General features: G+C 40.7%; 1 protein-coding gene across 3 annotated transcripts; it reads left to right on the top strand.

Moving 5' to 3' along the window:
* Window positions 1-38,268: 38,268 nt before the first annotated feature.
* Window positions 38,269-233,393, top strand: MICAL3 (microtubule associated monooxygenase, calponin and LIM domain containing 3). 3 transcript variants are annotated; one of them, XM_070947142.1, is made up of 43 exons: window positions 38,269-38,561; window positions 113,821-114,200; window positions 120,016-120,223; window positions 122,367-122,483; window positions 123,594-123,695; window positions 124,337-124,492; window positions 125,876-125,976; window positions 127,617-127,874; window positions 129,947-130,062; window positions 132,137-132,263; window positions 133,984-134,077; window positions 135,284-135,431; window positions 135,568-135,764; window positions 136,869-136,981; window positions 140,265-140,327; window positions 143,401-143,574; window positions 144,614-144,697; window positions 149,307-149,405; window positions 153,273-153,329; window positions 154,616-154,729; window positions 156,108-156,215; window positions 161,331-161,438; window positions 162,831-163,017; window positions 164,266-164,354; window positions 166,270-166,357; window positions 185,331-185,526; window positions 188,488-188,768; window positions 191,409-191,498; window positions 193,761-193,898; window positions 197,138-197,200; window positions 199,951-200,043; window positions 202,072-202,206; window positions 203,808-203,899; window positions 205,044-206,856; window positions 207,947-208,041; window positions 211,326-211,376; window positions 214,499-214,606; window positions 215,319-215,412; window positions 220,315-220,365; window positions 228,430-228,495; window positions 231,124-231,223; window positions 232,200-232,273; window positions 232,878-233,393. In XM_070947142.1, the coding sequence occupies exons 2-43, from the start codon at window positions 113,937-113,939 to the stop codon at window positions 233,060-233,062; spliced, it is 6,897 nt and encodes a 2,298-aa protein (XP_070803243.1). In that variant the 5' UTR covers window positions 38,269-38,561; window positions 113,821-113,936; the 3' UTR covers window positions 233,063-233,393. The 3 variants fall into 3 exon arrangements, with proteins under 3 accessions (XP_070803243.1, XP_070803244.1, XP_070803245.1); XM_070947143.1 differs by lacking the exons at window positions 149,307-149,405; window positions 153,273-153,329; XM_070947144.1 differs by lacking the exons at window positions 149,307-149,405; window positions 153,273-153,329; window positions 154,616-154,729; window positions 156,108-156,215.
* The last annotated feature ends 24,157 nt before the right edge of the window (window positions 233,394-257,550 follow it).

The following is a 257,550-nucleotide window of genomic DNA, read 5'->3' as shown; positions in this document are numbered from 1 at the left end:
TTGCAAACAAGAAATCGTTGCTAAACCATTTCTGAAAGTGATTTTAATTTCAAAACCATTTGTTTATTTTGAAGCTACACATTTGATGCACAAGTCTTTCTTAGGTTACTGTGTGCTTCTCTGGGATCAAATTAATAGAAATCATAATAGAAATGCATTGGAATCAATTTTTCACTACAAAACTTTTGTGGGGGGGTTGTATTGGCTAGGATAGATCATGCTTGCTGGGAAATTCTAGAAGCTGAAATCCACACATCTAAAAGTTGCCAAGGTTGAGAAACACTGGACGAGATCTTTTTCATCTCAAAAAGTCCTAGAGTTGGACAAAGCAGGAATTTGATTTCTAATTAATTATCTCTGGGCACTTACTTATCTCTCAACACTGGAAAAGCAGAAGGAAGTCAGGACGGTATAAAAAAATGATCCTGATTCTCTTCCTTACCCATTCATGGGTGACACCTGAACTCAGAGACATGAGTTTTAACCTACCTGTAGGCAAGACCATTTATATTCAGTGTGAAGATAACTTTTTCCCAGTTAGCACTTTTCAGATAAGTTGGACTAAAATAATTTTTTAAAAAAAAAATAATCTTTATTTACATTTTTGGTTAAAAAGAAAAGACAACACAACGTAAAATGACACACAAAGAACAATACAACAATGAACAAGCATACTTCTATGTAGTACCTTAATAAACAAATATTCAGTACTATAGCTCTATATTATAATCCAGAGAAGACAGAACAGTTTATATACCTTAATACATCAATTAGGTCTATCCGACCTCACTTATCTTATATAGTATAAGTTTCTCAATAGATACCATTCCTCATCTAATGTGGGTTATAGTTTCCTCTTTTCTAACCATTTATAAAAATTTTCCCAAGCTAAACCTACTTGTGTTTGCTCTCTATCCTTTAATTTTTTAGTTAGCATATCTGCTTCCGCACATTCTAAATTTTTTTTTATAATAGCCTTATAAATTTTTGTTCCTTTTTTGCTTGCAAGAAAGATTTTACCTGCCATTGAGTTTAGCGTACCAGTTGATTTTGCCTGCTTATTTTGGCTCACACTTTTTTAATCGCTGAATGAATTAATATTAGGTCTGGGTTAAGGTTAGGATTATTGATCAATGGTGGACCATTACCTCTGTGAATTCATGCACTTACACCACAACCGCAAGGATAGTCCACCAATCCTTTTCATGTGTGGCAGGCATCCACTTTTCCAATCTGAGAAATCAACCTAGAGGTGAGCAAAGAAGGGAACAAAACCCTTAAAACATTTTTTTAAAAAAACCCATCTTCGCATGCTTAAGGACTAGAAACTTTTGAAAACTAAAAATGTGAGGGTGTGATTCTCAATTGAAAGTCTGAAATGCAGCCTGACTGCTGCAGCTGGCTTGCTCTTTGTGACTTGAATGAAATTGGAGAAGGTGCAAGAGAAAAGTTGGCAGGTCATCTGGGGACCACCAACTCCTAGGAACATTGCTCTGAACAATCTAGAGGCGTTGACTCCTTTCTGGAACACCTCCAGGGTCCCTGCTCCCAAAGACAAGAGACACTTAACATTCCTCTTTGTACATTGGTTCTCTTTATCAACAAGCCTTAAATGGGTCCTCTTATGAGACAGCTGCGTTGTGTTGCAGCAGGCCTGAGCACATGTTGAAGTGTGGCTGCCATTAATAGCATTAGTGCAAACTGATTGCCTAGATTAGAAGAAATCCATGCAGAGGTCCCGAAGTAAAATGAAGTGTATGATGAATAATGAAAGCAGACTTTTTGTTTTTGCAGAGGTGTGGTGCTTGGACTATCATAGCCATCATTATGATCCCGTTCTTTGGCTGAAAAGTATGTAAGAGATCACCGCTTTGGCAAGTGTGCATGTGTGGAATTGTAGCGTTCAACCTTGAACTACTGATATTCTCTTCTATTGGGAGTGTAGAATTAGTAATAGAACAGGTCTGGCAGTCCTGTAGGCCCCCCCCTGACTTTGGACCTTCTCCATCTGGCAAACCATTTAGGAGTTGGATGTAGGAGAAAAACAGGCAAAGCTGGAGGGGGGGTGGCAGAGTTTAATAATAATAATAATAATAATAATAATAATAATAATAATAATAATAATAATAATAATAATAATAATAATTTTATTTCTATACCGCCCTTCTCCCGAAGGACTCAGGGCGGTGTAAAGCCTATTTAAAAACACAAGACAAAACAATGATTAAAATTTAAAATGATTAAATAGATTTGGCTCAATTTAAAACCCCAGAAATTTAAAATACCCCAATTTAAAATTATGTTGATAGCCCGGCCTGGCGGAACAACAGGGTCTTCAGTGCGCAGCGAAACACCCGGAGGTCGGAGATCTTACGTATTTCCGGGGGCAGTTCATTCCACAGGGCTGGGGAAATGTGTCATTGTCCTAGAGCCCTTGTGTTCCCATAAATAATCCAAGTCTAGCCAGTGGTGGAATTTAAATTTTCTTACTACCGGTTCTGTTAGTGTGGCTTGGTGGGCATGGTGTGGCTTGGTGGGCATGGCAGGGGAAGGATACTGCAAAATCCGGTTCTACAGAACTGGTCCGAACCGGGGGCAACCCACCACAGAAGTGTCTGCAACAAAACAACCAAGCTCAGATAGCATGGTGCTATTTGGAAGCCCCTGCTCGGTTCCTTGCTATGAAATAAGGTCTAGGAGTATTTCCTGACCTCATGAACTTTGCCTTTTCCTTTTGATCCTAGACTTTATTTATAGCCTTGCCTTTACCATCTGGATTTATAACCTTGTACTTGATAATAGTTGATTCCAGCTTCAGGAATCCAGTCTGCAAGCATTTTTCTTTCTTTGTGCATCTTTCCCACAAGGTCAGAGGTTCTCAAGCTTTGTACTGTACTATTGTGACCTCTTAAGATGAGCGATGAATTTGTGTAACACTCCCCCCTTCCAAATAAAATGAATATTTCTTAAGATTGAACCAAAAATATCCCTCTAACCTTTTATCATCAAATTTCAATCTAAAGTATATATCTCAGTATCTCAGTTTACATCTAGCAAAGTAGAGATTAAACAATAAAATACAAGGACAGAATCTGATGCAAATTAAGGTAGCCACAGAATAAAGTCAGTCATCCAAGAAGTGTTTTAAAAATCTAAGAAACACTGTTTTGTTGGTGAATGTGGAATTTAAAAGCCTAAAAAAATGAAGATAGTTCACTTGCATGAAAAAAAAATATAATTCACTTTTCATACATCATTATAAGCTAGAAGTCTGTCCCAATATGCCTGTTGGTGAAGCTTAATATAATATATAATTTGGGCTTCAGTTCATAGAAACCAGAGAACAAAAGCACACTTCATTTTAATGTTTGCTAATTGCTTTGCCCCTTGGTTGTTTTCTGGGCAGACAAAGCCAGAATTCTACATTCATAGAATGGTCTAAGTTTGTTTTTCTAAGTCTCGGACAACACGTTGGCCATCTCTGCTTATAGATGGTCTATATAGAGGTGGCTATTGAGTTTGCCTTCCAGGAGCAAGACTTTTCAGAGGAGGCCCATCAGTGCAGGTGGAGTTGCAAATAGTGCCAGCATCTCTGAATTGCATAGCAATGTAAAAAATGTTTTTTTTTTTATTCTGCCTGCTTCCTCCTTACACCTCTCCTTGAGAATGAACAAGATCCTGTAGCTATCCTTTAGCAGAAAGGCATTATTGAAAACAACAACAGCATGGAAAACTCTAGGAATTCAGTCCAGCAGGCTATGGATCTCATCTAAAGGATGGTCTTTTCCTTTCCTTTCCTTTCCTTTCCTTTCCTTTCCTTTCCTTTCCTCTCCTCTCCTCTCCTCTCCTCTCCTCTCCTCTCCTTTCCTTCTTTCCTCTCCTTTCCTCTCCCTCTCCCTCTTTCTCCCCTCCCCTTTCCTGTCATTTGTCTGCTTGATACAGTTGATAGTCTTTGAATCTTCTGCTGTAATGACAATATATTTGCCCAGCTGGATGGCATGGGAGAGAAAAGGCACCAAGGAAAGGAAAGCTTGTTTGTATTTGTCTGTATTTTAGAGCTGCAAATCATTGTTAATTGTAAGCAGAGATGGCTTAATCTTTGCCTCCCTTCAGTCCAAAACATCTTTGGTTCAGCTGCTAGCCATTCATTCATCCTCCCTGCACACCAAACTTTCACACACATCTTGATATGATCAAAAAACCATTCATTCCATCACTGGGACGATATGAATGACGTAACTCAGAAATAAAACCAGTTGTAGTAGAAAGGAAAGCTTGAAAATAGTCGTGAGGAAGAATCAGTGTGAATTGACAGGATTTGAAGGAAACAGCAGCCCCGCATCTGAGATAATTTTTATTTTAACTGGCAGCTGTTTCCATTCATTAACCAGAGATGCATGAAAAAGGAAAAGGGAAAAAATGCTACCTTCACAAATATTGGGATAGAGCCTTCAAAATGGTTATATTGCTATGAAATGAATGGTACTTCCCTTTCAATTGTGTGGGTTTTTTTTAGTTTTTATAGTTTTAATATAATGATACTTGTTATTATGTTTTTGTGTATATATATTTAATTTTTACCTTTGTAAGCTGCACAGAGGTATGGAAATGAGATGGCCAGCTAGATACAGGTACAGGTAATCCTCAACTTACAGCAGTTCATTTAGCGACCATTCAAAGCAGGGGTGGGTTCTAAATTTTTTTACTACCGGTTCTGTGGGCGTGGCTTATTTTGTGGGTGTGGCTTGGAGGTCATGTACCTAGGTGGGCGTGGCTAGCTGGTCAGAGTCATTTCTGGAAGGTCCTCGCACTTACGACCAGTCCGCGCACTTACGACCCGACTCATTTGTTTGCTTTTAACACTGATCAGCTGTAGGGTGGCCCTTTGAAGAGTTTAAACAGTTTTTTTTCCCTCTAGTCATCAGCTGGGACTCAGGAGGCAGCAATAGATTGGGGGTGGGACCAAATAAAAGGTAAGAATAATGTGGGTGGGTGGGGGGTGGGAGGGCGGGGGGGAGAACCGGTTCAGTGACGTCATATCATCACCGCTACCGGCTCGGCCGAACCGGACCGAACCGGGAGGAACCCACCACTGATTAAAAGTTACAATATCATGGAAAAGAGTGATTTATGACCATTTTTGACACTTGCAACCATTTTAGCATCCCCATGGTCACATGATTTACATTTGAAAGCTTGACAACTGACTCACATTTATGACAGTTGCAGTGTCCAGGGAGTCATGTCATCGTCTTTTGTGACCTTCTGAAAAGCAAAGTCAATGAGGAAACCAGATTCACTTAAAAATCATGTTATTCATTTAATAAATGCAGTGTTTCACTTAACAAAAGTGGCAAGAAAAGTCGTAAATGGGAGTAGTCCTGTAGTCCTCGACTTACGACCACAATTGAGTCCAACATTTATTATGCTAAATGAGACATTTGTCAGTTTTGCCTCATTTTATGACTTCTTTTGTAGAGTGAATCATTGAAGATGTTAAGTGAAGTGAATCTGGATTCCCCATTGACTTTGCTTGTCAGAAGATCACAAAAGGGGATGACATGACCCTGGGACACTGCATCTGTCATAAATATAAACCAGTTGCTAAGCATCTTGAATTTTGATCACATGAACATTGGGAACATTGGGAACACGGTCGTGTGAAAAATGCTAATAAGTCACTTTTTTAGTGTCATTGTAACTTTGAACGGTCACTAAATGAATTGATATAAGTCGAGGATGATAGATAGATAGATAGATAGATAGATAGATAGATAGATAGATAGATGGATGGATGGATGGATGGATGGATGGATGGACGATTGGACGGATTGATGGACAGTTGGACAGATTGATGGATGGACAGATGAATAGATAGATAACATATGGTACATACATACATACATACATACATACATACATACATAAAAAGGTGAAGGTAAAGGTTCCCATCCCACATACGTGCTAGTCATTCCCGACTCTAAGGGGTGGTGCTCATCTCCATTTCAAAGCCGAAGAGCTAGCGCTGTCCGAAGACGTCTCCGTGGTTATGTGGCTGGCATGACTAAATGCCAAAGGCGCATGGAACGCTGTTACCTTCCCATCAAAGGTGGTCCCTATTTTTCTACTTGCATTTTTTACGTGCTTTCGAACTGCTAGGTTGGCAGAAGCTGGGACAAGGAACGGGAGCTCACCCCGCTATGTGGCACTAGGGATTCGAACCGCTGAACTGCCGACCTTTCGATCGACAAGTTCAGCGTCCTAGCCAGTGAGCCACCGTGTCCCCAACATACATACATACATGCATGTATGTATGGAGATGGTATTTGCATGCGTATAAGGGTACATACTTAGGATCTGGCTATTTGCGGGACCGCCTGCTACCACTAATAGCCTCCCACCGACCAGTACGCTCCCATAGAGAGGGGCTCCTCCGGGTGCCGTCGGCCAAACAATGTCGACTGGCGGCCCCCAGGGGAAGAGCCTTCTCTGTGGGGGCACCTACAATCTGGAACGACCTCCCCCCCGAGATACGGAGGATTCCGGATCTGCGTACCTTCCGCCGCGCGCTTAAGACGTTCCTATTCCGTCAAGCTGGTCTGACCTAAACTTTTCCTCTTTTTAAATGGGAATTTTAAATTTGGTTTTAAATTGGGGTTTTAAAATGGTTCAGCCAAATTTATTTAATTTATTTTATCTCTATTTTAAATTTTGTATTTATATGTTTTATTTTATGGCTGCTCACCGCCCTGAGTTCTTCGGGAGTAGGGCGGTATACAAATTTAATAAAATGAAAAATGAAAATGAAATGAACATACGTACATACATACCCTTATATGCATGCAAATCAGGGGTAGATTCTACCTACCTTTACTACCGGTTTGCATCGTGTGCACGCGCTTACGCACTCTTCTGCGCATGCGTAGATCACCTATGATGATGTACGAACGGGTCAGTAGGCAGAGCATCCCACCGGTTTTACTACCGGTTCTTGCGAACTGGTCCAAACCGGGGGGCAACCCACCACTGATGGAAATACCATTTCCCCTTTGTAGACCTTTGGCTATTGATGGATTTACAGCAAAGATTGTTTGAGAAATTAAGCCAGTTGAGGAATTGAATGTTAGCCATGTTAGTCTAAGGGGGCAAAGAACAAATCAGGAGGACGGTGGCTACACCTTTTCTAACTAATAATGCTTTATTGAAAGGCATAAACTCTTGTGCACTGTATAGGTAGGTCTCAAGTTATGACCGTAATTGATCTTGGTAACTGCAGCCATAAATCATGACCCAACATGATTTTACAACCTTTTTTTGCAACAAAAGCTAAGTTTTTTTTGTTGCTACGGCCAGGTTTTTTTTTTTTTTTTTTTGCCAGAAATCATAATTAAATGCAGGTTTAATGTCACAAATCACAGTCATATGATTGTGGGGCATTGCAAACTGCTGTAAACATGGGTTGGGTTGTTGAGCACCCAAAATGCTGTCATATGGCTGCACCGAGGAGGCAGGGGGGGGCAAGGTGATGGTAAAACATCGAAATTGGGTCATAAGTAGCTATCTGTGGTATCTTTGAATGGTCTCTAAGCGAGGACTACCTGTAGCTCCCTTGATCACAAGTATAGAGTGGCTAGACAAATGTTGACAGCATAGAGTTGAGAACGATAGCATACAGTTAGAAACAGCAATCCGGCTATAGCTTCAGAAGAAAAATAATATGCAATTGGGAAGAAGGAAATTCTTGGCTCTACAACTGGTGCCATCAGCTTCTGAGGAATCCGTTTATTAAATTAAAATTACCTGCCTTTCCATGCAATCCTAATCCCCAAAACTGGACATAAAATGCCTTTTTGAAAAACCATAACATTACAACTTTAAAAGCAGGGAAGTCAAAGACGAAAAAGCAGTATAGTTCAATTCAAACCTTCAGTGGCCCCTAGGAAGTTTCTCCTTTCATCCAAGCTTTCTTTCAAATAAGTCTCCCTGCTTCCTTCACAGGGCAGGGGTCTCCAACCTTGGCAACTTTTAAGAGTTGTGGACTTCAACTCCCTGAGTTCCTCAGCCAGCAAAGCTCTGAGAGTTGAGGTCCACAAGTCTTACAGTTGCCAAGGTTGGAGACTCCTGTTTTAGGGGAATAAGCAGCTTTGCCAGGGACTTCCACCCTGGAAAGCCCCATCTAAAAGAAATAAACACGGATTGCTTTCTCGGCCACAGCAGGCGAGCATTTGAGGGATTCTGCCGCTCCATCAGATACAGCAACCTTTTGCACAGGGAGCTGTGATGATGAGGTGGCTGATGAGAATGGCGCCTGCCATTAGCTGCTGTCACGTTAATGTCCTCCTTGTGACTGATGGAGCACACAAGGCCTCTCATCCCATTAACCGCTCTGGCAAGATGTGAAAGCTGCCAATTGCTGCCAAGGGGAATGGACATTTTTATTTATTTATTGCGATTTATATGCCGCCTTTCTCCCTAGGGACTCAAGGCGGCTTACAAAATGACAACTCCAATACAAATCACAATACAATACAAAATTAAAATCAGTAACCCAATTAAAAAGCAATTTAAAATTATACCAGTGTACCCCCCAAGCGGGTCAGTTTAATTGGCGGAAGAGCCACGTCTTCAGCTCGCGACGGAAGGAAAGAAAGTCGGGGGCTGTCCTGAGCTCAGTGGGCAATCCATTCCAGAGGGTCGGGGCTCCCACAGAGAACGCCCTCCCCCTGGGGGTCGTCAGCCGACATTGTTTGGCCGACGGCACCCTGAGGAGGCCGACTCTGTGAGAGCGCACAGGACGATGGGAGAACGGCTGGAGATGGTCCTGCAAGTACCCCGGGCCTAAGCCATGAAGGGCTTTATAGGTGAGCACCAGCACCTTGAAACGTATCCGGAGTGCCACCGGTAGCCAGTGCAGCTCACGCAGGAGAGGTGTTACACGGGAGTATCTAGACACCCCCGTAACTACCCGCTCGGCTGCATTTTGGACTAGCTGAAGCCTCCGGACACATCCCAAGGGCAGCCCCATGGGACATGGCATGTTACAGGTGGAAAGAAGCCACAGGTGACCACGCCTGCAGAAAAAACGGGGATTTTACAGGGCCAAAAGGCTCTGAAAGGGCCATTTCTACACTGAATTGTAAGCCCAAGATTTATCTTGGAAGCTACATGGAGAAATCAGGCTTGGGTTGTTTTTTTTCCAATGCAAGTAGTCCTTGACTTACAACCATTTATTTAGTGACTGTTCAAAGTTACAAAGGCACTGAAAAGGGTGACTTATGACCAGTTTTCACATTTATGACCATTACAGCATCCTTATGGCCACGTGATTAAAATTAGGAGGCTTGGCAACTGGTTCATATTTATGACCTATTTACAACTCAGTGATAGACTTAACAACTGTGGCAAAAAAAGTTCATAAAATGGGACAAAACTCCCTTAACAACTGCCTTGCTTAGCAACATAAATTTTGGGCTCAATTGTGGTCATAAATTGAGGATCATAAGGTCATAAGTCAACTGCCTATTTGTAACATTGACACATAATCAATGAGCCTTGGTGGCGCAGCGGACTAAAGTGCTGTTAAGTAGCACTTAAGTAGCACATAGATGCCAGCTGCCTGCAATTACTGCAAGTTCAAATCTCACCAGGCTCAAGGTTGACTCAGTCTTCCATCCTTCCAAGATAGGTAAAATGAGGACCCGGATTGTGGGGGCAATAAACTGACTTTGTATAAAAAAGAACACCGCTTAGGGGGGGCCGAAAGCCCTACTAAGCAGGTATATACAAAAGTATGAAGGCTATTGCTTAATGCATTGTAAGCCTCCCTGAGTCTCCGGAGAAGGGCGGCATATAAATCGAACCAATAAATAAATAAATAAATAAATAAATAAATAAATAAATAAATAAATAAATAAATAAATAAATAAAAACTTTGTTTAGGCATACAAGATAATCCTCGATTTACGACTGGTTGATTAGCGACTATTTGAAGTTACAACAGAACCAAAATAAATGGGATTTACGACCCACATTTGAAGTGTCAATGCCCCCACACCTCACAGTCACATGGTCGCATTTTTGGGCGCTGGCTCACATTTACGGCCATTTGCCACCTCCCGCAGTCACACGTTGTAATTTACAGTGTTTTGTGCTGGTGTTTACTTCTCTTTCCAGCAAAAAAAAAAAAACAAGGAAATGGTTCCATCAAGCAAATCCCAAACATTATAATTGCTGTCATTTTGGATTAGACTTGCATGCTCTGTTGCAACCTAGCCGTTAAATTGCACATTGAATGACCAATTAATTTTTAAAAAGTAAATTATTACTGAGCCCCTTCAACAGGATTGCTCAGGTTAAGGATGCCAGGCAGATTCTCTGACAATAAAACTTCCAGGCGATCTTGTGCAAATTATCTCTCTATCCATCTTGAGGATAAAACGTCTGTGGAAAGACATGAAAGCAGTGCTGAGTTTCACATTTTGTTGCTACTTGTTCGCTCTGCATGTGCACGCTCACTTCTCTCGCGCGCACCTTCCGTGCATGCACCCGGCCTTCCACACACCTGGTTTGCTCACACACGCTTCTTCTGCATATGCGCCCAGCCTCAAAACCATGCCTAAATAGGACGGCATAGAGCCGGGTGGGTGGACCCACCAGCGACCTCTGCTACCGGTTTGCCCGAACCGGTACAAACTGGCTGAATACTACTTCTGCACGAAAGGCTAGTCTTTGATTTATGATCATTCACTTAATGCAGGGGTCAGCAACCTGCGGCTCTGGAGCCTCATGTGGCTCTTTCACCCCTCTGCTGCAGCTCCCTGTCACTCAAAATATGCGTCACAACCACCAATGTGCGACACCCACCAGCGTACGATTTATTGAGCTTTTCAACCCCCAGTAGGCCAACCATGGATAAATCCATGAAATGAAAAAAGTTTCAGAAGAAAACAAAACGTTTAATTCAACTACATATGCTAGTTTTGTGGCCGCTCACGAAATAGTCAGGCACGGGAAGGGTTTTGTGGCTCCCGATGTTTTCTTTTCTGTGGGAAACGGGTCCAAATGGCTCTTTGAGTGTTTAAGGTTGCAGACCCCTGACTTAATGACTGCTTAAAGTCAGATGATCAAAATTCAGGCATCATATGTACGATGGTTGCAGCATCCTGGGCTCATATGATTGCCATTTACCAGCTTCCCCAGCAGCTTCTGAAAAGCAAAGCCAATGGGAGAAAATAGGATTCCTTTAACAACCATGTGGTTTGCTTAACAACCACAGCAAAAAAAAAAAGCTAATAAAATTGGCACCAATCAACAACTGCATCACTTAACAATGGACATTCTGGTCCCAATGGTGGTGCTACGTTGTGGACTACTTATAATGAAACCAGACAACATAAATTGCACGTTAGATAATTAAAAGTTCTATTTAGGAAAATGTTGGAGTTGTCTTTCTGGCCACTGAGATCTATGAACTATATAAATGTATAGCAACTTGGAGCTGAAGAGATATTGATTCACTCTGGAAAACATTGCTTTCTAATAACTCCCAAGTGTCCAGAATCATTCTCCATGCATTTTTTCCCCAATATAGTCAGGAAAGCAGCTCTGACGGTTTTCTGTTATTTCACTGAGAAGGCTCCCCAGGGATTAGATTTGTTCAGAGGATTAATGAACATAAAACAAAAGTTTTAAAAATCCATGTTCAGACAAGATTTCAGAAAACTGGTAAGAAGCTCTTACATTTTTCAGAAGTTTTAATCAAGCTGAGATTGTAAAAGAGAAAAGAAGAAGCTTGATGCTTTTAAAGGAAAATTTATAAAATTTATATCTACTGCATGCAGCCTCATCAACAACCACAAACTTCATTAAATAAGAACTTCTTAAAAGAATTTCTTCTGAGCCACCAACATTTATTTTAATGATAATTGCACCATTTATTTTCATCTCCAGGGTTGTTGTTTGCTTGTAATGGATTATAGTTTAGTGATTTATATGAATTCATCCATTGTTATTTATTTAATAAATCATAGTTAAACAAATCATGGATTAGTATTTATTTATTATTTATTTATTTATTTATTTTATTTATTTTATCAACAAGTACAAGGAAACAAGTAACAATATAGACATAGACATGGACACATATAAAAGGAAATAAATAAGCAAAACATAACCATAAACACATAAAATGAGTACATATAAATGGGAATAGTAGGGCTGGTGCGCTTATGCGGTCTGAATGAGGTCTGAATTCATTTGATTTAGTAAAAATCATCTTCCAAACTGACATCCTTAAATATTTTTCTATTTCTAGAATTCTCTGCTAGCAAAAACAGTTTTATTAGCAGAGGTTTTGCTACTAATAATTAGTAAGTTCATTGCCTGATATATTGGATTGTAATAAGCATCACCATATATTAATGTCTGGTTATCACATTGTTGAACAAAGCCCAGTAAAAAATAGTTGGCAGCCAAAATGTCTATGGAAATTCTCAAACATCCAGATCATGGTTGTCCCAAAAGGGCTTTTTCCAAAAGGCAATTGGATTTTCTTGGGGTTTTTTTCCCCCTCTTTGAAATGTTTCGCTTCTCATCCAAGAAGCTTCTTCAGTTCTGAGAAGCGAAACATTAAAAACAAAACAAAAACCTCAAGGAAGTCTAGTTGCCTTTTGGAAAAAAAGCACCTTTGGGGCAGTTGTCAGCCTAAGAAGTTTGTGTGTGTGTGTGTGTGTGTGTGTGTGTGTGTGTAAAACATAAATACATTTATGGAATAAGCTTTATAGTACTTGAGTTACGATCACAATGGAGCCCAAAATTTATCTTGCTGGGTGAAACACTTGCTTTGTGAGTTTTGCCCCATTTTACGACTTTTCTTGCCAAAGTTGTTAAGTGAATGCTTGCATTAAGTTAGTAACATGGTTGTTAAGTGAATCGGGCTTCCCCATTGACTTTGCTTGTCAGAAGATCGCCAAAGCTGATCACATGACTCCAGGACACTGCAACCGTCATAAATACGAACTAGTTGGGAAGCATCTGAATTTTGATCATGTGACCATGGGGATGTCGCAACGGTCGTAAGTGTGAAAAATGATCATAAATTACTTTTTCAGTGCTGTTGTAACTATGAACAGTCACTAAATGAATGAACTGTTGTAAGTCAAGGACTACCTGTATACAATTAGAGTGGCCTGGTGCCAGGGGTGGGTCCTACTTACCTTTACTACCGGTTTGCATCGTGCCCGCGTGTGCGCGCTTGCTTTGCTTGCGCACCCGCGTGCTCTTCTGCGCATGCGCAGATCTACTTTGATGACGTGTGGGTCAGTGGGTGGAGCCTCCCACTGGTTTTACTACCGGTTCTTGTGAACCGGTTCGAACCAGGGGCAACTCACCACTGCCTGGTGCATACAATTACACCTGGTAGCCTGGTGAAAAACTGGCATCTCTCCTTGCCTTAATACCCAAAATCTGGACCAAAAGAATGACTTCAGGTGAGAGACCTACCAATTAGGAACCTATTGCATAAATTACTGAGTCTTTGACTCTTTAGCATCTTTCTGGGATAAAAAAAAAAGGCAGGTGATGAGAATAATGAGTAATCTCATTTCAGATTAAAATGTAAAGATTCCCCTCGCACATATATACTAGTCGTTCCTGATTCTAGGGAGCACTGCTCATCTCAGTTTCAAAGCCGAAGAGCCAGCGCTGTCCGAAGATGTCTCCGTGGTCATGTGGCCGACATGACTAAATACCAAAAGCGCATGGAACACTGTTACCTTCCCACCAAAGGTGGTCCCTATTTTTTTACTTGCATTTTTTACGTGCTTTTGAACTACTAGGTTGGCAGAAGCTGGGACAAGTAACGGGAGCTCACCCCATTACGCGGCACTAGGGATTCGAACCACTGAACTGCTGACCTTTCGATTGACAAGCTCAGCGTCTTAGCCACTGAGCCACCATGTCCCTTATTTCAGATTACTATACAGTAAAAGAGTTTTACTTTCTTAATCTGGCAGGATCCTGTTAAAGGGGGGAGGGGGGTAAAGTAAGGAGAAACTATATTGGCACACTCTTCAATGAGGGGAACACAATTCAGTACTAAGCAGTTTATACAGCCAAGATGCAATCAGCAATCCAAGCAGTCAAATTTATGAGCCAATATCTTTTTCCAATGGACAATGGGTTCTTTATTAGTGTGGAAATGGGCTAATTTCAAACATACACAAATATTAGAGAGGTATGCATAGAACTGCATTATTGTAATCTAATACTAAGGAATCTCACTACTGTCTGACACATATATGCAAATAATTATGCATCAAATTATTCTTCTGTTATGGTGTTCCCCCCTTGTCCTTCCTCTAATCTTTAGATTTTAGTCTTAGATGCTTCCATTGTAAACATACAGATGGTTCATTCTCTGTAAACATACAGATGGTTTAAAATTTTCTTACCATAAGGAATTTTTGTGGATGTTCTAAAACTACACAAAATAGGGTAGTGGCAGAATAAAATGGTGTTCTGGAAATTGATTTTAAAAAAAAAGGCATATATGAATGGAAACGTCTCTGGTAGCCTCTCCCCATAACATACGCTACACAAAATGTGTGTCCTACCTTTGTATCTGCATCATTCTGCCATAGGGACCACATACTGGTTGTCATGGCAACAGTGACGACCAGAAGCCTGCTGCATCATCACGCCATCTCCAGAAGACCCTAATAAGATGCTCACTGAAAGAGATGCGCATTGAAAATAGCAGATCGTTTTCACCTAAGTTTTCTGTTTCCTCCATTTCTCCAAACGGGGTTGAAGAAAGGAAATAGTATCTGTAAGTTTTCCAAAACAAAACAAAATAATAAAAAAAACCTGTGCAGAGCTGGAGGCGCCGTAGAACAAAAAAAGGAATTTATGATGCTGGAGATTTACCAAGTCAGAGGCTGTTAAAACTACAGTATGAGCATGCTAGTTAATGGCATGGTTTTAACCAAGGAAACAATGAAGAGGACAGCTTCATTTCTGTCCTGTAAGTATATAGCTGCCTTATATATGTTCTATTAGATGTTATTTGCCTTGTTGGAACGGAAGTGTTGTTGTTTTTCATGTAGCAAAACAATGCAAATAATGCTCTTTGTTAACTGGCTCAAGCAAGATATTCTAAGGGGTGGATTGGGGCATATGATCAGTGCTGTCAATTAACTGAATATGCCTTGGAGATTGTTACTTTAGAAGTGTCTCCCATGTTTCTGTTATTCTGGCATAAATATAAATGATGCTTTGGGGACTTTGTTTTGCAAAAATCCACTTTTGAAGGTTTGGTTTCGCTGTTGTTCACATTTCAGTGTTTAATAGAAAAACAACCCCAGAATGAGGAAATCGTCCAGGGATGTTCAGTCATTCACATAAGCATGTATTACCCTAAAAGGATCCTTTACAAGAGCAATTTAAGCAAAAATGCAGATTCCTGGAAGCTGGTAATCTAAATTACAATAGAGGGATAAATAAGAGTGAAAATAATGGAAAGTACAGGGACAACAACAAATATGTAACATGGCAGATATACACAAATCATATCCGTGCAATCCTTTACATGCTTGTTTTGATTTATACATCATTTCTATCGGAATCAGACCCCCTAATATCTGCATTTTAGACAATGGCTCTACAATTTAAGACCTGTATTACAAAATAATAGGGAATAAACGCAGCAATGTTTCAATGCAGATACATTGTGAATGCAATTGTATTCAACACCTTTTTTTTTACTATAATATGAGGGTGAAATATTGCAGATCTCTGTTCAGGGAGAGATGGTTTCAAAGTCTGTATGAAAGCAAAATTGTGATGCACATGTAATTGTTAACTCGTACCAGACAGGACAGATTCCTCAGCTATGGAAGCTCACGAGTTGACTTTGAGCAAGTTGTTATCTCTCTCACCCTACCTTATCTCACAGGGTTACAGTGGAGGAAAAGATTATAGGAGAGATTGTTAGTTATATTTTGGATGATCCTTGTTACATTTTTGGCAACAGCTGGGAAACAAGAACCTGGTCGTGTTAAGAGTCCCTCTAAATTAAAACTATCTACTTGTCAGTGCCTCTCCAGTAGGGTGACAAAATACAGAATCCCATACTGTAGCTTAAATAGTTATATAGGAGAGGGAATTTCAGCAAGTGTAGATTCCATGCTTGCCCTTCTGTTGCATGCAGCAGGAGAAGCCAAAGGCATATTGTTAATTGGGAAGAATTAGGAGCTTCTTTTCCCACCCAGATTTGGAAGGCCACCTTGGCAATGGCAAACATTCTTCTCTGTTTGCGTTAGTTGCGAGTTAGCTTGGGGAATGCAGAAGGGGTTGTGTTGCCTTCTGCCCTTCTAGTACACAGTGTGTCCCCTTTCATGACAACATCTATCTCCTTCTGTGGTGTTTCATTGAGCTAATGGTAGGCTGAGCCCTGAGATTTGACTGCCCCTAGGCTCCAGTGTCTCATGTAGATGTCCTTCCCCACACACTTCTAGCTCCTTTTAAAATGAAGATGCTAGAGACAAGAACTTCTACATGACAAAAACGTTATTTATTAATTTTCTTTTAATGATTGATTGATTGATTGATCAATCAATCATGTTGAAGATATAAATAGCTTTTCTCCAGGAAGATCTGTCCCCAACCTACCCCTTAAGGTCTTCCAAAGTGCACCCATCACCACTGTAATCTAGTCTATCCTCATTGCCGGTTGTACCCATCACCACTGTAATCTAGTCTATCCTCATTGCTGGTTCTCATTCCTTCCACTTTTCCCTCTTTAAGCATGTATTAAGAGAACTGGATTTTTATATCATGTGTCCAAAATATGATAATTTGAGCTTGATCGTTTGAGATCATCCAGTGAGACTCTGGACTGATTTGTTCTACTGTCCATGAGGAAGGGAGGGAAGGTTAGCTATCTATCTATATATATATTAACCAATAATGGTGTTGTTACTTTTTATACTTTAATAAAAGTTCCAGGCTTTTACAAGGCTATACAAGAAACAAGATTTTGTTTGTTGGCAGCCCTATTTCCTATTAGTTATTTGTGTGTAGACAGCTCAAGAGTAGCCCTTAAGATCCACTTTTGTTCTACTCTTGGGATGTCTCTGAAAATTGTCAATAGGTCTCAAAACGAGCTTAATATAGTTTTAAAAGTTCCAAAAGCCAAAGCAACTCTCCCAAACCTAGGAGGGGGAAAAAAAAAGAAACCCTCTCCTTACATGTATGATCCTGCCTGCCTGTTTTGCACCGTATTTCTACCCCTTATGAATCTTATCCACTCATAAAGTCAAAATACTGTCCATCTTTAACATGGCGCCAATGTAATATAGCAGGAAAAAAGAAGAAGTACTTTTTGCCCAAACAGAATTTATAGTCTTAAAGGAAGGGAATTGCAGATCCTGATTACCACCACTGAGAAGGCCCTGAATATTTGTACAATATAGAGCCCAGTGATGGGTTGCCCCCAATTCAGACCGGTTCTATAGAACTGGTAGTAAAACTGGCAGGAGGCTCCACCCACCGACCCCGACGTCATCAGGACGCTTCTGCGCATGTGCAGAAGAGCGCGTGTGTGGCCCCGTTGCAAACCATTAGTAAAGCTAAGTAGAACCCACCCCTGATAGAGCCTCAAAAAATCTAATTAAGCAAATTCACTTGGAATTAGATGCCCATCTGTCCAACGCCTTGTGGAATCATGAAGCTTATATAACCTAACTTTTTGATTGCGGAATGTCCTTATTATTTAATCAGTCTGGCTGACCCTAAGCCAATGTTACTTTCTTTGTCCAAATTTAGTGCTTGTTCTTTTCTTTAGAATAAGCACTTGAGAATGATATTCAATGAGCTGGCATTAGACATGGTTATTATAAGGCTATTAAGTTGTGGCTGTACTCTGCTATCTAACGAGAAGTTTGGATGGACCGAAGGAGTTTGAGAGGAGAACAGAATCTCTCCCAACAATGAGAGAGCAGAGCAGATTTTGGACCCAGAAGGAAAAAACAAAGGCTCAGATGATCTTAACTAATCAAGTAACAAACTATCTACAAGAAAACAACCAAGCTTGGAAAGCAAGGGATTGGCTGGCTCAGTTAGATGGAGAAAGGAAAAGGTATGCACACATCTCCTCACAATGCTAATGGAAGTCATGAGATGAAATTCTCTAAGCCCCATGAGCCAAAGCCACCCCCTCAGTGTTCAAGGAGCATAAAGACGTGTCTGTGTATGTGCTGGCATGGCCACAAGCCTAGCATGAAAGAATAATAGACATCAGAAATGCACATGAATTATTTGTACATCTTGCCTATCCCCACAGAAACCACCCTGGGGTTACACTCTGCTGTCTCCTCCGGAGAATACAGCCCCCAGTAAACAAACACACACAGAGAAGGGAAACTCTATTGAGAGTGTTCTACAGTTCAACAACAGAGACGCTTGGAGGCTAGTTCTGACTGAATTCTCCTAGCCTTCATTCTTCAGCACCGTTTTGCATTAATCGTATTTGTAGCCAACTATTCCTCTAGGGTGCTTAGTTGTCCTGTTTATCTTCAGAATCTCTATTTGATCCCTTAGACTGTGACACAGTGGATAAATCTAAGGGAATTTCCATAGCTGCGCTGAGCTCTGGAACCACATTCTAAGTCCAATACTGTTGAAGGTGTAATACATTGACCTAATCGCATGGCACATTATACCAAAACAGGGTTGGTTTGGTTTTGGCTTGGCGTATACTGTGAATCCATCCAGAGGTGGGTTTCAGCAGGTTCTGACCAGTTCTGGAGAAGCGGTAGCAGAAATTTTGAGTAGTTCGGAGAACCGGTAGTAAAAATTCTGACTGGCCCCGCCCCCATCTATTCTCTGCCTCCCAAGTCCCAGCTCATTGGGAGGAAATGGGGATTTTGCAGTATCCTTCCCCTGGATTGGGGAGGGAATGGAGATTTTACAGTATCCTTCCCCTGGAATTGGGTGGGAATGGAGATTTTACAGTATCCTTCCCCTGGAATTGGGTGGGAATGGAGATTTTACAGTATCCTTCCCCTGTCATGCCCACCAAGCCACGCCCACCAAGCCACACCCACAGAACCCACACTAGTAAAAATATTTGAAACCCACCACTGAATCCATCTGTTGTATCTTGGAAACAGTCCTTTATCACTCAGCTTGTTTTGTGAATTCAGCCAATTTATAGTTTATTCATTCAACCCAGGTGAAGAGAATCTTAGCTCATGTGAATTGAAAGGCCGATTCTGCAATGTAAAATATAAATAAAAGGAGGGGGAACGGGAAAACAAAAGGTGAGAAAACAACCCATTCATTCACTAGTCATACAGAGAATGTTTGGATGAGGAGAGAGAGAACATCAAGATGGTTAAAAGGTGGTGGAAGAAAAAGCTGATACAGTAGATCTCTCTAAAAAGAGCATTCTAAGGCAGGTGTCTCCAACCTTGGCAACTTTAAGACTTGTGGACTTCAACTCAGCTTGGATCGTCAGAGGCATTTAAAAGAAAAGAAAAAAACCTTTTTTTTCTTTTAAATGCCTCTGACGATCCCAGCTGAGTTGCCTGATCGGCAGAGGCTTTTTTAAGCCTCTGCCGATCAGGCAACTCAGCTGGCATTTAAAAGCATTTTTACAACCTCTTCGCCAAAGAGGTTGTAGAAAAAATGGTTTTAAAAGTAAAAAAGAAGAAAATTGGCCATGCCCACCCAGTCACATTACCTCCCGGAGCCACGTCCACACTATGAAAAGGATACAAAAATGTGAACTTCTTGCTTATTATATTTAACTTTTTCTGGAGTCCCAGAAGGAAGTCCTCTCACCTGCAACTCAACCTGCTCCTTCTTCTCGTCCGCCTGGCTCAGGAGGAAGCCTTCCACCAGGGCCACCGCCTGGGAGCTGGTCTCTGCTCCACACTCCTGCACCCAGCTCTCCATCTCCAGGGGCAGAAGGACCAGGAACTGCTCCAGAACAACCAGGTCCAGCATCTGTGCCTTTGTGTGCTTTTCTGGTCTGAACCATCCACTACAAAAGTAGTGCAGTCAGCTGCAAAGTCCTCAGAACTGGTAGTAACAAATTTTAGATTTCACCACTGGACATGAGTAAATGGAAGAAAAAATATCCAGAATCATGACTTTCTCAATCAGTTTCTCCAGATTCACACAACACACTGAATCATAAACACACAATATGGGCAATGCCTCAAAATGTAGATGGTTAATTTCAGTGCATTGTGTTTATTTTATTATTTATTTGATTTGATTTGATTTGATTTGATTTTTATACCGCCCTTCTCCAACAGGACTCAGGGCGGTGAACAGCCGAGATAAAACATAACATATAAAATTTAAAAAACAGTTTAAAAGACATTAAATAATTTCGGCCCTCAATTTAAAACAACCCAGTTAAAACCAATTTCAAATTAAAACCAAAAGGATGGGATCAAGCCAGCCAGGACCATAGCTACAACTTGATGTCTTCTAAATGAACTTCACCTTCCATAATTCCCAGCATTTGCCATAATGTCTGCCAATAATGGGAACTGAAGTTTTGACACATCTGGAAGATATTAGGTTGGAGGAGGTTAGGGCCAGAGACCATTAATTCCTGTGCTAAAAAGGATTAAAGTTTACATAAAGCCCAGGTGACTCTTTTTTTAAGTAGCTAATTGTATGGTTCCTTTAAAAGAGCAGAAAGAAAAATGTGACTTCCTTTTTAAGTAAAACAGGGCTAGACTAGAGATACCTTTGGTAGCCAGGAGTGCCTTTCCATTTTTTTAATTTTTATTTTTAAAGATTCTCTTATATATATGTAATATTTCTAAATTAAAAAAAGAATTTGAAGCTCATTGAAGACTGAATTTAAAATATTATTACCTCAGTGTATCTGTTCTCAGAAGATTTTTTAAACTACTGTTGGATCGTCGCTTCCATTAAAAAGGTAACTAGGTTGTTCTTTAAAACCCATAATAATGCTTGTTTAAATCTTGTTAAATATCTTTTTATTGTAATTTAATATCTTTGCTCAAGGATTTCCTGTTGCTACTGGTCAGCTGAAATTTGGCTATCTTGTAGCTCAGTCTATTGCAAAATCTCAACCAGTATGCTAATGTTGTATGAATCCTTGCAGTCAGTTTGATTAACATGATCCAGGTGGTCAGGAAGGCCCAGCAGAGACTCTATTTCCTTAGGGTCTTGTGTAAAAACAGGGTGGTAACAACAACTGATGACCTCCTTTTACCAGTCCACAACAGAAAGCATCCTCACTTATTGCATCACGGTATGGCATGCTGGTCTGACAGCCGCGGATAGAAAAATATTACAGAGGGTGGTGAGTACAGCACAAAACATTGTGGTCTGTTCCCTGATACCACTAGATGACATTGCAAGGGCTCGTTGCCTTAGAAGAGTGAGGAAAATCCTCAGGGACGACTCTCACCCTGGTCATCACTTCTTTACCTTCCTACAGTCGGGAAGGAGATATAGAAGTATAGACAGCCGCACAAACAGGCTGAAGAACAGTTTTTATCCGTGGGCTGTCAGACTCCTGAATGAGAAATAACTTCGTAACTACGTAGTATGATGGACTGCAGGGCTGGTGCAATGTGTAATATGTTCACACTTGTGCAATAGGACTGGGTGTTTTGTTAATATGATTTATTGGGTTAAGGATTTTCTGTCTTCACTGGGAGTTGTATTGTGTTTGTGGGGGTGTGCACTGAGGGAGCTCAACCAATCTCATTGTACATATGTTTGTGCACTGACAAAGATTTGAATTTGAATTTAAATAAACCAGTATCGGCTAACAATGGATAAGATCCCTGAATAATGTTTTAGTTCTATAGTTATTTTTTTTTTAATTTGAAAGGATGGAGGGCTGAGTCAACCTTGAGCCTGGTGAGATTCGAACTTACGGTAATTGCAGACAGCTGGTGTTAATCACAATGCTATCAGTCTGCTGAGCCACCAGGCCCTATAGTGATACCATTGTGTGGAATAGCCCTCTCACACCTCCCCTGGGTAAAAGTTATGGATTCTTACTTAACTGAACTTCACTTCTGTTTTTCAAATACTTTTTACATGATAAAGACAAGTCTAATTTTCTGCTCTATCAGAATATGCAGTAACCATGGCCATTTTCAAGATTAACCAGAGCAATAGGAGATGAACCAATGAATTTATGAGGTTATAAATATTTAACTTTGCTTTCCTGTCTATAACACAAAGAATATTTGTTGTGTTACCTGCAAACACCCCCTCCCCTCCCATCCAAGCCTCTTAAAATAGATCCAAGAGGAACTTTGGCTATTACGATAGGTTATAAAAATGAGGGCATAACTAGGGTACTGTAAAGAGGGGTAGGCAAACGAGTACAGTATAACTAGGAGAAAAACATACTTGTGTCATTTAAAAAATGACCAGATTATAACAAATTTTCCAGTCCAGAAATTAAGCACATAAGTCATGCATCTTAAAGTTGCAAATATGTTAACAAGTTACTTAGAATAAATCCAAAGATTAAGCTGTGAAACCGGACAGAGTTGAATAAATATTGTTCTGAACAAAGAAATGAATCTGATGAAAACAAGGAAGGGGGATTATGCAAATAAATCACATCTGCTTCTATTTATGCTTCCAAAATAAAACATAAAATATGGTTCAAAAATGAGCAGAGGTTTAGTTATTGTTTTCCTTAGCCTGTTTCTGCAAGGTAGGGGGTATGACTGACTCATATATAAATTTGTAATATTTGTATAGCAGAAGGAATTTCAGCAAGTGTGTCTATGGTATGTGTGTATGCGTAGTTGTTATTCCCACAGTCCACAAATTTGCTCTTTGTAACATGGTTTAAGCCTCTATACCAAGGTTTCTCAACCTTGGCAACTTTAAGATGTGTGGACTTCAACTCCCAGAATTTCCAAATCAGCCATATTGGCTGGGGAATTCTGGGAATTGATGTCCACATATATCTTAAAGTTGTCAAGGTTAAGAAACAGTGTTCTGTACATAATAAGTTATATTTCCTTTCATTTGATTCTCCTTTTTAATTTGTTTTTTAATGTTAAAATGTCATTTTAGTCAGTGGATTTCCTTATTGTAGTCTGACTGACATATTTATTTATTTATTTATTTATTATATTTCTAAACCGCCTTTCTCCCGTAGGACTCAAGGCGGTGTACAGTCAAGAAAAATATAGACACACAAACATCATAAAATTGCTAATTAAAATTATTACTTAGTTTAGTCAATTAAATAAAACCCAGAATTGATAACATTTAAAAAATCATTCACATGTTTGTATGTTTAGCCCTGCCTGTTGGAACATCAGGTTCTTGAGGGCACGGCGGAAAGCACGGAGATCAGGGATATTCCATATCTCCGGGGGCAGTTCATTCTAAAGGGTTGGAGCCCCCACAGAGAAGGCCCTCCCCCTGGGAGTCGCCAGTCGACATAATTTGACTGACGGTACCCTGAGTAGTCCCTCCGTGTGAGAACGAACTGGTCGGTGGGAGGCTATTGGTGGCAAAAGACGGTCTCGTAGGTACCCAGGTCCTAAGCCATGGAGTGCTTTAAAGGTGATAACTAACACCTTGAATTGCACCCGGAAGACCACCGGGAGCCAGTGCAGTTCGCGTAGGAGAGGTGTTACATGGGCGTAATGAGCTGCGCCCATAATCACCCATGCGGCTACGTTCTGGACCAGTTGGAGCCTCCGGGTGCTTTTCAAGGGGAGCCCCATGTAGAGAGCATTACAGTAGTCCATACGGGAGGTAACTAGGGCATGAGTGACCGTGCGCAAGGCGTCCCGATCCAGAAAGGGACGCAACTGGCGGATCAGGCGAACCTGATAAAAGGCACCCCTGGCCACGGCTGTCAAATGATCTTCTAAAGATAACCGTGAATCCAGGAGGACACCCAAGTTGCGGGCCCTCTCTGTGGGGAGCAAGATCTCATCTCCTATTGTCAGTGATGGTACCAGCTGACTATACCGGGACGCCGGAAGCCACAGCCACTCGGTCTTGGAGGGGTTGAGTCTGAGCTTGTTTCTCCCCATCCAGATCCGCACGGCCTCCAGGCAATGGGACATCACAGCAAGGGCATCATTGGGGTGGTCTGGGGTGGAGATGTATAGCTGTGTGTCATCAGCATACTGATGAACACTCACCCCAAAACCACGGATGATCTCACCTAGCGGTTTTACATAAATGTTGAACAGAAGGGGTGAGAGGACTGACCCTTGCGGCACCCCACAAATAAGGTGCCTCGAGGTCGACCTCTGCCCCTCTGCCAACACAAACTGCGAACGGTCAGAGAGGAAGGAGGAGAACCACCGAAGCACGGTGCCCCCTATTCCTAACCCCTCCAGCCGGTGCAGTAAGATACCATGTGCATCCTACCAATGAATCATTCAGTATCTTCCTGTTTTTGAATATGGCTTTAGAGTATAATGACTCACTCACTTCATAACAAAGAATACCATAAAAAGCTAATTTAAATGTTCAGCTTGCTTTTCAGTACAAAAAAAAAAAAATTCTCAGCCATTCTGATGAGTCTCATGGCAGCAGGGCAAAACACGTAAAGAACTTTTCCTAGATTATTTAGTATTTTCTCATTCTGATTTTTATTGATGAATTTTGATGAGTGCTTAGCTTTAGTTGAAAAAAAAAAAAACTAAACAGGCTGCAGTATAGATTTTTATTGTTCAGAACCAATACAATTTGAAGGAGAAGTATCAGTATCTACATTGGGGTTGGGGGCAAAATAAGTGCCCAAAGTCACTGGGGGTCAGAATGGTGCCAGGGGTGAAATCTAGGAGATTCTAACAGGTTCTGGAGAACTGGTAGCAGAAATTTTGAGTAGTTCGGAGAACTAGCAAATACCACCTCTGGCTGGTCCCAGAGTGGGAGATTTTGCAATATCCTTCCCCTGGAGTGGGTGGAAATGGAGATTTTGCAGTATCCTTCCCCTGCAATGCCCACCAAGCCACGCCCACCAAGCCACACCATGCCCACCAAGCCACACCATGCCCACCAAGCCACGTCCACAGAATCGGTAGTAAAAAAATTTGAATTTCACCACTGGACGGTGCAGATATTAAATAAACAAAATGGTGCCCACGGCTGCAGGTTTGAAGTGCTTCAATGGTTTCTACATCATGGCTGACATACTGACTTTTTAAACCTCTCCTTGTGGATACTTTTATTGATGACTAGTCTAGCTCTCTGCCCTCAACATGTCTGTCACAGGGCAATGGGAGACAACCAATAGAAGTGAATATGGGCCAAAATTGGTTGAGTATTAGAGGCATTGAAAGGCATCATTGGAAAAGTAGAAGGAACAGAGAATTTGGGACGCAATTTGGAAAGGAGGGTTACCAAAAGAGAGCAAAAATGCTTTCTTGGACTTCAGGTGGAGTTGAGATTTGTAAAATGGTAAGCAAACAAGAATTAAGCACCCTGCTTTATAGATCTGGCAACTGGCCTTAGCATTTTTGTAGAAGTTGAAATACATTGTGCAGAGTATTTGTTTCCTTTAAAACAGGGGTGTCAAACTCAAGGCCCGCAGGCCGGATCTGGTCCACTGGGTGCTTAGATCTGACCCACAGGCCGCCATGGAAACAGCAAAAGCCCTCCCGAGCTCTGTTTTCACTGGCAGAGGGTTGCAGGAGGCTGTCATAGCCACCCGAGCTCCATTTTGGGCCACCACAGGTGCCCCCGGCATGAGTGACGTCGAGCTTGCCACGCCTATCCTGGCCACGCCCACCCAGGCCCAACAGATAGGGGCTATAGAATGGAAGTCAACCTTTCCTAATTTGTCACTCTTTCAATATGATGGACTACACCTTCCATTAATTTCCAAACAATACAATTCATGGTTATGCCAATTATGGATTATGGGAATTATTTTCCAGCACATAGAGAAGCTACTGTACTCAACCACAAAAGTCACTGGGTGACTTTTTAGCCAAAGACACTGTTTCAGCCCAATTAATTATACGTGGTTGGAATGAGGATAAAATGAGGGGAAACTCTACTGCATGTTTCTTGGAATTCCTAAAAAAAAAAAGTTAAATTAATAATTACTAAAGAAATAAACAGTCTGATATCTGCTGTGGGGGAAAGTTTCAGATCTCGTAGGTTGATATCAGCAAGGTCATCAGATAATTGTTGGGCAATTTTGAAGTTAACCCCAGCAAGAATCCAGTGGGGGAAAAAATAAGATATAGGGCTATATACAGTATGCATTTTAATCAAATTAATTCTAATTCTGGTATACCAGTATTTATGATACAAAAAATGAGTCTTTTTTCATGGTTTTGCTTGGATTATTCCTATGGAAAAATTAATATAAATTTAAAAAACAAACCGAAACTTGTTAGAGCATGGAAATATTAAGTACATTGGCAGAAACTCAGTCTGAGAGTAGGTTCAAATAATGCATCAGAATACAATATTTGTTTGGTGTTGACTGGTATTTTGTTTAAACCCACCCATTTTGCTGATTAAAACATGCATCATGACTTAGTGCGGGGGTCCCTCAGGAATTTTGGGAGTTGAAGTCCACAGGTCATAAAGTTGCCATAATTGCCTGCCCCTGGCTTAGTGTATTCATACCCAAGCTGTTGTGGTTTATTCAGTAAAACACACTTTGCTACACAATGGTTGTCGGAATACCAGCGGTGGGTTGCCCCTGATTCGCTACGGTTCTATTGAACCGGTAGTAAAACTGGCGGGAGGCTCCGCCCACCGACCCCAATGTCATCAGAACGCTTCTGCGCATGCACAGAAGCTTCTGCGCATGTGCAGAAGAGCGTGCAAGCGAAGAACACGTGCGTGGCCCCATTGCGAACTGGTAGTAAGGGTAAGTAGAACCCACCCCTGCCGAATACGTGCTCAATCTTTGGTTTAAGATGTTGCATGAATTCAGAACAGATTTTATCCTTGATAGTGTCAAACTTATAAAAGAATTCAAAGTTATAACCAAAAGAGCTAAAAAAAAAAAACCCTTCCGGTGTTCTTTTCTTGCTCCATAGAGAACTGCAATCTGATTAAATCTTATTTTAGCATTTTGATCCCTGTAGTTTATCAGCTAGACAGTATTTGTTTCTTAAGAGGCAGTGATATGTATATTTCTCAATTAAAATAATGAAGGGCTCCCGCGGGAGAAGGAGTAGTATAAAAATAAACGAAATATTAAGGCTAAAATGAATGTGCATAGGTTGTAAAGATGGGATTTATAATTGATCAGTGTGACTTTCAATAAAATGTTGGAATGTTATTTTACTGTTCACCGTGTTCCTTTCCATTTTAGCTCCCTGCCACAGGTCAATCAACAGTTTATAGCCACTGATCATAATCTCTCCCAAGTTTGTTTGTTGGTGGTGGTGGGGAGGTTCTAAAAATATTTTCTGCCTCCTCCAGATCTGTTGATACCTCTCTGTTTTGGATGGGTAGTTTATTTTTGGCTACATGAGCAAGGCATTGGCCATGCTGAGATCAGAAACACAAAGGGGATCATGAGAGAGGCCTTCTTAGGCCAGAAGTTGACAAGGGAACAAGGGTCTCTTTGGATGCAAATGTAAACTGCCTAAACAGAATGGTTGAATTGCTTTTAGGTGACCAAATGATAAAATGATGTCTCCTTAGAACAGGGCAGTGGTGGGTTGCCTCTGGTTCGCACCGGTTCTATAGAACCGGTAGTAAAACCGGCGGGAGGCTCCGCCCACTGACCCCGACGTCACCAAAACGCTTCTGTGCATGTGCAGAAGCTTCTGTGCATGCCCAGAAGAGCGTGCAGGCACACGAACGAAGCAAGCACAAGCATGTGGCCCTGCTGAGAACCGGTAGTAAAGGTAAGTAGAACCCCCTGTTCCAGGGGTGTCAAATTCGATTTCATCAAGGGCCGCATTAGGTTGTGTTTGACTTTGGGGGCCGGATGGGCGTGGCCAGCTCAATGTCACTTGCATAGGGGGGGCCTGTGGTGGCCCGAGCACTCTGCCAGCGAAAACAGAACTCGGGAAGCTGCAAAGGCCTCCTGCAACCCTCTGCTGATGAAAACAGAGCTTGGGAGGGTTGCAGGTGGCCGTCGCAGCCTCCTAAGCTCTGTTTTCGCTGGCAGAGGCACCGTGGGCTGGTCCTTCACTATTTCCAAGGCAGCCCTGCGGGCCAGATCTAAGTACCCCGGAGACCAGATCTGGCCCACGGGCCTTGGGTTTAACACCCCTGCCTTAGAGTTAAACTGGAGATTTCAGGGAAGTGACCATGCAGTTTAATACATGTAGTCCTCGAGTTGCGATCACAATTGAACCCCAAATTTATGTTGCTAAGTAAGACATTCGTTAAGTGAGTTTTGCCCCCATTTTCTTGCCGCAGTTGTTAAGCGAATCATTGCATTTGTTTAGTTAGTAACGTGGTTGTTAAGTGAATTTGGCGTTCCCATTGACTTTGCCTGTCACAAGCGGATCACATGACTCAAGGACATCGCAACCATCATAAATACGAACCGGTTGCCAAATGTCTGATTTTTTATCATGCAAGCATGGGGATGCTGCAACGGTCGTGAGTGTGCAAAACGATCACAAGTAACTTTTTTCAGTGCTGTCGTAACTTTGAATGGTCACTAAATGAACTGTTGTAAGTTGAGGACTACCTGTAGGCAGTCTGGAAGTGTCTTGCTTTCTGCTGGGATCATGTTTCCAACTTTCTGCTTGGAAGTGCCCTCACCAGGCTGGCTTCCCCTCGCTTAGCTTCCAGGCCCAGAAAAAGCCAAAGCTGAGAATACAATGCTAACTGCAATTCATTTTAATCTGATGTTAAATATAACAGGAACTTAAAAATGAATTTTCTGTTCTAGCCCTGCTGATTTTAGGAACCACAGCCAGACACTTTAATGTCAAGTACACGTAGTCCTCGACAACGGCACTGAAAAAAGTGACTTATGATCATTTTTCACACTTGTGAGCACTGCAGCATCCCTGAGATCCAGTGGTGGGACTCAAATTTTTTTACTACCGGTTTGGTGGGTGTGGCTTGGTAGGCGTGGCATGGCTTGGTGGGTGTGGCTTGGTGGGCATGGCAGGGGAAGGATACTGTAAAATCTCCATTCCCTCCCCACTCTAGGGGAAGGTTACTGCAAAATCCCCATTTCCTCCCAATCAGCTGGGACTTGGGTGGCAGAGAATAGATGGGGGCAGGGCCAGTCAGAATTTTTACTACCAGATCTCCGATCTACTTAAAATTTCCGCTACCGGTTCTCCATAACTGGTCAGGACCTGCTGAAACCCACCTCTGCTATGATCATGTGATTTACATTTGAATGCTTGACAACTGGTTCATATTTATGACTGTTGCAGTGTCCTGGGGTCATGTGATCATCTTTTGCTTCCTTCTAAGAAGCAAAGTCTGGTGGCTCAGCACACTGATAGCATTGTGATTAATACCAGCTGTCTGCAATTACTGTAAGTTCGAATCTCACCAGGCTCAAGGTTGACTCAGCCTTCCATCCTTTCTAAGGTAGGTAAATTGAGGACCCAGTTTGTGGGGGCAATAAGCTGACTTTGTATAAATATACAAAAGAATGAAGGCTATTGCTTAACGCATTGTAAGCCGCCCTGAGTCTCTGGAGAAGGGCAGCATATAAATCAAATTAAAAAAAAAAAAAAAGTCAGTGGGGAAGCCAGATTCATTTAACAACCTAATTTAACAACTGCCGTGATTCACTTAACAAATGTGACAAGAAAGTCTTAAAGGGGGCAAAACTCACTTAACAAATTTCTCACTTAGCAACATAAATTTTGGGCTCAATTGTGGTCATAACACGAGGACTACCTATAGACTTTTAGCCCCTCAAAAAGTTACTCATCTCTCTTTGTTGTATGCCAAACATTGCTAGCAATCCTCAATACACATGCCATGTTTTACAAGTACGATGGGATCTCTTAAAATAGAGGATGTCTTGAAAATACTTGGTGAGTTTACAGATTATAGATCGTTAAGCATTGCACTTAGCTTTTATTTCTTTATAATCACAAATGCTAAAATGAAGATAGGAGCTGAAAGTCATAGAAGCTTATTATTATTTTGAAGGTCATTCTATTTTTTCCTCCAGAAATGTTTCACAGCTTCACAGAGAGGTTTATTATTTTTGACTCTGCAGAATTAATATACCCATTAGTTCTGAAGCATATAGCTACGGAACAATGAGCATTAGTGAAATCATGAATCTCAAAAATGAATTGGTTTCTCTTCCAATTCATTCTTAAAATTTAATATAACGGGCGTATCAGAGTTCAGGAGACAGGCAGATGTAAACAAACTCTGACTTGGATGATGAAAATAGAGGGATTCCCACAAATAAAAGGATTACTATCTGCCGTGAAAAGACCCTTGTTAGTCTTAACACAATAATCCATTATGCTGGGTGTTTATAATTTGACAGCAGTAAGTTTTTGTCTTTCTCCTTCGTTGTTGCTTGTTTTTTTTCCCCCTTCACTGAAAAGATATATGTAAAAGAGAGAGCGCAATGTGGTGTTTATAAGCAAGAAAAGGCTGGACAAAGCAGGGAGCCTGTGAGGACAACTACGTTGGTTCATAAGAGAAAGAAAACTCTGTGATTGGACAATGCATATATTAGTCTGTTGAAGAATTCTAAATCTTGCACATTGTGTGGCAGCTTGATTGTAGCTGAACAAGGGTGCCAAGTGGCTCATTTGTGCAAATTTATCGGCTAATTTTGAGAAACTGAGTGTGTAATGGTAAAAAGAAATAAAAAACTAAGGGTAAATTGCAGCAGTTTATATCACAATGTAAACCGTGTAGAGATTATTCTGGTCTTTTCTGGAAGGTGAATGCATTTCTCGATGTCAGTTTAGAAGACCATAATGCTCATCACAGTGGAACATGGGTGGGTCTAAATCCCTGATGGGAAAAGATCTACTTCTCAATCATATTTTTTAATTTGGCTTTATTTAACTGTATATATTTGTTCTACTTTGTCTTCCAAGAAAAATAAGGGGCCATGTGTGATATTCCCCTATTGCCGTGATGGTGAACCTATGGCACGCGTGCCACAGGTGGCACGTGGAGGCATATCTGTGGGCACGCGAGCGTTGCCCTAGCTCAGCTCCAGCGTGCATGTATGCACCAACCAGCTGATTTTTTGGGCCTTCTGGGCCCACCGGAAGTCGGAAAATGGGCCGTTTGTGGCCTCCGGAGGGCCTCCAGGGGAATGGGAAAGGCCAATTTCACCCTTCCCATGCTCCAAGAAAGCCTCTGGAGCCTGGGAAGGGCAAAAATCGAGCCTACTGGGCCCACCATGCATCACGTGCCAAAAGCAGGGGGAGCTTGGGAGGGTCATGCGTGCATGCGTGGGGGAGTCGCGTGCACATGCGTGGGGGATGGGCCACATTAAATTACAGGTGTGGGCATGTGCCCGCCACCCCCCCCTTACACGCCCCTCTTTTGGCACGCGACAGCAAAAAGGTTAGCCATCACTGCCCTATTGCATAGACTCACGTAATCCCAAGAAATAGGTCATCCTGAAATTTAGTGATGGTTTAAAGTAAATAAATGAAGTTATTTTTCAGTCCTGTTCTTATTCTGTAATCTTCTCTAGGCTCACCACACATTCAGGATCAGAGTACCATGCATTTGGATAATTTATAATTTAGCATACTGGATGAATCAGGCCACCCCGTTAAATCATCATGTAGTTATTTGAGGAAGGGTATCGTGTGAACACAGACAAGTATGCACTTTTAAAATTGGGATTTATAAATTCAGATGTCATATGAACCCAATCATTACTAAAGTCCTAATACGTTTAACTTCGAACAATCATAATGGCTGGATCCACAGAATACAATGAGACAAAAACACTTAATAAATCACATTATGACTTTATGTGATTTAGTTTTAGGCTTTTACTTGCAGTTGGAGCCACTGGAAATTTTTAGCATGGATACAAAACAGTCTGAACTTCTCTGGCACACTGGGATAGAAGTTGGTGGGTTTGTTTCTGAGACACAGAAATTAGAAGATTAAAAACTATATCTTGTAGAAATGGTTGTGTCCACTTTCCATTACTGTGGAGTTTGAATGTATTCATAGAAAGCTATGCAAAATGATGCAGATAACCCTTTTGTAGGATTAAGCCAAAATTTGAGTTTAAGAGCAAGACTGATCTGACTTTAACTTCCTAAATTTGTTTGGATTTCAACTTGCATGCTGGCTGAAGAAGTCTTGGCGTTGAAGTCTACATATCTCAAACTGCCAAAGTTAAGAAACACTGCTCTGGAGAAATTGCTTTTGTCTTTATTAGCATTTTATGGTGATGATAAATAGATGAGAAGGACAAAGAAATCCTGATTCCACAGTACCAGTACAAGAGAGCCTGCATCCTCAGTCAGTAAGGCTAATGTGTGTTTTCCTAGCTGAGAAAACATTATTTACTTGGGTCTTTCTCTCCTTTTTCTCCTCCCTCTTCCAACACACAATTTCCATCTCTTTCTTCAGCATGTCTTTTACTGTAAATCTGACATTTCACAGCAAGTGGTCAAGAATGTGGGTGTTGACGCCCAAAATCCTGGCATTAATTACACAATTATGCAGCATTCTAGTCACAAATCTTTCTGAATGGAGCAATGGGAATTAAAGAAATTTACAACCATGATTGTATTGCAGAATTGATCTAGGTATCGCAACTGTGATTAAATGCAACCCGTTGGAATCTCCTCCTCCTTGTAATGGCCAGTATATATAGAATAGCATGCTGTAATTTTATGGAGAATATGTGTATTACTTCAGCCAACTGCAACATCTGTTAATGCTGTGGGAACTCTTTCGTAATCAGTGTAATTCACATATTAAGCTACTCTACAAGCCATATTGTAAGTAATATGATATATTTTCCCACTGGCTTTGATGCTGCAATTGGAGAGACTAGCTATAAAAGATGATGAGAAAAAAAGGACACTAATGTTTCATTCCAAAGTGTACATGTGTGTGTGTTTGTGTGCACATATTCTTTTTAACCTTTCTTTTTCCAGATGCTAGAACAGAACAGAATGGAATGGAGTGGAATAGAATAGAATAGGAATAGAATAGAAATAGAATAAGAAGAGAATAGAAGAAAATGAGAATAGAATCCTTTATTGCAGGGGTGAAATCTACTTACCTTCTCTACCGGTTCGGAAGTGCACGCACTGTGCACGCATGTCACGTGCACGCGCAGACCAGGGGTGGGTTCTATTTATCTTTACTACCAGTTTGCAACGGGATCACGCATGCGCCCTCGCTTTGCTCGCACCGCCCCGAATGTCGTCATCGGCGATCTGCACATGCGCATGCCGAGGATGACATCCGGGATAGTGGGTGGGGCCTCCCGCCAGTTTTACTACCAGTTCTTGCGAACCGGTCTGAACCGGGGGCAACCCACCATGGCGCAGACCCTCTGCGCCTGCGCAAACCCTTCTGCGCATGCGCAGAGGGTAAAAAACAGGTTACTTCCTGGTTAAAACCAGGAAGTAACAACAACTGGGCAGGTGGGCGGAGCCTCACGCTATCGTCGCTACCGGTTCTGCAAACCACCCACCACCATTGCTACCGGTTCAGCTGAACAGGTAGCTTTTCACCCCTGCTTTATTGGCCAAGTGTGATTAGCGCAAGGAATTTGTCTCTGATGCATAAATAACAAAGTAATAATAATCATAATAACAAAGTAATAATAAAAGATACCAATAAGAGAAGGTAGTGGAACAGATGAGAAGGATATAAGTAATATAGCCATACCAATCAGTAGTGGGTTCCACTTTCCTTCGCTACCGGTTTGGAACTGTGAGTGTGCGCTCACTTTGCACGCACGGGGCGCGTCTGTGCATGCGCAGAGCATCCATGGTGATGTCCGGGCGGGTGGGCGGAGTCTCCTGTCGCCACCACTACCGGTTCACCCGAACCAGGGAGAACCACTAGAAACCCACCACTGATACCAATGGGTAAATACCCTGTTTCCCCGAAAATAAGACCTCCCCTGATAATAAGCCCAATCGGGCTTTTGTGCACATGCACTGAAATAAGCCACCCCCCCGAAAGTAAGCGCTCCTCGAAAATATTTAAACATATGCACAGCCGGCCCTGCCATTTCCTCTGGTTTCTTCCACACGCCCCAAAATAATAAGACCTCCCCAAAAATAAGGCTAAGCGCTTATTTAGGGGTTCAAAAAAATATAAGACAGGGTCTTATTTTTGGGGAAACACAATATACTTAGACATAGGACAGATCTGTGGGATTAGGTGTTCACCAGAGTAATGGCACGAGGAAAAAAAAAACTATCTGTGTCTAGTTGTTTTGGCATGCAATGTCCTGAAGTAGTGTCCCAGGGCGGGCGGGAGGGGAGTTGAAACAGATTATGACCAGGAATGTACATTTACTGACTACTTAATTACTGCATTGGGAACGCCTACTGCAAAAATGAGAACTAGGACCCATTTCCTAGTTTCCATTTCTTAGACCCATAATTATTTAAAAACAATTAAAATAATACAAAAATTAGAATACCTAGCAGCTGAGAATAAATCACACATCCTAACTGATATGTTCCCAAACGTTGCTCATCAATCTGCTCTGGACAGCAAAATGAAGGCAGCTTGAACACAGTACAAAAGTTTTATTCGGAAAGGACTTCACATTAGATCTCCCACTCTAGCTTCTAAAGTCAGTCTCTCTCTCTCTCTCTCCCTCTCTCTCTCAATGTGTGCCCTTTTTATTCTTTCTATACTTTTTATATCTAATCCCTGTTTCAGTACTTTGATAAAACCTTTGACATTATGTCAGTTTACTTAAAAGTATTTGAAAAATTAGTTGCAAGCACTATGGCAGAATTCTACTGTAGGAATAGTCCATTGGCTTGGAACATGTATCTATCCATGGTGGCACAGTGGCTAGAGTGCAATATTGCAGGCTAATTCTGCTAGTTGGCAGTTCGAGTCTCACTGGCTCAAGGTTGACTCAGCCTTCCATCCTTCCGAGGCCAGTAAAATGAGGACCCAGATAGTTGGGGGCAATATGCTGACTCTGTAAACCACTTAGAGAGGGATGTAAAGCACTATGAAGCGGTATATAAGTCTAAGTGCTATTGCTCTCTTATGTGTTTCCAAACCAGCGAGAAAATCCAGTGTTTAATTTTCTTTGAATAAAAGAGCAATGGAGAATTACGTGCTCATATTTTATTTACAGATGGGACACAGTGGCTCAGTAGCTAAGACGCTGAGCTTGTTGATCGAAAGTTTGGCAGATCAGTGGTTCGAATCCCTAGTGCCGCGTAACGGGGTGAGCTCCCGTTACTTGTCTCAGCTTCTGCCAACCTAGCAGTTAGAAAGCACGTAAAAAATGCAAGTAGAAAAATAGGAACCACCTTTGGTGGGAAGGTAACAGTGTTCCGTGCGCATTTGGCATTTAGTCATGCTGGCCACATGACCATGGAGACGTCTTCTGACAGCTGGCTCTTTGGCTTTGAAACAGAGATGAGCACCACCCCTTAGAATCGGGAATGACTAGCACATATGTGTGAGGAGAACTTTTACCTTTACCTTATTTTATTTACAAAAATAGAAGCATGGTAGAAGCAAACAAACAGGTGAAGTATTGTACACGAGGTTCCAAGGGCATAAAATTTTATTCAAGAAAACTTCCTTTCTGATTCTAAGTTATTTCTCTTCTAGCTGACCATAACTAGACAGCATTATCTTCATAAATTAGTGTTATATTCCAATCATTTGAGGGAGATTCTCAGCTCTTAGTCCAATGGCTTTTTAATACCATTTGGCCACCCACTTGGGAACGCTAATTCCATAACTCTATTCAAAGCAGTATATTGGCAGTTTAAATTTTTCTGTTTTTCTGGTCTGTTGCCAGGCTAAAAGATACTAGAATAGAATAGAATTGGAATTGGAATTGGAATAGAATAGAATAGAATAGAATAGAATAGAATAGAATAGAATAGAATAGAATAGGACAGGACAGGACAGGACAGGACAGAATTCTTTATTGGCCAAGTGTGATGGACACACAAGGCATTTATCTTCGGTGCATAAGCTCTCAATGTACATAAAAATACATTAATCAAGAATCATAAGGTACGACACTTAATGATAGTCATAGAGAAACAGTCAATATAAATCTTAAGGATACCAGCCGCTATCCTTGCAAAAAGTATTTTTATGACTTCATTTTCCTCAGACTTCGTGGATCAAATGTAAAATATAACGTTAGTTGTGATCTTGGAAAATGAGCAAAGTTTGTGGTTGTTTTTTATTATTTTTTGACGGATGTTTACGGGATTATCTGTCTAGGCATCACTGCAAAAATGCACAGTACTTAACGTGTATTTGAATATAGACACCTCGCCTGGGTTGCTTAACAACGCAAAACTACAAATCCCAGGTTTCTTTCGAGAACCAACGGTCTCCCGTTTTGTTTGTTCCGGCAGTTAAGGCTTCCATAGAAACGGCTTTTTTTTTTTTTTTTTTGCAGGCATTAACTGGTATGTCCTGCGGTTCCTTTGAGAGTTACCTCCGTTACTTTTTTTTTTTTTTCCCCCTTTCCCCCGTGTGTGCATGGAGACGGCAGTGACAAAAGTTGATCTATTAAACTGGCTGTGTCTCTTTAAGCTTCGGGTTACTTTTGTCGCAGCTCAAGCCACTCTGTTGCGGAATCCTAAACGATCACAATTCCAAAATGTACAATCTTGTTAAGCGATTGTGCGTCAGGCGTTTTTTTAAGGAGGGCAATTCTCGGAAGTTTGCGCTGGAACGAGGCTGCAAACCTACAGCTTTATATACCTTGATCCTAAGAAAGTCTTTTTTCTCCCACCCCCCCTGGATTTAAAAGGCATAGGATCGCAGCGTGCATTTGAAGGCGCCACCACGAGAATCTTAGTGGTTTATATTTTTATATTTATATTATTTATTTATTTATTATATTTATACATTTTTATATTTATATTTTGGAATGCAAATATTCGGGAGGTTTTTTTTTTTTTTTGACATACCCTCCCCCCGTTGCTAAACTTTGCCCACGAAGCGCAGGATTTCTAATGCGCTGTTCCTACTGGCTAGGGGATTCTGGGAGTTGAAGTCCACCCATCTTCAAGCTTCCAAGGTTGAGAAACACTGCCTTAAGGGGTCCAACCTTGGCTATTTTTAAGTCTTGTGGACTTCAACTCCCAGAATTCCCTGGGAGAAGGGGGGGGGGGAGGGAATTCTGGGAGTTGAAGTCCACCTATTTTCAAGCTACAAAGGTTGAGAAACACTGCCTTAAGGGGTCCAACCTTGGCTACTTTTAAGTCTTGCGGACTTCAACTCCCAGAATTCCCTGGGAGAATGGGGGGAGGGAATTCTGGGAGTTGAAGTCCACCTATTTTCAAGCTACAAAGGTTGAGAAACACTGCCTTAAGGGGTCCAACCTTGGCTACTTTTAAGTCTTGCGGACTTCAACTCCCAGAATTCCCTTTCTCCCCCTCCCCCATTCTCCCAGGGAATTCTGGGAGTTGAAGTCCGCAAGACTTAAAAGTAGCCAAGGTTGGACCCCTTAAGCTGTACAGTATTAGGAAATCCTGCGTATAAATCGAGCTGGCGGAAAAATACAGCGCCAAACCCCCAACGGCTTTTCCTGAGCAAAAGTCGTTGCCAGAATGATTTTTCTCGACTAAAGCGCCTCTTGGAATGTCCCTTTTTTAAATAAATAAATAAAAGTTTCTTTTCGGGATGCAAACAAGGGAGGTCACCGCTGGGTCTCTCCTCACGTCGCCTGTGACGTGGCCCAGCAGGGCGTGTGTAGGTAGGTTGCTTTCTTCCGTGTCTCCGCGCGCGCGGTCCTTTTCTTCCCCGGTTCACGTTGGGACGTTTCCAGACACCTGAGCCGCTCCGTCGCGGCTCCTTTAAGGATCTAGCGCCTTGGCCCTGCTGCAGTCCTTTGAGCCACGCTTCGCGCGCCCCCATTGGCCGCTCCCCTTCGCATCCCTCCACCCCTAATCGAGCCTCAGCCAACCGCTGCCTTTGCGCTTGTATCAAAATTCGGAGCGTACCAACGGGGGCCGCCGAGAGAGGGGCGCCGGCGGGAGCGACCAATGAGCGGACGCTTCTCTCCCTGCGCTTTTGGCTCGAAGCCCTGGAGACCAGCACCGCCTGGCCCTTTAAGGAAAGGAGGCGAAGAGGAGGCTTCTCCCCTCCCCGCGTGTCCAGCGGAGGAGGCTAACCGCGGCCAAAGGTGTGTGCGAAGATCGCCTGGCGGCTGCTTTGGGAGATTGCACCGCCCTCTCCCTTCCATCTCCCGCGCGGCCGAGAGGACAGCCCCGGAGCGCTCCTTGGAACGCCAAAGCGGGGCGAGCCAGCGCCGAAAAATCCCCGGGGGCTCCCGCCGCGCGCTCTGCGGTGGGGGAAAAAAAAAAAAAAAAAAACCAGCCTGCCGGAGCGATCTCGCCCGTCCTTGCAAAGCGGACTTTGCCCGGGATTCAACTTTGCAAGCACCGGTCATGAGCGGAGGGCAAGTACGGGAGGCTGCAGTCTTACCGGCCGGAGGGAGGGAGGCAGGGAAGGAGAGGCGGGATTGTGTGGCCCCGCTGGCTGGTTTCCAAGCCCCGGCGATTAAGAAGGCAGCTTTGGCGGGCGGGTGAGCTGGCATCGGCCGTTCCGCCGTTACCTCTTGGTGGAAGCTGGCCTCCCCTTGCAAATTGCGTGGGAAAAAGAAAGGAAGAAAGAAAGGGAAAAAAAAAAAGAAGAAGAAGAAGAAGGTGATCGGGCGGAGGAAGGCTGCCCTCCGCAGGGCAGTTTCGACGCCGTTGGCTGGGTGGTTGCCTTGCAAGCGAGTAAATGGGGATTATGGAGAGGTTGAGATAGATAGATAGATAGATAGATAGATAGATAGATAGATAGATAGATAGATAGATAGATAGATAATTATTTGTCGTCCTTCTGGGCACGGGAAGCCCTCCTGGCTCCCCCTCGTCTCTTCCTTAAACGGGAGAGCAGCGCCCTCCCTCGGTGCTCCCTGAAGCCCAAGCCTTTTCCCTTCGGACCTGGAGGTGGGGGGGGGGGATGGCTGCCAGAAAGAAAGAAAGAAAGAAAGAAAGAAAGAAAGAAAGAAAGAAAGGGGGAGGGAAGGAAGGAAGGAAGGAAAGAGGGAGGGAGGGAGGGAGGGAGGGAAAGAAGGAAGGAAGGAAGGAAGGAAAGAAAGAAAGAAAGAAAGAAAGAAAGAAAGAAAGAAAGAAAGAAAGAAAGAAAGAAAGAAAGAAGGCTGCAGCAGCACCTGTTTTATTCACGATCCTTAAGGAAGGGTGCGGGGATTTGCATTAGTGGGTATTAATTCATCCATACGGTGTTGCCCTTTTTCTTTTTTCTTTTTTGGATTATTCCGATCTGGGTTAGTCCAGGTTTCCGAATTAGCAATAGAATTCTAAATGGGTTTAGTTCAGGGGTCTCCAACCTTGGCAACTTTAAGCTTGGAGGACTTCAACTCTGGCAAAGCTGGCTGGGGAATTCTGGGAATTGAAGTCCTCCAGGCTTAAAGTTGCCAAGGTTAGAGACCCCTGGTTTAGATCCCAATTACGATGATATATAGGTAGGCTGCTGGTGGAGACAGCAAAGATGGCTGGGGAATTCTGGGAGTTGAAGTCCGCCAGGCTTAAAGTTTCCAGGGTTGGAGACCCCTGGTTTAGATCCCAATTACGATGATATACAGGTAGGCTGCTGGTGGAGACAGGACGAATTGAAATCTTGTGCTTTTATTTGGTGCCAAGGAGGGCGAAGAAAGCTGTTAGCCCTCGACCGATTGTTTTGAAGTCAGTCCCCTCCCCCCCCCGTGCCCCTCCTCCGTTGCCCCTTTTGCCTGTTCTTGGCTGTGTTCACGCTGGCGAAAGAAGAGCCTTGAGAAGATGCAACGGGCGGTATTGACTTTCTATGGTGCAGAAGCTTAAGCTGGCCTGGGAGTTAATGTTTTTTTGATCTGACTGTCTTAAATCCATCCAGTGTGTATGTAGGCTGGCCAGAGAAAGCAATTTTGTCCTTAATGTGTAATTCACGGAGATAAGTGGTGATTTGGGAAGCAACAGGGTCATTCTGTCTCAAAAACACTGAACTCTTGTCTGGGTGGAAAAAAAAAAAGAGATTTGTTTTGCAATCCAGTATCATTCCTGGTTTGGGGGGATATATTAGCCCCTTAGGATAAGAGTGGATGGAGTTCCAAGTTTTGCAAATTCGGTATCCTTTCCTCTAGGATTCCCAGCCCAACCGTAATATCCGATTGCAAAATGCATGCATGCGAAGAACCCAAATAGTTGTTTCGGTTAGACGTTGTTCACAGTCCTTGCACACATATGGGTTGTTGCTTGGAGCTGCCAAAAACCTGTGACAGTCTTGCCGAATAGCAGGCATCGAACAGTAAATCCAGATCCACCTTCTGTGTCCCGTTGCTCACCATATGCCGTTGCAGCCCATTTTGCTGGGCTGAAAGCATGATCTGGTACCAAAGGGCTATAAGGCAGAGCAATTATCTTCCAAGTTGAGCTTAGGCTGGATTTGTGAGCATGCTAAATCCCGTGTGTGGCTAAAGGAAAGCCAAAAGAAACAAACGGAAAACAGCCTACATTTTTAGCGGTGGTGGAAGATAGTACAGTTTTAGTTGTTGAGTGGATTTCCAGGAGCAGTCAAGTTTAGAACTTAAATGGATTTTGGAATTGCTCTAGAAAGCTCAGCAACCTTTTCTTAAATGATTTCCAATGCAGTTGTTTGAGCAGGATTTATTGAGGGGTTATCTAGCTTCAGTATAAAATGAGAGATGATTAATGAACCAGTAAACTGCTTCACCTCTCTTACCTAAAGCGGTCTTTTGTATTAGACACAACTCATTGCTTTTCCTCCCTCTTGGGATTATTTTATGTATTACGTTCCACTGTTTACTCCAGGCACTCCTTAGATGATGCCTGAAACATCTTTTCCCAGGAGAAGTGTAAATCTTTCCATTCTCATCGACTTGGAAATAAAGCTGGTTTTTGCTATCCGTGTGTATTACTTTAGCATGCCTGGAGGAGATGTCCTTCCTCATCGCCGTTTCATTGAGTCAAGTGTTGGTTGTCCATTAACTGTGAAGGGAAGGAGGGGTTCAGTCACTGCCATTTTTCTTCAGCAGGAAACTACCTTGAGTCATTCAGAAGAATGATGCCCAGTGCTGATGTCAGTCTCTAAAATGCCTGTTGGATTTTCAAGTATCATCATGTTCAGAACTGGTGATATATAGTGAGGAATTTTTGAGTAACGTCCAGAATGGGAGGGAAATATTTTTCAGTAGTACATATCTAAATTTTTCAGCTAGGATTTAAGGCAAATGGTATGTGTGTTGATTGTTGGACCTGATTTTCATTAGATGTATCAATGCCCAATTGATTAAGTAAATATACTTCAGTTCAATAAACATATTTCTTAGGAGAACGGGTAATGGATGCTAGACTGGAGAAAAGGCCGTCATCCATTTTCCTGGTACATATAGTCTCCTCCTGACCGAGCTTGTCTGCAGAGTTGTACAGGAAGTCCTTGCTTACTGACTGCTTTGTTTCATGACTGTTTGAGGTAAAATAAACTTTGCAAGTAATCCTTGTAGCAGTAGCAATAGCACTTAGACTTATATACTGCTTCATAGTGCTTTACAGCACTCTGAGTGGTTTACAACTATCAGCATATTGCCCCCCAAATCTGGGTCCTTGTTTTACCGACCTCGGAAGGATGGAAGGCTGAGTCAACCTTGAGTCGGTCAGGACCAAACTCCCAGCAGTGGGCAGAGTTACTGCATTCTAACCTTTACAACCATCACAACATGCTCTAGTCATGTGACTGCCATTCAAACACTTTGCAACCAGTGTGCATTTATGACCCCCGCCGCATTCCCACAGTCATGTGATTGCCATTCTTGTACTTGACAACAAGGAGAGCCAATGGAGACCTAGTAGTAAAATTGCAAGGGGCATTCACCCGATGTTTCACTTACCAACCAAGAGACATTGTAAGCCTATTGCAGATGCATGATTTTTCACTTACTGGCCACAGAGCTTAGCGAGAGAGTTGTGGCCATCTTGTGCCAATTATGGTTGCTAAGCAGAAACTCAAAATACTTTGGCCACCTAATGAGAAGGAAGGACTCACTGGAGAAGAACCTAATGCTGGGAACGATTGAGGGCAAAAGAAGAAGGGGACGGCAGGGAACGTGGTGGCTGGATGGAATCACTGAAGCAGTCAGCGTGAGCTTAAATGCACTCTGGGGGATGGTATAGGACAGGAAGGCCTGGAGGGACGTTGTCCATGGGGTGACGATGGGTCGGACACGACTTCACGACTAACAAAGCACACTCAATTTGAAGGGATTTTGCCTTTCTTTCAGAGATCTCCTCCAAATCCTGATGCTCCTGTTGAGTAGAATGGTGCTTTGGTCTCCACCTCATTTTAAATCTCGTTTTGCAAAAGTGTTACCTCAGGGAGAGGAGAAATATTTTTGAACAGACTTAGACTGTGGTTCAGATGTCAGGCTCTGAAACCGCACACCATATGCAATCATTATTTCCAGTAGAAGTTACCTTCCAGGGTCATTGCAGGGATACAGCGAATGGTGGGAGAACTATGGATGTGCCCTCAGGGCAAGATGTTTGTAATTCAATGCATTTTTCATATTTTGACTCATACATACGGTACATAACTGGGATTGGTAAAACGTTTTGAATTTGATATGCTTCAATTTGAATGTGCAACCATTCAAGCAGTTCTATTTCATTACACTACTTAGTATTTTATGGCCCTCTCCCTTATTATTATATAACACTCGTGTGTTGCTGGTGCATTTCTCTGGCTTATTTACTGCTGGCTTGTCAACTTTAATATATCAGTCAGCACCAGTGTATGTAGTAAGGGCTTGAATATGATGGTGTGCTCACTGAAAGCTTACATGTGCATGGTCTCTGTCGTACATAATTTTTTTTGGGGGGGAGTAATAATGCAGACCCTATATATTCTTATCTCTGCTTTACTGGAGATATTTTTTTGCTCTCTGAATTGGAGGAAGGCAAACTACACTCTATAGAAGTAAGCTATAGCTATAGGAGGAAATAATGGGAAATGAGGTTTATTTGTTAAATTACTTTTGCATGCCATCCTTGATTCAATGCACATAAGGGCCTGGTGGCTCAGCAGACTGATAGCATTGTGATTATCACCAGCTGTCTGGAATTACTGTAAGTTCAAATCTCACCAGGCTCAAGGTTGACTCAGCCTTCCATCCTTTCTAAGGTAGGTAAATTGAGGACCCAGTTTGTGGGGGCAATAAGCTGACTTTGTATAAATATACAAAAGTATGAAGGCTATTGCTTAACGCATTGTAAGCTGCCCTGAGTCTCCGGAGAAGGGCGGCATATAAATCAAATTAAAAAAAAAATAAGGCATCTTTCTCTTCTTCCAGCAGCCTTGTAAGACTCTTAAAATCTAGTAGTTGATGTCTCCGCTGGCATTCAGTTTTGCAGACGAGAAGAATAATGGACCCAAGATTTCCATTTCAGCCGTTAGGCTTTTTGATCATAGAGTTGATCTCCTAGACCTGTCTCTCTAGTCCGATTGGAGGTCAGTACCATTCTATATCTGGGAATGGTTTTGTAATGTACCAGAGAGGGGTGTGTGTGTGTGTGTGTGCGTGCATGTGTGTGTGCTTTTTCCCTGCCAAGCTACTTTTCCAAATACAAGGATGATTCATTATCCAAACCTTACTTTGCTGTAAATCCAGAAGGAGTTTTATTGTCTGCTGAAAGCTGGAGGTAAGAGTCAGCTTTACCTTGTCAAATGCTACTCTTTGTAAAACAACAGCTGAAAGCTTGGGAGGTTGATATTAATAGATTATAGGAGAAATAGTATCTCTGTGCCATACCTGCAGGGTTATTAGTGTTTATGCTTCTGCTTGTTGTTCCAAATTTATCTCAAGAACATTGGAAACAGAGTAGGCTAAACTCACTTTTATGCTGAGAAAAAGGCAGGCTTCCCTCCCTTGATATTCTTAAAGCTCTTTAAAACCAACGTGAAAAGTTCATTATGGCGAGTTTCAAGCAGTTTTAACAGTGCTTACAGGTAGCCCTCGATTACGACCACAAGTCAGCCCAAAATGTTGGTTGCTAAGCGAGACAGTTGTGAAGTGAGCTTTGTCCCATTTTACAACTTTTATTGCCACAGTTGTTAAGTGATTCACTGCAGTTTTCAAATTAGTATCATAGTTGTTAAGCGAAGCTGGCTTTCCCATTGGCTTTGCTTGTCAGAAGGTCGCAAAATGGAATCACGTGGCCCCAGGGCACTGCAGCTATCATAAATACGAGTCAGCTGACAAGCATTCGAATTTTGATCACGTGACCATAGGGATGCTGCAGCAGTTGTACGTGTGAAAAACAGTCATAAGTCACTTTTTCAGTGCCATTGTAACTTTGAACAGTCACTAAACAAATGGATGTAAGTTGAAGACTATGTATTTTGAGAGAAGATTTTAGGCTTTCTGTTGAGAAATCTAAGTGTAGAATTATTGAAAGGTAAATATATGAATAAATATGTAATTGTATGTAACCATGCATATTCACTACATTAAATTGTCTTGGTCTAGTTTCTTAGAATCATGGAAATTCTATCCTTATTAATGTTAGGTATTAATTTATAAATAATATTTGAACTACTGCGTTCACTGCAAACTTCAGCAACACCAAATGACAACACATTGGTGTTGATTTGATTGTGCAAATGCTGCAATTATGTACCTGCATTAAGATACCTGATACAACTGTGTACCCTGTGGTGTTCCTCTGCTTGTGTCATTGTACAGGTATCACTATTTGTGTCCCCTTGAGCTCTGCAGACTTTTGTGATGTGCCGAGAGCTTCTGTGCATTCGGCTGTAAATTTAAGAATGATGTACCTCTTGTGTAGCATAGCTATTATTCTGCATGACTAGTGACTAAGTCTTTGTTGATGTTATTATTATTATTATTATTATTATTATTAATAATAATAATAATTAATTAATTAAGCTTATATGCCACCCTCTCTCCGGAAAGGTCTCAAGGCGACTCACAGCAATAAAAACAGATAAAATCAATATTAAGTGTTAAAAACCATTAAAACTCCCCTTAAAAACCCCTTCAGTTCAATCCGGCTTGGTGAATAACCATGTCTTAAGGTCACGGCAGAAAGAACGCAGGTCAGGGGCCACCCAGAGCTCCAGGAGGAGTTGATTCCATAAGGTAGGTGTGCCCACAGAGAAAGCCCGTTCCCTAGGAGTCGCCAGACGACACTGCCTGGCCGATGGCACTCCAAGGAGGCCCTCCCTGTGGGAACGCACGGGGCGATGGGGAGCTGTCGCTGGCCGCAGATGGTCCGTCAGGTACCCCGGGCCTAGGCCATGTAGGGCTTTATAGGTGATAACCAGCACCTTGAATTAACAGTTCCCAAAACTGCTAGCTATTCAACAGTTTTGGAAGCCTATTAAAAAAATTCTTTAAAAGTGAATTTTATACACAAACATCTAGCAGATTCAAACTGGTTGGAGTACATGTTTTGATGAGGTGGAAAATAAAAGTCTAAAAAAGGGCGGTGAAAGTTGAGGGAAAACAGATATCCATATTGCCAGAAAAAAAATCCTTTCCTCTCCTTTTTCTACCTACACTTTCCCCTTGATTAATCTAAGTTTTGAACTCATTTTTTCCTCCCATTTATTTTTTAAATCCTCTTCATTTCCTGCCCTTGGTTCTCTTAGATTAATTCTGCTTTCGCTCCCTCTTTTCCTTCAGCCAAAGTTACTGTGTGATAGGAAGGCAGATTAGCAAATCCCAGCTGAAAACTTTGAGCCGTCCCCATGTATTACACTACTATCTTTATGCTAAGAATCATATTTGTCTCCTGGGGAAACTTGTGGCTTCACAATGTTATGTTTGAAGGAACAGTGAAAAGTGAAAAATCATCCACAGTTGTAGCGAGTGGTGCTTGCAGAATTATTGTTGAAGAGGCCCAGGATTTATTTAATATATGCAGATCTACCAATTATGTCTTAGGTAATAGGCTCCAGTTAACTACTGTCTGAAATCATTATTTATTGACAAGTCCTGGACATGTTAAGGCTTCTGAATCATTGCCTAATTTAGCAAAACCAACAAAAATCTGACATAGGTTTAAGGTTAAGTACCAGCCATCACAATTCTTAGGATGAATGTTGAATCTTTGGTTAGAACTATTTTCCAATTTCCAACTTCTACAATAAAATGGAGAATATTCGATATTCAGTCTTTGTTCGTTAGTTGTGTTGGCCTTAAACCTGAAAATCCGCCGTTGTCTTGCTATGTGGTTTCCTTAATTTCTTAACCTATTTTTACCCTCCCGTGAGGAATTGCAAAACATTAACACATATTCTTAAGAAATCTTTCCCTGAAGAGTTCAGAAAGTTAGGTCAGTAATGTTCGTCTTACATAACGGAGACATTTCTTTTCAAGACCTAAATTTGGAACAAAATAGAGTTCATACTTGTGTTAAAGAGGTCATAATCAGTGATGTGCTCGGCAATAAACTTACACGTTCTCCACAGCTTGAATGTGGAAGAAGATTCTTGGCAGAAGAATTAATTACATACAAGTATTGTACGTATTAGCCCTGCAAATTCAAGAGCTGTATTTGTATTTCTGCCATGGCTTTATAAAGAGGTAATCACTGGCATAGATTTATTAGAGACATAGGATGGTATTGAGTTGCACGAAAGATAGTTGTGAGGTGTATAAAAACCCCTGTTGCTTGAACACCACACAGCCAAGGGCCTACTAAACCTTGGCTCCAAAGGCTCTCTGTTCAACAGATTCAGCGATTGCAACTTTCTGTTGGAATTAAACCATGCATTATATAGTAAAACCTTGGTTCAACAGACTTTGATGTAATGGATTTTGGCTGCGGTGGGCTAATTTTTCACTTAAACTGCTTCTAGAAAGAGGAGACAAATCTGTTGGATCTGAAGTCTGTGTTCCTATTGTTTCTTCGGCCCAGCTTTAGCCATATAGGCTGTTGCCACCTTTCCCACCACTGCCCAAGAGATCCTTGATTGACATCCCTGCTGCTACCCACCATCCTATGTCCTGTCCCCACACCTTGCTTGATTGTAACCCTGGAGAAGGTTGTGTCACCTGCTGTGTTGTGCCAATACTAAAGCCACATGACCCAGATACCCCAGTATTTGCTTAGGCCCGGGGTATCTGGCGGATCATCTGCAGCCAGCAACAGCTCCCCATTGCCTGGTGCTCTCACACAGAGAGGGCCTACTTGGGGTTCCGTCGGCCAAGCAATGTCGGCTGACGGCCCCTAGAGAGCAAACCTTCTCTGTAGGCGCACCTACCCTCTGGAATCAGCTCCCCTTGGAGCTCTGGGTGGCCCCCGACCTTTGTTCTTTCCGCCGTGACCTTAAAACATGGTTGTTTCGCCAGGCTGGCCTGGACTGAAGGGGTTTTAATGGGAATTTTAGATTCTTTTATTGTTTGAATTTTAATTTGGACTTGTTGTTGCTTATTGCTGTGAGCCGCCTTTAGTCCTTGTGGAGAAAGGCGGCATATAAATCCGATAAATAAATAAATTTCTATTCTCCCTATTATCCTTCTCCTTCCACATTTTGCTCTTCCTGGCCAACAGCAAATAAGTAAAGACTTATTCCTCCTGCTACAGGTAGTCTTTGACTTGCATCCAGTCATTTAGCGACCATTTGAAGTTATGACAGATTTCCCCAAAGGTACTTATGGCCCAATTTCAAAGTTATGACATGCGCGCTTGCATGCACATACACACACACACACACACACACACACACACACAGTCGCATTCTGGCTCATTAGCAACTGGCTCACCTTCACAGAAATTTGCAGTGGCTCGCTCTTACATTCATGCAATTTTTGACATTTTTTTATAGGTTTCCAGTTTCTGGAAAGCCTGCCTATTGGGTATAATGCTAGGTTAATAACTGCAGCAAAAAAAATGTTGAAAGTCAGTAGTGACTCGCTTAATGACCACAGTGGCTTATAACTCTAATTGCAGGCTCAATTACAGTCGTAAGTCGAGCGCTAACTATACCACCCATTTAATGCCATTGTCACAAGGAGTATCCACACTCGCCACACTTCCTCCTCCTGTTCCATTTTGATAGCATCTCTTCCTCTCTTCCTTTCCTCTGTCACTTTGGGCTTTTTGCTGAGGGAACCCTTGCCTTGTCAGAAAGTAAAACATGAAGAATTGAAAAGAAACTTGAGGTTTAAAACATATTCTCACTACTGTTCTTTAGTTTGATGAAGGGTTCCGTCTGTCTCTTAAGCAGGGGTCTCCAACCTTGGCAACTTTAAGCCTGGAGGACTTCAACTCCCAGAATTCCCCAGCCAGCAAAGCTTGCTGGCTGGGGAATTCTGGGAGTTGAAGTCCTCCAGGCTTAAAGTTGCCAAGGTTGGAGACCTCTGTCTTAAAACCAGGAAGCAACGTGGATTTTAAGTTGATTCTCTGTAGAAAAAGCTCTGAGCGGGAGTAAGTACTTGACTTAAGTAATAGTGACAGATAGCTCAGAGTTCTGCTGACTAACAGGGCAGTCAGTTGTAAGGCGTTGGCTGTCAGTAGAACCAGCCACCAGCAGAACAAGACATAAAAATTGCAAGGATTAACATTGGTGCCAAAATTTGCCCCTGAGGTGGCAATTTAAGGGAAGACTAAAAGAGAAGAAATACCGCCGTGTCCTCAATTCAACTTAGCATGGATGAGGCTCTAGCCAACGCATACTGTTCATAAGTGCTATGGCTACAGCACATTTTTTTTTTAATTAAATGTTTAATTTAACGTGACACCCGCGAAAGCTCAACTCTTAAGCATGAAATCATAGGTTGAAAGTATAACATGTTATCACAAACACGAAATAAAACCTTTTTCCAAGAAATGGGGCCTGCTAACTAAAGCTTAGATCCTATTGTTTTCAGGGGCAGGTGGGTTAATTCCTATTGCTGGACCATCCCTGAGAAAATGAAGTGAGTAATCTTGGGACTCTGTGCATCCCCACTCTAGCACTTCTCGGTTGTGTTGGGAATGGCACTGACTGAATTTCATGGCACTCAGGAATTTGAGTCCTGCCTATCTTAAGAATGATCAGGTGGGAGAAAGCTGGTGCATCTGGCCACACCTGGGAGAGAGGTAGAAAGAACCTGAGAAAAAGTTATATCAGCCAAAACTCATACAATGGTCCAAAGGTCCATTGGAATAAAAACCATTTTAGGACCTTTCTGAATACAAAGAGAACGATCATATTTAAGACACAAACTCTGTTCCATAGACTGGGGATTGAAGTCAAGAAGGTTTGGCATCTTGTTGCTGTCCCATGGATTTCTCAAGGGAGCAGAATCCTTAACAGGTCTAGAAGACCAAATTGGACAGGTTGGTAAGATGGTCCTTGATCTGATTTGATGCCATGTTGTACAGGACTTTATATGTCATGACCAGCTCTTTGATTTGGGTTTGAAAGCCCACTGGTATCTTTTTAATAGATTAACAGAGTTGGAAGAGACCTTGTAGGTCATCCCGTCCAACCCCCCGCCCCCCCCCCAAGCAGGAGACCCTACACCATTTCTGACAGATGGCAGTCCAGTCTCTTTTTAAAAGCTTCCAGTGATGAAGCTCCCACAACTTCTGAAGGCAACTTCTGTTCCATTGGTTGATTGCTCTCACTGTCAGAAAATATTTCCAGTTTTTTATTTATTTATTTATTTATTTATTTGTTTGTTTATTTATTTATTTATTTATTTATTTATTTATTTATTATTTATTTATTATTTATTATTTAAATTTTTATACTGCCCTTCTCCTGATAAACACACAGCAATAAAACACACATATACATAAAATTTAAAAACAATTTAAAATATATTAAATAATTTGGCCCCAATATTTTTAAAAATAAACTAAGACAACCATTAAATAATATTCATGTTTAGGCCAGCCCAGCTTGTTGGAACAATAACGTCTTGAGAGCACGGCGAAAGGTGCGTAGGTCAGGGATCATCCGTATCTCCGGGGGCAATTCATTCCAGAGGGCAGGTGCCCCCACAGAGAAGGCTCTCCCCCTGGGGGTTACCAGTCGACATTGTTTGACCGACGGCACCCTGAGGAGGCCCTCTCTGTGGGAGCGTATTGGTCGGTGGGAGGCTATCGGTAGCAGAAAGCGATCTCGTAAGGTTGAATCTCTCCTTGTTCAGTTTCCATCTATTATTCCTTGTCTGGCCTTCAGGTGCTTTGGAAAATAGCTTGACCCACTCCTCTCAAATATCTAGTGCAGCATATATAAGAACATGGGTTTCCCCATGCACTTGGCCACTGTGCATGATGCCAGCTCTATTTTCCAAAATCATTTTCAAATCTAGCCCTATGTAACCACTTGGGTGATGATCAGGGGCCAAGTCACCATTCTAAAGCATCCTGGTCTAAACAGAGCTATGACTTGCAGACCAGTTTACTTACTTTATATGCTACTGAAGTAGAAATATATTACAGAATACAATAAAGTATCACCAGAATACATCTGATATACCAAATTTTATTTTAAACTAGCATTTGTATGTTAAAAAACATAATAAACTTCATACAAGTTTATGTTTAAAAACATAATTTATTTATTTATTTATTTATTTATTTATTTATTTATTAGATTTTTATACCGCCCCCTCTCCCGAAGGACTCGGGGCGGTGAACAGCCAAAATTAAAAAACATACAATATAAACATTAAAATACGTTTAAAACAGAATTAAATCCAAAATGGCTCCCCAATTTAAAACGCCTTACCCATGCCCCTATAAATAAGACGAATTTAAAATTTAAAAATTTAAAATTTCCACATTTAAAAAGGGGGAAGATTTAGGCCAGGCCATAGAAGTTTATAAACTTCTATTGCTGTTCAAAAGCTTGCTATCAATGGTGTTGGATGGTAAATTTTGGAAAATCACCCCCTTTTTTTAGCCCATTTCTGGAATGGACAGAAGAATAATACATATGGTGTGTGTTTTTTGGTGAATAGAGAGCCTAAAATAACTCTTGCCATTGCTAAGCTTATAATTGTAGCCTACAGAGTTTATGTTCTGCTAATAGCAAAATAAACTAAGCACGCTCATAGGTCTATTTATTACGTGTGTTTTATTGTGTTTTTGTATTGTCTGGGACAATGACCCAGTGGTGGGTTTTAATTTTTTTTTACTACTGGTTCTGTGGACATGGCTTGGTGGGCGTGGCATGGCTTGGTGGGCGTGGCTTGGTGGGCGTGGCAGAGAAGGATACTGTAAGATCTCCATTCCCACCCTACTCCAGGAGAAGGATACTGTAAAATCTCCATTCCCTCCCCAATCCAGGGGAAGGTTACTGCAAAATCCCTGTTTCCTCCCAATCAGCTGGGACTTGGGAGGCAGACAATAGATGGGAGGCAGGGCCAGTCAGCATTTTTACTACCGGTTCTCCGAACTACTCAGAATTACCGGTTCTCCAGAATTGGTCAGAACCTGCTGAAACCTACCTCTGCAATGACCCTAATAAAATTACTTGTTTACCAGCAAAACATCCGATACGTAACCATTGTCACCTGATTTCAAGAATTATGCTGATATTTGGTGGCAAAATGACTGAATTCTTGATGTGATTTCAACTTGCTTTTCAAGGTTTGGGGTAGTTTTGGAAGATAGGTATGCACCTAGTTTGCCTGAGGAAGGTTTTGTGCTCCCATGCCAGCCCTTAAAATCCCTCCCCAGAGTCAAAAGAGTTAAGCCACCTCCAATGGCCTGTTATGTTCCTGAAAGTCAGGAAGTTGAATTTGAGTCTTAGATATCTTAAACTCTGCCTGCCACTTGATGTTACAATCCATTAAACCTCAACATGGATCTTTTCTTTCTCTTGTAGGAGTAAAATAAAATTGTACAGTATCAAATTTCTATGTATTATTATTGCCTTCAAGTCAGTGTTGATTCGTGGTGACTGCCAGTACTGGTTCCTGCACTTTTTTTGGCAAGATTTTTGAAAGTAGTTTGCCATTGCCTTCTTCCTAGGGCTGAGAGAGCGTGACTGGCCCAAGGTTACCCAACAGGCTTTGTGCCTACACCAAGTTTAGAACTCTGAATCTCTTGGTTTCTGGCCTGGTACCTTAACCACTACAAAACTGGCCCTTTGCTTTACTATTTGCTTTTCTTAATTCTTGGATGAGAATTTACATCAGTATCAGCTAGCAATATTGTTCTTTAAAAGGCTAATATCTCTAGTCCCAAATATTTGCAGAGCATCAGATTGAAGAAGAATGTGAACCAAATCTCACAGCTTCATTAACTGTGATTTGTGGCTTTGCATATTGAGCAAAGCCAATGGGTTGGAGCTGATTTAAGTAAGTCATGTTTAAGGAAACCTTGGCTTAGCATGATGTGTGAGCAGGGGTGGGCTTCAAAAATTTTAGCAAGGGTTTCTCTGCCTGGTCGCTGGGTGGGCGTGGCCATGGTGGGTGTGGCCTAGTCAGCCTCCCGCACCATGGCGGTGTGTGTGTGTGTGTTTTTGCCCTACCTGGGCTCCGGAGGCTTTTCTTGAGCCTCCGCGAGGGCAAAAACGGCCTCCCCAGGCTACGGAGGCCCTCTGGAGGCTGGAAACGGGCCCGTTTCCTGCCTTCTCGAACTTCTGATAGGCCCGTTTTTCACCCTCCCCGAGCCTCTGTGTATGCCCTGCACTTACCTGCATCCAAAACAGGCTGCGTGAGGACTCCTGGGAGGGGTGGGTGTGGCCTAGCCAGGAGTGGGACTTGGGAGTTCTCTGAACTGCACAGAATCTTAGCTAGAGGTTCTCCCGAACCCCTGCAAACCTCCAATAGCCCAACCCTGTGCATGAGCCAAATCTGCCTAACATGCAGGCAGCCCAAGTTCAAATCCAAGTAAGGATATGGCTAGCTGATGAGAGCTAAATAGCTTGAAATAGATCTATACTAGTCTCCCTCTATTTCTTTGTCAGCAAAATATAAATTTTACACACACACACACACACACACACACACACACACACACACTGTAGTATTTTTGCTTAGTGTTTCTGGATATGGTATGTTGCTGCTTATCAGAAACCACAGCTAGGTAAGGTTGAACACTCTTAATATATTTTTAATCTTGGAGGATGTTGAAAGGAAAATTGCATGGAATTTAAGCTGTTGAAGAGCTGATAGTTTCAGTTGGGCAAACAACCTCTTAATAAATCCTGTATTTTTTGAAATGCTACACCTTGTTGCTGAAAGCAAACTTTCAGAAGTGTTTTTTTTTTATTTGCTTAAGCTTGTAACCTCTGTGAAAAAAAATAATCTAAAAGGATATTGCATTTCATAATACATATTGTGGAATTCAGCAGGTAATCATTTCTTTCCTATTTTCTATTTCCTATTTTCCCCATGACAGCAGTGCATAAAAATAATTTATGATTCAGGAAAAAAAATAGAATTGTTGTAGAGTTAACTCATTGAAAGCTACTTTTTAGGGCCAGTCACGACATTACCAAATCATACTTTTATTTTTTTCTCTCTTTGTATAAGTTTCCATTTATGAGTAATTCATATATTATGTCTTTTTGCGGTTTGCCCAAATAGATTCTCTCTTCTGCTTTTTAAGCAGAAAATCCTGTGTCAACTGAGAATATCCTGTTAGGATTATCCATCCGTAAGTCATGAATCCAGCAAAAGCTCTTAAATATTGACCGCCCAGGAAACTAAGCAACTACTTATAAAAGCAAGTGTTGGCATATCTTAATTATGAATACTTCAGTTATGATGAATTACATGTTCTGTTTATAATCTAATATTTACCATAGTCTCTTACCATTATATGTGCTTATATAATTTTTTCTCCAGTACATTTTTGTGTTTGGATTTGTCTACCTGATGCACTGACTTGAACTAAAACAAATTTTATTTATTTTATTTATTTCAGTGGTGAAATCCACATTTTTTAACTACCGGTTCTGTGGGCGTGGCTTGGTGGGCATGGCGTGGCTTGGTGGGCGTGGCTTGATGGGTGTGGCAGGGGAAGGATTTTTTTTTTAATTTGATTTATATGCCGCCCTTCTCCGGAGACTTAGGGTGGCTTACAATGAGTTAAACAATAGCCTTCATACTTTTGTATATTTTATACAAAGTCATCTTATTGCCCCTACAATCTGGGTCCTCATTTTACCTACCTTAGAAAGGATGGAAGGCTGAGTCAATCTTGAGCCTGGTGAGATTTGAACTTGCAGTAATTGCAGGCAGCTGATGTTAATAACAGCACTGTTAATAACAGTGCTTTAGTCTACTGCGCCACCAGGCTCTTATTGCAAAATCTCCATTCCCATTTCACTCCAGGGAAAGGATACTGCAAAATCCCCATTCTCTCCCCACTCCTGGGGGAAGGATATTGCAAAATCTCCATTCCCACCCCACTCTGGAGCCAGCCAGAGGTGGTATTTGCCGGTTCTCCGAACTACTCAAAATTTCCTCTACCGGTTCTCCAGAACCTGTCAGAATCTGCTGGATTTCACCCCTGATTTATTTATTTGTTTGTTTGTCAAACATGTTCAAGATAACAAGTATAGGTATGAACATGAACATGAACAAAGGAAGTAAATACAGATAAATGGGGACAGTAGGAGAGGGACGGTAGGTACACTGGTGCGCTTATGCATGTCCCCTTTATGGACCTCTTAAAAATGGGGTGAGGTCCACAGTAGACCGTTTGAGTTTGAAGCTGTGAGGGTTTGAGGCCGTAACAACGGAGTTGGGTAGAGCATTCCAGGCGTTGACCATTCTGTTGCTGAAGTTGTATTTTCTGCAAAAATTATTGACATTCTTCATCAAACTTCCTTATTGATTAGAAGAGATAACAGTTTCTATGGTAATTTTTAAATTATTTGAAATTTAAATTATTCTGTGGTGTTATTTTTTTTTAATTCTTAATCTTAATTTTAGTATTTTAATGTTCAATTTGTGTGTTGTTTATATATTGATTATATTGTATACCGCCCAGAGACCTGGTTAAGAATAGGAAATAAATAACTAAATAAATAATAAAATTATAAAGAAAACTTAGATGTGTTTCTCCAAAAAAGCAGTGGGAAATCTTAAAAGAGTTTTTTTTCAAACTCCAACAAACCTTTAAACATTTGGTTGTGAAAGGCCCAGCAAAATGGTGCTTTCTCACCTATCAGATGCTCTGTAATTCAGCCTTCTAAATATTAAAACCCTAGATTTCACAAGGAAGTTAAAAACATATGCAAATGTATGTGCTTCATTTAGATTGCAAAATTGTTGATCTGTTAAATACTGAAGAGACGCTCTTTATATCTCTCATCATGGGCACGAAAAAAGAACAGTTTCGTATATAAAAGTTTCTAGAGGAGCAACTTTCTTGAACTAGGGCCCACATCAGGTAACCAAGTTTTATTAAACAAACCACAATTGACTGGATTTATATAAACCATAATTGACTGGTCAAAAAACCCCAAACAAACCATGTTACAGGTTTGCATTTTAGAACTTAGGCTTTTATCTGTTGCAGCTTAAAAAAAATGTCGTGGCATTTTAAATTTTAATGCAGAAAGATTTGTTTTATTGTTACAGTCTGCTTTGTATTAAAGAGATTGTGAGTCGTTAGAGTGTATACTTCTGTAATAATTTAACTTGTTAAAATATTATAAGATCATGTTTTTTTCAAAGAATAATTTTTTTTTATCAAAAGCTATCCTAACAATTAATATAAATGAGGCTTAAAAAGAAATTGAAATTAAAAGAATACCTCAAGGAGAAAATAATCAGGATAAAAGTTATCCACTATTAAATCCTGCCTCAAATGCAGGGATGCTATTCAGCAGGTTCTGACAGGTTTTGGAGAACCGGTAGCGGAAATTTTGAGTAGTTCGGAGAACTGGCAAATACCACTTCTGGCTGGCCCCAGAGTGGGGAGTGAATGGGGATTTTGTAGTATCCTTCCCCTGGGGTGGGGTGGGAGTGGAGATTTTGCAGTATCCTTCCCTTGCCATGCCCACCAAGCCACACCACGCCCACCAAGCCACGCCCACAGAACCGGTAGTAAAAAATTTTTGATTTCACCACTGGATAGAACCCGCTGAATACCACCACTGCTACTAATGTCATTTACAGTTTACGATGTGGAGGATCTATTTCCTCATAAAACCACCCTAATGGAGTCTCCAAAAAACAAAACAAAACACCCACCCTCATTTTTTTTTTCTGGGTTGAATAGATGTCACGCTATCCGAATAACCCTCCCACGCTAAACAGAAGTCCAGAATGGCATTGTTAATGGAGTTTACAGACGAAATAATAGCATTTCAAAGCAAACAGTCTCTTGTTGCACATGTAATCATTTACAGTAGTAGAGCAAACTAGCTATTCTGGTTAATCCCGATTAAACCCCTCCAGGAAATACCTTAAGGGAATTTAGTTTGGAAGTTTCATATCACCCACTTGGGAGGAAGCTCACCGTTTTTCAAAGGCACAGAATAATCTTATTGGTTATTCACCCATGGAAGGTTCCCACAAGCAATGAATGAGTAAATATATATTTAAATTTATATGGATGTATTGTTTTGCAAACAGGGTCAAAGCCGGCTCTTAAAATAGAGCTGATAAATATTTTGATTTCCTAAGTAGCATATTTAAATCTATATAGATGTATTATTTTGCAAACAAGGTCAAAGCGGGCTCTTAAATAGAGCTGATAAATATTTTGATTTCCAAAGTATCAGTGTGTCGAAAACAGTTTTTATCTCCTCTTAGAGCTACCAGTACCATTGAGATTTCAACCAGAACAATCTTCATTCTGTCACTGAAAGATTTCAGGCAATTTTCCTAACGTGGTATCTAAGCAGGTTGGTCTACGACGCCCTAATATTCAGAGATAGTATGACCATTGGTTGAGGAAGGGGAAGCCTACAAATAGATAGGGAATGGGTGGATTATTTACTTTGCTGATACGGGATTCAATTTCACCATGTCCAGTTGCAGCTTGGCACATCTGGAGGGAGATTGGGTTAAGCAGAGTTGGGTTGGTGAAATCATAATTTAAAAATACGTACATGGCCCCAGAGGAGTCATTTCAAATCCCTTGTAATTTCAGACAGTTATCTCTACCCTGACTTGGTAATGTTGGGTTGGACACGGATCTTTGCCTACCAACTTTGGTGTCAGAACTGTGACCTTTGTCTGTCACTTTGCATCATTTTCAATTTGTGGAACATTTGCCAACTATTCCTTATGTTTGTGATGTTAAATCAGGGGACCCCAAACTTGGCAGCTTTAAGACTATGCTATGCTGGCTGGAGAATTCTGGGAATTGAAGTCCACAAGTCTTAAAGCTGCCAAGTTTGAAGACCTCTGTGTTAAATCAAGTACTTGGAGCAGTGGTGGGTTGCCCCCGGTTCGGATCGGTTCTATAGAACCGGTAGTACAACTGGTGGGAAGCACCGCCTACTGACCCTGACGTCATCAGGAAGCTTCTGCACATGCACAGAAGCGCGTACGTGCAAGCAAAGCAAGTGCATGCGCGCGGCCCTGTTACAAACCGGTAGGAAAGTTAAGTAGAACCCACCCCTGATTTGGAGGGTTCTAAAAGTAGTATCAAACCAGGTACCAATTGTTTGTAGCAAAAATTAGGACTCAGTTTTTGATTATATCAGATTTTTCTTTTTCCTTTATACTCCTATTTGGTATGAAGTGCCCTTTTTATTGTTTAAGCAGAGTGCTGTCTACTTAATGTTCTTTAAAAAGCGTTTCCACTTTTTCTATTTTATTTAAAGAAAGCTGTAACAACAATAAAGAAATATCCTCTAAGGAACAAGCGAAGAGCATTCCTTTTCCTTTATTGTCTCTTCCCTAACTGACCAGCCTTAGGTCATATGATGACATGTTTTTGCCAAGTCTAATGCAGTTTTGTGGGCTGCTGTCATAGAATGATCTATGTTTTATATCAACCTTTAAAAAAAAGCAGGCTGTTAGTCATCATGATTTCATATTAGACAAGTGTTAGCAGATAAGGGCTTTGAGAAGAAGAAGGATTGCAATTAGAATTCTGCAAATTTGTTTATTTCAATCTGAAAAAAAATTGCACTTTTAACTGTCGCCTTTATCAAATAAGTATGCAGTTTTCAAAGATGGCTTATTTGGTTTTGGCTGTATCAATTCTCCAAAGTATAATAAAAACTGCACAGCAACTTTCTGTACTTATACCTTATTGTGAGGTTGGAGAAGCTGCAACATGTTTTTATGTATTTGTACTTAGTTCTACTTTATCTCCTTTTTATATTGCCAAGAAACTTGTTAAGCAGAGCAGCAAAATCCAATTAATAGTATTCTGTGTTCTATATAGTGTTGTAAGTAGTATTCTCTTTTTAGAAGCTTGTATCATGGGGAAATGCCTAAATAGAGACACTAAAGGCAGTTCCTGATTTTAGGCCAAAAATACCATTCATTCAAGATTTCCATTTAAGAAAGTGCATTTATTGTTTCAGAAGAGAGATTGAAATAAATACATATTTGTCAGGTTCCTGTGCTTTCAAGTCAGACTTCACTCTTGGTGACTGCCAAGTCGGTCCCCCTTGGCATTTTTGGAAGTTTTTTGTCTTCTTCTCCTCCCTCCTCCTTTTTTCTCCTTCTTTCTTCCTCCTCTTCTTCCTTCCTGTCCTTGTCCTCCTCCCCCTCCTTGATATAAAATATAGGGTTTTTAAAATACAAAATATACGTCATTACTGAGACTAGTAACCCACTTTTTTCCCTTGGGAATGATTTGTAAATATGCAGCAAATTATTTTTTATTACATAATAAACTGTTTTATCACTAGAGATCAGGAGTAAAGATTGGTAGATATGGTAGCTACTGCAGAGAAAACTATTTTGATATGTAGTGCTACCAAATACTGTAACTTTCTCCCCAGATATTGTTGGTCTGGATCTTTGAACCTGGAAAGGCTAGCATAAAAAAAGAGATTGTTCCATTTTTTGGCCCTTTGAGTTGTCCTAAATTGCCTGTGCATATAGTCAAGGCTATGGTTTTTCCAGTTGCAATGTATGGCTGTGAAAGTTGGACCATAAGAAAGGCTGAGCGCCAAAAAATTGAGGCCTTTGAACTATAGTGCTGGAGAAGACTCCTGCGAGTCCCTTGGACTGCAAGGCGATCAAACAGGTCAGTCCTAGAGGAGATCAACCCTGACTGCTCTTTAGAAGGCCAGATCCTGAAGATGAAACACAAATACTTTGGCCACCTAATGAGAAGGAAGAACTCACTGGAGAAGAGCCTCATGCTGGGAAAGATTGAGGGCAAAAGAAGAAGGGGATGACAAGAGAATGAGGTGGCTGGATGGAGTCACTGAAGCAGTAGGCATGAGCTTAAAAGAACTCCAGAGGATGGTAGAGGACAGGAAGGCCTGAAGAACATTGTCCATGGGGTCGCGATGGGTCAGAACACGACTTCGCAACTAACAACAACAACAACAACAAATTGCCTATGTGTTGGATTTTCCCTGGGCTTTCAATGATAGTCTCTTATATGTTTGCTTTTTCTTGGTTATAGGTTTTGTTCCCATTGTGAACCCTCTTGAAGCTAGAACTATCATGAATAAGCAAAACAATTTTGTTTCATCACAGTTAATTCCAATTCTAGGCTAATTTTCCTTCTCCCCCCCCCCATGGACCTCCCAGATTGAATATGAGTACATATATTCTTTGATTTACGACAGTTCATTTAGTGAGCAAAGTTACAACGGCACTGAAAAAAGTTACTTTTGACCATTTTTTTCAACACTTGCAGCATCCCCATTGTCGCATGATCAAAAATTCAGATGCTTGGCATCTGACTCGTATTTATGATGGTTGCAGTGTCCTAGGGTTACAGTGTGATAGCCTTTTTGCCATCTTCTAACAAGCAAAGTCAATGGGGAAGCCACATTCACTTAACAACCCTGTCACTAACTTAATAACTTCAGCGATTCATTTAACAACTGTGGCAAGGAAAATCGTAAAAAGGGGCAAAATTCATTTTAACAAGTGTTTCACTTAGCAACAGAAATTTTGGACTCAATTTTGGGCTGAAGGCCCTGACTCCTTCGGGAGAAGGGCGGTATATAAATATAATATAATAAATAAATAAATGTCGTAAGTTGAGGACCACGGTATCTCTTGCATAGTCAGTAAATCACTGACTGGTCTTGTCCTTCCTTTCTTATTCACCTTGTTGCTACTGAACTGAATGTATAACTTTTCCTGTATTAAAAGTCTGCCTGGGAAGCTGCTGAGTTGTGCTTTTAAACACTGTAACTTAAAACTATAAAAGAACCACTCCAGTATATTTTACACAAAAATGCATCCTTTCAACACCTCACCAGCTGTTAACATTTACCAAGGAATCTGCTGAGGGTGTATCAGGCAAATGTTGGAAACCAGAGAACCGGAGCACGTGACTTCCCATGGAACAGTTGAGCTTTTTAATCAAAGAGATTAGCAAAGCCTCACAAAATCCCTAAGATCCAAAATGTTGGCAGACTTTACAGATGTTACTTGAGTGTTTGTTTGAAAGAGCGCCTTTCCCAAACTGGTTGTCTCCAGATGTGTTGGATACCAAGTCCTGGAATTGCCAACTATTTGACTTATTATTCATGCTGGTTGAACAGCGTACTGGCGGTAGATCAACTTATGTGGAGGGCACCAGGTTAGAGAAGACTGATAATGTCTTGCTGTTTTGTCCAAGCCTAACATTCTTTTGTTTAGCCTTAACAATGCTCTAGCACTTGATGGTACTTAGAAGGCTCTGTATCATTTAAAAAATAAAATAAAATTTTATTTAATTAAGATGACAAGAACAAGATTTTACAGGCATTCTTAGAAAATAAGAACCACAAATAGCTGTCTGGAAGTGAGTAGGCCAACATAATCCTCTTAAAATGGGCTCAGAAAATCCTGGCTTGTTAAATCATAAAATTAACTTGGAATTAAATGGATTACAAATCATGGTTAATTGAAAATGAAAAGAAAATCTACTGATTTCTTTATAACCTTTTTGGGAAAAGTCTGCACGTTTCCTTCAGAAGAAGATAAAACACGAAAGTTCCAATATAAAATATAAATATAATATGTGGCTAATTCATGTCTGGCTTTTGAAAATGGAAGCACTGCTATGCAAAATTATTTGGCTGCCGTGGCTGGTTACAGGCAATCCTCACCTACCGATGATAATTGGAACCAGGAACTCCATGGCTAAGCAATGTAGGCATCTTGTGACCATGCCGACTAATGACAGCAGTTCTGGCAGCTCCAGTTGTCTGTTAAACAAATCCCTCGTGTTTGTACTATCTGTCAGACTTCGATGCTATTTCAAAATAAAATGAATTTCCAAACTGCCAATCTTTTAGGAAATCTTTTCTTTAATTGAGCACAGCCACCGGATCATGACTCGATGGGGACAAGACTGACCTTTTGCCCCCCAATCCCTCCCTTTCCGATCCCCAAATCTCTGCTTCTCATTGGCTATCTTCCAAGTCATTCTTCAGACTTCTTGTCTCGTCATTTCCCAGGAATGTCTCCCCCCTTCATTTCCACGACAACTCGACATCAAAGGGATTTAGCAGGCAAAAGTTCAGAGCGTATCTCTCTCTCTCTCTCTCTCTCTCTCTGCTCTCTATGCCAGCGTCGAAACGCTGACACTATCCCACAATCACATAATTGCCATTTGCGATCTGGTAGCTTCCCCTTTGACCTTGCTTGTTGGGAGCTAGCTTTGAAGGTTGCAAATGGCGCAGTAATCTCATCATGTGATGCAGTGATGTCATAATTGTGAACTGGTTACCAGGTGCCAAATTGCAATCATGTGACTGTGGGGATTTTGCAGTGACCTGAACTACAAGCATTGGTCATAGATATCCCTCATTCTGCGCTGTTGTAACTTCAAAGCAGGCATTAAATGAGGACTACCTGAATTTTAAAAATAGCCTTGATTTTATTGCATCCTTTACTTCAGAAATCTCTAACAGCTGAGCATGTTTTAAATTTTCAGAGTGGACATTACCTTTTTTGATGTGATGGTGAGTAAAAAAAACCCAAACATTTCAGAAGACCTGGAGATGTGACCTAAAGAAAAATAAGTTGATCAAGACTCTTGAATTTAAAAAAAATTAAATCTACTTGTAGAGTCTCTAACCTTGTACCTCATTTCACTTTCTAGTAAAAAAAAAGACTCTTAGCAACAGAGAATCTTTTAAGGCTTATTGGCAAGGTTCAGAAATGTATTGGCTACCATCGGCACTGCCCTGGCAACCCAGAACTGGGAATGAAATTCTGCATTCTTTAAATATTTTTGCCTATGCCCTAATTCAGAGGGTCCATCTGCAGTGGTTGCCAGGGTCAGGTGCCACTTTGCCAGTGTATTTTCCAGTTGGACAAAGTGTGATTTGAGCAAATCTATCCAGAGAGCCAGATGTTTCATTTTCATGTTAGTTCTGCCAGCAAGAACAGCTTCTTTTTCTACCTTCGTATATTTAATCTTTCTTATCTCTCGGTCCTGCACTACTTGTGATAAAGACCCCCCAAGCCTCTTCCCCTTAATGCTTTGTAGTAAAAGCAGATAAAATTACTTCCATCTCTTAGACGTGCCTCTAAGGTAACTGAGCATACAAGCTGGAGTCCCAAAAGAACCCTTTCATTTGGATGTTAAAATTAAATTTAAAATTGGCCCACTCAGTCATATCTTGGATGGAAATAGATTGAGCAGATCTGTCAGCAGTGATTTTGGTAAGCTTTCCCTTTTTTCAAAGAAACCACTCCAAAGCAACCACACATTGTGTTGCTCCTGGAGATTACAATGTCCCGAAGGATAAGAATGGCCTGTTTTTCTTCTTCTTACTGGAAAGCTAAACCTTTTTCTACGTGGCCTTAGGAATCAAGATTTGCACTGAAGGCTGGTTGCGAGTGCCCCGTTGGGTTGGCTGTCTCACATTGGGTGGTCCTTAAGGATAGGTAGCCCTCGACTTACCACAGTTCATTTACTGACCGTTCAAAGTTACAACAGCATTGAAAAATGTGACTTACTGTTGTGACCTAGGCTTCCTGAGTCATTAAAACACACGAGTAGTCCCAAAAACCTCTTTTATAGCCACAGCTGTGAATTATGTTCATTCACAGCTGAGTCCCAATTTGTTGCAAAAAGTCCTTCGGGAGAAGTCCTTTGGGATAATCACCAACCTTTATCTCCCTTGACACTCTGCCAAAGCTCTGCTTGGCAAAGCCACACGGAGTCCAGAATCAAACAGAGATGCCGACTGGGAACAGAATTAACAAAGTTGCTTTCCTGCAAAGGCCCCACGTGCCTTTGCTCCTCTTTTAAGTCTTATGGCCAATCATCTCCAGGTCTTACTCCTGAGTCGTCCCTTTTGTTTTAACTGTTTGTGCCTTCTGGCAGCTCTGCACATGCGTGCACTAGGAACAGGCTCCTCCTGTTCCTCTGCCTCTCTGCTGTCCGACTCTGGAGGCTCCAGAGTCCGCGCATTACTCCCAGATGGCCCTGGCCCTATCTCTGCCTCCGATGCAGAGCCCTTGTCCGGGCCTTCCCCAGACTGCAGGACTGGCCCATGTTCCTCCCCAGCCTCCTCACTGTCCGACTCTGCTGCCAGCTCCGCAGACTGCTGGCCGACTACAACACTTACGACTGTTTTAAAGTTACAACCTTTACAACATCTTCATGTGACCAAAATTCAGATGCTTGGCGAGTGGTTCCTATTTATGACCTTTGCTGGGTCCTGGGAGGTCATGTCATCCCCTTTTGATAAGCAAAGACAATGGGGAAGCCAGAATCACTTAACAGCTTACTAACTTATCAACTGCAATGATTCACTTAACAAATTTGGCAAGAAACGCCATAAAATGGGGCAAAACTCACTTAACAAATGTCTCGCTTAACAACAGAAACGGGCTCAATTGTGGTCGTAGGTTAAAGATTACCTGTATTCTGAATGCTTTAGCTTTCATTGGTCTACCGCATTGCTATTCCCCTCTTTAGTTTTAGAAAGAAAATACATACAAGTATGAATACAGGTAGTCCTTGACTTATGACCTCAGTTGAGCCTAACATTTATGTTGCGAGATGAGACATTTGTTAAGTGAATTTTGCCCCATTTTATGACTTTTTTTTGCCACGGTTGTTCAGAGAATCACTTCAGTTGTTAAGTTAGTAACCTGGTTGTTAAGTGAATCTGGCTTCCCTGTTGACTTTGCTTGTCAGAAGGTCACAAAAGGGGATCCCATGACCTTGGGACACAGCAACCGTCATAAATATGAACCAGTTGCCAAGCATCTGATTTTTGATCACATGACCATGGGGATGCTGCAAAGGTCGTAAGTGTGAAAAATGGTCATAACTCACCTTTTTCAGTGCCGTTGTAACTTGGAACGGTCACTAAATGAACTGATGTAAGTTGAGGACTACCTGGAAAGTGTTGGATACTGCAGTTGGTTACTGTCTTGACCTGCTGCTGTCTGGAGATTTTGAGGTTATATTTCCCCCAGGTATTTTGACTGAGTGTCCTAGCAAGGGAAGATGGGAGTTATAATATACCATCCTTAATGGAGACCAGGATTGCACACAGCAGTGTAATGATGTATAAAAATCATGCACAATTTGGTAAAAGCATATAAAATATTCTTCTTTTAATTGCACCGAACATGCGTGATGACAGATTAAATAAACAGACGCCAGGATTTTCTCCAAGATTGTTAGCATTATTAAGCCAATTGGAAACGATGACTGCAATGCTGTCTTATTCAATGCAGACATCATTGGATGATTGCTAAAAGAAAAGTCTGACATCACATTTGACTAAAAATAATTTCTTAGATGATGGGGAGATTAATAAAAAAAAACACTGAAATGCAAAGCTAAGGGGATTGCCTTATTGAGAAAGTCATAACATTAAATGTCACCTTATTTATTTATTTATTTATTTATTTATTTATTTATTTATTTATTTATTGGTTTGATTTATATGCCACCCTTCTCCAGAGACTCAGGGCGGCTTACAATGCGTTAAGCAATAGCCTTCATACTTTTGTATATACCTGCTTAGTAGGGCTTTCACCCCCCTCCCACAAGCAGTGTTCTTTTTATACAAAGTCAATTTATTGCCCCCACAATCCGGGTCCTCATTTTACCTACCTCAGAAGGATGGAAGACTGAGTTAACCTTGAGCCTGGTGAGATTTGAACTTGCAGTAATTGCAGGCAGCTGGCAGCTAAGTGCTACTTAACAGCACGTTAGTCTGTTGCGCCACCAAGGCTCCTAAGGACTGAGGAAGCATGCCTTCTTCATTGGTTGCCCATGTCCTTTAGGGCAGCATCCCTCAGAGCAGAGGTCAGCAACCTGCGGCTCTGGAGCCGCATGTGGCACTTTCACCCCTCTGCTGTGGCTCCCTATCACTCAAAATATGCGTCACAACCGCCAAAGTGAAACACCCTCCAGCACGCGATTTATTGAGCTCTTCAACCCCGGGTAGGCCTACCATGGAGAAATCCAAGAAAAGAAAAGTTTTAGAAGAAAACAGAACATTTAATTCAACTACATATGCCAGTTTTGTGGCTGCTCAAGAAATAGTTAGGCACGGGAAGAGTTTTGTGGCTCCCGGTGTTTTCTTTTCTGTGGGAAATGGGTCCAAATGGCTCTTTGAGTGTTTAAGGTTGCAGACCCCTGTCCCAGAGATATGAATAGTGCCCAGAGGCTCCATCATTCTAGCTTGGCTCCCAGGCTGGGGGTTAGTGTATTTGGAAGGCCCCTGTCAGGTTTTTTATTGTTGTTATTTTTAGTTCAAGCTGTTACATAACTGTGTTACGTGTCTTATGTTTTAACTTTGTATTTGTATTTTGTAAGCTGCCCAGAGCCTACTGATGGCCATAATAAAACTTATTAAAAAAATTAAGGAAATAATAGTTTTTCAAAGCCAAATTGTAGAAGTTTGTAGAATTGAGGAAACCTGAAAGTGTGCCATGCTGAGGATTGCCAGCTTGGTACCAAAGCTGATAAGAGAAAATGATAATGGAAAGATGCTTTCCCTCATGACAGTGAAAGTCATTTGCATCTAAAGAGGATAAAAAGACTGGGAAGAACAGCATTGCAAAGTTTGTTTTGCACAGACAAATTCTTAGTCTCACTCTTTGGGACAGTTCTTATGTCCCTTGCTTGCTCATTTCTGAGGCATTGGTAGCAACTACCTATCAATAGTTTGTTTTAAGAGTGCTTACAGGAAATTTCTCCCTCCCATCACTTTGTTGTGTCTTTCTGGTAAATAATGATAAAATGGGCCCTTGATCTTACCACCTCTTTCCTTTCAGGGTTGCTACTTTGTGCTCCTATTACAGTTATTTCTAATTATTCTTTGTGAGAAAACCTTAAGTCTGAAGAAATTGAAGGGGAAATTTTCTGACAGTGAGAACAATTAATCAGTGGAACAGCTTGTATCCATAAATTGTGGGTGCTCCATCACTGCAGATTTTCAAGAAGATTGGACAGCCATTTGTCCAGAATGGTAAAGACCTGTGATGGCAAACCTATGACACGCATGCCACAGGTAGCACTTGTAGCCATATCGGTGGGCACGCGAGCTCAGCTCTGGTGCGCATGCGTGTGCCAGCAGCTGATTTTCGGGCCTTCTGGGCCCACCAGAAGTAGGGAAACAGGTTGTTTCCTGCCTCCGGAGGGCCTCGGGGGGGGACCATTTTTTCTCTCCCCAGGCTCCAGAGCCTTTCTAGGAGTCTGGGGAGAGAAAAAAAAATGGGCCTTCTAGTCCCACTAGAAGTTGGCAAATGGGCCGTTTTCGACCTCCGGAGGGCCTTGTGGGGGAAGGCTGTTTTCGCCCTCCCCAGGTTCCTAGAAAGGCTCTGGAGCCTGAGGAGAGCAAAAAACGGACCTTCTGGTCCCACTGGGCCATCGCGTGCGGGGGTGGGGCACATAGAATTATGGGTGTGGGCACGTGCACCACGACCACCCCGCGCTCCCCCTGCTCCTGGCACGCGATGGCAAAAAGGTTAGCCATCATTGGTATAGGATATCCTGCTTGAGCAAAGGATAGGACTAGAATACCTCCAAGGTTCCTTCCCACCCTATTATTCTGTGTTCTGTGTTTCATAACCTAAGCTATCATCTGGAAAATGAATTGCCTACATTCAAAGATCTAGAATTATACATTTCATAGTTTGCATTTGATTCATCTTATCAGTTTTTTTAATACCTACTTTGCATACTTCATGAGGGACACATTTTCACCTTTTATACAGTATGTACTGGAGCTTTCAATATACTTTTCTAATTGAATGACTTAATTGGCCTATCTGGATTCTTTATGTGCTTCCAAATAGGAAACCCTATTCTGCCAATAATCAGAATGCATCTGGTATCTTTTCAATATTTTGATTCCGTGAGAAGAATCACTGTAGCTCAATAACTAGATTCCAACTTCTTTTCCAGTATTTGTATCTTCTGATGTGTTCAAGCAACAATTTATAATATATAAATCTATATATTTTGTATTGATTTATATATAAAACAATGTATAATATAAGTGTTTAATCAACTTGCATTGATTCAGTCAGGTGTTTGAATGCTGTAGCTTGACCGTTATTCAGAAGCATTGGTACATAATTTCTGAACTTCTCAAGAAGAGTGGTGAAAAGTTCTTGATTTCCCATTACCTGATTTTATGTCTGTCCAGGCTAAATAAAATTCCCTGTGCAGTTTATGTTATCTTTTGTTGCATAACACTTTGACGTGAGGATATTGTCAATTCTTTATGAATAATAGAGCCAGCATCCTAAAAGATTGTAAGAAGTCATGGATATCATGTTTTCTTTTATGGAACTCTGTGGAATTGGTAGGAGACATGACAAAATAGATTTCTCTTTTGAGGTTTCTGCGTGGACTCTGATTTAAAAACAAAACAAATCTGACCTCCTGGTTTAGTTCTAACCTCTGGCTGGGTGATTGTAATTTCCTTTTATGGAATTGTTAAATGTCTTGCCAAAGGATATTTGTAATAGCTGTTGTGACTGGAATTGCAGGTTTATAATCTTTTTCTTATTTATTTAAATTAACAATTGCATATTTGCTTCCATCATAAATATTTTATATATTGCTCTCTTCTCTAATTCATTTATTTTGCTTAGGTACTTAGGACCTCAGACTAGTAGGAGTTTGGGTTCCCACTTGATCGCAGAGCTTCACAGGGTAACTTACTCTCTGCCCAGTTATCTTAGGTCATAAATAAATGAGAGGGGAAAAAAAAGGAAAGTTCTAGAAGATATTTCCATGCTTTTGATTTAAACCTCAACAATCAAAGCAGCTTATATCTTGAGGTTTTTGAGAGAAGGAGGGTGAAGAGTTTGGTTTGTGATGGAGCCGAGTTCAAAAATTTATCTTTCTTCTGGAGTGTGTTTCTTGGAATGTGTTCTGTGGGCCTGCTGTGGCTTGGTGGGTGTGGCAGGTGAAGGATACTGCAAAATCTCCATTCCCACCCCACTCCAGGGGAAGGATACTGCAAAATCCCCATTCCCTCCCCACTCCTGGGGGAAGGATATTGCAAAATCTCCATTCCCATTCCCACCCCATTCTGGGGCCAGCCAGAGGTGGTATTTGTCGATTCTCCAAACTACTCACAATTTCCGCTACTGGTTTTCCAAACTATTCATAATTTCCGCTACCGGTTCTCCAGAACCTGCTGGATTTCGCCCCTGGCTTCCATGGCTCCCAATATGGTCATCTGGGACGTATGTGAATGGGGTTGCAGTCACAGCTAAAAAGATGGCTGGGATTCATTTTGTTTAGAAGCGAGTCCTTCTGCGTTGCATTGGTTTTGAAATGATGCCTCTGAATATGTGTTAGAGGTGGACTTGAAATCATTGTTTTTTTACTGAAAGCAACTTTGGTCTGCATGATGAAAGCAGCTCTTAAGCGTTGGGCTAGTATTGGCCAACTTTCCATCAACCGTGATTAGGAAGAGAAGGCTGAAAAGATCAGAAAACTGGATTTTTAGACTGGATTGTGCCTCTTGTACTTTTCTGTTTGAACTTCTTTGCAGTGTAAAACTTTTCTGTTGATTCAGCTCAACAGTTGCAGGTCTGACTGGAAGACAAAAAGAGTTTCACCGTTGGTGGAGATTTATATGTGGGTCTTCTGAATGGAATCCATGTTCCTGATAGCAGATCTAGAACCAGAGTGCCCCTGATCTAGAGCAGTAGATTTGCAGTTAGCCTGGTCTACATATTTCAGTACATCTTTATGCTTTGTATGCTGCTTCTTCTCTTCTGGAGAAGGGGAGAATAGGATGGCAAATTTTACTCAGGTCTGAGGTGCAGCTGTTATTAATTTCTGCTGCTTGTGAGATGATCCTTTTTGCTATTATTTTTAATAATGTGCTGCAGAATTCCTTATTAATAATTAATAATAATTACTATAGTAAAGTAATTCATATAGTAATTGAAGCATGAGATTAAGACCAGGGAGACCTGGTGGAAGTCTTATCTGCAGCCATATAATCTGACTGGATGACTTGTGGTTCATTCACTTTGTTTCAGCTCAGACCTCCTCGCCGGGTTATTATGAAGAAAACGTTAGAGGAAAGAGTAGCATGTTCTTTGCATTAAATTTCTGGAAGAAAAGTGGGGTATGATCTAGTGAAAAAAATAATTCATTTGCTGTGCTTGGGGCTGCCTTTGAAGACCATTGAAAAGCTGATACAAAATGGGGAGGTTGAATTGATAGCAGGCAAGATCAGTTATGGTCTTCTAACATCTTCATTGTAAGAGCTTTACTGATAGACAGTTTCAAAGTGGTAATTATTGTTTGTAAGCCTCCTAGAGTCACCGAGAGTGAGTAGGCAAACATATAAATTCAATAAATAAAGAACAGACTAAGAATCCCTAACAACCAGGAGATTTACCGTCCCTGTCCTACTGTTCCTATTTATATGTACTCATTTTATGTGTTTATGGCTATGTTTTGCTTATTTATTTCCTTTTATTTGTGCCAAATTTTTTTCATGTGTTCTTGTCTATGTCTATACCAGGGGTCAGCAACCTGCGGCTCTGGAGCCTCATGTGGCTCTTTCACCCCTCTGCTGCGGCTCCATGTCACTCAAAATATGCTGCCAATGTGCGACACCCACCAGCGCGCAATTTATTGAGCTTTTCAACCCCCAGTAGGCCAACCATGGATAAATCCAAGAAATGAAAAACGTTTCAGAAGAAAACAAAACATTTAATTCAACTACATATGTTAGTTTTGTGACCGCTCAAGAAATAGTCAGGCACGGGAGGGGTTTTGTGGCTCCCGGTGTTTTCTTTTCTGTGGGAAACGAGTCCAAATGGCTCTTTGAGTGTTTAAGGTTGCAGACCCCTGGTCTATACTGTTACTTGTTTCCTTGTACTTGTTGACTGACAAACAAATAAATTTAACAAGAGACAGCCAATAAGCCAACTCCCTTTCCTTTGGGAGAACTTCCCCCTGGTTAAAAAAAGAAAAGAAAAGAAAAGTTGACTCCCCACCTCACATTTCAAAATATGGTGAAATTTTTACTTTCTCATGGAGCTTTCAAAGCTTGAGGGTTCATATGCATTTATGGGAATGTTTTCCCTCTGGCTTCTGAATGATAGATGGTGTGTGGAATATGGGCTGACAGTACTTTGAAATTCATTTAGTTTGGGGGAGGGGTATTATGTGCATTTTCTCAGTATATATTGTTAAATGTTTTATGGGCTGCTTATTAGATTGAAGCAGCATAGGAGCCCCAATAAATAAAAGAAATATTGCAAAAGAAGAAGAAGAAGGAGAAGGAGAAGGAGAAGGAGAAGAAGAAGAAGAAGAAGAAGAAGAAGAAGAAGAAGAAGAAGAAGAAGAAGAAGAAGAAGAAGAAGACTGATCTAATGCAGCATTCTTCATTGTCTTGTTACTTGAAATTATGCAAGTGCAAATCTAGAACAAGAGGAGAATTTGGACTAGCTCCATAAACAGCCAGTTGGCCTCAATAAATAATAAGTAGTCCCATCCCTGCATGTATGTGCTGTTTTCCCTGTCCCGCCTCTAGGAATTCGCTAAAAAAAAGTTGGCTGCTGTTTTAGCCAGCTTGGTCATGAGGCAGTCTTTACAGCTGAAGCAGTAGTACCAACCTACTTCTTGATAGCCCAGCTGCAGACTTCAAAAAAAAAAAAGGAAAAAGGCAAAATAGCATGGTTATCTTGCCTGTTGATGCTGGAAAACTGACAACCCAGCCACCTGCTGCTTTGCATCACACCCGCCTTTACACTGTGTTGTTTTTTAATTGGCAAATGACTCTACTTGGAGGAGACACAAAGCTCGTTTCTGTATCGGAAAGATAGCTCTAGTTGGATAGCTTTTGAAGGGCCCTGAGCTCTTTTGTCTGATGTTGTTATAGGTCTGGTTTAAAACACAGAAGAAGGGCACACTGCTGTTCTTATAAAGATAGTCCTTCTGAGGAACATGTCCCTACAAGTTGCCTTCAGTTCCTGTGGGAAGGGCAGTGTTGATCTTGGTCACTCCCCATTAAGAGATGGATATTTCCCTTCAGTTATTTAAATTGGCATCTGCTTTTATCTGGCTAATTAGCTAGCAGTGTTTCAATGGATTTTGTTTATATCCTTCTTCCCCTCTCACATTTAGAAGGGGATGTGACTTTTCCCTTTTGGATTTCTGAGCAAACAATCAAGCGATAATGATGCTCCAGATTGAGAGTATCTCTTTGCAACTGGAGAGTTGGTTAGTTGGTTGGTTGGTTGGTTGCTAGAAGATTACTGGAGGATGCTAGGAGCTGGTAGGGACAAGAATCTTTTCTTTTGGGCTTAATGGGAAAAGACTTGGAAGAAAAATTGGAACTCTGATCTTATATATGTTGATGGCAGCAAGACTACGCACAAAAACGGAAGGACATTTCAACTCCCACCATGGATGAATGATTACAAAAGTTGATGGAGTTAGCAGAGATGGCTAAATTGACCATTTTGATCGAAGAAAAAAAGAATATACTGTATTTTTCGGAGTATAAGACGCGCTTCCCCCCCACAAAAGTGGGTGAAAATTTCGGTGCATCTTATAAGCCGAATACGGGCCTGTTTTTGGCCTCCCAAACCCTCTGCGCATTGTGTTTTCACCCTCCCTGGCCCCCAGAAGCACTCTGCAGGCCAAACATGGGTGCATTTTTGGCAAAAACAGGATGTGCAGAGCACTGCAGAGTGCTTCTGGGGGCCGGGGAGGGCAAAAATGCAACATGTAGAGGCCAAAAACTTTTTTTTTCTTGTTTTCCTCCTGTAAATCTAGTCCGAAAAATACAGTAAGTACTTTTCTTTCTACTTGGAAGCCACTTCTGTATTTTTATATTTTATACTATAAACTAATAAACATAACAATTAAAAAAGTATAGGAAAGTGTCTTCTTTCACCTTCTAGGCTCACCTATTTTATATTATTGCCAAATATAAGTTTAAATTAAGTAATAATTTATATCAAATAACGCAGAAGAATAAACATAATAGCATCAGAGGCTCTGGTGAATAGGGACTAGCTAGGTCTTCTTCAGCCTTTTGTAAATTTGCTTTTAGTATTTCAGTAGCATGGAGTTTCTTACATATTTTATGACCCAGGATCCATTTACTTAAGAGAGTCTTGTTCTCGTACTGTATGCACCTGCCCATCGCTGAATATAATGCAGGCACCTAATCAGAGTATGCCTTCATTCTTTTTGGGAAAACAACAGATGCTGGCTAATGTATATTTGGGAAACACTGCATTTAGCTGAGTGTTCACATCTCTACTTGTTCTTCTCCTGTAAATATTGCTGTGGTTTCTGTGTCACTTGCTAGTAACACTAGATAATTATTTTTTTTTGACCTTTAAGGAAAATTAAAAGCAACACCCTGAGCAAGCTCAATTTTATTCCCGACATTGCATTCAATATTGACCATACTTTTAAACAGATTGTGTTAGGTTTCTGAACTAGAGCAGGCCTTTGGATAAGGTTGGCTTTTGGGAAGTAGTCTTATTCATTTAAGAGTAGAAAGTAGCTGCTACCTAAATTTGCAGGTAGAGCATCATCAGAACCCAATTGTTCACACGGCAAAGTATTCTCTGTCGCCAGGGAATAGCTTACTACAAACCTGCCAGTACATCTTTGGTGAGCTTTTCTTGTTCCTCTAGGACAGGGGTCGGCAATCTTAAACACTCAGAGAGCCATTTGGACCCGTTTTCCACAGAAAAGAAAACACCGGGAGCCACAAAACTCTTCCCATGCCTGACTATTTCCTGAGCGGCCATAAAACTAGCATATATAGTTGAATTAAACGTTCTGTTTTCTTCTGAAACTTTTCTTTTCTTGGATTTATCCATGGTTAGCCTACCGAGGGTCAAAAAGCTTAATAAATTGTGTGTCGGTGCGTGTTGCACATTGGCAGTTGTGACACATTTTGCGCAACAGGGAGCCACAGCAGAGGGGTGAAAGAGCCACAGGTGGCTCCAGAGCCGCGGATTGCTGACCCCTGCTCTAGGAAGCCATCTCAGGATAATAAGAAAATATATAGAGAAACAAATTTGAAAAGGATTCTGGTGAATGTGGCTCTTGTTTCATTCAACAATGAATTGGTGCTTTGGGTTGAGTTCTGATAGTCTCTGTAACTTCCCTGACTCTGTGTGGCATTTCCTCTTTCTAGAGTTGTTTGGGTCATATCCTGCAATTGCTGCCAGTGTGTTTGACAGTTGCATCCTCTTCCCTGATTCCAAAGAAATAAAGGGAGGGACAGAGAGGGATCGAAACAAAAGGCTTTGTTAAGCAGGATTTCCAATCTTTGAGGATATAACCATTGCAAAGTGATGGTTTTCCTTCTGGAATCCAGGCTGAAGTGTTAACCTCTCCAGACCAGTTATTCTGATTCACAGGAGGAGTTTAGAGATGTATTTCAGACTTACCCAATTTGGTAAACTCCAAATGGGTTGGACTTCGGCTTCCGTACTCCATAGCCAGTGTGGCCACACAACTTATATTGTGTGCTAGCTGTCAGCCTCAGGCTATGAAACTATCCAGCCCACAGATATTTTTACTGCCTCGTGTTACCAATATATTCCTCTAGTAATTTGTGGCCGTTGGTGGTCCTTTCCTTCCTGCCCCAAATCCCACATGTTGGCTTCTGTCAATGGGACATAGAGAAGGGGTTAAGGGTATATAGCTATCCACACACATGTAGGTCAAGGAGTGATGCTATCCGACATATTTTACCCTGTACTCCGTATTTTTCAGAAGATTACCAAGTGAGTAAACTCAGCGATCATCGGGCTATTTCATTTATTTGTATATTCTGCATCAGGGTACAGATTAGTTGCAGCCTTTCAAATTCTTTACATTTCAGAGCTCTGAATATACAAAACTGCATATAAATACTTCTGGCTGCATTAATTCATTGCAGCCTTTTGTAATTCGTAGGCTACTCTGAGTGTACGTATTTTAAAACCTTACATTCTTGGTTCCCACCACAGCCTGTAGCAAGCTACTCCGTAGTTGAAATGGATATGGTTTGAGGGAAAAATATTTCCTTTCTGTCTCTTTGATTCTCCATATGGAGGGTCTGTAGCCACGGAGAGCTGAGGCTGCATTGGCAAAGAACTTGCTTGCTTGAAAGAATATACAGTATATATTTCCATTAAAAATGACTCTCGGTTCATAGAGAGCAATGGAACTAAACCCCGAATGCTGATTGTGCCTCTGGAATGTACAAGATACTCTTTTTATCACTCTGCTTATTTTTTTTCTTTGTGGCAATGTTTTTTTGTTAATGCCAAGTGGCATATTCAATCTTCATGTTAAGACGGCTCCAGTTATCAATATGCATTATCTTTTCAAACAGGCCACCGTCTTTATCTCAGTCATGTAAGAACAAAGCTCTGGCTTCTTCAGGGACTCAGTTGTGTGCGAGCAAGATTAGTATGAATTTAGTTTTTACATCTAGCAATGCACTGTAGAGTGGGTGTCTTTTAGCGTTGATAAAATAGGGTAGAGCAAAAATAGTAAGTTCAGCAAGGGATGTTTTGAGCTCCATGGCTGTATAGATGCTTTCACCTGTTTCTCGTACCACGTCACTGTCCTTTATCCTATTCACACTTGCCACAGTATTATGTATCAGGAAACAGCTGAAGTCTCACAGGAGATTCTTTTCTGAAACCCACAAATCTTGATCCATTGTCCCTTGTGTAACTGACTGCTGTGTTCAGTTTTATAGGAAACCTGGGCTGAGGAGTAGCATGACAGTCTGGATTTTGATTATGGTGGTTGCCAGGTTTGCTACAGCCATCTCCAGTAACTATTTTTCCCATTCAATTTCCAATCTCTGATTCTAAGATGGTTTGCAACTGCTACTCTTGTTTTTACAACACAGTTTTTACAGTTAAATACTGTACAAGACCATACCTGAATAAATACAGGTAGTTCTCGACTTATGACCACAATTGAGACCAGAATTTCCATTGGTAAGCAAGGCTACATGAGTTACACTTCCATTTTGTGACCTTTTTGCCATGTTGTTAAGTAAATCACTGTAGTCCTTGAGTGAACCATGTGGTCATTAAGCGCCTCTGGCTTCCCCCATTGCCTTTGCTTGTTGGAAGCCAACTGGAAAGGTCTCAAATGGTGATCACATGACCTCAGGATGCTGCAAGCATTGTAAATACATGCCGGTTGCCTAGCACCCTAATTTTGATCACATGACTGTGGGGACGCTGTGATGGTGTAAGTGTGAGGAGCAGTTGTAAGTTGCTTTTTTCAGTGCCATTGTAACTTCAAGCAGTCACTAAATAAATAAATAATTGTAAGTCGAGAACTACCTGTATATAGAAATAGCAACACTAGTAGTAATACAAAGGAGGAGGAAGAGATCTAAAATGATAAATTCAAGAAGTAGGTAAGAAAAAATACAATGTAAAACTACTTATTTTGCTCAGGAATGTGAAGTGCTGTCATTCAAACAAAAAAAACCAACCACGTGATAGTAGAAAAGGGAAATGGTATAGGACCGTGATGGCGAACCTATGGCATGTGTGCCACAGGTGGCACGCGGAACCATGTTGCCTGGCACGCCGGCTCAGCTCTCAGCCTCTCTAGGAGTCTCTGGAGGCTGGGGACAGCAAAAAGGTCACTTCCTGTCTAACCAAAAGTTGGAAAACGGGTCCTTTCGGGCCTCCGGAGGACCCCCGAGGGTGTTTTCGCCCTCCCCAGATGCATATAGAGGATCTGGAGCCAGGTGAGAAAGAAAAACGGGCCTACTGGGCCATCGTGTGCCAGGAGTGGGGGTTGCATGCGCAGGGTGAGGCACATAGAATTATGGGTGTGGGCACACACGCACGCAAACCTCCCCCGCCCCTCCCCTTCCTGGCACGCGATGGCAAAAAGGTTAGCCATCACTGGTATAGGATGAAATGAAAGAGCTGCAATTTGCATTGGAGATGTCATTTTTTTCTTCCAGCTTCCTAAACTACCAGATTGAGTAACACAATTTAACAAGATGAGTGGATTTTCACATAAAATGCCTGGCCCTTGACCCAGCTAGAGATTGGTACTCAGGTCAGTTGAAAATAATGTAGAATTATGCGAGCCTTAGTGAGGGTAGTAGAAGAAGAGTGAAGTGTGAAGCGATTATTCAGCTTCAGCTTCAAATAAATTCTGTCAAGCTATCTTCAGGCCATTAAGATTCTTATTTTGCCTTAAAATGGATAAAGATTTAAGTAGCTTTCACCCAAAAGAGCAAAATTGGAAACATTTCTATACTTGTGTTGACCCTGATTTGCCTATCTACAGCTGAAGTTTATCCTAACACTATGAAAGCAGAGCAATAATCCCTAAATTTTGTGTGAAATAATGGCTAGTCCTCTCAGAGAAATGCAACTAAATAAAATAAGATAATAAAACCACAGTGCTCTCAACAGCTTTCTAGCCTTTGAATAATTATATATTGTATAATTGAATAATTATATATTGAAGTGCAATAATTATATATTGCACTTCAAGTATTGTGGGCGATTTTGAGTAATCATCCTGGTTTTATATCAAGAATCAAATGTTCTTCAATACTGTAAGGTCCATGGTTATTCTTCATTCTTGGTACTCTATCATTGCAAGAAACTCTCAAGTTATCCCTCTGGCATTGATGAACTTGATTGCCTTTCTGACTGCACTAGGCGTGTCTATCTAATACAGGAGTGTCCAATCTTGGCAATTTTAAGACTTGCGGACTTCAACTCCCAGAATTCCCCAGCCAGCACCCCGACCTAAATTATCTGATCTTCTCCTGGCCATTAGCCCTTCTCTTTCTCATGTATTACAGATATACCATACCCAAAGTATTTCTTCATCTTTTCAAGACTATGAAATACCAAATAATTTTTAAAATATAATTTTATTGAAGAAATGTTTAAAAAGATAAAAACAATACAAGTATTAGAAAATAAAATAAGAAAATATAATAAAAAAGTAAAACAGAACATAAAAAGAAATAGAAAAGAAAGAAAAGAAAAGAACAAAAAAGATAAAGAAGCAGCTTCCAATCTTTTTAACATTGTAAGGTTATAAATGCATTTATATTTTACTCTCCGGATCAGTAATCTCCTTTCCATAAGTATCCTTTCTAATCTTCAAATCCATAAATCATAAGTTCATTTTTCTCCTTGTTAAAAATCATAAGAGTTTCCAGCCACTGATAAATGTGGTTATCGATTTTTCCCTAACCAAACAAGTTTAATTTTGCCATCTTGGCTAGTTTGTCGTTTTCATAAATCTGTTCTCTATTGCAAGGATTTCAGGGTTTTTCCATTTTTACTTACTTACTTACTTACTTACTTACTTACTTACTTACTTACTTATTTATTTTATTAAATTTCTATACCGCCCTTCTCCCAAAGGACTCAGGGTGGTGAACAGCCACGAGATAAAACACATAAATACAAAAATTTAAAATGAATTAAAAACAAATTAAATAATTTGGCTGAATTTAAAATACCCCATAATTTAAAACAAATTAAAATTTACATTTAAAAATTTACATTTAAAAAGGGGAGAAGATTTAGGCCAGACCAGCTCGATGGAATAGGAAAGTCTTAAGCGCGCGACTACATATATAGTAGTTTCATAACAGTAATTATATATAGTCTTCCATGGGTTTTTTTTTTTATTGACTGTCCATTAACCCCAGCAAGAAAAAAAAATCTGGTTTCAGTTGAAAACTGATTTTTAACAGCCTTTGTATCTTTATACTGTGTATGTATGTGTGTGTGTGTGTGTGTATGTATGTATATATCTCTGAACCCAGAAATTTCTGGCTTCTTTAAAACTCCCTCAGGCATGATAAAACGAACCTTCACGATTTCCATATTTCCAACATAGATTTAAAGTAACCATATACATTTTAGACAATCTGTCTTCATGGATGGAATACTTATTTTGCTCGTGGAAGTCAGTGGATCCAAACCCCAGACAGATTAGGGTTCTGTCTTATGGCATTTTACAGAATGTTCATGACCTCTTAATAATTTATATCACAAATTCCACATATTCTTGCTGTTGGCTGCCATGCTGCTAGCAGCTGATAGAGTTGTTTCAATTCTTGGACAGAAGGTAGTATATAAATCAGACAAATAGATGAATAATAACTGCACTTATTGTGGGATAATTTGAAGAATTTCAGATATGTGCAGGATGGACATCAGATGTTGTAGGAGCTCTAGGTTGTCCAAGAAACTTTCCGTGCATGTATGTTTTGGCCTGAAAACGTCTCTCAGCTCTTCTTTCATTCTTTGTCTCATGTCAAAAGCAATGTTAAACAATTCAATATATTGGTTTCCAAGGATTTTTTTTTCTTGTCTGAAAGTCTACACAGATTTCGAGATGAAAAAGTAGGAAATCTAACCAGCATTTTTGTTTTGTTCTGTCAAAATTAGTAATAGAACCACTCTGCAGAAAACAAGTGAATGTTTGTTTCACCTTGAAGAGATTTTAAATTTGAACAATTAGTGACATGTGTTATTACATTTTTTACTTTTTTTTTACAATAATCTTGCACCCTAGTCTTAGTATTTAACCTTTTGTACATCAAAATGGATGCTATCCAGTGGTGGGATTCAAATAATTTAACAACCGGTTCTCTGCCCTAATGACTGGCCGGGTGGGTGTGGCCACGGTGGGGTGTGCTCGGGGGTATGACAGGCAGCATTCGGCCACCTGCACCCTCCTGGGAGCAAAAAATGAGTCGCGGGGGTGGTGGTGCCAGCCCCCTGCACCCCATTTTGGGCCTAGTAGGCCTCCCTGCAGCCTCCTGGGAGCAAAAACGGGCCACGGGATGACTTCTGGAAGGGGAGGGAAGGGGAGGGGTGGGGTGGGGCCAGTCAGCAATTTAACAACCGATTCTGCGGAAGTGGTGTGAACCGGTTGAATCCCACCACTGATGCTATCTCATACCACATAACAGTTGCAAGAAACAATGCTGTCAAGATAGTCTTCCCTCCTACATACATTGCAAAATAAAAGCATTATTTTCCTCTCTCTTTCTTCTATCCTTTTAAATTCATGAAAGTTGTCCAGGAACAATATTGTGTAGGGTTAATGTATTGGCCTTGGACCAGAAATTGCAGATTCAAGTCCCCATATAGCCAAAGATCTCATTAACTGGCTTTGAGTTAATTATTCTCTCTCAGCCTAACCTACCTCATAAGATGATTGTTGTGAGGATATAAAATAAAGAGGGACCCTCAAAGTACTCTGTCTTGAAATCCTAGAAAAAAAGTGGTATATTAGAGTAACAAATATCTTCTATCTTAGAGCCTGATGTTGGTAATGGAGTGGATGAAATTAACAGAGTAACAGAGTTGGAAGGGACCTTGGAGGTCTTCTAGTCCAACCCCCTGCTCAGGCAGGAAGCCCTATACTATTTCAGACAAATAGTTGTCTAATTTCTTCTTAAAAACTTCCAGTGTTGGAGCATTCACAACTTCTGGAGGCAAGTTGTTCCACTGATTAACTGTTCTGTCAGGAAATTTCTTCTTAGTTCTAGGGCGCTTCTCTCCTTGATTAGTTTCCATCCATTGCTTCTTGTCCTGCCTTCAGGTGCTTTGGAGAATAGGTTGACTCCCTCTTCTTTGTGGAAAACCCTTAGATATTGGAACCCTACTATCATATGACCCCTAGTCCATCTTTTAATAAAACTAGACATACCCAATTCCAGCAACAAGTTAAAACAACTCATATCCAAATAAGACAGAGATGATCATTAATTGTAAACTCACTCAAGAAATAGAGAATTGATCTTCAGTGGATGATGGTGCAGTTCTCATGATTCTTTTTTACAGCTGGGTCTGTTCTCAAATCTTAACTCTGAGCTTGGATATTATGATTTTAGAGAAACGTTTAAATATATCTGCCTGATGATATTAGACAAGCACACCCTATTAATGGAGATATGTTGACATGTTCCTAATCTGCTACAGTGAATTCTAGGAGGTGGTGGGCATGCTTTAAGAGCCTTGGTAGTACAGTGGTCTAAGGCACCCTGTTATTAAGCTGGTTATTAAGACCAGCTGCCTGCAATTACTGCAGGTTCGAATCTCTCCAAGGCTCAAGGTTGACTCAGCCTTCCATCCTTTCTAAGGTAGGTAAATTGAGGACCCAGTTGTGGGGGCAATAAGCTGACTTTGTATAAATATACAAAAGGATGAAGGCTATTGCTGAGCACATTGTAAGCCGCCCTGAGTCTCCGGAGAAGGGCGGCATATAAATCAAATTAAAAAAAAAAAAAGAGTTCTCAGAGAGTTAAACCCATTCAGAATTCTGCATTGAATGGAACTATTCATTGAGACCTGTAGGATGGATTGGTTGTAGGGGGCATGTAATTTGCCTGGTACAATAATTTCATTGAGAATAATTCAAAGGATAGGCCTCTAGAAGATGTGGGTGCTTCCAACATTAGAGGTTTTTAAGAAGAGATTAGACAACCATTTATCTGAAATGGTATAAGATTTCCTTCTTGTGCAAGGGGTTGGACTAGAAGACCTCCAAGGTCCCTTCCAACTCTGTTATTCTGTTAAATTGCTGGCAATGTCCTACAAATCTTGGACAACTTGGAACAGTGTTGTTGGGAAAGACATGTTTTCTGCTATGACTCCGCCTAGGTTTTCATATCTCTGGAAAGTACCTTTTGCTCAGTCTTGATGATCAAAAGAGGGGGACTGGACTCATTGGTTGGTAGCATGAGATAGAGTGGGTGAGAGATAAAGATCTTGGAAGATAGAACTAATTCCCAAAAGCGTGAATAATTTTATAAACTTTAATAGATTTAATTTAATTTAAACACATATCTTACTGTGGACAAAACACTGAAATAATCTATAAAGTCCATTCCATGTCCTAGATCTATTCTATTCAGTTCAGTTCTATTCTATTCTACATCTATTCTGTGCCTAAAGAGGATTGTTGAACTACAATTCCTGGTAGCAGGACAATGGGAGTCACTAGTTCTAATGTTACCTGTTCATTACTATAGATCAGGGTTTCTCAATCTTGGCAGCTTGAAAATGCGTGGACTTCAACTCCCAGAATTCCTCAGTCAACCATGTTGGCTGGTGAATTGTAAGAGTTGAAATTCACGCATCTTCAAGCTGTCTAGATGGAGAAACCCTGATCTATAGTAATAAACAGGTAACACTAGAAGGGTTTAACGCAAAGATTGTTGTAAGCCACAGCCACACTGGCAGAAAGGCACAGAACTAAAATAGACCTGAGTTTTATTTCCATTGTGTAAACAGGTCCAGCTACTATATTTATCTCTGATTTCCCTGCACTAGCAAAACTTGCCTTAGGGTGAAAAGAAATCTGGGCTCTTGCCTGGAGAATGCCATGCATGAGACCAGCTCTTGTAAGACTAGAAGCACAGAATCTGGATTTGCACTGGGTTAAAATTTATCTCTCCCAAGGCCAGGGTTCAAGGGATCAATACAGAATCTAGGTAACCGAGGGCAGAGCACAAGAGCAGGCAGAAAGCAAGAGCAACATTAGCAGAGAGCTAATGAGCCGGTTTTCCTTTTATCTCTGCCAAGAATTTTCAGATAGGATTTGGCTGCCCGGAAATAGAATGAATTTTGCCAAAGCAGAAGCTTTGGCCATCGTGTTCACAAACCTGGCCCTGAATGCTGCCCTTGTACCAATATATAAAAATAGGGAGGATGAGGAGAGAGTCTGTTCTCTATTCTGCCCCCCTCACTCAAATTTACTTTTTTGTTTGGGATTCATCAAGAATAATTTTAATTTAAGGTTGAGTGTTTGCTTTTCACTGCTTTTTGTCCTGCCTTCTTCCTTTAGCCTTTTCTGGATGTATTATGAAGTAAATTAAGCGAAACAGTTCTGCACATTTCCACGTTGCTCAATCTATATATTCAGAGATCTATCTATCTATCTATCTATCTATCTATCTATCTATCTATCTATCTATCTATCTATCTCATCTATATCTATCATCTCTATCTATCTCATCTACATCTACATCTATCATCTCTCATCTCTCTCTCTCTCTCTCATCTATATCTATTATTTCTCTCATCTCTATCTCTACCTACCTAGCTACCTACCTACCTACCTACCTACCTACCTACCTACCTACCTATAATGTGTAATATATAATGAATGAATATATATTCATTATATATTACACATCCCTATTGCTGGCTCTTGTTCCGACAAAGCATACACATATAAGCCAAATTTAAATTTGGATGCTACATAGAAAGTAACACGCTGTTCTGGGGCTTTATGCATTTTTATTTAATCTTTGCTTTATAGAAACTCCATGAAAGTTTATAATTTATAATCCTTGCTATCAGTTAATAGTGGAGATAAATAAGAAGGAAAATAGGGATTTAATAAAGAGATTCACAGTCCTTATAACCTTTGCTCAAGAGAAAATAATCTGCTGTTATCTAACCTTGTTTACTCCATACCTTAGTATCTGTTGAGTGTAAGTCGATTCAGATCCGGTGTTGAGGACATCTCATTGTAATTTGGCATCCTGACTAAACCGGCATGCCTGTTTGCCTAAAGTGGGTCTCTAAACCATAATTTTTGCTAATTGATAACACTTTCTTAGCTTTCAAACAAATAGCTTTGTGGGAGGAGAGCTTTGGTCATTTATGGTAGCAAAAAAAGTGAGAAGGAGTCAAATAGCACACTTTCCAATTGACAAATGTTATTAAAAGATGTGTTTATGAAGCATTCCAAATGAAATTCTTCATCAGTCTAGTCTCACTTCACCTTATAAAGTGAGCTGCAGTTCATGAAAGCTGCTGCCTTTTAATGAGTTAGTTGGAAAAAGTGCTACCAGACTACTCCTGACTTCAAACCTGTGGCCTGTAACCCATTATTGAATTCTCAAATCAACTGTCCAGGTCTTATTTGGAAATGTTCACTCTAAAACTTTGCATTACATAAATAAAGTAGCATTAACTTAATGCAGCGTTAAGTTAAAACATTTTTTCTGAAGTCATTTCCATTTGTATAACTTCAAAGGGGGACTTTGTAATTTCACATTGCAATTCATTACAGCAACTGGCTGTTAGTTTATACAAGAGTCCTAATGTATGCAGTACTGCATGCAGCCTGGTATGGAATTTTATATTAGCCTAGTAATGTTTTAAGTAAATATAGAAAACAATAGTTTGGCTTGACAAGTTGTAACCCAGCCATTGCCCTGCTGCTTCAACAGCCTTGTCAATCTAGCACTGTCTATAGATGTTGGAGCACCGTTCCCATCATCAGAAGCCATCATCCAGTAGAATATATCTGATGAGCATCAGATAAGAAATGGGTTTTTCTCTTACAATGATTTACCTATTTCCCCCATCAGAGGAAAATTCTAGGGTAGACTTATTTATTTATTTATTTATTATTTATTAATTCAATTTGTATGCCGCCCCTCTCCGAAGACTCAGGGCGGCTCACAATGCATTTAAAATCATTATAAAAAACATTTAAGAATTAAAAACATTAAAAAATCTTGTTAATTATCTTGTTGGTGTCTTTGGCAAGAAATATTCTTAAATTCTTTCAATATTTGGTTCGTGTAGATGTATACTAATTGAGCTTAGCTGAAGGCATACTTTACTATTTGGAAAGGTTAGTTTTTCTACTATCGTATCTGATTGTATCTCAGATGCTTTTAAAGTACAGCTCCCATATCTTTTTCAGTATGATTCCAAAGAACAGCACTTTCTGTTATCCATATATACCCCAAACTCATCCACATCCACAGTATCATGGCCCCATCGGAGCCTGGGTCCGAGGAGGAGGAGATGAAGCCGGGACCAACGGAGGGGGATGGCGCAGTCCCTATGGTCCAGGAGGAACGATTTGAGAAGGAGGACGAGGCAGTCCCGGGTCCTGGGAGGAAGAACGGGTGCAGGATGACCAAGTGAGGAGGGAGGAGAGGGAAAAGGCAGGCAGCAGAGCAGAAGAGCTCCCGAGATGAGCAACTGCCTCCTCCACCTGATCCCCGAGTGCAGAGAATGGAGAGGAGAAGGAGTCAGCGCAGGGTGGCTTGTCTACTTGGGAGGAGACTCCCCTTCTCACAAACCTCACCTGTGGAATAGTATTTAGGGAGACATCGTGAGGAGGGTTTTTTGCCAGGAACAAGTGTTTGTTTTCAGGTTACACTCTCCTGGCTTTGACTCAGACCTTTTGCCTTGCTGTGAAGACTGCTTCTGCCTTGCTTTGAGGACTGTTCTTGTCTTGTCCTAGCTTTGAAGACTTTGCCTTCGAAACTATCCTTGTCTTATGCCTGGACTTTTGCCTTGTGGCCTGGCTGGGTAATCTATGAACTGTTGTTTGGGAGACTGAGGATGGAGTTTTACTGGTCGTCGGAGGGTCATTTGTTTAACCATTCCCAAGAGAAATAAAGAACTCTCTGGAGGCTTGCCTAACTGTGACCACCTGGGTTATAACACACAGTCTTCAACATTGTTGTCTTTGTATTCATAACATTCCAGAAAGATTTGGCTTCCAGGAGCAATTTTAAGAATTAACTTCCGTTGATAGACATTACCTGACTACATTAACCAGTCCACTACAATTTGCTTGGAAAAAAAAAGACATGGCTCAGCTAGAGTATTGGGATACACAATGCCATACTTAGAAGCAGAAATCATAAGTTTGTGTGCTGTCTGGGAGAGAAATCGAGTAATTGCAACCTATTTCAAGGATTACCTAGCATTCAATATCAAGAAGCTGTAATAAGAGAATTCTCAAGTGCTGTAGAGGCAGATTTTTCCTGATTGCAGTACAATGGTGCCTCGATACTCATCGTTAATTGGTTCTGGGAGGCGCAATGAGTACTAAAACGATGAGTATCGAACAAATTTTTCCCATAAGAAATAATTTACTGAGCCACTAGGCAGCCAACACTGACAAGTTCTAGCATGTTTGTCCCAGACATCAAGACAAAATTTTCATGTCAAAATGCATTGAGTACCAAATTCAATGAGTTTCAAAGCAGTTGAGTACCAAGGTACCACTGTATGTATATAGGTATTCGTTTATTTATATTTCATACTTTCTAATCACCCATCTCATCTCCCTTGGAGAGAGGCTCTGGGAAGCGTAGAATTTAATCAAACATTAAAATCAGAATAATTTAGGATTAAACATTTTAAAAATCTAAAACAACTTTATAAAAAATTCGAAAGGTGGACGATTTGTGATGGATAATGGAGACTTGGGAAGAAGAGTCATGCACTGTTAAGGATGTGGATACTGGCACATTTTGGATTTTAGAGAAGTCCACATAAACTGTTGGAGCACTTGCATTTAGCTTGCTGGCCAACATTTCATACTCTGCTCTCCAGCAAACATATAATCACTGAGCTATCTTTAGTCCCTCGGTGGCTTAACTTCACCTCGGAAGAGACAGGGCGGCACAGATGGCCTACGTTTTACTGTGTAAAAAAACATCCACACTAACAAGAATATATCTTTATTCCCATCTACCAGGTCTGACAGATTTCCCCTCCTCCAAGCAAGGCATTGTTCAACTGACTTCCCTTGCTTTTTAAATTTCCTTTGGATGACCCGCTGAAAAAGTTGAAGACACGAAACTGACATAAATTAAACCTTAACTTTTATTCCTTTATTTAAAAAGTTTACCTTATTTTCTTTCCTTTACAGTCACCTTGTCCTTTTCCTTCAAAGGGTTGCATACCCTTTCGGTTATTGTGTGTTATTGTATGTATTGTGTATAGCAATAAAAAAAAATCATTTTGTGTTTTACTAACTGGCTGCAACAGTATTCATGGGAGTACTGGAGATAACAAAATGTATTCAAGCAGTTAAAAAAAAAACCCACCATAAATCCTGGACAAAGATATATAAGATCTCTACTTGGCAAGATTCCTTCATTGATGACTTGTTGTTTAGTTTTAACAAGTGCCCATCACTTCTCATCATTCAGAGTATATCTTGATATACTTTGGTTTACATTAAATGAGCATGTGAATCCTCATGTTCAAAATTAAATGTGTGAACAGAGATTTCATTTGCTTCCTTGTTACTTTAAAAGATTAGATTTTGGAGTGATCTATCAGGAAAACACTTAGGATTAAGTATCTACAAATTCCATTTTGAAATCTGCCCTAATTAATCTTGTTACAGATCAGCTGGTAATTAGGCATTTCTCATTCATGATCATATTATCAATGAGAAAATCAATCTAGCATGTACTATTGATGCCTGGTTGGGCATGGAGGGTGGAATTCCCTTCTCAGGATTGGGTCTACTTACATTTCAAGTGTGGGATCAGTTGTGATCCTAGGTGAATGACTTATGTTAAATTCATCCAGGAGTTTTGTATCACTCCTTTCTCCCAAACTAAGCAAGTGCCTGCCCAGTCATTGTTGAATTCCTCTATATCAGTTCCCCACCATAGGGTGGAAGAACCCATAGATTGATTCTTTCCAAGCACTTGATGAATTACACTGGCTTTCAGAGAGTATTTAGGGAGGCTTTCAAGGTCTGTTATGGAAGTCAGTCAACTCCAGGAGGACAAAACAGTTTGAGACCTCTGTATCTGGAGCTTTTCTTTCTCTAGTTCTAATATGTATCCCCAGATAGAGCCGATGGCTAATCCACTTGTCTTCTTAGACTTATAGGCCCTGGTTGAAGAACAGGTAGTGGCTGTGTTCTTTGCAGAAATCCATCTTGTACTCTTTTCTGTAGCAATAGGCCTTGGAGTCACTCATGCCTTGGTCACCCTTTGTCTAGTGTTATTCAGATTAGGGATCTCCAACCTTGGTTACTTTAAGCAAAGCTGGCTGAGGAATTCTGGGAGTTGAAGTCCACAAGTCTTAAAGTTGCCAAGGTTGGAGACCCCCTGATTCAGATAACTCTATTTGGGATTGCCTTTGAAGATGACATGAAAGCTGAACCTAGTCCTGAATCCAGTAACACAATTGCTGGTGCAGGTCCCATTGCCACCGTGGCATGCCCCATTGCCATCTCTATGAGCTACATTGGTTCTTACAGGTGCAATTTAAGAAACCGATTATCACCTTTACAGCCCATTATGGCATTGGGCCAGATTATTTGCAAGACAGCATGTTCCCAGTCAGGTCTGCCTGCTCAGTAACAATTGACAAGGTCCAAATCCTGTCTTTTAAACAGTGGAACCTGGTTCTTATGGAACCTGGTCATTGTGGCTTCTCTGTTGCTGGATCTACTCTATGGAATACGATTTCTTGAGATATGGATAGCCCTATCTTGCCCACTGTAAAAACCTAAAGACTTAGCTTTTCTTCCAGGTCTTGGATCAGAAAGATTTGTGATTTTTTTGCAATAAGATTTTTTGGATTCTATTGATAGAATTTCCGTGTTAGTTTTTCATATTTTGTTTCCTATGAGAGTGTATTCTTGTTTTGTTTTTAATTACATTAAAACATCCTGGCTAAGGAGTTCCACAATATAGTTTCTCAGAGCCAAAGAAGATGTAGATTTAGTTGGCCATTAAAGTGCTATAATAGGGAGATCCAAAGTGAGTTTTAAAAAGTTGAAACAGGTAGTAAGAGAAATACAGAAAAACATAGTCCTTCAACCAATGGCAATAGCCCTAAAGATGAGGAATGTCTGCCCTAGCATAACTTTGAAGGAAACCGTTCAGATGGACTTCTCATAGCTGTTTTGATACCTAAGCCAAAGACTCTGCTTTTCCACTCCATTAGTCAGTAGTGAGACAGCCTTCAGCCATAAAAAGGAGCGGTCCAGAATTTATTCTCTGCATGTGGAAGAGTTCAGCCTGTTCTTTTCTTAAGACATTATGCTTCTGTTTTTCTCCATTCCTATATAATCTATTCTGAGAAGCCAAATGAAAAATGATGCATTTTTTTGCATGGGGGCCAAACTCATCTTCAATTTCTATTTCAATTGTTTTGCTAGTCCATATTGGTGCCTTAAGAGAAGTGACGTAGTAATGTTTTGGTTCTTATTGTGAATTGGAGGTAGGGGTTAAATAGGAGTTAGTTTGACAGGAAGTACAATCCTAGTTTCCTACCACTCCCTGCTGACACATTGCCTCTTGCATATTCACCTCTCCTCTTCTATCTGTGAAAAGTCACAATCGCTCAGTTGTCCTTGTCAGTCCGTTGGCCAAAGGTCATTAAGGAGGTCTTCCAGCTGTTTTTTTGGCGATAAAACTTGTAGTCTTTTTACCATGGCCAAATTAGTGCCTTTTTTTGGTAGTTGGTATCACTTTTCAATGAAGCCCTATGAATATCCACTAGAGTTGATCCAAAGTATTCATATAAATTTCTCTATTCACATAATTTCATACTGTATATAAAGATAAAGTGAACCTGTTTAACTTCTAATGAACCTTGGACTGCTGCAAACTATCTGGAACAAACATTTTATATAGTTACTGTGTTTATTGCCACAATTCTTTCTCATAAAATCCATAATGTGATGGCTCCATCCATTTGGAGTGGAAAAACTAGTAGTGAAAGAATTATTACCGAATTTCTGGAATGCCTTCTGGTGAAGTGGAGATAATTTACAACTCTTGTCACACCAATTTTAAAAGTTACCTCGGACTTGTCATTCCTAATTTTAACTCCAAAGAATATATTTCAAAACACTAAAAATAACGTTGGCTGTTACTGTATATGGATATGCTCTCCAAATTAATAAATAGTTATTGCTGAAGTGTTTTTAGTTGGTTTGGTCAGTTCACTGCATTTTGTGGGGTAAAAATAAGGCAGATCTTCTTGGAGGTGGTTGATAGCAATTTCCTGACTGACTGGCTTAGTATTTATTTTGACATTCCTCCTGGTTGAGTATTTTTGACCTTATGGGCACTTCCTTATTGGAGAAGGCTAACAGTCTGGAGTAGAGAGGGAAAGACAATAGTGTTTCCTTTCCACCAGAAAGCTCAAAATTTATCTCCAGGATCCTCTAAAAAGGGGGTTTAGGCACAAGCTTGCATTCTGCCTTCCTCCTTTTGTTTCCCTGATTTGGCAGTTACTGAATTGGACAAACTTGGAAAATGAATAATGAGTGTTGACTCTTGGTGGTTCTGCAAGCAGAGTTACCGTATTTTTCGGAGTATAAATCGCACCTTTCCCCCCCCCAAAAGGGGGTGAAAATTTAGGTGCGTTTTATACACCGAATGTAGCCCCGCCCACCCACTGGCCCCCACCCTTTGGCCTCTGCTTTGCAGCAGTTACCTCCTTGCAAGCAAACAGCAAGAAAAAACAGCTCCTTTCAGCTTCAGCACAGCCTAATTAGTACAAGTTGATTGGATCTGCCTCCCGACTCTCAGCTGATTTGCTCTCAGCTGTTTTGCGCAGGCTCTGCTGCTTGCTGCAAAGAGGTAAATTGCTGGAAAACTCTGTTTTCAGCTATGATGGCCTCCTGCAATTCTCTGCCAGTGAAAAAGGAGCTCGGGAGGGCTGCACACAGCCCTCCCAAGCTCCATTTTCACTGGCAGAGCGCTCAGGCCACCACAGGTGCCCCTGGCATGAGAGACGTTAGGCTGGCCACACACACCCGGCCCCCCAAGGTCAAACACAACCCTGATGTGGCCCTCAATGAAATCAAGTTTGACGCTCCTGGTCTAGACTAGGCCAAGGGTGTCAAACTCACGTTACAGCGGCGTTCTGTGACGTATTGGGACTTTTCCCTCCCTATGCTAAAATGGGCATGGCCATGGCCAGTGTGTGACGCATCCGGCCTGCGGGCTGGGAGTTTGACAACCCTGATCTAGGCACAGAACAATTTGAATTCAGTTTTTGCTCAGAAAATAACATGGGAGTGGGGAGGTACTGTAGTTCAGTTCCCAATCCAAAAAGATATGAATTAATTAAAAAAAATTAAAAATGGGAATTCTCTACCTGTACTGTGCAGCTGACAAGAAATGAAGGAGAAGAGCTCTGGGTATGAGCTTGTCTGCCTCTCACTTAGCAGATGTTTTTATATGTGGCTTCCAATCCACCAATAGGTATTTTTGTTGCCTCTAAAGACCAGAAAAACAGTCCATCTTTCATTCAGTGAATCACATTATTGATTTTCACATAACTTGTGACTTTTATGTTGCATTAATAGTCATTAAATTTACTATTAGCAGGTTTCCTTTGTAGCTTTAATTTCCTTTTAAACACTTAGCTTAAAATTAGCTCCTGCTAGATGACAGCCCTAAAAAGGGATGCAGTGGCCCAGTGGATGCTGAGCTTATTGATCGAAAGGTTGGCAGTTCAGTGGTTCGAATCCCTAGTGCCGCGTAACGGGGTGAGCTTCTGTTACTTGTCCCAGCTTCTGCCAACCTAGCAGTTCGAAAGCACGTAAAAAATGCAAGTAGAAAAATAGGGACCACCTTTGGTGGGAAGGTAACAGCGTTCCGTGCGCCTTTGGCTTTTAGTCATGCTGGCCACATAACCACGGAGACATCTTCGGACAGCACTGGCTCTTTGGCTTTGAAACGGAGATGTGCATCGCCCCCTAGAGTCAGGAACGACTAGCACATATGTGCAAGGGGAACCTTTACCTTTACCTTTAGATGACAGCCCTAGCTGAACTTGGCCACTCTGAAAAGGCTAAGGAAAATTAGATGTAGTTGGTTAATATTTAGAAAGAAGACCTCCAAAGGATACAGACTAGAATATAAAGTTAAAAAAACAACCCTGACAGTGGCAAAGCAATTCCATAAAGCTGCCAAGAAAACAATAGGGAAGTATCTAAGAAGACTTTGAGAGTCACGCTGAACAAGAGTGCCTTTTGGAGATTGCTTGTTTATGAGCTATCGGCTGGGGGGGGGGGTGTTTATGACCCTTCCAAAATACGTCTAAACTCTGAAAAAATGCCAGTTTGTTTTTCTCCCTCTGCTCCGTGTTTCATTTCTTAAGCATAAGAAAATTCTTGATTCATAGCATAAATATTTTCTTTGTTTCATCCAATACTGTAACTTGGTAAGCCCTATCTTTTAACCCACCTTAATTGTTCTTAATTGCCCTGTAAGAGAAAACTTCACAAGCTCCTTCAATTAAAGCTGAAGGCAAAGCAGGAACTTTCAACTGAAATTGTATGATTAAGAATCAGATCTGAGCATTAAAAAAGTATATAACTTTTATTTTTTTAAAAAAGCAATTTACATTTTTGGCCATGTTCACAGAATCTTTAATGACTGTCTGTCTATTGCTTATCTTCCCTCTTGCTGTTTTGTTTTATTTGTTTAATTTGATCAAACATTAGAGCTCCTTGGTGTAAGCTGCCAGAAAGCTGTTCCACGTAGTAGCACTTTATGTGATGATTCTCCATATGTTTGTCTCTTATTTTATGGAGCCTTCTGTCTGCTGATGTGTATGAGGTTGGTAGTGTTCGGAACGCAGAATCAGATTTTAACAATATCTTGGTAATGTAGTTCTCAGATCTTTCTCTGTCAATAGGAGGCTTATCCCATCTGTACCTTTTAAAAATAGGAAATAATGTGATGTACTCACTGGAAATCAGTGTTTTAACATCACAGGTAAATATGGTCATTATTTTATGAACTATTAATATGGTAGTGTGGAAGATTTTTGTTGGTATTGAACATTATTCTTGAGTATTTTAGATGGCTCTATGTAATCTTTGACATGGTTTTCCCTTAAAATAACTTCAGCAAGCTCAGTGATTGTAGATTTGCAGACAAACATCCTCAGTAAGGTTTCTCTGTGATTCTGCTATCTATCTATCTATCTATCTATCTATCTATCTATCTATCTATCTATCTATCTATTTATCTATCACATGAATAATTTCTTCTTAGCCATATTTGCCTCTTTGATTTGGGTTCAAAATATAGGGTCATTTACCAAGAATCTAACAGAAGAACTTTTTCCCCACCCCCAAGGACCATTATCAGTTTTCTGTCCTTCCAAAGTGCTTCATATAATCATGTCAGAGACCTTAATTACTTGGATCTGCTATAGTTCCAAGTTAAACAGTACAATCAGACTTTCAAATCCTGGAATTAATGTTGGATTATACTTCCGAGAAAGACTTGCAAATATTCTACTTCTAATCTGGGGATGTAGTAAGATGTGAAGATGTTGAATTCAGACAAGGAAAACGTGATTGAAATTTTCATTTGACTATTGAGAACGTTGACAGAAAGACAAGAGTTTATTTCAATTATTGGTCAATAAAAATACCATCAATAAAACGAGCAATACAAGACTATATCCTCTAACAACAACTATTAGCAGCCATTTTCCTGAGAACAGCAGGCTCTGAACCACTTACTGTTTCTCAGTTGAACCAACTGTAGATGGTTATTCTGAAAATGAATAACACCCCCTCAGGAAATAAGTACATGGATAATACCCATGGACTGTAATAAACCATTTGCCTCTTTTCTTGACCTACTTGGATCTTTTGGACCACCGGTACTTCAGAAATATTGTAGATTATCTCTGTATTATATTGTACTTAGAAATACACATTTTTTTTACCCTTTAATATATAATCAGCATTTAGGAAGTTATGCTATCCTACAATTCCTGATTTAAGATTTTTGAATTATTTTAAGGCTCTGACTACTTTTTTTATTTGCCATGTGATTGGTTGCTCTGATTTTTCCATCAGGAACTGCTCTGTGAACTTTCCATATCTGTCAGTCCTCAAAAGTTCTTTTAGCCGTTATGGTTTATAACCATCCTTTCAGCTTAATCGTTTGTAAGCTTGCTTGAATACTATATATAGTGCCTAGTCACACTTCTGCTCTAGGCTCACTGAACTGTTTAGGTTACTCATGGATATAGTTGACCAAAGAATACATACCTCGTAGGATTTTTATTACAGTGTATACAATAAAAAATAATAATACACTCTGTCAGCTGAAACTGATAAATGGGCACTGTTAAATGGGCTGTTGACCTTAAAACCATCAATAGGCATGTCCCGATTAGATTTCTTAGACAGGAAGAGAATGCGTTCTTTTCACTAAAAAAATAATAATCTCATTGCAGTTTCCAGCAACTCAAGAGTCAAAGAATCAGGAAACAAATTTTGTGGGAAGAATTTAAGAACTGGGACTAGAGTGGACACTTCTGGGATGACTAGACAAGAGTTTGATGTGGCAGAAAGCAATGTCCTGTGTCAGTTGTATTTGTATTGTGCCTGTGTGTTGTATTTAGGAATAGGGGAATGCTTTTGCCCATTCAAGTAGTGGATCTAAGTGAGCAGAGATCCAGAAGATTTGCCACAAAACAAAGAAGGCCTTCAACCATGAGGTTGATCATATCTTAATGTACATGATAGATAGACCATTATTTGCAGCATTATTGATTCAGCAGATCTCAGTGTAGAGAATGTCTATTTTCCCTAAGGCAGCCAAGTAACTAAATACATGTAGTCCTCAACTTACGACCACAATTGATCCCACAAAATTTCTGTTACTAAGCGAAACATTTATTAAATGAATTTTGCCCCATTTTTACGACCTTTCTTGCCACAGTTGTTAAGTGGATCCCTGCAGTTGTTAAGTTAGTAGTACAGTTGATAAGCGAATCTGGCTTCTCCATTCACTTTGCTTGACGTTGCCAAGCATCCAAATTTTGATCACATGACCATGGGGGATGCTGCAAAGTGTGAAAAACGGTCCTGTCACTTTTTTTCAGTGCCGTTGTAACGTTGAACAGTCACTAAATGAACTGTTGTAAGTCAAGGACTGCCTGTATTTTGGCAACCACATGACTGAGGGACATTGAGGAGATCATAAATGGTTGTAGAGTTATTTTTTCAGCAGTGTCATAACTTTGAACAGTCACTGAATGAGGTGATTGGTAAGTGAGGATTTCTTGTGCTTCAAGAGCAGAATGATACTCGAAGTGCCAAAACTTCTTCCAATCAAGTTTTTTACTCATGTATTTATATACCCCACCCCAATTCATATGTATGTGAATCAAGTGAATTCTATAGGAAGGCATAAACATATGGTGAAAGATTCTTCACAACTCTTCAAAAAGTGAAGTACAAAATTGTGCTTTTATGGAAAATAAAGTAGTGTTATCTCCATTTTAGCTACAATTTTGTAGGGAATTAGCCTGTACTATAATCAACAGCTTGATTCAGACTTATTTTTTAAAAAAAACAAAGAATACGGACTTGTTTTTAAATTGTAAGCTAGATTCTACTACAGACTGGTTCATTTTTTTATTCACCCTGCTTGCCTAGGCATCCACTGATATAAGTACAGGCTACACATAATAAGTAGTTAAACTGAACCCTGAAAAGAACAGCAGTGCAGCGATTCAGAGCTAAAACCTTCCATATTATAATATCCGATGCATTTTCTGCGTATCGAGGCAAGAGAATCAACTTGCAAAACCCTACAGTCAAATATTGACGTTTTAAAGTCATCTTCCTGAAGTTGACATATTGTAAAGCAGTGGTGATGTATATAGAGAGTGCATGTTATAAATCTAAAGAAAAAGTTGAAAGGGAAGTGGCTGGCATCTTGCTTCTCTTTAGAACTGTCCCCAAAGAAAATCGAACATTGATAATACGGTCACCCCAGCTCAGGCAGAGGAAGCTCTGTAGATGTATAGAATTGGAAGAAACCATTTAGGCCAGGGGTGTCAAACTCGCGTCGTTGTGGCATTGTCACGTGACGTATTGCGATTTCCCCCCCCCCCCCCCCGTTCACTAAATCGGGTATGGGTGTGGCCAGTGTGTGATGCATCCAGCCCCGCAGGCTGTGAGTTTGACACCCCTGATTTAGGATATCCAAACTGAGGCAACCATCCACGTTAAATCATACAATAGAGCCATGATGGCGAACCTATGGCACGCGTGCCAGAGGTGGCATGCAAAACCGTCTCTGTGGGCACGCACGCCGTCGCCAGCTGCTCTTCTGGTTTCTGGCCAGCTGGTCTTCGCGGGCGCCGGAGTGCCAGAAAATGGCCTGAAAACAGGCCAAAAAACAGGCCTTTTCTGGGCTGTTTTTTGGGCCAATTTTCAGGCTGTTTTTCGGGCTGTTTTCAGGCTGGTTTTTGGGTCATTTTTGGCCTGGAAAACAGGCCGGAAAACAGCCAAAAAAACAGGCATGTGCTGGTCTTTGGGTTTCCAGCGCTCCAGCGTGCGCACATGCACATGCTTTCTGGTTTGGGCACTCGGTGCCAGAAAGGTTCTCCATCATTGCAATAGAGAGACAATGATACAATGTGTTTTGTAGACAATCTTCAATTTTAATCCTGATGATCCAATTACAAAAATCTCAGGCCACAGGGTTTACAAAAATCTCAGGCCATGTTCTTCAAAAGACAGACCCAAGCAAGATATAGTTTGGGCTACATATTCTTGTGAATGAGAAATCCTCCATTTGAATACTTTTACAGGTTGTCCTCGACTTACAACAGTTTGTTCAGTGAGTGTACAACGGCACTGAAAAGTGACGTTATGACCGTTTTTCACACTTACAACCGTTGCAGCATCCCCATGGCCACATGCTCAAAATTCAGATTCTTGACAATGACTCATATTTATGACCAGTGTGCCAGGATCACCTTTTGTGACTTTCTGACAAGCAAAGCCAATGGAGAAGCCAGATTCACTTAACTTCCGTATTACTAATTTAACCACCGCTGGGATTTACTTAGCAACTGGGGCAAGAAAGATCGTAAAATGGGGCAAAATTCACTTAACTGTCTCACTTAGCAACAGAAATTTGGGACTCAATTGTGGTCATAAGTTGAGGACTCCTACCTACAGTTAGTATGGGTTGTCCTTTGCCTGTCCTGTTGCTTTCCTTTTTTCCCCCTTGCAGAATGGAGAAATTGGAGAAGAAGGGATTACAAGAGAGTAAGTAGGCACACAATGGGGAATACACATGAAAAGAGTACAGTGCAACCGACAGATTCAAGGGCACTATTTAGACAACCCAGCGTGTTTCCCATTGTGGGGCTGCTTGTTCTCTTGTAATCTCTTCCTCTCCAATGAATGCGAACACAAATCTTAATTTCCTTTTTTGCTAATTATCCCAGTGCAGGAAGGTCAAGTATTTCAAATGGGGTGGGGGGTGGGGGGAAGAAAAGTAAGCAGGGTCAAGGTCATGTGATTTTCCACTTAACAACTTCATTGCTTAATTATGGTAGTTGCAGGTCCTAATTGTGGGTTGCTAAACAGGAACTGGCTGCATTTATGTGCAAGTCTCTAGAAAGGTAGCTTAATAAATAATGAAATAATAAAATGTAGCAGTTTCACTTAAGCTAGCCTTTTATCTCTCAACTTTCTTCTTCGCCCTATGCATCTGTAAAGACTGCAGGTGAAATGGATTCCAGCCTATTTACTCAGCTCCATACAATCCTTGATTTGATGCTATGAGAGGCAAAAAACCATTTTGGAAGTCCATTAAAGGGCTGTTCTTGTTCCTTACTCTTACACTCTTATCCTTGCCAGGAATGAGGTTTGGCTGTTTTAAATAAAATTCCTAACTTCCCTTTTAAGTTTCTTAACCTGCAATACCCATTCCGCTTCCAACAAGCCTTCCATAAACCTTGGAATGCGGAGGCGTCCTAGCTTGGATCTGCTGGTGGTTCCAAGGACAGATGATGCATTCGTGGAGATGCCTGCAGGCAGGAACAGACACACTTCTAAAATTGTTGCCACCTCCTGACAAAACTGATTTCCTAATAGGATTTTATTAGCTCCTGGTTCTGAAGTTTTAGTTCTTTGTCTAGCTTATAGTCAGGTATGGTGCAGCAGTGAAATCCTACCGGTTCGCATCGGTTTGGGTGAACCGCTAGTGATAAAAACTATCGGTCCGTGTGAACCGGTTATAAAAAAATCCTACCGGTTCCTCCGAACCAGTATTTCCGACAATCAGCTGTGCTGTGCGATTTAAAATTGCTAGAAAGCTGGAAATCCTGCTTTCTAGTGAATCTAAATCATGCGGCACAGCTATTCCCCCCCCCTTGCTGTTATATTTACCTTCCCAAGCCTCCTTTTTCTGCACGTTTGGCGTGTTCTGTGCATGCGTGTGCAGTGTGTGTTTTGCATGCATTGTGCATGTGCGCGCAGCACACATGTGCGCAGCGAACATGTGCACACACCATGCATTTGGTGCTCACAGCGCATGTATGGCCAGCGAACCGGTGTCAAACCGATTCAGATTTCACCACTGGTCTGGTGTCCCTGTGAATGAAAGTTACTTCTAGCCTCAAGTCGGAGTCAGGTGTCCAAGCTGGGAGGAGAACACGCTGCCCAGTTGCTATTTTTAAGTGCTTGAACAGTGCACGAACACTGGTAACTGTCCTCTGAAGCAGAAACTCTGGTCATAATCAGCTGTTACTTTTGCCGAATCTAGGTCAAGGCTTCTATAGAGTGCTGTTTGCACAAGAAATTGCAGCAAGCAATTTCCAAAGAGAAACTGCATGGCCCTTGCCAGTCCTACGAGAGTGCTTCATGGGAAAATAATTTGTTTTGTTAACCCGGCTAACAAAGCCTCAGAATCTGCCTTGGCAAGACAGGGGAGGATTGATACAGCACCAACCTAACAAAACAAGATTTGTGTTCTGGAATTCTTGGTCACTCCCACCACTGAGGAAACGTGGTAAAGTGTGGTTGACTTAAAAGAGCGGTGAATGTAAAAGCCTAGCAAATTTGTTCCTAATTGCTTTGCTTGATCTTCTGGTTTCCATGAGGGCATTGCTTTTTCTTTTAAAAAATAAATAAATAAATAAAAATTACGGGAACAGAGACGGATGGATGTTTAGATAATTGATTTGGTGTGGTGTGGATTTAATAATCCAAAACTGGAATAAACAAAGTGAGAGAGATGCTATCGCTCGGTCTTCAAGATGCACTCTGAGGATCGTGTAATTCAGGTTGCTTTATGGGTTTAACCTATGAGTGCTTTAAGGAATGAGATAAAGGCAATTAGCCCAATCATCATAATATACTTGAATTGTGCGCTGAATATGCAGCTGGAGAAAATTAGTTAATTACACCTTATTTTCTTGAGGTTTCACCTTTCTAATTTAAACAGGTGGCCTTAGGGAAGCCGATAGTTCCCAGATGAATCTTGGTCTTCATGCGATATGTTTTGTTTTGGGTTAATATTATACGTGAATCTAATCACGTAAGCCACAGTTTACAATTGCTGTCATCCTGGCAAGTTGTGATTTATTCAATAAACTATAGTTAATAAGCCGTGCCTTAATGGACTGTTCAGATCAAGTCAATATTTCTCAGTCTCATTTCTCTTGCACTAAGTCCAGTGGAAGTTGTTATAAAGAATACAGAGATGCCTTAAATGCTTTTAAAGTTGCCTAAAATGGTAATGTTATCCCTCACGATGATGGGGCTCGGGATCTTTTAATGGAGTCAGGCTCTTAGCATAATAAAATGCAAGTATTTTGATTCCTGGTATGTTAGTGCACTTATCTGGTGGAGTAAGAGCTGGCAAAGAGAGAGATAATTAGAGATTGTAATGTGGCTGTTGCAGGGAATAGGATGAATTCGTGGTTGACTCTCTATCCTTTCAGGCTGAGTTTAACCAAGGAAACTTAGGTGATACAGTGAACCAGTGGTGAAATCCAATTTTTTTTTACTACCGGTTCTGTGGGTGTGGCTTGGTGGGCGTGGCAGGGAAAGGATACTGCAAAATCTCTATTCCCACCCCACTCCAGAGAAAGGATACTGCAAAATCTCCATTCCCATCCCACTCTGGGGCCAGCCAGAGGTGGTATTTGCTGGTTCTCCGAACTACTCAAAATTTCCGCTACTGGTTCTCCAGAACCTGTCAGAACCTGCTGGATTTCACCCCTGCAGACTACAGTTCCTGCTTTTTAATGTCAGGTCAATTGCTCATAAAACATCCAGAACTCAATGCTGCTGGATGAAAGCATTGATTTGCCAAGTATTAAAAGAGACCTGGCAAGGGGAAAAAAAAATCAGCTCTAGCGAAAGTTGGAAAACATAAATTTGTTTGTTTTATTTAAAATATTTATATGGCTGCCCATATTTCAGACAACTCTGGGCGGCTCCCAATAAAATCACTTTAACAACTGTAAAATACACTCAAAACATAAAACATTTAGAAAAGTAAAAAACAGAAAGCTGGTGCCAGTCCAGGCAAACGTATCATTGTCTAATCTCCCAACACTTGAGGGGAAAGCCAGGCAGGAATAAAATCCATCAGGTTCTGGAGGACCAGTAGCAGAACTTTTGAGTAGTTCGGAGAACCGGTAGCGGAAATTTTGAGTAGTTCGGAGAACCAGCAAATGCTACCTCTGGTTGGCCCCAGAGTGGGGTGGGAATGGAGATTTTGCAATATCCTTCCCCCAGGAGTGGGGAGGGAATGGGGATTTTGCAGTATCCTTCCCCTAGAGTGGGGTGGGAATGGAGATTTTGCAGTATCCTTCCCCTGCCATGCCCACCAAGCCACGCCCACCAAGCCCACAGAACCGGTAGTAAAAAAAATTGGATTTCACCACTGAAGCCAGGTCTTTAAGATTGAATGGAAAGCTAGAAGGGTGGGAGCCTGACAAGCTTCAGGGGGCAAGATGTTCCATAGAGAGTGGTTGCCACCGAAAAGGCACACTTCCTAGCTCCAGGGGTGGGTTCTAACCGGCTTTACTACCGGTTCTCTTTGTGTGCATGCTTCGCGCGCGATCGCCTCTTCTCTACTCGCCCCTCCTCTCCCAGCCCCTCCTTGCCTGCCCGCCCAGACTCCTTAGTGCCCCAACAGGAAGCAGTTATTAGAGATAAGCAGCCACCATGAGAAAGAGTTGGCAAAACAGCTCAGTTCAAATTGGATCTGATTGAGAAGGAAGCTTAGCAGAAGCATCTCACTGAGGACTAGGAGCATACACTTTCCAAGCAGAGGGAAGACCTGCGGGAGTGCAAGGCCTGGTACAGGCGCCTGGAGGCTCAATGGGCTGAAATGGTCAGCCAATTCCAGACCATGATGCAGTCCCACTGGAACAAGACCCTCTGGCTCTTCACCACCAGCGGCACTTCCCTCCAGCCTTTGCCCAAAGCCCTGCACCAGGAGGCTGAAGCGGACCCCAAGTTGGAATTTCTGCCCCACTCCAATTCACACAAAAAGTCCCCGAAGGGGGAGACTCTCCACAGCAACGCAAATGTTCATTGCACGTATCTGGCCCAGGGGCCGTACTTTGAGGACCCCTGATTTAGTGCAATATGAAAAATACATATAATTTTTCTGCGGACCCCCCAAATTTTCTCACGGACCATCAGTGGTCCACGGACCACCAGTTGGTGACTGCTGTTCCAGACCATTTCTCATCTTATGATCTGTCTGGTTACTGACACCGGCAGACGAACGTCTCCAGTGCCAGAAGCTCATCTATGGGATACACAAGAAAGGGCTTTTTATGGCTCTCAGGTTATTGAGCAGGCTTCTTAAAAGACTTTCTTTGGCTTCTCTTGTGTCATCAGTTAGGAAGGTATTGAAAATACATCCCTTTCTCAAAGCTTTTAGTTGTCAGCTACCTTATTCATTGATTTTAATTGTATTACTTTAGTTCTGTTTTGTACGTTGCGTTTTTTATTGTTTGTAAGTCGCACGGGAATAAAAAGAAAAATGGGGCATGAATTGAGTAATACATACAAATAAATTGTCCAGTTTGTTGCCGTAACTGGAACTTGGTTGCCTCTCTGATCTCTGCTTGCGAAATTAATACTTACTACTTTTACCTGTGTATAGGTGTGACTGCCCTCTCCTGGATGGGATTGGGTAAATTAAAGAATTGGTTGCTTGTTATCTCAGCAGATGGCATCACCTGGCAGACCATATCTGGTTTTGAAAGATAAGCAGGTCTGGGCCTATTTAGCATTTGAAAGATTCTCGGGAATACCTGGCTAAAGACTAGGCTAGAAAGTTGAAACATATCCCAGAAAAGAAAAAAAAAAAAAAACCTTTAAAACTGTTGCCAAGAAAACTGTGTGGTTGTGACCATACATTCACTAGGAGCCAAGCTCAGCTTGAACCTAACCTTACTTCTATTTTTTTTTTAAGCTCATACATGGCATACTGATTAAGAGCCAGGATAGAAAATAATCACTTTTGTAAAGCAAGGATAAAAGCATGGTAGAGCCATAGAGAAGACGGTAAATTCAGGCTGGGATTGATTTAAAATGGAAATAAATTAAAAACCCACTCAGGGGGAAAATACTCTTTAATTAATTAGGCCACTCAATTCCGCAATGACTCCGGGCAATATAGAGTAAAAGCGATCGTGCCACTCAGTTTAAAAAGAAAAACGCCACCAAATGCTATCTAAAAAACAGCCATTAAAAAAAACGGGATCCACAACCCACTCTAGCCTTGGGAAGCAGCCAGTTTTCAGAGCTCTTTACAAAAGAGTGCCAACGTAGAGGCCAGTTGCATGGGGGAAGGGCATGGTTTTCCAGTATTCAAATCGCTAATCAAGAAAATTATGTGTGTTGTCGTTTAGTGACTAAATCATGTCTGATTCTTCACGACCCCATGGACCACAGCATGCTTGCCCCCCCCCCCCCGTTCTCAACTGTCTCCCGAACTTTGCCCAAATTCATGTTTATTTCGTCAGTGACACTATCTAACCTTCTCCAGTGAAGCTGTGGCATCGTCCAGACATGGGTTGTTACAGTCTGCCTAGAGACTGAGTCATAGTTTTTCGGCCACGCCCCACGTTTTTCGATTTTCTTTAGGAAGATTGTGTGCAATCAACATTTTCTTGTAAAAATGCATTGCACCTCTTTTCTGTGCAAAAAAAAATATATCATGGCAAATTGCCTATTTAAAGGCCAGATACCAAGAATGAATCTGGGCTGATAGAATGTGAGACAGGAGTGTGGATAGTGTGTGAAACGAAAAGGCTGAAATAGCCTCCCTTAATATAGCTGTTTGCACTTTGTCTCCCATTATCTTTAGCCATCGGAAAGTGAATTGAATTGAATTGATTAGAACAGAACAGAATAAGTTGATTTGGCCAAGTGTGATTAGACACACAAGGAATTTGTCTCCGGTGCAAAAGCTCTCGGTGTACAAGCAAAGCAATAGAATAATAATAATCAGAGTTGGGAGTAAGAAGGATAAATAAGAATGATAAAATTATAATACTACAGCCATACTATGTGGATAAATACATATTGATGTTAGACAGTGCTGTGAGAATTAGGTGTTCAGCTAAGTGATGGTTTAAAGGGAAAAAACTGTCCCTGTGTCTAGGTTTTGTTTTGACTCGCAATGCTGTAGTGTCGTCCTGAGGGGTGGAGTTGAAACAGTTAATGTCCAGGACAGGGGTTAGCAACCTGCAGCTCTGGAGCCACAGTCACTCATGCCCTCGTAACCTCTCGCCTTGATTACTGCAATGCTCTCTACATGGGGCTCCCCTTGAGGAGCACCTGGAGGCTCCAACTGGTCCAGAACGCAGCAGCGCGGGTAGTGACGGGAGCAGCGTGGCGCTCCCATGTAACACCGCTCCTGCGTGAACTGCACTGGCTCCCGGTGGTCTTCCGGGTGCGCTTCAAGGTGTTGGTTATCACCTTTAAAGTGCTCCATGGCATAGGGCCTAGCTATCTTCGAGACCGCCTACTGCCACCGACGACCTCCCACCGACCCGTGCGCTCCCACAGAGAGGGCCTCCTCGGGGTGCCATCAGCCAAACAATGCAGGCTGGTGACCCCCAGGGGGAGGGCCTTCTCTGTGGGGGCACCTACCCTCTGGAATCAGTTGCCCCCTGAGATAAGGAGAATCCATGACCTCAGTGCCTTCCGCCGTGCCCTTAAAACTTTCTTTTTTCAACAAGCCGGGCTGGCTTAATTTCTTTTTAAGGGTTTTTTAATTGTTCTGTTTCGCTTATCGTTTTAATTAATGGGGCCAAATCTATATATATTTTTAAATGTGTTTTAATATTTGTATCTGATGTTTTTATCTGGCTGTTCACCGCCCTGAGTCCTCAGGGAGAAGGGCGGTATACAAATTCAAAATAAAATAAAATAAATAAAAAATGTGGCTCTTTCATCCCTCTGCTGCGGCTCCCTGTTGCTGGTCGGCTCCACAATTGATAGGGCTTTCGGTTAGGACAGGTACAGGAAAAAGGATGCCGCGCTAGGAAGAGACTCTATGGTAGGGGAACTGGACTTCCGGTCGGCTCCAGAATTGAACGGGGGTTTCCGGTGAGGACCTTTGTGGCTCTTTGAGTGTTTAAGGTTGCTGACCCTGGTCCAGGATGTGAGAGGCCTGCAGATATCTTCTCAGCCCTCCTTTTGACCTGCGCAAATATACAGGTTTTCTATGGAAGGCAGGCAGGTTGTAATTATTCTTTCTTCGGATTGTTCTCCTAAGCTGCACCTGTGAAAGTCATGGCTCCATCTTCTCAATGCATGCCGTATTGAAAACAATGAAATCTTCCAAATAGAAATATGTTTGTATGTTAGCAAGAGCATGTTAGCAGAGGCATCTTCCTAGGATGCTGACATTGTTTTGTGAAGGAAATTTGCGGGGTGGATAGAAACATTCTCCTGGTTGTGGATCTTGGCACATGCTGAAGAGCTGCTCTATACCATAGCTCTGTCAGAAGCAACTGAATGCCTTGACCACAACAAAGCATCCATCATATGATCCTCCTCCCGTCTTTCATTGAGATCATGGGATCTACTTTGTAAGCAGCATTCAAGTCAGTAATGCTCCCTATACTCATACTTAAAATTGGTGGTCTCATTCTCCAGAGGGAGGGACTAGAACTTAGTAATAAACAGACATACATTTTGAACTGGGTTTTTTTTTTTTTAGTTCACTGATTGAGACCCATTTCAGCAGTGAAGTTTTTAACGGCAGCCCAAGTCTATTTCTTGGTGCACTTAGAAGAAAATATTTTTTCTGCATTTATTTTTAGCTCCCTAACTGATTTCCATGTGCTCTTATAAGGCAACATCTAGCAGCAAGAGATGTCCTAACCCTTGGTAGCTTTTTTTCCATTTTTCTTGGAGGGATCAGCACAGTCTTTGTGCGCATAGTGTGGTTATGATTACTTAGAATGTGACTCATGCAAGCAGGTCAGAATGAGCCTCCAGGCACAAAGTCCACAACAGAGTTGGCAAAGATCACCTGTTCTCTTCTGTTGTATAAAAATTGGAAGGAAACTCAACACACAGTTCAGCTTTTGATGTTCTTCCTACATAAATGGAAAGATGGCTAGGTGGCCACACCTACATGCTCAGCCTGTTTTAACTGGATATTCATTGCAGGAACTTTCCACATTTTTCCATCCATGATTGGAAAGCTGCCAGATGTCATTGTGGGTAATACATTGAAAGATGTAATAGCTATGCTTTCATATAAGAATAAACTGAATTCTGGCTTGCTCAATTGCAGTATAAACATTCAGGATTCTGATTCATACCGTTGCTCAGTCCTTGCTTTCTCCCCTTTTTCCAAATCATCCATACTGCTTTGGTTTACGGGACCCAAATAAGCTACCTATAAACAATAGTGTGTTGGCTTAGAAATTGTTACCAAATTGTATGTTCAAAGTTCTTTACCTACTCTTCTGAAAACTGGGGCAAGAAGAAGAGAAACAAGCTGCGTCCTTACTATATGTTTTTCCTTCCTTAGCTTAGTGAACACTGCCAGTAAGTGGTTGAAGAATGAGACACCCTTTCAACCCATTTCTGAAGTGTTCTTTATTTTTTCAGCAACATTGGTTAAACCAGAGGCCTTCAAACTTGGCAGCTTTAAGACTTGTGGACTTCAACTCCCTTCAACTTCAAGCATAGCTGGCTGGAGAATTCTGGGAGTTGAAGTCCACAAGTCTTAAAGCTGCCAAGTTTGAAGACCTCTGGGTTAAACAATTCATACTTAAAGTTTTGATAGAGGAAAAACCTCTGCCTCCAGGATCTAACAACTGGTTTCCCATAATTTCCAACAGCTGAGAATTTGGAGACTGGAAAGCCAATACTTCCAGAGAGTACCAGATTAGAGAAGGTTGGCATTTAATGATGAAATATGTTCCACAAAGAACACTGAATTTAAGCCAGACCAATGTCTTGTTGAAGCAACATTGTGAAGTGTCCTAAGGATGAACACTGAATATGTTAGGTGTTGTGTAATCCTGCCATAGGAAGCATTTGTTATTTATTAACTTGATATGCAGGGCTTTTTCAGTTGTGATACCAATGTTTTGAGATTCCGTCCTGAAGTAATTTATTGCTGATTGCTTTTAATTTGCTTTTGGTGATGTTAAGATTATTTATTTATTGGTTATATTTTTCTTTAATTTTCTTCTAAGACAGCTATGAACTCCATACATAGTTGTCTCATTTTATCCTGATAGCATAGCAGTCCTCCATGAAAAAGTGACAGATCCAAAATCATACAATTAAGTTGTACAATTCAAAATCATGTTCTGGGGTTGACTTGAGCAAAATCCTCTAACCTCTCTAATGTGTTGGGTGTTTTTGTTGCTTTAAAATCACATTTCTATTTTTTTGTTATAATTAACAACTCTTGAACTTATGATAAGTTGTTCCATAGTGTAAATTTAAATAAAATGTCCTCGGAGAGTGGGCGGCATAGAAATATGACAGACAAACAAACAAACAAACAAACAAACAAACATAATAAAATAATATAAAAACATGATTTAAAGCACAGTTAAAATGTATTGAAAAACAAGGTTAAACTTTGCAAGTTGAAAGTGAGAATCAGAGTTAAAAGAGTTAGCATTAAACTTGTTGAGGTTAAGAAACAATGCTATACTGTATTGTTAGTAGGATTCATGATGATAATATTTGATAAATATTGGCTATTTTAATTAATTTTACCTGAACAGTAGGTTAGTTTGCCTGTAATTTCTATCAATAGAGTATTTGTTGAATACTCTATTCAACAAATTGAATAGAGGTTGAATTGTTGAGTCCTTGGTTAACTTGTTAACTTAATTGTTTTCTTGCAGATGTTTCATTACCCAGCGAGATAACATCTTCAGTGTTAGAAGAGAGTGGGGTTTGCTCTCTGTTTATATACAGTGGGTTGCTGGGAGTGGTTTTTTCAGAAGAAGACTGTTGTTTACTATTTGATGTAGTGCATCTGGGTGTTGATTGCTGGTGAAAAGGAGTTCTGGTCTTTTTGTTTCCTTTTTACAATAGACAAATACACTAACAAATCAGAGGAATATCCGGGGATTACCACTCTCAGAATTCAAAGTAAGACTGTAATGCAGTGTCTAGAAATTATAGTACTCCCATGCATATAACCAAAAGTATGGATCTGGTATGGATTCATCATCAACACCCATATAAGCTAGGATTAACACCATGATTAATACCAGACCAACAATCAATTAGTAGACCCAATCAACAAACTGCCAAATCAGATAAACAGTAAAATACACTCTAATCAAGAAACTACCAAGAAGAAAACAGTATTCCCAACATGACAGAGCAAGCAACTGTATATAAACAGGGAGAAACCCCAATCCCTGCTAGCACTGAATGTGTTATCTAGTTGGGTGATGAAACGTCTGCGAGAAAGTAACCAAGCTCAGAGAGCACCAAGGTCTCCATATAATTTTCTTCTTGCCATAGAAGGAGCCTTGGTGGCTCAGCGGACTAAAGTGCTGTTAAGTAGCACTTAGCTGCCAGCTGCCTGCAATTACTGCAAGTTCAAATCTCACCAGGCTCAAGGTTGACTCAGCCTTCCATCCTTCCGAGGTAGGTAAAATGAGGACCAGGATTGTGGAGGTAATAAGCTGACTTTGTATAAAAAAGAACACTGCTTAGGAGGGCCGAAAGCCCTACTAAGCAGGTATATACAAAAGTATGAAGGCTATTGCTTAATGCAATGTAAGCTGCCCTGAGTCTCCGGAGAAGGGCAGCATATAAATTGAACCAATAAATAAATAAATATTCCCTCTTGTGTTTGTTGTAGAACTCAACTAAGGTGTGTCTTTCTGTACATCCTCTTAGGCAGCGTAACATCTGGGCAGGCCTGAACCATAGTTTACGTAGCTCAGCTTTCAAGGCATGGATGTCCTCATCATTTTGAGCCTCTTGAATTGGCTTTGTGTTTGTTTATATAAATGTTTAAAACAAATACATTACTTCTGCCAGACTGCAACATTCTGCCTGATAATTATGGATAGTTTACAGTACATTCCTCTTTTCTTTCCTTTCCCCCCCTAGTGATTATAGGCAGCACATCTGCCATACTTATATTTATAATTCACAAAGCTATCATAGAGAAGTGGAAAGAATTAGGCTGCTTTTCTTGGACTGCCTGGTGGCCTTGCACTTTGCAACTGGAAATCTTTTGATGTCAGCACACCAAAGTATTAAAAAGGTGTTTCACCAGCTATCTGAAACAAAAAGAAGGAAGCACATTAGTGGCATATCTTGTTGTGGAGTGGATGGAAAGTGGACTTTCTTTGATCTCTGCTATTCTATTACAAATGATCTCACTGGAATGCTATGGGCCTCTGACCCAGTCTTTTCGTTTTAAATCAGAAAATGTCCAGCAGGCTTCTAAGACTGTATATTGATCCTTTCACCTTTTTAACCTGGTTGACTGCATTATACAGCAGCGATTCTCAATATGCTGCCTGTGGAGTGCTAAGTATTGAGTAGATTCGTGTGGAGAAAAGTTAACATTCTGCATTTCCTTTAAGTTCGTTAAGCGATGCTGCAAAACACAGCTGTTTTTCCTAAGAAGAACAACAACACCTGGTTGGCAGTAATCTTTTAGGGACTTTTTGCTGTCTGTCCTCATATATTATATAGTCTTTTGTTGGTAGTTCCTTTTGTTCTGGAACCCGAGAGGCACATGGAGTCATGAGTCAAGGACAAGTACTTACTAGCAGTTGTACAGAGGAAAAGGGTTCTTCCTGCGTCTTTCCTCATGGATTAAACATCCATCTGTTTCCTTTCCTTTCCTTTCTTCCTCCTTTCCAATGCATAGACCAAGGAATATGTAGAAGCTCTGAGTCAGTGCTAGGACAAAGTATGCAAGGTGTTGCAGGCTCACAGTAACATCCAGCCCAGACATGCATAAGCAGTACCTTGAAAACTGAGCAGATGTGTCTCCCTCCCATCTCACTTCCTGCCCTTGGGATTCAAGGGGGGGGGGGGAGGGTGCCTCCTCTTGGGAGGAGGATGGAAATTATGGAAGATAGGTTGTATATGACAAGTTAGTTTTCCCACTAACAGAATTTCCAATCTTTTTCTGGAATTCTTGACAGCCCCGTTGAGGTTTGCATCATGCAAAGCTTTGAGTACTACTGTTGTGACCTAGGCCCGAGTAGGTATTATCAGACGCAAACAGTTCGAAAACAAACAGACTTTATTAGAACAGCTGAGAACTCAATCTCAGCGTAGTCCAAAGTAATTCAAAACAAATTCTTCATAACACAAGTTTTCAGCCTTATCACCAACCTCGGTCTAATTAGGCAACCTGCCAAAGGCTTTTCTTGGCAAAAGTTCAGAAGCAGAAGACGCCGACAAGAAATAAATGCAGCAAGACAAGTAACAAATCTATCAATGTTGTTTTCCGACAAAGAGCCCAAGAGCCGTTGCTGGTCTTTTTTTTTTTTAATTTGATTTATATGCTGCCCTTCTCCAGAGACTCAGGGCGGCTTACAATGCGTTAAGCAATAGCCTTCATACTTCTGTATATTTATACAAAGTCAGCTTATTGCCCCCACAAACTGGGTCCTCATTTCACCTACCTTAGAAAGGATGGAAGGCTGAGTCAACCTTGAACCTGGTGAGATTTGAACTTGCAGTAATTGCAGGCAGCTGGTGTTAATAACAGTGCTTTAGTCTGCTGCGCCACCAGGGCTCTGTAAGCTTTTAAGCCTTATGGCTTTAAGCCTTATGGGAGGGGCCAATCATCTCTTGGCCCTACTCCCAAGTCATCCTTTTTTGTTTTAGCTGCTCTTGCCTTCTGGCAACTCTTCTCATGCGTGCACTAGGAACAGGCTCTTCCTGTTCCTCTACCTCTCTACTGTCAGCCTTTGGAGGCTCCGGAGTCCACACATCACTCCCAGATGGCCCTGGCCCCATCTCTGCCTTCAACGCAGAGCCTTGGTCCGGGCCTTCTCCAGACTCCAGGACTGGCCCATGTTCTTCCTCAGCCTCCTCACTGTCCGACTCCGCTGCCAGCTCCGCAGGCTGCTGGCGGACCACAACAAACTACACCAGCAAAAAAAGGGTACAGATTTTCCATGTCCAGTCATGTCCGATTTTAGGGAGCGGTGCTCATCTCTGTGGTTAGCCAAGGGATCCAGTGTTATCCATAAAGATGATCAGATTTCTTTTGGCAGAGTTTTTTCTAGAATAGATTAGAGTTCATTTCCACAGATGTCTGAAGGGTTAGCCTCGGTTGGTGGATCATAAAAGTAAAAGATGGGCTGAATACACTGGGGGAGATTCTATTGAAGATTCAGCTTTCTGAGATGAGTGAATTCCAGGCCTTTTTGTTTTAATCTCCTTTGAAATTGTTTTACATACACTTTATTATAGCATCCAGGTTAGGCAAAGTGTCTTTTCCCCCTTCTCCCAAAACAAGATGTAGCAGGAGATGCAGATGTGCTAAATTTAGCTTTGAATTTGGTCTGTAGATTTCTCTTGGTACTTAATTGCTAAGTGTTCTTTGGTTTATGGTCCCTATTAATACATAAAGTGTTTTATCTTGTAGTAGAAGGGCATAAGTGTAACTTGACACACTAAAGAGGTTTGGAAGTACATGCAGACAGGGTTTCCGGGAAAACACAATCTTTAATATGGATCGGAAGATTTAGAATACTTACCCAGAGTTGTTCATTGTTGTTGTTCTTGCCCAGAATCTTTTGAAACAGGGCAAACTCATTTAAACGATAATAATTATTGGTTTCTGATTATATTTTTAAAAAAACACAGAATTCAAAGTGGGTTTTTTATCTTAGATTATAAACAACTGCTAGAAGAGAGGAAACAGATAGCTGATGTTATTTTTTGCTCACTTGTTAGTGTGAATTTATAGTGATAACAATTTGTGCTACACAGAGCAGTTGAAAAACAAGCTTTGTGCAGCATGGCAATACAATTGAGCAATTTTCTTCGCAGCATTAACACAGCTGCATCTTTACACAGTTTGTTGTTGCTGCTTCAAAAGTTGTCTCTGGTTGCCTTTTCTTATATATGCATGGGCATGCACAACTACTTCACTTGCTTGGGAGTCCCAGTGGAAGGGATATTTGCACCTGGGACATAGATGTGGAGATAACCAGGAAAAGCTGCTAAACCATCTTACTAAGCTTTAAAAAGGATGCGGGCGCTTTAATGCTTCAAAAAGAGGTGCCTTTTGAAAGAGCCCTTTTGAATGCTTTGCACAACTTTAGGCATTTGTTTTTTTGTATACATTAGGTTTTACTGAATAACTTTGCAGGAAAAAAATGTGTCCGTTGCCAGAGGCACTCTGATAAAGGAACATAGTGCTGTCTTTGTGTGAACGCTGAGCCAGGATTTTTAAGGCCTAGTCAACCCTATCAACCATAGTGATTTGGTTTACAAATACTGTAATGTTAAAACCTAGAGCAAGGATGGGGAACTGTTTGGTAGCTGCAGGCCACATATTTCAGAGAAGGTCTGAGACCTGTAGTGGGTGGGATTTTTATGCAGATGGCTAGCTTAAAAAGATTTTTGTTTTTATCTTCCAGAGATTGGGGGGAGAAGTTAAAAGCTTTCTAAACTTTGTCTGAGACTATTTTAAGACCTGTATTATAGTTTTCTCATGTTTCCTGACATAGAATGCTAGAAAACCACAGATTTTCAGTGCTTGTCAGAGATAGTCCTCAAGCTAGGGCAGGGGTGTCAAACTTGCGGCCCGCGGGCTGGATGCGTCATGCGCCGGCCACCCCCACCCCCAGTTTAGTGAAGGGGGAAAAAGTCACGATACATCACGTTGACGATGACATGACGACACGAATTTGACACCCCTGAGCTAGGGTCATCCAGAAAGTTATGATGGTACCCAAGCAGTTGAAGCCTCGCTCCTTTTGTATGTAAATATATGACATGTGTACCAAAGAGATCAGATTTTGCGCTGTTGCAGACATCTTGACTTTTTTGACCCCCTTCCCACATCCCAGGCTCAAGCAGCCCTCTTGTTACAGATTTCCTACCTTTGCTGCAAAAGCCAGTTTGCGCTTCATGCTAAAGAAATGCCAAGATTCATTATGGTATGAATAAAACATCAAGGCTTACTTCTACTTTCTTAAGGTACCTTCATTTTGTATATACCGGTATATATAATTCATCTGCCTCAATACCTTAATGAATAGAATAGAATAGAATAGAATAGAATAGAATAGAATAGAATAGAATAGAATAGAATAGAATAGAATAGAATAGAATTCTTTATTGGCCAAGTGTGATTGGACACACAAGGAATTTGTCTTAGGTGTATATGCTCTCAGTGTACATAAGGAGAATAAAATACATTCATCAAGAATAAAAAGATACAACATTTAGTGATAGTCAAGATTATTAATAAGCTATCAAATCGTATTAGGAAACAAAAAATATAATTGAAAGATGCAAGCAACATGGTTATAGTAATAAGTGAGAAGAGGTAGATACTAGTAAGGAAGAGAAGAATACTAGTAATACAGTCTTAGTAAATTATTTGACAGTGTTGTGGGAATTAGTTGTTAAGCAGAGTGCTGGCATTCAGGAAAAAACTGTCCTTATGTCTAGTTGTTTTGGTGTGCAGTGCTCTATAGCGTCTTTTTGAGGGTAGAAGTTGAAACAGTTTATGTCCAGGATGTAAGGGGTCTGTTGATATTTTCACAGCCTTCTTTTTGACTCGTGCAGTATACAGATCCTCAATGGAAGGCAGATACACCTTAGACAAATTTATATGTATATGTATATTGATATTTATAGAGGGAAAGGGACAATGTAAAGGTAGTGCTTGGGGAATTTATTCAACACAGCTGCACTTTTATGTCTGGACAATGGACAATAGCTAATCTGTCATGTAATTAGTCTAGGATTTGTTTCAGGAAGTGGGTGGGATATGCAGCATGGGTAACTCATTTTCAAAGCATATTAAGTGGGTAAAATTGGATTGCTGGCTCTGTAATGTATATAATCTTTGGTTTTTCAACTGGCACATATTGCAAGTCAAAAGGGAATTTGGTACAGAACAAATAACAACCCCATCATTTGTGGAAGTTTCTCTGCCTGGGAGGCTCAATACATCCTCTGCTATTTTAATATATTCCTTAAATATGGTATTAAAAAAACCAAATGCCTCACAAAGTTAGTGACTATATGTAGGTATATATTCTAGTAGTTTTGTAGCTATAGTTTAGCATTATGCCTGAAGATATACTGACTCCAGAGATTGATCATAACCCATATAAAACCGTAATTTGAAGTTGATTTGTAAATTGTAATTGCACTGACCAAAATTAAGCAGCATATTTGAACTAACCCACACTTATGGCAACACCTTGTTTGCTTGTACGTTCCTAAAGAAGGTTTTGCTGGTGGTTTATTATATGAATGATGCAGTGGTGAAATTCAAATTTTTTTACTACCGGTTCTGTGGGCGTGGCTTGGTGGGCATGGCAGGGGAAGGATACTGCAAAATCTCCATTCCCACCCCACTCCAGGGGAAGGATCCTGCAAATTCTCCATCCCCACCCCACTCTGGGGCCAGCCAGAGGTGGTATTTGCCAGTTCTCCGAACTACTCAAAATTTCCGCTACCGGTTCTCCAGAACCTGCTGGATTTCACTCCTGGAATGCTGCTGGATAGAACTTGTAATGTCTAGCTTAATGAAAAGAAGGACTAGGGGTAATATGATAGTAGTGTTCCAATATCTAAGGGGTGTCATCAAGAAGAGGGAATCTTTCAGAATTCCTACTCTTTATCTTGCTAAAAACATGAAATCTCTGCTTAATGCAATTAAGGATGTGATAGAAGGCAGAACATATGGTCTTATTATTCAGAATGGATCTTTATGTGCCCTTCCCTCTGTTTAACAGATATAAGCTGAGTGGGGTTTTTTTTTAATGCTAATGACAGGATGTGAATGTAGATATAAATCCATCTGTGCCTATCTAGTAATCTTTTTTTTCCCTTTTCCTTTCTCTAGATTAATTATTCTTATGGAATAAAAGAAGCAATTATTGATGAGCAAAATAGTGGACCAGAAGACAGGCAGACTGGAACGGATCAGCTGCCGGGGGAACCCCTGGCCCAACTGGAAGCATGGAGGAGGGGATTAATGGAAAGATGAACCAGGCCCATGTCCTTTTTGACCGATTTGTCCAGGCTTCCACCTGCAAAGGGACTCTGAAAGCCTTTCAAGAGCTCTGTGATTATTTGGAGCTGAAGCCCAAGGATTACCGTACTTTCTACCACAAGCTCAAATCCAAGTTGAGTTATTGGAAAGCTAAAGCTCTTTGGGCCAAGTTGGATAAGAGGGGCTGCCACAAAGAGTATAAGAAGGGGAAAGTGTGCGCCAACACGAAGGTGAGCATGGCAAAATGGCTTACGTTTCTTTGAGTCCTACTTATGAGAATGGCTTCCATACGCTATATAGTTAATCATGTGTGGATGAACTGAAGTAACAAACTTTAGCTTCCCAAAGCATGGGAAGAAGAGTGAGGAAGGATTAGGAAAAAGAAAAAGAAGCATTGACTTCCAACTCTCTCTGTTGCAGTAAAATAAGGCATTAAAATCAAATCACAACTTTTTTTTGTTTTTTCATAGTAATATAAACCAGCCATTTCTATAAGGATGCATCAGTCTAATCGGTAAAACCCAAAATCAAAATTCATTACTAATTCCCGTTTTACTTCATTGTAATCAAACAGTGAAAAAGGTGTTTATGTTTTCAGAGGAAAAAAAAATATTTGGGAGAAGATATTAGGCCGTTTAGTACATTAGACAAGAAACTATTTACTTAATTTTTAATTTTCTAGTTGGATTTTGATCTTAACAAGACTCTCTTGAATAACCAAATAACCAGTTTTATATAAAATAGTATAAAGCTACGTTATTCTTTGAAAGCGTCAATTAAACCTAAATGCCTGTCTCTCTTGATCTCAACTCCCACTTCTGTCAGCAAATCTTCTAGGAACTTTTTCAGGGTTCTGTCAAGCAGAGTCATATTTAAACAATGATTCACTTGAGCATGTAACCTGCCTTGTACCAGCAACGAGTAGAGAAATGGTCAGCAGCTGTGTTTGCTTCTATTCCTTATGCGCAGTTACGACAGGTTCCTAAGCTGTGTACAGTTCACTGTGTGCTTTGGAGACCATCTGTGCATCATTTCTCAGTATCCAACCTTTAGCCTTATGGTTTTCTGTTCTGGCTGCCTGGTAGCTTAATGAGGCATATCGAAATACGTCTCTCTAAATGAAACGAATCAAGGATCATGATCCCCCAATAAGGAAGACAAATGTTTCCTTCCAAAAAACACAGATAAAGAGGAATGAAGAAGTTCTCTTACATTTTAATGATAAGAAGAGAAGTAGCTGTTGAAAACAAAGGGGCGGGCAGGAGATAAAAGGAACTGCAAACACGACTGCCACGAAGCACGGTGCCTTTGAAGATTAGGCTGAAAATCAACTGGAGGGGGTGTTTTCCTGTGGTTTCCAGATCTTTTTCTTATCTGTTCTGTATTATTGTTTCTAGTGGTATTTTTTTAATAGAATCATAAAGTTGGAAGGGACTTTAGAGGTCTTCTAATCCAACCTCCCTTGCATTCAGTTATGTTCCTCTTCTGGCCTTGGGACAATACATTGGCTTACTCTTCCCTCTGTTCCTGCTAAATTAGCGGTCTCCAAAGTTGGAAATTTTTAAGACTTTTGCGCAGGGGTGAAATCTAAAATTTGTTACTATCAGTTCTGTGGGCGTGGCTTGGTGGTGGTGGGTAATACGACTGGGTGGGTGCGCCCAACTTTTTTTTTTAACTTTTAAAAGCATTTTTTCTACAACCTTAAGAAGTTGCAGAAAAAAATGCTTTTAGAAGCTTCTGACGATCAGGCAAGTCAGCTGGGATCGCCAGAGGCTTTTAAAGGCATTTTTTTTCCTACAACCTCTTTGGCTGAAGGGGTTGCAGAAAAAAATGCTTTGAAAAGCCTCTGACGATCCCAGCTGAGCCGCATGATCATCAGAGGCTTTTTTTTTTTTTTTTTTTACTTTTAAAAGCATTTTTTCGGCTGAAGAGGTTGTAGAAAAAAATGCTTTTAAAAGTAAAAAAAAACAGCCTCTGATGATCGCGTGGCTCAGCTGGGCATGGGGGGGGGCAGGGATTTTTGCTACCGGTTCTCCGAACCACCCACTGCCATCGCTACCGGATTGGGTGATCCTGTCTGAACCGGGAGCATTTCACCCCTGCTTTTGCGTCTTTCAAGTCACAAAGTTCCTCGGCCAGCTGGCTGTGGAATTCTGGGAGTTGAGGTCCAGAAGTCTTAAAGTTGCCAACTTTGGAGACCCTCTGTGCTAAATGATGGAGGGAAGGGGTTTTTTGTGTGTCTGTGTCATATGTTTCTGAAAGTATTTTGGGTGTGCAAGAAGGAATGGTCTGTGCAGATGGAGATCAGTTTATTTTGTAAATGTGGTGTCTTGATTTACTGACCATTAATTGTAATTGTTCATTTTGCTATTTCTTTTATGTCCCAGGTGGTCCTTGTTTGTTTGTTTAAAGAACATGAGTTCTCTGTGTATATTTACACACATTTGGGGGGTGGATGGAAAAATCCCCAGGTCTGGGCTCAGATTAAAATCAGTAACCCAAGTTGGTTGCCAAGATGTAGAAACTAGGCAAAACAGAGGGCTTTTCTGCATGCTTTTAATTCATTCTGATTTCGCTGTCTAATCTTTCTTCTATGGGATCATCTTATATTTAGGGCCATTCATATATATATGAATGTTACCTTTGTAACATTGAGCAATGGTTGGTCCCACTGCATTTGCTTATATGTCCCAAAGGTGTTTTTTCAAGAGACAACTGAACTTCCTTGTTTTTCTTTGAAGACATTTCGCTTCTCATCCAAGAAGCTTCTTCAGCTCTCTTGGCTGAAAAGTGAAATATCTTCAAGGAAAAACAAAGTATGTCCAGTTGCCTCTTGAAAAAGCACTTTTGGGGCAACCATGACCTGGATGACTGAGAATCTCCATAGACATTTGCTTATATGGATATTTGCTGTGATATGTCAGATGTCTCAGTTGTCTTGGATAAATGTCTCCCACCAATTTTATTTTATTCCAGTAACACTAAGAGGCAAAAAGAGGATAAGAGAGTAAAAGGGAAATTCTGAGCTTCACATCTGTAATGTGATCTGCATATGCAGCAGAAAAGAGGGTTCTGAGATAATTGAATACACTGTTGTTATAAGTAGTATAAGGGCCACAATTGAACCCCAAATTTCTGTGGCTAAGCAAGACTTCTGTTAAATGAATTTTGCCCTGTTTTGCGATCTTTGTTGCCATTGTCGTTAAGTGAATCACTGAAGTTGTTAACATAATTGTTAAACTGAATCTGGCTTCCTCATTGACTTTGCTTGTCAGAAGGTCGCAAAAGGCGATCAAATGATCCTGGGACACTGCAACCGTCATAAAGATGAGTCAGTTGCCAAGCAAGTGAACAAGGGAATTATAAGCCACATTTTCCAGTGCCATTGTAACTTCAAATGGTCACCAAATGAAGGGTTGTAAGTCAAGGACTAACTCTACTTATGACTGCAGATGTGGGTTGCCCTTAATAATTCTGTAAAATTAAAACTCCCCTGCAAATAAAAGCTAACAGATTTAACAGATTAACAGAGTTGGAAGGGACCTTGTAGGTCATCTAGTCCAAGCAGGAGACCCTATACATTTCTGACAAAATGGCAGTCTAGTCACTTATTGAAAGCTTCCCGTGATGAAGCTCCCACAACTTCTGAAGGCAAGCTTTTCCACTGGTTGATTGTTCTCACTGTCAGACTAGTGCAACTAAGACTGGACTTAGAACCTTTCTCCATAATTTGTTCCCCCCTCCATATTTTCAGGAACTGCTGTGGATAAGGGGAGTCGTTCAGGGGTGGGTTCTAAATTTTTTTTACTACCGGTTCTGTGGGCGTGACTTATTTTGTGGGCGTGGCTTGGTGGGGGGGTAATGTGGGTGGGCGTGGCCAATATTTTTGTTTTTTTTTTACTTTTACTTTTAAAAGCATTTTTTTCTACAACCTTAAGAGGTTGCGGAAAAAAATGCTTTCAGGAGCCTCTGAGGATCCCAGCTGAACTGGGCGATTATCAGAGGCTTTTTTTTTTTTTTTTACTTTTAAAAGCATTTTTTCGGCCGAAGAGGTTGTAGAAAAAATGCTTTTAAAGTAAAAAAAAAACCCCGCCTCTGATGAGATGGGCGGGATAAGCGACCGGGCCGGGGACCGGTTCATGGGCGTGGCCAGCCAATATTATTGCCAGTTCTCCGAACTACAAATTTTTACTACCGGTTCATGAAAACCAGTGTGAACCGGGAGCAACCACCACTGGAGTCATTCCAGAGCTATGTGACATCTGAAGTTATATGTTTTGCTCTATCACATTGCACAGCTGTATGCCCCTATTTGACCTATTGGAGGGTGTAATTGGAGCTTCTGGACAGCTGCAGGTGGCTAACCAGATGTTGTCACTGGAAAGAACACAGCTAAAATGTTTTAGCTTAGTTAGAAGGAGACGGGGAGGGGATGCCTTTGAGAAGCAAAATAACTTGGTGGTCTTGCTGAATTTTGAGGTGTTGTGGGATACAGATGGGTACTTCATTTAGCCCACAAGCTACAAGATTCCTGCTGTTGTAAATTCAGCCATCTGTGGCTTGGTTTGGTTTTAATTGTGGTGCCTTGGAATTTGCTTGAAATCTTATAAAGCAGGGTGTCAAACTCAAGGCCCACAGGCCAGATCCGGCCCAGAGGGTGCTTAGATCTGACCTGTGGGGCTGCCCTGGAAACAGTGAAGGACCGGCCCGCAGTGCTTCTGCCAGCAAAAATGGAGCAGAGGGTTTCACTGGCAGAGGGTTGCAGGAGGCTGTCGCAGCCAAAAATGGAGCCCGGGAGCCCGTTTTTGCTGGCAGAACGCTCGGGTCACCAGAGACGCCCCCGATACGAGTGCTATCGAGCTGGCCACACCTCCTCTGAGGTCAAACACAACCATGATGCCCTCAATGAAATTGAGTTTGACACTCTTGTTATTGAAGGTCTCAGCCTATTGAGGCTGCAGGATTATTGTAAAGGAAGATATAAGTAAACTCAGGCAATAATCTTCCTGAACATCTGCAAAGTGTAACAGTTTCTAGGCCTCTGCCGTAAAAGCTATATTTTGCCCAAAATACCCTGATGTCTGGAAGTCCAGTAACTGCTTATTTGGAATCCTATCTGTTTCTGTGCCAAATGGATTACACGTTGTAAGGACTGCATTATTTTTGCAAAGCAGTTTGTGCATGCAGGTAGCATTAACTTTTTCTAACTTAGGTAATCCATGCTGTAGTGGAAATTGTGATCTGAAATTCTGAGATTTCTTGGTACAGGTAAACGGAGCTTTTAAAATTACTAACTTTGTTGTTATTGTAAGTGTGTGCACTGAAGCAATGTTTTGCAACAGTAAGCCTGGAAAGCTTATTTTAGGATACAAATTTATTTATTTATTTATTATATTTATATACCACCCTTCTCCCGAAGGACTCAGGGTGGTGAACAGCCAAGATCAAATATATAAATATAAAAATTAAAAACAATTTAAAACCAAATTAAATACTTTAGCCCATACTTTGACAATTAAAAACATCCCCTTAAAATCCAATTTAAAATTTAAAACCGTTAAAATTAGGCTAGCTGGTATAACAAAGTCTTCAGGGCACGGCGGAAGGTGCGCAAGTCCGGGATCCTTCGTACCTCCGCGGGCAACTGGTTCCAGAGGGCAGGAGCCCCCACTGAGAAGGCTGTCCCCCGGGGGGTCGCTAGTCGACATTGCCTGACCGACCGCACCCCGAGGAGCCCCGCTCTGTGGGAGCGTACTGGCCGGTGGGAGGCTGTCGGTAGCAGAAGGCGGTCCCGTAAATACCCAGGTCCTAAGCCATGGAGTGCTTTAAAGATGTTAATCAACACCTTGAATCGCACCCGGAAGACCACTGGGAGCCAATGCAGCTCGCGCAGGAGAGGAGTTATATGGGAGCGCCCCGCCACTCCCATAATCACCTGTGCGGCCGCATTTCTTCACTAACTGCTTCAATACCTTCCTAGTTTCCGGTGTATCGAAAGTCTGTTCATCTGTGTATAATAATGCTGATTCTTCCCTTCTCTTCTAGTGTCTCATTATTGGGGCTGGACCCTGTGGCCTTCGGACAGCCATTGATCTCTCCTTTTTAGGAGCAAAGGTGGTGGTGATAGAAAAGCGTGATGCCTTCTCCCGCAACAATGTTCTGCATCTGTGGCCGTTCACCATTCATGACTTGAGAGGTCTTGGCGCCAAAAAGTTCTATGGCAAATTTTGTGCAGGAGCCATCGACCATATCAGTAAGGACTGCTTACAGGTGGAAGGGATGGATAATATATGATGTTAACCAGTGGTGGGTTCCTCCCGGTTCAGCCCGGTTCTCCTGAGCCGGTAGCGGTGACGATATGATGTCACTGGACCGGTTCGGGGGGGCCCGCGCCCCCCCGTGTTATTCTTACCTTTTATTTGGCCCCACCCCCAATCTATTGCTGCCTCCTGAGTCCCAGCTGATGGCTAGAGGGAAAAAAACTGTTTAAATTCTTGCCGCGGGGCTTCAAAGGGCCGCCCTACAGCTGATCAGTGTTAAAAGAAAACAAATGAGTAGACCAGTGCCTGCAAAAATACATGAGTAGATCAGTGCCTGCAAAAATACATGAGTAGATCAGTGCCTGCAAAAATAAATGGGTAGACCAGTGCCTGCAAAAAATAAATGGGTAAATCGGTACAGCTCTGCAAGCAGTTAAAAGCCTGGTAGACCAGGCTTTTAACTGCTAAATCCTAAATAATTGTCACATGACCATCAAGCCATGCCCACAAAATAAGCCACGCCCACAGAACTGGTAGTAAAAAAATTTAGAACCCACCCCTGATGTTAACTATAGTAAAGGACAAATGGATTGTGTCAGGGTTTTAATGGATGAGGTAGACTTAAGAAAGGGATGTGAAAGGCCAAGCATAAAGCATAAGTTGAGAAGAAAGCGTGAGTAATTTAAAATTTGGAAGTTTATATTTTATACATATAACCCCAGCTTTAATAAAATCTTCTTTAAAAACCGCAAATATGCTTTTATCCCAATAGTGATGCTGGGATCCACAGGGTAGAAGGAGGTTCCAGGCCTCCTATCCCAAAACTCATTTGGGCTCTCATTCTCTAGCCCCCTACTTTGCACTGGGATAGTAGCTGTATGTTTCCTGTTGCTATTATCCAGAGAGCATATCACTTGGCATCCATAAGCCGAGTGGAAGAGAGTGGAGCAGGATCCTACACCCAGTATTGGTGTTTAAAAGGTAAAAATACCAAAGATGAAATAATATCTACCTGGTTATATATCATAGAGATGTGGTGACTAGAAGATTCACCTTTATCTCAGTCAATCTCACAGTAAGTGAAGAAAATCAAGCTCTTATAAAGTAAAATGAAAAATCTTTTTTTTTTCTTGCAAGCATTCACGTGATTACATTTAGTATGGGAAAAGATAAATTCAGGAAACCCCAGTTCATAGTAATGCAGCACCTTACAAATTCACTAAGAAAGAATATTCCAGAAGATAATACAGTATTCTGAACACACCAGCAGGTGGTGGTATCTGCCACAAAAATTGAAGATTATAAGGTTCTTTTTTAAAAAAGTTATATCTTCATCAATATAACCTGAAGTGTAAATGAGAGTTGAAATGAAACACCCATTTCTAGGATGTTTATAGAGACAAAGAAAATGAGGATTAGTACAGCGCAGAAAACAAAAAGCACAAATTCTGTGTTTTATCTGTTTATCAGAAGTAAAAGGTTTCCTGAAGTAAAAGGTTCTCAACTTCTTGGAGATCCCAAGTGTTCATCGAAAGCTTCTGGGAACAATCAAAATCAATATTCAACCTTTTTATATCCAGCATTTGGAGGTTGTGGGCACTCTGACTCCAAATTAGTCCGTGTATGTGTCAAAAGAGCCATTCATCACTTTTAGAGATGTGGATTCTTAGCATGTACAAGTACATGCAAATTACATTCACAGCAAACTCTTATTAATAACAGATCCAGTGTGATGCTTTTAGATTGAAATGGAGCCGTAATCTGTATATGACAGAAATTAATAAAATTTAATATAATAGTAGTATAGTATAATAATAGGCAGCTTAGTTGTTCAAGAAGGAAATCCACACAATAATTTTCTCCCAACTATCATGATTAAATGGAACAGAACTTGGAATAGTTTTGTTTTGTCTGATTTATGGCCAGTTCCATTTGGAACTTAGTTTGAAAAGTTCTTCTTTCTTCTTTCCAAAGTATAAATAAAAAAAAAAGCATTTTCAGGTGCTTTTAATCATTTTGTTGATGAGATTACATTTTAAATGACAAGCTCTTCTACAGATCTTTGAAATGTGCAACTGTTACATAAATTGTGAAGAATGTGTTATCTTTATTATTATCTATGCTTCTGTTTCTCAGGTATTCGTCAGCTTCAGCTGATACTCTTGAAGGTCTCCTTAATTCTCGGTGTTGAGATCCATGTCAATGTAGAATTTCAGGGTCTTCTCTGTCCTCCTGAGGACCAGGAGAATGAGAGTAAGTACTAAGTAGGGTTGGCATTTATAGCAGACTCAGGGTGAAATTCCTGCTCTTTATACAATATCTAAGGCAGAGATATTCAAACTTGGCAACTTTAAGACTTGTGGACTGCTATGCTATGCTATGCTATGCTGGCTGGAGAATTCTGGAAGTTGAAGACCACAAGTCTTAAAGCTGCCAAGTTTGGGGACCCCGATCTAAGGAATTACTCTTGTACAGGTAGTCCTTCACTTATGGCCACAATTGGGCCCAAAATTTATGTTGCTAAGTGAGAAATTTGCTAAGTCAATTTTGCTCCATTTTACAACTTTCCTTGCCATGTTTTTTTTGTTGAGTGGATCACTGCAGTAGGTAAATTATAACACGGTTGTTAAGTGAATCTGGCTTCCCCATTTACTTTGCTTGTCAGAGGGTTGCAAAAGGGGATCACATGACCCCGGGACACTGCAACCGTCATAAATATGAGTCAGTCGCCAAGCGTCTGAATTTTGATCACATGACCATGGGGATGCTACAACGGTCATAAGTGTGAAAAATGATCGTGTCACTTTTTTCAGTGCCATTGTAACTTGGAACAGTCACTAAATGATGTAAGTCGAGGACTACCCGTATAAGGCAGCATGATGGCTCAGTGGTTAAGATGTTGGCTTGCTGGCTGGAAAGCCGACAGCCCAGGTTTGAGACTGGAGTGTCGCTCAACAGGGTGAGCTCCCATCTGCACCCTAACTCCTGCCAACCTAACAGTTTGAAAGCACGCAAATGCGAGTAGATAAATAGGTACCACTTCAGTGGGAAGGAAACAGTGCTCTGTAACATCATGCTGGCCACATGACTACAGAAATGTCTTCAGACAGTGCTGGCTCAAAGACCCTCAAAACGGAGATGAGCACTGCCCCCTATCGTCAGCCACAGCTAGCGGAGTAAAATCCACAGGGACTTCTTTACCTCTACTCTTGTATAATCAGACCATCATGAGTAGTGACTGTATGTGGCTAATCCACTTTACAGATATAAGTCCCACGCTGGTACTGAAAGGCCCAGTTCAATCCATTTATATGTCTGTATTCATTTTTGTACATGCTGTGTTAATATATAATTTATCCACAGGGATAGGTTGGCGTGCACAAGTCTATCCAAAAACACATCCTGTATCCGAGTACGAGTTTGATGTGATAATTGGAGGGGATGGAAGGCGAAATACTTTGGAAGGTAACTTGCTGATGTTTATGCTGATGTGTAGGGCATGCCTGCAACCCAGTTATTGCCAGGTTAGCCCTACTGGCTGAAGATGATGGGAAAAGAAGTCCATCACAGAAGCAAGACTTCTGTAGCCTCTGCTTATTACTGCATTATGCTGTTTTTCTTGTGGCCCTTTATCCAGGGAGACATTTTAATGAGAATAAATTATATTAGATATGTAGACTGTGTGTTCAAGCAAGTTATTTGCATATAAGAAATTCCTTATTAAGTTCTTTTCCAGTTTTATGTCCTAGATAATGGAGCTGGGAAAAGAATTTTCAGCTAAGACCTTCCAGAATTGTTATCAGGCAGAGTTGAGAAAGGCCAGACAAAGCGATGACTTAACTAAGTGTGGAATTGTATTTTTTCTGCAGTGTTTCATTTGTTTATCTGCTTCCAAAAACCAAAACAAAAATTCCATAGTTCTTTGCGCATTACTTTGTACATGTACATGTTAGTACAGCTTCATTTGGAGGGGAGAAAATTAAATACATGATTGGTTACTATAAATGTAGAACTAGAGTCATCCTGTGTATTCATGAAAAATTTTTTTCTCAGGGAGTTGATTTGAAAATTGAGGCCTGTTTTGTCATGGTGTATTTGTTCTGTAGGGTTTCGGCGAAAAGAGTTTCGTGGGAAGCTGGCAATTGCCATCACGGCAAACTTTATCAACCGGAATACCACAGCTGAGGCTAAGGTTGAAGAGATCAGTGGTGTGGCTTTCATTTTCAACCAGAAGTTTTTCCAGGATCTTCGAGAAGCAACTGGTTAGTAGAAGTGATTGACAGCTGAAAATAAGTAACGTTATCTCATTCTGTCTTTGTTCCAGAGATGTTCTTAGCCCACGGGTGTCAAACTCGCCGCGTCACGTTGCCGTCACGTGATGTTTCATGACATTTTTCCCATTTGCAGACCTGGGGTGAGCGTGGCCTGCGCGTGACGCATCTGGCCTGTGGGCCACCAGTTTGACATCCCTATCCTAGCAGGGGTGAAATGCTCCCAGTACGGACTATATCGCCTGATCCGGTAGCAATGGCGGCGGGTGGTTCGGAGAACCGGTAGCAAAAATCCCTGTCCCCTGCCCCCTGCCCCCATGTCCAGCTGAGCCGCGCGATCATCAGAGGCTCTTTTTTTAATTTTTAAAAGCATTTTTTCTACAACCTCTTGGGCCAAAAAAATGCTTTTAAAAGTAAAAAAAAAGCCTCTGATGATCGTGCGGCTCAGCTGGGATTGTCAGAGGTTTTTAAAAGAAAAAAAGCCTCTGACGATCAGGCAAGTCAGCTGGGATTGTCAGAGGCTTTTAAAAGCATTTTTTCTACAACCTCTTTGGCCGAAAAAATGCTTTGAAAAGTAAAAAAAAAAAAAAAGCCTCTGATGATCGCGCGGCTCATCTGGGATCGTCAGAGGCTTTTAAAAGAAAAAAAAAGCCTCTGACGATCAGGCAACTCAGCTGGGATTGTCAGAGGCTTTTAAAAGCATTTTTTTACAACCTCTTCAGCCGAAGAGGTTGTAGAAAAAATGGTTTTAAAAGTTAAAAAAAAAATTGGCTACACCTACTCAGTCACATTACCCCCACCAACCCACGCCCACAGAACCGGTAGTAACAAATTTTACATTTCACCACTGTGTCATAGCCTATGAATGCTGTGAGTTTTACAGTTTGCACGCAGAGAGGATGAACTAAAAGAAGAGTGTACATACTGCGGCTTCTACAGTATGTTTTCTTTGTGTATTCATGGCAACCAGATCTTCACAAACTAGAAGAGTTTTCCAAGCACGGAAAGCCGTTTTCCGGGGTCAACTTCCAAACAATTGGACATGCCTGGAAGAAGATGATTCTGCTTTAAACATTTAAAAGAAGGTGCTTCCTAATTTATGCTTTGAGAAGCCCTTCTTTTGAACGACAGCCAAGAACTAATAATCAGTGTCATAATAATGACTCATCCAATATTGGAGTGGAAGGAATTTTAAAGAGAAATCTGACCTTGTGAGTTATGTTCTAAGTGATCTTTTGAACCTGAGTGGACAAACATGCTAAATTGATATGCATTTCTACTATTGGTGGCAGTGTTTAACTCATTTTGCTGATTTGGGCTCAGGTATTTACGGTCCTGTTCCTTGACTCTTGACCTTTCTTGATTCCATTTTAGGCATTGATCTAGAGAACATTGTCTACTACAAAGATGATACCCACTATTTTGTCATGACTGCCAAAAAACAGAGCTTGCTGGACAAAGGAGTCATATTACATGTAAGTGTGCTCATTGGAACCTCGGTTCTACCTGGGTGAGGAGGCCATTGATCTGTTTAAAGCAGGTTAGGGGATCATAATATTAGTTTTCATTGCCCTATAATCTTTCAGAACAGATTGTAATGGACAGTGATCCACCTTTCTGTTTTGCTGAAGGAAATTTACCTTGTAGCAGGGAGGAATATTTGGATAACATCCTTTTGTTTTAAGATAGCCATTGTGAAATCAGTTGTCCTGAGTAACTATTTCCTTTTAATTTATCCAGAACCATAGAATTTTAATACAATCTTACGTTGGTTGCCAGCTTGTTCCAAGTAAGGAGGGCTTTCTTCTGCATAAGCTTCAAACAATGAATTGCATCCATTTTTCTTTCTATGGAGAGACATAGAGATACGTTGTGGGTCACAAATTAATCACAACAGGGAATGCTTGAGAAGCAAGATAAAGGGAGATGCAACTACTTCCACTCATGTTCCCCAGCAATTGATGCATTTCATACTTTTGTATGAATAGGAAATGCTGAGTAAATCAAACTGACAGTTCAGTAAAAGATCTGAATGCTGAAGGCAATCCCATTGCAGAGATATACCAAATCCATCTCAAATGTCAATATATTGTGCTACAAATGATCGATCCATCCAGTCAGATTTTGCATGATCTCCTTTGTACTCTCTGTTCTAAGGAACATTGGGCCATCTTCTAACTACGTGGGTTATTGATTTGGGCAGACTTGGCACCAGTAGTAGGTAGTCCTCGACTTAAGATCACAATTGAGCCCAAAATTTCCATTGCTAAGCAACAGTTGTTAAATGAGTTGTGTCCAATTTTACAACATCTTTTTGCCCCAGTTGTTAAGTGAATCACTGCCGTTGTTGAACGAATCATTATTTATTTATTATTATTAATTTAATCATGCAGTTGTTAAGAGAATCTGGCTTGTTGGTAGCCAGCTGGGAAGGTTACAAATAGTGATCACATGACCTTAGGACAGTGCAACTGTCATAAATAGATGCCAGTTGCCAAGCATCCTAATTTTGATCATGTGACTATCGGGATGCTGCAACAGTCATAATTGTGTGAAAACTGGTCATAAGACACTTTTTTTCCAGTGCCGTTATAACTTTGAACAGTCACTAAGTGAATGGTTATAAGTCGAGGACTATCCATCGTTCAGTATGTAGCTCCTGTATACTGTATCTTCAGTACATAGCTCATGGTTCGTTTGTCAACTCTGAAGCTGACCTGACCGAAGCCATTTTGGAGCTTCGATGTTGCCACGCTGGAGCTGTGGTATAGGGAGGGGCGAATAGTGATAGTAGTGGGGTTTGTAGCCAAAACAAAATACTTTCTCTTGGGAACCAAGGATATTCTCACACCTGGTCAGAGGAAGGAGTGATGTCACCAGGCAACCAGACTGCACCTTGATTGGACCATGTGACTGACTGTTTGGGGAGGGGGATAAACTTTTACTTTTAATTAGATGAAAACCGTGGGAACCTTCGGAGTCGGTTTTCACCAGAACTGTGCCAATTTGATATATCCAATTAAACTATTCTTTGAGGAATTTACCTGCCTCGGAGTTTTGTTCGCTGTGGGTGTATTACTTGGAACCCTGACATCGTTTTTATTTTGCCTGGCAGGATTATGCAGACACAGAACTGTTACTCTCACGAGAGAATGTGGACCAAGAGGCTCTGCTCAGCTACGCCAGGGAAGCTGCTGACTTCTCAACTAATCAGCAGCTGCCATCGCTGAACTTTGCCATCAACCACTATGGACAGCCCGATGTCGCAATGTTTGACTTCACGTGCATGTATGCCTCAGAGAATGCAGCCATGGTTCGAGAATTGAATGGCCACCCGTTGCTTGTGGCATTGGTCGGGGACAGTTTGTTAGAGGTTTGTTCTCTCCATGTCTTCCTTGAACCATTTCTTTCTTTTTGTTCTACCATGTTTCCCTGAAAATAAGATCCTGTCTTATATTTTTTTGAACCCTGAAATAAGCGCTTGGCCTTATTGCCATGCGCTCAAAAGCCCGATTGGGCTTATTATCAGGGGATGTCTTATTTTGGGGGAAACAGGATATTTCCTTTTTAAATTTTCTTTTAATATTTATAGGCCAATGGGTGTTAAACTCGTCGCGTCACGTTGCCGTCACGTGATGTTTCGCAATGTTTTTTCCCATTGCGGAGCTGGGGTGGGCGTGGCCTGCGTGTGACGCATCTGGCCCACAGCCTGCCAGTTTGACACCCCTGCTGTAGACTAAAATGGTAAACAGACACCATTTCAAAGTCCTATCATATAGGGGTTTTTTTTTTCATGAGGAGAAATGTGTAGATTGTTTGCCAAAGGACTTAAAATGGAAGCAAACTTGAGTTTTATTCAAGTTTTCCAGTCTAGGATTTAAAAAATGTAGAAAATAATGAAAATAATATTTTTGAGGGGAAAAAATGAAAGTGAATGTAGAGATAGATTTGAGGAGCCTAGCTACTCACTTATGAATAGAAAGATCATTTTAATTATTCTTCTGTGTGCCTAGCTTAGTCATTCTGCTTCTCTAAAATCTTTTCTGCACAAGAAATACAGGTAGTCTTGGACTTACGACTACAATTGGGACTGAATTTCAGTTGTAAGTTGGTGTGGTCGTAAGTCATGTCATGACACGATCAGACCCAATTTTATGACAATTGTTATGATTGTTAAACGAATCATAATGGTTGTTAAAATCCAGCTCCCCCAGCGAATACACTAAGCTGTTCTTTTGTGCCACTGGGGTGGTACAACAGTTTTCAGTGCAAGTACAGGTTGTGAAGCAATGTTTACAAGGCCATTGTAACTTTAAACCATCATTAATGAATGGTCATAAGTTGAGAACTACTTGTATATTAGTTGAGAACTACTTGTATATTATATGTTTTAGTGAATAATGGTAACTTACTCTACATAATGAAATTTCATTTTGTCCTCAAACATTAAATGAGTAGCACATGTACATATATCTAAGGTGATTTCGTTGTGATATATTGAGGGCATATTTATATTTTCGGAGTCACTGATACCTCTGAAGATGAACAGACATGCAATATGAACATTTCAGTTGAGGTTAGAATTATTATTGTTTTCAGAATAAATGAGTTTGGTTGTAACTCTGATTTCAACGTAAAAAGGAGTGACATAAAGAAGTGACATGAATTTCTGACATTTTAAACACAAGGCCCATTAGGACACAAGGCCCCATTAGAAGTAGTCCTCTACTTAATATTCCATTGGTGTATGAAAAACACAATTATATAGAGTCTCTAATTTGGCATTAAACGAGGTTGTTCACAATGTTATATTGGACTTCAAGAAATTATTTTAGGACTTTTAATGATCTCTAGCAGTCCCATCAGATCTTGTCCTACAGATGCTCCCTTGGGGTTTTAAAGTACTGTATTTTTCAGAGTATAAGACACCTTTTCCCCCCAAAAAAAGATGGTGAAAATCTGGGTGCGTCTTATACTCCGAATGTAGCCCCACCCAGCTTCTCAAAGGGAGGTTTCAGAGGCTGAAAAAAGCATCAGAAACGAAGCTTCAGAAAAAAAGTCCCCAAACAGAGCTTCAGAGGCTTTTTTTCTGAAGCTCTTTTTCGGAGGCTTTCAGAAGCAGGAAAAAGTTTTTTCTGAAACAGAGTTTCAGAAGTTTCAGAGGCAGAAAAAAAAGCAAAAAAAAAAAAGCAAGGCACAGAGCTCACAACCAAGGAACCTGTTGCTAAAATTCACCTCTGGGAACAGCTGATTGGGGGTATTATGGGAGGCCGATGCACCTGCCAATCAGTTTTTTTGTTATTTTCCTCCCCAAAAATTAAGGTGCGTCTTATACTCCGAAAAATATGGTAGTTTTGCAGTGTACACACAAAGGAAGTGTCTCAGCCATGGTTTCCCATGGAATATATTTTCCCTTCTCTTATCCCTTTTTATGGTTGCTTCCAGCCATTTTGGCCAATGGGAACTGGAATAGCCAGAGGCTTTCTTGCAGCCATGGACTCTGCCTGGATGGTACGAAGCTGGTCCTTAGGAACAGGTCCTTTGGAGGTCCTTGCAGAAAGGTAATGAAATGCCCGTTTCTCTGTATGCATGTTTGTACGTCCATGTGTATGCTGTCGTAAGCAGGAAATTCATCTACTATTAAAATGTATCTACTGTATGTCTAAGAGTATGGAACTTCAGGATCATTAATGTGCAGTGTGTGGGCATTTATTAGCATCTTCTTATATGTCAATTCTATGCCCTCCTATTTGTCCCTGTGCTAGTCAATGTGTTATCCAGAGATATTTGTCATTTTCTGTGTTCAGCTACAATAGCATTGCAAGGAGTAACACACTTTTCTCTTTGTGCATGGGGTAAAAGATGGCTTAAACGGAAGTATTGGAACATAATTAGGGGGACATAGAGAAAGTTGCCTCATTATGCTTCTAATTGGCAACATTCTTAAGCCCAAAATTCAGGTTAAAAAACATGATTGTTATATTCCCATAACACATTAAGCCCAAAACAAATGTCATAGTTGTTTCACACAACTTGCAAAACAATGTTTGGGTTACTACTACATATGAACCACAAATTATTCAACCCCTTTAGCTTAGTTTTGTGTGTGGTGTGTATGCCAACACAAATGTAAGTCTCCCTGTGTTTGGTGATTTTTAAAAGTGCCTTTTTAAAAATGGCAGTATTAGTGAATTATTTAACTCAGTGCAATATGTAAAAAGGACACGGAAGATTTATCTAGGCAGATTGGATCAAGAAAATTATATGACATTATAATCAAGGATGCAGTTCATATGGATTAGGATGCATTGAAATAAGTGAAACCTACATTTAAGCGGCATTGTCAAAATGGCATTGAATACACCAGCCTTTTAGAATTACAGGAACTGAGCATTTGAAAATGAGCTGTTATACAGTATACTTATCTATTTATCTAATAAACAGCAGTGTAATTAAAAACTATTCTTTTCCAATATGCATTTTTCTTTCATTAAACAATAGCATTATTAGCTTCACTTTTTGTACATTGGGAGAGATGATAAAAATATGTAAAAAGGGGGAAATGATGGCAGTGCAAAAACCTGGAACAAATTAAATCGATGTCCCCTTGCTAAGTATTAATTATTTCCTGCTCCCTTAATTTTCATCTCATGGAAGAATTAACAACACAGTGCTCACTAATCTTTTTCTCTTGTTTAACTCCCTTAAATATCCCAGCTTAGCCTCACTCATCTTTCTGAGTTTTCTCATTGCATTTGGTTCCTCTCAACAGACCAAGCACTGTCCTGATTTGAAAACTGCATGAAATGTGCAGTTTATCAAGATGCCACTTTGCTTATCTTTGCAAGGCAAATTTTTTTTCCATTGGTATGTACTTCGCTGGCAGTCAGTGAAGCATAGTGTCGAGCGAATTGGAAATTAAGACCATAATCAAAATGACTTCTCTATTATACCTGCCTTTCCTCTGCTTACTCAACCAAGCAGCAGTTTCTTGCAATATGGAAGACTTGGAAAGGGCCCTGTTTCATTCATTTGAAAGTATAAATGCTAGCGTCAAGCTTTTTGGGTATGGATCAGGCAATTATTCTAGATGCAGAAAAGTATAACCATTTGACAGAAATACAGGTAGTCCTTGATTTAAGACCGCAATTGAGCTTCAAATTTCTGTTGCTAAGCAAGACAGTTATTAAGTGCGTTTTGCCCCATTTTATGAATGTTCTTTCCACCGTTGTTAAATGAACCACTCCAGTTGTTAAGTTAGTAACACTGCTGTTGAGTGAATCTGGATTTCCCCATTGATTTTGCTTGTCAGAAAGTCGCAAAAGGTGATCACATGACCCTGGGACACTGGAACCATCATAAATATGGACCAGTTGCCAAGCATCCGAATTTGGATCATATGACCCTGGGGATGCTGTAACGGTCATAAGTGTGAAAAACGGTCCTAAGTCACTTTTTTTCAGTGCCGTTTTTAACTTCAAGTGATCACTAAATTAATGGTTGGAAGTCACGGACTATCTGCAGTTGAGGCCATCCACCCAGTAGAATATAGTCATTTTGCTCTAAGAAGTAAAGTCATGTCTATCAATGTCTTTTATATCACTGAAACTGGCACCCTTGTCCTATTTTTCCTAGAGAGAGCATCTATAGGTTGTTGCCTCAAACAACACCAGAAAATGTCAGCAAGAACTTCAGCCAATACAGCATTGATCCTGTCACTCGATACCCCAACATCAATATCAATTTCCTAAGGCCAAGCCAGGTAATTGGCTCTATCCTGTGGTGTTCCAGGATTTATGATGGACACAGAATAGAATAGAATAGAATAGAATAGAATAGAATAGAATAGAATAGAATAGAATAGAATAGAATAGAACAGAACAGAACAGAACAGAACAGAACAGAACAGAACAGAACAGAACAGAACAGAATAGAATTTTATTGGTCAAGTGTGATTGGACACACAAGGAATTTGTCTTGGTGCATATGCTCTCAGTGTACATAAAAGAAAAGATACATTTGTCAAGAATCATACAGTACAACACTTAATGATAGTCATAGGGTACAAATAAGCATTATGTAGCCAGTTGAAGAAATAGCATTGAAGTAATATAAATACAGCACTGAAGTACTACAATATAACATGTCAGCTGCAGCAACAGAACAGAATAAATCAAAACTTGCCACAAAAGAAGTCTTGGGGTCACTTTTGGCTTTGAGTAGTTTTTATTTTATTTTATTTTATTTTATTTTATTTTATTTTATTTTATTTTATTTTATTTTATTTTATTTTATTTTATTTTATTATTTTATTTTATTTTATTTTATTTTATTTTATTTTATTTTATTTTATTTTATTTTATTTTATTTTATTTTATTTTATTTATTTATTTATTTATTTATTTATTTATTTATTTATTTATTTATTTATTTATTTATTTATTTATTTATTTGATTTATTTGATTTATTTGATTTATATACCGCCCTACTCCCGAAGGACTCAGGGTGGTGAACAGCCAACAATAAAATGTTATGTTCATTTTTGTCCATGGAAGGATCTATCTATCTATCTATATATATATAAATGGCGGGGTGTGTGTGTGTGTGTGTGTGTGTGCGTGTGTGTTCCAGCATAACTCTGGAACGCCTTGAGCAATTTCAACCAAACTTGATACACAGATGACTTACTCTCTAGAAAAAAATAATGTGGGGGTAAGACACCCCCAATACTCTTCAGTGTGTGTGTGTGTCTGTGTGTTCCACCATAACTCTGGAATGCTTGGGCCACTGAAATGAAAAGGAATGAATGATATCTATAGTGTCAAATCACAGTACTTTTGACAGTGATAGCATGCATTTTGGATTCACGTTCTGTTAAGATACAGCCTGTCGTGCCTTAAAATGGCTTCTACTGTACAGCACAGTGGAACTGTGCCATGGTAACGGCTTCACAGTACTCCACTAGGGGACTCCCTCTGGTAAGGGGGATTGATTCTTAAATACCTGGGCAACGCCGGGTTATCGGCTAGTATTGTTTATAAACATGTCCAAATAATTAAGACAAAAAGTGTATTGGAAAGGAAATAATTTCAGAATTATTTGGGCAGGGTTTTTTTTTTTTTTTGTTAACCTTTATTCCATGAAATGTATAAACAAGTGATAGTCATTGGCTACCATAATCTAAACTTAGAGGAGGAACATCATTGGGCTTGTTAAATATTTAGATGTGAGATCTCAGTCAATCCTAGAGTGTAAAGGCAAAATGTGGAAACAATTTGGGATGGTTTTTGACATTAATATGCAATGTTCAAATGCATTCAACAAACAAGAGTCATTGGCTATTAATCTTCCTGGGCTATATTAGAAGTGAGTTTTCTGCAGATACTTAATACAGTTTGCCCACTCTTTGGCCAATGGACAATTGCTTTGTTGGTATCTTGACATTTGATGTGATACATGCACTCTTTTTGGGCTGCTGCAGGTACGTCATTTGTATGATACAGGAGACTTGAAGGATATTCAACTGGAGATAGAAAATTTGGTGAATTCTAGGACACCAAAGTTATCACGGAATGGTAAGTCATTCCATGCATTCCTTGTTACTGTCTTTTTTTTTTTTTCTTTCCTTCCTGGAAATTTGAAATTGGATTCCATGCCAGCTGCCATTTTTAAATAGTGCATTAAGAGAATATTGGCTGGATATTTACTTAAGCTGTGTTGTAGCCATTAGTGATCTCTTTGACCCCCAGGCTCTTATAAATACACTTAGTATTCACTTATGTACACTTACATTCTTATGGACAGGAATGAGAATAAAAATATTTTCCTTAGAGCTCTGTGTGCATTAAAAGTAGAGAGACAAGAGGGTTTTGTTGTGCTATCAGGACCAGGAAATTGGTATTTTCTGACTGATGTAACTCTGTGTTTATGAACAATCTTTCCTAATGCGGTGCCCTCTTAATTGTTGTATTACAGCCTTCAAAATTTTGGGCCAACATGCCCTTTAGGCCTATATGTCCTTTAGTTATACAATATTGGCATGAAATTCTTTAATCTCTGGTTCAGTATATATGAAGAGCACCCATCAGAATAAAATTGATTTATAATGGGGGTGGACATCTATAAATCTGGGGCTTCAGGTTGACTTGAGTTCCATTTTCAATTCCCAAGCTATCCCTCCTAAACATGATTGTTAAGACTGATGTTACAGTTATTGGCCCATTTTGAGTTGGGAAAGGGAAATAGTTAAAAAAAGAAAAAAGGTAAAGGTTCCCCTCGCACATATATGCTAGTTGTTCCCGACTCTAGGGGGCGGTGCTCATCTCCGTTTCAAAGCCGAAGAGCCAGCGCTGTCCAAAGATGTCTCCATGGTCTCCGTGGTCATGTGGCTGGTATGACTAAAAGCCAAAGGAACGCTGTTCCCTTCCCACCAAAGGTGGTCCCTATTTTTCTACTTGCAGTTTTTACGTGCTTTCGAACTGCTAGGCTGGCAGAACTGGGACAAGTAACGGGAGCTCACCCTGTTACGCGGCACTAGGGATTTGCTGAACTGCCGACCTTTCAGTCGACAAGCTCAGCGTCTTAGCCACTGAGCAAGACACCTGTCAAATTCTTCTCCAAATCCTAGCTTAATCCATATGTATAATGCACCACTGCTACTTTGTATTTCTTAGTTCTCTGCCCAAATATTACAACTGGCCTTTGTCCACCAGAATGATCGAGAATGCTACTTTCATAGTCACATCAAACACTATAATACTGTCTCTCAATGTTTATTTCAGAGTCTGTGGCCCGTTCTAGCAAACTTCTGGGCTGGTGTCAGAGACAGACAGATGGATATGCTGGTGTGAACATAACAGATCTTACAATGTCATGGAAGAGTGGCCTAGCACTGTGTGCTATTATTCATCGATTTCGTCCAGACTTGATGTAAGCAATAGCATTTGCTTGTGAATAGCTATTTGAAGAAATTCAGTCAGGCAATTGAGGGGGTATTTATATTTTCTTAAGCTATAGTAGATAAGAGTTTTTGTTATAATTTAGAAAATGTATTTTTCTCTTCCAGAGATTTTGATTCTTTAGATGAATACAACATTGAGAAGAACAATCAGCTAGCATTTGACATTGCTGAGAAAGAGCTTGGAATATCTCCCATCATGACTGGCAGAGATATGGCGTCAGTTAGTGAACCAGACAAGTTGTCCATGGTCATGTATCTCACCCAATTTTATGAGATGTTCAAGGACTCTCTTCCTTCCAATGGTAAGATACATATTACGCATCTACTATAATCTTTGAAAGTTGCAATATGGAACTGACAGCTCTTGTTCTAGTCTAGAACAATTTATTTTCTTTGATGCTGAAAGAGAATGTTTACTGTGTCTAAATTTTTCTCATGATAATAGATACAATATAGTAAACGGTAATCCCAACTGTTCTTATAGGGACATTATTTTGTGAAGCATTCTGGATTGAATTATTTCTGAGATGATGAGATAGAAGATTGATCTGTCTGCTACTATCATAGTGTTTTTCCATCAAGACTATCTCTTTACCTTTGTAATATTTTTACATTGCTGATGAATTATGCAAAAAACATTCAAACTGGTTCTGCACAATTTAATATTAAAGGCAAAAATGTGACCTTAAAAGAAGTAGAAACTTCTACAGGAAGAAAGTTGAAGACTATCTGTTAGAGCAAGTCTGTGAATAAGAGGTTGTAGTGAAAAATATGTACCTTATATGATCTAACCAAATGGTTAGTAGCAGGGGTAGGTTCTACTTACCTTTACTACCGGTTTGCAATGGGATCGCGAACCGGTAGTAGAAGAAGCTTATGTGCATGCGCAGATCGCCGATGATGACATCTGAGGTAGTGGGCGGGGCCTCCCACCGGTTTTACTACCGGTTCTTGCGAACCGGTCCGAACCGGGGGCAACCCACCACTGGTTAATAGCAATAATATCTAAAAATGTAATTGTGTTGCCAAAGCTAAAGTAATTTTGCAGTAAGGATATGAAAATAAATTGTTCCCAGAAAAATAAGACCTTGTATTTTGTCTTTGGAGATAAAGAATATATATATGTTTTAAAAAGTAATACCTTCCTTGTTAGGCATTATTTGTGCTCTCATCTCTACTTGAGGGTGGCAAACATTGTCTTGTTATGGATCTTAAATGATTGCTATGAAAATCAATTCCTAGGATAGAAAAAACATTAAATGGAGGATTAGCTTTTGTGGTTTGCAACTGAGTGTAGACAGCGGAAATAGCTATACTTGTGTCGCAAAGAGCCAACATCAAAGTCTGAACTTTGGGAGATTTTTTATTTTGTTATGCCTCCATTAATTTTTTGTTTCTTTTTATAGATAATCTGGAACTGAATGCAGAAGAAAAAGCTGCTTTAATTACTAACACCAAATCACCAATTTCCTTCCTAAGCAAATTGGGACAGACTATTTCACGGAAACGGACACCAAAGGTAAATAATGTTTTTGAAATAAAGGTAAATCTCAGTAAGATTGTGATTTAATAGCCCACTTGAAGGAATATCAGTTAAATCCAAATTTATATTAGAATTAGAATTCTTTATTAGCCAAGTGTGATTCAACACACAAGGAATTTGTCTTGGTGCATACGCTCTCAGTGTACATAAAAAGAAAAGATACATTCGTCAAGAATCATAAGGTATAATACTTAATGATAGTCATAGGGTATAAATAAGCAATCAAATCATACCAGGAAACAATCAATATAAATCATAAGAATACAAGCAAAAAAGTTACAGTCATAGTCATAAGTGGGAAGAGATGGGTGATATATCATTTGCATTGTGTAATTACGCAAATGAACCAATTGGTCATAATTTTCTCAGTTTTGGTTTCTTTCAGAAATAATAGATTTTGCTTGAAGTTTGAGGGTGAAGTCCAAACTAAAATGTCCAGTGCATCCAAAGTCAACTGAATGGAAGTTAGAGAATCAAGTTGTACTGAATTCCTAGGGCTGTGTTTTGATATGAAGCTGGGTGCCTGATTTTTGAGTGTCATATTGGGTAGCTTGGAAGAGAAACTTGGAGTAACTGGAGCTGCTTATCTCCTAGAAAGATGACTATGATGGTCGTTCATTGGCTTTTTTTTTAAGAGTCTGCACTTCTGTAAAAATTCATTTTATCTATTTTGCTCTGGAAGTTTGTCATTATTTACTTGGTTACTTTGCTAGCGTAGAGTAGGTGGAATGGGTGTAAAAGGTATGCTTCATATAGATAATCAGTAATATCTGAAAAGCAAGAAAATTTAGCCTTGCAAATGTGTGTTAAAAGGTTGTATGGGAAAGAGTCAGTTCCTTGTTTGAACTGAAGTAGAAGTTTGGTCTGTATTCGAATGGAAACATCTGTGGTCTCTGAACTACAGACAACCTGGATCTATTAAAAACAGATCTATAATTGATACTTATAGATATGTATAATATTATTATACATATAATATATAAGAGTATCAAAAGACAACTGTCTTTTGATACTCCTACATACTATTACATGCCATAGGCATGGATATTATTCAGAGCCAGTGCAGTTCCCAAGATGTGTATGGCATCAACTTGGAAAGGTTGTTGCCTGGATGACGGCAAGTAGTCCTTGACTTATGACCACAATTGAGCCCGACATTTCTGTTGTTAAGTGAGACATTTGTTGGTCCTGCCCCATTTTATTACCTTTCTTCAGAGGTGGGTTTCAGCAGGTTCTGACCAGTTCTGGGGAACCGGTAGCGGAAATTTTGAGTAGTTCGGAGAACCGGTAAATACCACCTCTGACTGGCCCCGCCCCCATCTATTGTCTGCCTCCCGAGTCCCAGCTGATCGGGAGGGAATGGGAATTTTGCAGTATCCTTCCCTTGGAGTGGGGTGGGAATGGAGATTTTACAGTATCCTTCCCCTGCCACGCCCACCAAGACATGCCACGCCCACCGAGCCACACCCACAGAACCGGTAGGAAAAAAATTTGAAACCCACCACTGCCTTTCTTGCCATAGTTGTTAAGTGAATCACTGGTTGTTAAGTTAATAAACTGGTTGTTAAGTGAATCTGGCTTCCCCATAGAATTTGCTTATCAGAAGGTTGCAAAAGGAGATCGTTTGACCCTGGGACACTGCAACTGTCATAAGTATAAACCAGTTGCCAAGCATCTGAATTTTGATCACATGATCGGGGATGCTACAAAGGTTGTAACTGTTAAGAAGGGTCATAAGTCCCTCTTTTCAGTGCCATTGTAACTTTGAATGAATAACTGTTCACTAAATGAACTGTTGTAACTATTACCTGTAGTTACAATGGACCCCCCAACTGTTCTCTCTCTCTCTCTCTCTCTCTCTCTCTCTCTCTCTCTCTCTCCCTCCCTCCCTCCCTCCCTCCCTCCCTCTCTCTCTCTCTCTCTCTCTCTCCCTCCCCCCCCACACACCTCATATGATTACATTTTGGGCACTTGGCAACCAGCTGAAGTTATACAATTGTTTGCAGCATCCCATGGTCACATGACCACTGTTCCAGGGGAAAAATGTAAAATTTGTTACTACTGGTTCTGTGGGTGTGGCTTGGTGGTGGAGGGTAATGTGACGGGTGAGCGTGGCCAATTTTTTTTTTTTTTTAACTTTTCAAAGCATTTTTTCTAATGCTTTGAAAAGCCTCTGCCGATCAGGCAACTCAGCTGGGATCGTCAGAGACTTTTCAAAGCATTTTTTTTACCACCTCTTCGGCCAAGAGGTTGCAGAAAAAATGCTTTGAAAAGTAAAAAAAAAAAAAGCCTCTGGTGATTGTGCGGCTCAGCTGGGCATGGGGGGGGGCAGGGATTTTTGCTACCGGTTCTCCGAAGCACTTGCCGCCATCACTACTGGATCGGGTGATCCGGTCTGAACTGAGAGCATTTCACCCCTGCACTGTTCCCAATATATTTTGCCAGCTTCCAGTATTTATTTCTGTTTTCTGGAAAAAAACTGCCCGTTGGAGAAAATTGATTCACTTAACAATCGCAGCATTTGCTTTATAACCATGGTGTTTGCTTAATGAACACCGCAAAAAAAAAAAAAGCCAAAAAGTAGAGTTCGGTCATCTGATGTCTCGACTTATGACTGCAGTGACATATGACCATAATTCCAGGCTCAGTTACAGTCGTAAGTTGAGGACTACCTGTGATCAAATGAGGACACATTGTCCCAGTTTTTCCAATTGAGGTTTGTTTGTTTGTTTGTTTGTTTGTTTGTTTGTTTGTTTGTTTATTTATTTATTTATTTATTTATTTATTTATTTATTTATTTGTTCAATTTATATGCCGCCCTCCTCCGAAGATTCAGGGCCGCTTACAATACACTTATAGCAATAGCCTTCATTCTTTTGTATATACCTGCTTATTAGGGCTTTTGGCCCCCCATAAGTGGTGTTTCTACAAAGTCAGTTTATTACTCCCACAATCCGGGTCCTCAATTTACCTACCTCGGAGGGATGGAAGGCTGAGTCAACCTTGAGCCTGGTGAGATTTGAATTCGCACTAATTGCAGGCAGCTGGCAGCTAAGTGCTACATAACAGCACTTAGTCCTGTTAGGTTGTAGTGGATCATGGAATAGGCTGATCCAAAAAGTTACAAACACACCGGCTCACTTCAGAAAAAGGACCTCAGGTTGTTCTCAGATGGGAAAAACAGGAATAATAACATTATCAACATATAAAATATGATATAGAGACAATGGGGATTCAGAATTCTCTCTCTTCTGCTTAGGATAAAAAGGAGAAAGATCTAGATGGTTCAGGAAAGAGGAGGAAAACCAGCCAGTCAGAAGATGTAAGTAATACTGTTTTCATTTTTTAAATTCCTGTTCATTTTAGAATCTTAGCTAATTTGGAATTAGAGGAGTCAGGGATCATATATTTGCACAGTACATTGAACTGTAACTTAGCAAAACATTTTTAAATCAGTAATTTCTATGTACTTCAAATGAAATAAATGCAAAAGCCAAACTAAATTGAACGCAACAATCAAAATAGCCAATAAATTGAAATTAAGAGCTAAAATATCCCAGGTTTGATTCTGTCAAACCACAAGTCAACCTAGAACACGTGTGTCAAATTCAAGGCCCAGGAGCCAGATCCGGCCCACTGGGGGCTTAGATCTGGCCCACGGGGCCAACCTGGAAACAGTGAAGGACCGCCCGCGCTGCCGCCCTCCCATGCTCCGTTTTCACTGGCAGAGGGTTTCAGGAAGCCGTCGCAGCCGAAAACGGAGCTCAGAAGCCCGTTTTCTCTGGCAGAGTGCTTGGGCCACCACAGGCGCCCCTGACACGAGTCACTTCGAGTTGGCCACGCCCACCCTGGCCCCACCGAGGACAAACACAACCCCGATGTGGCCCTCAATGAAATTGAGTTTGACACCCCCATTCTGAATGCCAATATAACTATTTCCGGTTGAAAACAAATCACATTTCTTTTGTTTTGGGCACAGCTCCGGCACTTAAATAACTATTTTCATGCAATTTAATCACTAGGTAAATACCAGCAGTCAAAACTGGGACCCGCAGCAACCTATACATTCCAGTGATTAAAAAATGGTGCTCTTTTTAGCTTAATACGTATTTTCTTATCTTGATGCTGGAATGGGGGATAATTTTTCAGAATTATCCCCTATACTGGCACACTATAATCTGGATAATATTTATGCTTTACACTTTTTAGAATCCTGTTCAGTGGGCTTGTTCCCTATCTATCTTCTCCAGGTTAAATTTGCTCACTGTACCTTAGCTGTGAGAAGATGGTATGGGTATCTGCTCCCTAGAGAGATCAAAGAACACCCCCAAAAAATGTCATTCTCCATGGTGGGCTATTTATTGTGGGACACTTTATTCTCTTGCTTTAGGCTGGCCTCCATCACTTTATACATTAGGAAGCAGTTGAAAATATTTTGAGTTTGGACGCCACAACACCAAATTTTTAAAAAAAGATATTTAATATTTGGATTTTATGGATATCTTGAATTTACTCTTGTAAACCACCTAGAGTCACTTGAGTAAGGGAAGTACATACCATTATAAATAAAAGAGTAAGAACTTAACTTTAAGAGGTTAAGATCTGACCGGAGCTCAAAAGAATCTTGCATTCCTCAACATAGTTTTGGGATTTATAACAGCAAGAAGCCTGAAGCCCTTGTTACTAAACTTTCCTGCACACAGTCACTTGGGTTTCTAATCCTTAAGAAGACATTGAATGGCTGCCATATAGTTTACAAGATGCTTAATCATCAGCTTTAATTTCTACAAATATTAGATGGGGAGAAAAATGTGTTTCTGGGCGTTCACTTCCAACAGTGATCATGGACATGATTGAATATTTATTTAATGTTATGTATCACATTTCTACACTGTTCCATCTTACCTAAGTGACTCTGGGCAGTTTACAATAACAATTAGAATATTTCTTTTTAAAATCAATAAAATGAAGTAATAAACCAGACCCTGTCTATATAGTTGGATATTAGGATGAAGCATTCTGCCTTTGCCTTGACATACTCCCTGTCTACTTTCACGGGCTTAGCTTAGTCAAAGGATTAGTCATTTATGTGATTCTCCATGTCCTAATAAAGCTCAGAGACTGCTTTCCTCCCCCTCTAGTCTTTATTAAACCATTGGGTAAACTTACATGGAACATATTCCTAACTTTACTTTGGTCTCAGAATCTTTGGAAGGGAATTTTAAAATATCTGGTGTATCCTGATTACACAAGATTATACATTAACATTTGTAATTCTGAACCAATAGGATTTGGTTTTCTTTGCTTTCCTTAGTTGAACATAGGGAATTTGCATTTTTAATTTGTTTTTGTAAATGGCCATAGATCAGGGGTGTCAAACTCTCGGCCCATGGGCCGGATGCGTTGTTGTTGTTGTTGTTGTTGTTGTTGTTGTTGTTGTTGTTGTTATTATTATTATTTATTAAATTTGTATACCACCCTACTCCCGAAGGACTCAGGGCGGTGAACAGCCAAAAGATAAAATACATATAATACAAATGTTAAAAAACCATTAAAATACAATTAAATAATTTGGCCCAGAAAACAAAATGTAAAACACCCCAAATTTATAAGACAAATTTAAAATTTAAAAAATTTAAAAACAGTTTAAAAAAGAGGTTAGGCCAGGCCGGCCTGCTGGAATAGGAATGTTTTGAGGGCACTGCAGAAAGCGCGCAGGTCTGTAATCCTCCGTATCTCCGGGGGGAGCTCGTTCCAGATGGCAGGTGCTCCCACAGAGAAGGCTCTTCCCCTGGGGGCCACCAGTCGACACCGTTTGACTGATGGCACCCTAAGAAGCCCCTCTCTATGGGAGCGTACTGGTCGGTGAGAGGCTACTGGTGGCAGAAGGCGGTCTCGTAGATACCCCGGTCCTAGGCCATGGAGCGCTCTAAAGGTGGTAACCAAAGCCTTGAAGTGCACCTGGAAGACCACCGGGAGCCAGTGCAGCTCGCGCAGGAGGGGGGTCACATGAGAGCACCACGTCGCTCCCATAGCCACCCGCGCAGCCGCATTCTGGACCAGCTGGAGCCTCTGGGTGCTCCTCAAGGAGAGCATTGCAGTAGTCCAGGCGGGAAGTGATGAGGGCATGAGTGACCGTATTTAACGAATCCCGATCCAGAAAGGGACGCAACTGGCGAATCAGGCGAACCTGATAAAATGCCCTCCTGGCCACAGCCGTCAAATACCCTTCTAGAGACAGTTGTGAGTCCAGGAGGACACCCAAGTTGCGAAACTGGCAAGAATGAGAACATTCTTCAGAACTCATAATGATGCTCAGAACTGGAATTGGGTAGAGGGATTTTCAAGTGTACCCGAAAGGAATCTCTTAATCTGTTCTTGACACTGATCTGTAGGAAGACACTTCCAGAAGCTGTCGTGAAGACAGGCCCACCCTTGTAAGTGCCCTGACCGAGAGAAGAATTGATGCCGCTATCGGGAACCAGAATAAAGTGAAGTCTATGGCAACACAGCTGCTAGCCAAATTTGAGGAGAACGCCCCCGCACAGTCCACAGGCCTTCGGAGACAGGTGAGAAGGGATCTCGTATTGGATGCATTTGGGGCTTTAGTTAATGCTTTGATAAAGGACGGATCTTCTTGCCTTGGAGGGGCATTTGAACTTGAGTGGAGGTCATGCAAGTCTCCCTCTGTAGCCAAACAAGTTATAAAAGCTGCTCTTGCATTCTAGGAATCAAGAAGCCCTTTTTAATCCTGCTGGAGTTTTATGCCAATCTGCCCAAGAGCAGTGCTGGAATACAGAGACATGATGGCAAGTTGCCATTTCTTTGCTCAGTGTCTAGAAACAATTTGGGGTTGGACGCCTGATCAGGTTCCCAGGTCATGAAAGCTACTGCTTGAGAGCCCCGTCAGCCCCCGGCTCTGTGCTCATCCTGGAATGAAATGCAGCCTTCAGGGAACTTCTTTGTAAAATAATCTTGGATGAATTGCCATCTGTTCAACATACAGAAGACAATTTTTCAGTAGCTGTTGCAATGAATCATTAATACATAACCAGCTTCTCTGTTTGAGAATGTGGTTCAAATAACTGGCTTCACCCAGGGATCCTATAGGATTTATTTAACTTGACCGAGCACTGCAGGAGACGTATCTTTTTCCCAGTGAGCATTGTATCCAATTTGCAATGTGCTGCAAACGGAATGCCAGAATTTCAAACGATACCCTGGTAAAGATACTGTTGGCATGAAGAACGGATTAAAACATCTGTGCTGTGATTATTTTAGGAATTTTTTTTTCACTTCCAATCTAAACCTATTCAAGTAACTTGTCCAAATAATAGGAGACAGATGGCCTCCTCGTGGCTACGTTTCTGTCTTCCTTTCCCCTTTCCCCCCCCTTCCATTTTTAAGTATTTCTCTACTTTTTTGTTTGCCAACTAATTTTTTCTTACTCCATTTTTTCTCCCCTCCTTGATGTCTGTCTTCGAATCACCCTGTTTAATATCTACCCCCGTCCCTTTGTGGGTTTCTTTGTGAGTTCCGTTTTTTGCCTTTTGTGGAAATGCCCACCATCCTGGGCATGTTATGACCTGCATGCAACATTCTGCCCAGCCTTATCAAGACCGTGCTCTCAGCCATCCTGCCTATCGACAGCGAGAGCAGGGCCGCCATGCCCCAATACCTCAGTGGAAACAGGTAAAACGAACCCCAATGAATGAGTGTCACACTGCCACACTGCCCCATTGGCTACTGCTTTTCCATCCCACACTACTACTCCTGCTCCTTTACGCAGGCCCTGCTTTCTGTTCAAGATCTCTGAGCCTACTAAAAAGTTATGGCTTATATATGGTTCCTAGTTTCGAGTCATCAGTAAAATTGATAGCACAGAAAAGATAGCAAAGATCCTTTCTAATGTATCTTATTAACAAAACCTTGAGCAGTCATGAAATCACTACTCTGAAAAGCATCTAATAAATGTAATTTCATTTATATGGAAGCATGGCTATCCCATCAGTTTATATAATCATGATTTGAAGATATTTACAATTCAATCTTAGGAGAAGTTGATATTATTGCATTCTAATATCTATGAGGAACTTTCTTGAGGGAGATATAATCTGCAGTACTGGTAAACAATATGAGAATTAGCCCTGACAGAAATACTTCACACATTTTGAAATATACCAATTGTACATCCCTCTTGCACTAATATAGAGGAACTGGCAGTTGCCCAAAGATGCATCTTTCTGTTTCTGTTACAGATGATAAGAAAAGTTTATTTCATTTGGCATTATGGATTTTTGCTATATTTAACAGTAGACGCTGGTCTTTTTCAGCTTGAAGAATTTTCAAAGAGATTTTATTATAGTGTAAATGTAAAAAAGATATTTAAATTAATTGGGAGAAATCATTTAGAAATTAAACATGTTCTTTTCTGTCTTCTGATTCCTATTCTAGTATTGTTTTAAGTATTCAATGTATAGATTCTTCAAGGAAATCAGTTTATGGTTAGGAAACAATCTCATCAGAACATGAGCAAAAACCCGCAAACTAATGTGAGGATTAATAATATACTAATAATGTTTCTAACCATTCACATACAATAGGTATATAGACTCTTTTAAAGGAAACGTAGAGCAGTACTAGAGCTTCTAATATTTTTTCAGTTTATATCTGCTTAAAACACAAATGAAAATAAAGATGAGTCTATTTAATCCCAGTAAATTCTTGCTGGTGAATATCTCTTGTTGGCTTACTTATTTATAGCAGCTATTGCCCATCATCATTATCAACCTATGGATAGCCTCTTTCAACCTGTTACCATCAGCAGGGTATCAGATTATGAAATGCTCCTGTAATTATTTACCAACATATTTTAATTTGTGTATCAGCTACTCAGTCAAAACATACATACTTCCTACTTGCTTCTAGCCAAAATTGTGCACAACATTCTGAAAGCAAAATGAAGTGGAAAATAGCAGACAGAACGTAACCGTGCCGGATGGATATGCTTCATTTGCAGCTCAGATGATGTGCTAAATGCAGAGCCAAGAAACATGGAATTAATCTGCAAGAAAGGAATATTTTCAAAATTGTTTTGCAACATGGCTCTCTTTTTGGTGTGTAGCTTAAAATACCAAGTTGATACAGTAGAACCCTTGCTATGTTATATAGTTTAATTTCTTATTTCTGAGGAATTTATGTACAGGACTCGGGGCCAATCCACACAAGGTTTTTCACTTAAAGGTTAAAGGTTTTTCACTTTTTTTGTAGCAGATCGTTTAATTTCTTAACCTAGATTCAGATGAGTCCCTGAGAAAGCAGTAGTCTGAAATATAATTATAACATTGGTGTGATTCTGGCTACCAAAGTGAAATTGCTTTGAGATCTTAATCTTCACAATTGTCGTATGCAAAGACAGTGCTGCTGAAGTGTGATGTTATCTTGATCAATGAAAAGCACATCAAGGGTGATTTACTGGAACAAGATGAATTATCATAAGAGATTTCAGCATTTGAAGAACTTTTGGTGGCCAGCTAATGGAAAAGACACTATAAGAATATAAAAAATATCCCATAAACTATCCAAAATCAGTAGTTAAAGGAGATATGTCTTCCTAAGAATGGTTGCAAGATCTTATGACTTTGTTCCTTATATTTTTTCTTCTGATTGCATCAGTTGGTAGTTCATGAACAGAACTATTTGTTTCTCTCTCCTCTATACGCACCCTAAACTCCTTTTTCCCCCCAAAGAGGCAATCTTTAATGGAAATTTCTATTTTTATTACTACTAACACAGGGAGAATATTGTAATTACAGACAAAAATTTTAGTTAGGGCATATTTTTTAATGAACTTCATTCTGGTCAATATCATGGTTTCTTCTTGAAGACGAAGCATATATGGCTTTGAAGATGAAAGGTACAACATTTTCCAAATTACCGTTTAAGAGTCTTACAAATGATGGTGTGAACTTTTGCGGAAGCTCATTGAACAAGTCAATCATCTCTTTGCTCAGTAGCTTGAAGCATGTAGAAACATTGGTATCTTCTCCAAAAGAAACAGCATCAAATTTAAGTGGAACAGCTCTTTGATGTTCTTTCAACTTATAGACAAGAAACAATTCATCCCACATATGTTTTGGTCAGATCTAAGAGTGTCTGAGACATTAGTCCTTTGTGTTTTGATTGTATTCCACAAAAAGATGTGACCAAAAGAATCTTATATCTCTTATTCACTTGATACTTTACCTTGAACAAATTTAATTAAGTAGATTCAACATCTTTCTACCAATTCTAATCATCCTCACATTTTTATTAACATGAGTATACGCAGTCAGAAGTATAGTCTCTCTTATTTTTATAAAAATGGACATTATTAAAAAGATTAAATCTACTCTTCTACCATGTTAGGGAAAAATTCTAGCAATAGTACTGAAGAAATAAACATGACTGTTCTATGGTTGAAGACAGTTTCATCTTGAACTTAACAGCTTTACTCTTCATTTGCATACTAATAGCACAAGTGTGTGTGTGTGGGAGTGGGAGTGGGGACGGGAAGGGGAAATAAAGTTTTGAAACTTAAAATTGTGGATTGGAATTCTGATGGTAGGTCATTGTGTCAAGATAGCCAAATGTGTTTATTACTTGATGGAGAAGAATTATGTCAGCAACAACATCAGATCTTTTTACACTGAAATGGAAAAAGGTTATCATTATAGAAGAACATCAACAGCGAATTCTGTAATGCACAATCTCCTTTTTACCTTTAATGCGTTGACCCAGGGAACATCCTTCATTGTTGTATTTTTGGAAACCAAGAACTGAGTGCTACATCTCAAGTGGAAAATAGTGTATTCTACATTTTTAGAAGTTTGATGGAATGGTCCATACTTTAGATGAATTTATTGGGACATGATAGAGTGAAGCCCAGGACCAAAAAGAAGGAAAATACAAAACTGGAATAATAAACTGCAACTGTGAATTAAGTTGCACAAATTGTAGTGATATTTATGAAGAATAAGATTATTAATATTACTGATCATGAAGACTTTGTATTGTGCTCAAGGGTTCAGAGGTTGAATGTCATGGCATTCTGTCAACTGCTGGGGAACAATCATATTGTATGGACTGACACACTGACATCTTGTTTGCATGTTTTCGAAAGATGAAAAAGATGGGCACCCAGGAGTGTGGTTTGCAAAGTTACATTCCTATGGAACATCGTGACTCCATCTCTAAACACACAGTCACCATAGTATCAGGAAGTTTGGAAGATAGGCCGGTGTAGATGTAGAAATGTCAGGTCATATTACAGTGTAGTGTAGTATTAGCTTAGGGGAACTAGAAAGAAATCCAGGTGGAACCTTATGTCAGTCATCAATCATCATGTGGTCTCTCATGATATGAGTCATCATTAGGCAAGCAGTAAAGTTGATGATATACTTATGTTGTATGACCTGTATATTCTGGTATGCTTTGCAATTAATATTATTGAATTGGGAAAATAATATAAAAATAGGAAACAGCAGTATATTTCTTGACAACAACAAGAGCTTGAGTTGTTTTATGCAGATTGCTCAACATTGCATTGAGTAGGGCAGGCAATTCGTTTTGCTTGACTGTATTTTGGTGCTTTTGAAAGTGGACACAGAATTTCATATTTGAACATTTTTGAGCATTTCAGACACATGAAGCAACTTGTTATGAACATTTGTGAAAATTTTCAGGTGAAGTGAAAACCCTGCCCTTTAAGAGTTTGCTGTTTAGAGGTTCTAGCTCAGAGGTCTTCAAACTTGGCAGCTTTAAGACTTGTGAAAAAAAAAAAAAAAGACTTGTGAACTTCAACTCCCAGAATTGAAGTCCACAAGTCTTAAAACTGCCAAGTTTGAAGACCTCTGGCTCCTAAAGTAAGAAAGAAAACAAGGTCCATTTCTTTCAAATCACTTGTTCTCTTTGATTCCTCCCCCATATATTCACCTGCCACACTCATTATCCCCAGCAACATCGCATTGGCTAAAGGCCACAATCCAAATTTCAGAGGACCCCAAAAATTTAAGGAGCACTGCTCCAGATGATGCATTTTTTCAGCCACAACTCAGGCAAAATGCAGGGGAAGGCGCTTAAAATGTATTCCTTGGCTACACAATTTGAGATTAAGCAGTTCTGTATTTGAACGAAAAGGTTTTGCTCCGAGGCTGGTTTTCTCTGCAGAAAAAAAAAAAATTAAGATGTTGAGTTTTGTATGCGGGGTCTTAAAATGAAGCCGATGATATTGTTTTTCTTGTTCTATCATTTTAAAACAAAGATGAGGAAAAAGGAGCGTTGTCGGACCTGTCCCAAAAAAGTGATCATGCTCTCTTCTTCTTCCATTTGTACTTCCTCTCCATCGTACCCCAGTCAGCAGGTGATTTCATTCTGCATGCTCTGTCCTTCCTTTTTCTCTTCCTCCTTGCTTCTTCAACTGGACTACATGCTCTTCTTGGGTTGAGTTTCTCCTTAAGAGCCTGCAGATCTCTTGATCAGATTCTCCCTTTCCTCCCAAGAGAAAACTTAAGGGTACACATTGGATTTCAGTTTAGTATCTTATGATTACATGGAATCTATCTGGTCCATTACGTTAGATAATTATGTGTAAAATACATAAATTGCTGAACCCAATAAAATCCTGAGCTTAAATAAAGGCTAATGTTGGGATTGCACAGCTATCTTATTGTTATAAGCGGAGTGACAATAAATATTAGCAATTTAAATTCAAAATAGTTTGGTTCTATTTTTAGATTAAGATCTTAATGATTACCTGTTGTTTGGTTTTTTTGTTTTGTTTACTATGATTAAAGTACTCTGTTGATTTGCCTTCAAACATTAGAGGCATTTTTCCTTTTGAAGTGTTCTTCTTGATAGAAAATTTGTAGGCATTTTTCTCTTTTTTAAACTTTATTCTTATTTTATGTGTATGCATATATATCTATATATCTATATATACATATACATATGTGTGTGTATATATCTATATCTATATTATATATACATATATATTCAATATGAAGAAAGAAAATGAGGTATTTGTGCACATTAAAGCACTATATAAATTTATTTATGAAACAAATTGATGTAGCCTCACACAGTGGCTACACTAATACATTGTTGTTTTGATAATATCAAAATCTACTTGTTCTTATCTGATCCTTGGTACAGTTGGATACCTGTGATGTCTATGGAGATTCTCAGTTATCCAGGTCATGGTTGTCCCCAAGGGGCTTTTTTTCAAGAGGCAACTGGACTTTCTGGTTTTTCTTTGAAGACATTTCCCTTTTCATCCAAGAAGCTTTTTGAATGAGAAGCAAAACATCTTCAAAGAAAAACCGGAAATTCCAGTTGCCTCTTGAAAAAGCATCTTTGGGGTATCTGTGATTTCAAGATATTTTTTCTTTCCCTGTCATCGTCGCCACTGGTGAAATGCAAATTCTTTCCAATCTTGCTCATTTTATTTTATTTTTTAAAGAGAGAAAGTGAGATGCAAAAACATGTAGATGAAGTTTTTGTGCTGTGAAGTGACCTCTATTTCAGGGGTCTCCAACCTTGGAGCAAAACTGACTGAGGAATTCTGGGAATTGAAGTCCACAAGTCTTAAAGTTGCCAAGGTTGGAGACCCCTGCTCTATATTATTCAGTTCTTGGGACTGAAGAATACCTTTTATTAATAAAGGTTCTTAGAGAAATTCTGCTCTTCAGTGGAGCACAGAGACATTTTCTTCTTTACTTGTGAGATTGGAAAAGTCAATCATGTTTGACACTTAAGAAAAAAGTTTCTAGTTTAGCTGATTCTAGTCCACTAACATTTTTACCTTACTTCCTTTAGTGCTATATTTTATCTTCTCCCACTTATAAAGCACTAGTAAACAACTCAATCCTTTAAAATGTCTACATCTTGCACATGATCTACTTCGGTTTTTCTGGTTATTCTTTCCAGGCAAATGTTCCTTGGTGTTTTGCCAAATGTCAAGGCAGCAATCAGGTGCCCAGGCAATCGGTTCTTTTAGATCTAGAAACAATAAGCAGGCCTGTAAACAAAGGTAGCTGAAGCTTTATTATTAGCTCAAGCAAACAGAGGAGTCGCCAGGAGCTTCTTAATAATACCCCAAGGGTAGCTAGTTTCCATAGTTTCCAGTGGTGGGTTCCATGCAGAAGCTCCCAACAAGCAACGATCTCAAGGTTTTTATCGAAAGCTGGCATCGTGACTTCATGGCATTGTTTGGTCATGAGACTATAAGACCTGACAATTTGATTGGTTGGCACATGACTCTGAGATGGGAATTGAAAGATTTTTCCCAGGAAGAAAAGCTTGGCAGTTGGTGTAAATTCCTCCCTTCTCCTTTATTTAGTAAAAAAAAGAGTAAGAAATACCAAACAGGTTAGCTCAGAATGAGCTCTAAACGTCTAGATTTTTCTTAATATGAAGGAGAAATCAAAACATGTCACTAAACTTGAAATAATAGTGGTCATCTGCATTGGCACTAGACTTGGAAAAATAATGTGTTTCTCTAAGTATAAATAGTTATGCAACAGCATGACAAATTAAGAGTAAATCAGCTGTAGCTTAACAAGCATACCAATTTTGGTATCCTCATTTGTAAAAAATAAAATTGATTTTCTAACCACTGTCCTCGTGGTTGGAAAAAACAGACATAAATCAAAATGTGTGCTTGATTCAACTAAGGGGGGGAAAAAACTCCCATAGTTAACTTGTCATTACATCTTGTAAAGCTGTGCTGTTAGGATCACATCTAGCATTCAAGAGACAGATAGGCTGAGATTTCAAAAGTCGATTTCAGGAAAACACTTAAAATTTATTTAGTTAAAATATAATCCCTTTCACACTGAATAGAATATCCTTCCATTTATATTCTCCGGTCATTTTGGAAAGGGTAATTTGCTGGTCCTTTTGAGGGTCTTTGAATTGTATCCGAAGGCATTCTTAGAGGGAGGGAGGAAGCCAGGCTGATGAAGCAATTTTGCAGTACCCTTGCAAACTATGCCACTTTTGTTTTGTATGACAGTATAGTGGTCTTTGTTTAGCGACCATAATTGGAATCAGCAACTGGGTCCTTAAGAAAAGCAGTCGCTAAGTGACTGCTTACAAACTTCCTTCAGCTTCCCTTTGCTTCACAGACCAGCGAAGGCCATAAAAGGCCATAAATGCGAGGATTAAATTTATTTTTTCATCACTCTCATAACTGAATGATATCAGTTGCTAAATGGGGACTACGTTATGTATGCACACCTCCAGGTGTTAGAGCTTGGGGTGTGAAGCTCCAGTGCTGCTTTCATCTAGACAAAAGAGCAAGAAGCAGCTGTCCATTCCCAAGCCTTTAGGGAAATATTTGCTTCAAAAGTCAGTATTACTTTGGTCACAGATGGTGAACCAAAAATCAAAGCTCTTTAAAAATAAGTGTAAAATGGTTATGATTTGAGCATGGCAGATCTGGGTTTGCTAGGCCAAAAGATAACATCTTTCTATATTAGCACTTCAGAAAACAACGCCATTTAAGCAATATATAAATATAGACTTGATAGAAAGATTATAGCTATAGTAGTTTCTTTGTGAAGAGTTGGTAGTTTCTGGTGTTCTTTGGAATTTCAGTTTGATAAAACAATTATGTCCTATCAAGTTGTTGTCAACTCTTAGCAACCACATGGATAGATTTTCTCCATGATGACTAAACTATAGATAGGTGAATTATAATACAGATTTAATCTAGATTTCTTAAGGCAGGATAGCTTATGGCCTCCATAGATGGAAATAAGAGCGAGGCTGGTCCAGAGGCCTGTTTACTTGTCTTGTTAAGGAGAGTTGGATCTTTTCAAAACAATAAATGTGTTTTTAAAAACTTCGGCATAATAAATTTATCTGGTTTTAATTACCCAAATTATTTACGTCTAACTCCCCACGTTATTTCTAAAACAAGGTAGATTTTAATGCACTAACTTGGTCATTTCTTGGAAACTGTCTCTTTTTCCTGCACCCCTTTTATTACTGTGTATGCAGTGTTACGTCACCAGTTATTAACACAGTTTGTCTAGAGTGTTATTTTTAACCATGCCACATAAAGTTGGATAAGTATGTTCTCCCTATCCTGGCATGACCTGTGCCAAAATCAAAATATTTCCTGGACTGGTAATATTTTTCTCTTCTAGGGTGATCCTAATTAAACTCTACTGTCTTTTGTGTGTCTGGGGAGGGGGTGTTGTTAAGGTAACTCTTTTGCCTGCAGGCCACAAGAGATCCTCAGACAGATCCACCTGGAGAACAGAGTCCCAGGCATCAATGGGTAAACTGGCATGACCAAAGCAAGCATGAATTGTAAAAGGCACATCGTCAGCTGGCAGAGGAGGATAGTTGTATGTTTATCTGTGGGCTGATGATGCTAATAACCTCAGCGCAGCGCTGCTGAAGATCTTTCCAAAATTAATCATTCTCTTGAGTGTATGGGGTTTACACCAAAGTACTTGCTTGAAAGGGTTCTGACCCACCTTTAAGAGTATGCAGTACGCTTTTTCAGTTTGGCACGTTGCTCACTGCAGATGTGGAACCAGCTTTGGGGTAGGAAATGCTGTGGTGTGAAGCAAAAAAGGAGCTTTTTCTGGCATTAAGGGTGCATTTGGTATGATTCCCCTTCAGTGCTATCAGATTTATTAGATAGCAGCTGAAATAGAGCCTTGATAGTACAGTGGTTTAGTGCACCCTGTTATTAACACAGCTGCCTGCAATTTCTGCTGGTTCGAATCTCTCCAAGGCTCAAGGTTGACTCAGCCTTCCATCCTTTCTAAGGTAGGTGAAATGAGGACCCAGTTTGTGGGGGCAATAAGCTGACTTTGTATAAAATATACAAAAGAATGAAGGCTATTGCTTAACGCATTATAAGCCGCCCTGAGTCTCCGGAGAAGGGCGGCATATAAATCAAATTAAAAAAAAAAAAATGGATAAGATAACCTTTTTTTTTTTAACACGCTGGCACACATTAAAAAATGGGGAGCAAAGTTGGAGTAAAAAAAGAAATAGAGTACTTTCTTTCTCTTTTGCATAGCCCTTATACTGCATCAGTCTTTCTGTCCTTGCTCTCTAACTCTCACAGTGCTATATGGATTCAGTCCCCAAAAGATTCTTCAGGGCACACAGGAGTACAGTTCTTCTCTCGTCAGTATTTCAAAAGAGCCCTACCTTTTCCCCTGCCTTAATCTCTCATTCTGTATCACTTAGAATGATTGTGGTGTTTGGCTAGACGTGGAAGCATGTTTTATTTCATGCTGCTACGAGATGCCCAGTTCAGAATGCAGCCTATACTTTCAATCTACTGGAAACCAGTAGGTCTTCAACAGCAGATATGATCAGATTGGGCCACTCTAAATGGCTTATTTGACAAGCTTTGGTCCCACCCAAGGAGGGAAATAGCTTCTATTCTAGAAGAGTTTTTCAGCTCCCTCAAACTTCATATCGTTGAGCTGTCTGGCACGGACACTTGTCAGCTTGGCTTCTGTGCTTCCAGCTCTCTCTTTTTTTCTTCCCTGTGCGTATTATTTCCTCTGGTCATTTTCTTCCTTCGTTGTTGTTCTGCAGAGGACTCATCATTTCTTTTCAGATGACCATATGGCCGAGCATACCCTCACCATTGAAGAGAGGGCAAGCCAGCTGGCTGCTCTTCTGGAGCAGAGGCCAACAACCAGGCACCAGGTGATGGATTTCCTGCTTGTCTGGTCTGGTTTGATTGCTTGCTATTCCACGGAAAGGGAATGAAAAGTTGCTGCAGCTCTAATGTGGCAGGCATCAGGCGCTACGTATTAATGGCTGATCACTGTATACTCACATTGTAGCAAAAAAATAATAATAATTGTGAGCCCCCTTTTTCTAAAAATTGTTCCCCCTTGCAGAATCAGTATTTCAGTAGATGCTTCTGGCACTAATGAATGGAATGTGGCTTCTGTGGGAAGGAAATGACTAAATTAAAAAGGATTTTTGATCAAAAGCATGTTTTGTACCTCCAAAGAATTGGGATTGCATTTTTCAGAGACTGAAACTGATTCAACCAGTGTTAGCAGAGCATTGGTTGGCCAGTCTGGAGCAGAATAATGTCTGCAAGTATTTATTAGATTTGGGCGACCATGTTTTTGTAAAATGGCCTCCTTAAGAAGTAGTTAAGAAATCAGAAAGTAACTTAACCCATAACAGGGTTTAAATCCTATTTAAAAATGGGTCTTAGAAAAAAAAGAACAAACCAAATTCCTGCATTTGCTCTGCTTCATTAATCTGATTCTCAGTGCCAGGAATTCAGTCATATATTATCCCTTGAAAATTAGAACGTATTCTGAAGCAATTCTCAACACACCCTCTGAATGCCTTGAGACTGCAGATCCTAAAATTCCAGTGTCTGGGAACTCTGGCATTTGCTGTCTAAACACAATGCAGAGGGTGCCAGATTCAGGAAAACTAGAATATACTTTATAGTCTTGTGTAAGCTGCTGCAGTGTTGAATTCTGTCCATTCAGCTATCAGTTTTGGCTTACGGGAGTCAAACCCCAAATTAATTCTGATGGTATAAAAACCATTTTGACACATTACAGCCAACAGCTTTGCCATAAAGCTGTAAACTCTTAGCATAGTTTTTTTTTTTAAAAAAAATCTCTTCAAAAACCCCAATCTTTTATTTATGGTTGTGTTTCATATCCAGAATATTTCTGTTTATTATTACCAAAGGATATTCTACTACACAAAGGAAATCTTTCAGGAAGATTTCCCAGATTTTCTTCAGAGCAGATTGTTGACTACAGTGTAGTTTTAAAATTTTCCAAATCCCCCAGTCCTCATCAATTTGGATAGATCTATACGCCCTGACTCTTCGGAGAGGGGCGGCATATAAATTTAATTAATTAAATTAAATCTTCATTTCCAGAATTTGAAGAAAACATGACAGGAAAGCCCTCATGGCAACATTAGCATTGAGTCTCTATTGTTTCCCCCTGAAAGCATCTGATATATTGAAGCTTGGGTGGATTTCATTTTCTCGTGGCTTTTAAACATGTCATCGCCTGACTTTCTCGCCTTTATTTTGTAGCCAGAGACTGAGCGAGCTCGTCGATCGGTTGTCGAGCAGTGGGAGCTCTCCTGTAGCCTCCGCTCTTCCAGCCGCCCCGCTTCTCCCTCATCAGATTCCCTCAGACAGGTAGCATGGTGTGGGGCTTCTCGCTACACCTGGCTGCATACCTGAGCCTGCTCCATCTCCTGCTGTTGAATAGGCCTCAGGCATCTCCAAGGTCTTTGCTTTGGTGAAGCTGAGCTTAATTCTGTTTTGCTTGCAAACGGGAAAGCTTAAGCTGCTTTATACCCAGGGTATTCCAAGGCTTATAAAAATCGGTACCGATGTGCATCTTGCCTGTCTTAACATCACTGGCTCTATTTTAGAGTATGCCTCCAAAGTCATTCACAAAACACTAGGCCACACATCACGGAGGTCTTTAAGAGCCTCTTCCTTCTAATATTGTTATTTGCAATGTATTGGACTGCTTGAGGCACCCCGGGAGCTCAAAATTACCAAACTATGGTTTGATCAGCAAGTATATTTCTTTCTCACCTTTCTCCACTCTTATCTCAGGATCGTGTCCTCCTTTTGTTCCCACTTTTGCAGTAGTTGTAATTGTGACGATTGAAGTTGCACGGCAACTTAACAACAAAATGTACTGTATTTTGGAAAGTAAAAAAACGGAGACCAATAAAATAGGTGAAGAAATAGGTGAAGAAATGAAATGTTTGTCACTCGCTTTGTTGAAACTAAAGCTCGTGAACGTTCCTAAACTAGGAAACATTTTATTTATTATCAGAAAATGTTGCCTATTTTTGCAGATAAACAGGCAGCACCGACCCTCAACCAACCCTCACAGCCCCCCCCCCAGCAGTTCACCTCCCAATGACCCTGACTTGATATAACCTACTCATCACAAGACCCCTCACAAGACTCAGTGATGACTTACACCTGGCCCATCACAAAACCCATCACAGACCCTCAATTGACACACCCACACCTAAAGCCCTTGTAAAAGGAACACTGACACTGCCATCCCCTAAACTCTGTTACCTAGCCTGGTAATGAAATCCATAAACCAGGGGTGAAATCCAGCAGGTTCAGACAGGTTCTGGAGATCTGGTAGCGGAAATTTTGAGCAGTTCGGAGAACCGGTAGCAGAAATTTTGAGTAGTTTGGAGAACCGGCAAATACCACCTCTGGCAGTATCCTTCCCCTGGAGTGGGGAGGGAATGAAGATTTTGTAGTATCCTTCCCCTGCCATGCCACCAAGCCACATCCACCAAGCCACACCACACCACACCACACCACACCACGTCCACAGAACCGGTAGTAAAAATATTTGGATTTCACCACTGCCATAAACTCAGAGAATGAACCTTCACCCTCACCTTTCACCCAGGCTACAGATATTCGCCACTTTTGCAAACATACATTTATTATTGAAACTGTAGAATCCACTTCTAATCTTGTTTTCTTGTGTGTTGGTTTGCTTTTATCTGGGTAGCAGAAGGAGATATAATTTTGAGTGGGTATATCCAATGTGATGGCTAAATTTACAGATCTCCAGAAACACTTTCTGGTTGGAAGACTGGGAATATAAATCTCCCATTCCCAGCAAAAAAAAAAAAAAAAAAGGAAATTCTTCCAACCAGATTTGGGGTAGGAAATCAAGACTAAGAGGCCTCTGTAGTCATTTCCTCTGATTGAGGCAGAACCTACTTAAACCAATTACTAAAAAACTTTTGGTGACCCATAGGTCACACAGTTTCTCCGGCCCTTCCAAATGAAAAGGAAGAAGCATTCACAAGTCACAATCTACTCTCTGTGAGTTAAAACTTGCTGACAAGCAGAGAGAAACTGGTTTCTGGCAGTTATCCAATATAATTGGCCAATTATACTGTCAGTATATGAATAAGACAGAAGGTCATAATGTATGGAAATAAGCAGGGTTTTCAAAAGACCTTAATTTGCCAGACTTCAAGATAACATGCAATTTTAGAAGACTTGCTTGCTTCATTCATACAGAAACAGGAAGTAGCAACATTATCTTCCAAACAATTATTACTTCGTGGATGCTGATTGCAAGGTGAGATGATGATCCGTAGATTAGCCAGACTTGGAGATGTTCCTGAAATATGGGACATGGTGAAAAGCAAAGCAAATTGTGAAGAATTTCAAATTAGATGAATAGGCAATAACATAATGAATATACTCCAAAAGTGGCAGGAGATTTATGCTAAAGAAGGCAAGAATCCGAACTTTATCTATAGCAGAGGTCTTCAAACTTGGCAGCTTTAAGACTGGCTGGAGAATTCTGGGAGTTGAAGTCCACAAGTCTTAAAGCTGCCATGTTTGAAGACCTCTGATTTACAGCATACATTGATGAAGTCCAAACTCTGTGATTTCTCCAGGAAAAAAAAAGGAGGGGTAGGGTGTTGTGTTCTTACATAAAACTTTGCAGCCACAATAAAAGACACTTTCAGAATTACAGATTATTAGGTAATCAGGATTGTAATAATTTTATGTAAATCTGTGTGGTCTCCTTCTCTGAATATTGGATACAATTTTGATATCCCAACTCAAAATGGACATTGAAGAACTTTCCATGCAAGGTTGAGACTAACTTGTGGATTTTTGTTGAAGAACACCATACTGTAATATATATATATATATAAATTTGATTTATATGCCGCCCTTCTCCAGAGACTCAAGGCGGCTTACAATGCGTTAAGCAATAGCCTTCATACTTTTGTATATTTTTACAAAGTCAGTTTATTGCCCCCACAAACTGGGTCCTATTTTCTGTGAATATAGGACAGGTTTACATAATTTTGCAGATTATGGGGATTTTTCTTTGACATAATGCTAAAATTATGTCACAGGTGATTGGCAGTAGAGTTGGCGATAGATCATTAAACAATTTCTTTATACTGATTGCTGCCAACATTGAATTTCGTGAGCTTTAACGGTTCTTAAAAGGAGACAAAATAAATCCAAAGAAACTGAAAAATATTTGTAGAAACCTCAGTCCACCTAGTTTATTTATCATGGTAAGATAGGCAGCAAACAAATTTAATAAATAAAATAAATAAATAATTATTAGATTTATATCCCTTCTTTACTTGTACAATTCTAGGCAGTGTACCTAATGTTTCTGTCTCCTATTTCCCCAACAATAACCCTGTATGATGGATTGGGCTGAGAGAGAGGGACCATCCCAAAGTTGCCCAGTTGGCTTTCATGTCTAAGGGAGGACTAGAATTCATGGCCCTGCAGTTTCTACTCCAGCACCTTAACCATTGAAACAGACTAGCTCTGACTAATGCAGAGGTGTCAAACTCAAGGCTCACAGGCCGGATCCGGCCTGCAGGGTGCTTAAATCTGGCCCATGGGACCGCCCTGGAAACAGCGAAGGACCGGCCTGAGGTGCCTCTGCCAGGGAAAACGGAGCTTGGGAGGGCTGCCCTCCCAAGCTCCGTTTTTGCTGGCAGAGCGCTTGGGCCACCACAGGCGCCCCTGATGCGAGTGATGTCGAGTTGGCCACACCTGCTCTGGCCACACACACCTGAAGGTCAAACACAACCCTGATGTGGCCCTCAATGAAATCGAGTTTGACCCCCCTGAACTAATGGATATCAGGGGTTGTGGTGGGGGCAAAACAGATGGCAGGCCTTTTAATCTTTTATGTGTGTCTAGATCAGGGGTCTCCAAACTTGGCAATTTTAAGACTTGTGGACTTCAACTCCCAGAATTCCTCAGCCAGTTTAAAGTTGCCAAGTTTGGAGACCCCTGGTCTAGATTGACATTATAGTCACAGCAGCTTTTACAATCATGATAGTTGGGCAATATGGAAATGTACTTCTGCATATCCACCCAACACCAAGTTGGAGAAGGGCAAAGCTATCATACCTTTTCTGCTACCTTCAGTCACTCAAGAAGGCAAAAAGGGAACACTTGCAGGCCTTAGCCTGTGTCCTTCTGTGCAAAGGAAATTAATGTATAATAGTTGGAACATCCTTTGTTTTTGAAACGACTGAACTGCTGGATGGTTCTACTTTGTTTTTGAATCTCTTTTCAAACTTGTTTTTCTTGAAGAGGTGCCATCCAACATCAATCTGTTTTTCGTTTCCCATGGAGGTGTTGGCAGAATGTATTTTGTGTGACTTGTCAAACAAAAGCTTTTCCTCTTCCAATATAGTTCCCGGTTGATAATCCTGTCTGCTTTTTTCTGTAGTGCAGTTTGATTTATCGTTTGCTTTTAGAACCCTGTAGAAACGCTCTTCTTCTTGGGCTATAAGCTAAAATCAGCAATTTTCACATTAATTGTCTCTTTCCTGCTGTCGTCTTTTTTTTTTTCCCCCTTCCAAAATATCCTTTATTCAGAACATACAATTCTCAAGCTTATGTTTTTGGATGTCATAAGTAACTCATAATATCCAAATAGTTAGATATTGCTGTGAATAACATTCTTCTGGGTACTGTATATGCCTGAAATAGCAACAGGACTCTTTTCTAACACATGCATCTTTCAGACAGGGAAGGTTAGGTTAGATTTAGCAAAGTTGTGGTAATGGAAGCAAGTTTTTAAGTGTCCCAATGTTCCATGGGTGGTTTTCTTAAATTTAGATTGTCTCACTTTGAGCAAATATGGTGTACTCCTATCCTCGTGCTTTGTGCATCAGCTTGTACAGTTAATTGTGCAATTTGGTCCTTGTGCAGGGCCAAATTGCTGCTAAAATCTAGACCTTTCAGGGAGCTATGCCTGGTTTTCAACACAGAGATAAATACAGCACATTTTAGATATAGGGTGATGGAACTTTGGTCTTTGAAGTGTTAAATTTATGTCTTACCAATGTTTATGTTCGGTAAAACATAAATTTAACACACAAAAATAGCGATTGCCCTGATTAGACTGGTCCCACTGGAGAAAAAAAAAAACACTTTGGTCTTTGAACTTCTTCCCATTTGTTGAAGTGTCTTCTGACAAATGAGTTAGTCTCTTCTGAGAATCACATGGAATTGGTTATGGACTGTGAGTGGTTACATTTTGTGCTGCTTACACACTGGTTGCTGCTGCCACCTGTATTGCTGGTATCACACCCACTTGCGTGGTCTACTGCCCTGGCATGGTTTGATTCGTTTTTTGCACTCTTTTTTTAATCCTTTTTTTCCCCCTTTTGTTGGTTTCAAGGCAATTTATATTGTTTCTCTTTCCATCCATTACCTTCCCTCTCCCCAATTATTTTCACCTGGTAGAAGTATATAAAGATGTATACAGGAGGCGTGAGCTCATTGGCTGAGCAGATAGCCAATCAGCTTCAAAGGAAAGACCAGCCTAAAACCCTACTAGACAAAAAGGAACTGGTAAGAGAATGACTTGCCGAAAGCAATATGTGTTTGTGAGTGTGAGATTTGAAATTAGGTTCTGTTTCTTCATCTCATTATAAAGCCTTTTTTCTCCTTGGTGCTTTATCTGAGGTAGTCGGACATCTATGGAGATTCTCAGTCATCCAGATCATGGTTATCCCAAAACTGCTTTTTAAAAGGCAACTGGGCTCCCTTGGTTTCCTCCCCCCCCCTTTTGAAGACAGCAAAGTCCACATTTTGGACAGAGAGAAAGAACAAAGAAGCCATCTGTGTTAAAATTGAATAGCCGTCTCTCAACAGAGGGGGAAGCATAAGACATCACCCATCTCTTGTCTACAACACAGTCCTTTTAGCAGTCCGAAGAAGGTTCCACACCCATTTGCACTCTGATTCAGGTGGCCCTGAAGGTACAGGTAAACCAGGGGTAAAATCCAGCAGGTTCTAACAGATTCTGGAGAACTGGGAGCGGAAATTTTGAGTAGTTCGGAGAAACGGCAAACACCACCTCTGGCTGGCCCCAGAGTGGGGTGGGAATGGAGATTTTGCAATATCCTTCCCCTGCCACACCCACCAAGCCATACCCACAGAACTAGTAGGGAAAAATTTTGAATTTCACCCCTGAGGTAAACCCCTAGGTGTCCTCAATGACTCTCAGAGAGCTAAAGACCAGCCTTCAGAGTGCCATATGACTTCACAAATATACATCTTTTCATTCGCCACCATTCTATCTGATCTGAAGAAGCGTCTTGGATGAGAAGCAAAACGTCTTCACGGAAAAACCCCAAGAAAGTCTAAGTTCCGGGGGGGGGGGGGGGGAACCAAGAGAGACTTTTGAAAAGCATCTTTGGGACAGATAGTCAGGCATACCTGTTTCTGTTCCTGACTCTTGTAAAAACTCCTATGAATAAAAGATGAGTTGAGAGATAGATAGTGTCTTTAGGATTATATATGCGGACGCCACTTGATATCATATAGACGGGTTGAAACTCTTGCCTGGGTAGATGAGGAGGCTTATTACCATTGCAATTTCTATATCACAAGTATCTCTTGCACAATACCCCTACAAATTATTTCCTCCTTTAGAGATGGGAGATGAAGGTCAACAAGACTCCTATGAATTATTTATATATCCTCTAATCCATCAAGTACCACGGGGCTTGTATAATTCGGGTAGTTAAGTGCTACAGGTTCTGGGTTACTTGTATCATTTGCCAACCTTTTCTCACCGTCTCAGGATCCTTGATTTATTTGGAAGTTACTCTGTTTTGGGCATTCTCTGGAGCATCCACTCTGTAGAAAATTTCAAGACAACCCAAGAGAAAATGAATGCCTTCAATCAATGGGAGTAAAAGTCAATTTACTACACTTTCTTTGCTTCTCTTGCTTTAGGGTTCCTTAAAAAAAGAATTCCCCCCCAATGTTGGAGGCAGTGATGTCTGTTACTTCTGCCACAAGCGGGTTTATGTGATGGAGAGGCTCAGCGCCGAAGGCAAATTCTTCCACCGCAGCTGCTTTAAATGTGAATACTGTGCCACCACTCTGCGCTTGTCCTCCTATGCCTACGATTTGGTGGACGGTAAGTGAAATTTTCTCTGAAGTTGAATTTGCCTTTGTCTTCTGGGGCTGCACGTCTGCAGAAATAAATCTCAGGATATGTCCTTAGAGGAAGGAGAGGGTTGTTGTTCTGGGAAAAATTGGAGGAGGAGGAGGTGTTATGTATATCACCTTGAGCTCTTGACAGAATACAAGCCTTACACATATTAATATCTAGGTTTATATTAAAGCCAGATACTAAAGGTTTAGTATAGAACTAGATATACTAACCTTTTACAAAAGCACCAAGTGAAACTACTCAGTTACATTTGCAATGCACAACAGTTACTCCTATCTCTTACAGAAAGGAGGGTTTTAGCTTTAAAGACAAAAGAACTGGTATTTTTAAATCTTAGCTGTAGATTTTCAATGAGACAAATTCTTCCATAGAGAAGGGATAAAATACATATGATTCAACTCCTAATTGATGTTTTTGTTGTGGAAAACTTAATAATTAGCAAGGCTGGTTATATTTTATATTTACAGTTTACAATTATACCATTTCAGTGCTGAGACTGTAGATCTTGGCAGCCACGAATTAATTAGACTTCTCTTGTGAGATCCCATAAGTTACTAACAAAGATATTCCCTGAGGAGAGGAATGGCCAGTTTCTCAACTTTTAAGATTTTTGTGGTTAGACAGCTGTAACTTTCCATAAGGAAATGTCCTCAGAGACTCTTCAGAAGGTTTAATGGGTCATCAGATGTTCTTGTACCACTGACTTCAGTAGCAGACCTGTTGACTGTTGGAATATTTAAGAGTTAAAATGTATAGTTGGAAACCACCTGCCTTGGCATAACACATTCCGACAGTTTTCCCCATTCTTCATCCCTCAAAGTTTCCCAGAGTTGCTTGTAAGCAAGTAGCCTGTTTGGAGTTAATGCCTAGCCCTTCTGTTTTTGCATTCATTTTTCTAGCAGTTTTTCTGCCAGATTTTCATGTGATACAGCCTTTGTTCCTTAACAGTAGTGCTTTGTTTGGGATAACATACAAGTTTCAATGGGATGCTCGGGTGGCTAACTGGGTGTTGGTTAATAGATGTCAGGGAAACGTAGGAAAATTGATTATTTTTGAAGCTGGAATAAGTTAACTTAAATTCAGACTTTGAGGACGTAATTACATAGTTGACGTGACAAAGTAGACATGATACAAAGAAATTCCTGCACTGCAAGTGTTAAACAACTGTGGTGTTCGCCTATTATCTTATTGTTCTCCTTGATCTGTTCGTAGGAAAATTCTACTGCAAACCTCACTACTGTTACAGGCTTTCAGGTTATGCCCAGAGGAAGAGACCAGCAGTGGGTCCATTGTCAGGAAAGGTAAGATGTAGTTTTATTTATTTATTTTTAATAAGAGTTGCTTCTTGGTATTAAAAATGTCTTTGAGTCGCTTGTAAGGGGAGGATTAATTGTAAACCTTGCAGAATTGTAAAGACCACGCAAGAATGTGTCAGTAGATGTAAAATTATACTTCTCTGTAGTCAAAATTGAAAATATCATATAGAATCATAAAAATACTCTTCTTTGTATTATTCCCCGTATGTTCAAGTATTTCACAAAAGAATAGTTTTTGATTCAAAATCTGCAAGGCTGGCTGTTGATGAGTATGTCCTCCAAATGTTTTGGACTATCTCTTTCATAAAAGAGAGGCAAAATGGGCCACGGAAAGGATTTATGGAAACTGTAAACCAAAATATGTGGAAGACATCGAGGTCTATACCCCAATCCAGAATATCAGATCAACTAGATGAAGGAATAAATTAAAACAGTAACATGTTCATTTTATCTCTATGGTTGACTTTATATTCTTTCTTTGCATTTAAAACTTTACATAACATCAAATGGCCAAATCTGCATCTATAAATCCATGTTTTAGTTTGTTTGTTTATATATAATGTATGTATGTATGTATCGGGGCGGGTTCCAAATCTGTCGCTACCGGTTTGCTCGTGCGCGCTCGCAGCGCTTCTGCGCAGAAGCGTCCGGGCGGGTGGGCGGAGTCTCCTGCTGCTGCTGCTACAGGTTTGCCCGATCCAGTGCAAACCAGTAGCGATCTACCACTGGTATGTATGTTTGTAGGTAGGTAGATAGGTAGGTACGTATAGCCACCTAAGATTTAAGGGCCCCCTATCCTTATAGCCTTCTGGAAGGTAATGAAAACTTGGCTGTTTCCACCAAGATAGGCTTCGGATGTGGTTGAGTCAGGGGCTCAATAGTATGATTGGTCTGACACCTGATGAAAATCGTTTATATTTTAATCTTCTTTTTATTGGTTGCTGTAAACTGCCTAGGATCCCTATGTAAGATAGGCAGCCATGTACATTCTTTAAATAAATAAGAAAATAAGCGATCATGTTTACCTGTTAGCCATGGAGCATTGATGATGAAGGGAAGCATGAATTACATTAGGGTGGCCAACTTCCAGCTCACGACTGGTTTCACCCCTGACATTTTGCCAGTAGACTTTGTTAGCCATTCACCATCTGATTCACAATCTGTCGCAGATTGGCTTTATATACTGTGTGTGACCAGCCATAATACTGTGTGTGACCAGCCGTACGCTAAATAAATAAATAAATTTGCTGACATATGGGGGTTAAGAAACTGACGAAATGGACTTGTATGCATTTGTAGGCTGATGCAGCTTCTAAATAATAGGTTGTTGTCAAGCTCCTGGTCCCTCCACCACCATTTTGAATGTCGTTCTGGTATCCTTGGATCAAACAGCAGCTTATGGTCAGTTTTGTCCTCTGGCAGAAGCAGCCTGTTTCCCAGCAATCCATTGAACGTGGATGGGAGTGAGGGAAGTAGGGAAGTAGGTGCAAAGACAAGAGTGTGTAGAAAGAAAGGAATATCAGAAGGAATATCAGAAGGAGACCCATGAGCTGGAGAAAGCTGAAGGAGTTGTGGGGATTGATGAACAGTCTTTAACCAGTCTCCAAATGTATTTCAACAGTACATTTTATTTCAATGAAAAAAAAAAAACCCCATATAGCCAGCAGAGGAGGATATGCTGAAAATCAGTTATCAGTTCCGAAAAGCTGTCTTTGTTTTGAAGGAATCAAAAGTAGTATAATGAATCAAATCATGATTAAGTAAGATCTCAGCAGCTCCCCACTGCAAACATGTTCAGCTTTTTAAACAAAACAGTGTCACCCTTTGTTCATTTGCATTTGCGTCTTCCTTTACCTACACTTAACATTGTCTATTTCCTTACCTTCCCTCCCCCCTCCAGGAGAACAAAGGGACTGTACAGGACAACATGGCGGCTGATGGTGCAGGGCGTGCCAATTCCATCTCAGCCTCGTCAGAGAAGACCCCAGGTAGCTCTGCTTCCTTGTTTGGCAAGATGGTGCGGTACTCGCTCTGCGTCTTTGACAGAGTTAGGGAGGCAAGCCAGCTGCTGCAGGGCACGGTTTCCTCCATTGGGTACCACATAGCCCAAAATCCTTTGGACTCCTTTTTCATGTGCCAGCTGGTAGCATTTGGAGTCCCCTTTCTCTATGTCCAGTCGGAGATCCTTGTGCAGATACTGGGAGAGTTTTTATCGGCACTAGGATATTAACCACAGCATTGTAACCCCTGAATTGTTTGGGGAGACGCTTGGGGACCAATATGTACATGGGGGAGGGGGGGGAAAGGAGCAACGTATCTTGTAGTTTTAGAGACAAATCTCTTCAAAAATGACCTTTAAAAATCTTGTTTTGAATCTGGTTCAGGTAAACACAGACAACCAGTTCAGCATTTTCTTATGGTGGGTCCAGTTTTTCAAAAGAATTGATCTGTGAAATGGGTAACTGATGAATTATTTATGATGTTAGCGTTGCTTGAAAAGGCTTGGAATATGGCTTCATTAATTAAATTTCTGTGTTTACCCAAACTCTTGACTGCTGTATCCCTGTATCCCCTGATTCTCACTAATTTGGTATCTGAATAGCAAAACATCAAAACCTCACCGATAATCCTCCTTGATTTCTCTGGACAGCTAAGAGGGGCCCCTCCCCCATAGCCTTTAACTCTAGTGGTTTCTGAGGTTGACAAGCTCCGATCTCCTCTGCCTAAATATGGGGGCTTTATGGTGGTTCAGGAATGGGCTTTCAAGTCAAAGTGCTATTGAGAGGATTCTGCTTGACCTTGAAATTGATGCTTCCTTCAAGGAAGCGTTTTGTGCCAAAAACATTCATGTGGCTAGGCTGTTCTTTTGGACCATTGGTAACCAAACTGGAAGGAAACCTGAAGGAAAATCAGAATGGATTTTAGTTCTGGGTCTGGAAAACTGTGGGCCTATTTAGTTTATGGCCAATATTTGGGAATGAAGCCATGATGGTTTGGTCTTCGAATGAATCTTTAAAAGACATTAAGACTTTTTTTTTTAATGCATGAAAAAAACTGTAATTGCATGACTTGAGCCTCAGGGTTTTCCATTAATGTAATTACTTAGTTGCTGTCACTGAGTGAATCCCTTAAAAGGAGTTTAAACCTAGTAGTCCAGGCAAATATTGAAAGGGCAGGTTTAATTTAAATTTGTTATTTGATAGGACAATTTAGGTAATTTGAAAGTGGAGCAAATTGCCTATGAACCAGATTTCTAATAACGCTAGGGAGCTTCTGACTTATTTCTCTCAGTATAATTTGAATTAATGGCTGGTGTGGATTCTTCAGAAGCTACTTAACCTGTTAATTCCTGTCCCCTGCTGGCCAGGAGAAGTAATTGGCATCTCATATTTCATGACTGACTGCTAGGTAGAGTGGCATTTCAGTAGTGAGTGACAAGTATAGGAAACCAATATATATGCTACACTAAGCAACTAGATAGTACTTTATATATTTATAGTGTGACTTCAGGGGTCAAATAGCTATTTTGCTAATATGTGTGTTTTTACATGTTTGAATTATAGAAGTAATATTATAAGCATCCTACTAAATTGATTATAGCAATAATTAAAGCATGAATCAATCCTGTGTTTTGTGGTATAAATTGCTTTATGACTTTTGGTGATAGTTAAAGTTATTTAAAATCATCGCATACCAGCGTGGACTCAGAGCTGAGGAAATGTTGAATATTATCTAGGTCAGACTGGACGTTTTAGGATTTTTCAGACCTAGCTTGTTTCCAAAAACTTTTACAAAGTCTTGTGCAAATTCTAAATTGCTACCAAGAAATAAAGAGAGTGGATTCTTGTAACTGCCAATGAGAGAAACTGAAATTAAAGCAAATTGGCATTTTGAAGTGTTCAAATTATTCCTGATTTGTCAAGAAAAAATAGCAGGGAGATTACTAATATATTAGAAATACTTGACAAACTCTGTACCTCATACCAATCTATGTTTGTGGTCAGTTGTCCATTCCAAGCTCTTGGTTCAGAGTGGGCCAGGGCATGAGAGTGGTGTGCTGCTTTTCTGTTGTTTGCATGTTTCAAGCAAGTTAGCATTCAATGTTTGCTTGGTTACTATGGAATTTTAAATCTCTATTCTCCCTTGTCTATTAGCTAAGAAGAGAATTTTACTGTATTCTGGTATGTGGTTTAATAGATAAAATACGTACTTCCTGTAAGTTGTTATTAGTTTTCCTGGCACATGTATCCCTTCCACTTTACGGATTGTGTGACTGTCATTAGAATATAATTCTAGATCAAAGACATCATTCACCAAACTTAAATACATTTAGTACAGCTATTAAAGCAGGCCACACTTCCTCTTCATGGCTGCTTCTGATTTGCAAAGGCCCCTGAAATTGTTTTCCGTGAATTGCTTTTGATGTTCCTGCTATCTGGAGACATTTTTTGGAAATTGACTGTCAAAGGTTGCAGTCCTCTCTGCTGGTCCAAGAGTGATGAAAGTCACAACTGGTGCTTTCTAAACTTGAACTCCAACATACTTATTGCAGTCCTTGTATTAAACCTTTCTTTGTACTTTTTTCCCCTGGAACTCTTGTGCCAAATAACCGCTTTACTTTTGCCTATATGATGCAGTTGTTGCTGTTGCCAATTAAAGCTATGAGAGTCCTTCTTTTTCAGTGGTTATCTCCTGTAACAGTTGCCTGTCTTTTGTATTTTTTGATTGTTTTACAGTGTGTTAATTTTTTAAATATGTATTTTTAAATACACAAATGTTATTCATTGTTTGTAAAATGTTCTAAAATATGTTGATTGTCCCAAGAGTCTAGTTCAGAGTTCCTACCCTGGTGTCTTCTAGCTTTTAGAACAGGGGTCTCCAAACTTGGCAACGTTTAAGATCTGTGGACTTCAACTGCCAGAATTCCCCAGCCAGCAATTGAAGTCCACAAGTCTTAAAGTTGCCAAGTTTGGAGATCCTTGTTGTAGAACTGCCAGTCAATATGGCCAGTGATGATCCAGCACATCTGGAAAACATCAGATGGAGGGAACCATATTTCAGAGGTATGGAACAGTCTCATAGATGTAATGAAACTATGGCAATTTTCATTTCATGAAAAACCTGAATTGTTACCTGCACAATCCAGGATATCTCCCATGATTAAAAACAACAACAACACAAAAACATTTACATTATTTTTTGAAACAAATATTCTTGCTTGTGAGACAGAAATTAAGTAATTGATTCCCTTTGGATTAAGAAGTTAAGATACTGTTCAAATAATTATGATCTTTCTCAGACCTGTGTCCCCAAGATTAATTAAACTACCATCTCTTTTGTTTCCAAGTACTTCAGTTATTAGTTATTTTGGCTTGTGATGATGCGAGGTATAATTCAGTAGTCTGGAGGGCACTAGTGGAGAAGGCTACCCAACACACTGCCAAGATACTTGGGTTACTAGGAAATTAATCTTTACATTCATAGATTATGATCTGGATATATATTTAATCACATAATGAAGGCAGTGTTCTAAGCAGAGATTTTATAAAGCTGCATATAGACTGCATATTGGGGTGGGGTGGAGGTCTCTGCTTTTTGATATTCTTGAATGAGCTCTGATTGGATTCCTAATGGTTGTTAGGGATTTGCTGAAGGATAGAAAAGGGATAGTAGAATGCTCTAGCATTCTAGTTTTAGCTCTCTGTTGTAGAACAAAACTCTGCATAATTCACCAAAATTATCAGAGATGGTTCCTAAATTCACAAACCAAACTTATGTTTCTATAAACAAATTGATTAATCCAGTATATACATAGAATTGAAGGTTTCTGCTGAGGGGCAGTTAAGAGTTGTTGATAATTAAGTGGCATACAAGTTTAATAAATTATTAAATTCACAGTCTAAGACTGATGGAAATTAATAATTCAAGTCCTAACCGAGGAGCCAAGAATTATTAAGATAACATCTAAGAATAAAGGCAGTCCAAGCAGGGTGGGTTTTGGTGTTTTTTTTTTTTTTATAAAATTAGGGTGTTCAGATCCGATAAATTCATTATTTCCATATACCAAGGAAATCCTTTAGGTATCGCTCTGAAATCACCAATCAATAATTATCATTAATTTACCTCACTGTTAAAATTTGATAATGGTATTTTTATAGCAACATGGCTATAATAAGGAATTGACACATACTCCATGCACTATATGCACACATATAGTAAATGATCTTTACAAATTGCATTCCTTTCTTAAAAGCAAGAGGTCTTGATTTTTTAAAAAAAATTTTTTTTTTTGTTTTTTTACTACTGTACATGATTTTTGTGTGCAGATAATTCAGTATACTAAACTTGGGTTTGGTTAATTTAAGCTTTTCACCAAGGATTAAATGACTATGTTTGTTACTTAAATCAATTTCCAACTTTTAAGTAGAAGATAAAGCTACATACAGTATAATACTGCATTGTCGTACGGTACAAATAGGACGTTACAAATAGACCTCTCTAGGACCTGCATTGCTGACTTGAAGTTAACCATGCCCAAAAATTCAACTTGAAACATTATTTGTCCGACCTCAATTTTTGTATTAGTGACACCAGTTTTACATTAGTATAGCACATATTTCACCCAATTGACCATTAAATTAGTAAAATATTTGGAATATGCAAAGCACTTTTGCACAGGTGTGAGAAACCCTTTAAAATATCTATATATATTTTTCTTATTGTACCTGGCCAAGGCACTACAGTATAAGAGAATTTCAGCTGTGTTGTGAAACAGTAGATTTTTACTATTTCCACTTCTTCTGTGCAGCATCTGCTAAATTAAATATTTCCAAAAATATTTCCTTTATATAGCAAATTATTTTGGAAATCTTATAAGTCGTCAAAATTTACACTGTGGACTCCGAACACACAAGACTGAGGCAAGGTGTTTTTTATTATTTTCCTAGGTAACTGGATAAAATAGCGGCACTCAAACAATCATGTTATATTAAGTGACATGTCAAAGACAGAAATAGGTCAATCACCAAGAGATTTTGGATCATTTGGTATATCAAAACAGCCATTCAGGGTCTGCTAGTTTGCATCTTATCTGCATCTGTTCTCAATAAGACCCTAAGTTAGCCTTCCCTGAACTGTTCTCCCTCCAGATGTGTAACCTCAGTGGCCAGAATTACCAGCAATAGACGTGTTTCTCTGGACAACTTGGAAGTCCTCATATTTAGAGAGGACTCAGTGTGGAGAAAACTGCCATTGTATAAATAGTACCCTAGAACACTGCCTATTTTACGAAGGCTACACACCTTTAACATAGATGACTCTGTCATACAAAAGTATCTTCATGTGAGAGCAGTCATTCTATGAAATATATTGCTTAGCTACATTAAAAGTTTTTCTGTGGAATAAGATATTATGGATTTATTTCTAAATGGTTTAGACCAGTGTTTCTTCATCTCTGCAACTTTAAGAGGGGTGGACTTCAGTTCCCAGAATTCCCCTACCCATCGCGAGCTAGGCAGAGGGATTCTGGGAGTTGAAGTCCACCCCTCTTAAAGTTGCAGAGGTTAAGAAACACTGGCTTAGACATAGCTGCTGCAATGTATGAAACTGCCATTAGACTAACATTAATAAACAGCCTTGTTTAGGGATAATTATTACACTGTATATTGGGGTACTATAGGTGTAGGGTCCCTCTCTTTTGAAACTTCCAGAGTCTTTCAGAACTTGACTTGGAATTGTCTTGTTCTGGGTTCCCATCATATCAATGTTCTTACTAAGTTTTTAAAACAGAACAAAATCTGCTTTCCTATCATATAGATGAGATAATAATGAAAGGTCAGAATATGGAATGCCAAAGAAACTATAGCAAAAGAACAGGGATAAAAATGGAATCTTCTGCATTTTTTACAATGTAAGAAACATTTTAGAAGTGCCACAAAGCAGAAAGCCATAGGATACTGGAACCCCAGCATAATATGCGGTGGAGAACATTTTTTTGCTAGGGAAATGAGTTTTTTTTCCCTCTCTCTCTCTCTCTCTCTCTCTCTCCCTTTCATCTCTTTTTCAACCTTACAATGACTTGCTTTATTTGTAGGTAAATGCATTTCTTGAAAGACATGGGTTATTCCGGGCATTTTCACAAACAATATGCAATACTGCTTGTGCATTGATGTTAAAATACTTTGAATCTTGGAAAAGAACAATAGTTTATCTTTTTGAGTCCAAGGTGCTTTTATTTAAACCACTTGTTTTTTGAAATGCAAACTTGACCGACCGTCAGCCGACTTGAGATTTAGACTGGGGCTCAGGGAGGAAAGGGGAATGTACTCCAAAAAGCTTGATATTTACAGCTGGAGATGTTGCACCTTACTTTTAGCTTTTGTTTTTTTTGCACTTATTGTGTGGGTGACAGTGCATGCGCATGTTTACATTCTGTAACTTTGGATTTTCTTCCTACTGTGAAACCGAATTATGTTTTTGTGCATTTTAAAAAAGGAAATAAATTCCAAGCAATATTCAGTTTTCTGAGTGTTTATTTTCCATTCTATTGTTCATCTTGTGTGACTCCAGCTTGGAGTGGTTGGAAATGAAAACGCTTTAGGAGGTTCTGCAGCTGACCCACAACATTGAAATTAGGATCACCCTAGCACTAAAATAAATATTCTTTATAGAAAATTTGAAAGAATTAAGGTTTGCTTGGCACAATTCCAATCCTTGCATTTCCAGTTCGTGATTCTGTGCAGGGGTGGGGAACGATGGCCCCTTTATGACTTGTGGTTGACTCAGGAATTCTGGGAATTGAAGTCCACAAGTCATAAAAGGGCCATCGTTTCCCTCAGCTGTTCTACAATATGCTTAGAATCCCAGAGCAATAGGGTACCGTAAAGTAATGAAGCATATACATCTGTTTGTACATAAAGCAGACAGCTATGCATGAACTGGGACTGACTTCATGTCTTTCATCTTACTTCTGCTTATTATTATTTTTTCCCTTTTTATTGGTTTTTAATTCTATGTTCATTGCTCAGTCACAGTTACAAGCTGGGCACTTACATAAATGGAATGAATGATTAAATAAATAACTCGGCCCATCTTTTATCTCCGATTCATAATAGGTAAACTAAATTGTGGAACAATAAACAAAATATCAATAAAGGAGAATATTTGTAGCTGAGGATTGAAATGAAGGGTCCTTGATGCTCTCTGAGCTTCGTTGTTTTGTTGCAGATGTTTCATTACCCAGACTAGGTAAAATCATCAGTCATTAGTACTGATGATGTTACCTAGTTTCGGTAATAAAATGTTTGCAAGAAAGCAACCAAGCTCAGAGAGCACCAAAGACCCTCCAGTAAACCAAATAATCAAGAAATCAAGCAAAAGAGAACAAAAATGGTGAAACCCATGCCATTTACCCTGAGTGGGTTAAGGTGGTGTTTTTATATTAAGAATACTGTACATAAGTTAAATACCCACAGATTCTGTTGGTTGACTACTAAATAAAAAAATATATAATATACAAATTAACCTCCAGTATAATGCCCATTATGCTAAATCGCTGAAAATGTTTCCCACTTTGTTGTAGAATACTGATGATATTTTCCTCATAAGTGGCAGCACTTTCTGCCACTAAGAAAATGGGGCAGAATTATGACAAGAAAGAGGAATGAAATGTCTGAACTCTGGAAGACATTGTTATGTAAATATTTTGGGTCACTCATGATGCAGTAAGAAAATGTCAAAGCTCCCAAACATCTAGTTATGCCTCTTGAGTTCCAGACAATTAAATAAAAGCGCTCTTCTGAGAAATGTTTCTCATTGTTTAAAGTGAGAGCAATAGACACATATGAGAGGTCTTCTCCTAAGTCCTCTTTGGTTTCCAGTAGGGCTGAGTCATAACACACATGGGGTGAAGGTAAATTTCAACAGTACCTATAAAATCACAGTTAGGATAAATGGTAGTGCGATAGCAAATGCTACAAAATGCACCAGGAACTTTTCTTTCTCCGCTACACTTAACAGTTGGAAGAACATTCTATATAAGTAATTCTACTTTGAAGATAACATTCCTGGCATCTGGCATGATTTGTACTCTATTCGTAGTGCAGTTTTATTAAAAGAGTTCTGGTCCCTTTCTTTTTAAACCAAATGTGCAGACAGGCTTCTAAACTTGTTCATCTGTTGTATTTTTTTTCTTCCATATAAAGAATGGGTGGGCTGTTTAATCCTGAAGATTATAAATTCTACGTCAAGAGAAAAAGCAATATTAGTCCCTTTGAAAAACCAATCAGGCAAGTTCTTCAAGAAATCTAATCTGGGGAAGGAAGGAGTAGATGTCTATAAGTCAATTTATAACAACCCTTGTTTAGGATGCTGAAGAGTAGCAGTTACAAGGGCTTTGGGGCAATTAACCAGCCTCATGGTTGTGTCTTCCTCTGGGAGTCCCAAGCTAGATAGCAAGGCCAGGTCTTTAAGTATTTTCAAAAGGCTGGAGATTGGGGGTCCAGGCTGGAGAGTGGGGGGAGAATATTCCAAAGCAGTGGTCTCCAACCTTGGCAACTTTAAGCCTTTTGGACTTCAACTCCCAGAATTGAAGAATTGAAGTTGCCAAGGTTGGAGACCCCTGTTCCAAAGGACAGGGGCAACAACAGACAGCACTCTCTTCCTGGGGCCCACTATTTGGAATTCCTTAACTGATGGGGCCTGTTCCATAACTTCCCTATCTGACTGGATGGATGTGCTGATATGATGGGGCGAAGATGGTTCCATAGGTAGTCTGGTCCCATGTCCTTAGGGCTTTAAAGATCATAACCAACACCTTCAATTGGACCTAGAAATCGGCCGGCACCGAATGCACTCTTCTTTGAATGCCCAAGTTAGCTTGTGTGGCTGCATTTTGTACCAGCTGAAGCTTCCGGATGGTTTTCAATGGTAGCTCCATGAACAGGGCCAGTTACTTCTGGTTGGTAGACAAAGTCATCAACAGAGCTAAATGCAAGTCTTTAGCAGAACTTAAAAGCCAAGAATATGGCTGTAAGAACTGAGTGACTTCCCCACAACACATGCTTTTCATTTAATCTTTGGAGATAATCTTCAATTATCTACAGACTGCTGTAGAAAATTGCTACAGTTTAATGTGAGATGCTAAAATAAGATAACGTTTAATAGATTTAAAACAAAAATGGAAATTTTTGAGATCTGCAATTTTTTTTTCTTTTAGTATCTCTTTCCCCTCTATCTCTTCTGAGATATGGTGCCTACTACTTCAATTGTACCTAAACTGATGCAGTGTGAACATGGTAGCTCATTTCAAAATAATACTGCTTTCATAACAACACATCAGTATTTTTAGACTTATGAGATCTTCTAATTCTTTTACTGTACCACTGCAAGCTTTTGCGGTCTCATTCTTATCAAATAAATAGAATTTTTAAAACTCTTCTTTTGTATCCTTTCCTCTCTGAGTGTTTTGAAAAAGCAAGTTGTGGGAGCCATATTGCAAGGACTATGAAAGAACAACCTAAACCAGTTTTTTTGTGCCTTGGGGATTTTAAGATGTATTGCATCAAAGCCCTCTGTGAAATAATACAGATTCTTTCTAGATGGCAGAGACCAGTGTTTCTCAAGCTCTGAATCTTTAAGATGCAAGGACTTCAACTCCCAGAATTCCCCAGCCAGCATGCATGAGTTGTGGTCCAAACATCATAAAGTCCCAAGATTGAGAAACACTGGTCTAAATATATAACATGTATAAGGAACAGATCTTCAGCCTTACTTGAGATGCTGGGAATTTAAACTGTTATCTATATAAAGCATCTGCTTTACAAATTACCTGTAGGCCCTTCTCAGATGGCAGAGAAATTTGGTTGATATGATGATGATTTATGCTTTAAAGGAAATCATCAACATTTTTAAATAGGCCCCTAAATAATAATCAGTGAGGTTGATTCAATGTTGCAGCAAAAAGAAAACCAAAGTATACCAAAATATTAGTTTACTAAAATCCAGTGTATCAACATAGATTAGAGCCAATTTAATGTATTGGTTATAGGGACCAGGTTAGCAATCAGATGACCTTAGTCCTGTCTTAGGCCCGAAACCAGGTGGGTGATTTTGAGCTAGTTCTTCTCTCTCAACCCTAGGAAGAAGAAAGCAATGGCAAACCACTTCTGAAAAGATTACCAGGACTCTTCCAGGCAGTTGAATGGAATCAAAGACACACAAACACAGACACACGCATACACAAACTTAACACCAAATCCAATAACCTGTTTCAAAATGAAACATACTTGAATAACAAATGACATAAAAATTATAAATGTGTTTCTGGAATATGACAGGTTCCAGGGCTCCCTGGAGCTTGTTGAAACAAACCCTAAGGCAAGGGTGTCAAACTCAAGGCCCGGGGGCTGGATCCAGCCCATGGGGTGCTTTGATCTGGCCCGTAGGGCTGCCCTGGAAACAGTGAAGGACCAGCCCGCAGTGCCTCTGCCAGTGAAAACAGAGCGCGCACCCCCCCCCCCCCCCCGAGCTATGTTTTTACTGGCCAAGGGCTTCAGGAGGCCATCACGGCCGAAAACGGAGCTCGGGAGCCTATTTTTGCTAGCAGAGCACTTAGGCCGCCACAGGCGCCCCCCCCCCCCCGGACATGAGTAACATCAAACTGGCCATGTCCACCCTCTCCACGGCTATCCCAGGCCCCCAAGGACAAAACCCTGATGTGGCCCTCAATGAAATCAACTTTGACCACCCTGCCCTAAGACATTATGTGGCTCAACTATTCAAGATATCTTAACATTGCCAAAAACTCTAGAAGAAACTGAAAGACACCTGAACACATCCAATACTATTGGCATTTTACTTTGAAAAAAAATAAGCCACCCGAAGTATTTTTTCTGTTAAGCTACAAGAAAAATTGACTTTGAGTGGAGGAAGCTTATAGTTTTGTATTGAAAAGAAATCAGAAAATGAAATGAATTTCTGTATAAAATGATTATAGCTCTATTGCTCTGCTGTGTTAACATCAACAAGGCAAGTCCTTTAATAGGAAACTCTCAGAAAAATTACATACATTACAGTATTTGTACTTATCCAAGTCTGGCTGATTTTGAAAAGGCTAAGCCTGGCTGTACTTGGTTAGTAGGTAGGCAGGACACCTCCTAGGACAGGGGTCAGCAACCTGCGGCTCTGGAGCCGCATGTGGCTCTTTCATCCCTCTGCTGCAGCTCCCTGTCGCCGGTCGGCTCCACAATTGATAGGGCTTTTGGTTAGGACAGGTAGAGGAAAAAGGATGCCACGCTAGGAGGAGATTCTATGGTGGGGGAACTGGACTTCTGGCTGGCTCCAGAATTGAATGCAGGGGCTTCCAGTTAGGATCTTTGTGGCTCTTTGAGTGTTTAAGGTTGCCGACCCCTGTCCTAGGAAGTACTGAGGCTTTAGGCTAGACTGGGAGGTTGAAATAGAAGAAGGTAATGGCAAACTATTTTAAATACTTAATCAAGAATAATCATGGAGTTATTTGAAGTTAAGGAAGTTTCCAAGAATATTTCATTAATAATTACATCAGCGATGTCTAACCTTGGCAACTTTAGGACCTGAGGACTTCAACTCCCAGAATTCCCCAGCCATCCAGCAGTTGAACTAAAGAAGGTTACTTTTTACTCATACTCTTAAGACATGGGTGTCAAACTCGATTGCATCACGTGACGTATCGTGACATTTTTTGCCTTTGTGGAGCCGGGGTTGACGTGGCCTGCGTGTGACGCATCGGGCCCACGGGGCGCCAGTTTGAACAGGCCTGCTCTAAGGCAAAATCCCTATGACTAAAGAACTGAGTCACTCTTCAGTAGCTGGTACCTTTCAGAGAATTGCCAGCACAATCTTCCCTTCCATTACTGATTGCATCTTGGCATGGCCCTTTTTTTGGCCATGAGTGCCTTTCCAGCCCGCCCGCCTTCCCAGGATATGTTCCAATTGGAGAGTAGTTTAATATGATAAACACCTCAGCTAGCCTACTCTATTCATAGTACAATCCCACATGGATTATTGGTGTTCGAATGTAAAGTGCTCTTCTAAAGTGAATGAATCAGTCTCTCGGATAAATTAGAGGGGAAAATCCTTATTGTTCTACAAGCGTATAGATGCCAAACAACACTGAAATCCCCATCATTGTCCAAATCAACCTAGTCCAGACTTCCCCTTCTTCCTCTTTCCCCCAACTTAAGTATTTGTGAATCTTCAATGTGACCCAAGATCTCTGTTATATGGCAGAATAGACTCTTCACTTCTAGAGACTTTAGGAAGCCATCTTGCATCCTCAGTATTATTTCATACCTTCCAGAGGCTGATAATGGACGAAGAACTCATCTGTATCTTCATGTTTTTTATTTCCAGATTTGAAAATTATTATGAAATGAACAGGATGATATCCAGTGGCAATACCCCTGACAATACATATTTGGAGGCACTTGAGTATAGGTTTAGGGGATAAAATGCCCCTAAACCTGGGCATTTTATCTGCCCAGGTTTAGGGTCTTAATCTAGAATTCCTGGACTCATAACTTTGGAATGATCTCCTAGTTTACCTCAGGAATTCAAATTGAAACTTCCCAAACATATGGATGTTTAACCTCTGTTTAAATACTTTCAGGGAAGGAGATACACCAATCAGTTCCATTATTGTCAACCTTGTGAGCTAATCCAAAAACATGCCTAGATGAACTATTAGTATTTCATTGTCAAGTTAAATTAACAGAATTTCTGTATGTTCCTTCTCCATCATCTATACCGCCCATGAAACTATGGAGGGTCCCTTATGCCCACACTCCTTCTGACCTAAGCTGTCTCTTATTTGACCTTTCTTCTGGCTGTAGCTCTTTCCAGTGGTGGGTTGCTACCGGTTCGCCCCAGATCGGGCGAACCAGTGGCGGTGGCGGCATGAGGCTCTGCCCACCCGCCCGGATGATTCTGCGCATGTGCGCATGCGCCCCCATGAGCAAACCGGTAGCAACGGGTTTTGAAACCCACCCCTGGCTCTTTCCCCTGTCTCCCAAGGTCAGCCCCACATGTCATTACAATTGTTGAACTACTCTTACATCAGGAAGTTTCTTCTAACATTTAACTGGAATCCATCTTCCTGTAAATTTTTGCTGTGATAGAAAATAGGCTTTACCTTCTTTTAGGTATAGTATTTGGAGAAGGCTGTCATACCTCTCTTCATTTTTTTTCTTCTCAAGACTAGCACTGTTAATTCCTTCAATCTTTTCATAGGTCTTAGTTTCGAATTCTATTGCTCTTCTCTGAACCCACTCTTGATTCATTGATTCCTTAGGTTGATCTGTACTCTGTACTAAACAGAGTACTCAAGATGGGGTCCCATCAAGACTAAAATGAAGTGGATTCATGAGTTCCTGTGAATTAGAAACTTCCTTCTGTTGATACAGCCTAAAATGGCATGTCCATTTTTTGCAGTTGCTTCACAGTGTGATCTCATACTCAGTTTGTAATTCAATACAGTTCCAAGATTCCCAAATGCTTCGTCCCCTCCCCCCAAGGCAAGTTCATACTATAGCTACTAATGCTAAACCAAGTAACATCTATTCTTTATTTTTACATTCGCTACTATAGGTAGGGACGTGGTGGCTCAGTGGCTAAGACACTGAGCTTGTCAATCAGAAGGTCAGCAGTTCAGCGGTTCAAATCCCTAGTGCCGCGTAATGGGGTGAGCTCCCGTTACTTGTCCCAGCTTCTGCCAACCTAGCAGTTCGAAACTATGTGAAAAATGCAAGTAGAAACATAGGGACCACCTTTGGTGGGAAGGTAACAGCGCTCCGTGCGCCTTTGGCATTTAGTTATGCCGGTCACATGACCATGGAGACGTCTTTGGACAGCGCTGGCTCTTTGGCTTAGAAACGGAGATGAGCACCACCCCCTAGAGTCGGGAATGACTAGCACATATGTGCAAGGGGAACCTTTACCTTTAGTATACTTACTTACTTATTCACAAAACGCATGCTGTGGTGGAATTGGAAAGCAGAAATAGGAGAGATCCGTGGGCACATTGAAAACCTGAGAATTAATTAGGCAATTAGGTAATTTTGAAAGTGAGTAATGTAACAGCATTGAACGTCCTTGGAAACTTGTAGTGACTGTTTCCAGTCTTCCACCAGGTTTATCAAGGGAATGCAGAATTTGAAATAATAGACTGCAATTTCTTGCCTGATGTGCAGAAGGAGCAAGATAAGAACAAACTATGCAAAATATTCATGTTGTTCCTCAGTTCCTCTTCCAAACATGTGACACTAACATGCGATTCATGCACACTAACATTTCTTTACTTGCAGATGGCCATTTTTTCCCCTTAGTTGGGCTTTGGCTCCGGGATGTTTCAAATAAGGTTTTGTTGATATGTATGGAATTTAGAAATGTTTTATGGAAGCCTCTGCCAACTACACTATTTAACTTCAGTTATATACACAAGCATTTATTTTGCTGAAAGGTGCTCAAAATTACAATGTGTTCTTGACATCTCATAGGTCTTTAATTATTCTAGCTAATAACAGGTAGAAGTTCCAATATACTTCATCTCTTAAGTGCCTGATCATTTTATTTGTCAGTGACCCAGATTCAAGCAATTACATTTGACACTGGTTAGAGATAATGATAAAAGGAAGATAATATAGCTGGAATTTGTGGTTATAATTTAAAAAATAAAACACTGCATAAGACAGTGAAATCATTGACACTTCATGCTGAATAGGAATATTAGTAAGATTTAATATCTAGTAGCTTATATTTATCATAAGACAAAGGATAATTGCATTTATTAATGATACAGATTATTAGGAACCGATTGCCTGATAGCATATTTTGAATTTATGAGCAATAGATAAATAGACACATGGTACAAATACACAGAGAAAGAATATTCTGTAAGTTGGATGTCTGGTTGTTTTTGATCTGGTTTGGTTTGCAGTATCTTTGGACATATTAACATCTGGGGATTAAAAAAACCAAGCAAAATGCTATTCTAATTCTGGCCAGTGCAATTGTCTAGTAAAAACATAGTAATCTAATACCTTCCCCTTCCCTTCCCACTCAGTATCTAACACTATTCAGTAGCAGTTTGAGCAAGGGCTGATATTTGAAAACCCATTATTATTTTTCATGGTCTCTCTATGTCACACTAATGGGTTTGCATTCATGATGTTCAGATGTTCATTCTGAAACTTTTTACGATTGGTCTGAAATGTGACAGCTCTCTTCCTTCAACTCTCTCTCTCTTTTTTTGGTTTTAAAAACAAACTTTATTAAATTTAAAAATATTAAAAAAGAAGAAAATATACAAATTTTCTCAATCATTAAATTACATAATCAATACAACAACACAAACAAACTAAATACATGTGATTATATATACACATATATATACAAACAGTGACTTATTACCTATTCTATCTATCTGACGGTGCATCTTTGTTACATTAATATCCCCTAACTTTTGTCTTTACCCTTTTTTCCTTTGATTTATCCACTTGTACCATCTATTCCATACTATAAAATATTTTGAGTCTTTCTTGTCATTTAATTCTAGAGTTAATTTGTCCATTTCTGCACATGTATAAATTTTTTGAATTACTTCCTGATCCGTTGGCAAACGATCTGTTTTCCACAATTGTGCTAGTGCCAATCTAGCCGCCATAATTATATGTAGTGTTAAGTATTTTATGTCTTTTCTAATATTCCTTTTAATCATGCCTAATAAGAAAACTTCTGGTTCTAGTTCAGTTTCTTGGTCTATTATTTCTACTACCCATGTTTTTATTTTTTTTCCAATATTTCTTTATTTCTGGGCAAAGCCACCAAGCATGGAAGAAAGTACTCTGGGCTTGTTTACATTTCCAACATCCTTCAACTCTCAATGGAAGAGTAATCTGACAAAACTGTTTCGGTTCCTCTTTGTCTTGGCCATTTTGGTGACTCTATGAGGAGCATTCTTTGCATGTTGTGACTTGGGCACATCTCTTTCCTCTTTCTTTAAAAAATGCACTATCATTTGTAGCTCACAGTTCTTCAATAGCTTCCAGCCCCAGCCCTTCAAGATCGGCTTTGAAGCTCTTTTTCTGAACTTACTCCAGTTGTGAATCCCCTGACTCACAAACAGCCAAAGTTCTTTTTTCACCCTTGAAAAGACAAAGGGATCAAATTTTGAGCTTAGGACTAGAACTTTATACCACAGACATTCAGGCAAGGGGCCTTTTCCTTTCCGTACCTCCTTTTGGGAAAAGGCCCCTAAGATTACTGTCTACTTTGGGTGAGGGGTAAGAGTTATAAGGCTCTAGACCAGGGATATCAAACTCAATTTCATTGAGGGCCGCATCAGGGTTGTGTTCGACCTTGGAGGGTTGGGGTGGGCATGGCCAGTTCGATGTCACTCATGTCAGGGGCGCTTTTGGTGGCCCGAGCACTCTGCCAGCGATAACGGGCTCCTGAGCTCCGTTTTCGGCTGTGACAGCCTCCTGCAACCCTCTGCCAGTGAAAATGGAGCTCGGACTCCATTTTCGCTGGCAGAGGCACTGTGGGCCTGTCTTTCGCTGTTTCCAGGGCGGCCCCTTGGGCCAGATCTAAGCATCCCACGGGCCATATCCGGCCTCTGGGCCTTGAGTTTGACACCCCTGCTCTAGACCTTGCCAATGTAATTCTCCTACCAGCTTCAAATACAAGATGTCAAAAAAAATAAATAATAATAATTAAGTCCAAGCCAATTTCTCTTTCAGGTCCTTCCATATCAGCCTGAGGCGGAATTCCTGCTGATTTTAAGAAAGATTGAAAACGTTAAAGTGCTACTACAGGTTGTGAGTCCTTGCCTAATTGTCTAGTGGATGTTCTCCAAATCTTTCATTCTTTAAAGCAGGAGTCCCCAACCCCCAGGCCGTGGCCCACTACTGGGCTGCGAGCCGTTTGGATCCTGGCTGTGGAAGCGGCAGGCAAGTGTGCACATGCACATCCCTACTTGCACACACACTCCATTTGCTTAAGCGGTGTGTGTATGTGCGTGCTGGCCTCTCGCACAAATGGAGTTGTGCCTGTGTGTGCTTGCCATTCGCTCGCACAGAACCGTCCCCTCCCCCCTCCCCACCGGTCCGCAAAGCTAGAAAGGTTGTGGAACTCTGCTTTAAAGTATCTTTAAAACCTGAAGGAAACCTAATACTTTGTGCTATTATAACGCAAAATGGAATAGATATTGCCTTTCTACTTGATAGAAACAGATTAGTCCTTGTTCTTTGCCAGCAGAGATGCCTTTTTGTCTTCTGTTAAGTGTTAAATGGAGACCCTATTAAGCCTTTAGGATTTATTTGTGTGGCAATTTCAGTTTTTCCTTCTACTATATAAATACTACTAGTATTTCATCAATTTTTGTCTTCTTTGTAGTTAAACAATTTAGATTTAGCTTCCATAGCTTGTTTCCTCCTATTACTAAGTGGGCCCCTTCTTGGAGTCTTTCCATGGTCCTTGCTCAGTTATCATCCAAAACATTTGAGCCAAGGATCTTCTGCGTCTTTATGTCTTTTCACTATGAAAACTGTGTCTCCGCCTGCCGTACAAGTAAACACTGTCAGCTCTATATAACTTTGGATAAACACAAGATTATTGTCTGTGATAAGAGAATCCTTTCTTTAAATTTTCTCTACTTCTCAAATGTCACAGGTTTTAGTGGCCTGATGATTTTTTTTTTCATAATCTGGGTACACATCTTACTCTGTCTTTGTCTTTGACATATTTTGGGGCTGTTTTCAGCTAGGAATAAGACCATGAGTAAATTTTCTATGTTCTTCTTTGTCATTTTAATCCATGCAATGACCTCTCTGTCTAAGCATGACACTATTCGCACTTGATCATTGAGTTGAACTAGCTCACTTTTTGCGTTAATGATTTAGCTCTTCCAGAAGATGCTCAGAGTCTTTTCACCCGTTCAACTGCGTCTTCAGAAGCTTCACCCACAGGAATAGCCTTGTCCACCTCTGTGAAATGTCATTGGCTTGATGTTAACTGTTATAATGGATGCTTTTTTCTACAGGGCTGTCCTTTGTTTGTTTTTAGAACCCCTTAATTGATGTCCTCAAATAAGCTCACTATTCTTCCAATTGCTTATCTGTAACTAAAATTGTATGTTTGGTCACTTGACTATTCATATAACCATCCTGCCTTACTCTACTCTGGCAGTTCATTTCATGTAAGAGACATGAGCAGCTGGAGAATCAGGTCACATGACCATGGGACACGCAAATGGCTATACATTTGGCCCACTTGCTGAGTACCCAAAGTTCAGTCATGTGGGTGGATGGGTGGTGACGGTTGGAATGCCCAATCTGCTCTTTTATGATCATCTAAATATTTGCAGCCAGATCTGATAGCATTAAAACTAATACAATCTTCTGGCGTTACTCCACTCCCAAGAGATCATCTTAAGCCACTGCTGCTGTTGTTCCTCCCTCAGAATGGCTAGTGTGTGCCACCCCAGCACCAAAATTTCCTCAGATGTAGCAATTCATGGACCACAGTGTTCTACTTAAACTACACCAGATGTGTTTCAACTTTGTTCTTACAGTCCCCAGCTGGTATGAGAGGCATCTAAGATATCTGAAGGGCACCAGGTTGAAAAGACAGTATTGAAGGAGTAATGCAGCATGCTATTTGGTCCAAGAGGAGAAAAAGACAACCTTTCTTTGTTATTTTTTTACATTATAAGAAAAAATACCATAACAAATTGTTGTTTTCTCCAAAACATATTCCTCTCTTGCAACTTGCTTTAAAAGACTACTATGAGTCTCCTGTAGTCAGATCCCGGTTGGAAGTCAACAGTTTAGCATCCTGGTGGGACTGTTACAAAGGCAATTGTTCCAGATGCATGATTGGGATCAGGGCTCATAATATCTTCTGGTTGTTTGTTTCTTAATTCTTCTCCAGCTCCCAACATAAATGGCGTAGAAGAACCCAGTCTTGCTAAGAGATTGCGTGGCACACCAGAACGGATTGAATTGGAGAACTATCGGCTCTCGGTACAACGGGAAGAAGATTTGGAAGAAGTGCCAGAGGAGACATTGGCAGAGCACAACCTCAGCAGCGTGCTAGACAAAGGAACAGAAGAGGATGTACCCAGCAGGTTATTTGATTTGGGCATGTTTAACAGCTTCTGTAGTTAGATTTTTATAGCCTATGCTAAAATATACTTCTTCAAATTAACTAGCAAAAATCTCTTAATATATTGTGATACCAGAGACTGAAAAGAAAGATGGCTTTGGAGTTCCATTATAAGGTTACTATTATCCTATGGTTTCTCTACAAATCTTATAAAGCTTTTGTCTTCTAGTTGGTCAACCATTTTTAGCACAGTCTAGTCAACCATTTTTAGCACAGGACACATTTTGTCCTGAATAGCGTTTACTGCTGTTTTTTTAACTCTTTATCCTATAAAACTTAGTAAGACCAAGCAAGATTTGCATGCTTCTTCAGATTTAAGATTTGGGTCTGAATCAAAAAACTGTCCAAATAAGAGGTCAACCAAAATGCTACATCTTGGGTTCAGCTCTAAATTCAAAAATGGCAACCGCCAAATTATAAAGCTTGCAATTTTCCAACTTTTTTTTTTTATAGAAAAGGTTTGTAAGCCTTCTTCTGCAAACACAAAAATGCCCTCACACTTTACTTTAAAACAGGGGTGTCCAACTTTGCTACCTTTAAGACTTATGGACTTCAACTTCCAGAATTCCCCAGACAGCCATGCTCCGTGGACACCCCTGCTCTAAAAGAACTACAGAAACCACCAAACGTGGCAGTGAACACCCTTGTTTCTAGTACATGTTGTCATCAGAAATCTATTTATCACTTGGCGATTCACTCAACCATCTTAAATCATAGAAGCATAAGGCTGGAAGGAACCTTGGAGGTCTTCTAATACAAGCCCCTGCCTAAGGCAGGAGTCTTTATACCCATTCTGGACAAATGACTGTCCAATCATTTTGTGAAAACTTCTAGAGCAGGGATCAGCAACCCGCGGCTCTGGAGCCGCATGTGGCTCTTTCATCCCTCTGCTGCGGCTGCCTGTCGCTCAAAATATGTGTTACAACTGCCAATGCGTGATACCCGCCGGCACACGATTTATTGACCCCCTTTTCAACCTCCGGTAGGCCAATCATGGATAAATCCAAGAAAAGAAAAAAGTTTCAGAAGAAAACAGAACATTTAATTCAACTACATATACTAGTTTTGTGGCCGCTCAAGAAATAGTCAGGCACAGGAAGGGTTTTGTGGCTCCCGGTGTTTTCTTTTGGGAAATGGGGCCAAATGGCTCTTTTGAGTGTTGAAGGTTGCAGACCTCTGCTCTAGAGGCAAGTATTAATAATGTAGAGAAGCAATTGAAGAACTCCATTTAACTCATAGATTCCAGCTAGAGTTCTTACTCTATACTCTATATACCCCATTTTCAAGTAACAGCAAACTCTTTTGTCTTTCGAAGGAAATAAAGCTAACATTCTTTCATGATGGTTTCTTATCTGACAAGGCAATATACTAAAATAAAATAATGTGTTTGTATTGCAGAGGCTGGGAGGGAGGAAAATGCATTCTTAGAAGTCGAAAAAATATGCAGATTTCTTTCATACTCTAGATAAAATTCCCAGAAGATTTACATTTGTTAAGTTTGCCCATAATTTTACTTAGCAACCTTTTTTTTTTTTTTTTAAAGAATCTATTTGCACACATACTATTTGGGAAAGATAGAAATAGAAGATAGAATGAATGATTCTCTAAATTTGGTGATTGGTTTTTTTTTCTCTCCAAATGGGGACCATTATTTAAGATGCATTACTAAAGCATGGGTTGAATAAATGAGATACAGACATTTAAGTGACTCAGACTATTAACTATGGAGAGAGAAAAGTTAAAAATGCAATTATCAAGCGCTCTTTCCATTCATACAACAGACTACAAAGATTTCCATAGGTAAAATAATGGTAGATACAACTTTTTTCTGTCAGGGCAGCAAATGAAACGATCATAGAACATCTGAAGGACTTAAAGTCAGGAATAAGTAATATTCCTTCTGATGTTTTGACAATTGCTCTCATAGTCTCTGCCCATTGGCCATGCTGGCTGCTGTTGAAGAGTATTGAAGTACATGCTCTTCAGGTAGGGGTATGGTGATTGTTATACCCCTATTCTCAGTAAATCCGCTTCTCTAAATAAAGTTCTAGATTCAGTTTTGCCTTTATGCCATAGAATACCCAAGAACTTAAATTTCAGGTTGTTTATGAAGATAGAAACTCTCCTACTCCATTAAAATAAGGGTGTGTGTGTGTGAATTGGAATAGAAAATTTCAATAGACTGCTGGGATACATGATCTCAGATATAGCTGCTAAACTTTTGAAAATTCAAAACCATGGGAAAACCATAATTTAGCACTAACTGCATGTTTGAGTGATCTCCTATTTTACCCCAGGAATCTTTAGTTGAAATGAATGAATACAATACATAAATATATGAAATCGGTATCTGACATGTCAAAAAGCTATTGCCGGCCGGATGTACAGGTAGTCCTAATTTATGACCGCAGTTGGAATCAGAACTTCCATTGCTAAGCGAAGTAGTTGTTCAGTGAGTTATGCCCGATATTATGTTTTCTACAATTGATAAGCAAATCACTGCAGCTGAATCACGTGATTGTTCATATGACCTCAGAACACTACAACTGTTGTAAATACATACCAGTTGTCAAGCGCCCAAATATTGATCACGTGATTGTGGGGATGCTGTGATGGTCATAAATATGAAGACCATAAGTCACTTTTTTCAGTGCCATTGCAACTTTGAATGGTTGCAAGTCAAGGACTACCTAAACCGGGGGTCTCCAACCCTGGCAACTTTAAGCCAAGCTGGGGAATTCTGGGAGTTGAAGTCCTCCAGGCTTAAAGTTGCCAAGTTTGGAGACCCCCTGACCTATACAATATCAGGCTAAATAGTTAAGTATTCTGAACAGGTAGATGATAGTTTCCTTTAGCTTTATTTATTGAAAAGTATTATTGGCTGAAAGATTTTCAAGATGGCTCTTGCCTGTTTTCCCAACAGTAGTTCAGAATCAGAGATAGAGGAGGAGGAGGAGGAAGAGGAAGAAGAGGCCGAGGCAGCAGACCAGCCCAAGCAACCTACCTCCGATCTGGGTGGCGTGCCGTGGAAAGAGGCTGTGCGAATACATGCCATGTTGAAAGGGAAGAGTGAGGAGGAGCTGAAGATTGAGAAAAATCATGATCATGAAGAACAGGAAGAGGTGGAAGAAGAGGAGGAGGAGCTGGAGGAAGAGGAGGAAGAAGAGGAGGAGGAGGAAGAAGAAGAAGAAGTCTCTAGCGAAGGTTAGTAATAGTTTTTTTCCCCATCTAGGTATAAATTTGTGTGCTGATGTGTGATATATGTGTGTCGGTGTGGGCTTCAGATCCTTTAGCAATGGGTTTGCTGCCCCGTGGCCTAGTCGGCTGCCTGCATCATGGTGGGGGGGGGGCTTTTTCACCCTCCCCAGACTCTGGAGGCTTTCCTCAAGCCTCTGGGAACCTCCAGTAGGCCTGTTTTTTGCCCTCCCCTGCACTTACCTGGAATGATGAACGGGCCGCGTGGAGACTCCTAGGAGGGGCGGGAGGGGCAGGGCAAGGTGGGCATGGCCAGCCAGGAGTAGCATTTGGGGGTTCACCAAACCCCGGCGATCTGTGGCTAGACCCTATCGAACCCCCAGGAGCCCACCCCTGATGTGTGTCTATGTATTCCTCTTTTTCTCTGGAAAACTTACATATTAATACATAGCAGTAAATCTGACTGAGTCTGATATATAAAAAAAATTCTGGGAAGTGAGAAAGAAATCCTTTGAGGAAGTAATCTGGTAGAATCCAAATTGAGGCTATTTTTTTCTCATTGTATTTTGTCTAATCCATCTCTCATTGCCTTAATTTAATTTTAATATCTTAAACGCAATACTCAACTGTCCTATTTGGGTTTACCAAAGGAAAAAGCTACGAATGAATACGTTGCACTCAAGGTGAAGACAGAATCACAATATTAGGAGCCAGGAAACCGACCTCCAAAGGCAGACATTTCAGAAAACAGTTATATCATTGTTGTAAAGCCTATTAATTATCTACGAAGTTCAGTGTTCCACTTCTATCACTTGCAGGGAAGGCTGAAAAAAACCTCTATCTGAAATTTGTGAAGCTGTTACTATAAGCTATAAACAGTTTGGAAACAGTTGCAGCATCCTGAGATCATGCGGTCACCATTTGCGAGCCAAAAAGCAGTCAGTGGGGAAACTACCGTGTTTCCCCGAAAATAAGACCCTGTCTTATATTTTTTTGAACCCCGAAATAAGCACTTGGCCTTATTTCCAGGGAGGTCTTATTATTTTGGGGCACATGGAGCAAGATGGGGCTCTTCTTGCTGTCTTACCTGATTTCCAGCTCTGCGCTTAAATATTTTCAGGGAGGGCTTGTTTTCGGGGGGAGGCTTATTTTAGCGCATGTGCTCAAAAGCCCGACTGTGCTTATTATCAGGGAATGTCTTATTTTCAGGGTAACAGGATAGATTCATTTAATGACCACGTGATTCATACAACAACTGCAGTGATTCGCTTAACAAATGTGGCAAAGAAGGTTGTAAAATCAAGCGTAACTCACTTAACAACCTTGCTTAAGAATGGAAATTCTCGCCCCGATTGTGTTCTTCAGTCAAGGACCACCTGCAAGTAGCAAAGAACTGTGAGGAAGGATACTAACGTTATCCTTTCTCCAGCTTCGTGAACTTATTCCTTTTGTTTTTTAAAAAACTAAACATTAACAATATCTAGCAGAGAAATGAGGTGGAATATTAAATGAGGGAATCTGACGCTGTATATGAGAAACAGACTTTCTCATTCCTGGGCATGAGGATGGGATTGTGAGTCTGAGCCTGCAATTGGTATACATTCAATGAACACAACAGGCTAGGTTCGCAATTGTCTAAAAAAAACCCTTAAAAAGCTGTGAGTCAACTGTAATCAAAAAGCTGCAAGTCACTATTTATTGTAGCAGCGAGTAGAAAATCATAAACATGTAGAATATGTAGGTTGGAAGGTGAGTAGGCGCCCAGCATCTCTGATTTTTATAATCGTAACTGAGAAAACCACCAACTTGGTTACTTTTGGAACTGATCTTTTTTTAAACAATTGGTTCTTGTTTTAAAATAAGTCTTATTTTAAAGACAGACCATATTTTTATTTTAAAAATTAGATAAAAATAAAAATAGATAAAAATAATAATATGGTCCGACCATATATTTAAAATAAAATATGGTCTGTCAGAGCATTTGATCACTCTCTCATGTTCTGCATGGATCAACTCCTTTAGTAATGGAACACAAGAAGGGGATTTTAGCCAATAAGAGTCTTTGGTTAAGAGATCCTAAATAAATTAAAATTAGTTAGATACCGTAGGTGCAGGATTTTTTTATTTTTTTTAATTTATATGCCACCCTTCTCCAGAGACTTAGGGCAGCTTACAATGTGCTAAGCAATAGCCTTCATCCTTTTGTATATTTATACAAAGTCAGCTTATTGCCCCACCAACTGAGTCCTCATTTAACCTACCTTAGAAAGGATGGAAGGCTGAGTCAACCTTGAGCCTGGTGAGATTCGAACCTGCAGTAATTGCAGGCAGCTGGTCTTAATAACAGGGTGCTTTAGACCACTGTACTACCAAGGCTCCACACACAATTTGTGGGATATATACGGATTTTCCAATTTTGTAGCCGCTGTGTGCTGTGGGATAGATGTGTATCCATTACACATGTATCTGTACATATTTAGCATGTTCAGATTCCTATGTGAGATTGAACATGCGTAAGACTATCTAGAAAAGTGAAGCAATTTAAGGCCTCTGTGGGTTTCCTCAGCTTTCACCTGTGTTCCTTCTCACTCTCTGTCCTTTATTTCAATGTCAATGCTATTTGTTGGTGTCTTCCTCCCCCTGCTGTAGAGGGAGAGTATTACCCTTGGGAGCGAGAACTTCAGCAAGGCCTCTGGCTTCAACGTCTATCAAACGAAGAGGACATGGGTACTTTTAAAGGTACCCTAGCACCGTCACTGCATTCCTTGAGGAAAAAGAGGGAGCTCCTTTATTACAAAGAGCAGGTCTCATGTGGTACAGCATATTTAGAAACTGCTGTATTCAACAAAATTACATTCTAAATAAAAGCACACCTATATCCGTCTTTTCCTCTAGATCAAGTGTTTCTCAGTTTAGCAACTTTATGTTATGTAAACTTCAACTCCCAGAATTCCCCAGCTAATTCCCCAGCCACCCCTGCTAGCTTCAGAATTCTGGGAGTTGAAGTCCCCATATTTTAAAATTGCTAAGGATAGAAAAACTGCTTTAGGACATTAGCATGGTAATTTACCATGTGGTTTTACCTTGTGGTTTACCTTAGTTTTTCATCACAATAACTGTGAGATAAGAAATAGAGATTACTCAATTCAATCCCTAATTACCATGATCAAATGGGGACTGGTTCTCGTTAATTTTTTATTGAACATTTTAACCATTATATTATCAGGAGCAAATATAACATTTGCTTTTTTTTCTGCCTCTTTCATAAATGTAAAAAGAGTAAAAGATAGATTAAGGCTCAGACATTTCTAGGTTAAATTCATTAAATTCCATGGCCAAATATGTGTCCGTTGCTGCACACTCATATACTGTCTTTTTTGTGCTGCTTATCTGGGAATGAGTCAAACTCTAAGCATTCAAAGACAAGCAGCATTGTGATCTTGTGTTTTTCACTGTGCCAGATTTTTTATTTATTTATGTCATAGCTTGACATTTTTGTTACAGTGATAACTTCATCAAAAAGAATCCACACTATCTCTCTTTTTTATTAACCAGAAAAAAAGTATTTTGTTCCAATTTTTGAAGACTTGGTTTGAAAAATTGGAAGTTCCCTCCATTTTGGCTTAATATTATATCACATGTTATTGTGACATATTGTGATAATTCGATAAAAGCTGTTTGCTTCTCGTGTCTGAAATTCAGCTGCAAAAACGGTTGTGTATAAATAGAGAACAGGGTACAATAGCAGTCACTATGGCTATATATTGTCATAAATAAAATTTTGAAGAATTATATCTTTCTGGAGACCAAGCAGAATAGGAGTGTGTGCTGTTTTGCTCACACACAAACCCTTCCAGCAATTGTGGATAACAAATCACAGACTACTCTATATTTTGTTTATTGGGACATTTGAACAAGGGTTTCTATCTTTTATAGAACAAGACAGATCCACATTTTATTCTTGCTTTCAGAGAAAACAATTTTTAAAAGAAGTGCCAGCTGGACCATCAGAATTCATCAGTAATCAGATGACCAGCATTCAATCAGCAAACCCCTTTTCTTTATACTAAGCTACAGATTTTCAGAAATTCAACATAATAATCCCCTGTGTTAAAGTTTACCACTAGGTCAAAAGCTTCAGGGTAAACAAATCATCTTTATGGGCTTAAAGAAAATTGGAAATAGTGAGTTTTGTTGGATACTGTCAGAATAACAAGCTTTAGTTTCTGATCGTTGATGAGGCCTGCTCTTTGAGAGCCTTGCTAAGGTTCTATGTATGAATCCCCAGACATTTTTTAATCTCACAAATTAAACTCATCTTGTTAACTCCCCAGCAGTGTGTTCTAACACTAACAATACTTACCCAAGGATTTGTGATGGAAAAGGACAGTTGGCGGCATGAGTTGCCATAATTCAACAAGAGAACTTGAGTGCATGATGTTCTTCGAAATTCCACAGGATGGTTTTATAGTTACATCATTCTTCTTGGAAGCAAAGTAGGATTGGGTGCGAATTAAAGAAAAAGAACAAAATGTATTTTAACATTCTGCCTCTATTTTTAGTTTCTTTTTGGCTATTCTGTGATTTAAGTTGCACATATTGGGCAGTTATCGTTTGGAATGCTGCTTAGTAAAAGAGAAGAGAAAAACAGTCTGTTATAAACCATACTGGTGAACATGGTATCTTTATTAGCAGTTAAGGAAGAGTGACAAAATATACATGTTGGCATTAGATGCTTTTCTAATAGTCTTAACCATGGTGAATCTTCAAATATTGTATGCACTGCTGAAGGATTATTGTATTTTGCAGTGAATTGAATATATAAACTGCAATGTGGAAGGACACACCGGCATGCCCAGTGCTGATCTTTATCTATTTTCTCTTTCAATCTACTTCAAATAACTTTTTTTTCTTTCCCTGTCTTTCCTGTACTTCTTTTCCTCCCTGTTTTTCTTTATCTATGCCTTCTACGTGATCCACCATTGGCCTTTTCTCTGCTAGCTGGAAACCTGAGGCTGCAGCAGATAGTTAATCCAATTGATCCCCTGGAAATCTTGGCTGATGTGCATTGGACACACATCCGTCAGAAGGAGGAGGAGGAAAAAGTGGCTCCCACTTCTAAGTCCTCCACCTCAAGAGGTAACCATGTCCACTGCATTGACCCCCTATGTCATAAGGGCGTTTGATTTCCATTAAATGCAGAAAGACCAATTCTGAGACCATCCTCATGTTACTTCTAGAGCTTTCCTGTTTGTCAAATGTTTGTAATAGAATGGAACACGTCTTGTGTCTATGGTATGAACATTTATTTGTAATGGAAGAGGGATCTGCGGGTATGTACTATGAAGATTATAGTAGGAGGTATCTCTTTTAAGCTTTAAGTACCCATGATTTCCTAAGACAGGCAGAATTAACTAGTTTAATCTAACCCAGGGGTGTCAAACTCAAGGCCCATGGGCCAAATGTGACCCCTGGGGTGCTTACATCTAGCCCGTGGGGCTGCCCTGGAAACAGCAAAGCACCAGCCCACAGTGCCTCTGCCATTGAGGGCCATGCATGGCCTCCAGAGTTCCATTTTCACTGGCAGAGGGGTGCAGGAGGCCGTCACAGCCAAAAACTAAGTTTGGAAGCTCGTTTTTGCTGGCAGAGCGTTTCACCCACCACAGGCGCCCCCCACATGAGTGACATCAAGCTGGCCATGCCCACCCCAGCCCCGCAAGGTCAACCACAACCCTGATGCAGCTCTCAATGAAATTTGAGTTTGACACTCCTGGTCTAACCTAATGGAAGAGAGAAATCGAGCCTATACAGTTCATTAGGCTGGTTTAATAGAGAATAGCCTCCCTCAGATTCCTGTTTTCTAGGATTGGGCCAGGTGTCCTTATCCTTCCCTGTTGGTTATCGTGGCTGGGCTGCCAAAACTTGTAGTTGAGCAGCATCTGGAGGTCACCCATTCTTCATTCCTATTCCTATAATACCTATTGTATTCCTAATTTTTAAATATTAATATTTTGCAAGGAAGGGCTCTCTCCCTCCCAAAGCCACTGAAATTGCAACTCCTTTGGTCCAATTATGTATTGACTAGCTTTTTCCAAATCTTTTAGAAAGTTTCTTTTCTTATACTTTCTTGAAATGAAAGGGATGAGTATATATGTGTGTGTGTGTGTGAGAGAGAGAGAGAGAGAGAGAGAGAGAGAGACAAAGAGAGAGACAGACAGACAGACCAAGAGAGACTGACAAAGAATAATTATTAGCAGAGGAGGTATTATGAACTTTACAAGAGAAAGATTCCTAGTTTGTTTAGTCTTGGAGTTCTGCACTTGTTATATACTGTGAAATGTTACTCCAAATACCTATGCTGCAACCTACCAAAAATGAGTTTAAAAATCAGTTTAAAGCAGTCCTTCCAAATAAGGAAAATTAGAAAGAAAGAACTCATCATCTGCCCTTTACTGCCCTTTTCACTGAATGTAAGAGAACCTTCCCATTTTAAAGGTAAATGATTTGGGTGAAACAGTAATCTTTTCTTTTGAGGAATGTAAATGGTTTTTCCCAAGTACTGATTACATAATTATTCCAGCTCAGGATCTGTATGTTATTTGAAAGTATCACTCAGATACTCAGTCTTTCACCAAACCCTGCATCTCAGCCTATTTTCATCCAAACATATAATCAATACTTCTACTGTTCTATTAATGGAAACCTCAAACACTTTTTTCCTAACAGTAACTCAGTCACCTTTGAGATCAAGGAAACAACAATCTGAACTTCTTAAAATATAAGCATTTTTCAAATTTGACAAACCTCTGAAATTGAAAACGAACAGCCCAAGCACAAGAGATCTTATATGTTGATCTTATACTTTCTCCGAAGAAAAAAAAGAAGGCATATTTTGGGTTTCAGTAATTCTTGCAGTTTGAAAAGATTAATATGTTCATTATACTTCCCTTATGTTATATTCTATGGATATTTCATAATTGCCTCATTTCCTTAGATTTTCTCTTGATGATCTGGTGTAGGGTTTGGGGTTTCACCATTTATTTGGCTTCATGGGAACTTTCCTCCGATTCCTTTCCTTGATTTTCCTAATTTGCTATATGCTGGTATGGTCCTTTTTCTTTTTGTTGGAATGAACTCTTTTGAATTCTCAACCAGGGCAGCCAGACCCAGGTAACACTAGTGCCAGCTAGGTACAGAGAACATTGACCCAATCTTTTAAAGGTTCCAGGTAAAGTAGTATAAAAGAACTTGATTTTGTCTCATAAGTAAGAGATATACTGTACAAAAGAAGTCTAAACATGCAGTTTCGTAACTCATATTAAGCAATGGGCTCTGAATTATTACCCTTTTTACATTGTTTGTTGTAGATCAGAGGTGTCAAACTCAAGGCTGAATCCGGCCCGTGGGGTGCTTAGAACTGGCCTGCGGGGCTGCCCCGGAAACAGCAAAAGACTGGCTTGCGATGCCTCTGCCAGTGAAAAGGAGTTCTGTTTTCACTAGTGGAGGGCTGCAGGAGTCCGTCGCAGCTGAAAACAGAGCTGGAGACAATGGATTCTCCCAGCCCTGCCCGGGTCACCACAGGTGCCCCTGACACAAGTGACATTGAGCTGGCCATGCCTCCCCCCCCCCCCGAGGTCAAACACAACCCTGATGCGGCCCTCAATGAAATTGAGTTTATTTTATTTAATTATTTATTTTATTAAATTTTTATACCGCCCTTCTCCTGCTGGACTCAGGGCATTGCACAGCCAAGAATAAAAAACATCCCAATACAAAATTTAAAATTTTTAAAGAATGAAACAAATTTTGGCCCAAAATTTAAAACCTCCCAACTAAAATCCATTTACAATTAAAAATATCTAAGTTTGACTCCCGTTGTAGATAGAACAGTCTTTATCAAAGCTGGATATATTTGGCAGGAGAACATGGGAGATGAGAATTTGAGGACTTCTAAGAGTTGCGTACTCTATGGCAGAGTAATCATCAGAAGAAAAATTCATCCACTTAAAGGGAGTGAATTGATCAGAGCATTTCTGTCTTAAGTATTTTTGATTTTACTAGAGGATCTTGATTTCTACGAGAAAGGTCAGAGCTCAAGCAAATGTTAATCTCAGCTTGTAATAATTTTTCAACAGACCTGCCTCAGGTAGGTAGCGGAAGCCATGGCAGCAGATACCAGGATCAAGGAATTCATGTTTCAATCTTCCCTTTCTTACAGTCCCACTTAGAGTCCGTCTGAGTTTGCTTTCCCATGGTGTGTTTTTGTTTTGTTTTTCTGCTTCTAGACTTTTTTTTCTTCTTTTGTGATGTTTCCATTTCGAAATACATGTTGAGTGTGCTGTGGAAATTTATTATAATTTTATTTTATTTTAATTCAGCATCTGACCTTCCCTCCATCCGCCACGAGGCAGTACAGGCATGGCTGGATGCAGTCCCAGGAGGTAGTTTTGGTGATGTTCTGTTTATAGCTCACAAGTAACCCTGCCCGCCACCGCTGGCAATGCCACTGCTCCATGTTTCCAGTGCCCCATTTGCTGGCCTTTTTTTTTAACCCAGGAACTATCAATGTCTTTATTGCTACTGCATGGCAGAGTTGGGGAGGCAGGGAAAGAGGGGTTGCATGTCTCAAAGAGATGAGCCATTCTTGCATGAATTAGATCACCATCTTAATTCCTTCAGCTTCCCTTCTTGCAGACAATACTGGAAATGCAGATGTAGTTGAGAAGAGAAATAGATTTTCTAGATATGCCATAGACCAGTAGGACCTGTTTAAATCTAACACTAACTGAAAGGTGAAAACAAGCCAGACCCTCTTATATAGGTATTTATCCTGATGACTAAATACCCATTTTACAGTTTGCTTAAAAAAACCCACCAAGATTTCCATCGGTGCCAGTAGAAGATTGTACCCCAAGATAAATTATTTCCTTTACTCAACTCTCATAGTCTTGATTTTAAGCAAGGCCCTTGGTTGCAACTGTTTTCTAAAATTACATTTAAGTTCAATGCTGTTTCAGGTGATCTGAAATGGTTCCATCTTTAAAATTCATAATGGGAAGATGTGTGATCGGTCCCACATAACATAATCTTATTGTAATATTACAATTTTTACAGAACATCTTCCTAATGTGGGGGGAAAAAAATCTTCTCACTTGCTTTATTCTGTAGCTATTATCTTCATTACTTTAGCCCAGTGGTCCCCAACCTTTTTATCGCCGCGGACCAATCAGCCTTTGATAATTTTACCGTGGCCTGCTGAGCGCGCGCAGGGGTGGGGGCTTTGGGCCACACGTGCGTACCTGCGCGGGGCTCTCTTCCCTGGAGCCTTTGCGCACGGCCCAGGAGCTTTTGCGCACGGCCCAGGAGCCTTTGCGCTGCAGCGTTCATGTCCCCCGGCCGCTGCGCGGCCCGGTGCCAGGTACTCCACGGCCCGGCACCGGTCCGCGGACCGGGGGTTGGGGACCACTGCTTTAGCCAGTTTTGAAACTTTTTTTTTTTAAAGTAGGAATGGTAGACAAAATGTGTCTACAGTTCTGAAAAGAGGTGTAGTTTGAAGGAGAAGTCATTGAGGATCACTGAGCTGGAAGAATGCTGGTCTAGATAGACCTTAAATTGACAAAAACTTCCATGAGAAGTCATTGTTGAAGTCAACGTGAAGTGTATTAAAGTCAGAATTGAGATATGTTTGTGTACCTGGAATTCCGCCATCTAGATAGATTCTTTGTAAAGTGACTTTACTGTAGGATGGGACATGGTTATGTGTCTTTTCTACTCCATATAAAATAGCTAAATTTTACAGGTTGCTATCCTTTGGTCTTATTTTTAAAACTGAGTCCTTCTAAAAGAATTGGTTATAAGAACAGAGATTGCTTGAAACTTGGCAACTTAGATCTTGCATGGATGGAGCTAGTGCATTTCTAAAACTATTTTTTTTTTTTTTTTTGCTTCTGTCAGCAGAGTTTGCATATTGCCTTATTCATAGCCAGTTTTGACTGCTGACCCATCTGGGCAAAATACGGCTTCCAGTAGTTTGGGATATAGTAGTGCATCGCTCTTAAGGTTCTATGCGAGAGCTTTTCCCTACCCTGCACTTTATATTTAACTGCTTAATATGTGCAAAGATGTATTTGCAAAATAACTATGAATAGAACACATTTCCCCAAGAATAGATGTGCACCAATTTATGCTAATGTGTGCCTCCATTAACATACCACTGAAATTTTATTTTGATTCATGGGAATATGCATGACTGCTTAGGAGAGACTAGTCTTTCCTATATTGAAGGATGTTCCAAAATATTACACCAATTAAATGTATAGCACTAGTTATGTTTGATTTTAAAATGCTGTATTTGACCTCCACATACAGTGGTACCTTGGTACTCAGCTACTTTGAAACTCATTGAATTTGGTACCCAAAGCATTTTGCCATAAAAATTTTATCCCAGTGCTCATCGTTTGTTTGGTACTCAACACACAAGCTAGAACTTGTGTTGTCGGCTACCTTGTGACGTACTACAGTATTGCTTATGGGAAAATTTTGTTTGGAACTCATCAATTTTGGTGCTCATTGTGCCTCCTGGAACCAATTAATGAGGAATACCAAGATATCACTGTACTCTTAGTTTGGATGGTTGCTTAAAATAGCTACAGCTAATAGTATACGCCATAAATATATTTCCAATTATGTTTACACTTCAATAGGGCTACATGGTCCAATTGTATAATATTACAAATATTTAAATATGAATATTCTAAAAGGTCAGCCTCACATTTCAGGGCACCATTCATTTCATATATTGACCAAAGATATTCTACTTGTTTTAAAAAGATGTATTTGACTAATGACCTGAAGTTTTTGTTTTTATCCAACATATATGAACTGAGCTTTTATGATTAAAAAATTATGTGCTGTAGCTCATATCTGATTGTCTCGGCTCAGATGCAGCAATGTCACATACATCGATGTTCTTCAGCATTCAAATGAAAGAAAAAAAAATATTCCAGGATAGTCTTGTTCCGTCACACATATCAATTTTAATCCAAAGTGGTACAGTCCTAGCCGAACAAACATCACATGCTTGCTGTATTTGGATTACAGGAGTGTGTCTTAAGTGATCCTCCAAACAGAAATCTATTTTCTCTTCCACCCCATTGTCTCTTTTTAAAATTGGTACAACAATTTATTGTAGCCCTGTGTGAAGAGAATGATGATGAAGATGAAGTGGGTACCGAGCCTGCAGAAGCAATTGAAGATGGAGACACTGGGGCAGAGTTGGATGATGGTAGGAGTCTGAGGGCATCTTCACGCAGTATGTTGTTGGTTGATGTAATGGAGCGTGTGGATGACCTTGGGGGTGAGGGGGAAGAGATGCTCCCTAGAACAGGGGTCACCAACCTTTCGGACCTCAGGGACCACTAGATTCATAATTTTAAATTCCATGGACCACTAATATGATCTGCCTAATGACCAGCTGGGTGGGTGTGGCTAGGTCATGTGACTGGGTGGGCGTGGCCAACTCGATATTGAGGGGAGGGGGGTCTCAACAGCCTCTACTCTCCCCTCCCCTCCCACTCACTTCTTGCCTGCCCGGGCTCCTTAGAGCCCCAACAGGAAGCAGTTGTTGGAGCTAAGCAGCCACCACGAGAAAGAGTTGGCAAAACAGCTCAGTTCAAATTGGATCTGACTGAGAAGGAGGCTCAGCAGAAGCACCTCACTGAGGACTACAAGCATAGGCTTTCCAAGCAGAGGGAACACTTGCAGTAGTGCAAAGCCAGGTACCGGTGACTGGAGGCTCAGTGGGCTGAGATGGTCAGCCAGTTCCAGGCCATGATGCAGTCCCACTGGAACAAGGCCTTCTGGCTCTTCACCACCACCAGCACTTCCCTCCAGCCTTCGCCCAAAGCCCCACACCAGGAGGTTGGAATTTCTGCCCCCCCCTCTGACCCGCACAAAAAGTCTGCAAAGGGGGACTCTCTGCAGCAACACAAATGTTAATTGAAAATATCTGGCCCAGGGGCCATAGTTTGAGGTTCCCTGATTTAGTGAAATGCAAATAATTTTTCTGTGAACTACCAAAATTTTCTCATGGACCACCAGTTGGTGACCACTGCCCTAGAAAACAATTGGATGAGAGAGGGAGGAGCCCCCAGTGGCTTAACAGTCAGAGAAAGAAATTTAGGAAAGACTGCCCTCATTGATTAGATGGTTAAAAGTAGCGATGGAAAATTTGTAGCTTCAGACTTGCCAGATTCTATTAATATGCCCTTACTATAAAGTGGGGACCTTTACCTTTTACTATACTTTTACCCCACCACATGGGGGTGCGATGGCTCATTGGCTAAGACTCTGAGCTTGTCGATCAGAAAGGTCAGCAGTTTGGCGGTTTAAATCCCTAACGCCACTTAACTGAGTGAGTTCCCATTATTTGTCCCAGCTTCTGTCAACCTAGCAGTTCGAAAGTATGTAAAAAATGCAAGTAGAAAAATAGGGACTACTTTGGTGGGAAGGTAACAGCGCTCCGTGCACCCTTGGCGTTTAGTCATGCTGGCCACATGACCACGGAGATGTCTTCGGACAGCGCTGGCTCTTTGGCTTTGAAACGGAGATGAGCACCGCCCCCTAGAGTCGGGAACGACTAGCACGTATGTGCGAGGGGAGCCTTTACCTTTTACTATAAGGTAGAATGAGCTCATCTAGTCTTGTTTCCTGTCCTGTTTACTTGTGAGAGCTGGCAGTTAATACTGCAGAAATGCAAAGTCATGCTGCAAAACAATTGCGTGCAAATTTGACAACCCCAAACAAAAGAGCTCAGTTGATGCAGTAATTTAAGTAGTGGCTTAATGGTGTGAGACTTGGAGTGGTAGAGAAGGATTTCAAGATAAATATACATGTCATTTTTAAATCACATGTGGAATAGCCACGTTAAATAAAAATGTAGTAAAGGGCTTCAGAAACACAGAGAGAAAACCTATTTTTTACTCTAAAATTGTGACTTAGAACTAACAAAACTAGGTAATTTAGAATACACATAATTTATTCTGAGCAGCAAGTACGAAAAGGGAGGGAGAGGGAGGGCGGGAGGAAGGGAGGAAGGGAGGGAGGAAGGAAGGAAAATAAAGAGACAGAAAGAGAGAAAGAAAGAAAGGAAAAAGGAAAGGGAGGGAGGGAGGGAGGGAGGGAGGGAGGGAGCAGAAGCCTACATAGTTTCACCATTCCCTTCCCTTGTTATGAAGTTACTATAAACATGTATAAAATTTGAATCTTAATTCTTTTTTGTTTTCCAATTCCTAATATATTGATGGGGGTTTAGATGACATCCCTTCTGATGCAGAGGCAGAGTGTCGCATACATCAAGAAGAAAAAGAAAAAGAAAAAGAAGGAGAAGAACTGAAAGTCTCTGAGCTCAGGGAAACAGAAACAGTCACCCCTTTCATTATGACGGAAGGTACTAAGCATTTCAGCACACTGGATTGGCTAAGAACCTGTAGGCCAAATTATGCAATTTTTCCTGTTTTTTTATTTAGAACAAATCAAAGAACGATTTCCATTAACAGTGTTTTCAAATAAATCTGTTATCCCTTGCCAGCGCACACTTGCCACTCAGGAAATTCTTGCAATTACCATAAAGGTGTCATCATGGAGGATGTCATTTCAAACTATTTCTGCCTCATAATATTGCCTCTTGCATTTTTAGCCTGACAGTCATAGTAAAATCAGGAGCAGTCAGTCAGTCGTCTGTCTGTCTGTCTGTCTGTCTGTCTGTCTGTCTGTCTATCTATCTATCTATCTATCTATCTATCTATCTATCTATCTATCTATCTATCTAAAGTTTATATGGCTGCCCATCCCACAGAAAGTGACTGGGTGGCATACAATAATCCAGTAAAAACAGTAAATAAATAAGCCAAAAATTAGTTAAAACCATTAGATAATAATGATTTAAAGGAATTTAAAATTATAAAGGGAGAACTAAAACTGCAATTACTGCAAGTTCAAATCTCACCAGGCTCAAGGTTGACTCAGCCTTCCATCCTTTCTAAGGTAGGTAAAATGAGGACCCAGATTGTGGGGGCAATAAGCTGACTTTGTATAAAATATACAAAAGTATGAAGGCTATTGCTTAATGCATCGTAAGCCGCCCTGAGTCTCCGGAGAAGGGCGGCATATAAATCAAATTAAAAAAAAAAAAAAACCTGGAAAAGAGAACGGAGGGATGTCAATAATAAGGAAGCCACTTTTTGAGTTCAGCGTTCCACAGGCCTGTTGGCATGATCAGATTTTGAGGGAACTGTGGAAGCTCAAGAATGATCAAGACAACCTTATCTTGTATCTTGATGCTTATGAACTGCATGTAGTAATCAAATACCGAGCCTTTGACTCTTGGCAGCTGGTTCTGTTTGAGTATTCAGGCCTCATGAATAGGAGTAAAGTAAAATATAGAACTGGGTCATTCTGCCATTGTGCTTCAGAAGGGCATCCAGTTGGCCAATGTGGGACACAAGATAGTGGACTCAACAAACTAATATTGGATCCTTCATGATTAAACATATTGTTTTCAAACTAAATAACAATTCACACTGTTGTCCCAAAGGAGCTTTTTCAAAAGACAACTGGACTTTGTTTTTCCTTGAAGATGTTTTGCTTTTTGGATGAGAAGCGAAACATCGTCAAGGAAAAACAAAGTCCAGTTGTTTTTTGAAAAAGCACCTTTGGGACAACCATGGATGACTGAGACTCTCCATAGAAATTCACACTGCTATTACTACCATTTTTGCAAACAGTTCAGCATGTAAAGCCTTCTTCCTTGGCAATAAGATCTGAAACGTAGAGGGACTTCCTTCTGAGTAATGTGCATAATAATCATAATAATATGCATAAGAAGAAATTGCGCCAAGTATAATGCCAAGGAGTATTGAAGGGAGAGATAGTCAAATTTGGATCACGTAGCAAATTGATTATCTAGAAAGGAGCATGAAAGGAGGCACTTAACTCCATGTTCTTTATTTGGTTTTAAAATGGTCATAGCTCTGTTTTTTGGTTCTTCAGGTACCTGTAATCCTTGTCTTCCAGTCCAGTCACCATGTGAAAGGACTGGTTCTATTTCTCCAATTTGTAACCATAAGGAAGAAGAAAAAGAGGTAAGAAATTGTCTTCATCCATAAACCTAAACCATGATGTTTAATTGTACAGGTCATAATAATCTTATTTATATACAATTAAGATACAATTATTAAATTCACGTGGTTAGTCTAAAACAAACTGTACTATAGGTGAAGAAGAAATGGTGATAACTACAGTGACTTTCACACAATTAATACTGTGGTTCAGTCAAATCAAGATTTGTTAAAAGAGTTCTTTAATTTTCTGGGCTGAATGGGAAGCTGATATTTCTCATTGTAGAGATATAATCTGCCTCCCAGAGATGGGACATTTTAAGATTTAAGGAGAACATTGCAATGTCTGCTTCTTGGGAGCCAATGCCGGAAGGCTCAGCTTGGAGCATTTTTATAATTTTACCCAGCTAAGAAAAAAGAGCATAAGGCAATAAGGCAATAGGTAGACAGTGGCTGATATTGCTTCCAGATGAGCGGCCATAATTTCAAATTCAAGTTCAAATTACACCAGAAACTAGTAATAGTATCTGCCAAATGTAAATAATGTGCCTCAGTTGTTTTCAATACTAGTTCTATTCTTACAAACTTGCATTCTTGTTTCTGTATTTTGATTGTCTGAACAGGTGTAGAATTCTCTGGAACAATACTTTTGATATTGTAACCACATATGCTATTATGTTGATTGAAAATTTGTTGGGAGTCCATCAGTAAGATGGCCATTAACAGTAGGAATAGCTGGAAAATAGTTTGGCCAACTGCTATTTATCTTCCATGTAATGTACACTAATTGGGGCAATTTTGAATAATAGTGTTGACTTCAAGTGTAGCAAGAAGTAGCTTTAGTGCACCCTGGATTATCTCCCCAGAATCCAGTAGTAATATGCTGTGGTTCTGCAACAAAATTGTAGGCACTGTTCTGTAGATGTATTGATGAGGAAATATTATCAGAAAGTAGGAATAGGAAGCCATTATTCTAGAACAGGGGTCTCCAAACATGACAACTTTAAGACTTGTGGACTTCAACTCCCAGAATTCTTCACCAAGCCAGGAATTCTGGGAGTTGAAGTCCACAAGTCCTAAAGTTGCCACGTTTGGAGACCCTTGTTTTAGAACTTAGTGAAAGATATTTTAGGCCACTAACTATGCTCTGATTTTATCACGTTTGTAGGAATCTCTTATACCGATATCATACAGAGAAAAGTCTTCGGATATCCATTTTTTCTCTGAGCCTTTCCTCCCGGAAAAAGAAGAAGAAAAGATCCTTGATGATCAAAAAGCCCAAAGTCCACCAGCATCAATTTCACCAATACGGTCACAGCCAGTTGCACTGCCTGAAGCCATCACACCAATATCACCTGTAAAATCACCGTCAACAGTACCCATAGAATCAATTTCTCCACCTCTTGCCCCCCTGCCTATTTGTTCACAGCCTTTACCCACCACTGAAGCCTCCATTACACCTCCAGCAGAGCCACCGGTGTGTTTTCAACCAATCCCAGCTTTTACTTCTACTCCTTTGGCCAAACTTGCTCTAAAAAGTAAAGATGGGCAGATGGAAAAACTAGAAAGTCCCACCACAACAGAAGAGATTTTGAAAAGGAATAATCTTGTGGAGGAATTCTGGATGAAGAGTGCTGAAATCCGTAGGAGTTTAGGCCTCACTCCTGTCAACAGAAGCAGGGGATCAGACCCAAACTTTACCTACTCACCCCTAGAATCTGTTCCTCTTAAACTATATAATTCTGATGTGGGGTCAGAAGAAAAGGGAATCCATCCTGTCAAACCATCAAAGGTAATCATGCCAAAGTTGGATAAGGAACAATTTTCTTTGCTGACACCAACCTCCCAATCAGAGAAAGAGTTGAAAAACTCAAAGGATGTGAAAAGAGATCTCTCCAGCAGTTCTGGACTGGGACTTCAGGGTAGTTCATCCAACATGAGGACACTGGCCAGCCAAAGTTTCAACACATCGGATTCCACCATGCTCACCCCTCCGTCTAGCCCTCCTCCACCACCACCTCAAAACGAAGAACCAGCAACGTTGCGAAGAAAAAGGCACCAGGCGATTTGGCAGAATGAAGCAGAGTCCATACAGACACCTCAGATGGCACCAGCCAATGAAAGGATCCGACCCACCAGAAGTTCCTCTCACCCACCGAGAGAGGAGGTAAGGAAGTCATTTGTTGAGAGTGTGGATGAAATACCATTTGCTGATGACGTAGAGGACACTTACGATGACAGAACAGAGGATACCAGCCTTAATGACAAATACTACACTCCACCTAGCAAGCCAAGGCCTGAGAAGCCTCTCCAACTGCATGTGGTTAAGGAAAGTGATAGGTCATCGTCCACTGAAGGAGGAAAGAGAGGCCTTCCTCAGGTCTCTGCTGAAGCTAAGGAGTTAGCTGAGGAAAGGATGAGGGCCAGGGAGAAGTCTATCAAAAGCCAGGCCTTACGGGATGCTATGGCTAAGCAGCTCAGCAGGATGAAAGATCTGGAGATGACCAGCAGTGCTCTAGCTGCAAAATCGCGCAAAGCATCTACAGCACCCTCAAAGACCAAAGAATTTACTTTAGACACCTCAAGGCATCCGACTGGCAAAACCAGTGAAGGCCCTACTCTGAAGCATGAAGCTAGTAGCGAGAGGTTCTTTCCCCCATTAACAGACATTAGTGGTCACGATGGGTCTATCACATCGTCAGAAGGCTCCAGCGGGAAGAATAAAAAAAGGACTTCTCTCTTCTCTCCCCGGAAGAACAAAAAAGAGAAGAAGTCAAAGAATGAAAACAAGCAATCTGACAAATCCAGCAGCGCCGCTGAGGAATCCACAAAGCCTAAATCCCTTTGGAAGTCGGTTTTCTCCGGTTACAAAAAAGACAAGAAGAAAAAGGCAGATGACAAATCTTGCCCTAGCACACCTTCCAGTGGGGCCACAGTGGATTCTGGGAAACATAAGGCATCTCCATTGGTTAGAGCAGCAGGTATAATATCAGTGCCTATATATTATAATGATTTCACCCTAGCCAGAAACTCTTCCAGGCATTGTGCACATCCATCAGATTTGCTCCAGCATGTTAGTTTGCTGTAACCCTTCATATATTTAGTGGTAGCTGAAAAGGAAGAATAAGTATGAGACGTCAGAATAACAACATACAGTCCTTTTTAAAAGGCATCAGGTATCTTTAGATTTCTGCCAGATATTGGGGAGTTCTGTATCTCACCTTAGCTAGATTAGACTGAAGGACAGTGATTCACCCAGTGTCACCAGTGATCTGATGGAAAGTTGAACATTGTCTGCTTAATTCTTGTCTGGTAATTTTGTCTTCTCGTATCTATGCATGTACTTATTTATTGCATTTCTCCCAGTCTGTAAGACACACAGCTCTAGTCCAGAAAAAACAACGGTCATTTAAAAAATATATATAACATCACAGAAGGGTTCCACCACCCATTCTAACCCAACACCTGGAGAATGGGTTAGTTTAGGGCAGGGGTCCTCAAACTTTTTAAATAGGGGGCCAGTTCATGGTCCCTCAGACTGTTGTGGGGGGCAGACTGGCTGGGTGGGAATGGCTAGGTGGTCATGTGACTGGGTGGGCGTGGCCAATTTAGCAGTCCATTAAACTACACACAAATTAAATTTTAATTTGTTATGTTCCCGGGGGTCGAAAGCAGATTAGTGAAGGGATGTGGCTGGCTTGGTGTGTGTGTGTGTGTGTGTCTTTCTCTCACTCCCTCTCTCTCTCTGGAGGCTGGGGAGGTCAAAAACGGGCCTGTTTTTGGCCTCGGCCTCCAGAACCACTCTGCCACCCAAAAACGGCCCTAGTTTTGGCCTCCTGAGGCCTCTGCCATTTTTGACCTCCTTGCCCACCAGCGGGTGGGGGCCGCTGGGTAGGTGGGGCGATGTGGGCAGGGCAGCCTCGTGATCCCACGTGGGCCAGATTAATGGCTTTGGCGGGCTGTATCCGGCCCACGGGCCATAGTTTGAGGACCCCTGGTTTAGGGCCTGATTGGGGGGAATGAATATGCTCCTTGAGCTTTGCCGTTTGACACATTTCTTAATTGTCTCAGATTTGCAACTGCGCCAACACTTAAGCTTCTCAGAGGATTCTGATCTTTCTAATGAAGATGTCTTAGAACGTTCCTCACAGAGATCTAAACGAGAGGTAAGTTGATACTGCTGTGATCATTTGAAGCCAAGATATGTCACAAAAGCTTCACAAAGACCGTGAAGCTTTTGTGGGTCATTTTAATATTTCCCTGTGATTTTGGATCTCTGGATCCAATAAGAATGAGAAAAATTAATTAGACCAAACTTCATAAATTATATCTAAAAGGTTTGTTTTGAAACTAAGTAGTCCTCAGATTACAACTATAATTGCAACTAGGATGTCTATTACTAAACAAGGCAGTTAAGTGGGTCAGAGCCAGTTTTACAATGCTTTTTGGCACAATTGTTAAGCAAATCACGAAAGTTGTTAAATGAATCATGTGATCATTAAGTGAACATGACTCCCCTCACTGATTTCACTTTTTGGAAGCCAGCTTGGAAAGTCAGAAATTGTGATCACATGACCCCCAAGCTGCTTCAACCGTCATAAATGTGCCAGTTGCCAATTGGCCAAATCCTGATCATGTGACCATGGAGATGCTGTAGTGTTTGTAACTACCAGAACCGGTTGTAAGTTACTCTTTTCAGTGCTGTTGTAACTTCAAACAGTCACTAAACAAATTGTTATAAAGCAAGGACTATATGTAATCTCAGATTCTTGTGCAGTCCTGAATTCTAGGTAAGCTTAGGTAGCTAGCTACTCCAAAAGTTATTTTAATAGAAGGGGAAAAGATGTTTAATTACATTGCCAAAAAAGCAATGTATAAAAAGAATTCTTTTTCTAAATTATGTAATAACCATAGGAATTGGCCAGGGTTTTTTCCCCCCAAATAATCATATATACACTCAATTTTTTAGCAAAGTTTGGCAATGGCAAATTATATCTATACTGTTGCTTAGTAAAACTTAGTGGAAATGTTCCTATAGTCACTAATAATCAACTTTGAATTGAGAAAGAAGTAACTAACCTGTTTGGTAATTGTACAAGATTATTATCCTGCAAACTTCTTGATTGAAATAGCAATTGGGTTTATTTGCAAACTGAGCTATTTGCAAATTGTTCTTTTTGCTACTCAAACCTACTTGTGACTGAGCTTGGTAACAGACTTGCTTTTACCCAGGATAGCTTAAGGCAATTCTGGTGGGGTGGAGGATAGTGAAGATAAAATCGCTGGTTCAAAGTTCAACCTCTTTTATGTTCAGTGCCTACATTTTTCTCCTGGATTAACTTCTCTGTAACAATTCTTTTTGAATTGCTCTTTTTATTTGATTTTTTAAAATGTATCACTTTTATGTTTGTCTTTTAGCTTTCCATTGCAGGTTCTACATTACATATGGGAATTTTTTTTAAAAAGATATACTTGCAATACTGAAAAGGGATAAAGATTGTAGTTTCCTATGAGTTCCAATGTAATCAATCATCTTGAAATCTAAACCTTGCTACTTAAGGCAGGTTGGGCCTAAATGTAACAGAGACAACAATTTCCCCCTTAAAAAAACCCCAGTCAAAGTTAATATTGTGTTTTTCCTGCCTAGTTTGCATAACATAGAGATATTCCAGATGTCATAATCCCTAAAGAGCAATGGTGCTAGGAATTACAGTATTAAGATTTAAATTGAAAGTGGGAGCTAGGAAATCTTTTTTTGCTAGCAATAAATGTTCCATAGAATAGCTAATCCACTCTAAGTGTTTTAATAAGAGTACATTTACAGGCATTTCTTAGAGTAGTTAAAGGATCAGACTGACAATAGCAACAGATGGTTTAACTCCTACTTTAAACATAATTGTCGAAGAGCTTTTGCTGTACCCCTCTCCTTGTGGGATATTTTTCATAACAGTGGCAAAGTGGGATGGGATATTTTAACTTTAACAATGTGGACTAGATGAGCTGATAATGTAGTTTTACAGGACTGTCCTTGAATTATAGGGTGTGTGATTTGGAAGGAAACTTGAAAAATCACGTAATCCCTTATTCTGGTCACTGAAGATTAAAAAGCAAGAGCCAGAAGGTTACATAAACCTTACACAGAGCCTTGGTCTAAGGCAGACTGAGTGTGTTTATATCTTAGTACAGGGTTGGGCAACAACTATAGCCTCTTTACAGCCTGTGGATTTCAACTCCCAGAATTCCTGAGCCAGCCACAGATAAAGGGGCTATAATTGCCCATCTTTGTCTTAGTGGAAGACCCCCACTTGTTTTCCAAGTGATGAAGAAACAAAATAAACAGAGAAACTGGTACAGGTATCCTTCACAGTGTAAAATCACAACAACAATATTCCTTAGAAAGGAAACATACTAGTTATGACCAGGTGCAGAACAGTACAAATATTAAAATCCAATTCTTAAGAATACTACATAAGAGATATAGAGAATGACAAAGACAATATTATACAAAGACAAATATGAACCTGGTTATAAAATCAGTTCAGTCTAAATTTTTATTCCAACTCTCAAGTTTCTAGAGAACATTGTCACGCCAGGGAAACAAAGCACAGTCAGTGTGATTTTCCAAACAGTAAAAGTTACTCGTGCATAGCTTCTAGAGGACCAAGGCTCAGCTGCCTGTTTTGTAGTGACTAAAATGACATTACTGCCTAGCATTGGGAAGACGGGGGATCTGATGTATAATGTTGAAAGCATCTGCTAAATAAATATATAATTTCTTGTAGCTTGTATTCCTGAATCAGTTATCGTCATATATGTATGTGCTGCTGTCATGAAACATTTAAATCATGTAGTTGCAGATTGCTCAAAAATATGTTGCCTTTTCCTAAATGCAGAAATTTTATTTAAAACTCACCCAACCTTTCTCACTTCCCTGTTCATGTTTTTGTGCTTAGTTTCAGAAAAAGTGAATGTGTTGACAAAAGTATTGAAGGGTAGGCATTCAGAATAAGAAATAATTCTGTGTTTTGTGCAGTCCTGTCAGTGTTTTGGCATACTTACTTACCCAAATAAAGTGTTAGATCCAAAATTCAATATCCGAAGACCTTAAAATCTAACACTGGGACTTAGGAAGTGATTGCCTTTTGCATATTTGCATAAAATTTGCAAATTTTGAAAATGCAAATGCAACTAATAACTTTGGGACCCCAAAGATTATTTTATTTTATTTTACTTTATTTTTTGTAAAGCTACTGTATATGCTTCCATTGCGTATTTCCAAATTCTGAAGTATTTGTATTCTGTAGTTTCATGTTATATTTCAAGCAGCATTTTTGTTTATTGTTGTCTTTCTGTATTGAGTGTTATTATGTTGAACTGATCTTGCTCCATTTTGTGTATTTCTTTTATTTTTGCCTTTGCTACTCCTTCCCCTCCCTCCCCATTTTTAAAGTCGATTTACATACCACACGCCTTGGCATTCAAGAGATCATTTGCATCAAAGGTAGTGTCTCCATTCTCATTGACTGGCCATTGTTGCATGCATTCCTGTTATTAACCTACCAGCTTCTTAGCCTATATCTCCTCTGCTCTTTCCTGCCTCCATTTATACTAATACAACCTGAGATTGTGCATGTACGCAGCAATTAACAACATCAACACAACAGATCATCTTCAAGTCCCAAAACATCAAGTCCATTTGAAGTGTATTGAAGATCCAGCTGGGAAAACTGTAGATTTTAATCACAGTTTTTGGAGGCACTCTACAAAGTGCTTACCTTGGTGGGTTGGATATTTGCCCTGTACCTAAAAGAGGGATTGATCTAAATATTACCACATATTACAGATTCTACCTCCATTTTATTCTTAAAACAACTCTTCAAAGGTAGGTTAAACAGAGAGGAAAGGATGGGTTCAGAGTCAACCAGGGATCTGTCTTTGGATCTTCATGATTGATCTTAATATTGTAGCCCCGTCACTGTACCATGTTGAGTCTTGATTGATGAGTATCCACTGTGGCCTTGTGTGGGTAAGAAAGACTTTTGAGAGGCATAGATCGTGGCCTATGGATACATACGAAGCAATTATGGTTGTAGGTTTGAGTCGTGAAGGGGAAAAAATGAAATAAGCAGTCCATCAATTTGTTTATCTTATGCCAATTACATGAACTATACATTCTCTCCAAATTATTAATTTCACTATGGAACTGATTATCAGACTGATGTAGTAGAAGGCTTAAAGCAGCTTTAAGCTGTAATTGGAGCTTCCCAAATTTTGGTCTTTTCTGTTCCTAATTGGAGAAGACTAATTTAAAGGGACACGGAAGAGATTTCTTGTTGTATGACATCTTTTCAGCTCTAATGAACTCTAGTGGTGACTTTAATGTTATCCTTCTCTTCCTTCATCTTATCTGTTTAGGGATTCAGCTACAATGATCTAGCGCTCAATTGATTTATTTATTTTTAATGAGGTGAAAATGTGGGAAACGGGAAAACAGCCTTTAGCTGCTTATATAAATGAGGATCTGCTCTCTTAATATAAAAGGAGATACAGTAAATGGTCATAAAGCATATATTACAATTGCCATGGGAATCTTTTTATTAGACACATAGGAATTTTTAAACTCTAAAAGGAATTATACAAGTCACATAACTATCTTGAAAATAAATATGTGCATTAATCACTTAGATGTCATATTTTAGATGCTGGATTTCGTATTTTTTTAAAAAGATGAATCATAGTGTTGGAAGAAACATCCTTCTAGGTTCTGCTCCAAGTGGGGAAAAAGACACTGGAGACATGGAGACTGCTTGGAAAGATGGTTTAATGGTGGACAGGATCACATGGCTTGAGTTCCTGAACAGAAAAAGGGGCAGATACAGTAAATCCTCGGGTTTTTATGCTCTCTCTGGCTCTGCATTTCTTGGGGCCCCGAAAGAGTATCCTGATTGGTTGTCAGACTTCCAGGGGGTGGGGGCCTTGCTGGCTGATGGTCACATGTGCTTCCCAGGTCACATGTGGAGAGTTTCTGCTGCTATTGTGTAGAGGGCTAATCCTATCTTTGTTGGATCTTTGGCAATTCCTACTTTGGCTCTGCCTGAAGGAGGTAGATCTTTGTTATGTAGAATAGACTGGCCCAAGCCTTAATGGCCCATTGACAAAGGGTGGGGACAGGAAGGTGGGAGCTGCTTTGTCTGTAAAATATGCTTCTCGTATTTCTCATCCAGGGAAATATAATATTCTGCCTTTTTCATATTTCCTAAAATATTTCACTCTTCCAGGAAAGGGGTGGGTGCTAACTTCCTACAATAGCATTATAGGACAATTTATATAGCAGCTATGGTGTAAATGCAGCTACTGCTGGTGTATCTTTTAAGACTATTGTTAATATGATTCCATTATATCTTTAATGACATGAATTTTCTCCTCAAATATTGACCTGATAGGCAAAACATTTATAATAAAGGAGAATATTTGCAGTTTAGGGTTGAAATGAGGGGTCTTTGGTGCTCCCTGATTTTACCTAGTTTGGGTAATGAAACATCTAGAAAACAACCAAGCTCAGAGAGCACCAAGGATCCCATTTTCTAGCCTACCTTCTCCCAAGTACTTTGGTTGAAGATACGTTGGAAGTTGATTTGTTTTAAATATTATGATGGAGAATTCAGCCCTTTTCCTGTGGTGTGGTTTCCAAGTGAATCACAAAATGCATAATATATCTCTTCTCATTATGTTGAGAGTGCAACTTGGGTCATTCAAAGGGTTTTTGAAATGTGAATTGAATTGCAGACTACAGGTAGTCCTCAATTTACAACAGTTTGCTTAGTGACCATTCGAAGTTACAATGGCACTGAAAAAAGTGACTTATGACCATTTTTCACACACTTATGACCATTGCAGCATGCCCATGGTCACGTGATTTATGTTCGGAAGCTTGACAACTGACTCACATTTATGACTGTTGCAGTGTCCAAGGGTCATGGGATCACCTTTTGCAACCTTCTGATAAGCAATTCACTTAACGACCATGTTACTAATTTAACAACTGCAGTGATTCACTTAACAAATGTGGCAAGAAAAGTCGTAAAATGGGGCAAAATTCACTGAACAAATTTCTCACTTAGCAACATAAATTTGGGGCTCAGTTGTGGTTGCATGTTGAGGACTACCTATAAAGTCTTAGCCACAGCATTGAAAAGGCTCTTGGCCACGCACCATACTTTGCTCAGATATATTTAGCCCAGTTCTTTACATGTTTGCTAAATAGATCCATAAGGAATAATACATAGGATTTTATATGTAGTAAGAACATGAATGAAATCAAGAGCATCTCTCCTGTATGTGACAGGCCATAAGGAGCATTAAGAAGACAGTCATAACTTCAAGCTCTCTGTCAAAATCACTGCTTTGCATCTGGTTCAAGCCTCTTCCTTCCCCTCTTAGAACTCCACCAAAGCTCACCTGCTGCGCCATTAGCTCACATCCACCTGGGAGGACAACTTGCTTGCTGAACAGAAAGCACAGCAAGTGGCACAGTGCTCTAGAAAGTAGAATGCTTCAATCCCAGAATCTAGGGATAAATTTCAGCAAGGGATTAGACTATGTTGCTATTTCTTGTTACTGCAGAAAGCCTACACGGAGGAGGAACTCAACGCCAAACTGACCAGGCGAGTACAGAAAGCCGCTCGTCGTCAAGCCAAACAAGAAGAACTGAAGAGGTTACACAGGGCCCAGGTACAGTTATCCCTTTTTGGGAAAATGCTTTGCATGAATGCGTAAGAAGGAAAACACCTTGGGCCTATCTCTCTCTGCATTGTGCATCAGAAAATATACTTCAGATTTACGAAATCCTTAAAGAAAATATACCTCAGATTTATGAAGTCCTTAAAGAAAATATACCTCAGATTTATGAAATCCTTAAAGAAAATATACCTCAGATTTATGAAGTCCTTAAAGAAAATATACCTTAGATTTATGAAGTCGTTAAAGAAAATATACCTCAGATTTATGAAATCCTTAAAGAAGATAGTAGTCATTCAAGTACAACTTGAAGTTTTATCTCTGCCTGCTTGCTTTAATGTTGGGCAGTATAGTATATTGGGGGTGCTACTGTAAAAGTCCTACAAAATCTGAGGTTCAAGAAGGGAAAGAATAAATTACTGCATCATCATATATAGCAAAGGTTTTCTTTCCAGCTGTGAGTATTATTCTGTGGCTGCATCTCCAAGTGTCACTGTGGTAAAAGCTAGGGAGGGAGAGATATTCCTAACAGTTACTAGCCATAGATATGCACTTGACTATGTTGCAGTGGTCCTACAGAATCAACTGGTAGGGTGTGTAGAAATGGGACTGCTAATGGGCACGCCTTTCTTTGCAATACTAGAAGGGGAAAATCTCATTTATGCAGAGTGCACAGTCATTTTGGATCATTGTTTTCCTTCCATAGATCATCCAAAGACAATTAGAGCAGGTTGAAGAGAAGCAAAGGCAGCTGGAGGAGAGAGGAGTTGCAGTGGAAAAAGCCCTTCGGGGTGAAGCAGGTACTTTCCACTGTTCAGTATTGTGTCTGTCCTTTTTAGAAAAAAATGTTGTCAAATTTTCCTGCAAAAATATATATGACTTTTATGCTGTCTCTGGAAAACAGGTTGCTTTCTAAGCTGCAAATAGTTTTAATATATGAATGAAAATTCACCAGTTCCCTTATCTGCAAAGTTGTGTTCATGGCAAGATAACACTGTGGAAAGGGATTTCGATCCCAAACCTGTTTTTCAGCCTTTGGCCAATTCTTAATGTTTTCCAGAAAGTTGTGATGCACTTGTGCTTCGTTTCGGAACTAAAATTTGCCTTAGTAAGAAAAGCTCAGCTGTTTTCAGCAAGTGAAAGGGAGACAATGAAAATCTGTCATGGTTTTAATTCTTGATGTTGTGAGTTGAAATCAGTGGCCTTGCAAGGGACCATCACAGAACAGCCCCAACCAATGCCACATACTGTTTATTGATTTTTCACCAACCCAGTCTTCTCACCAAGATACATGGAACATACATTCATACAATGCATGAAATGGTGTTCTGCATCTTCTGTTCATAGAATGAGTTTGCACCCTTGGTGATTTGTTTTAGTGAGCATTTCCTAGAGTCAACATACCGTAGATGGAGATAGGAAAAAGTAAAAGTTCACAACAAACACAGGACTTCTACTTGAAATCTGATGTTTCCCCTTTTAAAATGTCAGTTGTAACCTTCCCTCAACTGGTAGTTCCTCAGAAGTTTTGGGATTAAGTCATATGAACATTCTAGATTTTAATGTCAAGCTATCAGAGAGTTGCAAATTGAACAGATCTGGAAGGCCCCAGATTAAGAAAATGAAAGCTTCTTGAACAGTATTAGTCATCACGCCATCTGTAGCAAATGTTATCAAAGTGTGATGACATTGTGTCATGCAGTAGGTTTCCCTGGACTTTGAGATGGAGGGAAATTATAAATGAGGATGTTGTGGGCAGGAAAGATGTGGGTCTAAAGCTTTTTTACACACAATACATATGTAGCAACCTCTGCATTATACTGGAAAGAGAGTTCCACAGCCTTGGGAGTGGAGTAGAGAAAGATAGACCCAAGACCACCACAGGAGGTGAACATCTCCAGTTAATAGTAGGAGTAGTTTTAGGAGGAGGTTTTTCTCTTGCATTGTATTGTCCCAAAGGTACTTTTTTAAAGGACTTCCCACCAGTTAGTTAGAACTGAAGACATTTGTTGGATGAGAATAACTTAAAGAAAAATCAGGAAGTCCAATTGCCTTTTAAAAAAAAGCACCTTTGGGACAACCTGAGAAATTCCCCTCCTGAGAACCTTCCCTCCTAGACCTCTTACATTGTATTGTAATCCCTTTATCAGTTCTAGAGAGGTTATCACCCATGCTTTTCTAAGGCATTGATGAAGATACATTTGAAGATAGTCTATAGCTAATTCATGCCTTTGTTAGTCCACTTTCCTGGTTCAACAGGGTGTGATGCTTTAATCCATTTGTGTCCTTTCACATGTAGATTTCCTTCAGATAGCTGCCAATGCAAGTTCTTTTCTTTTTGGTTGGGCTGTCTATGACATCCTGGTAAATAGGGCCACAAGAGACTGAGCAATCTTGTAAAATGAGAGGTCATTACCTCCCAAATATTACATGCAGTGATGGTGAGCTGGTAGGCAGAAGATCTTCATAGTTCCACTATATATATACAAAATGTGATGGGAGATAAGGAAAGTAGTGGCTGAGGAAAATATCCAGAGATCTGCCTTCCCCAAGGCTTCGCTTTTGGGCCAACCCATCATTACTGTTAATTGTCTTTTCAATTTAGGGTTAAGAATTTAAAATAGTTTGATACTATTATTGAAAAAGAAAGAGAATGTAGACTTTGTTCAGACTCTTCTGATATCAATTGGAACATACTATTTCTAGATGCACATGTCACTTCAATCTCAATAGTGACTTATCCTCAAGTATTTCCCACCTATATCTTCCCATGTGTTGTTTTTTTTTAAATGTAGTTTGTCAGTTTGATGCATTTAGCGGTAATCCCAAGTGAATCTCCCTGGTCTCAAAAGAATTAGATAGGTCTTGCCAAAAAAAAATACAATTATGGTGTGAAGTTAAGGGGCAGGACTTCTCTGTGGTATCCCCCACATCTTTCAAAACTCTACCCTCAACTCTACGCCTAGTCCAATCGCTTCTGGCATTTAAGAAGACACTAACATGCCATTCATTTTAAGTAGCCTTTAGTGCCTATATTATACTGATGGGTCACCTTGGACTTTTATTGTACTTCATTATAGTTTATTCTTGATACTGTTTTGTTGTTGTTGTTGTATACTGCACAGAATGCAGTGGTATAAAATTTTTGAAATAAATTACTGAAGAGCAGCATTGTCTCTCCTTTAATGACTAGTTGTCAGTGTGGCAAGAGATGATGCTCTTCTGACACTGCATGATGGGAAGAAAAACTTCCCATCCTTTGTTGGCTGATGATGTATGTTAAAATAACATCCTTGTAAAGTGGGTTGTTTCACTCTGGAGGTATACCTAGACTTGTGATGGTGAACCTATGGCACAGGTGCCACAGGTGGCACACGGAGCCATATCTGTGGGCACACGAGCGTTGCCCTAGCTCAGTTCCAGACACATGCGTGTGCCAGCCAGCTGGTTTTTGGGCCTTCCGGGCCCACCGGAAGTCAGGAAACGGGCTGTTTCTGGCCTCTGGAGGGCCTCCCGGGGGTGGGGAAGGCTGTTTTCACCCTCCCCAGGCTCCAAGAAAGCCTCTGGAGTCTGGGGAGGGTGAAAAATGGGCCTACTGGGCCTACCAGTAACCTTTTTGCCATAGTGTGCCAAAAGCAGGGGGAGCGCAGGGGGGAGGGGTCGAGCGCGCATGCGAAGGGGGTGGTGGGGCATGGGGAGGAATTGAATTATGGATGTGGGCACATGCGTGCACGACCTCTCCACACTTTCCCTGTTTTTGGCATGCGATGGAAAAAAGGTTAGCCATCACTGACCTTAGATATAACCTCTAGTTATATTTCTTTTTAGTATACATTTGATAAATAGCCAAAATGGATTGATGGCTAAGGTGTTGGACTACACAGAAAACCTCTCTTCTGCCTAAAGCACAAATTTGCACTCTATATATTGTTTTCTGTGGAGTTCTCTGCATTAAGCAAAATTTTTGTATTCTGTCAAGAGAATTATAGTTCATACAGTTTAGAAGTAACCTGAGATATCTTGGCACTGGAGGGGGAAAAAATCAAACTTCTATTTCTTCCCAATGGCAAATGAACAATAATCAAATTTTAATGCTTTTTAATAGTGCTTACAAACATTGGCAGTTGACGCCAACTTCTCTCTGTGTGCTGCCTAAGAAAGCCACAAAGGAAGGTTTGGTACATTGGGTGTGTTATTGGTAATTTCTTACTAGAAATTGAATTTCAAGTAATTAATATTCTATGTCTTTTTCTTCTTTTTATAACCCATAAAGGGGGATGCTTTTAATAAATAAAAATATTCACATAATTACTTTGCAAATATTTTTTTAAAATCACATTTTGGATCTAAAGGAAGTTCTACTGGAAGAATTTTCCTTTGGATCTCTCTGTAGAACATAATTTTGGGGAAGAATATTCCTTTTCTGCAGAAGAGACATGGCAACTCCTTAATGCCACTGAGTTTTGAGATTTTGTGTTGTTTTTATTACACTATTGCTCAGTTCCAACAGTGTTGGCCTGCACTTTTTAGTTCTGTGAAGAAGGCTACATCAGATGGACTACGTTAATTATTATTTTATTTATACAAAATGATTGTTTGTTGAGAAAAGTTGTTACATAGTTGTTTAACAACTGAGAATTTCTTAGGATCTCATAAGCAAACTCCTGGATTCTATTGAGTCCTATTGGTGAATGTTCCTCTGAAGAACGAGTAAAATGTAAAAAAAAATAGTTGGGAGAAGAAAACTTCGCATTTCTTTAGCCTCCTAGATAAAAGCAGGCAACATGGCTGAGCAACTGAAGGATGAAGGAAGAAAGTCATCCTTGAGGGGATTTTGGTGCTCTCTGAGCTTGGTTGCTTTCTTGCAGATATTTCAATATCCAAACGAGGTAATACCATCAGTCTGATATGATATTACCAGTCTATTACCTAGACTGAAGATGGAACAAGCAAACTCAGAGAATACCAAGAACCCCTCATTTCAAACCTGAGCTACAAATATTCTCCTTTAAAGTCATCCTTGCAACATTCAACAGTGTCCAATCCAGCGGCATTCATGGGAGCAGACTTTATCAACAAGTCGAGGTCGTACCACAGCAGCACGATCAAAGCCCTTCCCCTTTGTACATAAGTATAGTATCAACACATGTACACAAGGATGGAATTTCCACCATGCTGCTATGCCTGCCATCTTGACATTCTTGATCTCTCTCCTATGGACATAGTTGCCCCTTCCTACTTGGTTGAATGGAAAATACATATTACATACATTGAATTTCTTCCCACTGGAAAATGTTTGCAGAACCTTCCTTAATGCCCCTCCGATGACATATAAGAAACAGGGAAGTGCACATGCTGAAATAAACTTTACAAAACGTAGCCTGTTCCCTTTCTTTGCTTGGAAGTCCATCCCTGCCTGTCTTGCCTGCCTATTTTTTTAAAGGGAATGTTACTTCCTTTCCTTGTCTTTTTAGTATCTATCATATATATGTATGTGCATATGATGATTATAAAGATGCATGATTTATTGTTGTTTCTGTCTCTCTTTTCTCTCTCTCTCTCTCTGTCTTTCTCTGTACATTCTCATGTTTGCAATTTCTCTAATAGAATGCTTTGAAATCTGGGCAGGGAGTGGGGAGGGCAGGTGGGGGAGGGGGGACTTGAACCAATAACTCTCTCTCTTCACCAATTCCTTGTTGTAGACTATTGGGGAGAGTCTTATTACAGTGACCTCATCGACTTGCATCTGGGTGGTATGTATGGCAGACCCTCTCTTCTGGCACTAACCTTGCTGACACCCTCTCCTGCTCCAGTTCCCCTGCACTGACTTCTCGCCACCCCAGCTCACAAGCCATGAGATGGAACCACCCAATGGATTGGCGAGGGCACAACCCCTTTTCCAGCTCAAAGGAAAGACTTCATTCTCTAGAGCAGTCCTTTCATTAGCAGGTTTTTGTTTCAGAACTCAGTTTGGCTGGCAAGCACCAGACCGAGAAAGCAAATTATACCTGCCACGTGTACCTACCTTTTGTAACATGTGGAATTTGTCTTGTCTGGACATACAGTACATGGTTTCTTTCTTTCTTTTTTATTGTTTTCTATTCTTTCAAAATATAAGCCACCAAATGTTGTTTTGGAGTCAAGCAGCCTTTAAATCTAATAAATAAATAAATAAATGAGCAAACAATCAAGCTTGATGCTGTAAAAAAAGGAGGGATGGAAATAGATTAAGAGAAAGCTCCTTGTGATCCTCTAGAGCAGGGGTCAGCAACCTGCGGCTCTGGAGCCACATGTGGCTCTTTCACCCCTCTGCTGCGGCTCCCTATCATTCAAAATAGGTATCACAACCGCCAACATGCGACATCCGCCGGCACACGATTTATTGAGCTTTTCAACCCCCAGTAGGCCAACCATGGATAAATCCAACAAAAGAAAAGTTTCAGAAGAAAACAGAATGTTTAATTCAACTCTATATGCTAGTTTTGTGGCCGCTCAAGAAACAGTCAGGCACAGGAAGGGTTTTGTGGCTCCTGGTGTTTTCTTTTCTGTGGAAAATGGGTCCAAATGGCTCTTTGAGTGTTTAAGGTTGCAGACCCCTGCTCTAGAGTGATGTTTCTCAAACTTAAACCACTTTAAGGTATTTGGACTTCAACTTCCAGGATTCCTCGGCCAGCAGTTGCTATGCTTTCATTTCCTCCTTCAGAACCTTGGCCATCATTGCCAAGAATAATGGCAATAATGTAAGATGTAGTTCAGCATTAACTGATGGCTACAGGTTGCTCACTCTTGCATTAGATATAGTAACAACATACAGAAGAGACCTCAAAACTGCAGAGAATATGTGACAAGGCACAGACTGCTTTGAATATTAAAACAGTTTTTCAGATGGCCCTGGTTCAACTTTTTTCAAAGTGAAATCAGACTTGGCTTTCACATCAACTCAAGCTGTCCCTCCCTGAAGAAGAATCTCACTGCTCAAAATGACCTGTCAAGAAATTGGTCCTTTGTTCATAATGAAAACATCTTTTCTTTTTGTCCTAGGATTAATCATGTGTTTTATTCCTATAGTGAGTTTTTGGACTATTACTTCTAGGAATTGTGGTTTTCTGTTTTCATCCAGAACTGCGAGATCCATTCCTGGATATTTGCATAGGCCTAAGCATTGGGAATATTGATTAATTTAATTTAGACAAGTTTATTCAGTAACAAATTAATTAGAAATTCTATTCTTCTAGCAGCTTGATAGCATGACAGCCTATTTAGGAGGCTCAAATCTCTAAATCTCTTTCCATATGTAGCAGTCACTGAATTGAAAAGGGGCCATTATCGTTTGCTATACTGCACATTTTACACTTAGGAAGTGCCAGATGGAAGTATTTCTCAACCCTAGCAACTTTACGATGTGTGGATTTCACTGGTGGATTTTGGGAGCTGAAGTCCACACTTGTAAAGTTGAGAAATATAGTTCTAGATTACTATTACTCGAGCTGATGACTTTTGGAATGCAATTCATATTTTTGTTTTTGCATTCAGCTACTGTGAATTCCACTGTGTGAATGACAAAGACACATCAAACTCCAGTTTCACATATTCTTTCTTTAGAAATCTTGACAATCCTTTTTCCAAGGCTGTTAACCTTTTTCCATCCACCCTTGAAGCCTTGCTTCAAGAAAAAAGTGTGTTCATTTATACTTCATTTACAGTATAATTTTTTTTAATGTATTTCGGGATTCGATGGTTGCAAAAACCCCCCTATACATATTTCACTCATAGATTGCTTGAAGCTTCACATATGTGCTACTACATTCACAAACACTACAATTTATAGGGACGCAGTGCTAGTCCAATATATTTTGTTTTGTAAGATACAGGACAGAATCATGTTGTGTATTTATTTATGTTCAGTTTATATGGCTGCCTGCTTGCTAAACAATTCTGGGTGGCTAACAACATTAAAAGCAGCTAGAGATGCAAATAATAAAAATCCAGCAATAGTTTTTAAAAATACACAGTATTAATACCTTCGGTGCCAAAGTAAGAATTCATCTCATTTATCTTAACACATAATGATCACTGATTCAGCATCGTGCTCCGAGGGAAGAACCAAGTTTTCAGTGTCTTTCTAGAAAGCTTTGTGTCTATAGATGGAGCTGTAAAAGGGTTAATGCTAAGTTACACCTAGCAGGCTCTCCTTCCTGGCTGATGTTCTTCCCACTCTACTACTATTTCTGCTTCCTCTTCCTAATTCCTCCTGGAAAACAGTCTTCGTTTCACTTTTGCTAACTGATGGCTTTAAAAAATAGTTCTTGAAATAATTTAAAGGAACACTGTCATTTTTCATATAACAGTTTTACATTGCTCAAACAAACAAAAAAACGAATCAAATTTGCTTTCCATAACCTGTGTCCTTTGGCTATCTGCCTATTCCATTTGGAAAATGGACTGTATGCAGCACTACTACTTATTACTTTCTGCCTCGCTAAATAATTTTGGAATTATTTATATGGTGTTTCTTTCATTGAAATTATGCTAATAGAATGACACAATTTCCAGTTATTTCTCTTAAACCATGACATAAATATTTGCTTCTCAGCTATTTTTGAGATTTCAAAATCTAAACACCCAAAGGAAAAATGGATATTCCTTTAATTAAATGGCAGTATCCCTTTATATCAGTATTTCTCTGACTTGGCAACTTTAAGACATATGGATTGCTGGCTGGGATATTCTGGGAGTTGAAGCCCACACCTCTTAAATTTGCCAAGCTTGAGAAACATTGCTTTAAATGCAATGCTGTGTTAAGTGCAGAAAAGGAAAGTTGTGGCTTTCTAGTTGTAGTTCATGTTGTGTGACTGATGTTGATGCAATTACTTTGTCACGGGGCTGCCAGAATGCTCACAAATCGAATTGGAACTGGAATAGGAATTTCCAATTAAAATATCCAATTAAAATATCTACAATAAACTTAGCAGCTTTTATTAATATCTAATGAAGGGAGTCTTCAGTTACTATTGTGAAAATCTGAGGGATTAGTGTTTCCCTCCAAAAGAAACCCTCAGAATGTGACTTCATCTGAACAACTCGGTCAGAAGTGAGGAATTCTGGGAGCTGTGCCCCAATATATTTGCAAGGTGCTGTGTCGGGGAAAGTTGTTTAAATGTTGAGGGAGGGCATGTGAAAGCTCTAAGATAATTTATCACCAGTTTTAGCTTACTTGTGGTAAATCTCACTAGAGGACCTTGCTCTAACTCAACACTGAGTTTGACTGAAGTTGAATTTCTGAAATTAATTAGAAAAGGAAATATGTGAATCAAGGGTCCTTAAAGATGCAACAGTAGTTGGATCACGAGAGCTATTCCCTCATCTGAACTTGCCCAGAGACTGCTGTCTTGCAATCTCCTCATGAAAAGTGCTATCTGGAACACTTGTGGGTGATCTCGTGTCCTCTCCTTATCCAGAGAGGTATTATAAAGAGCCTGTCTACTCGCCGAATCATCTTCATTCTGCCAAGATCATCAGCTTCACTTTTAGTGAATTCATCTTCAGTTCACCATTTCTTCCCTGGAAGTCCGATGTTTTAGTGATGTTTTTATTTTGGATAATACCTGTATTGACAATTGATTCACCACTTAAGCAGTGGCAAAGGGATATATCTAACTTTATGTGGCAAGTGGAGGGGAAAAAAATCACAATTTAAACATAAGGTGTTACAAGATCCAAAGGAAAAAGGAAAACTAGTTTTACCCGACTTGAAATTATATTTTGCAGCTTGTTGTTTGGTTTGGATAAAAGACTGAATGCTGCTGGGAAATAAAAAGCTCTTAATGTTAGAAGGACATGACCTGAGATTTGGGTGGCATAGATATTTGTGATATGATAAAGTCAAAATTAATGTGAATGTTAAAAAATGTTAGATGTGCCATATTGAGAATATGAAACAGATACAAATCTAAACTGTGTCCAAAAACCTATTGTGGCTGTCAGCATTAGAAGACGATAGAACTTGCTGAGATTGCCAAGTTAATTTGCTTGATTAGAGAAAAAATATTTATTGCCAATTCAAAACCTGTTACAGACTTTTTGCATAAAACAAAAAAAAAATGAAATTTACAATTCATGGTTTTGATAATTAGATAGGATAGATCATAGAAAGGAGACATAATGCAACTTTGGAGAAAGAGGTAAATTTATAATTGTACTTATACCTGCTGTGAATCTACCTCTTTATATCTTTTTTTTCTTTCCTATTTTTCTTTTTCTTTCTGTCTTATACTTTGAACTTTATCTTTGCTTACTTTCTTCTAATTTTTATTCCTTACTCTATTTAAAGAGGTATCTTTTAGCTTAATTTGACCACTTACCTTTTACCTTGTTGTTACAAATCAAGATGTTTGGAAGTGAATTTCATTAGACTGCTGCTGCAGGAGCTGCCGTGATCAGTGGTAGGTTTTTGGATGCAGTAGAAGATGCTGGCTGCGAAGACCTGTACTGGCCCAAGGCCTGGGTATTGTAGAGATTGCCGTTATTTGCTTGCCTGTTCAAAAAATTAGGAAGCACTTGCTAATGGTCCCCAGCTACTAGGAGACACAGTGGGGAACACTCAGCGGTTGCCATTCTTTTAACAGCACCCATGAAACAAGAGAGTCCTCCATCATGGCCTTCCAGAACTGTTAGGGATTAATTTTAACCAGCAGTGCTGCACCAAGTGAATTTTAATGTTAGTCTCCAGTTTGGAGAATTAGATTTTGAAGTTTACTGTTTTAATTACAAGTATATTTTGTATTTTGTGCTGTGTTTCGTTTTGTAAGCTCTTTCAATTCATTAGAGTCCAATGGGTTTCAAGTGATGGTCAAATCTCATTTAAACAAACAAACAAACAAACAAACAAACAAACAAACAAACACGAGAGAACTAATTTTTCAGTTCTGTATTGAGTGTTGAGCTTTGCAAGCCTGTGAGATGTACAAGGTGTAGCTCTGCATTGGTTGATCAACAAAACAGTGGAGATGAATGTTATGTAATTCACCTATTTAATGCTTTGCTTCAACATTCCCTGCCCTGCACTATTCCAGATGTCTTCTACTAAAAAATCTATTACAATTGGACCATGTTTGTGGGAGATGATGGAGTTGCAGCCTGACATACATGGAAGATGTGAGAGTAGGGAAGTTTACTTTATTGTGTAGTATTTGATAGAAAGGATCTTTTTGAGGTTGGGGGAGTCTTTGCTGTTGGATTGGAGAAGGAGAGGTCTGTGACTCTGGTGACTTCAACAAGGTTTTTTCTGCAAAATTTAATTATTTGACAAATCATCCAAGGGATAGTCAGGCTACAAGGTTTTATAATTAAATTTAACACTTGATAGACCATGTAGATCTTTGATATGTGTTGTATAACCTGTGTACCAGTTAGCAACCTAGATGATGCATTTTATATATACTTTTAAAGGATTAGGTTAGATAGGAAACACTTTTCGGTAGTCTAAGTATGATGTCCTCATGCACAGATGACTGTTGCTACTTCAGAAATAGTCACGGTTGCTTCAGTGACTGTTATTGTGTAAACACTTTCTTTGTTATGGTTGCTACCTGTCAATCTAGAGGCTGTGAAAGTTCAAGAGGACATTCCCATGCTGCTTTGTTGATGCAAACCTAGTCAGTTAGAGCTGTAAAATTCCAATAGCTTGAAATAGATACCCAATCTGGGATCTTGAGAGAGAATTTAAAATTAAAACTTATTCTTCCAGATTTATTTTGTTATTTAATTAATACATAGATTGTTCTTGTCGACATGCATCTCCAAGTCTGATTTTCTCAAACAACAACAAAAATCCACTTTGGGGACATTTGAGCTAGTTATTTTATTATTATTATATATCTCTCTCTCTAGATATGCTATAGATACCAGCAGTGGAATTTCTTCAAATATGATTTTAGAAAATATATACTTTGTAAAATATTTATGTAGCTACCGTACTGTACCCTCCTTTCTTCTGATTAAACTTTTCCATACTCAATATAAATGTTTCTTCTGTCTATGAAAATTGGTTTATCCCCACCCTGTTTGCAGACTGGTGTTTCTTTAATTTTAATCCATCCTGTGTGTTTCTGTTCTAGTTCTGTGATGGTCCCTTCTAAAAGAACTTCCCTTCCCAAATTGTGTAGTTCTTCAAAATGGAAAACATGACTCTCTTACTCTTCCATTTTGAGTACATGTAACTCTGGCTTCTACTGAATGCTTTCTAAGGAATGTGATGGTTCTTCCTCATTTCACAGTAGTTTCACTACAGTTCATCTGCTGTAATCCTTACGTCATAAATCTTTGTATAAGACTTTGTCTCTTTACATATAAACTCATGTAGTTGCTCCCTCTGGGCCCTCCCACAGAGTTTTTCCTCTTCAGCATGTATTATTGTTCTGGGCCTTCCATGCCTAGTAAACACCACTGATATTAGATAATCCACTCTGGAAACGTTTAGAGCAAGGCTGTCAAACTCACGGCCTGCAGGCCGGATGCTTCACATGCTGGCCACACCCAGTTTAGCGAAGGGGGGGGGAAAGTCCCAATACATCATGTGACGACACCGTGATGACATGAGTTTGACATTCCTGATTTAGAGTGTATCTTGAATTCTTCATGATGTTGGGTGGACCTTTCTAGTCAACAGCTAGATAAGAAATGATTGGATTTGTCTAAACAACAGCTGAGATCTAACGTTGATTCAGAAAATCGAACAGTGAGAAATATGCCTCCTCCTGTCTCTTCAGAGGGAGGAATTCTGTGTCTCTCTCAGAAGGAATGTTTGTTTACTGGTCCTGGTTCCATGCAAATTTTTCCTTTATAGATACATAATAGCTCAATGGAGTATATTCCATAGTTTTCTGCATTCTCTTTCTATTTGAAGGCCTAAAGTCTAAAGCAATAGCTGATGGAGTTCTATTTGGGGCCTTACTTATGTTTCACATGAAATTCAAAAGGGGGAAATATCTGTGCTTAGTAATAAACATTGTTCAATTTATAATAATATGGAAGTTAGAAAGGTTCAAGTGTATATGTACTAAGAACAAAACGTATTGGATGAAGCTAAGGCAGGCCCAGTCTAAGCATATTATTCGTTAACAAGTTGTAGCCAAAGATTCTTTTCTGTGATTATAGATATTTTGGGCAGAAGGAGAAGTTTTTGGCTCCAACCCCAAAATATTTAACATAAGGGATACATAATCCTGGTCAATCTGCTTTAGAAAATGTTGGGTAGTTGGTCCTTCTTTATCTGCCTTTGTTTTCTAAACATTAAACATTTTCTATCATTGACCCATTTTTGTGGGGGGACCCTCATCCCAACATGAAACCAACTCTAAAAGTGGCCTTTCAAACATATTTTGTAATCCTGCTTTCTTAGAAATATTGCTCACCAACCTCTTAGTATTACCTTCTCTTTATATCCATAAAGTGTAATATTGTGTGAAAAATCTACATGCGCAAAACATGTCAAATCTTGGCAATTTTTCTTCATCCTGGTAATGTTTGTGGCTCTTGCTGTTTTCGTTTCCAATGCCCCAGTCTGTTCTCTTCCTCAGTGTTGACAAGGGATGTTTCATTTGTAGACAGTTGTTTCTGCGTCTCCATTTTTTGTATTATTTTTTTTCTTTCCTATTTTCTTCTGGTTGGTTGCTTCCTTTCTTTCTCACTCTTGTGCTTTTTTTTTTTGTCCTTTTGCTTGTCTGTTTATTTTCACCCTGTTTCTCCTCCTTTTTCTTTCCACTTCCGATATCCTCTTCCCGTCCCTTCTTCCTCTCCCATTTTTGGTCCTATTGAAGTTGAGCCCAATGCCGGGACACCACGCCGTAGACCTCTCTCCTTCTGTCCTTGCTGTGCCCATGAAGGTAACGTAAATTCTTGCATTCCCTCCATCCACGTTCCAAACTGCAGTTTGAATTTATATAGGGACACCAGTCAACATGTGACAGTTTAAGTACTTCACAAACTTCTCCTTTCTTTCCTTCTTACTCAGTGATACCTTCACTATCAAAAGTATTTCAAAATGTCCCTGATAATATTGTAAAATTACAATATTCCTTTTTTAGATGTGAACTGTGAGGGTAACTATAATACTCCAGACTACTGAAGCTCTTTCTTTGGGGTGGTAATAGTCCAACACAACAAAATTCCTGTTTGACATGCTAGATATCCCAAAGAGGTTCTTGGAAAATAGAGGAGAAACAAAATCCTTATAAAATTAACGGGAAAAAGAAATACTGTAGTTTGGTTTGGTTTGGTTTGGTTTTTTGCAACTGATTTCCTTGATTTCCCTCAAATTTGAATGGTCAACCTCCTGACTTGTGTGATCTAGTTTGATTTCCTGACGTCCATATCTTGCTAAGCATTTTCTCAACTTTATCTCATGTGGACCCAATATCCATTGTAGAGTTTCCATTTCCCAAGGCATGGGGCAAAGGGGTGGAATGTGACTGTTGTGTGTAACTTATGCTAAACACTGTTTCTGCTTTTCATGGTGGGCTTTCATCCACTATACATGCTTCTTCCCCACCTCCACCTCCTCCTTCTGCTCATTGGCTTTTACAAAATAAGTCAAATAAAAAAGTTTCTCTAGGTCAGTAATAACACATATTTGGCTATTTTGTTTAGGAATTTTTCTTTGATGTATCCTCTCAGTGGAAAGAGTGGGGAGGATTTCCAACGCTTTTCATGGCTCCACCATTCTGGCCATTTGCATGTATAAGCTTTTCTTTCTCTCTCTCCTTTCATCATGGCTATAAGGGCACTTGTGCAGAGATGCTCAGAAAAGCATGCTTGGACTGAGCAATGGACAGGTATTGGCAGTTACAACAGTTACATGAAAACCGTAATGCATTAGGATGAAGGGTTCATATAGTTTCTGTTCTCCTAATTCCATAGATATTTTAGTGGTTTGGAGGAGGAAAAAGCACAGGACGCCAGGCCACTGGAAGTAAGAATACTACCAAGAACCAGTGGACCATACCTCTTCAGTTCAACGATGAGGTTCAAACAACAGTGAGATTCCTGAAACAGTGTCTTGTTTCAAGGACTATTGTGTTTTCTCAACAGATGCTAGAAATACGTTTTGTTATATAAACCAGCTGCTGCTAATGTGATCTAATAATATGATCCAACAGGAAAAAACTGTTCCATTCAGATGGAATTATAAAACTGCGCAAAGAATCCAAATTGATTATGACTTCAGCAATTTTACACTGTACTGATGAAATTCTGGGGAAACACTCTTCGGTTAGGATCTACTTTGTTGGTTGATTATTTCACTTCTGCTATTTCTTCTTGGCCTTTTAAATCTAACCGTACACTGTTGAAGGCCCTGCATTTTTAAATATACAAAACACCTTTTGATATAGTTTATTGATGATATTTTAATTTTACTGTCTGTGAATTTTAGAAATGGCAGTTCCAAAACAAGTGGTTTGTGTCAGTTCAGGAACGTTGGGATAGATTCACATTAAGAGAAAAGACTTATCTTTTGGATATATGAGAGTTTGGGAAACTTTTGTTGATGGTCTCTCCATTTGCCAATTTTCTAAATGTTTCTAGGTCAACTTAGCCAACAGAGGCAAGTCCTTCACAATCAGAATCACCTTAGAATCACATTGTTTGTATTTGAATTGGTATTGTCTGTAATGAACTGCCATTGTATATTATACATTGGTTGTGGATGCAACTAATTTGCACAAACATAATATGCCGTTTAATCTGCTCTCAGAGATTGTTGTTGGATCTACTACTAGAAAATACATCTAGAAATTATTGTGATAGAAATCAGGAAATGATTGCTTTTAGTCATTAATATAATGTACAGGCCATGTCAACAAAGATATTTTAAATTAGCTGTGACACAAGGAAGTGTGCTGAGTTTGTACAGTGATCTGTCTGTTAATCACTCTGTAGCTATGTGTCAAGTTGTGTTCTGAGTTATGAGAATGGGTGAAAGATTCACATGCTTTTGAATATCCAGATCACCTCATATCCGTTATTCAAAGCTAGGCTGCTTAAAGGTCTGAAATTACACAAATTACCGTAAGAAATACAACACAGTATCGAACAGAGCATTGCCATTTTGACTATTTATTCTGGGGTGGGAGACCTATCATCTAGGGAAGAATCTAGATCAGAGGTCTTCAAACTTGGCAGCTTTAAGACTTGTGGACTTCAACTCCCAGAATAGTTTGGAGATTTCTGGGGGTTGAAGTCCACAAGTCTTAAAGCTACCAAGTTTGAAGACCTCCAATCTAGATGAATGCACAGATCCAAGGGAGAGTTTAGGGGTGTTTTTGTTTTAACTTTATGTGTGTTAGAGGCAAACTAACAAACAAACCTGATGGGAGCGCTCTGGCAGCATCTCGCTCAGCTTTCTTTGCACATTTTGCCCCCCCCCCCTCCATTTTTGTCCCTGCCTGACTGTTGAGCTTGTGAAAATAGCAGACCGTGTGTCCGAGAGCTGACTCCAACCTTTCTCTTGGCAGGCATGGGGAAGAAGGATGACCCTAAACTGATGCAAGAGTGGTTCAAGCTGGTGCAGGAAAAGAACGCTCTGGTGCGCTATGAATCAGAGCTGATGATATTGTGAGTAAGCATTCTGTATTTTGCACCCCAACGTAGAAAAGTAACAAATATGTTGTAGCACCAATATGGTTGCAGTTATTGACGTGCTGCTTTCTGATAATCGTGAAAAGTAGAAAATGGCTTTAAAGATGAATGAAAAGACTTGAATGGATGACACATGAAAAGATGGTGATGAATGAAAGGTGAATGAAAAAATCAGAATAGACAGTACTGTGTTAGATGAATCGCTGAGTCCATGATAGACAGCTTCCACAGTTCTAGACTGTGATTCCTGCAGTACACCCATTCAAAATTCCGATTGTTCAAAACTGCTAATCATTAACAGGAATAACCCTAGAACTGATTGATATGATAGTGTGGACCGTTTGGGTTGTAGAGAAATCATGATTTGGAATGCCCTTCTTGTTAATACAGGTATATTCAGCACATCTGGCAGATTCTGTCATAGATTTTTTTCCCCTTTTTTTTCTGAGCTTATTTTTCTTTCTATATATGGAAAGAAAGGTTCATATATAACTACATAAAACTAGAATTCTCCACCTAGAATTTTCAATGGGTGCACCATCTTAGTATCCTTTTTTGTTCTTCTATCGATGTACATCAGGAAAAGTACAAAAGTGCTGATGTTGAAATATCCCACCTGGGTGTTTACCTGCTCACCTTAGATCAGAGAATAGCTTCACTCAGTCCTCCTTTGTAATCTGTGGAAGTGAATTGAACATTTTATTTAATTAAAGATTATTGAGTTCATGCACTTGTGAAGTTCCTTTGATCCTGGAAATAACGTCATGCCACAAAAATAGCACAGATGTTAAAACTGAAGGTTGTCACTATTCTTGAAAGCTTGCTTGCTTTCAAGAATCCTTTAAAAAGAGAGAAAATATTGGAATATGTCATTTCCTGAGCATTCTCAAGTCATAACTGAGGTTCCTGATGAAATGAGCCATAATTAACTATTCTCTACCTTTCTTTTCAGTGCACGCGAGTTAGAACTAGAGGACAGGCAGAGCCGGTTACAGCAAGAGCTTCGAGAGAGGATGGCAGTGGAAGGTAAGCCTGGTAGAGGGTTTCTTGTTCTATTTCTTCTTCAACTTCTTCTTGAAGTTGACAGGCAAATTAGGCGGATAATATTGTTAAAGCTATCAGATAGTGTCATAACCATTTGGGGAGTTACCTCTACTTAATTTGGCTAAAAATCCTGAAGGATGACTTTTATTATTCCCATACCAATCCTTTACCAAATAGCAACATGTTTATTATCAGTATCGTGTATCACTGTTTGGCCATTACATCTGGCAAAAAAGTCACAATTTCTTATGGGGCAGTGGTTAAATGCAATATTGCAGGTAAAGTCTGTCCACGGTCTAGAATTAGATCTTGACCAGCTCAAGGTTGACTCGGTCTTCCGTCCTTCCAAGATCAGTAAAATGAGAACCCAGATAGTCAGGAGCAATATGCTGACATTGTAAACCACCCAGAGAATGAGGGCGAAGATTCGTTCTCCGAGCTTGTGGGTTGGTTTCCAAACGTTTCGTTAACAGGCTAAGTAACATCTTCAGTGAGGTTTAGGATGGTAGGGGGTTTCTTGTTCTCAGTAGAAACATATCCTTAGGACATCTTGACTTGACAGGTTTACTGTTTTCCCTCTATCCAGATCAGCTAAAGACAGATGAAGAACTCTCGGAGGAGAAGAAGATCTTGAATGAAATGCTAGAGGTGGTGGAGCAGAGAGATTCTCTTGTGGCTCTACTTGAAGAACAGCGCCTTCGAGAGAAGGAGGAAGACAAGGATTTAGAAGCAGTTATGCTGTCCAAAGGCTTCAACTTGAACTGGTCCTGAGTGTATCACCATGACTGGTTGCTGAACTGCATTGTCCACTTGGCATATGCCAAGTTAGATGGAGCTGCCTGGTTAGAGGAGACAACTTGGAGCAGGAATTGCTTCAGGAAACTTGCAGCAGCTGAGTGCTTGAGCCAGGAGCTTCTTTCTAAGAGGGTTGCTTGTAAGGAATCAGAGTCCTGGGTGAGGCTACAGAGCCAAGAACGAAGTCGTGATCTGAGATTGCGTGCCTTCCTTGAGGACCTGTGCAAGAGGTCAATGTCTTTTTGTGTGCGTGTGATCTCCGAGAGAGACTAAAAAACGAAAATATTTTGTGTGATGTTTTTTTTTTTTTTAAAGAACTTTAACCAATTTAGGTGGGCCATAACCTGTTCATTTCATATTTACCCAACCTGTGGTATTAATGGATTTGTTCATTTATATAACAAAGGAAAGGGGTGTCTAATTAAATCTTCTGAAAGGTCACCTTGTAGCAGCCTTTGGAAGAGCAAACCACTCACAAAGCACACTGTGTATATGCTCTTCTCACCAAAGAAATCCGAAGCTGCCACTGTGGTCTACGTATGGAGGAACATCCATATCTGAATGTTGACGGAAAACTTGGAACGCTAAGAACTTGAAACGTGGTTTCTTGTGATTTCTACAAAGAGGGACAGAGGCAGACTTCCCCACCCCCCTTCTCTGCAATGTCCAGGTGTTGCCATCGTTCCAAGCAGATCCAGCATGCAAACTTTTTCCTTTTGGCCACGAAGTGCTCCGGACTGAACGAAGCTGTTTCCTGTTTTCTGATGACCTTGGACTGCTTTATTGTGAACTCGATGACCATTTAGACACTGGAAAGTGCTTATTATCAAAAGATGGTTTCATTCTGAAGCATTTTGAGGGATCTTCTGGGGATAGTTCTCCAGCTTTCAAACTTTCCAAGAGTGGGCTGTTCAGTAGGTTTTGGACTCTTTGTGTTTTGGGGAATATTTTTTTTCCTTTCCCCCCTTTTTTCTTTTTTTTTGCACGTCAGAAATGAAGCAGAAGACCTATCCTGGCCCTTTAGTCACTTTAGATCCTTTAATGTCCATTAACTTATTTTTTAATACTTGAAAGAAAAATTGGTTTTGTACCTTTTTAAGAAGTGAACAGATGAGTGTGTGGTAAATCTGTGTGCCAGCCCAACCTGTCCACCTTTGTGTGTTTAATGCTTTCCCCTCTTCCCTGTATCTATTTATTAGAGTCATTATTAATGATATTACTGTTACACAGTACATTTGATCTGAAAGAAAGATGCTTTTAAATTCCAGACTATTGATTCTGATTTGGGCTTCTTCATGTTTAGGGGGAGGATCTGGGAAATACATGGGAGGAATTCCCACGCAGTATTTTCTTGCACCCTCAAGGAAAAGTTTAGAAGCAAAGAGCAGTGATCATTGGATTTATTTCCTAAACTTCAAAAGAGCTCCCTCTCTTCCCTGCATATTGGTAAATAGACAATGTTATTTACTATTGCAAGAGGTTTGTAACTAGAATGGCATTGGCACTTCTGTTCATGTAATCAACCAATGACAGTGGGCCTCATAGAAGTCAACCATCAAGGGAAGGATTAGCACCAATTTCAGTGGTTCTGTCCCCCGTTTCTGGTTTGTTCAGGAAGGGAATAAGTGATTCTCCCCCAGTGTAAAAGCAAAAGAGACGTGAAATAGACTCATGTTTAACACCAGCTCTGAGATTCCATAAGCACATATCCTTCACCATGTTTCTCAAAGGTGCTGGCCTGCAGCTTGCAGAATTTTCCATTACCAATGCACTGTGTTAGGGAGAGAAAACCCCAGTCTCTGGATTAAGTCCTTTACGGCATCTTAATTTACTAGACTGAACAGAGAATGGAGTTCCAATGCTGTACTTATGTCAAGAAGGGAAGCTTCCAGCAAATTTTGCTTCTCTGGCATTGCAACAGTATGAGAAGATAATTCCTGCTGCTATAGCTATAAAAGCTTCCCAGAAATTTTTAGCCAGATGTTGGCTAATCGAAACAAGGATTTCCTTTCTGGTGTTGGCAGCACCTACCTCTGAAAGGGACTGTATCTCTTTTTGTCTTGAAAGAAGCCTTAATTTCTACTTTTTTTAGAAGAATATGGCTGCTGCCTTTTACCTTTAATCAATAGAGAGTTTCTTTCCATTAAATACTTTGATGTTAGATTGTATGTGTTCAAAAGCAGCATCTTAGCAACTGTGTTTTAGGCAGTGCCTAGAAAGAAATGATTTTTTTCCAGGAGACTGCACAGGTATTGTTTTCTAAGTATATATGGTAATTGCTATTTTAGGCTCACAAGCAACTCTGGCCACCTTAAATATCTACTACAGGGTGCCCAAGCTTGGCAACTTCAATTCCCAGAATTAGACTTCAATTCCCAGAATTCCCCAACCAGCCAATTCTGGGAGCTAATGTCCATAAGTCTTAAAATTACCAAGCTTGGGCATCCCTGATCTACTCCATGTGATTGGAAGGAGGACAGACATTGTTTCTTTAATAGCTTTGTAAAAGAGGGAATCTCCACTGCAGTTGATCATGTGACTTCGTTTAAAAAGGCACAGTAGTCCTATCCTCCTTTGTACCTGGCTACCTACCACAGCTCAAAGAGGAACACATTAAATTTCTGAGTATCCCACCCCACCACCCAGTTACAGCAACAGATGACAGGCAAAATCCTACCTCTGAAGTTCTGTCTCACCTAATAAATTGGAAACAAATACAAATTGTTTACACATGTTAAAAAAGAAAATAAAATCCTATTTAATGTTAAATTCCTTTTCTTAGCTGTTGGGATAAATTGATAATGAACATGGCCACTGTTAAAAGAACTTAACGTGCATCTTTTCCCCATCTACAAAGGGAGATTTGATACATCATATTATTATTTTTGGAAATTGGTTTTAATGTCATCAGTAGGAAGATTCCAGACAAACCTGTTTTTCAGCTTCATTATTTTCTAACCAAAATTTGACCTTAATGAAAGAAATTCATTCCATTCCACAAACAAAACTCTTCTAGCTTTTTAGGACCTTGAAGTAATATTGTGAATTGAAGAATTCATCCTGTGCAATGCAGGCTAATAGTTATGATCCTTTCTTGTGTGGATCTCTGTACAAATCCCCATGGAGGAGGAAAAGTCAGATTTGAAACATGTTTGTGTGATGATAGACATACACAGAGAAAGCTGCCCTTATATTGCATTTTGGTGATTATGACTGCTCTACAAACAGATCCTTCTAGTTCAGGCAAATTCAGATAAGGAGCCACAGTAGCATGTCTCTTTTATTACATTTCAACCAAATCAAAGTCCTCTAAAGGAATGCGGAAGAATGTCTTTCAACATCTCAATCACAAATGTCCACTTCCAACATTCATGTTGCCTTGATACCTAAGAATAGATATCAAAGCCAAACAAAGAGAACATCTAAGGACAAAAAAGTTGCATTTAGAGCCTTTCACAGGTACTTCTTTAATATTATGAGTACTTAGTACCATGATGGCAAACCTATGGCACGCATGCCACAGGTGGCACGCGTAGCCATATTGGTGGGCACGTGAGCTCAACTCCAGTGGGACTGGAAGTTGGCAAACGGGCCTTTTTGGCCTCCAGAGGGACTCCGGGGGTGTGGGGAAGGCCGTTTTCGCCCTCCCCAGACTCCTAGAAAGGTTCTGGAGCCTGGGGAGACAAAAAACAGGCCTTCGGGTCCCACCAGAAGTTAGCAAACAGGCTGTTTTCAGCCTCTGGAGGGCTTCTGGGGGGGTTGGGGAAGGCTGTTTTCGCCCTTCCCAGACTCCTAGAAAGGCTCTGGAGCCTGGGGAGAGAGAAAAATGGGCCCACCGGGCCATCGCGTGCCAGGAGCGGGGGGGGGGGATCGTGCGTGCATGCATGGGGCGGGGTGCATAGAATTATGGGTATGGGCACGCGTACGACACCCCCACGCTCTCCCTGCTCCTGGCACGCAATGGCAAAAGGGTTAGCCATCACTGACTTAGTAAGTCCATTCCTTCAGTGTTTCATTTCCATTCCAGCTCTTCCAAATGACCACGCTACTTGAAGCGTGCATGAATTGATAATTGCTTTTTTGATCTCCATCAACCATTAGTGCAACAATAAAACCATGAAACAAAAAGATGATTATCCCCGCAAGGCAAAATTATTAATGTTTAAATTCTCTTTATGACACAGCTGCGAAATGAGGAAATTAAGCTATTTTGGAAGTAATACACGGGGTGAATGCATCTTTTCAATGGGTTGAATTTTGATGAAATGGTTTTTGAGCACTGATAACCATATTTAAGAAATGGTATTCCTTGGTAGGAAAGCCTACAGAAAAAGTAGAAATATTATAAACTCTCAAAAAACAATTTGAAGAGGCAGAACGTTGCTGGAAGAAGGGAATGTCTTTAGAAGAGCTCAAATCACACTTTTGAAAAGCTGATGATAATTACTACACATGCCATATGCTGAACATAATGGGAGATTGGAAAGGCAGAAATACAGAAATACACCCAGAGATTTCACACTAAGTAAGATTGTAGAGCAAATAGAGTGTATATTCTCTGGAGTTAAAGTAGGAAGAGATTTTTAAAAGACTATTCATGGGCCAGGTTCCTGATACCTAGGAAGAAAAAAAGAAAATACAACTTTCAGGTCTTGATAGGATACGAGTGAGAATGGAAATCATTTCCTCATTTTTCTTGCCTTTAGCTGCTATATCTTGGCACCTATTCAGATGAAAGAGACGCTGGATGGTTCAGTGTTTCTCAACCTTGGCAAGTTTAAGAGGTGCAGATTTCAACTCCCAGAATTCACCAGCTGGCTTGAGAAACACTGGTGACTTATAAGAATTATGACTGTCATTCTTATAAGAATGTACAAGAATTTAAGAATTTATAAGAATTAGAACCTCCTGCATTCAGTAAACCAGGCTTTACTTTTTGGAAACTCCCCCCCCCCCTTTTTTTTTTTTTTTATCGTAACAAGAAAAGAATCACTCTTGCTAATTATACTTCTTCCTCTTTGGCTGTGGGTATCACAAGAGAAGAATTGACTCTATCATAAGTGAGGATGGAATAGCTTCATCTCTTCAACCTCAGCTCTAACCTTGTTCTGGAGATTCAAGACCTTTCTGTTATTCAAGATTTCCATGGCTGGGACACCACTTGCCCCCGGAACCTTAATCAGTTTGACACTCGTAGCATTTCCTGTAATATTTTGCACTCACCGAGCTTATCATTTGACTGAATTATCAGGGAGTTTTGTTTGTTTTAAACGTGGCATCTTGCCTTCTTTAAGATAAGTAGCAAGCATACATGTTGTGCCCTCTGGCTTTTTAACCTTTTTATAGTACATACCATTCAGGAGCTTTTTAGAGTACCTGCAGTGATGTTTAGAGTTGCATGATCTCCTGGTGCAAACAGCAAAAAAATTGTCACTCTCTTTGTATGGATTTAAGACAATGTATTCGACAGTATGTTTACCTTTGGCTTCTCTTCAGAGGGAACTATTGTATTCATTTTCCATCCTCTTCTGTAAGGAAAATGAAAATGCTGTGAGTTTGGGAGTGTTTGCAATAAAAAGAAAACAAAACCCCCAGGAACAGCCTATTATTAAGAGGAAACAAATTTTTTTATGCACCATAAAAGAATAGAGTATTTCCTAACACAGGTAGCCCTTGACTTATGACCACAATTGAGCCCAAAATTTATGTTACTAAGTGAAACATTTCTTAAGTGAATTTTGCCCCATTTTACGACCTTTCTTGCCACAGTTGTTAAATGAATCACTGCAGTTATTAAGTTAGTAACACAGTTGCTAAGAGAATATGGCTCCCCCATTGACTTTCTTATAAGAAGATTGCAAAAGGTAATCATATGACCCTGGGACACTGCAACAGTCATAAATATGAGTTCATTGCCCAGCACCCAAATTTTGATCATGTAACCATGAGTATGCTGCAGTGGTTGTAAGTGTGAAAAACGGTCATAAGTCACTTTTTTTCAGTGCCACTGTAACAGTCACTAAATGAACTGTTGTAAGTCAAGGTCTACCTGTAATGCCTACATTTGGGATATTTAATGGAAGTTGATAGGCAAATTAGGCAGATAATATTGTTAAAACTATCAGATAGTGTCATAACCAATTGGGGAGTTACCTCTACTTAATTTGGCTAAAAATCCTGAAGGATGACTTTTATTATTCCCATACCAATCCTTTACCAAATAGCAACATGCTTATTATGAGTATCGTGTATCACTGTTTGGCCATTACATCTGGCAAAAAAGTCACAATTTCTTATGGGGCAGTGGTTAAATGCAATATTGCAGGTAAAGTCTGTCCACAGTCTGGAATTAGATCTTGACCAGCTCAAGGTTGACTCGGTCTTCCATCCTTCCAAGGTGAGTAAAATGAGAACCCAGATAGTCGGGAGCAATATACTGACATTGTAAACCACCCAGAGAATGAGGGCGAAGGTTCATTCTCCGAGCTTGTGGGTTGGTTTCCAAACATTTCGTTAACAGGCTAGGCAACATCTTCAGTGGAGTTTAGGATGACGGGGGGGCTGTTCAATTTTGACATAGATGGCAGTCTGTTTTGAAAGAGAGGTCAAATAGGCCATCTATGTCAAAATTGAACAGCCCCCCCCCCCGAACAGAGGGGGACGGATACAACATCATCTATCTCTAGTCTACAACACAGTCCTTTCAGCAGTTCCAAGAAGGCTCCACACCTATTTGCACTACTCTGGTGACCCTGAGAATAACATAAACCTCTAAGTGGCCTCAACAACTAAAAGAATGCAAATGACCAGCTGTCTGCAAGGAATATAAATCCTTCCATTCCCCACCATCCAGTCAGAGCTGAAGAAGCTTCTTGGATGAGATGCGAAACGTCTTCAAAGAAAAACAAGAAAGTCCAGTTGCCTCTTGAAAAAACATCTTTGGGACAACCATGACCTGGATGACTCCTGGATAGCTCCACCTGAAATAAGAGAATGAGCAACCTGTAACGAGTATAGCAGGGGTGCTCAACCCCCAGTCTGCGGCCCGGTGCTGGGCCATAACCCGTTCAGAACTGGGCCATGGAAATGGTGAGTAAGCGCATGTGCACATGAAGCTGCATTTGTGAAAGTGGCGCACACACGCAAAACCATCCCCTCTCCCCACTGCTGCCTCCACCAGTCCTGAGCCAAAAAGGATGGCGACAGCTAATGTATGTAGTATGTGAAAGACCACATAGGTCAGGGGTGTCAAACTGAAGGCCTGTGGGCTGGATCCGGCCCACAGGGTACTTAGATCTGGCCCATGGGGCTGCCCTGAAAACACCGAAGAACCAGCCCATATGCCCCTGCCAGCAAAAATGGGTGGCCCTCCCGAGCTCTTTTTTCGTTGGCAGAGGGTTGGAGGCTTTTGCAGGTGAAAACGGAACTCGGGAGCCCATTTTCACTGGGAGTGCACTTGGGCCACCATGCCCCCCCCCTACACAAGTGACATCCAGCTGGCCACACACACCCAGCCCTCCCGAGGTCAAACACAACTCTGATTCGGCTATCAATGAAATCGAGTTTGACATCCCTGACAGATATTTAGAAAGACTTGAACCCGGATTATCTAGATCCGTTCCAGTTGGACTTCAGGCCGGGGCACAGCACGGAAACGGCATTGGTCGCATTGGTTGATGATCTCTGGAGGGGTCGGGACAGGGGTTCCTCTGTCCTGGTCCTATTAGATCTCTCAGTGGCTTTTGATACCATCGACCATGGTATCATGCTGCGACAATTGGAGGGGTTGGGAGTGGGGGGCACCGTGTTGCGGTGGTTCTCCTCCTTCCTCTCCGACCCTACGCAGTTTGTGTTGGCAGGGGGACAGAGGTCGACCTCGAGGTGTCTTGTATGTGGGGTGCCGCAGGGGTCAGTCCTCTCGCCCCTTCTGTTCAACATTTATGTGAAGCCGCTGGGCGAGATCATCCGTGGTTTCGGGGTGAGGTTCTATCAGTACGCTGATGATACTCAGTTGTACATCTCCACCCCGGACCACCCCAATGATGCCCTTAACGTGATGTCCCAATGCCTGGAGGCCGTGCAGATCTGGATGGGGAGGAACGAACTCAGACTCAACCCTTCCAAGACCGAGTGGCTGTGGTTCCTGGCATCCCGGTATAGTCAGCTGGTTCCATCGCTGACTATTGGGGGCGAGATTCTGGCCCCCTCAGAGAGGGCACGCAACTTGGGTGTTCTCCTGGATGCACGGCTGTCTTTGGATGATCATATGACGGCTGTGGCCAGGGGAGCTTTTTATCAGGTTCGCCTGATGCACCAGTTGCGTCCCTTTCTGGACCGGGATGCCCTGCGCACGGTCACTCATGCCCTCGTCACGGCCTGTCTAGACTGCTGTAACACTCTCTACATGGGGCTCCCCTTGAAGAGCACTCGGAGGCTCCAACTGGTCCAGAATGCTGTCGCGCAGGTGGTTATGGGGGCGACTCGGCACACCCATGTAACACCTCTCCTGCACGAGCTGCACTGGCTCCCGGTGGTCTTCCGGGTGTGATTCAAGGTGTTGGTCACCACCTTTAAAGCGCTCCATGGCTTAGGACCGGGGTATTTACGAGACCGCCTTCTGGCACCAACAGCCTCCCACCGGCCAATATGCTCCCACAGAGAGGGGCTCCTCAGGGTACCGTCGGCCAAACAGTGCTGACTGGCGACACCCAGGGGGAGAGCCTTCTCTGTGGGGGCACCAGCCCTCTGGAATGAGCTGCCCCTAGAAGTCCGTCTTAGTCCTGACCTGCGTACCTTTCGCCGCGCCTTGAAGACCTTTCTGTTCCAGCAAGAATGTTATAATGGCTGTATGTGTGTTTTAATTTGTGGGCCAAATATTTTATATAATCGATTTTAATTGGTTTTAAATTTTGTAAATCTATGTGTTTTAATATGGCTGTACACCGCCCTGAGTCCTCCGGGAAAAGGGTGGTATAGAAATCTAATAAACTTAAACTCAAACTTAAACACAAAATTTCCACTCATTTGCGGACCTTACCTTGAGAACTTCACTATCTCTCCCTCATAAAATTGTTTGTGAATCTAAAATGGAGGGTGTGATGAAAATGTTATTCATCTTTTCATAACTGGAGTAGATTTCATAAAATTTTCAGTTCTGACAGCTAAAAAATATTTTTTTTTTACATAAGTAGCAATTTATACTTATGATGTTAAAGAGCTGATTCCGGAGAGCTATTCTTTTTTCAATGTTTAAATCTTTTTAGATTCTAAAATTGAGACAATGGAGCAATTTTTTTTTCTATCTATAGGTTTAATATCATCTTAAAGTTTTTAATCAAACATATGCTGATGCTATGTAGATCTGTCTTTTTTTTACCCTATTTTCTTTTCCCCCCTTTAAATTTTATTTATTTTAATATTTTGGCTATTTCTTATTGTACTATCACTGCTATGTTACTTTTATGCTTGCTTGGTGTTATAATTCACCAAAGATCCGGGAAACAGGAAATAGGTTTTAATTTCACTTTCAGTTGCTAGAAAGAGGAAGATGTACTGTACTGCCAGGAAAGTTTCTGTGTATGGACATACAGCAAATATTTAAGCCTCTTTTCTTGTTGAATGAGTCAGGGGGCGGGGTATTGCCATCAAGAACAGTATCTGTGCCACTGTGCTACTCCAATTGTAAACAGTTTGCTCAGTTAATTAATACTGTTTACACCTGGAGGGGCACAGAAAGGAGATATAGTATGCTGACCCTCAATCACCCTTCCCTCTCTCATAAAATTAAAAGATAACATATGTATTTTTTAAGCCAACCAGGAACAAAACTTGGGAAAGCATTTTGCTAACATAGCAAAACCGCAGCAAAGGTCAAGTTACACTAAAATAGCTCTTGTGAAGTCTCATGTTGCAATCTGCGCTTTGATTGCAACACACCTTTTAAAAAATTGTCTTTAAAAAGGATTTAATTTCCTATACATAATAGGAAAAAAATAAAACTGCATGTCTGGAGATTTTATTTTTATTTGTGGCTAAGACACTGAGCTTGTCGATCAGAAAGGTCAGCAGTTTGGCGGTTCGAATCCCTAGTACAGGTCTCTTGCGTGAGCAGGGGGTTGGGCTAGATCAGCGGTCACCAACTGCTGGTCCGTGGACCACTGGTGGTCCGCAAGAAAATTTTGGTGGTCCACAGAAAAATTATTTGCATTTTTAATTTTGCACTAAATCAGGGGTCCTCAAACTACGGCCCCTGGGCCGGATACGTGCAATGAACGTTTGTGTTGCTGCAGAGAGTCTCCCCCTTCTGGGTCTTCTTTGTGTGGCTCAGAGGGGGGCAGAAATTCCAATTTGGGGTCTGCTTTGGCCTCCTGGTGTGGGGCTTTGGGCAAAGGCTGGAGGGAAGTGCCGCTGGTGGTGAAGAGCTGGAGGACCTTGTTTAAGGGGGATTGCATTATGGCCTGGAACTAGCTGACCATCTCAGTTAGCTGAGCCTTCAGGCGCCAATACCTGACCTTGCACTCCCGCAGGTCTACTTGGAAAGCCTATGCTTGCAGTCCTCAGTGAGGTGCTTCTGCTGAGCCTCCTTCTGAGTCAGATCCAATTTGAAAATGAGCCAGCTGTTTTGCCAATTCTTTCTCATGGTGGCTGCTTAGCTCCAACAACAGCTTCCTGTTGGGGCCCTAAGGAGCCCGGGCGGGCAGGCGAGGAGTTGGCCATGCCCACCCTGTCACATGACCACCTAGCCATGCCCACCCAGCCAGTCATTAGGCAGATCATATTAGTGGTCCGCAGGATTTAAAATTATGAATTTAGTGGTCCCTGAGGTCCGAAAGGTTGGTGACTCCTGGACTAGATGACTTCCAAGGTACCTTCCAACTCTGTTACTGTTTTGAAAAGAGTTTCAGTTGGGAACATTTGATCAGAAACAGCCAAATTAGGTCAAAAGATTTAAAAATCTTCATGGCCATAAAATAAGGGAAATGGTGTTTTCGGATTCTCCAGGATTTCTCTGGTGGTAGCTTGGGAAGATTTCCTTCTCTTTCTCTTTCCATTTATTTATTTTGTCAAGAATGTATAAGATAACAGATATAAGTATAAACATGATTATGAATACATGAAATGGATACGAATAAAGGGGACATTAGGACAGGGACGGTAGGCACGTTGGTGCACTTATGCATGCCCCTTATTTTTATAAAAAAATATAATAAAATATATATTTTAATAAAATAAAATATAATTTAAAAAATATAAAAATTTCCTTTTCCAAAGATGAATCTATTTCGTCTTCTTTCTTTTTCTTTTTTTTTTAGTGTTTGCTTTTCTGTCCCACCCTTTACTCACTGAAGAATTCATATGGCTTGTTTTCCATCTCTGGTTTGAGAACAACACTGATAAAAATTCCCAGTCCCCTAACTTCAATTTTCTGACTGGGGCAGCCTGGGAAATTCCCAACACAACAATCAGTTGCAACGTAGCCACCCCACAGCCACAAAAAGCTGGGGTGACTCAACAAGGAAAGTACCACCTGGTATTCTCTTTTGCATAATCTTTTCACCATCAGGTCCCTTGCGAAGGATAAATTGGTGTCAGAGATACCTGGGGTAAAGGGGAAATTCCATCTTCCCCAGAAAACAACGCTACAGTACAGCTGCAAAAAATCAACAACAAAAAAACAATTTATGGCATCTTTGAGAATAACATTTCGGTGTGTGGGGGGGGTAAACTTTCGTGGATCATTATTCACTGCATGTTTTACTTTTTTATAATTTTGTTTTAAAGATTTTACATAATGAAGAAATAAATAAAAACATATGTATAATGGTAGAAATGCAAAAAAAGTGCTAGAAATAAAGAGAAAAAAAGAAAAAGTTAATCAGTTTTTCTTCCCCCTTATATAGTTGCCATCTTCTCATATTCAACCTTCCTCCCATTTTTAGATTTTTATTCCAATTTTTTTTCTTATACAATGCAAGGTGGTGAATGTATTTCAGAGCCCTTCCTCCTCCTATTTTCCCTACAACAACCCTGTAAGATAAGCTGGTTTGAGAGAAAGTGATTTACCCAAAGTCATAAAGCTGGAAACTCAGAAATAGACAGTTCATTTTTTTTATTAACTTTCAGCAAAAAGTTCACAAAAGGTGTCCATGATCCATTAAATCTGATCCACTCAAATTGTATGCTATTTATAAACATGTTGGCCCTTTGCTCTTTATTTGCACTGATTAAAACCTCCTGAATTCAAAGCCACTGTTCCATCTATAAAGAGTATAGTTAGTCCCAGACTTACAGCCATAATTGAGCCTGAAAATTATGGTCATAACTTGTGACAGTTGTAAAACAGGTCACATGTGGCCTGATCCAATTTTATGTCCTTTTTTTGCAGCAACCATTAAGCAAACCCATTGCTTGCTATGGGCTGGGTTTTTTGTTTTTTTTTTGCCGGAGAGCAGAAGTAAATGCCAGTTTCCAGAAAAATCATCATAAACTGCAATCACATGACTGTGGGCAATTTCAAATGGCCATAAATGTGGTAAATGACAGTGGGGAGGGGCAACACTGCAGCTTCAAAATTGGGGTTGTAAATAGGTTCTTGGGCTTCCACTGTAACTTTGGTTATTAAGCAGCCAGTTGTGAGTTGAGGACTACTCGTATTTATTTATTTGGTTTTTATTTACTTACTTGTTTACTTATTTATTTTTATCTGGCCATTATTATTTTTACAAATTACTAAAGATGGCAAACCTATCCAATGCAATCCTCTAGTTTCCCCAGCACAACAATCCTGTAAGGTGTGTTGGGCTGAGAGACAGCGTCTGACTCAACTTCATCCAGCTGGCTTTCACGGCTAAGGTGAGATTTGAACTCATAATTTCCTGCTTTTTAGCAGGAAAAACAACTAGACCAGTGACGGCTAACCTTTTTGTTGTTGCATGCCGAAAGCGCACGCACGCACCCATAATTCAATGCACGTGCGACCCCCCCCTGCACCCCGTGCATGCACACGCAACCCTTGTGTGTGCCCTGCCCCCCACACATGTACATGACTCCCCCGCGCTTCCCCCACCCACCTGCATGCACATGTGACCTCCCTGCAGGCGCGCCACCCTGCACATGTGTGCACCACCCCGCACATGCAACCCCATGCATGCACCCATGATCCCCCCCTTGGTGCACACCCCTGTGCATGCATGTACGACCCCTGCACATGTGCCCCACCCCCCCACATGCGCTTCATCTCCTGCATATGCCCTGCCCCTGCGCATGTGCTGCAGAGACCCAAAAACAAGCTGGCCGGCAGGAGGCACGCACACATGTCCGGTGGAGCTGAGCTGGGGCGACGACTCGCATGTCTGCCGAGAGGGCTCTGCATGCCACCTATGGCACGCATGCCCTAGGTTCACCATCTTGGCACTAGACCTAACTGCTCCCACTCATTCTACCTTAAATAGATTCAATATGCAGTTCCTGGGTTTATTCCAGGTACATAGGCCAGAAATTTTACCTGTGGATCAGAAACCCCCAATCAAACTGTTGGGATCAATGTTTCTAAAAGAGCAAGTCGGTTACTGTCATACAGCACCTTTGTCTCCTAGGACTTCAGCTTGAACTTGTTTCTCATCTACTCATCTTACAACTTCTGGATACCAATCCAGGAAAGGCTTCTATCCCTTTCCTTTCTCTTGATATATACTAATTGTGTATCATCAGCATATCAATGATGCCTCAAACTGACCAATGATTCTCCCAATGATTTCTTACAGATATTGAATAACATGGGCGAAAGGACCAAGCCTTCTGCAGCCCTCCATCTTGGGACAATTATGGGCTCAAGTGCTCCCTGCCACCATGGACCTGGTATTCAGGCAAAATGATATATCAGACTTTTAACCTTTGCAAGTAGTCTAGAATGATACTGTTGGTGATGGGCTCAATAGGATGAGGAGGAGCATGTTTCCTCCATCCAAGTTCTCACAGAGTTAAACTAACAGGGCTCAATGGCTGTTTCTATGCCATTTTAAGGCCTGAATTCTGTTGTGGCCCACCAGCGGCCTGCGCGAATTGTTGCTGATCCCGACGAGGAGGAGGCTGGTGTGGTGTCGCACCAGCAGCCAGCGCTCGAGTCGGACAGCGAGGAGGCTGAAGAAGATGTGGTGCCAGAGGCAGGGATTCAGCCAGGGCCTTCAGAACCTCCAGAGGCTCCTTTAAGTGAAGAGGATGAAGTGGGGGAGCCTCTTCTCAATGCACGAGCACACAGAGCTGCCAAAAGGCAGGAGTGGTTACTCAGGAGGAGGTCTCCTAGAGAGTAAGGCTTGGGGCTAATTGGCCACTCCCTTAGCCTATTTAAGTTTGCACACAGCTTGTAAAAAGCTGCAGGAAAAAACATGTGTCCGTTCATTCGCTGATCATTGAGTTTAAATTTTCTCTGCAAACCTGGCTTCTGGGCTTTCTGCCAACTCTAGTAAGACTCTATCTTATCTGTGGAATTTCTGGCAGGTTGTTAAGAACGTTTTATTAACAGCCTGCATTTGCAAAAAACTGTGTTTTGAAGTAAACTGAGTTTTGTTCGGAGTTTGTGTGTGCTACATTCTTTGGGATCCGTAGCTGGGGCAGATCAAATTCTGACTAAAAGGGGTCTACGTAATCTTCTATACTTAGGATTTTCTGTAATTCATTATCACCGTCTTCTCAAAAAATCTTCTCTAGAAAAGGGAAGCTTGGAGATGATGTGGCAAACATACATCATGGCTGGATACAGATATGGCCACTTCGAAGCATTGTCACCTCTTTCAAATATAGTGGCAATGCAGCCTCCTTCAAAAAACACCTCTTGCTGTCCCAGAAGCCCAGGGGAGACACAGAACATCCTATCCACTTCATTGGATCTGGAAGTATTGCGCTTGAGCCCAATCATTGTGGCTTAGTATCATATATGAACCAATATTATGGCTGATTTGGGACATGTAAGGCTAACAGATTTAAAATAAGGATGATCGTGTTTTTGTGTGTTTGTGCGCAGTTTTCTTAGTCTCTGTGGTTTTCTTGGCAAGAGTTCAGAAGTGGTTTGTCATTTCCTGTTTTGTAGGCTAAGAGAGAATGGTCTAGCCCAAGTGACCCAACCAGCCTCATGCCCAAGGTGGGGCCAGAAGTCAGGGTCTCCCAGTTTCTAGCCTGAGGCCTTAACCACTACAAACAGGCTCAGACAATCATTAGATGTCAATATAAACAAAATCACGATCCTTTCCTCCCAAATTTCTGTTTATACTTCATTCTTTTCCACTTTCAAACACCCCATTGAGATACACCTGTAAGTCACTTTCACCTGTGGCTAAATAAGGGTGTCTGGGGCTTAGTAGCATATGTCAGTGGGGAATTTATTAACAGATACCCTCATATATTTTCAGGGTTTTTTACAGCAAATAAATGTTCAGAGGAACGGAGTGTTGAGGATTCAGTCTGAAGCAAGAACACAACATTGAGAAGAATCAGGTTTATTGCAATAAGTTTACAACTATTCATGTTTATAATTGGTTGTCTGCTTTACAGGGTGGATTTGATTTAAATCGAGTTGATTTAAATCACAATTTAAATCATGATTTAAATCACTAGTAAAAACGCTTGATTTAAATCAACTCGATTTAAATCATAATTTTTAAAGAGCAACTGTCATCTCTGCTACTCCTTTGACCCACTGTTGACTCACCAATAGTCCTAGTGTTGCAGAATATACAGCCTCCTGCTACATCACTAAGCTCCATTTCATGCTGAATAAACTAAATTATTTATGTATCTTAAATAGAAAACTATCTTACAATAGATTTTTACCCCAAAGTTTTTTATTAAAATAAATTCGATAAAAATCAAAAAAATCTGATTTAAATCAAAAAAATCCGATTTAAATTTTAAAAAATCTGATTTTTTTGATTTTTTTAAAAAAATCATTGATTTTCCAGAGTGCTGCTCCCACTGTCCATGGCTGGGATGTTCACTTCAGATCTTGACAATAACTGAGTGAGAGCTGTTAGACTCTCCCTGTTAGGGCACGCCTCCAGTCCCATGATCCTCCAGTCTATCACTCAGTTACTGGCAAGAACTGACGTGAATTTCAGAGCTGTGCAATTTAGGACTATTTAGGCCTCAATCTTAAAATTTTAGTTCTCTCCCTGACCCTTCTCGTTAGGCTTTTATTTCTTTATTTTGATTATTTCCTTTGTTCGTGACTTCGGTGATCCCAGCTATCTCCTTTCGGGCTGCGGTTGCGTGTGGTGAGTCTGTCGGGCCGCCCACGCTTGGAGCGTTGCAGCCGCCGGATTCCGACTCCTCGGGGCGGATCCGGCAAACTTCTGTGGCCGCGAGCGAGGGGCTGAGCGTGCAGGCTTGTCGCTCTCCCCGCTAATTTCAGGGTGCCAGCGGCGGCTTCGGGGCAGCGTCACACTGTGAGTGCGCTCCCCGTTTGTCTGATTTCTGTCGGCGGCGTGAGGCAAGACTTTGGCGCGCAGGCTTGCCGCCTCTCAATCGCCGCTCGTTTGCGCATTCGGAGGAGCGTCATCTTAAGGTGCGCCCTCCGCTCGGCTGTGCTTTTCCTCCGGCCAGCTCTGCCACGTTCCGGCGGGCTTCTGGACACCGGATCACCAGGCTTGGGCTTACGGCAGCAGCGGGCGCCATTTTGAAGGTCTTGTGGAGCGCCCGCCATTTTCTCTGATCTCTGAGCCGCCATTCTTCGACAGTTGAGGGGGCGGAGTTTGGCCCTTTGGAGGTTTGGACCTTACAGCAGGCAGGCCAGCCTGGGACTGCAGTTCTTAGCCCTCACCTGGACGTTTCATCTCCTCTGTATATAGTTATACCCTTTTAAAAAAAAAAAAAAAAAAAAAAAAAAAAAAAAAAAAGGACAGTTTTGGAATCGATTTGTTACTTACCTACTCTTGTTGACTTCAAAAAAAAAAAAAAAAAAAAAAAAATTAAATACATTAATAATAATAACATATATTTCTGGAATCAAAGAACAAGGACAGTTGGCACCCGTGGGCTACATCCTTGTCCCAAGCCTATCATACCTACCTGCCAGTCCCGTGCCTCCTTGGTCGGCCTGAGCAAATTGTCAACATGGCTGACCATGCATTATCCTCGGATTCTGACCCTGACCACAGTCCGCCACACAGTCCAGCCAAGCGGGCCAAAAAGGCATCCAAGAAACGCTCCATGTCTTCCAGCCACACTTCTAGGAAGTCAAAAGCTTCCAAAGGTTTGGACAGAGACGCTCAACGCCGTCATAATGCACTTGAGAAGCAATGGGACAAAGCAAGGTTGGCGGCTGTGGCAGAAGTGGGCCTTGGCACAAGCGTATCTCTTCACGAACCAGTCGTTCGGGACTATTTGTCTTCGGGTTCCCCAGCCTCATCTCCAGAGAGGAATGTCATTCCGGCTGCGCCTCACGCCCACCAGTTACACCTTGTCAAGGGTGTCTCTCAATCACTGCCAGATGTCTCTAGGGCGGGAATCTCTTCCTCCCAGAGACCGGTCTGTCACCCACCTGAGGCCACGTTTACCCCTACTGCAGCTGGTCTTCGGGGTCCCGATGGGGCGCTCGCTCCGTCACCTATGGACATGCAAGCATTTTTCGCCTCTGCATTCTCTTCGTTCTTAGCTGCCGGAATGCAACAAGCGTCCCTGCCTCCGCCAGCCCCTTCCTCGGCTCGCCCCGTTCAACTGAGTCATCAGGTTGCCTCGACCCGAGCTGATAGGAAACAATCTGCCTCCTCCTCTCGGGCTGAATCTGACCATGGTGAAGAATGCCCAGAGGATATCGAATTTTCGGACGATGAGGACTTACCACCGGATTCCCCAGCTTTCACGGGGTTGTTCCGTCCGTCAATGTTTAAATCGCTACTGCACAAGGCTCGCCTTACCACCAATTTGACCACACCTGGCGTGGAACCGTCTGGCGCTAATGCGTCTGCGGGCCCCCACGATGCGTTATTTATGTCCGCCAAACCAGACAAGGAGGTGATCCCGTGCCCGCGCCTATTCCTAGACGTTCTCCAATCACCTTGGGGGCAACCCGGGTCGCTGACATCGCCCAGTACCCTTGACCGGAAGCTGTACTGTACTGCACCCGAATTAGAGGATCTCCTGACCCTTCCCACTGTAGATCCACCTGTGGCGTCTTTGGCCTCTATCTCATTAGTATCCACGGACTCTCTAGACGGTCTTAAGTCAGAGGACCGCAGAGCTGAGCTAGCCTTCCGGAGGTCCCACCAAGCGGTCGCCTGGGCAATTAGGACGGCGACCGCTACTTCCTTCTTCAATAGAGCCACGCTGATTTGGCTGAAACAACTCCAACAGAGGCTGCCTCCGGAAGAGACTAGGCTTCACCAGGACGTAAATAAGATCGTGGCTGCCACCGAGTATTCGGCAGATGCCTCGCTTAACTCGGTGAAGTTTGCGTCCCGGGCCTTGGCTTCATCTATCTCTTCCAGACGTTTATTCTGGCTCCGACATTGGAGGGCGGACCTCAAGGCCAAATGGAGGCTGGCATCGGCTTCATATAAGGCACCAAATTTGTTTGGACCTGCTCTGGATCCGCTTCTGGTAGAGGATCGTGACAAGCGTAAGATCCTCCCGACGGCATACCGACGCACGGAGAGGAGGTACACTCCCTACAGCCAGCGCCCATCCTTTCGCTCCTTTCAAGGTTCGGGGGGCTCATTCTCACGCAGGCCCTCTTTCACCGGCCCTGACAGGGCACAGGGGAGGGACTCCTTTCGTGACCGGAGCAAGTTCCAGCCACAATCAAAACGCCCCTTTCGTGGATCCAACTTTAGGCAGTCTCGCAGGGGCAAATGACTCGCCCCTCACAGGGCCCATAGGAGGGAGACTTCAATTGTTCCATCACCAGTGGGCCCTTTCGACCAAGGACTCTTGGGTACTCCGTACCATCTCTTCTGGTCTCTCTATCGACTTTATCGGAGCTCCGCCGAGTCGCTTCGTCCCCTGCCCAGTTCCAACGTCTGTGGAGCGGCACCAACTGATGCTGCAGGAGATAGCCCATCTGTTGAGCATCGATGCAATAGAACCGGTTCCCCATTCGGAACGAGGATCGGGTTTCTATTCGACTTTCTTTCTTGTCCCAAAGAACTCAGGGGGCTGGCGCGGTATTCTGAACTTAAAGCTCCTGAACCTGTCGGTGGAGTACCGCAGGTTCAAGATGCATTCACTTCGGTCGATACTAGCGGGGGTTCGATCTGGAGACTTGCTCCAATCGGTGGACCTGAAAGAAGCCTACCTACATGTTCCAGTTCACCCTCTCCAGAGACGCTTCCTGAGGTTCGAGTACGGCGGGAGGCACTTCCAGTACCGGGCGATGCCGTTCGGCCTCTCCTCCGCCCCTCGCACCTTCACCAAACTCGTGGCTGTGGTGGCTGCCTCACTCCGTCTTCAATCGGTGCGAGTGATGTGCTATCTCGACGATGTCTTGATACTATCTTCATCTCCAGATCAAGCATCGCGCGACCGGGCCCTCGTCCTGGACACGTTCCAACGCCACGGGTTCTCGATAAATCTGGAAAAGAGCCACCTCGTGCCAGTTACCAGTCTGCTTCACCTCGGAGCCCTGATCGATTCGGTCAAAGGACAGGTTTTTCTTTCGCCAGACAGGGTTCAAAGCATCTCCGACCTGATCCGACAAATTCTACCACTGGAGAAGGTACCGCTCTCGCTCCTATCACAACTGCTGGGGAAAATGGTGTCCTGCTACAACGTCGTTCCGTGGGCACGCAGACACTCCCGGGCGTTACAGTGGTTTCTCCTGCCCTTCCAACGATCGGGCTCTGCCAACTCGAGTCTCCGGGTGTCCTTGCCTCCCCAGACACGCCTGTCGATGTCCTGGTGGATCTCACCTGCCATTCTACAGGGCTGCGACTTCACAGAGCCGGACAGGCTGACCTTAACGTCGGACGCCAGCCTACGAGGTTGGGGAGCACATCTGGGCAACCTTGTGACTCAGGGTCAGTGGTCCGCGATGGAGAGCCGCTGCAGCATAAATCTGCTCGAGCTAAGGGCAGTGAGGTTGGCGCTTTGTCACTTCCAGAAGTCGGTGGAGGGTCGACACATTTTGATCCTTACCGACAACACCGCGGCAAAGGCGCATATAAACAAGGAGGGAGGCACAAGGTCAAAGTCACTAATGTTCGAGGCGGAACATCTGTTCCACTGGGCGGAACGTCATCTACGGTCGATAAAGGCGGAACACATCTCGGGTGTGGACAATGTCCAAGCCGACTGGCTAAGCAGGGAACGGATAGACCCAGCGGAGTGGCAACTCCAACCCCGCCTGTTTCAAGAGATCTGCCAGAGGTTCGGCACTCCGATGATCGACTTGTTTGCCTCACGACTGAACGCTCAACTGCCACGCTTCATATCCCGCTACCCAGACCCGTCGGCGGAGGACCGCGACGCCCTGAGGTGCAAGTGGCCGGTAGGCCTCCTATACGCATTTCCCCCCATCCCTCTACTGTCACGAGTCGTGAGGAAATTGCTGAAGGAACAGGCGGACCTGATCCTGGTGGCTCCCAATTGGCCACGCAGGGCCTGGTACGCAGACCTTCTCTCTCTCTCCGTGTCTCCGCCCTGGGTGATTCCGCCCGCCCAAGTAGTCCTGCTCCAAGGGGCCGTCTGTCATCCGGAGCCCCAATGGCTCCACTTGGCCGTTTGGCGTTTGAGCGCGTGCTCCTAAAAAAGTCACATCTGTCAGACGGAGTCGTCAAGATTATTCAGGCTGCTAGACGACCGTCCACTTGCCGTATCTACGAGGCTTCCTGGAGATCCTTCTGCGCTTGGGGGGCTTCGAGGCATGTGGATCCCACCTCAGCGTCGGTGGAGGAGGTTTTAGAATTCCTGCATTCCGGCCTTCAGAAAGGTCTGGCCCCGGCGACTCTGAGGCGACAAACTGCGGCCTTGTCTACCGTTTTAAAGTGTCCTCCCTACGACTCTCTTTCACGACACCCGCTCATCAGGGGTTTCCTTCACGGCGCGACCAATCTCTGCCCGCCACAGGTCCACAGATACCCTTCCTGGGATCTCACTCTGGTGCTTCGGGCCCTGACAGTTCCTCCATTTGAACCTATTAGGACAGCTACGCTAAAACATCTGTCATTTAAGATAACATTCCTGTTGGCTATCACTTCCGCCCGTCGGGTGTCGGAGATCTCAGCGCTCTCTATTCGGGAGGACCTCTGTCTTTTCCGCGACAGTGTGGTGGTTCTCAGGCTTGACCCTACGTTCCTTCCGAAAGTAAATACTCCCTTTCACCGGGCCCAGGAATTATCCTTGCCTGACTTCTGTCCAGCTCCGAAGAACTCTGTGGAACGACGCTGGCATAAACTCGACGTTAAGCGGGCTCTGCGTATCTATCTACGTCGGACCTCATCATTTCGTAAAACGGAGGCCCTGCTGGTCTCCTTCCATCCTGCCTCGATGGGACAAAAGATCTCTGCGGCTACAGTCGGCAGGTGGCTCAAGGCGTGTATCTCATTGGCGTATGAGTTGTCGGGACGGCCTGTTCCAGGTAGGATCCTACCACACTCCACCCGCAGCGCGGCTACCTCCGCTGCGTGGGCGACACAAGCCTCGGTGGAAGAGATTTGCCGGGCTGCGACGTGGTCCTCTGTGTCACAGTTTATTCGTCACTATCGGATTGACTCATATGCTTCTTCGGACGCTGCCTTCGGGCGCCGAGTTCTACAGAGGGTAGCCTTGGACACGGGTTCGGGGCATCCAGTCTCCCACCCTGGTACTTGAGCTTGGGTATGTCCCAGCCATGGACAGTGGGAGCAGCACTCTGGAAAACGGACGTTGTCTTACCTGAACGTCCCTTTTAGGAGTGCTGCGACCACTGTCCATTCCCTCCCTTGTTTGTGTTAGTCTGCTGTTGCAGTTTCTTTCAGACTGTCTGCCGTGTTTCCAGTTCCCGTGTTTGGATTGACTGTTTGACCTTTCTCCTGGAGTCTTGCTGTGTCTTCGTGATAGACTGGAGGATCATGGGACTGGAGGCGTGCCCTAACAGGGAGAGTCTAACAGCTCTCACTCAGTTATTGTCAAGATCTGAAGTGAACATCCCAGCCATGGACAGTGGTCGCAGCACTCCTAAAAGGGACGTTCAGGTAAGACAACGTCCGTTTTTATCCACCCTGCTGCTTTACAAGAAAGAGGGATCCTGAACAATGGAAAAGCAAAGGTTTTTTTTTTGTAGGCTAGAAGGTGGGAAATTATAGTAATCTGATTTGTTGGCCAATTTGGGGAAGTCAGACAAGTCAACGCAGCTAGAGTTAGGCAAAATGGTCCCTTCAAGAGAACAGAAAAGTCGGAGAAGTCCACTGTGAAGGAGCTAAAAGGTTGAAATTGTCAGCTGATACAGAATGGATGGTTGCGATTTCTTCTTCAAGAGGAGTGTTTTTCAACCTTGGTGAGTTGAAGATATGTGGACTTCAACTCCCAGAATTCTGGAAGCTGGAGTCCACCCATCTTAAAAGCATTGAGGCTGATAAACACTGCTCTACAATGCAATTCCTTTGTAAGGCTACCTTTGGGCTGCACTGTGAGCTGGCGAAGAGCCTTCTATTCATCAGTTTAATGGAATTGCAGGGGGGCTTTGTCTGGAGCAGGAAGGGTCGATTTGGGCCTGATGGGATTAGGCAAGGAGATTGTAGGAAGTTAACACCCACCCCTTTCCTGGAAGAGTGAAATATTTTAGGAAATATGAAAAAGGCAGAATATTATATTTCCCTGGGAGAAGCATATTTTACAGACAAAGCAGCTCCCACCTTCCTGCCCCCCACCCTTTGTCAATGGGCCATTAAGGCCTGGGCCAGTCTATTCTACATAACAAAGATCTGCCTCCTTCAGGCAGAGCCATAGTAGGAATTGCCAAAGATAGGATTAGCCCTCTACACAATAGTAGCAGAAACTCACCACATGTGACCTGGGAAGCACATGTGACCATCAGCCAGCAAGGCCCCCACCCCCTGGGAGTCTGACAACCAATCAGGATACTCTTTCGGGGCCCCAAGAAATGCAGAGCCAGAGAGAGCATAAAAACCCGAGGATTTACTGTATCTGCCCTTTTTTCTGTTCAGGAACTCAAGCCATGTGATCCTGTCCACCATTAAACCATCTTTCCAAGCAGTCTCCATGTTTCCAGTGTCTGTTTTCCCCACTTGGAGCAGAACCTAGAAGGATGTTTCTTCCAACAAGATGAAATCGATTTGACCAGTGGTCATAGCTAAATGAGGTGGGGGAAAGGGTGCAGCCTCCATTTGTTTGCTAGATTTATTTTCTCGCCTACACAGCCCAGAGACATTCAATCTGCAAATGTGGTTTCAACCCTCAGGAATACAGTTGCTCAAAGCTAAACTGTTGAAGCTTGGGTACAAAACACCAAGAACATACATAGAGTCTCTCTTAACCTGCAGAAGCATTCTCCCCCCCCCAATATTTGAGGGGCTGCCACAAAGAAGAAGGGGTCAACTTATTTTCCAAAGCACCAGAAGGCAAGGCAAGAAACAATGGATGGAAACTAATCAATGAGAAAAGCAACCTAGAATGAAGGAGAAACTTCCTAATAGTGAGAACAGTTAAGCAGTGGAATGGCTTTCCTTCAGAAATTGTATGTGCTTCATCACTGGAGATTTTTAAGAAGAGACCGGACAGCCACCTGTCTGGAATGGTATAGGGCAGGGATCCCCAAAATTGGCAGCTTTAAGACTTGTGGATTTCAATTCCCAGTTATGCTGGCTGGAGAATTCTGGGAGTTGAAGTCCACAAGTCTTAAAGCTGCCAAGTTTGAAGACCTCTGATTTAGTTCATCTCATTTGGAAGTCACATATTTTGGAAGGAACAAATTAGGTGGGAATTCAAGACATCTGCAGAAATATTCAGGTAATCCTCGATTTATGATCACAATTGGGGACCAGAATTTCTCTTGGTTATTGAGTATACATAGCTGGCTGGAGAATCCTAGGAGTTGAAGTCCACAAGTCTTAAAGCTGCCAAGTTTGAAGGCCTCTGGTATAGGGTCTCCTGCTTGAGCAGGGGGCAGGACTAGAAGACCTCCGGGGTCCCTTTCAGCTCTCTTCTGACTTAAGCTTTGTAATTTATAATTGCTGAAGCATCACAACACATATCCATTGCCCTGCTACCCATGTTGAGGGTTATGCTGAGATTGGGGAAGAACCCATAGCTGCCTGCACAGATTGAGGATCTTCTAATGCAGACCAGAACAGCTTGTCCTTTTAGTCTTGGCCAGCAGCGTCCTGTCACACCTTTGCAAAGGCACCTCTGCCTTTCCTTTTATCTGCTGCTGATAGGTGTGGACTGCTTCTTTGTACTTTAATAACCCACTGCATGCCAATTCTTCTCCCTGGGAGTGGTATCCAGACCTGATCTGGTGGTTTCTTTGTTTGGAGCCTCTC

This window comes from Pituophis catenifer, unplaced genomic scaffold, assembly GCF_029215685.1.
Source record: "Pituophis catenifer annectens isolate HBS135680 unplaced genomic scaffold, rPitCat1.0.hap2 SCAF_7, whole genome shotgun sequence".
Classification (NCBI taxonomy): domain Eukaryota; kingdom Metazoa; phylum Chordata; class Lepidosauria; order Squamata; family Colubridae; genus Pituophis; species Pituophis catenifer.
The sequence above is the reverse complement of the archived record's forward strand: the minus strand, read 5'-3'. Positions and strand labels throughout refer to the sequence as shown.

Bases quoted from the DNA above. Each gene is read 5' to 3' on its own strand.
- MICAL3 (XM_070947142.1), top strand. From the start codon at position 113,937: ATGGAGGAGGGGATTAATGGAAAGATGAACCAGGCCCATGTCCTTTTT. The intron at 125,977-127,616 runs GTAAGTGTGCTC...TTTGCCTGGCAG, and splicing joins ACAAAGGAGTCATATTACAT to GATTATGCAGACACAGAACT. The intron at 202,207-203,807 runs GTACTAAGCATT...TTGGTTCTTCAG, and splicing joins CCCTTTCATTATGACGGAAG to GTACCTGTAATCCTTGTCTT.